Source organism: Tursiops truncatus, chromosome 7, assembly GCF_011762595.2.
Source record: "Tursiops truncatus isolate mTurTru1 chromosome 7, mTurTru1.mat.Y, whole genome shotgun sequence".
In the NCBI taxonomy this organism is placed as follows: domain Eukaryota; kingdom Metazoa; phylum Chordata; class Mammalia; order Artiodactyla; family Delphinidae; genus Tursiops; species Tursiops truncatus.
Window position 1 is genome coordinate 66,998,311 of NC_047040.1, and position 288,358 is coordinate 67,286,668.

General features: G+C 37.0%; 1 protein-coding gene, 1 long non-coding RNA gene and 1 other non-coding gene across 15 annotated transcripts; 2 read left to right on the forward strand and 1 right to left on the reverse strand.

Annotated features, from left to right (window-relative positions):
- Positions 1–22,934: 22,934 nt before the first annotated feature.
- GRB14 (growth factor receptor bound protein 14) lies at positions 22,935–150,104 on the forward strand. 13 transcript variants are annotated; one of them, XM_019922696.3, is made up of 15 exons: positions 22,942–23,287; positions 24,548–24,680; positions 98,749–98,905; positions 121,475–121,596; positions 123,470–123,544; positions 127,493–127,630; positions 132,599–132,709; positions 132,901–132,996; positions 138,966–139,046; positions 139,526–139,588; positions 144,149–144,265; positions 144,357–144,429; positions 144,577–144,664; positions 146,851–146,944; positions 148,256–150,104. In XM_019922696.3, the coding sequence occupies exons 1-15, from the start codon at positions 23,097–23,099 to the stop codon at positions 148,400–148,402; spliced, it is 1,686 nt and encodes a 561-aa protein (XP_019778255.1). In that variant the 5' UTR covers positions 22,942–23,096; the 3' UTR covers positions 148,403–150,104. The 13 variants fall into 13 exon arrangements, with proteins under 13 accessions (XP_019778261.1, XP_019778257.1, XP_019778255.1 ...); XM_019922702.3 differs by lacking the exon at positions 146,851–146,944 and having other exon boundaries at positions 22,935–23,287; XM_019922698.3 differs by lacking the exon at positions 123,470–123,544 and having other exon boundaries at positions 22,940–23,287.
- Positions 150,105–180,727: 30,623 nt separating this feature from the next.
- Positions 180,728–217,239, forward strand: LOC141279084 (uncharacterized). Its single transcript, XR_012332838.1, has 3 exons — positions 180,728–180,992; positions 216,579–216,631; positions 217,087–217,239. It is a non-coding gene; the product is annotated as an uncharacterized lncRNA (long non-coding RNA).
- Positions 197,561–197,689, reverse strand: LOC117313066 (small nucleolar RNA SNORA25). The gene has a single exon (XR_004527529.1). It is a non-coding gene; the product is annotated as a small nucleolar RNA SNORA25 (small nucleolar RNA).
- Positions 217,240–288,358: the final 71,119 nt, after the last annotated feature.

Here is a 288,358-nt window from a genome sequence, read left to right on the forward strand (position 1 = left end):
AGCTGGAGGAATCAAACTCCTTGACTTCAGACTATACTACAAAGCTACAGTAATCAAGACACTATGGTACTGGCACAAAAACAGAAATATAGATCAAAGGAACAAGATAGAAAGCCCAGAGATAAACCCACGCACCTATGGTCAACTAATCTATGACAAAGGAGGCAAGGATATACAATGGAGAAAAGACAGTCTCTTCAATAAGTGGTGCTGGGAAAACTGGACAGCTACATGTAAAAGAATGAAATTAGAACACTCCCTAACAGCATACACAAAAATAAACTCAAAATGGATTAAAGACCTAAATGTAAGACTGGACACTTTAAAACTCTTAGAGGAAAACATAGGCAGAACACTCTATGACATAAATCACAGCAAGATCTTTTTTGATCCACCTCCTAGAGTAATAGAGATAAAAACAAAAATAAACAAATTGGACCTCATGAAACTTAAAAGCTTTTGCACAGCAAAGGAAACCATAAACAAGACGAAAAGACAACCCTCAGAATGGGAGAAAATATTTGCAAAAGAATTGACTGACAAAGGATTAATCTCCAAAATATATAAACTGCTCATAAATATATAAACTGCTCATAAATATATGAGCTGCTCATGCAGCTCAATATCAAAAAAACAACCCAATCCAAAAATGGGCAGAAGACCTAAATAGACATTTTTCCAAAGAAGACATACAGATGACCAAGAGGCACATGAAAAGATGCTCAGTATCACTAATTATTAGAGAAATGCAGATCAAAACTACAATGAGGTATCACCTCACACCAGTTAGAATGGGCATCATCAGAAAATCTACAAACAAAAAATGCTGGAGAGGGTGTGGAGAAAAGGGAACTCTCTTGCACTGTGGTGGGAATATAAACTGATACAGCCACTATGGAGAACAGTTTGGAGTTTCCTTAAGAAACTAAAAATAGAATTACCATATGACCCAGCAATCCCACTACTGGGCATATACCCAGAGAAAACCATAATTCAAAAAGATACATGCACCCCAATGTTCATTGCAGCACTATTTACAATAGCCAGGTCATGGAAGCAACCTAAATGCCCATCGACAAATGAATAGATAAAGATGATGTGGTATATATATACAATGGAATATTACTCAGCCATAAAAAGGAACGAAATTTGGTCATTTGTAGAGACGTGGATGGACCTAGAGACTGTCATAGAGAGTAAGTCAGAAAGAGAAAAACAAATATCGTATATTAACGCATACATGTGCAACCTAGAAAAATGGTACGGATGAACCGGTTTGCTAGGCAGAAATAGAGACACAGATGTAGAGAACAAATGCATGGACACCAAGTGGGAAAGCAGTGGGGGGTGGGGGGTGGTGGTGGGATGAATTGGGAGATTGGGACTGACATATATACACTAATATGTATAAAGTAGATAACTAATAAGAACCTGCTGTATAGCACAGGGAACTCCACTTCGCTGTACAGTAGAAACTAACACAACATTGTAAAACAACTATTCCTCAATGAAAAAAAGAAAAAAAAAAAAAGAGACGGGAGAAATACACAGGGAAAAGGCCATATGAAGAAGGCAGTTATTGTAATGATGCATCTACAAACCAAGGAAAAGCAAGGATTGCTGGTTGTCACCAGAAGCCAGGATGGGAGGCATGGGACAGATTTTCCCTCACAGCCCTCAGAGGAACCAATCTTGTTGACTTCTAGCCTCCAGAAGCACAAGATAGTAAATTTCTGTTGTATTAAGCCACATAATTTGTGTTGCTTTGTTACAACAGCCCTAGGAACCTAATAGAATAGTAAATAAATGCACTGTGAGTTTTATATATAATTTGCCACTCTGTAATATCAAGTGATTTTCTTACAGATACAAAACCCTAGGAACTTGTAAAAATACATATTTTTGGCTATGCTTTTCTGGAATATGGCAAGTTATTTCATACTATTATCAGCATCTCTATTTTCATCTGATGTTTCAGCCAAATAGATGACTAGAAAGTTAAGTATTTGAATTGATTCCCTCAGTAAATATTAAACGCTTACCAGGTACCAGATATCGGACTAGGTACAAGGGATAAAACTATGAATAAGAACAGCTCTTTCCTTAAGAAACTTACCATTATCACAATAGTTATAATACAATAATGGTGATGATGGGAAAGTAGCACAGATTGCTATGGGAAGACAGAGGAGGGGCACCTAAAACCAATGAGAGATCAGGAAAATCATCCAGTTGTGATGTGCACAATTTAATTGTATAGGAGTGACATATCAGCTGATTTGTCTCACAACTAAGTATGTAACAGAACTGAGATCCCAACCCAGGATCTCTTACCCAAACGTCTTTCTACATCACCACACCACTTTGGTTTCTTCATGTGCAAAAATGAAGATAATATTACTCCTTAAAGCTTTTGTGAAGATTAAATAAAACTTATGAAGCACACTGGGCTGATGCCTGGTCCTGGCAGACCTTACTAATGTCCACCAGACTCTGGTTCTTTTACCTGTCCTGGATCTTAGTCTATCCTGACTAATACACTGGTCCATAATACATGCTCCACAAATTTTCTTCTCTCCTTTGACAATAATATAGGGCACAGGGTGATAGAAATAAGCTTTAAATGAAAAAAAATTTAAAATTTAGGGCATGAATTTCCCAGCTGCATGTAATATATTCTTATTCCAGGTTCTGAGACAAACCAAAAGCAGCTTATGATAGTTGAGAAAGTCACTATGCCCTAAGACCAGCTGAAATGAAAAATCCATTCGCTGTCAGAAAAAAGTCACCTCTCGTTAAAGATCATTTCTTTCATTCTTCCAAACCAAATTATTTAAGGTCAAAAATAGCAAAAGAACCTTATGAAAAAACATATAAATGCTAAAAATCCCAGCTTGAGGTTTCGGCAACTATTCTTAACATACCTTCAGAGGGTTTGACTGTCATTACTACAAATAGAAGACTTCCAGGAAGGCATTATTCAACAAAAAGAAGTCTTTTATTTTCTCTACAAATCTGGGACATGGGGAGAAAGATGAGAGTAAATATAATTCCAAGTTTTCCACTCAAACAAATCTAAATGCTCCTGCCTAGCATTCAACGTCTTGATGATATGTTCTCATTTGCTAACTAACCGCATTTCCCACTTTTTTTTTCCAGCATAGACTCCATTTTCATCGTCTCCTCAGAGTCCACAAACAAGCCATATTCATGCTTTCTTTATGCCTTTATGCATTTGCCTGAAATACTCTTTTCTCTTACTTGGAGAATGGGCTCTAGGTCCGCTTCCTGTAATTGTATTCTGTCCTCTAAGATTCAATGCTTTTAAAAAAATTATTGATTTGCTTTTATTTTACCTTTTAAAAAAATTGAGATATAATTGAAATATAACATTATATTAGTGTCAGGTGTACAACACAATATATGTACATATTGCAAAATGATCACCATGATAAGTTTAGTTAACATTCATCAATACTTTGTATGGCTAGTAATTTTGTCTCTTATCCGAACTATGGGTTCTCAAGAACAGGAATGGTCTTTTACAGTTCACCTCCACCTCCTCAAAGCTCTGGTACAGTACTGAGCACACCATCAGCAGTAAATAAATACTTCTTGCTTGATTGGTTTGTAAGTGCATGTGGAGATGGTTGGGTAATGCAGTTTGAGGAAGAATGATAGAAAATTGAAGAGGTTCCAACAGAAGGACTTGTGACAGAAGTCAGAATTAGTGTCTAGGGGTGTGTGGAGGGCTTGAACATCATCCTCCGCAGTCGTTTAAAGCTGAGTATTAACAATTAGTGACCATTGGACAGTGGGCAGTAGGATAACTGCCTCACAGAAAATGAAAGCAGGCGATAAAGCACTTCAAAAACTTTCCTGCTTTGGAATAGCTCTGGTGGCTAGCGAAAGAGGCCCTGAAAATGATACTGTTCCCATGTTAAACATTAGACATTGCATTCTCCGCTGTCATCTCCACTTTTGGGAAGTAGATACATGATCTGTGGCTATACTGTATGTGCTATTTCATTTTACTACCCAAACTGTCATCTAAGTTATGGATACAGCACAAAGATGTTTTATGTAACAATGGAGTGTCAGTTAGTTAATAATGTTGTGATACATACTCATGTGAAGTGTATTAGCACCAATAAATAGTAATAAATATTTAAGATGTTTGGGCAGGTTTTTCTCAGCTGCCTAGTTGTACTGTACTATCCTGTATCCTGTTATGAGAGTAGTTTTCAGGTATATTATGTTAAACCAGGTGTTGAGCTAGATTTCACATTCCTAAAAAGGAAAGGTCACACGGTAGACAGAGCCATGAACTGAGGGGTTTGAGTAGAAGCAGAGGAAGGAAGGATTGAAGTAGCTGTTACATTGACCTCAGTTTATTCATTTGAAAAGTATCTCTTATATGCCAGGTACTGTTCCACACACTGAGGAGCTACAGGTGAACAAGACAGACACCCTCTGCAACCATGGTGCTTATGTTCCATTTGGGGTGATAGACAATCAATAAATGAATTAATGATAAAGACAGATTCAGACAGTGATTGATGCTATGAAGAAAATAAAACAGGGTGTTGTAATAGAGTGAGGGAAGTGTTGACGAAGAAAGACTGTCTGGAGAGGTGACATGTAAGCAGAGGCCTAAATGACACAGGGGAGCTGCGCTGCCTTAATGTGGGGGAAGAGTGTCCCAGCAAAGCCCTTTAGGCTGCACTGAGCTTAGTATGTTTTTGTCTGAGGAACAGAAGGCAGGCCAGTGTGATAGGAGCCTGGTGAAGGACACAGGAATGGAGCGGATGGGTCAGACCTGTAGGCCATGGGGAAGAGTTGGGCTTTAGTTTAATTAAAGATCGGACCCCTCACTACTGTTTTACTGATGCTGGTAGTACCTGAACATATTCCACCTGCTCCTACGTTGTAGTTTCAGGTCCGTGTTCTCTCCTTTCTCTTGTCCTAGCTGCTGTTCCAAGGACTCCATCATCTTTCAAACAGAAAGACTTAATGTCTTTGACCGATTATTTGGAGAAAACACATACCCTGTGTTTTGCATGAGTCTTTCCTTACAAAGTATACTTGGTCCTCATGTGTGGTTATTCTGCAACAAATGGTGTACTAGTTATGGCACTAAAATCTGAATGTGAGAAGCTGCATTTCATCTCTTATGGTGTTGGTGCCAGGGCCAACTTATCCATGTGGCGCAGTGCCTAAGGCCCAAAATACTCTATTTAAAACATAAAAATGTTTCAATATATTTTAAAAATCAGAAGAAATAAATGAACTTTTACCTTAGAGAATACAAGTAATATTAATATATTTATTTTTATGCCAATGCAGTCATAAAATATAATTTAAAATATTTTTATGGAAGAAGAGGCCCATGAAGGCAAAGTGTCTAGGGTCCAATGCAGCCCTTGTTGGTGCTTATGTGATAATAAATACCAAGGTACTGTTTAGTCTTCAATACAATTATTGTTTGCACAGAAAAACATTTTATTTTGTTCATTCTAGTTTAATCATTTAATAGACTCTAAACTCTTTGAATAGTAAACCCGTAACAGTGAAAAAATTTTGTGTATCCCATAGGTGTACATTTATTTATAATATATATATTATCTACTACTGTACTGTTATATTGTATGAAATATAACATATAGTTATAAGTATATAAATAGAAGATTTTAAAGTCTAGATTAAAGGTGAAATAATGTTTAAATAATTTTCAAGTTACTAATGATACATAAAATCTTTGCTCTTAAAGTTATTGATAATTATTTTTAGTGAAAACCATATAATTGAACATGCTGAAATTCTATGAAAGTTTTATTTTAACATTTAGTAATATGAAAGTCAAGTTAAAGGTTCAACTTTTTAAACTTGGTTTTAAAGGCTAACAAAACTGAAGAAGATACTTACAAAAAATGTTATATTCCAATGAAATGAGTACATCAAGGGAAATACTTAGGAAATCATGATACCCATTTTTCAATTCCATCTACCAATTACACAAACATTTTTTGAAATTCAGCAACTTGGTGTCTTCTTGAGTAAAAGCCACTTGTTTCTGACACCTAATCAGAAGTTGTTGCATTGTTACACTTTTAGCAAGATCCACTGAAATCTTCAGAAGATTGTTAAACAGATTGTAAAATTATTTTTTAAAATAAAGAGCAGTCATGAGAGTATTTATAGTTGGCATATTTACATCTGCTGTTAAAATGAAGCAAAATCATATATTTTCAAAAATACTTTCTCTATATCAATGAGTTTCGAAAACAATTACTAATCATTCATTGTTAAAACACCCACTTTATTTTGATGCGCTGGATGAAAACATGTCTTTTTTCAAAAAAATATCTACAAGGTAGCATTCTGTTGAGACCCACCTACCAGTGCAGAAAAGTGCAGCAACTTTGAAGCACTTATCTAATTTGTAAAAGAAAAATGTATGACTCAATTTTTATTTCAACCACCACTTCAAGTACTTCAACAAGATAACTAGTGAATGTCTTTGTAGTACACAATTTTGTGGTCACTGTCTTTCTCGTTACAAAGTATTTAAAGGTTGTAATACTTAAAATAATACATTTTCAAATTCACTTGGTGGGACAAGGAAATTGCAATACATGGCAAAATGCTGAAAGGGAACCCAGAAGTGGTGGAGCAGTGCTGGCTGTCGCAGTGTGATTTCCATGTACCTTGCCCTCATTGTATGATCCATGACCTCCTGATACATACAGCAAGTGAGGTGCCAGTGTCAATATCTATATTAATGATTAGTACAGCTGAATTTCTTTTCTACTTTTTTTAGGCAAGAAATAAATATATTTGATGTTTTCATCTTGCACTATAATGGATTATTTGTCTTTGAAGAACATTCTGTAAAATTGCCATTGGGTGTTTCTCATCTTTAAAAAATTTTTTATTCTAGTTGTCTTCTCCTAACATATTTACTATGACATCAGTTCCTTTTTGTAATTTTTGCCAATCAAAATGTTCTTTAAAAGTAACAATAACAAATAAATATAGAGATTACTGACAATTTCTAAACAGTCCGTGCATTTACTAGGATTCTTTTTGGGGTTTCTCATATCAGCTGAAATTAATAATAGAGATTAATTGAAGAAAAAACTCCTTTCTCCGATTAAAAAGCAATTTTCCAAAGCCTCTGTTCATTATTCAGAAAGAAAAAGCTTACATCAGCAAAAAATATTCAGAAAGCTATGAAATATGCATATTCTTATTATGACTGAGCAAACACAGGGAATATAATCAATACTTTATAATAACTTTGTATGGTATATAATCTATAAAAATATAGAGTCACTATGTTGTACACATGAAACTAGTGTAATATTGTAAATCAAGTATACTTCAAAAAAAAAGACTGAGCAAACAAATTTTGATCTTGAGCAATAGTTATTTTTTCACATTTTGTCTGCTTTCTGTACGAGTATCACATACTTATACAATAGAAATATGCTGTGTGTTTATCAACCCCCCCCAAAAATCTAAATATAGAACAGTATTTCTGTGGCTTTAGCATTATTAAAGGTTAGAGAAGCAAATGTTACTTATGTCAAGTTGGAATTTTTAAAAAAGTAAAATGACATTATCTAACTTACCAAAGATTGGAAACCAGAGGGCAAACAGGGATTAGTATTTCAGAGACAAAATATTAGAAATAGAAAAGAGTACATTAATAGCTGGGATAAAGTCATTCAATTAATTGACTATTTTCAATTCAAAGCCGACTATAACATCAATTGCTAGTAATTCAATTCATATTTAAATCAAGTCGAAAACTTGGCTTAGAAGAATATTCCTGAATGTTTTAAGAATTTACCAGGAATCCTTTATCCATTAGTATTGCCTATTACTTTTATTCAAAATGGTGGTGGTGGGGAGGGAATGCCTGGGAAAATAAGCCAGTTTTGAAGTAGCATTGTAAAAAAAAAACTTTAAAAGTAAATGGCCGCAAAAAAAAATTCTATTCAGCTCATCAAATTTGCCTTGGTCTAATCCATATTTACCAACTTACTTCCCCCTAGCTATTTCCATCATTTTCTATCATTAAACTAAGACAGTAGTTCTCAGTCTTGAAACTAGCAGAAATAACCTCCTGAGGGAAGTAATAACTACCTACCTCTTTGACCGCACCTTCTCTGTCTACTTTGAGGCTTCTTCTTCCTCCTTCTGTCCCCTAAATGTTCCTGCCTGAGGTTTGTTCAAGTTTTTACTTTTTGCTTTTCAGACCCTTGCCTCTGATAATCTCATTTACCCCATGATTTCAATTATTGCCTCCCGGCAGAAGAATCCCAAAAAGGTGACTCCAGCAGAAAATTTTCAAGCTATAGTCTCATATCCCAACTTCCTGCTGGTCATCTACATTTGGATATACTACAAGCAGTACAAACTTAATGTCTACAAAACTAAAAGCATGATCTTCCTACATCATCAATTTAACTCCTCTGTTTCTGTTAGTGCTTCATTCCCCTACCCATGTTGCCTTGAGACTCGAAGCTCTTTAAATTATTTGCCTTCTCCCTTACTGTTCCATCCTTACTATCATTACTTGCACTATTTTCAATAACATCTTAACTAGTCTCCTTACTTCTGAGCAACATGTCAACTTGAATCATCATTCTAATTGATGATTGTGTTTGTGTGTTTAATTGTGTTTCATATCTTCTTTAAAAACCTGTGTTTGCTTCCTATTTACTTATAAAAGAATGTTCAAATTCCTCAGTCTGCCATTCAAGAATTTAATGATCTGTTCTACCTTTCTAGGTTCATTGTCCATGATCATATAACTTACAGCTTATACACTTAAGTTGAACTTTATTGCTTAATATTTTCTCAATATAACATGCAATACCTTGCCCTTTCACCTTGGCTGATGTTGTGCTGCTGCACAACCTTCAAATCCTAGTTCAAATTAAATATTTTCCAAGATGCTTTACCTGATAACTCTAGCTAGCTGGGATCTCTGTTGATTTGTTCCTACAGGCACCATGATGCAATGGAAAGGGTATGGGCTTTGGAATTCTCTACATCTAGGTTCCAAAGTCATTCTGTTAGCTTTGTGACAACAGGAAAGTCATCTAACTAAGTCTTGGTTTTAACATATATATAAAATGAGAATAATACAACTTAGCAAGAAGTTCAAAAGAAATCCTGTGTGGTATGATTGATGTCACCAGAAGGAGTCCAGTTGAGTAGCTGGCTACCAGTAAGCCTAAGAAGGTAAATTTTTTCTTCATTAAGATATATGAAATACTTGGGATTTCCCTGGTGGCTCCGTGGTTAAGAATCCGCCTGCCAATGCAGGGGAACGGGTTCGAGCCCTGGTCCGGGAAGATCCCACATGCCGCGGAGCAACTAATTCCGTGCACCACAACTACTGAGCCTGCGCTCTAGAGCCCCCGAGCCACAACTACTGAAGCCTGTGCGCCTAGAGCCCATGCTATGCAACAAGAGAAGCCTGCGCACCGCAACGAAGAGTAGCCCCCACGCGCGGCAACTAGCGAAAGCCCACGCGCAGCAACAAAGACCCAACACAGCCAAAAAAAATACATTAATTAATTAATTAATATATGTATAAAAGATATATCAAATACCAACTAAGAACTAGGCACTTTAAAATAAAGGGTGATGATGAAGATAAACACAGTCTCGCCTTCACAGAGCTAATAGTCTGAATTCACCTCAGCCCAGAGTCTAGTCCTCTACTTTTCAGACTCAGAAATGACCTGGAATTGATTAGATTAATGCATATGATACTTTCTTAACACTGATATGTGAAACCAGAATAAACAATTTCTTATTTATACTGAATATGTAACTGTCAAACAAACTGACCCCTCAACGTGGTCTAACCAGTTAGATATGGAATCAGAATGAGAAGGGGAAAAGATTCAAATATTTCATGGACTTGGGTTCTGATGGCCAGATGGGCCAATCTCTAAAACAGGAAGATGGACTTTCTTTCTTAATACATGTGTATTAAGAGATGACACCTGGCATATCAAGTCCAAGAGAGGCTACAAAACAATACACCTCTCCTACCTTCCTCATTTCCTAAAGAATTTGCAGAAAAGGTTCCCAAATATTCCTATGGATCTTAAAGGTAGGGATGAAAATGCTCGCCATAGATCTCTGCAAAAATATTATCTTATGGTGAAGCTGGGGGTTATGCTGAGAGAAGTGGATAGAACTCTGAACTAAATTCTGAGCAGAACTTATGAATGTGAGGACAAGGCAAAGAGAAATCACTGGATAAAAAAGGATGAACTCAACTGAGTATCTGCCATTAGGCAAAATAGCAGCTCAGGGTCAAAGATTAGATTTCAGTCTCAAGCCAAAAAAAGTCATTATTGTACTCCTATAAAATTATGTGTTTGGTAATATATTATCTCAATTTCTTGAAGGCTGACACAAGGCCTGGTTTGGCTTTCTATTAGAACACCATACCCAACAGATAATATGCTCTGCATCAATACTTAAGAAAGGAATGAATGACCCATCTTATCCTTAAACAAAGGGCATACATATAATCTAGGCATCATCTGCACATTGGGTAAACCCGCTCATGAGAGAGATCTTTGGTGATTGGAAGAGGACATTGAAGTAGGCTTTAGAAGGCATGAGACTTAAGTAGTACTAGGTTGGCACCAGAAGGGAGGTTGAAATCTTATCTCTAGCTTCCCTGTATCCCTCTGATATTTGAGTGTCTGTTAAAAGAGAGATCCCCAAGACATATTGGCTGGGCATGATAAAATGGAAAATATAGAGTCAAAACAGCCTTAACAAAAAAACATTTTTCTGAGGTTTGTCTATACCCATTCTGCAGGCCTTTTAGCCCCTCACCAAACTGTGGAGTGCATAGTAATCATAATAAACTGTTAATTATTATTATTATTATTTATCTATCTACCCATCACCAGGTTCATTGCAAAAACTATTGGTATTTGAGGTGGCTAGCACACACACAGCAAGATAACAATAAATATAACAGCAATAACCAAAATATACAGAAGGAAGTCAAAGTCAATGCTGAACATAAGGAAAGGAAAATAAGCTACAACCATGGGTAGTGCTCATACAGAGAATGCAGGCTTTGGGATCTGTATACCTGCTATAAATGGACTATAATAGTGACACTGAGCTTTCTTACACAAGCATTTGAATGTCACAGGTATATTCTGATTTTCTTGGAAAATCCAAGTTCTCTAGAACATGAGCAAAAAGAATCTTTAGGGAAAGAAGAGTATATTAGCCTTTCTTCAGGGTATACTGTCAGATTTCATTAGGTCTAAACCCACAGTGCACTGCTGGTTTAAAAACCACTACGTGAGATTTCAATTCCTGTAAAATGCTCCTTAAGTGAATTTTCATTTCTACTTTATCTTGCCACTATCTCAATCTTTTTGCCCTTTCTTCCTTCTTTCCCTCCTTCCCTTCTCCCTCCCTCCTTCCCTCCCTCCCTCCCTCCTTCCTTCCTTCCTTCCTTCCCCCCTTTAAAAATCTAATCTTGGTATTCGCTTAAGACATTCATTCAGAGGCTAGTCTTTCACTTTGCTGGCATTGCTATTTAAATAAGAGATACCTAATTTGTTTATATTTTTTAAAAAATTAATGACAAGGGAACTATACTGAGCCACTGAAAGTAATAAAAATCGAAATATAAAATACTTTATACGCTCATAGAAAAAGTTGGCAGAATCTCTGTGAGCCATCTGGAGCTCAGGAGTTTGAGAGCATGCATATTTTTGATCTAATGAAGGCAGGCACGCACAGGTGTGCTGGTAGGCACTCACTAAACGTCATGCTTCCAGGACTGGAAAAAAAAGTATGCTCCCTGGAGTATTGTTGTGGTTTTCTTTTCCACTTAAAAAAATGATATTGTGGGACTTCCCTTGTGGTGCAGTGGTTAAGACTCCACGCTCCCAATGCAGGGGGCCTGGGTTCGATTCCTGGTCAGGGAACTAGATCCCACATGCATGCAGCAACTAACAGTTTGCATGCCACAACTAAGGAGCTCATGTGCTGCAACTAAGGAGCTGGCTTGCTGCAACTAAGACCCAGCTCAACCAAATAAATAATAAAATAAATAAAAATTAAAAAAAAATGATACTGTATGGAATGTAGCACATAGAAGTGTCAGACTGGTAGTTTTGCAGCCCCAAATTTCTTTCTGCAAAGCAAGAGCAACACAGGCAGGAATATTACAAATTTGCTGAAACATTTTTAGTAATGGGACTTAACTGGAGCATTATAGGAACTTATAAGCATGCCAAAAATTTTACATGAATCAGGTTGAGCATTTGAAGGCTCTGGTAAGAGATAAATGAATACATTAATAAGAAGTGAAGGTAGCTTTGCATATTAAGTCAATTATTGCTCCTAGAAGTTTCATTTTTAATTAGGCACAAAGATTATTCAAAATGGCCATTCATGGCAAAGGGCCACTTAACAGAAGATAATGGGATCTCCAGTAGACTGTGCTCCTGTAAAATAGGTTCCTGCACTGGCTGGCCATGGTGCCACCCTCCTATCTTAGAAGAACTTAAATTGTTACTATTATTCTCCTGTGCTTTATATTACTCAGGGGTAGACTTTTTCTTCTAAAAGCCACTGAAAAAAATGTATGGCTCCTAGATCAGAGAGAGATGCTTAAGCTTTTCCCACAATTACTAATTGCTTTGCTAGCTGTAAGCAGTTGGGGCGGCGGGGAGAGGGGCTACAAAAGTCCTATTTTAAAGGAATAAAATATAGAATAGGCTAAGATTTGATGATGAAACTTCATTTGTCAGTTCTAGAGGATAGCTGAAAGGCTGAGCAATTTTTTATACTCTTGTGAGAGCTATGACAATAGAGCACTATTAAGGTAGAGAAAGGAATACTGGTTAACACCCCTTGATTTGGGATGGGTCACCAAAAGGATGAACTCTAGCAGTAATGGTGAATCAGAAGTAGTAAGTCTTTAGAGGACCTAGAGCTCAGTTTTGAATCATCAGCAGATGAGATAATTCCAGAGTGCTAGTGCTTCCTGGAAGCAGGCGGAAGCAATTACAATCTTTTCAAAAGGAAGCTAGCATCGTCCTAGGCCTCCAATTATTTCTAAAAGTTATTTTGCAAATCAATGTCAGGTAAACAAAAATAAATAAATAACCAGGAGTTTAAAGAGACAATAAGACATGAATCAAATATAACAAGAATAGCAGATAATAGACACATGGGGGGTTCAAAGATTGGCATTATCAGACACATCTTCTAAATAACACTTATTACTTTCAAGGAGATAAGAAACAAGACTGCGAGTTTTAACAGGTATTTAGATACTAAAAATAGGATAATTTTACATGAATTTATGTATGAATGAATAGATCTATTAATGTCTTGGACACAGCTAAAGAAAGATATGTCAGGAAAAAAATGTCTAGGATAACGTATGAAAAAAAATTTGGTAACACATGAGAAACAGTAAAAGACAAGGAAGGCACAGTGATAAGGTCTAAGATATATGTAATTAGAATCCCAGAAAGGGAGAAAAGAGAGAAAGGGGAAAGAGCACTATTTGAAGAGATAATGGCTAAAAACATTTCCAAATTGACAAAAAATGTTATGTCACAGATTCAAGAGCACTTACAGACTGCAAGAATAATAAGTAAAAAGAAATCCTCACCTAGGTACAACACAAAACAATTGCTGAAAATCAAAGTAAAAGGAAACCTTAGAGTAAGGGGAGGTAAATAGGACTCAAATTACTTTCAAAATAAATGACAATTAGACTGAGTTGATTTCTCAGTATAAACAAGTAAGCCAGAGCAATGGAAGAATATATTCAAAGTGTTGAAAGAAAGTAGTGCCAACCAAGAATTCTATAGGTAGCAAAAGATCCTTTAAATATGAAGCTGAGCAGAAAAGAACATTTAACAAAATCCTATATGTCTTCATAATAAAAACACTCAAAACTAAGAATAGTAGTTAACTTTTTCAACTTGATAAAAGTCAAGTCTATGAAAACACACAGCTAACACCATACTTAATGCTGAAAGATTGAATTTTCCCCCCTATGATAAGAATCAAGACAAGGATATCTGTTCTCACTACTTCTATTCAACATTGAACTGGAGGTTCTAGTCAGGCAGTTAGACAAAAAGAAAAAAAAGAATAAAAAAAGAAAAACAAAATAAAAGGTATCCAGACTGGAAACGAAGAACTAAAATAGTCTCTATTTGCAAATGACCTGATCTTGTGTGTGAAAAATTCTAAGAAATCACACACACACAAAAAAAAACACCTAAAAACCTATTAGAACTAATAAGTGAGTTTGGCAAGGTTGCAGGATACAGGATCAATATACAAAAATCAATCTGATTTATATAAAGTAGAAATGAATAATCCAAAAAATGAAATTAAGAAAACAATTCCATTTACATTAGCATAAAAAGATAAAGTACTTAGTAATACATTTTTAAAAAGTAGTACAACATTTATAATCCGAAAACTAGAAAACGTTGTTGAAAGAAGCCACAGAAGACCTAAATAAATGAATAGATGTATCTCCAAAGAAGATATACAAATGGCCAATGGCCACATAAAAGATGTTCAACATTGTTAGCCATTTGGGAAATGGAAATCAAAACCATAACGAGAAACCACTTGGCACCTACTGGAATGGCTATATTCAAAAGAGAGACAATAAGTGTTAGTCAAAATGTGGAGAAATCAGAACTCTTTTATATTGCTGGTTGGAAAACAAAGTGATGCAGACACCTTGGAAGATATTCTGGAAGTTCCTTAAATGATTAAACATAGAGCTACCATATAGCTCTGCAATTCCAAATAGAAGTGAAAACATATGTCTGCACAAAACCTTGTATGCAAATGTTCGTTGTGGCACTATACACAATAGCCAAAAAGTGGAAAAAATCCAAATACCCATCAAATGATGAATGGATAAACAAAATGTATACACATACGACAGACCATTTTTCCTCAGTAAAAAAGGAATGAAGTACTTACACGTGCTACAACATGTATGAACCTTGAAAACTTATGCTAGGTGAATGAAGCTCTCACCAGGGAGCATCCAACTATGTTGAGATATAGTTCACATAACATATAATTCACCACTTAAAATGCACAATCCAATAGCTATTAATATATGCACAGATTTGTACAACCAACATTACAATTAATTTTAGAACATTTTCATTGCCCCCAAAAGAAACCCAAACCCGTTAGCAATCACTCTCCATTTTACCCCAACCCATGCAGCCCTAGGTAACCAATAATCTACTTTCTGTCTCTATAGATTTGCTTATTCTGGACATTTCATACAAAAGTGCTCTAATATCCTTGCGTTATCTGGAAAGATGGTAAAATTAAGTAAATATAATTTGATAAGTCAAGAATATATGCTGTGATCACTGATATAATCACGAAAAGAATAGTAAAAATGTGCATCAGTCCCAAGTTAATAATGAAGGAAACAGATGGCACATTCAAGCTGGGTAATTTCAAGAGAGCTTAATAAAGGAGCTCTTTATAAAGATGTGACCAAGTTTAAACAAAACAAAATAAAATATAACAAAAGGAGATAGTGCAGAACTCCACTGTGTCAAGAATTGTCTGAGATTTTGCTCAGCTTGCAAGCTGACAAATTATCCTGCTGTAGTTTCAAGGATGCTGGCAAAAGACACAAAACTCCTGGGTCAGAGACAAAGGAGAGTTTGTCATTCACAGTAATAGTAGTAGCCAGAGTATCAGCATTTGTGCAGTTCTCTGAGCCTGAAATTCCCATAGGGTTACATAAAGAGGTCAGGTAACACTTACACATGTAGTAGATTGCATTGCAGGAGAGGAACCATGCCACCTGACAGGGAAAAAAGAGAATAAATATCCCAACTTCATATTCTTCCCACTTTTCAATCTCTTACTGGTGTCTTCCATTGAACAAGGCCAACCAGAAATCAGAAAGCAAGGAAGCTCTTTGATGTCATCCCTAAAGTTGACCTTCCTGGGTCCCAGGGCAAGGTGGAAAAGGATGGAAAATGAATGAGTCAGATGGGACAAATGAATAAGCAGAGGGGAAAACATGAAATAATACAAAATAATCCAAGAGAAGATACGAAAGAAGGGGAAAAGGAAGACAGAAATGGTTAGATAAGGAGATAGCACTTCTTGGGATAGAGATTTAACCCAAAATGTTCTTCAATTGAAAGCAATGATCATCTACTTGGATAAAAACCAAATGACCAAAGAGACTTAATCATATGTCATTTACAAAAGACATTTCTAAAAATGGAGATAAAAAAAATGTTGACACAAAGTATGGACAAAAGATGTACCATAAAACATCAGCCAAACTGTATTAATATCAGACAAAAACGTGAAGGCAGAAAAGTTACTAGAGATAAAGGTGAACACCTCAAAATGCTCACTGCTTCAATTTACCAAGAAGACCTACTAATTCTAAATTTGTAAAATAATATACTAAAATTAACTTCTAAAACTATAGCTTTAACACCTATAAAGCAAAATAGAACGTATACAGTAAAAAAAAAAATCCACAATCATACTGGGGGATTTTAATATAACATTTCTCAGAATATGGTAGAATAAACAAATAAAAAATCATTATGAATACAGAGAATTTAAACAACATGGTTGACACATTTGACCTAATTGACATGTTTTATATATATATGTAAAACAATAAATCCAACAACCACAGAAAATACCTTCATTTCAAGCACACACATACTATTATAAATGTTGATCATATGCTGGTCCAAAAAGCAAGTTTCAACAAATTTCAAAGAACTGAAATCATATATATTCTGTGACAACAAGGAAATTAAACTATATATTAAAAAAAGAGGGTTTCCCTGGTGGCGCAGTGGTTGAGAGTCCGCCTGCCGGTGCAGGGGACACGGGTTCGTGCCCCGGTCCGGGAGGATCCCACATGCCGCGGAGCGGCTGGGCCCATGAGCCATAGCTGCTGAGCCTGTGCATCCGGAGCCTGTGCTCCGCAACGGGAGAGACCACAACAGTGAGAGGCCCACGTACCGCAAAAAAAAAAAAAAAGAACAAAACAAAAAGACAGCTAGAAAAACTCTATCATAATGGAAAACACATTGAACTGAATAATAATCAAAATACAGCTCATTAAATCTTGAGAGATACAGCTATGGTCATACCTGAGAGGAAATACATGTCTTTAAATGTGAATATTAGAAAATATGAAAAGCTAAATATCAATGAGCTATAAGCATCCACATGAAAAATTTAGGGAAAGAAAAAGAATAGCAAATAAACCCAAAGAAAGTGCAAGGAGGGAAATAGAAAAGATAAGAATAGACATAAACAAGACCAAACACAAACAGACAATAAGGTCATTCCTGAAAAGCTTTAAAATTCATGGTGAATATAATCAAAAAAAAAAGAGAAGGCACAAATATCCAATGTTAGGAATAAGGAACAGGCCAACACAATAAATTCTTTAGGTATTAAAAAGTTAAGAAGAAAATATGAATAATTTTCTGCTAAAACATTTGAAAATTTAGATGAAAGAGATGAATTCCTATAAAATGCTACTTGTCAAATCGACACTAGAAGAAATAAGAATATTAGAGTAGTCCTATAACGATTAAAAATATTAAGTCATTTATTAAAAACTTTCCTGCAAAGAAAACCACGGTGCCAAATTACTTTATAAGTAAATTGTATTAACTATTAAGGAACAAAGAGCACCAATGTTATATATACATTCTTTAAGGAAAGATAAAAAGAGGGACACTCCTCATCTATAATAAGGCCATCATAACCTTATACCAACCTCATAAGAATATTATGAGAAAGAAAAATTACAGGCCAATCTCATCCATGAACATAGATGCAAAAATTATAAACAATTATCAGCAAACATAAAAAAAATGTAAGAAAGAATGAGTAGGGTTTATTCTATGAATGCAAGTTTAGTTTACCATTAAAAAAAATCAACATAACTCATTACTTCAATAGAATGAAGGAGGAAAACCATATAATCAACTCAGTAGTTGCAGAAATGCTGTTTAATAATATTCAATATACACTCATGATAAAAATTCTTAGCAAACAAGGAATATGAGGGAACCCTCCTTCCTTATGATAAGGGTATGACAATATTACATTTAGTATCTATCCATTTGAGATGGGGAATAAGACTGGAATCTGTGCTACCAACATTCATATTCAACATTGTTCTCAAATTCCTAAGCAGTGTAGTAAAACTAAAAAAAAGACATAAAAGATATAAAAATTAGGACGATGATTAAAACTGTCATAATTCACAGATAATATGGTCATGTACATTGAAAACCTAAGAATGTTTTCAGTAAAATTTCTAGAATTAATGTGTGAAAGTAATTATGTGGTAAAAAAAGATCAATACACAGAAATCAGTTGTTTTTCTCATCAACAACAAATGATAGAAAATCAAATTTTAAAAAGGTGTCCAAAGTAGTGTAAAAATATCAGATATCTAAGAACATGTTTAACAATATATGTGTAAGGTATCTATGAAAAAAACCATGAAGCATCATTGCAACAAATTAAAGATATAATCAAGTGAAAAGACATAGCAATTTCATGGATTGTGCCTTTTTAAAAATATTACTTCTCCCCAGACTGATTTATAGATTTAATATAATCCAGTCAAAATCCCTGCAGGTCTTTGCAGAACTTGTGAATCTAATTCTAAAATTAATAGACTGAAGAAGAATAAAATGAAAAGTCTTGTTTTACTGAACATTAAGACCTTTTATAAATCATAGTAATCAAGGCAATGTGATATTGGCATAAATACTGATAAATAAACCAATGGAATAGAAGAAAGAGCCCAGAAAAGACCCATGGATAGATGAACAATTGAATTAGACAAAAGAGGCACTGTAAAGTTGTGAGGAAAGAATAACCCTTTCAATGAATGAGCCTGTGACAATTACCTATTTATGGGGACAAAAATAAAACAACCTCTATATTTTCACACTTTCATACTATTAGAAAAAAAAAATCAGGTGGATCACAGATTTAAATGTGAAAAGCAAAACGATAAATTTCTGCAATATATAGGGAAAATTTCTAAGCAATATACAAAAATATCATCATAAAAAGATAAATTTGGCTATATTATATTAAGAACTTCTGTTTATCAAAAGATACCATTAAGAGGTCTAAGATGTAAGACATAGAATGGGAGAATAGATTTACAAGACATAACTAAAAAATAGCTAGTAACTTGAATATAAAACAAATAAGAAAAAAGACAGACAACTCATCATAAAATGGGCAGGAGAATTGGTACTTAGCAAAAGAGAATGTCCAAATGGCAAATAATCACGTGAAAAAGTGCTCAACCTCATGAGTCATCAAGAAAAGTCAAATTCCACCATGAGGTATCTCTGTACGTGCACCAGAATATCTCTTGTAAAAATTCTAATAATATTCCAATTGTCAAGGATGTGAAGAACTGGGGAAAGGTATGCATTGCTGGTGGTCGTGAAAATTGGTACAATTAATCTGAGAAACAGGCAGAATCTACAGGAGATGAGCATAGACACACCATGACCTCACAATGCCAACTCCTGCATACATGTCATGCAGAAATGCATGCATATGTGCACCAAGAGAAGGGTGCAAAATGTTCACTGCAACAATACTAATAACAGTCCAAATCTGGAAATAGCTCAGATGTTTATCAGTAGTAGAATGGATACATGAATTGTGGTATTTACGTACAATAGGAGAGTTAGAAAAACTACAGATACTTGTAAAAACATGGAAAAATATGGTAAATAACGTGTAAAGGGAACCAAGTCAAGCACGAAAGGATCATACTGCATGAATCCATTTAAAGTTCCAAACCAGACAACCTACTCTATTGTGAGTACGGATGGGTTAAACTATGAGTTGATTACTCTGAAAATCTGGATTGGAGGGCGGGACTTTTGGAGGACTGACAATAATACATTTCATGATCTGACATCGGTGTTTCCCTTGTGATAATTCATCACACAATTTTGTTTGTGAACCTCTTTTCTGTACATGTGTTATCTTTCCCAGTATAAAGGGTTAAGCCATTTGATTTGATGAGAAAGGGAGAGAATAAAGCAAGGAGGACATATTTTTCTTAGGGGTAGGAAGGCCCTACCTTATGTTATGTCTTGTAAATCTATTCTCCCATTCTATGTCTTACATCTTAGATCTCTTAATGGTATCTTTTGATAAACAGAAGTTCTTAATATAATATAGCCAAATTTATCTTTTTATGATGATATTTTTGTATCAAACTGCTTCCTTTGCCATTTTACAGGCTCAAATCAAAAGGGACAAGGGCCACTAGGGGAGGACTCACTCTTTGGTGCCAAGATATCTGCCTTATTGTTTCAGATATCTTCGTTATGGGAAGGAAAATCTCTTTTTAACTTCCTTTTGACAGAAAAAGGCCTCTGTATTCTCTTAGGTTGTACCAGGTCTGGTAGTATTCTGCACCTTTTATATTGCATAATTCTTTATTTAGAATCATTTTTTTTGTAAACCTCCTGGATACAAAAGCTAGTTTTCTTGTTGGCTTGCTTCAAAAATGTGAATGAGGGAATTCTATCATTCTTGGTATAGATCTTCAAGGTGTCTGGGAGTAAACTCAATCTTAACGTCAATCTACAAGACAAAATTATTTAGGTTCTCATTCTTCAGAGATTTGTTCTTTTTCTTTTTGTCCCCAGTTACCACAGGTATAACAATTTTTACCCATGGAAGTTAGAGAAGGAGCATAAAGCCTGCAAGTGGATACTCCCTGGATTTCCACTAAATGAGAAAATGCCCAGAGAGGGGAGACACAAATGAGATTTCATTCTAACCAATGAATACTCTTTCTCAAGGTTAAAAATTTATGCTGGGAAGTGGAATACTACTGGGCAATAGTATTTCCAGTGATTCCAAAGATACAGTTTCCACCTACTTTTCTCTGGCAAAAAAGACTGTCTGCTCTCTCTCTGTCTCTCTCTTTCTCTGTGTGTGTGTGTGTATGAGAGACAGAAGGAGAAAGAGTTGTTGAGAAGAGAGAGGGGATAAACGCCAGCCACTGATTCACTTTCCTGTTAGAATGCTCAAACTATATCATTTTTAGAAAGGAGCAATGGTTGCCTGCAGGACTTTTGGATGAAAATAGGAATGATTGATGATGATCATGATGATGAAAGTATACTTCTTTATGTCTTTAGCTCAAGTTATCTGCAAATACATGACTCTTTTTTATTTTGCTGGAATGACCTCAACATATCTGTATGCTTTTACATTAAACTCTCTTAAAACCCACATACGGAATCCAGACCATACTTCAGGGAATGGGATGGGAATGAGGGCTTTGCCTGGCACACAGCATCAATATGTTAGCTATAATGATTAGTAGTACTGATTTTATCCCTCAGGGGAACTACTGGGCTTAGCCATTGCGTTGTATAAAGTGTCCTGCAGACCACACCCAATGTGTGACCCAGGCCAGTACTGCTCTTTATTGGGTCTTAATTTTGACATCAGAAAAATGAAGAACTTGGATTCTGTAAGCTCTTTGACTCAAAGATTTCCTGCCTCAGTGGAGTACTCCAGGTTTCTCACAGGCTGGGGGTGAGGAAACTCTGGGTGTCAGCAGTGGTTGGTGCCAAGGGGTGTGTGTGTGTGTGTGTGTGTGTGTGTGTGAACACACAGATATGGAGGAGGGGATTTTGCCAGTTTCTTCAGGAGGCAGTGTTTGCCTTTCCCTGGGCAGAGGTTGTGAAGGTTAAGAAAACCTGGTGTAACAGATGCCAGGGACAGAATGTTAACCTAATTTGGTCAAAGAACAAAGAGTGTGTGAAACACGTGAAAATCCCAAATAGTGCAGTGGTATGGGGGCAATTCCAGAAGAGCAGAAACAGAATTACTACCCAAGAATTCAGAGTAGGGTTGCCTTACCTCAGAGGGTGAGCCTAATGTAATTACCACTTCAAACAGTCTGGATGGTGAGGATGGAATCTTCTGGGTTGGAAGCCTGACTGCACTATTACTAGCCCTATGTTATACCAGGTACTCCATGACACTGAGCCCCAATTTCCTTGACTGTAAAATGGGGTAAACATCTAATTTATAAGGCTGTTGTGAGGTGGAGCAGTACTAGGCAGAGTGGAGACTCAGCAAATGAGAGCTACTCTTATCAGAAGAAAATTAATAATTTTTCTAATTCCCAAGATAACGTCAGGTTTACTCATACCTTACTAAGAATCCTCAAACATCTCAGTAGTTTTCTACACTGATTGTACTCCCTGGTCTCCGTCCACCCCTTCCCCACACCCGTGTGTTTAGCTGCGGAGTGGAAGGAAGAAGAGGCACGTGGGGGTAAAGACTGGGACAAACCTGGCCCCCTGGTCCCCTGGCCTCCAGGCACGGTGGGGCCTGTCATGGCGGCCCGGCGACAGCTTAGGTGATCTCACACAGCAGAGCAGGAAGAATGAAAGAGTCTGGGGGTCAGGGCTGCCCAGACCCCTGCCCCGCCCGCGGTCGGCCAGGCCGGCCCTGCGCGAGCGCCGGCTCACACGGGTCCCACCTCCCGCGGCGCGGGCCCGCCCCGACCTCGGGCTCAGCCTCGCGCTCGGGCGCCCACCTGGGGAGGCGGCGGCCCGGACCTCGGGCGCCGGTAGCCAGGGCCCCGCGCGGGTGGCGCGGGCTCCGAGCCAGCGCCCCCCAGCGCCCCAGACCCCGAGCGGGGCCCGCCCGGCGCCCCCCCCCCCCCCACTGCGCCTCGCCCCGCCGCCCGCGGCCCCCACCCACCGGCCGCTCCTCCCCTCTCCCCACCCTCCTCCTCCGCCCCCTCCCCTCCCCCGCCGCCTCGCCTACCGCCCGGCCGAGCGTCTCAGCCGCCCCGGCCCGGAGCGCAGGCGGCGAGGCCACCGCACCTGCAGCGTGCTCGGGCTGCCGAGCCGGCACCTCGCCTCCCGCCGCCCGACCTCCTTCTCCCCACGCGCCGGGTCTCCCATGACGCCCGAGCTTCCCGGCCGGCGACAATGACCACTTCCCTGCAAGATGGGCAGAGCGCCGCGGGTCGGGCGGCTGCCCGGGACTCGCCGCTGGCCGCCCAGGTGTGCGGCGCTGCCCAGGGGAGGGGCGACGCCCGCGACCTGGTGCCGGCACCCTGGCTGCACGCGCGGGCGCTCCTGCCCCCTCCGGACGGGACCCGCGGCTGTGCTGCAGACAGGTAGGCAGCCCTCGGAGGGCGCGGGGGAGTGTCCTGGGTTGGCAGCCGGCGAAGGGGTGAGGAGGCGGTCCTAGGGGGCGAGCCATGTGCCCAGAGCGGGGCCAAGTTTGTGAAACTCTCTGAAGACAATTGCCTTTGAGCTGGCTCCTACCGGATCAGCAGGACATTGCGATCTCTCGGCGCCGTATAAATAGCATCACCGTTTCATTGAGAGCTTCGGATCTCTCTCGCCTCTGCCCGTCGGTGTGAACTAGGAGGCCGAGCCCCAGGCTGGCCAGCCCCCTTCCTTCTTGCTTCGTGGTCCTGCATTAAAAAAAAAAAAAATCCTTTTCTTTCATATATTTAAAAAACCATAGAATAAATGAGTTCACCTCCCACATAGAGTCTTACAGCGACCCTGGAGAGGCAAAGCACGGATTGACATTTGAGCAGTCTCGCTGTTCAGCAGGAAAGAATAGAGGCTTTAAAAGGTTTCCCAGTCTCCATAGCATTCAGCACTAAGTGCCTGTAGAGTTCACAATTTCGCACATACTTCAGGAAAGAAAAAGGATGCAACAATACAAAAATCTGTAGTCCTTTATATTCATACATTTAAGTGGTGCTTTTTTTTTTTTCTTCTTCAGATTTTCAAAGTGCTTCAACTTCACTGAAGTTAAAATTACTCCGCAGTGGACTAGAGTACATTAACACTAGCAAGTTCTATTCACTTAACCTTCTCAAAAACACTGCCTTGCAGTTTAGTATCTATAAGCACTTGAAAAATCAACAGACTGTGTGTGGGCAACATTGTGAATGAAATTTGAAGTGCAATGAACAACCGCTATAATTAATAAACCATAACTTCCAAAAGTGATTAGTAAAATAGCATAGGGATGAATTCAGTAAATGTTTATAGACTTTGTCAATTTAGTGGATGCAAAACAATGTCTAGCTCCTCAGGATGATTTTTGCATCAATCATTCTGTAGTCTGTATTTCAGCTTCAGGAAAATTATCAGAAGTGCTGGAAATGGGGTTTCCAGGCCTGGTGATTTTTTTTTAAAGGCCCCCAAAAAAGGAATACAAAAGAAGATTGATTTATATCAATTAACTAACTTATTTTGACCCATAGAAAGTATACCACAGACCTTTGCCATATACTTTATATAATACTAGTGTTGTTACAGAGTGGTGCATGCTGGCCTTAACTTTTTAATCCTGACAGCAATTATATTTTACATTCTGTTTTATGTAAATTACATTCTATGTTCTCTTGGTGTAGGAGAAAAAAGAAAGATCTTGATGTTCTGGAAATGCCATCTATTCCAAACCCTTTTCCTGAGCTATGCTGCTCTCCATTTACATCTGTGTTGTCAGCAGGCCTGTTTCCCAAAGCAAATTCAAGGAAAAAACAGGTATGCATTTAAAAGTGTTCTAATTCAAAAACCTTAGGAATTCTACATCCATTTAGTCTTTAAGATACTCTTACACTATTAACAAAGTATCAGCATGGCCTATTTTAAATAACCCTATTGACTGATATAGTTCGTAGCCATTAGTTTCCTTCAGGGTCTCAGTTTTCACATCTGTATAATGGGAACTTTAAAACTTACATGTCAGACTTTTGGGATGCGTTAAATGAAAGAATATATGTAAAGTACAGAGCCTGGGAGCTATTATTCTTCACATTGTAGGTGGGAGAGTTATATATGATAACAGCTGAACGATTTTAAGTCAGAAATTGGAAGGGCTGGCAGTGGTGTTGGGGTGAGAAGGGGATTGACTGGTTCTTTTAATACCTTCTTTAATCTTTCACCTTTTCAACCCAAGCCAATGTTATTTACTAAAGGAAAGTGATAATGGTGAACTGTGGTGAAAGGTAATAGGAGTTTTGGACTCCGCAGGTTTTCTTTCATTTCAGCGAATTCCTCAGTTTGGAGGCTACTGGCTGCAGAAGGCAGACGACTTATAAGTGATGATTAGCTTATGAACTTAATTTTTATGATTTTCTTTCTTTTCAAGTTTCTATTTTGGGACTGACTTGAGCAAATTAAACATCAAGGACCAAGCAACTATGGGGAGATCCAAAATAATTATACATTTTTTGAAAAAAAAATCAGTGTATCCTAGGATAATCCCATCTCTTTTGAATATGCTTTCTCCCAATTTTGAATCAACAAAACAAAGAGAAGCTTCACTATGTAAAATGTACCTTGTTCTTGCAAGGGTAGAAGCAATAAATTTAAATAGTCAGATGCTTGCAACAAGGAGAGGGATAATGAACAGAGAGGAGAAGACAGTCAATTATTTTCCCTCATCTGTTGTTCTCTTTTGTTTTTTCAGCACTTTTACTACCTGTGGTGGGTTCAATAATGTGTGTTTATAGTTTTAGGAATGAAGGAAATGCCCCAGGAAATAGATGAATTCTTGATAACATACAGTAATAATAGAGACAGTAGAGAAGCATTCCATGGGATGTTGTATTTTGATGGATGTCTGGTATAATAAGGCTTATATACTTGTTTTTTTGGGGGGAGGGAGGGGGTTGTAGTTTAATTGGTACATGTGCTTTTTGGATAAGGATTGGAGAAAGTGGGAGTAAATATTCCCGGAGCAGAGGTATGTTCTGAATTAGAGTCTTTGATGGGGGAGGCAAGTCCTTCAGTATGTGGGACTGAGACTTTTGATGGGGAGATGATCAAGGAGGAGACTCTTTCAAGAGCTGTAAAGACAGAGCCCAAGGAAAAAACAGCCCTGCTGAAATGTCTGGGCCTTTTAAGAGCTTGGCTTTGGGGTTAAGATATAAGATGGGAATGTAGATGATAGATTTGTCTGTGCGTCATGGTGGTGGAAAAGATCGATTCTGGACTGTCCCTGTGATCCAGAATGGGAAAAGGAAATATCTGATGATGGCGTAATAGGCATTTGGGGAATTTAATACATTGTTTCCCTATTTATGGAGGGCCTGCTATGTTCCTTGCACCATCCTAGGCACTGAGGCACTGAGCTGGGCAAAAATGCCATTCGAAGGGTGTTTATCAAGGTGTGACTTTGATTCGGGGTTGGGTTAAGACTTAGGAGTTGAACAGAGGAAGGAGAGAGGATGGGGTCTACTCCGACTTTAATTTTGTGAATGAGCACTGGGAGAATGCCTCATCTACCCGATGTGTCCAAGGGGCAGCGTTTGTTTTGAATAGGGAGAGAATGTTTTATGCTTAAGTTACTAGAGGGAGAAAAACGAGAAAGAGAGTGGGTGTGAGTGTCAGGGTCAAGTAAAGGTTGTGGCCTAAGTATGGGTAGTCATCAGCCTAGAGTAAGACGTCTGATCTTGGGGAATAACATTTCTTCAGATCAGGTTTAGCAAATCGGCAACATGGGAAAAGGGTGCTATGCTACCCTTGACTCTGACCAGTTTCCTGCTTCGGCCTTGTGTCCTGTTTCCACGGTGACCTTTTCAGAGAGCACTGCGCCCACACAGACAGCTGTGCTGTTGCAGGAGCAGAGTTCTGGCCTGACTCCTGGAGACCAGTCCCAAAGGGGTGTTTCCACCTGAGAAGTGCCTTTCCTGCTCCCTCTGTCTTCCTTGGCCCAAAGGTTGGGGGTCCCCATGAAGAGAAGGTTATCCCAGAGTTGGGGAAGAGGAAGGTTCCTTTTTGCATTCTTTTATGTTCCCTTTTCCCCACCTGGACTTTGCATTTAGAACTGATCCTTTATTTTTATTCCTTTGTATATGCTCAGTTCTTTGGAATGAGGGAGGTTTTGGGAACAGATGACTCTGTCAGTAATTCTCCCAAGCTCAGTGTCTTTGTGACACAGATTACCCTTTTACAAGATGATATTTCAGGCCCAATTATCTCTGACCTTTGGTTGAGATGAGGTAAATGACTATATGTGCTAGGTTTCTATTGACTATTATTTATGACTGAAACATTATAGGAGACGATGTCTCATTTCTTTATAGTCTCTCTTTCATTTGTTTTGTTTAACCATTCCAGTCATTTTAGCAATTCTTTTCTCCCCATAGAAAGAGTGAAGAATTGCACTTGTTACTTATAAATAAATGACCAGAAAGTTTGAAAGAATCCAGACTGGAAACGTTAAATTTCATGTGGCCTTTCAAAACCACAGTCAAAAATCATTTTACAGGCCATAAATATTTTTTTTTTTTTTACAATTTGAGATGTCTCCATAATGCATGAGTGGTAAAATGCATTGAAGCTGCAAATAGGATATGCTTTATCTCTTTTTGCAAATAAAATGTCTCAAAGTATACAATACTGTATGCTTGCAGTATTTTTATTTTAAAATAAGAACTAGATTGAGCTAAAATCTGGATTCTTTATTCCCTCTCCCCACTTTTTTTTAATAGTACTGGCCAGATATATTTTTAAAGCATATTTCTTTGTGTTTATCAATGAAGCAGATTTAAAGTGTATGCTCCATATACATGGTTCAGAAAAGTTACCTGCAATTTAAACTTTATATGAAAAGTGACTTAACTTATGAATTTAGGTGTCTTACTTTTTTTTCTATTTCTGATTGAAATTTACCAGGAAATCATGCTTTAGCACTTATTATTTGAAGAAGGGGAAAGAATAAGATATATTTGCCCCTTGCAAAAGAATTAGTTCTTTTCTCGAGTTTGTCTCCCCCCAGGTTATTTTTGTGCTTGGACTCAGTTTGTGTAGTAGCTCTGCTTAATTGCTTTCCAGGATTTATGTAGGATAACTAATTCAAAATAAAGCTACTGAAGATTTTAAAGATAAAAAATCACCTGTGAAAAACAGTGTGTCATGGAATGTTCAAGCTGGAAGAGATCTTTGAGATGATCTAGGTGAAGCACTCTTCTTTTACAGATGAGTAAGTTGAGGCTAAGAAATGCTATGTGGCTGATGGTGTCACAGCTAGGACCTGAAAATCAGATTTCTTTTTTTTTTTAATTTTTAAATTTTCTATTAAAATTATTTTTAAACTGAGATATATAAAGTGAGATATAACATTATATTAATTTCAGGTGTACAAGATAATGATTTGATATTTGTATATATTCTGAAATGATCACAATAAGTCTAGTTAACATCTATCCATACGTAGTTACAAATTTTTTTTTCTGGTGATGAGAACTTTTAAGATCTACTCTTAGCAACTTTCAAATATACAATATAGTATTATTATACAATATAGTATACAATATATACAGTATACAATATACGATATATACAGTATATATAGTATACAATACTACAATATAGTATTATTAACTGTAGTCACCATGCATTACATCCCCATGACTTATTTATTTTTAACATCTTTACTGGAGTATAATTGCTTTACAATGTTGTGTTAGTTTCTGCTGTATAACAAAGTGAATCAGCTATATGTATACATATATCCCCATATCTCCTCCCTCTTGCGTCTCCCTCCTACCCTCCCTATCCCACCCCTCTAGGTGGTCACAAAGCACCGAGCTGATCTCCCTATGCTATGCGGCTGCTTCCCACTAGCTATCTGTTTTACATTTGTTAGTGTATATATGTCCATGCCACTCTCTCACTTTGTCCCAGCTTATCCTTCCCCCTCCCCATGTCCTCAAGTCCATTCTCTACATCTGCGTCTTTATTCCTGTCCTGCCCCTAGTTTCTTCAGAACCATTTATTATTTTTTTTTAGATTACATATATATGTTAGCATACGGTATTTGTTTTTCTCTTTCTGACCTACTTCACTCTGTATGACAGACTCTAGGTCCATCCACCTCACTACAAATAACTCAGTTTCGTTTCTTTTTATGGCTGAGTAATATTCCATTGTATATATATGACACATCTTCTTTATCCATTCATCTGTCGATGGTCACTTAGGTTGCTTCCATGTCCTGGCTATTGTAAATAGAGCTTCAATGAACATTGTGGTACTTGACTCTTTTTGAATTATGGTTTTCTTAGGGTATATGCCCAGTAGTGGGATTGCTGGGTTGTATGGTATTTCTATTATTAGCTTGTTAAGGAACCTCCATACTGTTCTCCATAGTGGCTGTATCAATTTGCATTCCCACCAACAGTGCAACAGGGTTCCCTTTTCTCCACACCCTCTCCAGCATTTATTGTTTGTAGATTTTTCGATGATGGCCATTCTGACTAGTGTGAGGTGATACCTCATTGCAGTTTTTTTTTTTTTTTTTTGCGGTACGCGGGCCTCTCACTGCTGTGTCCTCTCCCACTGCGGAGCACAGGGTCCGGACGCACAGGCTTAGTGGCCATGGCTCACGGGCCCAGCTGCTCCGCGGCATGTGGGATCCTCCCAGACTGGGGCACGAACCCGCGTCCCCTGCATCGGCAGGCAGACTCTCAACCACTGAGCCACCAGGGAAGCCCCCTCATTGTAGTTTTGATTTGCATTTCTCTAATGATTAGTGATGTTGAGCATCCTTTCATGTGTTTGTTGGCAATCTGTGTATCTTCTTTGGAGAAATGTCTGTTTAGGTCTTCTGCCCATTTTTGGATTGGGTTGTTTGTTGTTTTGATTACAAGCTGCATGAGCTGCTTGTACATTTTGGAGATTAATCCTTTGTCAGTTGCTTCATTTGCAAATATTTTCTCCCATTCTGAGGGTTGTCTTTTCATCTTGTTTATGGTTTCCTTTGCTGTGCAAAAGCTTTTAAGTTTCATTACGTCCCATTTGTTTATTTTTGTTTTATTTCCATTTCTCTAGGAGGTGGGTCAAAAAGGATCTTGCTGTGACTTATGTCTTATGCCTATGTTTTCCTCTCAGAGTTTGATAGTGTCTGGTCTTACATTTAGGTCTTTAATCCATTTTGAGTTTATTTTTGTGTATGGTGTTAGGGAGTGTTCTAATTTCATTCTTTTACATGTAGCTGTCCAGTTTTCCCAGCATCACTTATTGAAAAGGCTGTCTTTTCTCCATTGTGTAATCTTGCCTCCTTTATCAAAACTAAGGTGACCATATATGTGTAGGTTTATCTCTGGGCTTTCTATCCTGTTCCATTGATCAATATTTCTGTTTTTGGGCCAGTACCATACTGTCTTGATTACTGTAGCTTTGTAGTATAGTCTGAAGTCCAGGAGCCTGATTCCTGCAACGCCATTTTTCTTTCTCAAGATTTCTTTGGCTATTCGGGGTCTTTTGTGTTTCCATACAAATTGTGAAATTTTTTGCTCTAGTTCTGTGAAAAATGCCATTGGTAGTTTGATAGGGATTGCATTGAATCTGTAGATTGCTTTGGGTAGTATAGTCACTTTCACAATGTTGATTCTTCCAATCCAAGAACATGGTGTATCTCTCCATCTGTTTGTATCATCTTTAATTTCTTTCATCAGTGTCTTATAGTTTTCTGCATACAGGTCTTTTGTCTCCTTAGGTAGGTTTATTCCTAGGTATTTTATTCTTTTTGTTGCAGTGGTAAATGGTAGTGTTTCCTTAATTTCTCTTTCAGTGTTTTCATCATTAGTGTATAGGAATGCAAGAGATTTCTGTGCTACTTTACCAAATTCATAGATTAGCTCTAGTAGTTTTCTGGTAGCATCTTTAGGATTCTCTATGTATAGTATCATGTCATCTGCAAACAGTGACAGCTTTACTTCTTTTCCAATTTGGATTCCTTTTATTTCTTTTTCTTCTTTGATTGCTGTGGCTAAAACTTCTAAAACTATGTTGAATAATAGTGGTGAGAGTGCACAGCCTTGTCATGTTCCTGATCTTAGAGGAAATGGTTTCAGTTTTTCACCATTGAGAATGATGTTGGTTGTGGGTTTGTCATATATGGCCTTTATTTTGTTGAGGTATGAAAATTGGATTTCTTGAGGCTTTGATGGCCCTTTCTTAGGAAGGTACAATTTCCACAGAAATTGAGAACCATAAGAGTAGCACAGTAATAAACCTATATCAATTGTTGTTAGTTACAACTCTGCCCATAATACAAAAGCAGAGGCAACAAATGCCATTTGATAATTTCCACCTAAGGACCTGGATGCCTGTTTTTTTTTTTTCCTTCCTCAAATATAACTGTCTCTTTGTGTTTTTTTCCTCTAGCTTTCTTCCTTCTTCTCCCTAAAATTGATATGAAAAATCTATCAAATAATTGATCTATCAACAAGTAAGGTTTATTAGTTTTATTAATAACCAGATTTTGTGTGTAGTTTACAGTTCACAGTCACACTAAAGCCAGGAAGTGGGTCTGTCATCCACATTTTAAGATTATTTTTTTTAAGTACATAAACAGGAAGTGATTTGCCCATGCTTCCACAGTTTAGACAAAGGGAGATAAAAAAGAATGTCATTTCCGAATGTGTTTGCCCCTCACCACACTGGTTTTGGTTTATTCCGAATTGAGTTAAACCTTTTTGTATATCTCAGGAAAGTAAAAACTATCTTCCAAATAATTAAGAAATTATTTTCCACATGCTCTGCCTTTGATTTCATTTTCATCTCACATGTCAGGTACTATCAAAAAATAAGTTCATCTCTGTCCCCAAATTAAACGGCCTCTGATGTCATTCCTTCATGATGTCAGTAACGATCTTAATTTGTACCGTGCGAAACTTGTATGTGTGGTTCTTGTGTGGCTGCTGCATTATCCAAACTCAAATACTCATTTCTCCAATATACACAGAAGTAGAAAGCAATGAACTATGCCCTCATATTCTCGTTTTCCAGATTCAGCATTTATCAAGATTTTGTCTCATTTACTTCATCTATTCCTTTTTGAAATTTTTATTGTATTTGTTGAAGTACAATAAATAAATTACTTAAAAAAAAGTAAAACCTGGACATCCTGTCACTGAATCCCTACCTAGTTTTGTATGCATTGCTGAAAAGTACATTTTTTCATTTAACCAACATGCCATTATTCCCTAACAAAAATAAAAATTCCTTGGTATCATTTAAAATCATTCATAATCAAATTGTCTTAGTTGGAATGATACATGAAATCCTCAAATTACAAGCTGGTTATGTTTCAAAATCTTTTTAAATTAGGTCTTTGGCAATTTAAATTTATGTAAACAGCATATCAATTGTATTTAGGTCCCCTTGGCCATTTTACAAAATCCTATATAACGTAAAATGAAACGTAAATTTCATATATTTGCAGAAAATATAAGACACTTTCTCCACTGTCTCTCTTTTGTTTTCCCATAAAAACAGCACATAGTCTCTGCTTCTTTCTCTAAATCCATTTCATCCTCTGACATTTCTCTACAGTCTTGCTTGTCTTGATTGCATATCACTGCCTGTGGCCCCCAGTGGCCACCCCGATTGGAATAAATATCTCCTCCTATTACTGGTTTAGCATGTGGTAACTGACTGGAATCTGTCTTTGGAGAGAGCTGTTAGCCCCGTGTGTTCCGCTCTTATTCAGTCAGCTTTGGCCAAGGGGACACAGGGACCTGGACCGATGCTCACTCAGCAAGCGTTATGGAACAAATTCTGTGAGTAGGAAGTGCGAGTTCAGTAGGTATGATGTATGGAGGTGGGGAGGAAACAATGGACAACTAGTAGCCTAGGGAAAAAAAGCTGAAGCAAAAAACAGTTGACATATAAACAAATTCTTATAATATATGAATGATACATGGTAACCCACTGATTAATTTGGCTGACTTAGCCTCCACAGTTCACAGTATCCAACTCCTTTGCCTCAAAGCATTTAATTCACGTGAAAGGCATTTATTTGACAGTGGTTTCAGTTGATGCCACCCTACAGTGATGGTCATCTTCCTTGGTCCTTGTCCTGAGCCTGCATCTTATTGAGGTCCCTTAGCCTCTGATGACAGGAGCTATCAACTCAGGATCCTCCCTACTTCATGCTAGTTACCTTTGTCTGTAACAGAGACAGCTGTCTCTTCCTATTTTAAAACTTAAATCGCCTAGCAGATCTTCTGCTCATCAAGGTTTTATTTCCAGTTTGAAGGTTGCCTCTAATTTTTAGTTAATTTGCAGGATACACTTGCAGTCCAACCTTTATCTGCAACATAACTTTTATTTTCTACTTCTTTGAAAGCTCAGCTTCTGGTTGGTTTTTCCCTAGGGGCATATATTATGTTCTATCAGGAGAAGGAAAATTGGAGTCATTCATGGTTCAATATAAATGTGGATCTTAATATAAAAAAGCTTTCTGCAGTTTTATGGTTGTTGCTTTGAATCATGTCAGCTTATGTGGCACAGTAATAAACTCCATTGTATAAGTATACACTGATTTGAGTAAGGATAAGCAGACTTGGGAATTGCCCTTTTGGTACTCTAGGTAAGGGATGGCTCAATGGAGAACCTAGGAAATGGCCACAAGTCTTTGCCAATGAAAGGGAGCGGAAGGGAAGCTTCCAGAATCAGTTTAGAAGACAAATGGGTGAGCTGACATAGGGAGAGCATCTTTTACTTCTTGTCCTCCCCTTTGCTTCCACTCATTGAGTAGTTTTCAAAGCCACAGAGAAAATAAACACAAACAGGAGGATTAACATTCTTAACTAGTTTACAAACGCTTCTGTCTATTCCAAAAGATCCTTTTTAAGTTGGTTGTTGATTCACATGTATTTTTCCATAGATGTAATGTTAGATGTGGTGGTTAGGTTGTTAGGGCAGGCAGTAAAAGTTTTTTTAACCCACGATAGCTCCCCCAGATGGTAGATTTACAACATCCTGTGTGCTAGTTTTTTAATACAGTTTCTATGGAAAGATGTGGGGCCATATGATGTAATTGAAAGATATTGGACTAGGAATCCACAAACTTAGTTTTTAATATGGTCCTGCCGCTGCTGAGTGATGTGATATGAGCCTATTAACCACACTTTCTGGGCCTGAGAGTGCTACAATTTTATTCTATTCCTAAAGCAAGTGATTCTAATGGCTCTTGAAGTACTAATGATTCCGTAGTAGACGGGAGGCTTTTTTGGTCCCATTGGCCCCAGCAGTTCCCTCTCAGTCTTTGTTCAGATCTTCTCACGTGGTTACCACACCTCCATTGATGAAGAGAACATTTGGGTGCCATGGGACAAGGTGCACAGGAGCTACCTTTATGGAGATGATGTGGGCAGGAAGGGGCTAGTTAAACTCGAAATTGTGCATCAAAGTCTAGGTCCAAATAATAGAGAGTCAGAAAAAGTATTGTATCTGGGAGGGGCCAGGTTGGGTGGTGAAACTGTATTTAAACTTAGAAATAAGGGTATGAGATTAGCTATGAACATCGGAGGCTGGCATAGGTTCAGTATGCACCTGGTTGTGCTTGGCTTACAGGGTTTGAGGTAGGTATAGCTTCTAAGTCCTTCTCTAAAAAACTCTTGCTCAAGTCATCCATTTGATGGCTCAAGTCACCCACTTGATCACTCAAGCCAAAAACCAAGGAGTCCTCCTTCTGGCCTGTCAAGTACTGCTACATCTTTCATCACAATATACTTGAATCCATAAACTTCTCTCCGTCTCCACTGCTACCATCCCAACTTGAGCTACTGTCTTCTGACATTTAGGCACCTTATAAATGGCCTCCTTGCTTCTATTGATACTTTAGCTTATTTTGGTCCATTTTCCATACACTTGCTAGAAATGCACTTTTAGAAATGTAGATCACATTATCTCACTCCCTAGTTGAAAACTTTTTGATAGCTTAGGATAAAATTCAAAATTCTACCTTGGCCTACAGGATTCTATGTGGTTTGGCTTCTGTCTGTGTCTTAAACTGTACTTGCATTCTACTCTTTATTCGTTACACTCCAGGCACAGTAGAGGGACAGTCCTACCTGAATGTGAACTTGGCAAGCTTTTTTCTACCTCAGAGCCTTGAGCTTGGCTGTTTCCTCCATCTGGAACCTTTTTTCCTGGTTCTTTACAAAGCTGGCTCTTCTTTATTCTTTAGATATCAGCATAAGATCATCTCATCAAGGAGGCCTTTTTTGACTAAAGTATCCCTCTACACAGTTTTTTTTTTTTTTCCATCCTATCACATTTCCTAGTATATTTCCTTGGTTGTACTTACCATAATCTGAATTGTCTCATTTATTTATTTGCTCTAGTTACTGTTTTTCTTTCCAAATAAAATACTTTGGTTTTGTTGTTCTTGGGTTCTTTCCTTAAAAGAATTAATGAGTAAATGGATTAATGAAGATAAGTAGTTAAAACCAGTTTAACAAATTACGCTTTGACATATTTATTCTAATCATGATTAATCATCTTCCTCCTCTTTATCAAATTTTAAAACATATTTCTAATTTTGTGAAAAGACTCTATTAACAAAAACAAAGTTATATACTAGGCTCCTGGACCAGTGAGATTTTAGCAGTATATGTCTTTTGCTTCCGTTACACGCATAGGAAATTTTGATCATGTGCAATGACATTAACGGATATATTTCTGATTTTAATCATTATTCTTATCTAATGGAATTGTAAGTGAAAAGAGCATGGTGAATTGTTATACTTCTAGCGTATAGTGTTAAAAATCCACATATTAGAAAAAATTAAGTGGAATATCAATTGTGTTTTTAATACGGGTCTCTTAGAGCAAGGAGTAGATGTTAGCAAATGTTTTAATTGTTACCTGTTAACGTCATTGGTAAATGATTTAGGCCAGTGCTCATGCTGTAGAAATGGGGAGACATATACACCATGGATATATATGAGGACTTTCCAAGAGATTTACAAACTCAAAGATTTAAGATAACCAGTTTTCAGATCCTCATCTTCCATTTGTACTTTGTCCTAAAACCCACCTGTGTTCACAGTAACCTTCTCACTTGTTGCATTACCCTGGGGCATGTAAACCTCTAGGGCATCACACACAGGGAAGGCTTCCTTTAATGATTAATCAAAGTACCATGAATCAGAAGGGGTTCCTGTCTTTTTATGCCTTATATTTCTGTTAAGGGAAGACATAGTTAGAAATAAGGATTTTGGCTAGTGCTGAAACATTCTGAATTCAGATATATGATGATGTGATGGGAGTAATGACAATTTTCATTTTTCATTTTTCAATTTTCATTTACTGACTTCAGTTCTTCCCTCTACTGACTGTTGTCAAACATATGTAGCCTTTGAGGGAGAGTTTCCTAAGAACAAAGCAAGTAGCGCACCAGTGGGAAACACTGAATGCTGAAAATGGCCTTTTGTGATGTATTTTCCACTATTCTCACCACTTGAGACACATCCACAGCTGAAAAAAAAATGCGCCTACAAACATCTGATGTTATATATAGGTTAGTGCTGTGGGTGAGGGAAGTTCTCTGGGAAGCTGACTTGGAGCCTAGGTTTGCCTGCAGGAAGTTTACTGGGGCTCAGAGCCCTTGCAAACAATGCCTATGGGATGGACACAGGGACAAGTTGGGCTGCAGTGCAGCCACAAGAGCCATCAGCTGATCCCCTAGGAGCTCAAGCTGGGATGGCCTTACAGAATTGTTCAGAATTAGGGCACAGAGGCTGGGCTGCCCTGCAAGGACCTGATCTTGGGCATGGTGGCTCTCTTCAGCTGAGAGCAATGGCAGGCAGGGAGGACTTAGCTGGGTCTTAGTGACTGACACACTAAAAGCTGGGAGAATTAGTGCTTCACTCCTGAAGGGGGCAGGCTTGGACGGTGTGCTGCAGCATCTACAATAGTTAGTAGTTTGGATTATTTTAAATGTAACAGAAATCCTGTTTGAGACTACCAAATTTTTGAAGATAAATTGGATGAAACTCAAGGATATAATTTGTACATAATTTCTTTCAGATCTTGTGTCTTAATATTGTCCTGTTTTATCAAATCATATAATGAATATGAATTCCAGTCAGTTCCCATCCTATTTTATCATAAAATATATTAATATTTTCCACTTTCTATTAATAAAATATACTAGCTGCTAGACTAATTTTTAAAAGTATATACCATTTGCTTTCATTAAAACCATAAGAAAATTTTATCATGATGAATACTACAATTAATGAAGCTCTTTCTAATTTTATACTTAATTGTTAAAAATTATATCCAAAAGCTGAAAATCAAGGTAGAAATGTACACTTACACAATTGCCAAAGGAACTCCATGGCCTTCCTAGCACTTTGTCATACTCCTCAGAACTCTTAATTCTGTATTATTTTAATTTTGAGAACTTTCAGCTCTTTCTTTTAAAAGATATATTCCATAACGAATTTTTAGTGGTCTTCAAAATATTTTTTCTCAGAATGCTTATTGATAACTCTGCTTGAATTGAAAAGTAAAGTTGGACTCTATTTGATAGAACATTAATCTGATTTGGCTGATTGATTTGAGAGTGAGGACTAACTTTTCTAATTATATGGTTGACATTTTTCTTAAACTGAATGAACTAAATTTACAATCCTAAACTTTTTTTTTAATGTTTAACTTAGAAGGATTACAAAAATATTTTTATTGAAGTATAGTTGATTTACAATGTTGTGTTAGTTTCTGGTGTACAGCAAAGTGATTCAGTTTTATATATATGTATATATTTTTTCATATCCTTTTCCACTATGGCTTATTACAGGTTACTGAGTATTTAGTAGTTTGTACCTGCTAATCCCAAACTCCTAATTTATCCCTCCCCTATTCCCTTTTCCCTTTGGTAACTATAAGTTTGTTTCTATGTCTGTGAGTCTGTTTCTGTTTTGTGGATAAGTTCATTTGTATCGTATTTTAGATTCCACATATAAGTGATATCATATGATATTTGTCTTTCTGTATCTGGCGTACTTCACTTAGTATGATAATCTCTAGGTCCGCCCATGTTGCTGCAAATGGCATTATTTCATTCTTTTTATGGCTGAGTAACATTCCATTTCTATATACATATCACATCTTCTTTATCCATTCATCTGTTGGTTGCTTGCATGTCTTGGGTACTGTAGATAGTATACATTCCTAAACTTTTGATGAAAATACATTTAAAGCACATTATAAGACAAAAGCATTTTATTAAGAAAATTGGAAATAATGCAAAACCCTCATCAGTATGTTGGTTTAGCCAAAGTGTGTTAAAATTAACACTTTTCCCTCATATTTTTCTGAGTGTTTTACTTTGAACAAAGTATATTTAAGTGAAAGAGTACCATATTGTTGATGGTAAAGCCTTGTTGATAAATTATCCAGAAATTGAGAAAATGAATGAATACGATTGGGTAACAAATCTTTTCCAAGTCAGGTGGTTTACATTCATTGTTTTCAGTTACATTATAAGAAACCTTAGTTGATTTACTGGATGATGGGTCATTAGAAACTATTTTTAGCTCAGATGGAGTTCAAAGATTGTCATTGCCTTCTGCTACCTCTGCACTCTTTTCTCCCTGACTCAGCTTAGTTTTTCTCTCTAGCACTTACTGTAATCTGGCCTATTACATGTTCACACATGTATCTGTTTATTCTTCCATTGCCTTTTCCCACGAGAACATGAGCCCTGTGAGGGCAGGCACTTTGTTTTATATACTACTCAATCTCCAGCAGATAGAGCAATGCCTGGCATTTAATAGGCCCTCAGTAAATTTTACTGAATGAAAGAATAAATGAATGAATTAATGCATGGGGAAGGAGCAGAGGAAGCAGTTATTATTAAGGGAAGGAATGAGGGAATATTTGAGAATGTACTGATAGTTTAATATAAATGATAAAGAGTTTGGAAGGAAACTTGGGAATGTGAATTTAGTTTAGTTACTGGGAGAAGTCTGACATTGCTAGATGTTAAAAGAGATCCTCATCAGGATAAACATTTGAGTATTGATTTACCACTATTAGCACATTCTGAATTTGGATAACCCCTGCTTAGAATAAATACTGTTCTTTGCCTCTTTGGTCTCCTTATAAGCGTTTTCAGTCTTACCAGCCCAGGAGTGCCAGTTAAAAAGCATGTATGCTTTATGGGACTAAGCCCAGTAAAAGCTTTTCAATCAACCCACATTCACAGTGGAAGATTACTTTCATTCTTGGGAAGGATGACACATGCGTGTGAAGCCAGTGTTCAGATGAAAGGGGTACTTTCATATTATTTAACTGTGTATTGGCAAGACTCGGGCCAGTATCTAGTTTCTCTTTAGAGACATTTTGCATTATATTACAGTACTCTTACTGTGCTGTGCCAGGGAAATTAAGATCAGCTGGAACACTCTGTAGGTCATTGGCTTAGACTCTTAGGGCACTGGGAACTTGATGTTTTGTTTTCATGACCTCATTTAGGCTGAACCTGTCTTTGTCTCAAAGGCATAAGGGCCCCTTTACCAAACCATGTCTGTACCTTGGGAAATGTATGGGAAAGGTTTAGAGAAAAGTGATTTGAAAGTATTGGGTCAACCTCCATGTAAAGAGTACTTGATAAATTAGGACTTTTTAGTCAAGAAAGATGAGGAGGTGGTATAATTAAAGTCCCCTCAACATGGATGTAGCCATCCAATTCCATGAAATCTGAAAGATACTTTGAAGGTTAAAGAAGGTAGTTTTAAGAAAAATGAAAGGAAGAAATGTTTACAGGTCATGTTGCAGTTCACGGGCCTTATGCTCTGGCAGATGCTTTCTGCAGAGATTTCCAGAGGACGTCACTCTTGTGGAATGAAGCACCTCCTCCATGTTTCTCAAAGTGGGAGTATATGGCGTGTATATGCATATGGGGTGTGTGAGGATTGTGGGAGGGCCATATGGGAAGTTGCACAATAAACATGGAACACTTTTCTAGAACAATCATTTTAATTGAAAATAGGAGAAAACAGTTTTATATTAAAATAAGCATTCCTGTTTTTATGAATAGAATGCATAATTTACATGGATTTTTAAGGACAAATTATATACCTTAGAGTTATTGCCTACCCTGAGATGGCAAGGGCTGTGTAATGACTTTCTTTTGCATTTTTGGTAGTTCTGATGGAAAAATTTGAGAAACACTAGTGTGGTTTTCAGGTCTGTGGGAAGTGGCTTTTTGTAATCCTCAGGAGGATAGGTTATCATCTCTCATTTCCGTCTCAGTTCTTCTTTCTTGCTAAAGCTTCTCTGATTTTATTGGTACCTATATCATTAATATCGAGGATATTGGGTTATTAAACAGTTGAAGAGTTTTTCCTACTCGGCTTTCCTGCAGCTTGGCTGGAAATTGCTCTCACTAAAATCTCTAAAGACCACCATATTCCTGAAGACCTACTTCAGTGCTTGATATCTCAGCAGTTTGGGGCATTTTTAACTACTCTTTCCTTCTTGAAACATTCCCTTGGCTTCTACTTCTTATAGGTCTCTGTTGGAGGATCTTAGTGTTGGTGTTCCTTAGGGTTTTATGCTACAGCTTTTTGTTTTCATTTTATTTTCATTTTACTGCCAGAATGATCTCATCTAATCCCATGGCCTCAATTACAGTCTACATATAAGTCTAGACTAGGTTATCCTGGGCTGCTTGCAAAATATCTTCATTTGTACAGTCCATAGACATCGCACGCTCAGCATATTCCAAACCGAATTAATACTTTTCCTCTAAAACTTACTTCTTCTCCTGTGTTGCCCTTCATTGGGAACGGCATGCTCTCTAATTACACTAGAAAATCAGAAACCTTGGTTCTCTTTTGGCTGCTCTCTATTCCTCTGTCTCCTCATTCAATTGGTTACAAAGTCCTCTTGGAAAAACAACTGTTGAATGTATCCATTTTTTACAACCTCTCTGCCATTGTCAGAGTTCAGACTGAATCATCTCATAATTACTTTGAGAGTCTCCTCACTGATTACTCTGTTTTTAGTCTTGTTCTACTCCTAGAAGTGTAACATGCTTAAAACAATTTTTTTTTAATTGAGGAGCTAACATTCATGTAACATAAAATTAATCATTTTAAAGCATACAATTCAGTGGCATTTAGTACTTTTACAGTTACTTTTACAGTGTTGTGCAACAGTTACCTTTATTTAATTCCATCACCCCAAATAGAAAGCCTGTATCCATTAGTCACTCCCTACCCCTGCCTTCCCCCAGCCCCTGGCAACCATTAATTTGCTTCCTGTCTCTATGCATTTAGCTAATTCTAGATATTTCATAGAAATGGAATCATATAATACATAACCTTTTGTGTCTGGTTTCTTTCACTTAGCATGTTTTCGAAGTTCACCCATGTTGTAGCATGTAATAATATGCTTTCAACCGTGGAATAATTCCAAACATGTAGAGAATTTCATATTTTTTCTTTTGAAGAAACAGGAGGTTGCTCATACATGGTAGCGCCCCTCTTTGTTCCTTTGTTCTCAAGCTTGTTTTGTCTCTCCTTTCCCCCTGCTATGAGGGAACCACTGTTCTGAGGTTGGTGAGTATCCTTTCCTTCCGTGTTTTTATACTTTCCAATATATAGCACCGTACTGTGTTTTAGTGATTTATGTAAAAATGTATATTGAATGTATATCTCTGCAACTTGCTGTTTCATTCAACAATTTTGATTAATCCATGTCAGTAAACGTAGATCTAGTTTATTTTATTTCATTGTAAGTATATATTACAATTTATTTATCCTTTCCCCATGGAAGAAAATCAAGAATCTTATTAATTTCTATCATTAAAAAACACACCAAAGTGTAAGGGCTTCTCTACTGTATGTATTTATAAGTGGGATTATTTGCCTTTAGAGCAGGTACACGACCAGTTTTACTAGATATTGCCAAATTGTTCTCCAAGTGGTTGTACCCACCAGCACTACATGTGTCTCCATTTCCACACTTTCTCATCAACAGCACTTTCAGATTTTAAAGTTTTTGCCAATGTGATGAGTGTAATGAAATTTAATTATGGCATTAATTTGCTTTAGCTTGACTACTCGTAAGGTTGAGCATCTTTTCGCTTGCTTCTGGCCATTCATATTTCTTCTTTGTGAATTATCTATATTTTTCTATTGTGTTTGTCTTTCTTATTAATTTGTAAGAGTCCTTTACATAGTATGGATACTAATCTTTTTGTAATTAGAAACATTACAGTAATCTTTTCTCAGTAATTGTGGCTTGTCTTAACTTTGTTTACACTGTCTTGTGAAATAAAATATTTTTGTCTTAATTTAGTTAAATCTAGTTTTGTACTTGTGTCCATCTTACTTAATAAATTTTTCCTCCTTCTGTGTCATGAACATATTTTCATCTAGTCATTTTAACATTTTACTTCTCATACTTGAGTCTTTAACACAGCATGACTTGTTTTTATGAATGATAGGATTCAAATTTTTTTCCAAATGGGTATCTACTCAAACAAATACCATTTATTAACCGCCTCTTACTTCCCAAAGCATTTTAGCATTTCTTTGATCATGTATCAAGTTCTCTTTTTTATAGTGAAGTGATGGTTTTAAAGGGCAAATCAGATAATTTCATTCTTCTCTTAAACCATTCCTCAGATCTCCATCATTCTTCGCATACTGATTTTAATAGGGCTCTTGGGGTACTACATAGCTGGACCACCTTTCTAATCCTGTCACCAGCCCTTTCCTCCTTATACTCTGTGCTTTAGCCACAGTGAACTCCTTTTAGTTTTCTAGTATATCATTCTTTTGCGTATCTGACCCAGTGAGGATCAGGTCTTTATGTAAGATGTTCGATCTTCCTGCATCTCTTTTCTCCTTAATCTTTAAAAAGCTAACTTCCAATACCTCTCTTCGAACACTTAGCTGAGTGAGTCTTCTCTTCCTCTCCCAGATCTGTGGTAGGTGCCCTGCTACTAGGTCAGTTATGTTGCATCATCCGTCTGTTGACATAAGGGTGTTCCACTATCCAGGAAGCTCTCTGGGGACAGCAGGAACCAAGTTTGCCTTAGACATCAATGCATTTCCAGACTCTAGCATTGTGCCTGGCACATTGTAGGCCCTCTATAAACACTTACTGAATTGAACAGATGGTGCAGATAACATTTTTTACCTAAAGTAGCATTTGTCTTTGAAATATCTGATAGATGATCTATATAGTCTCCTTAAACATTTTCAGTGATGAACTTAATTTTCTTGTGACCAGTAGAACCCTAATAAAAATGCTTTCTTATGAACTGCATGTAAACCAAGATTGTGTATAATTTTTAGAAAATAATTTAATTACAATGTTTTGTAGGATTTTACCTTTCCCTATTTAAATTTGAATTTTGATCTATTCTTCCAGGATATTATTGAGTTGCATTCTTTCTTTACAGTAATTGGCCCTCTCAGTTTTGCTTCATATGCATATAGGTATAGATGACATTAATGTCTTCATTCAAGAGTGAAAAACAGGGCTTCCCTGGTGGCGCAGTGGTTGAGAGTCTGCCTGCCGATGCAGGGGGCACGGGTTCGTGCCCCAGTCCGGGAAGATCCCACATGCCGCGGAGCAGCTGGGCCCGTGAGCCATGGCTGCTGAGCCTGCGCGTCTGGAGCCTGTGCTCTGCAACGGGAGAGGCCACAACAGTGAGAGGCTTGCGTACCGCAAAAAAAAAAAAAAAAAAAAAAAGAGTGAAAAACAAAGCTTGCTACTCTAGCCTGCTTCAAAGGTGATGCTAATGGAGTAGCCAACACTATTTTTCTCAACATGTTGCTAATCCATTCAACCAATATTTATTGTGTCTGCTTTGTACTAGTCATTGTGTTTGGTATATGTATAATTGTGTCATCATTCTGGTCTTATTCCTGTTTGGTCTATCAGGAGTGTCATGAGATATTCCTCAATTATTCTTTAGAAATTAAGATATTTTAGTCCTGGATAGTTCTTTGACCTATCAGTCTAGAGGCTTATTTAAAGATAATAACTTAGCAGTTATTACTGTTATCAGTAATATTTATTCAGTCCTTACAATGCACCAGGTGTTGTGCTAAGAAGGTAAGTTTTATAACATCTACTTTTCCCAATACCTCAGTGAAGTAGATGCTGTCATCATATCCATCGTATAGGAAAGGATGTTTAAAAAAGATTGTATTGTTTGATCACAATTTTACACAGACGGGAAGTGACAGGGGCAGGATCTGAACTCAGACTCCCCTGTATTAGTGACATTTGCAGACTCCTGATGACCCTTCCTTTCTTCCTCCCTTCCTCCATTCTTTTTTTTTTCCCCTTAAAATTTTTTTAAAAACAAAAAGGAATGTTTTAAATAGACCAGCCCCCTACTATGAATAGTTTTGCAAGGTAGAATTCTAGAGGTGGGCGTTGCTGAGACATCTCTCATACATGGTGTAACCAGTGTGCCCGATGGAACAGAGCCAGTTTTAGATTTACCCAGAGGTTCCTTTCACTCAACATTAGCTTGAACTTGATTAGTTTATCTCTAGATATATGAAATTTAGTAATTGTACAGAGTTTAAATATTAAAATGCTTTTTGCTTCTTTGAGAAGAATGACTTTTCAAAACTATTAAGATTGACTCCTAGATTGTGGAGGTCCAAGCAGTTTAGAGCAGTGTGACTTCTCTTCTGCTGGTTCCTAAGGGTACATAGAGCCTCCTGCTTCTGTGTTAGTGACAATACAGTTTCCAAGGTACTTTCAAATATGTTATCATTTTTATCCTTTTAACATCTGAATGTTGTCAGTAGGAGAGTTAGTGTTATCTCAGTTTTACAGATGGAAAGAAGCAGGGTCAAAGATCAAGGGTTAAATCCTATAATATTGCATAGCAAGGACTTGAACCCATATTTTCAGATTTCAATGCCAGCCCCGAGTGCCTAACACAAAATTGATAGGTGGCATTCTACTTAAAAACTACATATAAACTTCCTCCTTTGTGCTTTCAATATCACCAGTGTTTATGTAGTGGGACACAGATTGTGACAGTCATAAAGAGTTGTCCTTTAAATTTCACGTGAAACCCAACCTTACTATATTCTGATCTCCTTCTACCTCCAGTGCTTTTAATTTTTATGGTATTGGTATATTGCTTTCAGTAAATATTAAAAAAATCCTTTTTATTGTGGTTTCAGGAAGTGTTAGAAGTCCTTATTATTTTTTAAAGTAGGATTTTGGATGACTTTTTGGAAACTACCAGGGACATTGGGTCATTCTCAAATCAGGATGTATTCTGACTGAGAGAGCTTAGCTGTGCTCTGGGGTGTTAAATTAATTTTTCATTGACAACCTTTGCCTGGGATTTAACTGAGGTTTAAGTTAGTAAAAATCCTGCCCTGTGACCTAGAGAACAATTGGATGAAGTAGATGAAGTGGAGAACAGTGTACTTTCTCACTCTTTTTGTTGCATTGGACAGAACCCAGGTCATCTGCAGAGATAGTAGAGATTTGGTACGGACCTGTCCTGCCACTACATCGTCACCTTTAGCAAGTCAAATACCCATTATTAGACTAAATGTAGGGCTGTAAATATCAGTGCAGAGAATACTGGTCTTTAAAGCATGGGATCAAAAATGATATAAGTGTTCAGAGATCGAATTAAATTCCATTAAAAAGAGAAGTTAGGGCTTCCCTGGTGGCGCAGTGGTTGAGAGTCCGCCTGCCGATGCAGGGGACGCGGGTTCGTGCCCCGGTCTGGGAAGATCCCACGTGCCGCGGAGCCTGGGTCCGTGAGCCATGGCCGCTGAGCCTGCGCGTCCGGAGCCTGTGCTCCGCAACGGGAGAGGCCACAGCAGTGAGAGGCCCACGTACCGCAAAAAAAAAAAAAAAGAGAAGTTAGTATCCTTCATTTATTAATATGATTACCCTCCAATCCCAGAAAAGTTGTTTTATATGTGTAATGCATTAGGGTGGCTATTCTCAAAGCTCATCAGGCATGTCACATACCTAGAGTGTTTGATATAAGTGAAGATTCCTGGGTCATATCCCTGGGGAGTCTATTTCCATAGGTCTGGAGTGGGGCTGAGGTATTAGAACTTCTTTTTTTTTTTTTTTTGTGGTACGTGGGCCTCTGACTGTTGTGGCCTCTCCCGTTGCGGAGCACAGGCTCTGGACGCACAGGCTCAGCGGCCATGGCTCACGGGCCCAGCCGCTCCGCGGCATGTGGGATCTTCCGGGACGGGGGCACGAACCCGCGTCCCCTGCATCGGCAGGCGGACTCTCAACCACTGTGCCACCAGGGAAGCCCTGTAGACCACTTTTGAGGAAACCTTGGGATCATCTGATTGAATCAAGTGTTGAAAGAATGGCGTTTTCCTTACAGAGGAGGAATTAGGCAATACGCCATTAGTATGGAAGTGTTACTCCATGTGTACATCCACATGCTTTAGATGCATTTGTGGTTCTGTAATATAATTTCTAGAGGATGACACTTGTCTAAATATTTTTACTTCCTCTCCAAGCTGATTTGAAATCACATTACCTTTAAAAGTAAGGTGTATTTGTGGTTTAATAAAGAACTTCTATGGCCATGGGAATTGGCACAGCTCTGTGACTGGTGAAGAGGTTGCTGAAATAGATCACACAGGAGGGTGCTGTTGAGATATGGTTTTGTCTGTAATTAGTTCCGAAACAGACAGCAGAGGGGGCATGCTTTAAATGACCCAGAGAACCTGTGACCAGATTATTTTAATATTATTCTAGATTGCATCATTAATTCATTTCATTTCGACCATTAGAAAAGTATCATTTTTGAAACAAATGGTCTATTTAAAGAAAGACCATGTGATCAGACATTTTTATCAGTTACTTATTTGAGGAAATATATTTTATATATATATTTAAGTAATTCTGGTTTCTTTTCACTTATGTTGTGAACAATGGTTCTTGCTAGCATCTCTTACAGCTAGGGTTTTTTTTTTTTTTTTAGTTGTAAGAATTAAGAGTCTGATAAGTGGCTAGTTGATTATAAAATTAGAATTGACAGATACCTCCTACAGATTATTTGTTGAATAAAGTTTTGTAGGGTTTGCCTAGGAATTGAAGATACATATCCTTCAGACTATATAATACCATTAAAAAATTGGAAGTGAATCCCATATCCTAAAACCTTTTTCTTTCCTTCCAGACTTAGTGCATATGTAGACTCTTTGTTCATAACTTGGTGTTTTTTTTTTTAATGTGGCATTTTCCAATACATGCTGTTATCAGTTATTAATTAATGTTCTATTATTAACAATAGAATAAATCAACTTGAGTTAGGTTACTAAGCAGAAAAGGAATGCTTCCTTTGCCATTCTTTTTGTCATATTGTGACCTTTTCGAACCCAGGGACTGTTTGTTCCTTTTTATCTTTTTAGTTTCTACTATGAAACATTGGACAGAGTAATGAGTGTCACTGTTGGTGTTAATTCCTAGATACAGGCTATGCTGGATTAAAAATGCCTATCGATTCTTTGCTACAGCCCCCATTGAGAGGTGGTATCTGTATCTTGTCCTCTAGAATCTTTGAGGGATCTGATTATTTGGCCAGTGTAATACAGTGGAAGTGATACTGTGACAGTTTTGGGTCCAAGGCTTTGAGAAACTGGTAGCTTCCATTTACTGTTTCTTGGAATACTCTCTTTGGGAGCCCCCAGCATTCTTATCTGAGACCAGTCTGACTATATTGAGATCACCATGTTGGAGAGGCTCCAACATGCTTCTCTGATTGATAGTCTCAGCTAAGGCCAGCTTTTCAGGCATCCCTGCCAAGGTGCTAGACACGAGAGTGAAGCAATCTTGAACGCTCCTGACCCACCCATCCTCCAGCTGATTACCTGTGACCTCTATTGACATCATATAGAACTGAAGAATTGCTTAGCCAAGTCCTGTCCTGATCCACAAAATCATGAGATATGATAAAAGCATTCTTGTTTTAAGTCACTGTGTCTTGGGACAGCTTGTTATGCAGCAAGAGGATGACCAGAACACAAGCAAAGTTCCTGAGAGAGGAATAGATGGTGGTAAGTGGAAGGAACTTTGGAGAACATCTTATCTAACCATTCCCTTTTGTAGGGAAAAACTGCATTCCAGAGACATGAAGTGACACGTTCCTTTCAAGTCATGCAGACAGTCATGGTCACAGTCAAACTCTCATCTGACTTTGTTTCATTTGCTGCTGGAAGACCCTAGATCATTAATTTTGCACTTTACAACTGGTAAGCGAAGGCACATGGATATAGCCTAGAGACACCTAAAAAAATAGTAACATGAGAGAAAGAACTTTTGCAACCTTGAAAAGGATCCCAAAACAGTCTCTGTTCCAGGAATACCCAGGCCAGCCATTTTGTATGACTTAACTACTATTAAAAAAAGTTACATTCCAGTGTAAATGGATGTTTCACTTACTATTCAAAGATAGTAAGTAGGGCTTCCCTGGTGGTGCAGTGGTTGAGAGTCCGCCTGCCGATGCAGGGGACACGGGTTCGTGCCCCGGTCCGGGAAGATCCCACATGCCGCGGAGCAACTAAGCCCGTGAGCCATGGCCGCTGGGCCTGCGCGTCCGGAGCTTGTGCTCCGCAACGGGAGAGGCCGCAACAGTGAGAGGCCCGCATACCGCAAAAAAAAAAAAAAAAGATAGTAAGTAATGTTAGAAAAATAAGCATGCACACAAATAATGGCTGCTGATTTCCTATATAAGCAATCTCAACATTTATGCAATTTGTATTCCAGAAACTCCTTGGTAAATTTGGACACTTTGAATGCATTTTTCCATGGAAACAATGATAATCAAATTTCAATTTAACATATAATATGCCTAATGTATAGTACTTTAAATAATCACCGTATTTATTAATTTTCTATGGGAAGATGCTTTTCAAATTCCAGCTTGGTATCTGTGAACCCGTAAGTCCAACCTCCCCTTTATTTGACTTTGACAGAGGAACTGGGCTCCACTCTTCCCATTAGCAGTGGGAGTGAGCACCTTACCTTGCTCTTAGCATCAGTGGGTGGCAGATGTCTTCTTATGCTTAAGGAGGAAGAGTTCTGGGGGCTCTATGCAGGTGGGGAGTGTGCTCTACTTGGTGATAAGGAGAAGAACGGGAGCAACAGCATAGCTCAGGACTTCTTGCTGTTTAAATTTCTTAGTTCAGATCAGCTCCTAGTGCTTTTCCTCCCCTCTTTCTTCTAAGAATCCTAGAGACTGATTTACTTGCTTTCTATTCCATCATTCCCGATAGCTTCCAGTGCTGGAGAGGGTGTGGAGAAAAGGGAACCCTCTTACGCTATTGGTCGGAATGTAAATTGGTACAGCTACTATCGAGAACAGTATGGAAGTTCCTTAAAAAACTAAAAAGGATATGATCCAGCTATCCCACTCCGGGTCATGTATCTGGAGAAAACCATAATTTGAAAGGATGCATGCACCCCAGTGTTCATTGTAACACTGCTTACAATAGCCAGGACATGGAAGCAACCTAAATGTCCGTCAACAGAGGAATGGATACAGAAGATGTGGTACATACTACACACAGTAGAATATTACTCAGCCATAAAAAGAAACAAAATAATGCCATTTGCAAGCAACATGGATGGACCTAGAGATTGTCATACAGAGTGAAGTAAGTCAGAAAGAGAAAGACAAATATAGTATAATATCATTTATATGTGGAATCTAGAAAAATGGTACAGATAAACTTACTTGCAAAGCAGAAATAGAGTCACAGATGTAGAAAACAAACTTTTGGTTACCAAGGGGGGGGTGGGACGAATTGGGAGATTGGGATTGACATATATACACTACTGATACTATGTATAAAATAGATAACTGATGAGAACCTACTGTATAGCACAGGGAACTCTACTCAGTGCTCTGTGGTGACCTAAATGGGAAGGGAATCTAAAAAAGAGTGGATATATGTATATGTATAACCGATTCACTTAGCGGTACAGCAGAAACTAACACAACATTGTAAAACCACTATACTGCAATAAAAATTAATTTAAAAAAACAGGGTATCAATTCTTAAACTCACTAGAGACGGGATGAAGTCTTTCCATTTTTCTATACTTTTCTATTTCTAAAGGTAGGACAGTGATTTTTCTATTCTTTTCTTCCCTTCCCTTCTCTTCCCTTCCTTTCCCTTCCCTTCCCTTCTCCTTTCCCCTCCCCTTCCCCCCCTTCTCTTCTCTCTCCTCGCTCTCTTCTTTCCCTCCACTCCCTCCTGCCTCCCTCCCTTCCTTCCTTCCTTCCTCTCCACTCATTGTCTTATTTCTCTTAAAATCAACCTAATTTCTTTTATGCCCTGGGAATTGTTATCTGATATAGTTAATTAAATACTTCAGTTTATTTTTAGATTTAGGGAAGGTGAGTGGCACCTTTACTGCTTATATAACTAAGACAAATTATAGGTGCTTCTACTAAGTTATAAGCCCTTGATAGGAGGGACTACATCTGATTTTTCTCAGTAATCCCTTTTCACACAATATTGAAATACTCATCAATATTTACTATGTAAATGAATAAAGATTAAAGATCACAGTTCTGACTTCTCTATGGTTATATATCTGTGCAGTCAAAGAGGGTGAAATGCCCTGAAACTTACTTTAAAAATCCCATGAATGCTTGTATATTGCCCACATTCCTAGCCTGCATATTTAATGCAAGTGTATGTGAAGATTTAAAGTCAGATTTTGCCTTTGGTTTTCTCTTTTACCTTTATTACTGCTTGACTTTCTTGTTACGATATCATCAAACAGTGGAACCATGTAAAGCCATAAGTGAGGTGTGGTTAATTTAGTAATAATAAGGGCAATATCTGACATTAAATCCTTCTATTCCTTAGAGTAAGATTAAATAAATGAAGGTTTTATACATTAGTTCAAGGATTATAGACTACAACTAGGAATCGTGTATATTTTTTTCAGCTGGTTTTTTGACAAGTGAACTATAGTTCTTTACTCAGAACAGAATAGTTCTAGCTTTCCTCAAGGATAAGACAGAAATCGTGCAGAAAAGTTCAAGGTAATTCTTTTGTTTTATGTTTCCTTGAGCCTGGTTTGAAGTGTAAAAATAAGATGCCAGGAAGCCCCAAATTGAAGAACATATTATTCTACAAAATGTTATCTTCAGGTATTTATCAGTTTTTGGCCCTAGCCATTCTAAACTATTTGCTATTTTTTTATCTTCTTAGACCAAATGTCCTTTAAATAGTTCTTCAAGTTATCGAAAACACAACTGTGAGAGAATCCTAAATAGTAATTTTGAGAGAAAGTTAGAATAATATGTAAGGAAACATTTTATTAAAGATCTTGGTTAATTCTTAGTCCTTTTTCTTTTTTTTTAAAGAAAGCTGGCATTTTAATGACTTGAGTGGTATTAATTATCTACTTCTTATGTTACTGTTCAGCATTCTTTAAACATCCATTAGGGCACAAATTATTTAGACACTCAGTATTTCAAAAGAGGAACTTAGCTCTATTTGCTTTATTAAAACTCGACTCATTTTTGTCATAGATTTTATAAAAATTCTTGTGTCCCTTCTATCACTGTTGAATCAGTTATGTTTGGGAAAAATTTATTTGTAATTGTGCTTGGAGTGGAATACCTATAGTACAGGTTCCCAGGTACTAATTCCCAAATACTAGTGCCCAAGTTGGAAGTTTATATGTAGGTACCAAATATAGAATGCAGCTTTTGCCTGCCTTTTCCCTGAGCATATTTTAATTAGACTCGTGACCTTATTCTGCACTACGGCAATAGTCCCTAAATGCCATCTAGTAGTCTCCCAGACCATACCTTTCTCTCTTTTGTTGCTAATGCTAGAGTACTCTTTCTAAGAACCTAAATCTGAACGTGACATTCTTCTACGTTCATCCTTGAATGAATCTCCATTGGTGGAGATTGTTGTTGAGAGTTCCAGTTCATTCAAAATTTCAGTCCTTTGTGACCTGTTTGTTCCTCTTGGGAGGCCTTTAGGATAGTCTCTTTATCACAGATGTTCTAGAATTTCATGATGAAATGTCATGATGTGGGATTTATTAAAAGAAAATCATTGCGTAGGGCACTTTGTAATCTGGAGATTCGTCCTTCTGTTCTCCATTTTTTTTCTGTAATATTACTGTGTTATATTCCTACTCCCTGTTTTCTCTATTGTAGAATTAAACAAGTCTTGAGTTTGTTCACTTTATTTTGTTCATGTATATTTTCTATTTTCTGAAATAATATATATTTTCCCTCTAAAAGTGGGAATGCATTTAGAAATATCATCTCTCAAGTAAAAAAAAAAAAAATTCTACCAACATATTATTTTTGTGTATCTGTATCTTAAATGTCCCATAAAATGACTTCATATTCTAAAACAAAAAGCCTATTTAAGTGATCTAATTTTTAAATCATTTCTTCCCTCTCATCCTTCTTTTGGTCTTTTTTGTTCTACTTTCTGGGTGATTTTCTCAATTTATGTTTCCATTTTGAAATAACCATTTTTTTAGTAATTATATCTTTAATGTCTAAGAATCCTTTTCTAAGTATTCCTTTTTAATTTTTGTAGTATCTTGATGCAATTTCTGCCATCTCTGGATATTATTCTTAGCTTCTTTGAAGTTATCGTCTGTCTCAGTCATTGTGTCTGATTTTTTTCTTTGTTTACTTGTTGTGCTCCTTTCTTCTGTGCTGGAGATACTTATCAAATGTCTGTTGACTTTTGGCTGCCCATTCATATTTAAAAATGAGGTTATAAAATGATTATTGAAAACTCTGTTTGTTGGCTAGTAGTTTTCATGGTAGAGCAGTATTAATCAAACTTACTGGGAAATACACATGACTGTGTACGTCTTATATCTGAGGCCATTTAGTTCATCCAGACAGGGATTCTCCAATATTTTTGCTTGGGGATATAAGCGTGGCAGGCAGTGTAGGAGACAGGTGAGGATAGAGTGCTTGGAGAGTGGATGTCCTAGTATTTGGGATATAGATTTTCACCCCCAGCCTTCTCTGACCCTGGAGCCAATTCCATTTCTCTTAAGACTATATCTCCCTTGGGGCTTGGTAGAAGTAGTGGCCTGACTCTGCAGCGTGCAGAGGGAGGATGTAGGAGTGTAAAGGCGCTTTATACAAAATTTCAGGCCATGACCTTTTTTTAAATGTCTAATAACAGCACCTCTTCTGTACATGCCTTATATATTTAGTTTCTGAACATATCAGGGGTTTGCAGGACATAATAGATTGCTTTTCGTTGCTTCTGCTCTCAGGTTTGACCTCCCTCCGTTCTCCTAAGTCATGTACTATTCTTTCAGCCATTTTGTGTTTTCATATTTTAAAGTTTGTAGTTAAATCTTATCCTTGATCTCTTTGTAGCCAGAGTATGTTTGTTTATTGTGCTTGTTTGGGGGAATTTGCAAAGGAGGAGAAAATGCATTACACTACAGTCTTGAAACTTTAAATCCATTGAAAATGCATTCATGCATTTATTCATTTAATTTTTAATTTTATTCTCTTGAGTAGCTATAACATACATATAATTCACGATATAAAAATATATTAAAATTATTCATCGAGAAGTCTTGCTCTCGTTCTTGAATCCATTGGTTTAGGACATCTCCCCCAAGCCCTACAGGGATTCACTTTTATTAATATCTTTTATATATCCCCTGTATTTATTTATGTAAATATTAATAACTATAAATATATATTTATTTGTAGGCATACCCTATTTACTTTGCCTTTTGGCTTAACAGTTTCTCTGGATATCTTTACCTGAAAACACTTTAAAAGCTACAAACCACTATATATCATAAAGTGATTTGTATTAATTTAGAGTTTAGAATTAGTTCTTAAACACTTGCAATCACATTTTTATGAAATTCAAGGATTATCCTAGGGATTGTGCAGAAGATTGGGGAATAAAAGATCAAAGAGGCAGGGGCATGGAGGCAGAGTTGAGATGCCACGAGAGAAGCAGCACAGTGTTGAAATGAGGAAAATAGAGGTGGGTATTTAGGCCGACTTTCATAAACTGAGGAGTATTTCCACACATGGAAAAATTAGTCTAGGTAGTATAGTGTTCAACTACATACGAAACACATACAAAGTAAGCAAAGTAAGTATATGCTGAGTTTTACCATATGCTTCCCGAAATATCTAGTAAATAGCAAAGTTTGCAGCAGAAAGTCTTAGCACTTCTAAAAGAGAACACACATCTGTACACGTCTTGAAAAGTTTTGATAGCCTCAAGACCATTAAAGGATTTCTGTGGCTTTTATGTAATACATGTATATTCAGCAATAAATATTCATTCAGTGATTCAAAATGAGGATGATGCCTTCAAGGAATTTATTTTCTGAACATCTATATCAACATTATACAAAAACAATTACTCAAAGACTTTGCTGGTTGTAATTCAGTTAGTAATGCTGAGTAAATAGTTCCATCATGCTTCATGTATGTGTAAATGAGAAAGCTCTACTAAAACAGCTTCCTGGTCTACACAAGAGAAAAAACAACGCAAAAAATATTTGGTGATTTGGAAAAATCCTGCCTGACTGATCTTAAACATCAGTCTTTAGTTGGGAAGTAATATAACTTTATTTTATATTTTAAAGTGAAAAGAAGTATTTAAATTTAAGTAATTTATTTAAATTATTAAATATTGTGGAAGACTATAACCTCTATACAAACAAAAGATAAAATTAAAACCACTGAACAAAAATAAAAGTACAATCCCATTGCTTAGAAATAACTCGTGCTAAAATCTTGGGTACCTTATCTCTTTCTACCTCATTAATGCATCTAAACACACTTTAAAGTTTTTCAGTCAAATACTGTATATTGATCTAGAGTCATAAGCTTTTAGCAGGAGGGGTCCTATTAATAATTTTTTTTCTTATTTTACAAATGTACCGACTGAGACCCAAGTGAATTAAGTTACTCTCCAGTACTGGGCTCTGATCCTTTATCAAGTGAAGTGGAGGCAAGAGGAGACCTCAGGTTTTCTGATGATCTTTCTGCAGTGTCACTAAACTGCGAGTCACACTATTCCTTTAATTTTTCAGATTGTTAGCAGGTTGCCATGCACACGAATGCCAGACAGTGAAGAGTCAGGCTGCTTGAACACAGTGTGCCGATGCCAGCCACCTGCTTCCCAGCCTGGTGGTGCCAAAAGGCAGGGCCTCCAGGTTAGAGCTGGCCTGTTCAGGGTTGGGTCCCAAAGGCCTCACTGAGATCAGTAGCCTACGAAGGCTATGAAGTGGCCTATGAAGAGCAGAGGCCCTGAGCCAAGCTTTTACCAAGCGTGTCCGCTCAGCCGCCCAGAACAATGGATAGTGCTTTGGAGAAGGCAGTGGGATCAGGAAATAGTTTCTGAGGATTAGTGGGGAATGATAGGGAGTAACCTGCCCTAAGGCCTTTGGAAACCTCTGGTTTCCAGACCAACAGCCCAGAGGGCTGGAGGAAACCAGGCCTTCCTGTATCTGTCCTCTAATTCTCTGAAAATTAGCAAAATAACAGCATGGTATTTCAGGACTCATTTGGACTTGGGCAGAATAGCCTTTTCTTTTTCCCTTTTTTATTGAAGAATGTAAGTACAATGAAGGCACTCAGGACTTAAGCCTCTACTGAAGGTATTAGCGATGTGGGGTGGGGGGGTGGGTAGGTGGGGAAAGGAAAAGGAAGGGAAGGAGGAAAAGGTGGTGGTTGTTGTTTTTTTAACTTTTGAAACATTCTAAGACTTTTGCCACTCAGTAGACACTTTCAATGCAATGTTTTGGTCAAAACTGCTTACTTTATGGTCTGGGGTGGAAGGCACCTTAGTGAGATACTGACAATAGAAGTGAATGCTAGTATAATCTTCCCCTGTACTCTTTTTCCATCTCTAGTCTTGGAAAGTCTACATTCTACACAGAAGACTGATGTGGAAGAGTATTTTTAAGTGCCAGTTTATCCCAGCAACTGCTGGGTTTTAGAGGAACTCTCAATTAAATACATAGAAATTTCTTTGTATTATTTCTCATCAGCTTAATATTAGAACTGAAAGCAATTTTCTAGGGCTGATAGAAATTCATTAGGCCAAATAATTGTACTGCGTTAACAAACTGCATAATTGATATAGGATTATAGCCAAGTATTGTCGTGTTATTACATACGTGTTGTAGCTGTTTACAGAGTAAATCAAGTGGCAGTTTCACAAATATGGATTAGAATAGAACCAGTGCAGTTGTACATTTAGAGCACTTGTAATGCCAAAATAATGGATTGAATATTTTCTTTTCATATATTGCAGAATATGATTATGTCTTGTTTGTTTAAGAAAAGTGAAACGACTTCTACAAAGCACTATAAAAGTAGTTTCAGCCATAGGTTCAGATGAAATAATACTCTAGAAAAGACATGTATAGTCTTGTAGGATTCATCCAATGCCTGGGTGCTAGGTACTACATATAGAGCATAAATTAAGTGTCAATTTGCATTAGATTATAATCTAAATAATAGTTTTGTTGTTTTGTCCCCCTCCAAACTATTGGATTTATCTCCAATTGAGTGTGGCTTAAGGTCATGCAATTTATTTATTTTATTCTGGAATTGATACATCCGAATGAGTGTAGTCTCATTCAAGATAAACACTGATGTGTCTTGAATGAGATGACATTGATTCTCGTGATGGTGTTACTGCTCAAAAGTTTGTAACAACTGACTTGCTTTTAGAGCTTTATAACAATCTTTTAACCATTCCCACTGGTGACTGATCTTAATTCCTCTAGACTGTTTGATTTTGAGAACTAGCAAAAAGCTGTTTTGAATCAATTCTGGAGAATGATGTGACCACTCAAACTAGGAAATACATAAAGAAGTTAATGAGGCTCTGAGTTTCTTGCTTGACCTGAACACCTTGGTATTTCTTAGGAAGAATGTAAAAATTGCTTGTGAAAAAAAACATTGTTAGAATAAGGGTATAGGATGTCTGAAACTTCTTCTGTGACATTTTCTTTGGAATTGCAAAGTAGAATATTTTAACTAGGATAGCATTTTTTTTCCAAGGGCAGGGTATTATTATAGTTGTAATTTGAACTAAATACATCCTAGTAGGACAGTATTGTGAAAGTAAAAACACAATAACCATAAATCACTATAAATAGCAGTGGAATACAGTGACTATAAAATGTACACACTGAATCCAGCAAAGACCCTCTATGTGCTGTGATGTATACATTCAACCTACCAAAAGGGCAATTCTACCTCATCAATTTTGTCATGCAACTAATATGTACCATTAAATGAATGCTATTCAGAGAAAATTTTTGGAATGATTTATCTGAATTGGGAATTTTAATAAACATGTCTGGGAGGTTTAAACAGAAACCATCTTCTTCTCAAAATAGCTTTCCCAGCAGCAAACTGAACATTCAAAACTACCGCATTGACTTTAGAACCATGTTACTTAAAATAGCTTACAACTCCTCCCCATTTATGCCAGAAAATAATGGTCCCTTCTCAATAAACTGTTTCGTGGATAAAGGCGGCTGAAAATAAAAATATAGGTTTATTTTAGACAATTTAGAATGAAACTCCACGTGATGAGATCTACCTGAATAACTTGTGAGGATTTCACTCATTTGCCGCATCTATATGTTCTGGTGTATTTGTTAAATCAGGATCATTATCACATAGTCACACCTCATAAATATTTGAACTTGCAGTCAAGAGAATGCATATTCTCTCACAATTATTTAAAAGTTAAGAATCCTTTTCTCTCTCCACCTACATACAACTCTATAATGATGTCCACATTTGCTTTCTCAAAGTTTCTGCTGTGACCACTGGCAGAAACAGCATAGCAGACCAGATGGTCTGTTGATTTGAGTCGAGAAATTCTTTGGCCCTTATTTAATTCAGTAGTTCTACTCAATCTGCTCAGGAGAGTTGACTGAGAGAACATAAGGATGCTGCTGTTAAGATGAGGTACGTTGGCAACGTTTCTGCATTTCTTTCCTACCCTTGGCTGGGCATTGTCGTTAGTTCTCTTATCTTTGTAAACCGTTAAATGAATCATTTAAATAATAAAATCGTTTCTCCATGTGGCATAATATTTTAAAAGATGGCTCTATGATTAAATCCTGTTACCTACAGAAAGTTTGTGAAGATCGGAAACAGATTTATCTGTTAACAACTGATGAGAAGTTGACCATTTCATTTGGCTTCTGAAATATTTAGGTGACCCCTGTGGATCTAATGTGGAAGGGTTGGAATCAGTAGGAGCAAAGTCCTAAACAAATGCACGGACTGTCTTTGGAACTGGATGTTGATATCAGAAGTTGCCGTGACAAACACCATCTCTGAAGAGCTCCTTCGTGAGCTCACCTCCTTCTGGTGTTGCCTGCAGCAATTCCATGGTACCCCCATTTTGTATGAGAAAACTTTTATATCAGGTACAGTTTTCTTCACAGTCAGTCCTGATATCTAGAATGAAACTTGGAAGATAATCCTAAATAGAGTTTCTCTTCGGTAAGGTTAGCAGACTCTGAATTGGAGAAAATAAAAATGAGTAAAGATATTTGCCTTGAATTATTTGTTGGAATTTCAACTTACTGACTCCCTGGGTCTCCTTCCTTTTCTTTATTGTCATTAGTTATTTGTTATTTGTCTGTCTGTGGTATGAGAGTTGGTACATATAAACAATATTACATTATTGTGTCAATCCCGGTATTAAAAAATACCTCATTTATAGAAATATTGGAGTTAAGCCTGTTTGGAGAATACGGTGTTCTAATAAACTGAAATTTTTTATTAACTGTAAGAAAACTCTTTCATGTAGAAAAACTGTCTTGGACAGAGTAGTTCACCTGAAATAATGAATGCCTGGCGCCACACCTGAAACAGAAAGGGTATTCGTCTATAATTAATAGCGAAAGGGGCCTTATTTTTAAGGATGTCTTCATTTGATCCTCACTCTTGTTTAACAATTTGGCTAGGTATAGGATTCTAAGTTCAAAATAATTTTACTCTCAGAACTTTGAATATATTAATCTATTGTGGTAGACTAGTGGTATATTCAAAGCATGGACTATTTCTCTTATTGTTGGGGTTATGATATTTCACTAAAATATGTTTAAAAATTGTCTTAAAAACCCCACTATTCCTGCTCTGTACTTGGTAGGTTCGTTTAATCTCAAGTTCACCGTCTTTTCTTCAGCTAAGAGAACATTACATGTTTCATTATTTTCTCTCTTCTGTTTTTCCCTTCTGGGCCCAAATTTTGCCAAGCATTATGTCAGCCTTGTGGTTTTGGGCTAGTTAACCTCTAACATCTTTGATCATCAATTGCATTATTATAAAGTGGAAATTATAATCCCCAGGAGGCTAGTACCCAAAATGGTAATTATTTTTTCTCCTGCAGATACCTTGTTCCTCTGAGCTTATCGTTTTGATCAAGGCACTTGAATCTAAATATAGACTTCTGGCTCTTAAAGTGATGTCTGGGCTGTTTTTAGCATGAAGGTTATTGGACATGACTCTGGTCTTCCTCAAGGTAGCACTGGCTCATTTCTGAAGGCTTCTTTGGATACCGTAGCTGTGTTATAAGGCAAATACAGAGAAAAGAGTCAAAGTATATGTTGAAATGGGAGATAGAATGTTAAATAACAAGGCGACCCCATTTGTTATAAGGTAGAAGTCTATACAAGAAAGCTGTGGGATCTATAGTATTTCTGTATGGATTCAGCTGATGAATGCCTGCCAGATTAATCTTCCCAGAAGAAGAGCTCTGGTCATGTCACCGCTTCTTAAAAATCTTCATTGGATCCCCATTGCCTACAAAGTTAACATCGAGTTCTTAAACTTAATTTTCAAGTTGTCCAAAACACTGGCTCCAGTGAAACTTTCCAATCTTATATCCTACTATTCTCTACATACTCATTCTAATTAAAATACATTATTCTGTTTCCCAAATCTATCCCATGCTGTTCCCTTTGCCTAGAATTCTCCCTGCCTCCTATTTATTCTAGTGAAATCCTTCTCCTTTACGGTCCAACTCCAGAGCTTCTTCCTTTGCAAAGCCTCTGGCAATCTCTGCACAGAATTTGAACATCTCTTATAGCACCTAACATACTGCAGTGAAGAGACTTTAGGTAGAAACTACGTCATATTCATCTGTGATTTACTAAGGTCTAACGATGCCTCTTTTGTAACCTGTGTTTGGTAAATATGGTTGAATGATTAAAAGAATGGATGCATTATAGTAATGCTGTGTTGTAATGTTTTACATGGAGGAAAATAGATTTGGAGATTGTTTTGTTTTGTTTTGTTTTTTGATGGAGCTGACTGGTGACCAAAATTGTGCCTTGTTGACTATTTTGATTAGAGATTTTTAAAAAAATCGTTTATATGATCACTTCTTGATTTTTATAAATAGCTATATGCACTTGCTAATGAGACAGGAATACGGTCAGATATTGGGGAAATATTTACTCAGCTTTTAATCCTTCTCCTTTTAAGAGTCTTTATGAAGAAAAATGAAAATCAGATATAATACTGCTTGTGACTGAAAATATTTTGCATTTTAATGAAATTTCTTATACCATCTAACTTGTTTTGCCTGTGGACATAGTTTGGAACGAAACTGACTTGTTGCTTGGGATTGACCATAATAAATCTGCTGAGAGTTGAGTTCTATTTCAAAATGCATCCTCTCTTCTAACTTCTTTTCCACTGATGAAATTGAAGATATGAAATATCTTATTCTTTAAGTTGTAGCATTCCCTGTAACTAAGTATGTAACTTTTATAAATGCACTAGCAGTTTCTTGATGGCCGTGAAGAAGCGGAGTAGAGCAAGACATTACATGGTAATTTGTTATGTGTGACTTATAATATTTGGGGAAAGAGCAGCTATAATTTTGTGTCTTCGGTCAGCAGGGTGGCCTTGATTTGTGGCAAGTCAACATATTCCTCTGAATTTTTGCGATGATGACAGTATTTAAGAGGAAAACACTTAAGTCTTCTGGAAAGAACTTTTAAATTGTAGGGACTTACATCTAATCACCCCTCTGATATCATACAAATATTTTTGTTTCTTTCAGGAAATGAGTGTGTTTTCAAGTTTATGTTAGTTTTTTCCCCCTTGTAAATGGAAAAATACTTAAAGACCATTTTGTACAACTACCTCACTTTGCAGAGAAGGATAGATGCTCTGAGAGTTGGTAGAGGACCTGGGACCAAAACTCAAGTCTTCCAACTTAATGCTAACAGTATTAACAACAACACATAATAGCAGCTAATATGTATAATATTTTCATATACTCTTATTATAAGGAAACTGAGGCACCGAGAAATAGCTTGCTCGAGATCACACCATCAGGGCTTCCCTGGTGGCGCAGTGGTTGAGAATCTGCCTGCCAATGCAGGGGACACGGGTTCGAGCCTTGGTCGGAAGATCCCACGTGCTGCGGAGCAACTAAGCCCGAGCGCCACAACTACTGAACCTGCGTTTTAGAGCCGCGAGCCACAACTACTGAAGCCCACGCACCTAGAGACGGTGCTCCACGACAAGAGAAGCCACCGCAATGAGAAGCCCGTGCACCACAACAAAGAGTAGCCCCTGTTCACTGCGACTAGAGAAAACCTGCGCACAGCAACGAAGACCCAACGCAGCCAAAAATAAATAAATAAATAAATTTACTAAAAAAAAAAAAAAAAAATTATAACCTGTGACTTGAAGAAAAAACAAAAGGTCACTATCAAGTGGTAGAGTTGGGGTTCAAAAATAGGTTGTCTTCCTTTGAGTCTCTCAGTATAACCCAGAGATGTGGTAATATGTGGTTTCACTTTTTAAAGGAAGCTTTTGAGTGCATTTAAGTGCCCTAAGAAAATTAGGATTAACTTTAAACCTAATATCACAACATGAGTATTAGTAATAGTTTTGTAAATGTCAGTTCATCTCATTGCAGAGCATACCTAAGTTACAATTCATAGATAGAAAAAAATTCTATTATTGGGCTGAATAAAAATTTCTTATTTAAAATAAAAATATGATGGAAATTGAAATTGGGTTAAACCTTTCATAGTTTATAAATTGAATGCAATGTAATTCATTTCAAACTCTGGGTACTAATATAGAATTGATTATAATGCATAAGTACATATGAGGTCACCTAATCATGTATATTCACAGGGAGGCAAAACAAGTATGATTTTCAGCACCAGTAAAGAAGGAAACTCCCTCAAATAAGAAAAGCTCCACTTTATTGAATTTATCTAGAATGTTTAGAGTCAGAAAATCTATTAAGAAATTGTCAATTTTAATGTTTTTTACATTTACATTTTACTATTTGTCCCACCTATTTTATGTTCCTTATTTTTTGTTTCCTGCCTTCTTTTGGACTAATGAAGTATTTTTAAATTATTTAACTATTTCACTCTATTAGCTTGTAGGTTTACACTATTTTACTATTCCTTTTGTGATTATCCTAGACTTTGTAACATGCATCCTTGACTCCTTGAAGTGGTACTGTTATCACTACTCAGACCAGTTGACTCTATTATTGCCCTTCCATCCTTTGTGTTAATGTTGTCATATATTTTAATTCTACACATATTTTAAACTTCATAAGGCATTAATATGTTTATTCAAAATTCATTTTGAATTACCAGTATATTTACCTTTTTCATTGCTCTTCCTTGCATTTAAAAAAAAATCTGGAATCAATTTTCTTTTGCCTGAAGAATTCCCTCTTGTATTTATTTTAAAGCTGTTCTGCTAGTGAGAGATTATCTCTGGTTTTCTTTCTGTGTCTCTGTTTTGAAGGGTATTTTCACTGCGTGTAACATGCTAGGTTGGCTTTACTTTCTATTAACATTTTACAGTTGTCTTTTCATTGTATTCTGACTTCTATCATTTCTGTTAAACCATTATCTGTCAATCTTATTACTGATTTTTCAAAGATAGTTTGCTCTCTCAGGCTGCTTCTAAGATTTTCCTTTGTCTTTAGGTGAGCCTAGTTATTATTTTAAAATATTTATCTGCTTGGCATGCGTAGTGCTTCTTAATTCTTTGACTTAATGGCGTTCCTCAGTTTTGGAGTATCTTGACCATAGGAAGAAAGGTATTTAAATATTGTTTTTTCCCAGTTCTTTCTCTGCTGACCTCATGATCTTTTTTCTTTGCCTCATATATACCTTTTGCTCTTTTTTCCTCTCTTTGCTCTTCTTATATCAATCTGAATGTTTTTACTGTGATATTCCAGTTCACTAATCTTCTCTTTGGCTATATCCAACCTGCTATTAAAGCCATATTTTGAGGTTTTTGTTTTATTATTGTACTTTTCACTTCTAGAATATCTTATTTTATTTATTTTTATAGATCTGAGTTCTTTTGTGAATTCTCCATTTTGTCATTTATTTTCTTGAACACATTAGTTACAATTATTTTGAAGTCCATATCTGATCCAATATCTAGATCTTTTTGTATGGTCTTTCCTCCCCTCTCCCTCTGCCCTGTTTTTTTTTTTGTATGCCAGTTGATTTTTTAAATCAAATGTTGGACATTGCGTACAAAAATTGAAGAAGTTTTAAAGAAGTCACCTTCTTCCTGAGGCTGTTCACTCTAGTCTCTGATTGGATGGATAACCTCAATCCATTCATGAGAGTATCTGAGATGACCAAAGACAACTGCCACAAGGAGGAATAATGGGTGGTATAGTTTAATGGTAGAAGATTTAAAGCTAGGAAAATTTAGAAAAGAGAAAGGAAGATATATCTAAAAATAGCGATGAGGGTCAAGAAGAACCTCTGCCCACCTCTGGGCCATGAGAAGTGTGGAACAGTGATCTTCAGTGATAGTGAGAGTTCAGTTAGAATGAAGGCAAAGTTGAGAGAAGAGATTAAATTTTGTGGGATTTTGTTCATGATTAATTGTGAGATCCAGAGGCATAGTAAAATGATTTCAGCAGTTGGGAAAGTGTGGGGTGACAAGGAGGTGATGTACTGATCCAGAGAATATGGGGCCTGAGGATGGATGACCTGGGAGTTCTGGGCTTGGAGTAGCTGACCTAAACAGGGAAAAGTGCATAAAGAGATTATTTTGAGGGACTCTCAGACAGATACTCATGGTGAAACTGTAAGGAGGGAGAATCTTTCTACCAGGACACAAATTTCTGTATTCTCCTATTAGCTATTCTGATAACAGTGTGGAAGAGGTGTGTGAAGATCTGAAGCTTCCGCTTAATTCCTAGAATGAACTATAAGAGAAGAAAATAAGTGGATTGATTTTGGAGATATTTGCAAAGTAAAATTAGCAAGACTTGGTGATAGAATGGATATGAGGTGTGAACAATGAGGCATGTCCAAAATTATGCCCAAATTTCTGGCTGTTGCAGCTGAATAGATGGATGGTAGTGCCATTCACTGAGCTAGAAACACTAGAAGAAGACCAGATTTTGGTGTCAGATGGTGACATTGTGAGTTTGATTAGGACTTTTTGAGTTTAAGGTGCATTTGAGTCATCCAAATGGGGATATCAATATCCAATTAAATACATGTGTCTGTTGCTTCACAGAGATATCTGACCAGGAGATGTGAGTTTGTCAGCATCTGCTTATACGGTGGTAATTGAAGTTTTTGGACAGAGTGAGCTGGCCAAATGAGAGTCAACAGAGAGAAGCTAGCCAAGAATGTTCACATATGCTGAAGGGCAAATAGAAGGGAGGATGAAAATGTTCATTTTACTTAGCTTCAAGGAGATCTTTGGTAAGAGGGTTGGATTAAGTCCTTCAGAGTAGAAGCCTTAGATTATAGTTGGAGAAGTTTGTTGTTAAAAGAAAAAATGATATTTTAGCTGGAGAGAAATTTTAGTATCTTTTATTTTTAAATCTAGGGGCTTCAGTATGTTTAAAAGCCAGTGAGAGAAATCTGGTTGAAGAAAGATTAAATATACAGAAGAAAGAAAAGAGCTCCTAGGAAACTGAAGAGAAAGGGGGATGTATTAGTTTCCTATTGTTGCTGTAACAAACTACAACAAAAATTAGTAGATCAAAACAAGACACATTTATTAACTTACAGTTTTGGAAATCTGAAACCAGGTCATTGGGCTAAAATCAAGGTGTCAGCCTTTTTCCTTCTGGAGACTCCATCTACTTGCCTTTTCTAGCATCTGGCTCTTGGTCCCACATCACTGACCCCTGCTTCTGTTTTTACATCTCTTTATTTCTGTTTCCGTTGGCACATCACTTTTTCTGATGCTGACCCACCCTGCCTTCGCCTTGTAAGAACCCTTGTGAATATCTTGAGACCACCTGTGTAATTCAGGATAATCTTCGGTTATCAAGATCTTTAACTTAATCACATCTGCAAAGCCCTTTTTATCATGTAAGCTAATATATACAGAGCCACAGATTCCGGGGATTAGGATGTGGACTTTTTTTTTTTTTCATGGAGGGTAGCATTATTCAGCCTGCCAAGGATAGAAAGGAGCATTTTCTAATTTAATTGGAAACGAGGAAGGTAGAACATGTGCAAGACATGGGTATGTCTGTAAAAATATATTTTGGGGCTCATATTACATATTTTCTCTTTAAAATGGAGTTGTTGCACTTGCTTGAGGGGAGAGGCAGACAGGAAATTCAGGGAAGAAAGTTCTAACTTAACAACTAGAGCACTCCTTCATTTAGCCAATAGTTAACAAGAACCTGCTGGGAACCTGATGGGTACAGGGGTACAAAGTCATAAACACACAGCAGTTATTATCTTTCTATACACAGTTAGAGGTTTTCAAGGTGTGCTAAATGACCATTTGACCAGAGGCGTTTAAAAAGGATTCCTGGGTACTAAATTACAGATGACCTCACAGATAATTCTAATATTTACCGATTGTTATCAGTAATGTGTACTTCCTAAATACAATATATTTTAAAGAAATGGGTAACATATCATAGAATGCATTAAATGCTAATACCAGAGATAATTGCTCAGAAGTAAGGAGTGTAGTAAGTATTAAGGAGTCCTTGTCAATATTTGAGCAGTCAGAGCTCATGACACTCTACTTTTGCTAAGTACTTGAACTTTAACTTGAATAATCTTATAGTTCTTTGCATTTTAAGTTTTACATGAATAGTACATGAACTATAAATATTATAAAAAAATAAATACATTAAAAATAACCACTTCGTGATCACAGGTCTCCTCAATCTCACTTTCTTCCCTAAAGATCAAGATTGTTAAAAATTTGGCATGGATTCTTTTAGGGTTTTTTTTTTCTTATGGGTTTACTGACACACGTGTATATATGAAACTATAGGTATTTTCTTTGATTTTTACACAAATGGGGTCATACTAAATTATTGCTCTATAGTTAAAAAAATTCAACATTATGTTTTTGCAATCTTTTTTTGTTAATCTGTATGTTAGTTCTGTCAGTTGCTACCTACTAGTCCATAGACTGAATGCATTATATTTTATTAATATGTAAGCATTTTCAATACATCAATTGTTTCCAAATTTTTCTCTTGTAAGCAATGATACAGTGAACATTCTTCCAGATGCCTTTCTAATGTTTATGCTAGTTAGTCTAGAGAATCAGGAAAGGAGTAGTTATATCAAAAGGCATGGCTTCTCAAGGTTTTTATAGATGCTGCCAGATTTCATTCCTTAAAGTCTGTTCCCATTTATTCTACTTTCTTTTATGTCTGACAGTACCACTTTCTTCCTAACACTTGTGCCAGCATTTGACATTATCAATATTTAAAAGTTTTTCCAGTAGTGAAAGTGCCTTATTTTAATGTATGTTTCTTTTGTTACTAGTGAGACTGAATATTTTTTTCAAGTTTTTATATTCAGTGGTGTAATATGTTTGTTCATATGTATGTGAATTGTGTGTTCATATCTGCCTTTTGGTTCATTTTTATTTTGAGAGGTATTTATTTTTTCTGTTAATTTTTAGGAACTCTTTATATATTCTGAGTATTAGTCCTCTCTTAAATATGTTGTACACATATTCTCTCAATCTGTGCCTGGTGTTCGAATTTTATGTATGGAATCTATCATACTATAAACATTAAAATATTTATAAGTTTAATTTGTTGAATTTTTTTATGGCTTCTAGGTCTAGATTATTAAAATTCTTTGGTTATTTTTTCTAACGTATGTAAATTAGTTAAATTTTGGGAATTTCTTTTTAGTTTTCTAATTTTGGAGTCCATTTTAGTATCAGGTTAAAGAATATCCTTTGTGTACTCAAACGAGTAGAGTCAGTCTTTTTTGAGTATCTCATCCTTTCTCCCTTGATTTTCGGTACCAACTGTTGCATATACACATGGATCTGTAGGTAACTTTTTAAAAATTGGATGACTGCCTTTTTATATTATGTTAGGTATGTCAGGTATAGAAAGACACTCCTCATTGATCTTGTTCTTCTAACTTTCTTGGCTATAATTACACATTTTCTTTACTCTGAAACAGTTTGAAAAGCAGAGACATCATCTGTTCCTTAAAGAGTATGTAGAATTTCTCTGTAAAACAAACTATCTGTACTGGCCCACCTTTTTGGGGAATAGCTCTTTGACAACTTGCTCTCTTTTTCTATCGTAATTAATGTCTTTGAATTTTCTGTTTGCTGGATTCAATATGTATAACTTATGTTGTCCTACAGAATTATCAATTTCATCCAGATTTTATTTACATAAAATTGTGGGAAGTATTTTCTTAATATTCTTTTAATTGTTTCTTCATTTCTCTAGTATTATTTCTTATATTATATATTGTTACTTTCCCTTTTTTCGCCCTTGATTTGTTTCACAATTTATCTATTTTATTTTTTTCCCCCAAACATCAGATCTTGGATTTATTTATTAGTTCTACATTTTGCTTTTTTTCCAAGTTTTAATTTCTACTTTTATTTTTACTAAATTTCTTCTTTATGCTTTCCTCAGATTTTACTTAATGATATTTTCTAAATTTTGGATACTAATGAATTTATTTTCATTCTTGTTTATTAATAGATATGTGTTTAAGGCTATGAATTATAGCGTGAGAACTGTTAGCTGTAAAAGATGTGATGTGTAGTGTTTTCATTAAATTCATTATTCTTATTTGTAGTAGTATTATTATGTAGATATTCTGCAATTTTAACTTTTATTTTTTTCTTTGGAGAGTTATATAAAGAGTCTTAAAATTTTTCCTAACCCCAGATTTTATTAGTAAGTTTTCATTTTATTGTACTGTGATCAGAAACTGTTGTCTGCATTCTTTCCACTATTAGAATTTATTGGGATTTTATCTGTGACTTAAAATGTGACCAAGTTTTTTTTTTAACCTTTTAATTAAAAAAAAAATTATTTATTTTATTTTTGGCTGCATCGGGTCTTCGTTGCTACTCACGGACTTTTCTCTAGTTGCAGCGAGCAGGGGCTACTCTTCATTGTGTTGTGCGGGCTTCTCATTGCAGTGACTTCTCTTGTGCGGAGCACAGGCTCTAGGCACGTGGGCTTCAGTAGTTTGTAGCACACGGGCTCAGTAGCTGTGGCTCGCGGGCTCTAGAGCGCAGGCTCAGTAGTTGTGGTGCACGGGCTTAGTTGCTCCGCGGCATGTGGGATCTTCCCAGACCAGGGCTCGAACCCATGTCCGCTGCATTGGCAGGCAGATTCTTAACCACTGCGCCACCAGGGAAGCCCTAAGCATTTTCTTAAAGAGAAGTTATATTCTCTGACTTAACATTAGAATTCGAAATGTAACAGTTAAATCTATTTTGTTGTTTATATTAGCCTATTTATATTTTTCATATTTATATCTACTTTTTAATACACCTGTTCATCATGGTTTGAGAGGGTTGGATAGTAGTCTATTAATAGTGTGTCTATATCCGATTTTCCTTATATTTCCTATACCTATGTGTATTGTATGACACCTAGACATTCATAACCAATATATTTTTTATTGTGAATCACATCTTTTAGCATTAAAGTTTTCTTCATTGCTTGTTTAGTGCTTTTCTGTCCTGAGTTCAGTCTTGCATGATATTGACCACTGTATTCTTTCCTTCCCTCCTTCCCTCTGTTCTTTCTCCGTCCCTCCTTCCCTCCTTTCTTTTTTTTCTTTCTCGCCCACCCCCGCCCCCGCCTTGCCCCCACCACATTCTTTGTTTTCAAACTTTCTCAGTCACTGGGTTATAGGAGTCTCTTTCCCACCGAATAGAGTGGAATCTGCTTTATGATTCATACGGAAAGTTTGTTTTCTTTCAGTAGGTAAGTTTGGCTCTCTAACATTTATTGAGATGACATAAAAGTTTGGTGTTAATACTGTTATACTATTTTATATTATGTTTTAAAATTTATAGGTTTTGAAGAAAATTTACAAGGTGTTCTGCCTTCTTAGCATTGTGTTCTTTTAATTAGAAAGGTTTATATTTCTGTTACCATTATGGCTATAACTACATGGAAACCCTTAAACCTCTTATTTCTTTAAACATTATCTGTTAATCCTCTCTAAGGAGCAATAATAAAATTAATATTTTTCTTCTTCCTCCTCCATTTTCTACCAGCTGATTTTAGCATTACAAAATAATTTAAATTCTCCTGTGATTTATCAGTTTTAAAATAATATCTTTTGATCTCAGTAACATTCCATGTTTTTCCTCCTTCAGCTTTTATCTTCCCATGTTTCTTTTATCATTTCTGCATGTTAAGGCTTATATTACTTATATTTTATTATAGCAGCATAATTACATAGGGATTTAGTCCCATAATTAGTTTTGGTATTTATTATAGTCCTTTTACTTTGAATTTTCCAGCTGGCTCTCGGATGATTGCAATTTATCTCCTAGTAAATTCCTCAAGAAGGTTCCATGGGAACAAGATTTTATGTGCTTTCATATGTTCAAAACTTTTGAATATTGTCTGTTACCTTTACAGTCAATGAGTTTTGCTAGATTTAAATATCTCATTTCTATTTTCTTTCCCCAAGGATTTCATGAGCATTACTCCATCCAGTGGAGGAACTAAAAGACAGTGGGGTCCACTGAAACTTGTTGAATGTTATTGTGGAGAAATACTGCAACAGATTGATTTCTCCCTTATGAGCTACTGGGGATTTTTTGCCTTGATGTCCAACGCATTCTGTAAATTTCAAGTCCAGTGAAGTTGGGCATTTTACTGTTGACTATTAAAATGAGTTTCTCTGGGGACGTGTGCCCTTCAATATGTATTTTATTTTATTTTTTAAGCATTAAAATAGTGTTTCAGATTTATTAGTAGTAAATTTGGAATAGGGAAATCAATATAGACCATAAGGAAAACTTGAACTTTCTATTCGTTTCCCAGCTACCCACTCACTTTTCATACAAAACAGACCTTGACTCCCACATCTGAGTGAAATGGGTCTGCAGAATCTTTCGGGGAATGATAGGGTACCAGTGGCCAGCCTCAAACCTTGTCAGGTCTGAAAATAAGATTACAAGAAGGAAATAACATTTCAGTCTTGTCTTGAGAGACATAACCTAGGTTCAGTTACGACTACGTTTGCCATGTGAGGGTAAAGAGCTCAATGTCCATTTATTGGTCAGTGTGGCAGAAAAGATATGCAAGATGGAGCCAATTGTTTGAGCTAAATTAATACAGTTTTTTTTTTTTTTTAACTCATTGTTACCTATTTTGTAACTTACTCATTCTTCTGTAGGGGAAAGAAAGACTATAGAAGAGTATGAAGAGATTAACTGAGTATAGTAAAATATGGATCCCTCAATAGAAATATAAGGAATGGAATGATAATTGTCACCCTTTTCCTAAAATCTTGTTTGAAATTTCCCTACTGTTACACTACAGCTGAAGCTTTCACACCACTCTATACGGACTTCTACATTCTGTATTTTATAGCTAGAAATACACTAATAAATTTTTACAAAATATCACATATGCTTACTATTGTTCCTAGTGTATTGCTAAATACGTATTAAGCTATGGACAAATTATCAATGAACATTACACAAGTAGCTTAATTCTCCATGTTGGGATTATAGACCAACCCACTGCACAACTCTATTCTTATTTTCAGACAGTGGAACTCTTATATTTCTTTTCCCTAAAGTATACGGACGTGTTTTATCTTAGTCGTAATCATATCTACACAGAAAGTATGAAGATGTCCTTCTCAACAGAGTATGAAACACGCCTTTAGTGGAATGTTGAACCCTCATTTCAGAGCAAAATAATATATGGCTATCAGAGCCTATTAAGAGGAAAATACTTAAATTCTTTTAGAAGTAAACTTTGTATGGAATGAGTTTCTGATGTGCCCCTCTAATCTTTTTTTTTTTTTAATTGAGGTATAGTTGATTCACAATGTTGTGTAAGTTTCAGGTGTACAGCAAAGTGATTTCAGTTATACATATATATCTATTTCAGATTTCAGTAGGTATTTTATTATAAAAAGTTTTCTTATATTTTATTTTTATATATTTATTCCTTTCCATTATTTTGATTTTCTTCTGGGGAGATTCCAGTTACACATGTATAGATCTCCTTTACTTGTCTTTAGTTCTCTGTTTCTAATACTTCTTAAATTTAAAACAGTTTTTTTCTCTCTTTGGTTGCCTTTTTTGTATCTGTCATCTATTACCTCGACTTTGATAGATTTCAATACATAGCATTTAAATCTCTGGAGCTCTGCTAGCTAATGTTTCATCTCCTCTTACTGTCTTGGTGTTTCTTCTCTATCCTTTTAATTGTCTGCTTTGTGTGTGAACAGATACGATTTTGCTTCATTAATTATTTTTTGTTCTTGGTTTAATGTATGGTCTTAAATTTTATCTGTTCTTTGGCATTACTTTTCTTGCAAGTAGTCCTCATCTGCCATTTGTTTTTCCTGTGTCTTTTCTCCTTTCTTCCCATTCATAGTATGTTTGTACAGATTTCGATGATGGTTCTGTTTTGTTATTCATCTTCAAAGCAGTGGGTTTTTCTTGGAACATATTTATGGGAGATTCATGAGGAAGACAGTCACAGTTTAAGTACTAAGTTAAAAAGACTTTTCCTTTTTTGTGTTTGAATTTTGTTTTCAGCCTTTAATTCTTCTAAGCTAAGGGATATGGGAAGGTGTGAAATTTTTCTTAATATAATGACTTCCCACTGCTACAGAGGTATGGTGTTCCTGCAAAAATGGATTTCTGACCTCCTTTTGTTTCCGTTATTTTTAAAGGATTTTTGTGCCTATGTTCATGGGGGATATTGAGAAACTGGATAATATTTTGTTGCCAGTCTGATTCTCATACCTTGCAGGTAAACGATAATTCCTCTCTCAGGAAGTGTTAGGAATTTTATCTTTTCTCTTTGAATTTGTCACATTTCCCACTATTTGTCTAACGTGACTACTTTTTTGTTCAAATTAGCCATCGGGGGGCACTTTTAGTTTAAAATTTGTAACTTATTCAGCTCAGGGAACTTCTGTCTTTTCTTTCTTTTTCCTTGTGCTTTCTTTTTTTTAGTCTTTCTGTAACTCATATTCTATGTGTGTTGATCTTTTTAGATTGTTCCTCCATGGTTTCTTTTTCATTTCATTTCTTTGACTTTTCCCTTCACATTGTGAGAGACATTTTCTCAACTTTATCTTCTATACTGTTTATTAGTTGTTAGCTTTGTTTATTACAGTAATGTTTGGAAGTTCTGGGTTGCCTCATCCTCTACATTCCTTTTCTCTTAAGTATTTATATAGTATTTAAGATGACCTTATATTTTCTCTAAATATACTCTAAACCTAAGTTCTCTGGATCTGTCTTCACCATCTTTTCTCTTATACACAAATTCTGGCTATAATTTCTTGTGCTCTTATCAGTCTAATGCCAGTGATTTCTAGCTTCTAGAAATTCTTTTAATTTATGGTATACTGAAGGTACCTTTCTTATATCCCAGCATGGCAAAAAAAAAAAAAAATTATTTCTTCTTTCTTAGCAAGGAAATTATCTCTTTATTTTCTTTCTCTTCCTCCTTCTTCTCCTTCTTGTCATTTTAAGGTTTTGGGGGCATGAAGAAAGTTAGGTGCTTGTTTTTTGTCTGCTTTCTTGATCTAACTATTTTTCTTAAGAGAACCTTAAAGTATATGAAATTTGAAGAGTGTAGATAAGACATTTATCTTTTTATAGCCTATACTTTTGTTAATTATAATTTATGTTGGAAGCTCAAATACAGGGAAAAGTTATAATTTTATTTATATTTGTTAATGTATTTGACCACTTGAACCTGTGTTTCTACTTCCTTGTCATCTTTGAAATCTTGACTTCCTTCTAATCTGGTAATTTCCATTTCTCTCTAAGACTCATTTCTCTGTTTCTGTTTTCCTTCCTTCTAGTCACTATTCCATAGTTTGTCTTTCACACTGAGGTAAAATACACATCTTATCAAATATCACTACCCTTGAGGATGAGAGTCAAATTTCTGAGTATGACATAGAAGGACCATTCTTGTCTGGAAGCTCCTTCCATGTTTTTCATCTTTGTATATATTTCCATTACTTGAAATTACCTTCATTCTTGGATCTTTTGTCCACTTAGGGAACTTGTCTGCTATTTCATGGTGAAATTAAGCTCTTTCTTTTTTATGGTTCCAGAACTTTATTTATACTCAGTTAAAGAACTTAACATATAGTTGTACTTATTTTTAAGTGTCCATCTGCCCTCCTGTAGACAGTACAATACATTATGCCTCCTTGATAGGCAGCCATAATGCTCCTAGAAAACTATGTCAGGTGAAGAATACACCTTTTAAAATACTTGACTGAACTGTAGATTGGTTATATTTATCATGACTAAGGCTTATAAGTCATTCAGTAATTTCTTTAAAAGAAGAAACTTTCTATCAGAGTTTAAATCAGTAAGAAATCCTAGGGGACTTCCCTGGTGGCACAGTGGTTAAGACTCCACACTCCCAATGCAGAGGGTCCGGGTTCAATCCCTGGTCAGGGAACTAGATCCCACATGCATGCCCCAACTAAAAGTTTGCATGCCGCAACTAAGGAGCCCTCGAGCCACAGCTAAGGAGCTCACCTGCCGCAACTAAGACCTAGTGCAACCAAATAAATAAATAAAATAAATAAATATGAAAAAAAAGAAATCCTAGACATTTTTGATGGAAGGAAGGAACTGTCGGAGTAGAGGGGGAGAAATAGGATAGAGGAAGATCAGATCAGGCCCATCAAGTGCAAAGAATGATGCCCTGTCGTATACCTAGAGAAGCAAAAGGTCTTTGAGTAATATGAGCTGATAGAACTAGAGGTACTGAGTTTGTGTCTAAAGATCTAGACTGTTTATTGCTATTAAATGCTATAACCAAATATTTTAAGATTTTTCTAAAATGGGTGTTCTTAGGACAACAGTTAAATTTAGTGTCGACACTACTGACCACTAACAGAACTATGTCAGATAGCAAAAGAATATCCAAATGATCCTGTGAAGAAGACTGTGTGCTTTTGTTCAGAATAAATCATAAGGCTAGCAACTGTTAAGACGAGAAAGGGGGCTTGTCCACCATGTAACCGGAGTGACTAGTCTTTCCACATTGATTGTGAGTGAACGTGATGCCTACTGTGTACAGAGAGCATCCTGCTAGGTATTCTGGGAGCAGCACAGGAGATGAAATCCTGGGTCCCACACTTAAGGATTATAGTCTCCTTAGACAAACAACTGGGGCCTATGAAAGGATTTATTAGTTATCAAAGCAGTGTATTAGTGTGTGCAGAGAAAGGTATGAGGAATGGAAAAGTTTAAGTCCTAAAAAAAAAGTACAAAACAAGGAATGATATAATTTAGATGGAGGAATGACTTCTTGGAGGGGTCAATTTTGATCTGTATCTTTGGGGGAGTTAATGAATATGGAGGGGCAATGAGCTACCCCAAATTGGTAGCACAATAGCACAATATACAGGAGGAAAATGGAGGGGCAAACCAAGTTGTGTTTTGTGTAAAGCAGGAGACTGGTTGATTGGTTGGCTGAAGAAGTATTTGTAGGAATTAGTAATCAAGAAGCATTCTTGTGCCTTATAGCATTCCCCCCCACCATGTATAAAGCTACTTGGGGTGACAGAGTGATGGTTAAAGGGAAATTACACATGTCCCTACTTTCAGGGAGCCTACATTCTAAATGGTATAAGGTGCTCACACATAGAAAACAGTAGCTGAAGCTTGACTAAACTGGTATATGATGAAGGGTAAAGAGATAGTCTGGAAAAAATAGATATGGTTTGAATCTTTAAAATGGGAACAAATGATGCCTGCTATACAGGTTTGTTAGAATAAAATGAAATACCATATGTAAAGTGCCTAACACTTGACAGGCACTCTGTGTTTGTTGTCGCTCCCTCCTTTTCTACCTCTCAGTTCTAAGGTAGTATGTGCAAAGAAAAAAAAGGAGAGATGCTTGAAGGATGAGAGATCAGTGAAACTTTCAGAAGAGGTGGGACTGGTCTTGGGCCTTAAAAGATTTGTGGGTTTTAGAGAGTCAACGTTACAAGAAAAGAGAGGTGGAACTCGGACGTGCTTCAGGGAGCTCCAAGGAGCTTCTGCTCATGTGGAGTGGGAGAAGAGGTCTGAAAGGCAGGCTTGGAACCTAGACGTTGGCTGGTGCTTAGGTTGCATTCTTCTGCCCAGATTCCACCTTGTGCACTGCTTCGACCAAGTGTTGACATGTTGCCATGTGTCAGCTCCTCTGATATGCAGGAGTTATCAACTTGGAATTCCCCATAGCAAATAGCATAGTACTTTACACATAGTAAGGCCCTCTATGCATATTTGTTAGGTGAGTTAGTAAAACAAATGCTTAGGAACATCAGAAACAAGGGTGGTATGAAGATGACATTTTATGCTAATACTACATCAAATTATATAGTACAATGTGGGAGAGAATATTGTAGAGTAGAATAGTAGCGTACCTTGGAGAGGGCCAGATGTGGTTTTCACCTTGGCTGATTGACTTATGTACTTCGTGGATTTGGATAAGTTTTTGCAATATATTCTTGTATCTGAGACCATTTTTAGCCTTCTGCTCTTCTGGCGTCAGTTTCCTCATCTATTGAATAGCTAGTACCTGCTTCATAGAGTTGTCATGAGGATTCAATGAAAACTAGCTCAATGCCTGGCCCATACTGGGTGCTCACTTAAATATTATTAATTATCATCATAATACTTATTATTTATTATTTTTGTGTTATTCTTAATTCACATTGAAACTTTGATATGCATATTTTGAGTGACAAAATTCACTCTTGTTCTATCAGTGTTGAGGAAAGAACAAAATAATGTACAGTGCTATTCTATAGTATTTCATTGTTGACCTTGCTGTATTGTTTGCAACCCTGTTATATCAAAATTTAATTTGTAGGGCTTTCCTGGTGGCGCAATGGTTGGGGGTCCGTCTGCCGGTGCAGGGGATGCGGGTTCGTGCCCCGGTCTGGGAAGATCCCACATGCTGCGGAGCGGCTGGGCCCGTGAGCCATGGCCGCTGAGCCTGCGCGCCTGGAGCCTGTGCTCCGCAACGGGAGAGGCCACAACAGTGAGAGGCCTGCATACTGCAAAAAAAAAAAAAAAAAAAAAAAAATTAATTTGTAAATAATGATCTGTGACACAGTCTAAGGAGAATGCATCTTAGGCCCAGTCCTCTGCAGGAGCAGTTCACGGAGTATTTTTCATCACCTGCCTTGGGCTCTTCCAGACCATACACAAAACTGATATCCTTGATCCTCATAGCAATCCCCAAATTGTTGGCCATAGCTTTTTATCCCCATTTAGCAGCAGCTGAAGAAATTAAGGCTCAGGTGACAAGGTTAGTGAGTGGTGCAAGCCATTTATAATAATGGTAAAAAAAAAAAAAAGCATGGGCTCAAGTTAAATTTTGAATCAGTGTCTACAATAACTAGGAAGTGAGATAAAGCAGTCACTAGGAACACGTGGAAAAGATCGCTGAAAAATGAGACTCTGCCTGTTATTAAGTGTGAGTGTTGTCTCATTAGTCTTTCAGCCTGCTGACTGTGAAAAGTGTATTTGAGTTTTTTTCAAAGACCTTTTTGGCAACATAGAGTCACAAAATGCCACATTTCGCTCTTCATGGTTTTCACTGAAAATTTATAAACTTCAACTTTCAAGAGTTCCAAAGAGATGACCTATCATACTTCAGCAGTTCATTGTCTGTAGAATAGTTTTTAAGGACAGGTATGTTGCACTGTAATGAATATAGAGCCTGGACATTGTTTTGACTTGAAGGATGCATTTTAGTGTTTAAAAAGCTCTATCATGTGGGCTTCCCTGGTGGCGCAGTGGTTGAGAGTCCACCTGCCGATGCAGGGGACGCGGGTTCGTGCCCCGGTCCGGGAGGATCCCACATGCCGCGGAGCGGCTGCGCCTGTGGGCCATGGCCGCTGGGCCTGCGCGTCCGGAGCCTGTGCTCCGCGACGGGGGAGGCCGCAGCGGTGAGAGGCCCGCGTACCGCAAAAAAAAAAAAAAAAAAAAAAAAGAAAGCTCTATCATGTGATGTAAAACAGCATCTCTGACTCCCCATTCGCCTAGACTTCAAAACTTGCAGTCGGCTTTGAGAACCTCACTCTGTATCTCCATCAGTTATCAAGTTCTGCATATTCTTTTCTCTTACTCACTTTTCAAAGCAAATGTCGTTTCCTCCTTGAAGCCTGCCGTGATCTCACCTCTGATGTGTAGTTTCTTCTAACTTGGTGCACCCCTGGTACTTGGCATTTAATCGCAGTGAGACTCAGCCCTTTACTGAATGTGATTTTTAATTTAAAAATGAGTATCTCTATTCCACTATGAAGCAGTGACCATATCTTACTCATTAGCATGTACTTATCACCTAACACACTGCCTGGCACATAGTGGGTTCTTTGCCTCATGATTTAGTGGAATGAATTGCTTTGATTATGGTGGAACCCTTTCTGAGACCAGAGATAACACTTTGTAATATTCAAAGCCTAAATTGAGAAAAGAAGAAAGAAAAATTGTAGATAATAAACTTGAAATTATGTAGTAACCATGGGCTTTGTTATTGTGTGCCTGCCAAAAAAGTGACTCAAGGTTAAACCAAAATCTTTTCCTTCACAAATGGTGACTCCCCTCCCAGTATTAGTAGATTTTTGTTGGTAGTTTTATTTTAAAAGACCATGATAAACCTAGTAGGATAAGAATAAAATGAATGCCCACAAATTAGATCTGCCTGTGACTTTTTTACTAAGTGAATTCCCCCCCAGCTGCCATTGTGAGCGAGCTGTGTAGGTTTTGAAATTCAAAGTAGGGAACCCTAGAGTTTGTAGTGTCTCTTTTTTTCTTTTGAGGAATATGAGATCACCGTGCATATAAAACACACCCAAATGAACTCTGCCCAGTAGCAGTCTAGATAATGAAATGGAAAGTTTGTATCTGAGTTGCCGAGAATCTCCCATTTTGCCCTGTTACTAGGACAACCACTTTGTGATCTAGAAGTGACAGGGAGCTCCCCTCAAGCTGAACGCAGCATGTCATTCTCTGTGTCCTGGTTGAAGAGCACTGAGTAGGTGCTTGTTAAGGAATCGGTCCAAAGGGAGTTTATAATATAAAAACTCAGATTAGTTTTAATATTGCAATACTTTTTGTCATTTTTGTGTTTCTCTTACTCTTTATTTAGACATTATTGAAAATTTTCTCATTAACCAGAAATGGACCCTTCTCCAACCCTCGAAAATACTGGAATACAATTTTTAGTTATTGTAAGAAAAAAAGGCAAAATGGTTGTTAAACTTTTGAGAATGCTTTGAGCATGCTTATTTAAATGCTTTGAATTGAATGAAATGTGCTCAATTACACAGATCTGTGCTTTTAAAAAACATTAGCATTTGCAATTCATACGTTGTAGTTTAATGCCCCATTTATATTTAACAGTATTATTTAGGTTGATTGTTAAGGTAATATTTAACAGGAATAGTTAAGTGTGTAGCTTCAAGGACAGCTAAAAGGTCCATAATACAGAAATTTTAGCTGTTTAGGAGACGAAATACATAAATATATATTAAAATCCTTTTATTATGACTTGTAAAGTTTAACACCTTTGGACCAATTCTAACTTCAGGATTATTTTTTGTGCCTCATATAATATGTTTCAATCTACCCATTTATCACTTTTATGAGTAGCATAAGTAAATTTAGTGCATCTGCATATTTATACACTTTAAATAGACCAATGTAAACAGTTTCTTATCTGCCATATGTTGAAATGTTTCAGTAAAGTAAAGACATAACTGCCTAGTCAACAAAGAATGGCATTGAATTGCACTGTTTTGGAAAAAAAAGTTAAGTGAACTAGATGGCTGCTAATCTGGTTCTTTAAATATCATAAACAAAAGTATCAGAATGTGTTTCCAAGGACAAAGGCGGAGTTTTCTGGGCTTTGATTGGTTGCTGCCTTGTCCTGTCCCACAGCCATCCTTAATTGGCTTTGGTAGATTGGAATCACATAAGCAGAGTGACATTTATTACTTTCCTAGTTGTTTCTTTGCACTGAGCCCCGAGATTCCCAAGGAGTAACTGTAAAAGATTTCTTTCATTTCGTCCATGATCTACGGGAGGGGATCACTCTAAGAAGAGCAGGCATGAGTTTGAGTGCAAGAAGAGTCACTCTGCCTGCAATAACGCCCATAGTTCTACAGAAAAGGGTATGTGACTTCTGCCTTTTTTCTTTTCTTTTTCTTGCTGTTTTTTAATTTCCTGTTACTGTGTTTATTAATGTGTTGGAAACTTTCGTTACATATCCTGAGAGAGGCTATAATTCATTGAGGCTATAGGTGATTAAAGGATAGATTATTGAAATTAGACTATTAAAAAAAAAGCTGGGCCAGAACATCTCTGTAGTACGAAAAGCTCCATGTGAAAGTAGTTTGGTCTCGATTTCAGGGCATTGTGATAGAGACTGTATTGAAGATTTTTCTTTCTTTTTTTTTTTCCCCTTCTACTGTAACTTCAGGCCTCTTTGCCTTTAGTTCAATAGGCAATCTGCTAGCTATTATGTTTTATATTTGTTTACTAAGGAGCAGATTCTTTGTTTCACTATAATTCGTGATACATCCATCTTCATTGTTGAATGGACGATATAATTGTTTTACTGTTTAAAACATATGGCACCAGTTTCTTTTCCTCTGGTTTTCTACCCATTTCTGTTGAGTTTCTGCTTACTTGCTTAAGAAAAACTTTCCATTAAGTTCCCTTGTGAAAAGGCTTTCTGTTAATTATTAATGCAGTCAATCCTGTGTGTGAAATATTTTGTCTGTTAGTTTTTTGTAAAGTTTATTTCTGTGTCTTACTTGCCACATCGTATTTTATAAGGTAATAAATACACCATGTGATGTAGCATTTAAGTAAAGCTGAATATACTAAACTTCTCTTGTAAATATACCAAATAAGAACTGTGTATTGAAATCCTTAAAGAATCAAATCTGTTGTATAGCAAAGAAAAAGCACCAAAACACATTTTGATACTGTGCTTTCTGAATGGTTTTGGTGACACTAGAAACTGTAATGTTTATTTCCGTACCTGACTTTTAATGGTTAACTATTAGTGTATTTCATTAAGTCAAAGGTCATGGTTTAATTTATTTGAAAATGACAAATCTTACAATTAGGGTGTCTTTTAAAAGAAGTGTCTCTTTTCATTGTTTTTAAGTTTTAGGTTTTTAATTTTTTTTTTATCCAGTTGACTACTTATTCACCAGGGACATTTTACTTGGCAGTAAAACAGTATATGATAATTTTGCCAACATTTGATCTTATCTTTCTTGATGTCTTTCTTTCATCTTAAGCAAATTTAATTAAAAATATTTTGCATTGAGCTGGAGTCTTTATTTTGATGTAGACTTAGTAGTACATTAATAATGACCATATAGATTACCTGAGTCACTGGCAATGTGAAAAGGTATAATAGCGTATATCAAATCTATATCCTTGTGTTTGGATTCTTCTTTATCCAGTTAATACTTTATCCAGTTAATAATTCTTCTTTATCCAGTTAATTAATAATAATTTCTTTGGATTAACCAAGAAATTTTCATCATGTGGTTCTTTTGCACAACATATTGGTGTGGTGGAAAGCATGCCACCTGGGTTCTCCATTTCCTAGCTGTGTGATCTTGGGCAAGTCATTTAAACTCTCTGAGTCACTACTTTCTCACCTATAATATAATAGTGGAGAGATTTTCATTAAATGCTCTCTTCAGTCTTATTTGTGTCTATAATTCTGTGACTCAAATAATATATTTTGAATTTTCATAAGTATAATAAAATATTTAAACCATTTCTTATTAGAGTATAAAACATTAGAAGAAGATGCTATCATTTTCAAGGAATTGGAGCAGTTAGTCTAGGGGAAATTTGTATGAGTAAATTTGTATGAGTAAAACTTAGCTAGAAAATAACACCCAGCACTGGTTGGTAAGTAGCAAAACAGGATTACTCTGGAAAGCTGTGATTATAAGTGATGTTAGGTCTGAGCTGCCAATGGATACATCGTTGTGATTTCTCTTGGTTCTTTTATAATAAGCTTCTAGTCAGGTTTCTGACTAGAAATAATATGTAATAATGTAATAATTAACATAAGTCAAAATTCCCGAAACCCAAGTCCATGTTATTGCTTTCCAGTTGGTACACATATTAAATGTTCATATAATTTAGCGCATCATTTGCTGAAAATACTTAATGCTATTTCTTTCTCCCAACAGTTTAATCCCCAGAGGACCCATTGTTGATAAGACTGTTCTGAAAATCTTAGTATCTCTTATTTTAGAAACTGGGTGTTTTTCTGACTAAAAAATATCCATCTGCTCTGGTCACACCATGCCTTTGTTTTCTAAGATAGGAAATTATTCCACACTTGTAATTAACTTGTTTTCTATATGCACCATAGTTTAAGATGATACAAATTAATACAAGCATTTCTCAGTATTTTGGGGCAGCTTCTCATTTTCCAAAGAACCTAGGTGCCTTTTCCACAGGTTTGGTATAGAGTTGGCTCATCCTGAACGAGTGGTTCTTGCAAAATAATTTGTCAACTGGAATCCTAATCATTTGAAAGGCTGAGGGTATTTCTGAAAATGCTTAATAGTTTTAGGGAGTAATTTTCTTATCAGCAAGCATATCTGATCTAAGTGGGCATAAGATCTCCTGAGATTGGTTGGGAACTTGAACTTTAAACACGGCTCTTAACATGGTATGGATCTTTTTCGTAGCACATTAAATATACTTTCATCTTTGAGGAACAGACTAGTTCAGTGGACTCTCTGTCAAGTAAATTGGAAATAAATTTTTGACTTTTTCTAATTCTATCAGGATCCGATTTCCTTGATTCTAGTTAATCAAGGTTCCAGTGAAGAAAGTTTCATCATCTCTCTCAGAAATGATCGCATCCTCATCAAGTGTTCTGAATGAGCTCTTCACCTCATAGCATTTTTCTCAGATAACTAGGTTATGCCTTTTTTTTTTCAAATGAGAAGACTGAGTCTCTTGGATGTTGAGTGACTTATGCAAGATCACCCAGAAGGTCAATGGCAAAGCTAGAAATAGAATCTAGGTCTTGTGACTTCCACTGTGTTTCTCTTATTAGATATGTGTTACCTCCTGAAATTAATATGTTAATGAAATTGCCTTATGGTGTGTATAACTGCCATTCAGCTTCTAGTCTGGAATTAGCTTAGGCAAATCTTTTCATCTTCCTCTGCACCTCCACCAACTCCCATATGCTCTAGTGTAGAAAACATTTTATTCAGACAGCAATTGTAAGCAACAAAGTGTGTGTGTGTGTGTGTGTGTGAGAGAGAGAGCGAGAGAGCGAGAGAGCGAGAGAGCGAGAGAGCGAGAGAGAGAGAGAGAGAGAGAGAGAGAGAGTATGAGAGAGAGAGAGATGGAAAGACAGTTTTACCCAGCGTTCATTACATCAAGAAACAATTTTAAGGTCCCAGAGAGTTAACAAAAACTCAAGCATTGTAAGGCTTATACTAAGTGCAATATAAAATTCACATTCTTTTTATATAAAGGTTGGAAGGTCTGAAGGCCAGATGCCCATATTCTGATTCTGTGGGTAGGAAGATTTCTACCTCTGTCAGATTAAAATTGTTCTGCAAATTGTTTCCAAGCATTTCTACATTCTTTAGCCATACTACAATTATGAGAGACATTCATAGGCACACAGAATTCTAACGTGTCTTCCAGAATCTCAGAGAAAAAAGGAATACTTTTTAGAATATATTTTTTAGAAGATTCAAATCATTTGAAAATCCAAAATTCATGAGTATAATATGGAGCAATGCCATTTATCAAAAGATCCAATTCCCCATCTATACAAGAGAATAGTTTGTTATATTCATTTCCCTCCTCATACAATTAGAATTATTGCTGTGAATTTCTAAAAACAATTTTGTAAAGAATGAAAGAATATAGATCATCATCATATCACTATTTTGCCCAGAAGCTTTTAAATACATACAAAATCAGTCCAAGCGAATGTAGCATTCTCTGTGCTTTGCGGCCTTTGAAACCTTTGGGGGTTTCCTCAGCTTCATATGAAGCCTCCACTCCAGCACATCGTTTTTCTCCTTGTGCTCCAAACAGGGTTTGGTGCTTGTCCCACTGTACTTCTGCACGCAGTTTTGTGCTCCATGACCTGTAGACAACTCCAGGATCCTGTTACTGTCTGTGTCCCAGCTCAGGCTGTGGTACCATCCTGAAACCTTCTAAGACTGTTCTTATTACATCTGTCTTAATGGTGTCTTGACTCGAGTGTCCATGGATCCACCTTTATGACTCATTTCTCAATGCAGTAACTACTGCCATGTGACATCAATTTTGTTATTACCTTTTATGATATTTAAGTCTTATTAGCTCTCCTTAGGTGTGTATCTTAAGCTTTCTGGCTTTTCATATTTGACTTTTAGTTTTTTCTATGGACCTTGTGTATGTTTTATATATCTTGTATTATTTGGTTTTCAAAATTTGTTTTTACATTTTTAAGGGAAAGACCCTTTAAATAAAGTGCTTTGTCAGTTACAGGCTGAATTTAATTTCATGTAACCGGAAAACTCAAATGACAGCATATTAAACAGGGGAGAGATTTATTTTTCTTTCACTTTACAAGAAGAATTGGTCCCAGGCTAATGTAGCCGTCCAGCAATGTCCTCAGGCAACCAAGCTCCTTCCTGCTTTCTATTGTATCTTCCTTAGTGTGGGTCCCTTTTCCTTTTATGGAAAGATAAATGCAGATCGCTAGCCATCCGGCTCACATTCCTGGCATACAAAATGGGAAGAACCAAGGGCATACAGGCTAGTTCTGCCAGTTATTAACGTGCCACTGGGGAATAACTGGGAGCTTCTGATCATATCTTACTGGCTAGGATTGTGTCACGTGGTCTGGATCCAAGGGAAGCCAGGAAATGTAGGCCTTGACCTGCACGCACTGCCCTTCTCACCAGAATTAGGAAATGGGGAGGATGGCTTTTGGTGGGGAACTAGCTGTCTCCACTACCAGTGACTCCTGTGTATTAGGCATGCAGAAAATATTTGTCCCTTGGATTTTTATTATTGTCTTGCCAGGTATAGAATATAGTTATGCTTTTTGAACAAATGTATTCTATCGCTTGATTGGAGATAGTAGAAGGTGTAGTAAGTGGGGAGAGAGCAGATTTCCTGTGTAGGGGAGGGTAATGGAATGCATAGATGGTGACCTGAGTTTAGATGGCTGGCTTGCTTGGAAAGTGGTTGTGAAGTGGGAGTGAGTACTATTATTGCTGTTTACCTGGAGCTCTCATTCTCCCTAAACCTTGATCTTTCTTCTGCCCTTTTAATTTTTATACAGGGTAACATAGTTGCATATTCACCCAGGAAGGGTACCACATAGATGAATGGATTTTGTGTTTTCACAAAATGTTTCCTTTCCCTAAAAGTGAGTTTTTACGAAGTGTGCTGTAGTGGAGATTGTTTGTGTGTTTTAGCCAGGAAACCCTGAGTTTGAGCTCAGCTCTGTCACTGATCAGTGTTGTGACTTTAGGTGTCTTCTTTTAAACCTTTCAAAAATTCAGTTTCTCTGTTTTGCAGATAATGATGCTTCCTCACAGAACAGTTGCGAGGATTAAATAGGATAAATATTTAGAAGACTTGACACGTACTAGAAGCTCAACAAATGTGAATTTCTTTTTTTCCCCCTCATCTGGGGAATGGCGTGTGTTACTAGTTTCATAAATGGTTTAAAATCTCCCTATTACTGTGATTTAAATTTTTTTTGGGGGTGGGGGCTCTATCCTATTAAGTATTGATAGCTATTCAAAAGTTTTCTTGTAGCAAATGAATCAAACAAAAAGTAGTTGTCCTTGATACAATGCAGCCAGGGAACGAAAGACAGTATGCCTCTCAAATTCTTGTTCCCTCTGCTTACTTTCTGTATACAGACTCTAATTTGAATTAAAAAAAAATTAATCCAACTACTATATGCTGATAAATATTTTTTTTAAAAATTTGGGAATGTAGATTTAAATAGAATAAGATAGGTGGTTAGATTACTTCTTTCACTGTCCTAGGGAATATCAGGCAGGGACTTCTGGCTTACATATTTGCAAGAGGTACAGTTGTACCTAGTGTTAAGACATTGTTTCAGTAGACAGAGGTGACATTACTGGAATGTGAGCTATATGATGGTAGGGGCTGTGTCATCTTTGATCATCATTAGACTCAAGTGCCCAGCACAGGGAATGTACAAAGTTGGGATATAATTACTATTCATTGAATAAACACAATTTTTGAAAAAACAAAATTGGGCTTTTTTGATACCGACCTGTCATTGGCATTTCCATCTCTGCATTTGTGTCTCTGTGGCGTTCATTTCCTTTTTCCTGGATTGCATACCTTGTGGTAAGAAGCTGTGCACTCAGGGCCCACCTCAGCTGGTCCACCTTGCTTTTTCATGAGCTCTGTCTCCACCCCCTCCCTCCCTCCCAGCTCGTTCCTGTGAGTAATTTTGAGCACTCCCTGCCCTCCACACCAGTAGAAATAAAAACAGCTATACTATGTTCAGCACTGATTACACTCTCTTTAATCCTCATAAGAACCCTACAAGATTGGTGGACAAACCCAGGCTGGGATGAGAAAAGTGAGCCCTGGAGAAGTTAAGTGTCTTACCCAAAGCACAGTGCTAATGAATGACAAGTCAGGACTGAGCCCAGGTGGGCCCCGCCCCGCACAGGGGCTGCCTGTCAGAATTGATGGGCACACATGTGAAGCAGAGCTGCGCTCAATTGCGCGGCTGCAGTGCCCTTGCCTTTCACCTATAGTCTACTCATCAGACAAATCTCACCTTTTTTTTTTTTTACCTGTCTGTCTGTTGCCCTCCTAGCTATTGTTTCCTCGTTGTACACTCCAGTCTTACCTCACCTCAAAGATATAGTGAGTAAACCATATGTCAGAGCTCCTTGGAGCTCAATAGGAATCTCTTGGGACTTACTAATTGTGCTTTAAAAAATTTATAATAATAGTCACTATTATGAATTGAGTGCTATCAGTTTGCCATCATTTTGCCCATTTGACAGGATGAGGAATCTGAGACTCCTCATTGATAAGCTCATGGTGTAGGATCTGATCCCAGAGCAGATTCCGTAGTGCACCATCGTCACAAGCACCTGGACTGAACCTCCATGAGAATGAGGGCCATGTCTCGTATTAGTTTGCAAACTACAGTGTCTGGTCCACGTTTGGCAATGAAGGCAGATTAAAAATAGCTGGGCTGATTAACAGTCTAAGACTCTTGCTTGGGGGGAGCAGTCTTAGGGCTGGCTCGCCTTGGCGGTACCCCAGCGCCCGAAGCCAAATCTAGAAAATAAGAATCTCTTTTGGCAGAAAAAAGAAGTAAGTCTTTTGGTTATTTCAGATATTTCGGGTATTAAGCCCTCTGAAAGATAAAGATTTTCTACCCCTGTATGATATTACAAATGCTTTCTCTTTAGACAGTTTCAAAAGAGCAATTAAAAAACCATTTTGGCTAAACAGCATTGTCCTATATGCTTGACAGCCTCCTAATTGAGCCTGCGTATTTGGGCGTATACATTCAGTTGTATTTGTGAAATACCAGGAATATTACTTTATAGTTTCAGAAGTCAAATGAGTTTGGGTGGTTCTATCAGGATTTGAAGAAGATTTTGACATCACCATTCTAAATGCCAAGGAGGATCTCCAGCTTGAGTTGCAGGAAAGGGGACTTTATATTATATACCACCTGAAGTGACTACATATATGCCACTCCAACCCATCCCCAACCCTTCTTATTAAAGATGTAGGCATAATTTATCTTAAAAATTCAAATAGTTAAGAATGTTTAAAAATATATTTAATTTTTTTAGAAGCTTGCAACTATTTTAAGCAGTACCTCTATGTATGTTAAAGTTGTAGTTTTCAAAGCATTGTTTTCTTTCTCTATTTGCACCAAGAAATAAAGACTCCCTCTGCTGGCTGTTTCTATATATGCAATTTTTCTGGCAAGTTGTGCTAAAAAAAGTGAAACACAAAGAATAACCTTTTTTGACATTCAAACAGCTGGGTGCTTTGGGACATACGTGCAACTTTATATTTGGGTTTTTAGTTATCTAATGCTTTTATGCAAGATGTTGTGTCGAAGCAACAGCTTAAAGCTGCATGAAAATTAGGTAAGCAGAGTGGAAAGAACAGGATGAGGTAGGAGCCCAGAGATTGGGGTTCCCAGGCTGGTTCTGCCAGGGACCAGCTGGAGATCCGCCGGCAAGTCAGGTCCTCTTCAGTCTCAGCTTCTTCACTTGTAGAATGAGAAGGTTTCAGGAGATGTTTTCTAAGAGTCCTAACCTTTAGGATTTTATGATTCTAACAGTATTGATTCCATTTCTTTTACAGGAATATACATGTTTTACACTGATGCACATGCTTTGTACTGATATAAAATAAATATTTAGAAACGTGAGGGAAAGGTAAAATGACAAAAATGGATATAAATCAGTTATTCCTAGTGCTGTCACAGTATGGGAATGTTAGATCTAGAAAGTGATAGTTTGCATGGTAAGTTCATAAAATAATACCCCCCAGATGTACCAGAAAGACTGAATATAGCATATTTCATTGATTCTACAGCACCTTAAATTACAAGAAGCATCATTATCTTATATGCTTCCAATTAAATTATGACATACCATTGATGGTAAGTTACATCTAAGTTACAGAGAAGTTAAATGTGAGAAGGTGTGCTTTTAAAAATCAGTGAAACAAGGTAGTTCCTAAAAGTGCTTCAGTTGATGCCAGACAGCTCAAGAATTAACAATAAAAAGTCTGATGTGTCCTGGACTCTGATAAATATTCTCTTTCCTCTCCTCGTGTTTTCCCCTCTCTTCTAAACACTTCTCCTTTCACCCCTCCCCAACTTGTCCTTCTTTCTCACTGTGTGAAACAGTTATTAACTTTTTCACTTAGGCATGTCTTATGGTTATTCTGGGAACAAACGACTGCTGAAAAACTGAAATGAGATACTGGAATAACATTGTGTCCAACATAAGCATGACCAGTGGTTTTCTGCTTTGAATATGAATAAGCATTAGCACTTGTGAAGGGTTTTTTAAACTTCAAAGGTGAATTAGTCAGCACTGGCATCTTCACAGGAATTACATGAGTTTTAAAAACACTGAGGCTTCAGAGAACGCTCCTTTGATGAAGTCACTGGAAATGTTAGAGTGGGATTTGTGATCTGACCCTCTTTATTATTCGTATTGGATTTAGGTCCTAAAATAACATGAATATATACATATGTATATGTGTGCGTCCATGGTTTGGGATATTTTTAGGCTTAGTTTTTAATGTTTGCTTTCTTTTATAATGAAGTTAGAGCTGTTTCTTTTGCCTTTTTTTTTTTTTTTTTACCATGTAAGAGCACACTGAAAGGGCTTCTGATTTCTTGCTTTATAAAATTGAACACCCGCTTGAGTTAGGGTCTTTCTTGCTATCCTCTAGGGAGAAAGAAAGCCCAAGGAAGGCGCAGGCTGCCTGGCTCTTGGCCTGAGACGGAGAGCAGAGAGGGTCAAGAACAGAGTAGAGCACAGGGGCTTGAAGGAGAGACTTTCTGGGCCCCCCTTTGCCTGCAGACCGGCTTTCTTCTCTTGGTTGGAAGCCTAGACGTGGCATGATTTGGCAGTGTCATTGATCTAGACAGTCAGGTGGGACAGTGCTAAATCCCCTGCCGTGCCAGGTTTGGGGCATTTCCAGTAGCAAGGCCACACTGGGCCTCGTGGGCCTGATGCTGGATGGGAAGTGAATTCATACAGCATAGAGCTTCACCTTTGCATTTTGAATTCATACAGAACTTGCAGAAGATCTGTATGGATCCCCAGCCACACAGGTCCTTTAACTCTGAATTAGTTAATCTCTTTATCCCCGCATGCCTTCTAATGTTACTGCTGAAATGTAATGACCTACAAATGTGTACAAGTCCAGAGTTTTTACAGAGGTGGTGTGGGGATGATTCATTCTTGTGACCTTGAGGATTGTGGAAAGAGCCTGGATCCGTGGTCATTTGATGGAACTTGCCTCACCAGACCCTGAGCTATCCTCCTCTGGTTTCAAATGTGAGAAAAAAAACCCAAACCTTTAATTTGATTAAGAAGCCATTGTTGGGTAGATTTTTCTATTACTTAGAGCCGAATTTGTTCCTAAATGATTAGCTCACCATGTAGTTACTTATCATTATTTTCTTATCACTTTGTAATCTTATTCTGGTAAAACTGTCTTTTTAAAATTGAATTCTTTACTTCCAACCATTGAAAAAAGCTACTTTATCATTTGTGTATCTTAAAAAGGATCCCCTCTTGAGGTGGCCTCCTTGCTAGTTTGCACCGATAGAAACCAGTGTCTAGCAGTGCTGGGCAAAGACGCTTCTCCACAGACCTTCCAGCACCTGTGCACCTGTGCTTCCTCACGTCTTCCTCATAACTCAGTCCCTCTGATCTCAGGACAGTGGTCTGTATGCTGTTCCATGTGTATTTTTTGCCTCTTCAGTCCTTGGTATCTTTGCTCATGATACTTGTTCCACACAGATGTTCTTTTTTTTTTTTTTTTAATTCTCAGAGTTCCAGACTTAAAATGGGCCAGAGAAGTCACCTTATCTACCTTTGTTCAGTCCGCAGATTTCTTGAAAACTTGCCTATGTTTTCTCTTTGGTCCCATGTGTGTCCTTTCTTCCCTAGAGGTTTTTAAACTCTGTGAGGTTTCCAAGCTACTGTTTTGGAATCCCTAATATTGTCTCCTATAAGGCCATTCATGACGGTGTCAGTCGTCCCTAAAGGGATATTTACACTGTGCCAGGCCCCATGCTGACTGCTGGGGACACAATGGGAAGCACATATTGACATTATTCCTGGTGTCATGCAGCATGCTGAGTAGTAGAAGCTTATGGATAATAATTATGTAGTTGCACATATGCATACGTGAAACAAAGGGCCTGGACCTAAACTGGGAGTAGCGTTGAAAACTTCCCCACAGAATGAATGGTTTATCTGAAGGATGAGAAACAGGAGGTGGGTGGACAGTATTCTAGGCAGCAGTAGTAGATGCAAAGGCCCTGTGTCAGGAAGGAGCATAGCTATTTCAAGAAACTGAGAAAATATATGGTCAGAGTTAGAGAATAAGGAAAGGATTATAGGGAATAAAGTTGAAAGGGGCCACATGGATGTGAAATGGACCTGTTTATGTCAATCAATTCCTGTAATTCTGATATTGGTGACAATATCTATTTTGAGTTAATGAACATGTACTGCTCATGCTCAAATATGTAGTTGAATATCTCTTTCAATGGAGATAATTTGATTCCCTATGACCTGATTTCTCTAAACTATGTACTGTTTTGCTCTTAATAAATATTTGACAGCTAGCAAAATAATGAAGGATAGCAATATGGAAGCGACAGCTTTTCTTGAGCTGTTGGGATCTTTGGGAACAGTCTTTGTTTTTAAATATAACATTTTGTTAGAGGTTTCGAATAAGTAATAATGAATGTATTATTTGCCGTTTCCCTTCAGGGGAACATATTGAGTTGCTTAATTCAAAACATCTAAGACTGTCTCCTCTTATCTTAGGATACTACATTCCTTATTTAGAAGAACATAAAAATCCAGGGCTGCTCTGACCTCTATATAAAAATATTTCACTGATTTAGGTACATTGCCTATCTGTTAAAAATAATGGAGAAAAAAATCTGAAACATTAAAAGATAGCTTTATAATCTTACTGTACTTGGATGATAAAATTTTAAAGAGTGGGAGAAATAAGCTTTACTTTGGGACCTAGTTGAAATCAAATTTCTATGGGCCTTGTTTCTTATTTTCTATTAATTATATATAAACAATATATATAATTAAGAGATATAATAAATGAATTTATTTTTCTGTTGAAAAGTTATATACTTTTCATTGTGGTAAGATCTTGGTATTTAAATAATGGTGTTTAAATTATTTTAAATTAAATATTAATTAATAAGAATTAATATTTAATTAAATATTAAATGTGGTATTTAAATGTAGTTAATCTAAAAATCAAATTTAAATTCTCCCCAAATAGAAACTTTGACACCCAAGATAACCATGCCCAACCGTCTTTTTCCTTCCCTTTTGCTCTTTCTTCTTTTTCTAAAAAAAAGTCTCTCACTTCATCCTGTGGATTCTTGCTCATATAGTTATGTTTAATCTGTGCTCGTTTTTTACCTGCTGAATAATTATCCCATTTTGCCTCCTTTCTTCTCTGAAGAAACAAAGGATAAGTGATTAAGTAGCTAGTTACTTACCAATGGGTCCAATGCCCCTTTCTGCTCTGTGGCATTGCCAAATGACCAGATGAGAACCCTGAGGTTTTTTTACACATATTCTAGGATGAATCCAGTTTGGAAAGGAATGAGGCATCCCATTCCATCACTTTCTTGGGTCTGCAGGAAGGAGGAGAAAGGCTGACCGCTTAGCCTCTGCCCAGTGCTTTCCTGAAGCTTTCCACATAATCTGTTCTGAGAATCAGAATTTCCGGGGATTATAGCAGATGAATACTATGTGTGCTTTGGGGAGAAAGCAATACATATTGAATTGATTTTCAAATTCAAGCTCTGTGTTTTCAGAAATGGCCTTTGTCTTATATTTTAAATAGTTCATCTCTTTTAGTCCCTTGGCTTTAGGGGCCTCAAACTTCTTTTCTGAAAAGTTAACCATTTCTTGCTCTGTGTATTTCAACATTGTTGTGTCTACTGCTTTCAAAATGAGTTATGTTAATTTTTTAATCTCTTGCCTCCACTTACTTTTCATGGAGGGCAGCCTAGGGGACTTGAGGTATAAAGTATATAAACTGCCTTGATAAGGATGTCAGCCAAAACAGAGATCTGCTCCACCCACATTCCAGCATATTCTCTGCAGGGGCTACTGTGTCTTTATATTACATTTTCATTGCTAGATGCCATATGCTCCCGGCACAGTTTTTGAAGCTGTAAACCACTCTGAAGGCCAAGGTTGCTCCGATTGTCAGGATTACAGTGACACTGAGGGCTTCCTCAACACAGCCTGTGTGTACACTGTTGGCTGTCCTTGGGAGCTCTCTCTGTTCCTGCTGGTGGGATGTTATAGACAGATCTTATCAATGCATGTTTTTCTTGCTAATCAAGTGTGTCTGCTCATTGATGAGACAAAGAAAGTTCCTGTTCTTCTTTAGGGTCCAGGCAGGATTTCTTCCTGCTGGCATGCAATTGCAAATGATCTCGTGGATCAATTGTTATGAATTCTTCTTACCCTATTTTTTACTTTATATAGCAAGGTGGGGATTTGGACCACTGAACTGGGAATGTATAATATCCCTTTATTAAATAGCATGATTATATGGCCTTCAGATGTCTTTTTACCTTTCAGTATGTAGAGGAAACAGGATACCACTATTTTACTCCAATGATTCTTAAGAGCAGCCCTGCCATTTGGTTTTTACATGATCACAAAAGTTTGTACCTGGGCTTCCCTGGTGGCGCGGTGGTTGAGAGTCCGCCTGCCGATGCAGGGGACACGGGTTCGTGCCCCGGTCTGGGAAGATCCCACATGCCGCGGAGCGGCTGGGCCCGTGAGCCATGGCCGCTGAGCCTGTGCATCCGGAGCCTGTGCTCCACAACGGGAGAGACCACAACAGTGAGAGGCCTGCGTACCGCAAAAAAAAAAAAAAAAAAAAAAAAAAAGTTTGTACCTTAGTTTTAATCCCTACTAGTCTTATATCAATATCTTTACTTATGACTTGACTTTTTTTCTTAAACAGGAGGGTTTAGTATACTAATATTTTTGGCATATTCAACTCTACTAGAGAGTTAAGGCTTAGATTATCTTTCCCTTTTTCATATATTTCAAGGAGAAATAAATAGAAATAAAAATGAGATTTTTTTAACAAAGGCTCCCCATCAGTAGTATAAGGAATTTTTCATAAGTACTGAATAAATCTGAGAGATGACAGGGACTTACTGCTGTGGAAGATCAACCAAAATAAATTTTTATCGTTCGTAGATGAATGTGTATTTTGGACAAATGTCAGCATTAAATGGGATTATTTTTTTAAGAAGAAGAGTTTGAAATGGAGCTCAAACAAAAGTATTGTGTTTTCCTAACAGGTGTTATTAATTTAAAAAATGAGTACATGCACTTATTCCAGAAATTTAAGTTAGCCTCGTCCTTCTAAATTTATGTGTCTCCGTTCTTGGCAACTTATTTCTTTCCAATTTGCAGCAAAGTCAACTGAAGAGATTAATGGCATTTCTAATTGGTTAGGTATCTTTTTCATTTTCCCCAACTTTACCTCTTACTCTATTCTTGCCCTCTTCTTGAATTTGGCTTAGACTTCAGAATGTCTCCAGATTTTCATTTGTTAATTCCTCTGATATAAAAACTAGAGCATGAAAAATAAGAGGCATGCTTCTGTTACCCCAGGGGATGGGCATTTATTGTAAGAAAGCATGGGGTAGTCGGGAAGTCTCAGGAACCTGTCCCGTGGCCACCAGGTCATTCCCAACCCCCTGTTTCCTGGCGTGGAATGAGCAGTGGCCTCTGAGGGCACTGAAATGGCCGCTCATCATTGCTCCACATGAAGGAGCAGCCCCAGGGTCGGATCTTCTTTTCCTCTCAGGACTGGTTGTCTTCATGTTGCTTTTGGCAGGAGCACCCACCAGTGTTTGACCCACTCAGTGTTAACCACAGCCGCCTGGTGGATGGCATTTCTTAGCATCTCAGCAATTGTCTGGCACTGAGATTTGTCTGAAGGCACAAACGTATAAACAATAGCCTACCCAGATGCAATCATGGGAAACACTGAGATTCCAAAGAGATCTTGGGATCTTCATGAACCACATGTGTTAACCGAAAAATGAAGGAATTGAAGTGAGAGCTCAGACGCTTGCACCTGATTTTGGCAGTGTATTTTCATAGCCTTTTTCATATGACTTCACAGCTGCCTCAATGACTTCAAAACTCAGAACTGCCTGCTAATGGCAATATTAAGCCAGTTCTTACCTAGGATTATTTATAAGAAAAATTGTATATCTGTTGCTCTTTGAGAAGAATTTTAATTTCCTGAGGATTAAAATTTAATCAATCATATACTTTGTGACAGAAAAGATTTTTAAATTAAAATTTACAAATATGTATTGAGTACCTGTTATGTGCAAAACATTTTGGTAGGCTTTGCAGGGGTACAAAGTTCATTTGTTCCAAAGATCTTTATTAAGCCATACATTGGCTTGGACTAGGTCCCTGCGATATCATGTCAAATGGTGAGTAAATGTAGATTTTCCTTAAAGGAGCTTGCTAGTGCAGTTGAGGAGAAAGATATTCAAGTAGAAAATTACAAAGTAAGAGCTCTAAGAGGGGCACATTATAAAGCCATGGGCAGTCAGGGGAGACTTTCTGGAGGAAGTGCTGTGGGAACTGGGGCCAAATGGTAAGTAGGAATTTGCCAAATAAAGCATATTGTTGGTGGCTGGGGCAAAGATTTCAGGTAGAGGATACCTCATGAGCAAATAGAAAGAAGAGGTTGCAAATGTTTATCATATCTGGCTAAGGTCAGAGTGACCTGTTCCATAGGCTGATTTGCTGGGGAGTGTGCATGCTCTGTGCGTGCTGAAGAGTTTGGACTTTATTCCATGGGGTCCCACTTCCCTGGTTCTCCATCTCTCTTTATCTATCAGACTTTCTTGCCTCTAACTCACCATTAAATATTGCAATTTCTCAGGGTTCAGCCCTAGATTCTTTTTTTTCCTCATGCTTCTTCCTTTTCTCCCTTTGTCAGATATATCCATATCCACAAGTTTACCACCTATAAGCTCAATGATTCTTAAGTCAATTCTGAGCTGAGGATCTTGCATCCCTGTTACTACGGTCATGCTTACCACCTCATCTCCCTCAGGGCCATGCTCCCTGCTTGCTGCACTTGCCGTTCCTGATGCCTTTTTTTGTTTTGTTTTGTTTTGTTTTTTTTGCAGTACGCGGGCCTCTCACTGCTGTGGCCTCTCCCGTAGCAGAGCACAGGCTCCGGACGCGCATGCTCAGCGGCCATGGCTCACGGGGCCCAGCTGCTCCGTGGCATGTGGGATCCTCCCGGCATGGGGCACGAACCCATGTCCCCTGCATCGGCAGGCAGACTCTCAACCACTGCGCCACCAGAGAAGCCCCCTGACTCCTCTTAATCCTTAGAATCTGCCAAGTTTCTTCTTGCCCCACGGACTTTGCATGGCTTCGGTTCCCTTAGCTTGAAATGCTCTTACCCTCTCTTTGCCTAGCTACTGCCCACTCCTTCTTCAGGTCTTGGCCTGAATATCACTTTTTCATGGATATCTTTCAGGTATCTCCTAACCCCCATTATATGATTTAGTAACATACTGAATTTTTATGTCCTACTTTGTGACTATTGTTTTTAATACTGCTTTCCCCACTATGCTTTAGCTCTCTGAGGGCAACAGCCAACTCTGTGACAGCCTTATATATATATATGTTTTTTTTTAAAAGGGAACTTTATTTATTATTTATTTATTTTTGGCTGCATTGGGTCTTCGTTGCTGCGAGTGGGCTTTCTTTAGTTGAGGCGAGTGGGGGCTACTCTTCGTTGCGGTGCGCGGGCTTCTCATTGCGGCGGCTTCTCTTGTTGCAGAGCAGGGGCTCTAGGCACGCGGGCTTCAGTAGTTGTGGCACGCGGGCTCAGTAGTTGTGGCTCGTGGGCTCTAGAGCACAGGCTCTGTAGTTGTGGTGCACAGGCTTAGTTGCTCCGCGGCATGTGGGATCTTCCCAGACTAGGGCTCGAACCCGTGTCCCCTGCATTGGCAGGCGGGTTCTTAACCACTGTGCTGCCAGGGAAGCCCAATGACAGCGTTATACTAAAACACTTAGCAAAGGATGTATGCTTTGCATGGGGTCTTAATAAACACAAGGAGCTGCTTGAGTTAGGACAACAAGGAGCCATTGAAGAATTTTAGAAGAATGACCTGATGTGATTGGCTATTAGAAAGTTTATTCCCCTAGCAGTATGGAGAAAGAGTTGGAGAAGGTCTTTGGCTAGAACAAGAGATATAAGTAGGTGGATATTACCACTAGAAACGTACAGCTTCATGGCACACATATGATTAAAAAACACAATTCAAGTATTCCCTGGTCCAGGGGCCCAATGATATTCTCAGCACCCTTTTCATCTCTTGGCATGGTTTACTCCATGTGGGCCCCATTTTCCCACAGTCTTTCTCTTCACGAACAGTAGCAGCTTCACCCTACACCTGCCCAGTGGAAAACAGGGCTCACTTTATGGTTATGTGAACGGATGTCTAGATTGGCCCTGACTGACTCTGATTAGGTCATGTGCCCACTCTGAAATAGTCACTGTCGCCAAAGGGATTCTGAGTGTTGATTAATCAATCTGGATAACAACTATGTGAAGCTGAGGCAGTCATGCACTGGTGAACTGGCTATAAAAGTATATATATTTTTAAAAAGGCCTTATTGTAGCATTTGCCAGTTTCTTTGGTGTACTCCCACCATGGCTGATTTCAAGATGCCTGGCTTGCAGAGTTCCTGAATGTTTAACAATCACCTCTTGCAAGCCAGTTCCAGCAGCTCCACTATACCATCACTGAGCTGAAAGTAGAGCTGCCAGAATCACAAAAACTAATGGTGAGGGAGGGAGTGGGTCTCTAAAAGACAATCAGAATGCTCTTAGACGAGGGATAGGTGCCTGGTTGCCAGTCCAACAAATAAGCCTGCACTCTCCTGCGTAACTTATACTTTGGTGTCGTGATCTCATTTTACTTAGGAATTTTTTTTAAAGTTCTTATATTATTTCCTTGAATAACATTTTTAAGTACCTTGTAATATTCCATTTTGTGAAAGTACTATAGTTTACCATTCTTTTGTTGTTGTATATTTAGGTTGATAGAATTATACATAATGCTTTGCTGGATAAGTCTATGCCTAAAGCTATTTTCCACATTTATGACAGATTTATTGAGATAGTTTGCCTAAGGGAAATTATTGAGTCAAAGGAATGGACCTTTTAATGCTTTCAATAAATACTTTCCAACAGGTGTACAAAATAGTTTTACCAATTTATATCACTCCTGTCATTGTAAGAGAGCAACTATTTTTTTCCACTGTCATTACACATAATTAGAAAAATAATCGATAGAGAATTGACACATCATTTTAATTTTCATTTGTTTGAATTACTGAAAATGTTTAAATGTCTATATTTTTATAAGGTGTATTTCTTATATTGAATTTTCTTACAATTTCCTACTTCTGTGTGTGTTGATCTTACTATACTATTTTCATAGGTATTTAACTTATTATAATTAATTTAATTCATATATGACATATCACAGTTAGTAGTGGAAATTCTAGCACATAGCATAACTTGGTAAATGTTGAGGGGAGTGTTGTATGTGAAACTCTCTACTTCTGTATGATTTGGGGTGACATTAGCTGCTGTAATAGATAAAGAATCACAGTGAGTTAACAGACTAAAAGTTTATTTCTTGCTCATGTCAAAGTTACATATGGTCATTCCTAGTTGGGCACCTTCCATGTGGCCATTCAGAGTCAAAGCCTCCTTCTGTCCCATGGCTCTGCTCTCCTCTTTAGGTCTTTGTCATCATTTCCATTCAGTGAGAGGCTGGCGTAAGAGAATGGATGACAGTATATGGGAAATTTTTATGGATTAGGTCTGGAGGTGCAACACTGCATGTGCTTACATCTCATTGACTAAAACTCAATCCCATGGACACAACTAATTGCAAGGGAGGAAAGAAAAAGGATTTGGTGAACATCTAGCCAGTCTTTGCCAAAATTTCTATAACCTGAAATAGAGAAATCTTTATATTCTGTTTACTGCTGTTACAACATGTATATCTGGGAATAAATCACCCATGTTACTTGGATTGTTTAAAGATTTAAATATGGAGTGGAAAATTTAAAATATTGATAAGAGATATGTAGCTTTTTAGTAGATCAGAGTGGTGGGAAATGACATTGAATGGTCATTGAATGGCCTCCAGTTTAGACACTGAAGAGAAGAGACTGGAAGTTGTCAGACAGAGTGACTTTGACACATATTATAAACAAGTCTTGGATGGGCAACATTTACTCCATGTATAAGGAAATTAGATGTAAAACAAACTGTATAAGGAATTTGTAATTAGCTCAACTGATAAGTTTGATGACTTACTAGAATGATATTTTTAATAGACTATTTTAGCTCATTTTTTAATTTCTACCTACACAGGTAATTAAAGTATACAGTGAAGATGAAACCAGCAGGGCTTTAGAGGTACCCAGTGACATAACTGCCCGAGATGTTTGCCAGCTGTTGATCCTGAAGAATCATTACATTGATGACCACAGCTGGACCCTTTTTGAGCACCTGCCTCACATAGGTCTAGGTAAGGATACAAAATCATAGTCATATCATTGCTTTTCTGTCCCTTATAGTTTGATCATATGGCAAAGATTTTCTTCACTTGTAGAAAAATAGAGGACAATTATGAATAGTCCTTTTCTTTGTTTTTTATTTTTGGGTTGGTAGTTGAGAGAAAAATAAAGTAGCACAAAATGGAAATAAGAATAGAAATATTAAAAATTTACCACTCTTCATGGTTTAAATAATGATGTGTGGAAATTTGGGAGCTAAACCATAGAGTCTAAAGTGATGGAAAGATACATCTCATAATAAACTTTAGTAGCACAATTAACATTTTTTGAGAGGTCAATAAAATATGCTGTTATTTGGACTACTTTTTTTTTTTATAAATTTATTTATTTATTTATACTTGGCTGTGTTGGGTCTTCGTTTCTGTGCGAGGGCTTTCTCTAGTTGTGGCAAGCGGGGGCCACTCTTCATCGCGGTGCGCGGGCCTCTCACTGTCGCGGTGTCTCTCGTTGCGGAGCAGAGACTCCAGGCGCGCAGGCTCAGTAGTTGTAGCTCATGGGCCTAGCCGCTCTGTGGCATGTGGGATCTTCCCGGACCAGGGCTCGAACCCGTGTCCCCTGCATCGGCAGGCAGATTCTCAACCACTTCGCCACCAGGGAAGCCCTGGACTACTTTTTGAATTGATTGTAGTGCAGACATGGGAAATATCCACAGTGGTAGTCTCTTTATGGGACTGTATACCCTAAATTTTTCTTGAAGAATGAGTAATCCTTCACATTTTAAAGTCATAAACATAAAAAATAATCGTATTTATTTGCAGTTGGAAATATATCTCTGTATTGTGAACTGTAGAGGCTTTTCCCCTCACATCTTTTAATAAGTTATAAAGAATTTTCATTCTTCTGCTAGTGTGGGACAGAATTGGGCGACAATTTTGTCTCCCCTTTCTTATTTTTACAAGTACTGCTGTTAAAAAACATGTCCCCATAATAGGTAGATGAGAAAGGAAGGAGTTTGTTATGGCAGTGCCATTTGATTCTTTGAATTTTGTATTAGTTTCCCTTGGCTGCTGTAACAAATTAGCATAATCTCAGTGGCTTAAAACAACCAAAGTTTATTCCGTTACATTTCTGGAGACCAGAAGTCTGAAATCAGTATCAATGGATTAAAATCAAGGTATCTTCAGGGATGAGCTTCCTCTGGAGGTTCAAGGAGAGAATCCATTTCCTGCCTCTTCTAGCTTCTTGTGGCTGCTGGCATGCCGTGGCTATGGCTACATCACTCTAATCTCTACCTCCATGGTCACACTGTGTTCTCTTCTGTCTGTGTGCAGTCTCCCTCTACCTCTCTCTTAGAAGATAGTAGCATTTAGGCTTTATCCAGAATAATCCAGGATAATCACTTCATTTCAAGATCCCTAAATCAATGACACCTGCAAAGTTTTGTTTTGTTTTTAGTTTTTTACCATGTAAGGTAACAGTCACAGGTTTCAGGGATTAAGATGTAGCTATCGTTAGGGGGCTATTATTTAGCCTACCATCAACTCCTTTGCATTGTAAGTCAAACAACTTTTAGTAATAAACAACTTATTCAAAATTAATTTAAATAAGTTGTCAATGACAGGACAATTTGTCCCTTCAATTTGTTTAAAGAATTGAGAATTTTATACCTAGGCATGAGAGTCATTCACTTTCTTGCTTAGCTAGCTACCAATATATAAAAATTTTCCTTCGTTTGATACATAGAGGGTTTACACCTCAGAGCAGCATACCAAAGTAAGGTTCAATTCGGATGAGAAGTTTGCCTTTGTCTTATGAAATGCAATAAAGATGATGTTGGCAGAAAAGGTATGTTCTTAGGAGGATCCGTTTTTAAAAGATTCTGGAAAATGGTTCATTTAAAGTTCCTTGCATTCCCTGAACCATTCAGGAAGTGTCTATAGTACTTCCAATTTGAAGACTGCTGTCCAAGGATATGTCAGGACCTGAGGAAGAGGACAGAGGGAAGCCTGTGGAAAAGAAGTTTGGATAGTTCGACAGTCTCCACAGGGATTCTGAACCTTAACCCACCCTCCCACCCCCTGTTTGATAGTTGATGAGCGACAACATGTCAGCTGATCTCCACAGCTGAGCATGTACCTTCCAAGAAAACTTGAATTCTGAAGGTATGCTATACTGGTCCGTGTGACTTGCTGTCTCACCCTCGTAGGGCAGAGAAAGTTCAACATATACTTTCTTCATTGCCATTTGTGACTAATTTAACTTCTATTCATGATCATTACTCTCAGAAATATGGTGTTAACTCTCAACAGATACCTGCCGTAATTCCAAACTATTTTGTTTGCTTATGCTTCTAGAAATATAGCTCTCAATTAGTATAATGTATAATTACAGTATTCTATACTCTTAAATTTTTCTTTTAGAGAGAGTTTAAAAGTCATTAAACATCTTTTGCAGTTATAGTCACTACAATTTATCCCTAACAAAGAGCTTGAAGTTCAGTAATAAAATCTACCTTATAAATCAAGAAGCAGTTTTCACAAGAGACCGCGGCAAGTCATGTGAGGAATAAAAAGATTTGTGCAAGTCTTTTAATGTAGAAGCTTAAAATGGAACATTGAGAATTAATTTGAGCTACATGCTAAATTTAAACTTTTAGGCATTGAATGGAAATATATTTCTCCATTACTGTATTTTCTGGAAACTGCTGAAATAAAATCAAAGATGTGAGAATATTGTCTCATGGCTTCATTAACCATGCATTAGACCAAAGCTTATGAGAAAGAAATTTAGTTCCAGAGCTTTTTTTGTGTTCTTTTTTTTCTCAGATAAAAACTTTATACAGTAGAAAAATTGCAGACACTAATGCTACCCAAATACTAATGTATATTAGATTTGCCACCTTCCATTCCTTTTTAAAAAAAATCTGCTGCTTTATTTCTGTAAGGATACACTGAGATGTTAGATGATAAGAGTTAATGAATATCTAACTAAACTCTTGAGAAACAGTTTTTATTCTTTTTCTTTCTTCTGCTTCTTTAACAATATAACAAGAGAATAACAACTCTTAAGACGCTGTGGTCTTCCTCAGCATCAAATGTAAAACCAGTGTGTCTCTGAATTTTATTTGTGTGTGTGTAGCTTATAAATACTCTTGTAGGAGCTATTCAACCTAAGAGTAGTATTCAGGAACATTTTTGCTATTTGTATATTAAAATGAACTAAAAGAACTAGAGTGGGGTGTTTCTGCCCCTTAAATATGCTGTGCAGCTGCCGATGCCCTTTGTCAATAGAATGAAGTACTGACATATTCAACTGCAAATCTTCTTTTAGTGGTGATGACGTAAAGAACCAAAGGACACATCATTTGCCAAAACTTTGGTGACCAGCTAGTGAGTTCTGCATGTTGTTCAGGAGACATTCTTGACCTCTCTTTGATTAAAATGATTAGTTTTCAATGAATAGAATTCTAAAAGTGAAGAGGTGGTCTATTATTTTAAAAAAATATTTTTAATACAAAAATAAGTCAGCTCACTGTAAATAACAGAAATAAAGATGTCAGGAATTAAACAATACTGTCCATTATTTCACAATGCTGAGATGACTTTCTTTAGTTTCTCTATTTTAACATAATCTCTAGCCTGTGAGTTCACTTGTGTAGATTACCTTCTTTTATATATGTGTGCATCTTTAAAAAATACTGATTATTTTTAGTTTTTTTTTTTTTTTTTTCTTTCCACCTTACAGATTCCACAAAAGCTAGGAACTAACTCCCCCTGCCTTTCCCTGTTGCTTTCCTCCAATAGTTTAACAAATATCTGTTGACTGTTTTGCACCAAGCCTGTTTTGTGTGTGGATCCCGGGGGTACAGTATGAACACAATAGACAAAAAGCAATGCCCTCATGAGTTTGCATTCTAGTGGGAGGAGAAAGACAAGAGATACATGACTAAAATGTGCAATCTTTTAGGTGGTGATTAGCACTGGGGAGAAAAGGAAGGCCGGGAAAGCGATAGGGAGTCCAGGGCCGGTTGGGAGATGCACTTTAAGTAGATCAGGGAAGGTGTCCCTGACAGTGTGATGTTTGAGTAGAGGTCTGAAGCAGACAGGAGCAGGTCTTGCACTTAAATAGAAGATTGTTCTAGAAGGAGGGAACAGCAAGCGGGAAGGCCTGGACATGGCAATGTGCTTGTGTTCAGGAAACAGGACTTAAGGAGTCAGTAAGGTGGAAAGTAATGGAAAGGGACTGCACAGAGCTACCACAGAGCCAGCTCATGCAGGGTCTCCCAGGCCATGGAGGGGACTGGACTTTTACACTGAGTGAGGGAAAAAGTAACTGTAGGTCTCTTCGTCAGAGAGCAGTATGGTCTGACTTAGTTTTAAAGTCTACTACTAAGAAGACTCAAACGCAAGTTTTGACCATTTGGAGGCTAAGCAACTTCGTTTTGCTTTTACCTCAAACTATCTGTGGCTTCCGGGCTTGATCCTTGCCCATCTCTCATTTCTGCCAGTCGCGCATGCCACATTGTACCATCTTCATGTCATGGTCTGCACATGTACAAGGCTTAGTGTTTGTGAGATCCTGAAGCCTTGTAGACAAGAATATTGTGACTTAGGAGATAGATGAGAGTGGGGAGTTTTCTGCCTCTAGTTCACTTTAATATCCCAGATAAGCTTAGGAAAGTTTCAGAGACACGTTACATGGTTAATAGATGTGCTACTGTTGTGTGTGAACCATTAACACACACAACAAATTACTAAAGTCAGAAGGGGGAGCACATGACATTCAAAATATGGTTATGGAATTCAAAGTCTGTTTTCAGAATGACACTTTGTGTGGCAAAAAACCCTCCAATTTTATTGGTATTTTTAATATGAATGCATATGTGTGATAGCTACTATTAACGTGCATCTTACGTGTGCAGGGCCCCTACGTAGAGGTTTCACATTCATCTTGATAGACACTCTCAATATTTAGCCTCATAGCAACCCCGCAATGTACATTTATTTCATCTCCATTTTACACATAAGAATACAAAGAATCAGTGATAAAAAGTACCTGGCCCAGAGTCAACTTTGCACAAATCTAGGTACCTGTCAGATTCTCAAGTGTATGCATTTTCTGTGGAAGCAAGTTTGTTATTTCCCCACTTCACTAGGTCAGGCCAGTGTTTTCGGGATTCTGTGGTTGGTTTGTCTCTCTCACTTTCCGTCTGCATCTCTCATGCAGGCTATAAATACAAATTTAAATTCTGAAACCTCAAGAACATTTTCAGACAAACCTAGGTAGTACTGAAATTATTGGAATCAAACTGAGCCAGCCTGGTCCACTTTAGAGCAGAGCCAGCTATTTATCTTGGCTGAGAAGAGGATCACTTTGGAAATGGGCTGTTGTTGAATTTATATACATTGTGAATGGTAATAGGACAGTTGGAGCTTTGAATATGATATCAATATTTCATATCCTCTGTCCATAGTTATTAATATATGCTACCAAGAATTTTCATAGGTAGAGTAAATCATGGAAGGCAGCTAAATATCCTGATTTTGTTACAAATTGCTGATTTGCCTGATTTGGGGTCGTGTTATTATGAGTTTCTAGTACTACGTACAGCTTTATAGACATTGGATTTAAAATACCAGTATATCACCAAATATTTCCCCTTCTCTAATGATAGAACAACCTGTTTTGTAACTGGTGTGTTTTACTTCACAGCCACTGGATGTCACTATAGTTCCCCAGATGGAGTCCCCTGCCTTTACAATTATTGTAAGAGGATGGTGGGTGGGTGGGGGGAAACTTCAGTTTTAAGTCTTCTAGAACTTAATGGGATCCATGTTTGCTTTGCTCCCATTTTGATTCCTAATTGAAGCCATGGTATGAAGCAGCGGCAATTAACACAATACCTCAAGCGCATACCTATAGATTCCTCGGGAAGTGGAATTAATTGTATTTTAGTGTCATTGCTAGGGACCGCTGAGATTTCTATTGTGAGTATCATTGTGGAGTGGCTTTAATAAGCAAAATGAATGACTGCAGGCTTTTAATGAAACCATTTTTATATGTGCAGCTAAACCCACATGATCTCTTTAAGACTGAAGCAATGCACAGCAGCGGTGAGGGAACACTTCACAGCCTCCTGCTTTGAAGCTGCTCCTTCACTTTTTTCTTCTTTGCAAAAGAAACAGAAGTGTTTTTTTCTGTTGTCTGGCACTGATACTGATATGTAGTTGTACTTTCTGTGCTATTTGGAACCTACCAGCCATCAGAGTTGTGACCATCCTCATCACCAGTGGAAATAATTGTGAAACCCTTAGGACATGTGTGCTTCCTTCTCTATCGAGACTTATGTAGCCCTGATCTGAGGGTTAAGGTGACATGTGCTCTGGTAGCACACTAAGGCTGGAGATGGGACATGTGAAGCCAGCAAAGAGTGCTCATAACTAAATCTGCCTTGTGGTCCAGCTGATTTTTCCTTTTCAGTATTCTCATAGCCTGAGTTCAGCTCTCATCATCTCTCTTCTCAGGAATTCCTTTAGCCTTACTGTTGGTCCTTCCTCTTGCCTCTGGTCATACCAAAGTTATTCATCTGAGTGCAGACCTTGATTCACCTTGCCTTAGGGTCCAAGGTCCTTTGCAGGCCTTGTAGTACCTGTGACCTGACTACCCTTCCTACCTCAAGCCTTGTGTCTTACACCTCCCTCCTCTAAGTTTATACATTAGAGAACTGCCTGTAGTCGCCTGCATTTCTACTCCTTGGGTTCCTTGCTCATGCTGTTAAGATTCTCAGGAAGCCCTTTCTCACCCATCTTTACCTGGCTAGCTGCTATGCATCTTCCAAGGCTTACTTGGAATGTTAGTTAAAAATAGCAATAAAGTATAACTGTATAATAACTGCTAGCCATTTCCTAAAAATTCCTATGAAAACAAAGATGGAACCCCTCAGCTGTCCAAGCTGACTGACAGCTAACCTAGTGCCACGGTCTGGGGAGAGGAGAGATAGAAGAGCCGTTGGAGGCATCCCACGCTCAGTCTTATGAAGTAGAGTCACCCTTTCCATTTGAGAGCAGGTAGGGAGACACACCTGCCCCTCTCATATGCCTGGGTACAGACTTTGGCTGCTCAGAAGCTACTTGTTTTTTGAGGCAATTGGCATACTTGCTGGCACTACCTTTTCTCATACATCCATTAGGAAATTACAACCTCCCCCCAACACCCCTCCCCCCAAAAAAGAGTGGTGCAGGAAGCACTAGGAGTGATAGAGGTAAATTGTGTCCTGGGAGGTGATTTTCCCACAAGTACACACTATAGGTGGGTGTGGAGAACAAGCAAATCTGGATAAGAAGCAGATTTAAGGCTGTTCAAGCAGGATTATTTACAGTATCAATTAATGAGAAAAATAAAACCTAATGCTATTATAATAGGGGAATGTTATAAATTACAGTATATTAATAGGATGTAAGTTATGCTGCTTTGAATCATGTTTTTGGAGCTTTTCCTTTGAAAACTGATGTGGACAAATGTAAGATTGTAACAGTGATTGAATAAAGTATATATTTTTCACAGCATTTAGGAAACATTGTATATATGTTTATATGTGTACAGTGTTTCCTAAATGCTGTGAAAAATATATACACATAAACTCACATAGTCCCAAAGAAAAAGACAATAATGTAATGTTAAGTGCTTATTCCTGACTGACAGTTTTAAAGATGGATTGTGATTGTCGGCTGTGTTTTCCGAATTTTCTGTAATGGAAATGTATTATTTTAATAATCAGGGAAAAAAAGAAATAAACACAGTTTTTAAAACTTATTAAGAGATTTTTAAAGACTTAGTTCAGACAACTTGTTGAAGCCCCAAGTTGGATCAAGTACCCATCTTCTACACTGCTATAACATTTTCTGCAACTGTCTTAATAGTGATCATATTATTAAAACTAGTCCATAATTCCATAAGCAATGGAACTCTCTGTATATGTACATCTTTGTAACCCAGGGTCTAGGACAAATAAATGGCTTTTGAACTAAGGTATACTAAACTGTAAGTTGTTATATCAAGTAGTTCAAAGGATGGATTACAAAGTACATAGAAGGAAGAGACTTGAAAAAGAAGCCAAAGAAATCACATGCCATGCCCAGATGGAAATTTACTCTGAGTCCTTAAAGGGTTCATTGGATAACTTAGAATTCATGGAAGCTGTTTCTAAGCTCTTCAGGTATTAACAGTCAGCTTGAGATAATATATATGCAAACATTTTGTGGAAAAATAAGGCTTTCTATGAATACAAGTTGTGATCATTGAGTCTGAGTTAATATGAGGACTGTTTCACTCTGTTGAAGAATGATCCACAAGGCCTTTATACCCATCAGCTTTCATGTCAAGATTTTCCTATTATTGCACTTGGGAAGCTGAATCTGGCAGTGGCAATTTTCCAGGGAATCTTGCTGGTATTAAGTAGTTTTCTTAGGTTAAGGAAACTTTTAGAAATTGAGCCTTGCTTTATTCTTTGCTTCTCCAGTTTTTGTTTTGCTTGGTCAGAGGCTGTTCATTTTTATCTGAAAATAAGATTGACAAAATGTATGTAGTTTCTACCTAGCACAGAGAAGTACAAGGACCATTTGTCTCCTGGAGTTTCCTGTAACAAAGGTATACAAAGAATTGTTTTCTGGGTGAATTAGAGCTAAAAGCCACTTTTGTTTCTTCTCTTATCAAGTGATGGGAAGAGTAGGGACTCCAGTTTCTATTTGATCCTCACGCTGTACTTTCAGTAGATTCAGTGAAGAAATCCAGGTAGAAGGTCACAGGTGAACACTTTCCATTCTGGGAGGATTGAGGTTTTTTAAAAGACTTTGAAGTTAAATCAACAGTTTCAGAAGAAACTTCTCTCTTCTAGTTTTTTTTAAAAAGAAAAAGTTTTGTGAAAATTAAATAGAAAACAGAATTATGTGTAGTTATCACTGTTCGGTAGTATTTCATTCTATTAATGTAAGACTTCACTGATCTATCAGAAACAAAAATAAAACTTAAAGTGATATGAAGCTTTTGTTGTTGTTTTAAGAAAGCTTTTTTTTCACTCTTTTTGAAGGCTTTTTTTCTTTTTTTCCTCCGTTTTGGTTGCTGTCTTGAAGTGACTTAAGACAGCTTCTCTCCTATTTTTCTACCTACGTAAGAGTGATATTTGATCATTGTAATAATTCACTTTACAATCCCTGAAAAATTCTTCAGAAAGCTTTTTAAATAGACTTGTATCTGTTAAATTTTTTTTTTTTTTTTTTTTTTTTTTTTTGCGGTATGCGGGCCTCTCCCTGTTGTGGCCTCTCACGTTGCGGAGCACAGGCTCCGGACGCGCAGGCTCAGCGACCACGGCTCACGGGCCCAGCTGCTCCGCAGCATGTGGGATCTTCCCGGACCGGAGCACGAACCCGCGTCCCCTGCATCAGCAGGCGGACTCTCAACCTCTGCGCCACCAGGGAAGCCCCTGTTAAATTTTAATAATACATCTTAATATAGTATTTTAGATGAATTTATGAAGTTTTAAAAGTAAGGTTTTTTTAAAGAAAAATCACGTTGAATTTATTTGAATTTTACCAGGGGTCATTTCTCAAATGGTAGCTCAAAAAGTCTCTAGTTCATTCTGGGTGACAGCTCCTAATATTGTTTTTTCAAACATTACAGCAAAAAGCCCCTAAATATAGAATTAATAATTTTTTTTGATAATTAAAAAATATAAGTTACTTAGTAGAATTACTGAGTTGGTTAAAGTCTGCTTGGTTTTAGAATGGGGCTATAGAAGAAGAGTCAAGAGAAAGTTATGGGAAGCCATCTAGACAAGGGTTTTGTTTTGTTTTTCCTTTCTTGGGTGTTGGTGATGATGTCTTATACTACGCTTAGTCCTTGGCAAAACAAAGCTGGTCTTCAGCCACTTTTCACCTCCCTTTTAAGCATTTTTCTTTTCCTCTCAAAGTAATCCATCTAGGCATCTTATATCCTCTTGTTGAACTTTCTCCCTGTTAAGGTCTGTATTTAGTTCAATATCTGCACTCTAAAAAAACACAAATTTTGGGACTTCCCTGGTGGCGCAGTGGTTAAGAATCTGCCTGCCAATGCAGGGGACACGGGTTCGAGCCCTAGTCTGGGAAGATCCCACATGCCACGGAACAACTAAGCCCATGCGCCACAACTACAGAGCCTGTGCTCTAGAGCCCGTGAGCCACAACTACTGAAGCCCGTGCGCCTAGAGCCCGTGCTCCGCAACAAAGAGAAGCCACCACAATGAGGAGCCCACGCACCGCAATGAGGAGTAGCCCCCACTCACTGCAACTAGAGAAAGCCTGCGTGCAGCAACGAAGACCCAATGCAGCCAAAAATAAATAAATAAATAAGCTAATTTTTAAAAAACCACAAATTTTCTGTAAGATGTGAATAGCTGATAATCAGGCCTCTTAGGGTTCTTTCAGTTATTTATTTATTTATTTTTAAATTTTATTTTGTTTATCTTTTTATACAGCAGGTTCTTATTAGTTATCCATTTTATACATATTAGAGTATACATGTCAATCCCAATCTCCCAATTCATCAAACCACCACCACCCCCTGCCACTTTCCCCACCTTGGTGTCCATATATTTGTTTTCTACATCTGTGTCTCAATTTCTGCCCTGCAAACCAATTCATCTGTACCATTTTTCTAGGTTCCACATATATGCGTTAATATACGATATTTGTTTTTCTCTTTCTGACTTACTTCACTCTGTATGACAGTCTCTAGATTCATCCACGTCTCTACAAATCACCCAAATTTGTTCCTTTTTATGGCTGAGTAATATTCCATTGTATATATGTACCACATCTCCTTTATCCATTTGTCTGTCGATAGGCATTTAGGTTGCTTCCATAACCTGGCTGTTGTAAATAGTGCTGCAGTGAACATTGGGGTGCATGTGTCTTTTTGAATTATGGTTTTCTCTGGGTATATGCCCATTAGTGGGATTGTTGGGTCATATGGTAATTCTGTTTTTAGTTTTTTAAGGAACCTCCATACTGTTCTCCGTAGTGGCTGTATCAATTTACATTCCCATCAACAGTGCAAGAGGGTTCCCTTTTCTCCACACCCTCTCCAGCATTTTTTGTTTGTAGATTTTCTGATGATGCCCACTCTAACTGGTGTGAGCTGATACCTCATTGTAGTTTTGATTTGCATTTCTCTAATAACTAGTGATGTTGAGCAGCTTTTCATGTGCTTCTTGGCCACCTGTATGTCTTTTTTGGAGAAATGTCTATTTAGGTCTTCTGCCTATTTTTGGATTGGGTTGTTTGTTTTTTTGATATTGAGCTGCATGAGCTGTTTATATATTTTGGAGATTAATCCTTTGTCAGTCGATTCACTTGCAAATATTTTCTCCCATTCTGAGAGTTATCTTTTCATCTTGTTTGTAGTTTCCTTTGCTTTGCAAAAGCTTTGAAGTTTCATTAGGTCCCATTTGTTTATTTTTGTTTTTATTTCCATTACTCTAGGAGGTGGATCAAAACAGATCTTGCTGTGATTTATGTCAAAGAGTGTTCTTCCTATGTTTTCCTCTCAGAGTTTTATAGTGTCCGGTCTTACATTTAGGTCTCTAATCCATTTTGAGTTTATTTTTGTGTATGGTGTTAGGGATTGTTCTAATTTCATTCTTTTACATGTACCTGTCCAATTTTCCCAGCACCACTTATTGAAGAGACTGTCTTTTCTCCATTGTATATCCTTGCCTCCTTTGTCATAGATTAGTTGACCATAGGTGCGTGGGTTTATCTCTGGCCTTTCTATCCTGTTCCTTTGATCTATATTTCTGTTTTTGTGCCAGTACCATAGTGTCTTGATTACTGTAGCTTTGTAGTATAGTCTGAAGTCAGGGAGTCTGATTCCTCCAGCTCCATTTTTTTCCCTCAAGACTGCTTTGGCTATTTGGGGTCTTTTGTGTCTCCATACAAATTTTAAGATTTTTTGTTCTAGTTATGTAAAAAATGCCATTGGTAATTTGATAGGGATTGCATTGAATCTGTAGATTGCTTTGGGTAGTATAGTCATTTTCACAGTATTGATTCTTCCAATCCAAGAACATGGTATATCTCTCCATCTGTTGTATCATCTTTAACCTCTTTCAACAGTGTCTTATAGTTTTCTGCATACATGTCTTTTGTCTCCTTAGGTAGGTTTATTCCTAGGTATTTTTTTCTTTTTGTTGCAGTGGTAAATGGGCGTGTTTCCTTAATTTCTCTTTCAGGTTTTTCATCACTAGTGTATAGGTATGAAAGAGATTTCTGTGCATTAATTTTGTAGCCTGCAACTTTACCAAATTCATTGACTAGTTCTAGTAAGTTTTCTGGTGGCATCTTTAGGATTCTCTATGTATAGTATCATGTCATCTGCAAACAGTGACAGTTTTACTTCTTCTTTTCCATTTGTATTCCTTTTATTTCTTTTTATTCTCTGATTGCCATGGTTAGGACTTCCAAAACTATGTTGAATAATAGTGGTGAGAGTGGACATCCTTGTCTCGTTCCTGATCTTAGAGGAAATGCTTTCAGTTTTTCACCATTGAGAATGCTGTTTGCTGTGGATTTGTCATATATGGCCTTTATTATGTTGAGGTAGGTTCCCTCTATGCCCACTTTCTGGAGAGTTTTTATCATAAATGGGTGTTGAATTTTGTCAAAAGCTTTTTCTGCATCTATTGAGATGATCGTATGGTTTTTATTCTTCAATTTGTTAATATGGTGTATCACATTGATTGATTTGCATATACTGAAGAATCCTTGTATCCCTGGGATAAATCCCACTTGATCATGGTGGATGACTTTTTTTTTTTTTTTTTTTTTTTTCAGTACGTGGGCCTCTCACTGTTGTGGCCTCTCCCATTGCGGAGCACAGGCTCTGGACGCGCAGGCTCAGCAGCCATGGCTCACGGGCCCAGCCGCTCCGCAGCATGTGGGATCTTCCTGGACCAGGGCACGAACCTGTGTCCCCTGCATTGGCAGGCGGACTCTCAACCACTGCGCCACCCGGGAAGCCCAATGATCCTTTTAATGAGTTGTTGGATTCTGTTTGCTAGTATTTTGTTGAGGATTTTTGCATCTATATTCATCAGTGATATTGGTCTGTTATTTTATTTTTTTGTTGTATCTTTGTCTGGTTTTGGTATCAGGGTGATGGTGGCCTATAGAATGAGTTTGGGAATGTCCTTCCTCTGCAATTTTTTGGAAGAGTTTGAGAAGGATGGGTGTTTGTTCTTCTCTAAATGTTTCATAGAATTCACCTGTGAAGTCATCTGTCCTGGACTTTTGTTTGTTGGAAGATTTTTAATCACAGTTTCAGTTTCATTACTTGTGATTGGTCTGTTCATATTTTCTATTCCTGGTTCAGTCTTGGAAGGTTATACCTTTCTAAGAATTTGTCCATTTCTTCCAGGTTGTCCATTTTATTGGCATAGAGTTGCTTGTAGTAGTCTCTTAGAATGCTTTGTATTTTTGCTGTGTCTGTTTTAACTTCTTTTTCATTTCTAATTTTATTGATTTGAGTTCTCTCCCTCTTTTTCTTGATGAGTCTGCCTAATGGTTTATCGATTTTGATTATCTTCTCAAAGAACCAGCTTTTAGTTTTATTGATCTTGGCTATTGTTTTCTTTGTTTCTGTTTCATTTATTTCCTCTCTGATCTTTATGATTTCTTTCCTTCTACTACCTTTGGGTTTTGTTTGTTCTTCTTTCTCTAGTTCCTTTAGGTGTAAGGTTAGATTGTTTGAGATTTTTCTTGTTTCTTGAGGTAGGCTTGTACTGCCATAAACTTTCCTCTTAGAACTGCTTTTGTTGCACCACATAGGTTTTGGATCATCGTATTTTCATTGTCTTTTGTCTCTAGGTATTTTTTGATTTCCTCTTTGATTTGTTCAGTGATCTCTTGATTATTTAGTAAAGTACTGTTTAGCCTCTGTGTGTTTGTGTTTTTTCCCTGTAATTGATTTCTAATCTCAGAGCGTTGTGGTCAGAAAAGATGTTTGATATGATTTCAGTTTTCTTAAATTTACTGAGCTTGATTTGTGACCCAAGATGTGATCTATCCTGGAGAATCTTCCATGCACACTTGAGAAGAAAGTGTAATCTGCAGTTTTTGCATGGAATGTCCTAAAAATATCAATTAAATCTATCTGGTCTATTGTGTCATTTAAAACTTGTGTTTCCTTAGTAATTTTCTGTTTGGATGATCTGTCCGTTGGTGTAAATGAGGTGTTAAAATCCTCCACTATTATTGCGTTACTGTCGATTTCCTCTTTTATACCTGTTAGCAGTTGCCTTATGTATTGAGGTGCTCCTATGTTGGGTGCATATATATTTATAATTGTTATATCTTCTTCTTGGATTGATCCATTGATCATTATGTAGTGTCCTTCCTTGTCTCTTGTAACATTAAAAGTCTATTTTATCTGATGTGAGTATTACTACTCCAGCTTTCTTTTGATTTCCATTTGCATAGAATATCTTTTTCCATCCCCTCACTTTCAGTCTGTATGTGTCCCTCGATCTGAAGTGGGTTTCTTGTAGAGAGCATATATATGGGTCTTGTTTTTGTATCCATTCAGCTAGCCTGTGTCTTTTGGTTGGAGCATTTAATTCATTCATGTTTAAGGTAATTATTGATATGTATGTTCCTATGACCATTTTCTTAATTGTTTGGGGTTTGTTTTTGTAGGTCCTTTTTTTCTCTTGTTTTTCCCACTTAGAGAAGTTCCTGTAGCATTTGTTGTAGAGCTGGTTTGGTGGTGCTGAATTCTCTTAGCTTTTGCTTGTCTGTAAAGCTTTTGATTTCTCCATCGAATCTGAATGAGATCATTGCTGGGTAGAGTAATCTTGGTTGTAGGTTCTTCCCTTTCATCACTTTAAATATGTCATGCCACTCCCTTCTGGGTTGCAGAGTTTCTGCTGAGAAATCAGCTGGTAATCTTATGGGAGTTCCCTTGTATGTTATTTCTCATTTTTCCCTTGCTGCTTTTGATAGTTTTTCTTTGTCTTTAATTTTTGGCAATTTGATTACTATGTGTCTTGGCATGTTTCTCCTTGGGTTTATCCTGTATGGGACTCTCTGTACTTCCTGGACTTGGGTGGCTATTTCCTTTCCCATGTTAGGGAAGTTTTCGACTATAATCTCTTCAAATATTTTCTTGGGTCCTTTCTCTCTCTCTTCTCCTTCTGGGACCCCTGTCGTGCGAATATTGGTGTGTTTAATGTTGTCCCAGAGGTCTCTTAGGCTGTCTTCATTTCTTTTCATTCTTTTTTCTTTATTCTGTTCCGCAGCAGTGAATTCCACCATTCTGTCTTCCAGGTCACTTTTCCATTCTTCTGCCTCAGTTATTCTGCGTTGATTCCTTCTACTGTATTTTTCATTTCAGTTATTGTATTGTTCATCTCTGTTTCTTTGTTCTTTAGTTCTTCTAGGTCTTTGTTAAACATATCTTGCATCTTCTTGATCTTTGCCTCCATTCTTTTTCTGAGGTCCTGGATCATCTTCACTATCATTATTCGTAATTCTTTTTCTGGAAAGTTGCCTATCTCCACTTCATTTAGTTGTTTTTCTGGTGTTGTATCTTGTTCCTTCATCTGGTACATAGCCCTCTGCCTTTTCATCTTGTCTATCTTTCTGTGAATGTGGTTTTTGCTCCACAGGCTGCAGGATTGTAGTTCTTCTTCCTTCTGCTGTCTGCCCTCTGGTGGATGAGGCTATATGTAAGAGGCTTGTGCCGGTTTCCTGATGGTGGTGGGTAGAGCTGGCTGTTGCTGTGGTGGGCAGAGCTCACTAAAATTTTAATCCGCTTGTCTGCTGATGGGTGGGGCTGGGTTTCCTCCCTTTGGTTTGTTTGGCCTGAGGCGACCCAACACTGGAGCCTACCTGGGATCTTTGGTGGGGCTAATGGCGGACTCTGGGAGGGCTCACGCCAAGGAGTACTTCCCAGAACTTCTGCTGTGAGTGTCCTTGTCCCCACGGTGAGACACAGCCACCCCCGCTTCTACAGGAGACCCTCCAACACTAGCAGGTAGGTCTGGTTCACTCTCCTGTTGGGTCACTGCTCTTTCCCCTGGGTCCCGATGTGCACACTACTTTGTGTGTGCCCTCCAAGAGTGGAGTCTCTGTTTCCTCCAGTCCTGTCAAAGTTCTGCCATCAAATCCCGCTAGCCTTCAGAGTCTGATTCTGTAGGAATTCCTCCTTCTGTTGCCGGATCCCCAGGTTGGGAAGCCTGACATGGGGCTCAGAACCTTCACTCCAGTGGGTGGACTTCTGTGGTATAAGTATTCTCCAGTTTGTGAGTCACCACCCAGCAGTTATGGGATTTTTATTTTATTGTGATTGCGCCCCTCCTCCCATCTTATTGTGGCTTCTCCTTTGTCTTTGGACATGGGGTATCTTTTTTGGTGAGTTCCAGTGTCTTCCTGTTGATGATTGTTCAGCAGGTAGTTGTGATTCCGGTGCTCTCTCAAGAGGGAGTGAGAGCACATCCTTGTACTCTGCCATCTTGAACCAGTCTCTCTTTGGGTAATTGTAGCATTAATCCTTTAACATAATGAGACTTGGTTGGGGGATGGTATTTATGACAGAACATCTAAATGGGGATGGTGATATATAAATGTAAAAAAATTATTTAATATTTTCAAAAGCCAGATTCTATAATAAGTAAGTTGTATCTCCATTACGAGATGAGTATAAGAGGTGAAAACCTGTAGCTGCATTTGATCCTCTGGATTTTGATTTTTACATGTTTTCTGAATTTTCAATAGAATAGTGCCAGAAATCTTCTTTGAAGGAATGGGAAATATGTCTTTTCTTTCCCACTTACTCTAGTTTTAGCCAGCTTTATTTGAAGACATTTTTCTGCTTAAGATTACCAGGCTATTTTCCTGATGCTAGTAATTGCATTATTGAAATATTTGGTGTTATAGTTCTATGAAATTTTCTGCAAATATTGTATCCCTTATTTTTTCATTGTAGATTGGTATGCTGGGCTTTATTTGTGTGTAGCCAACAAAACCCCAACTAGACTGCTGCTTTTTTTGTGGCTACACATATTACACTAGTTTTTTTGTGACACATTTGTCATAGCTGTTCAAATGCAGCTTGGTTTTTCCATTCTTTGTTTTATTTTCTTTTTTGATGTAATCCAAATTCAAATGATTTATGTTACTTTCATGTGAGGTTAAGATTGATAATAATTTGAAATATTGCCTGTTAAATTCTTTCCCCTTACACTCAAAATGTGGTGGTTTGTTTTCAATTAATTAGCAAATAGTTATCGAACACATTTCAAGATAAAAGAATTTGAGGCAATCAAATTTTGAGAACTGAGGAATGTGAAAGAGATTTGAGCTGATACAGAAAGAATGAGTAGGATATACACAGGGGATGCCCTTCCAGTGGGAACTGTAGTGAAGGCAGAGGCAGTGCTGTGCAGAGGAAGGAGCAGAGACTTGGGGTCAGACATGTGGTAGGCATTCAAACCCTGAGACGTTTGCTATCTGTAAAATGGAAATAGAATTTGCTCTTTAGGTTATCCTCTTAGTTTCCTAAGGCTGCTGTAACAAATTACTGCTAGCTTAAACCAATAGAAATGTCATCTTTTAACAGTTCTGGAGGTGAGAAGTCCAAAATTAATTTCACTGGGCTGAAGTCAAGGTGTTGGCAGGGCCACACTCCTTCCAGGGGCTTTATGGGGAGGCTGTTCCTTTCCTCTTTCAGCTTCTGGTGGCTGCCATTATTCCTTGGCTTGTGGTCACATCACTTGAGTCTCTGCCTCTGTGGTCACATTGCCCTTTCCTCTTATTTCTCTGTCAGATCTCCTTCTGTCTCCTAAAAGCATACTTGTGTTTGGATTTAGGGCCAACCTTTGTAATCCTGGATAATCTCCTCATCTTAATATCTTTCAGTTAATGACATCTGCAAATGCTTTGCCATATAAGGTAACATTTAGATTCCAGAGATTAGGACCTGCCGTCTTTGGGGCCATATTCAGCTTACTTCAGATACTATAAGAATTAAATACAGTAATGAAAAAGGTCTCAGATTGAGATATGCAGAGATGTAACTTCCTTTATTTTTATAACTTGAATTAATTTCTAACTCTGAGTCTCCTTGACCTCTTAATGGCAGACAGTTTAATCTTCTGTTACTGGTTTGCTTTATGGATTGTTACAGTCTTGTTGGGGTAAATAATCAATTCAGGTTATATAAATGAGTTACGTACAGGTTTAAGATACACTCAGTTGAAGGTTAAGACCTAGTTTCACTCTTCCAACACTCTGGTGGGGCATTTAAGTCCCAGGAAGGGTATTTATCTAACTTCTATCCAACTCTTCTCTGCGTGTTCTAGAAACTCTTATTTCTCTCAAGCTTATTGCCTGTATCATAAAGCCCCCTAAATTCATGGTCTTATTTTAGCCCTTCCACACTTCTTCTGGAGAACTTGGTTCTGCAGTGCTCTTTCCTCATACTTGGATGCTACGGACTCATCTTCCTCAGCATTGCACTTAGCTATTGCTTTTCCGCCATGTTAGATGCAGGGCTTCTACTTGAGGGTAGAAGCCTCCTAAGGCTACTCTTTGGTGTGAACCACACACCACCATTAAACTTACCTGGGATTTTATTAGCAACAACTGCTCATCCTGAAAGGGTCCTAGTTCCAGAAGGGGCAGGATATAGGGTCACTGTGACCTAAACCATCCAGTTACTATCTAGCCTCCTCTCAGGCTCCACTCCACCCTTTCCTCCACTAACCCCTTAATTCCAGATCCTTTCCCAGAGGACAGAGGGTGCATCCCTGTATGAGTCAGTGGAGGATTGGCTGGCCATTATTCTCCCCAAGTAATCATATTTGTCAAAGACTGATAAAGTCTAATTTGAAGCTCAAACGTAAAGAAAGTGCATCTCTGTCATTTTTTCCTCTCTGTATAGTTTATCTTCAGGGCAGAACATGTGCTGTTTCCTTAGTGGTAGAGATAGGTGATGGGTACAGTGAAACACAGGTTGGTAAAACAAATAAGCAGACATATTGCTTAATACCTTGCAATTTTCTCCCACTGTGGTTGCAATAAATACAGATACAGTGCGTAGCACATAGTATATTTAATAATGTGAACCTGTGCTTCATAAGGTTGAAAATATCAGTTGGGGTTGTGTGAGAAGTAAACAAAAGTAAGGATAATAAAGATTGTTAGGGATGCAACTTCCCACTCGATATCTCGGTGACTGCTGGATCTCCCTGCAAACTGCTTCTCTTACAGTCTTCTTAGCTCATTAATGGCAGTAGTCCTTCCAAATGCTTAAGCCAAGAATCTTGGTGTCTTCCTTCACTGCCCCCTCTCTTTCACTCCACATCCAATTTGTCAACAAATCCTGTTGGCTCTACCTTCAGAATACATACACACAGATTCTGTCTACTTCTTACATGCTGCCACTCTCATCCAGGCCACATCATCTCCCCTTGTTAATTGCAATATTCTGCTAGATGGTCTTCCTGTTTCTACCCTTAAGCCTTTTGAAATCAGTTATCCACTCAGCATCCAGTGTGATCCAATGAAAACGTAAGTCAGCTCATAGTAGTCTTATGTTCAGAATGGATTCCTTTCCCTTGTGCCCTCCTTTTTCCCTCCTCCCTGATCCATTTTTCTCTGTAGTGTTTATTGCCACCTTTTAAGATTTACATGATTTATTGTCCCTGTCTTCCCATCAGAATTGAAGCTCCATGAGGCAATGACTTCTGTCTTGTTCACTACAAAATTCCAAGCCCCACAATGACTGTCTGACACATGGTAGGCCTTCAATAAATATTTGTCGAATGGACAGATGAATGAATAAGTTAAAACTGCCAGACTATATGGATTTATCTCATAACAAGTAGGAAGTGGACAAGTTTTTGAGTGGGGGTCACATTGATACAAATGTTTTATGAGGTTTCCTGTGATATCAGGATCCAGGTTGGATTGGAAGAATGAGAAAAACAGAGGTTTGGAGATTAGTTAGGAAAAAGTGAAGGTCTAAATGGGAATGGTGATAGTGGGAATGGGTTGGGGGTTGTTGGGTGTGTGAGAGACACTCAGACAAAGAGTCTGATATCTGGGGTAACAACTGGAGGATATTGGAGTGGACATAGAGAAAGTTGTAATGGACATTGGAAAATTTAGGAAAAAGCAGTTTGAGAGAGAAAAAGGAAGATACTTTGTTTCATTGTTTTACATTTTTTACAAATTTTGGTAGAATGCATGTAACATAAAATTTACCATTTCATTCATTTTAAGGGTAAAGCTCACTGGCATTATGTACATTTATTTATATTTATATTGTTTTACAACCATCACCCCCATCCACCTCTAGAACATTTTTATCTTCTCATACTGAAACCCTGAACCCATTAAGCAATAACTCCTCATTCTTCCCACACCCTGGTCCTTGACAACCACCATTCTACTTTGTGTCTCTGTGAATTTGTCTGCTCTAGGTACCTCATGTAAATGGAATCATATAATGTTTTTTCTTTTGTGTCTGTCTTATTTTACATAGTGTAATATCTTTAAGGTTCATCCATGTTGTAACATGTGTCAGAATTTCATTCCTTTTTAAGGCTAAATATTCCACTGATGTCTTTACTACATTTTGTTTATCCATTCATTTGTTGATGGACATTAGGATGTTTTTACTTTCTGGCTATTGTGAATGATGGTACAATGGACATTGATGTACAAGTATCTGTTCCAGTGCCTGCTTTCACTTCTTTTGGTTATGAACTCAGAAGTGGAATTGCTGGAATTGTTTAATATTTGGAGGGACCACCATACTGAACTTTGGTTTTAGACAGATTATGTTTGAAGTGGTGGAACGTCTAGCAGTTAGGATTGGAGTGCTAGTGAAAGCAACTGTAGCTGGAGATTTCACTTCAGGGAACTTGACAGACATAATGGCTGAGGAGGGGAGAGTTAATTAGTTGAGAGAAGAGAACAAAAAAGAGTCCAGCCAAGGACTGCATCTTAGGTGGGAGAAGGAGCTACCAGAGCTAGTCAATGAGACCGAAAAAGAGCAATCTGAATTAGGAACAGAACCCGGGAGTGCTGATACACACTTAGCTCCAACTCATTCTTATTCATATATTCATTCAGCACTCTTACAAGAACTCCCTTTCAGATGAATAAGCTTCTATTTAAGTGTGACATTACTTTCAAGGGTTTGGGTGCTGCAGGTCACAGATTACTCCTGAGTGTTGAATTTCTGAGACATAGGTACTTTTCAAAAAGGTCCTAGAAGCACCTAAAAAAGCAGGGGATTTCTATATTTCTTGTTTGGCTGTTCTCCATTTCTTATTTTGCATTAATAATTTCACAGTCACTTTTCTTTAACCTTTTATTGAAGTATGACATACCTTAACATAAGTGAACAAAGGTGGACAACTTGGTGAATTCTCAGATATTGTTTCTACCTGAGTATCCAACACCCAGATTAAAAAACAGAATATTTCTCACCCCCAGTGGTTCCCTCATGCCCCTGCTCAGTCACCCACTATCCCTATTATCTTGATTTCTAACACCATAGATTTATTGTATCTGTGTTGAACTTATATAAGTGGAATCATGTAGTATGTACTCTTTGTGTCTGACTTCTTTCATTTAGTATTATGTTTGTGGAATTCATCCATGAAGTTGTGTTTTACTGTAGTATATATTCCATTGTGTCCTTTACACAGTTTATATATTCATTCTCACGTTGATAGGCATTTGGGTAGTTTCCAGTTTGGGGCTATTATGAATAGTACCGCTATGAACATCACAGTTTCTTACTAAAATAGGAAATCTGCATGGTATGTTCACCTCTTTAAAGTTGCCATTGCTTTTTTCATTTAAGTGCCTTTCCTCCTAAGTGCCTTCCCACCCTGCCTAATTATCTTCATTGGTAATACAAACTACATTTGCCTGAACACTAGTTTTGAAAGTAAAAAGTGCCACAAGAAATCAGGTTTCTTAAAAAATTGTATGTCCTTGCATTAAAATTTTCTTTTTAAAGCATTTATTTCAGTTTTTCTCAACTATCCAGATTATGTGTCTTAAACGCATAGTGAACCTGTCAAATTTTTTCAGCTCTTAATGGGATGAATTGTTCAACCTTGAGGCAAATATTTTAATTTTGGCACCATGATGAGTCGGAGAAAAAGAATCGTTCCCATATTCTTAATGCAGTTTTGTTATCAAACTTATAATTTACATAGCAATAAAAGGAGACTGAGAATTAGTAAAAAGTGCATTGTGATATTTTATGTCATTTTTCTCTTCGGGTTACAATCTGCTTTGGTATAAAAATCAACATTACTAATTCAACATTAATGAAAATTTTATCAATCTGATTATTCCAGAATTGAGTTGAAATTTTCTATGTTTAATAAAGATACGTACATAATATATTTTATATATTTGTATGGATATATACGTCCCTATGTTTATTTGTCTACCTACCTGTCTATCTTTCTATCCATCCATCCATCCATCTATCTGTTGACATGCTCACTGGAACATTCTTTACAGAAAGAACAATAGAAGACCACGAGCTGGTGATTGAAGTGCTATCTAACTGGGGAATGGAAGAAGAAAATAAGCTATACTTTAGAAAAAATTATGCCAAATATGAATTCTTTAAAAACCCAATGGTAAGTGAAATCCCTATTAATAGTTATAGAAAATGAATGAGTTTAGTTAAATTTTATTTTATTTTATGTGAATAAAAATATCACTATGGATAAAATACAAGTCCCTATTTGGTAAACTGTAGGTAAGAATTCTGGCCCTTTAAAATTATAGTCACACTTCTTCTTACTCTAACAATGATTAGCCAACATCATCACAGAAGTTCATATGCATGGTTTTGGGGAACTACTGCTTCTTTTCTTGCTTTTTAAGAAAAAAAACTACATTTGATTTGGGGAATTATTAGATATCTCCAAGCAGGTTCCAAAATATTATGGTTTAACTCTTTTCACAGAATTTAGGAAATTAAACAAGAAAAATTCTAAAGGAAAAACAGATTGATGTTTGTTGGGAGTGTTGAAACTTAGCCAGAAGTTTAGATTGACATGCATCTTGCTGTTCCAAACTATTTTGTTTTCAGTGCAATAATTGAGCTAAGTAGAAATGAGATAAAGACCAGTGCATTATCTAGTAACTAGTAAATACTACTTTCATTATAGTTCTTTTTAAAAGAAAGTAAATGTATGTCACATTCTAATGAAGACTAGTGATCTAGAGAAGTCAGAATAGCCTCTGGGCTCATTATTTTAAATTGTTTTTGACTCTGCAGCTGTAGCATATTTTTACACTAAGTTTTGGATAATTGGATTGAAATGATACTTTATGAAAAATATCTGATACACACCATAATAGAATATTTTCAAACCCTGAAAGACCTCTTATGCTCTCTTTTATTTGAACTTATTAATAGAAACATAGTGAGATGATCTTTGATAAAGAAAATACGAGTCCTAATAAAAATTAAATAGAATTAGAATTAGAAAGGAAACTGTTTTCTTATTATGAATCTTTATTAAAAGCAAGAATTTAAAAGTCATAGTTAAAGACATAGGGTTTAGTGCTCATTTTTAGTTGTTTTTTTAAAAAATTTATACAAGGCTATAGATTCATTTTGTAGACTTAGAGTAGTGGTTCTCAACTGGGGGGTGATGTGGTAATGTCTGGAGACATTTTTGGTTGTCATACTGGGGGGATGGGGGTGCTGCTAGTGGGTGGAGGCCAGGAATGCTCTAAACGTCCTGCAATGCACAGGACAGTCCCCCCAACACAGCATTATTAGACCAACATTAATAGAACTACGCTTCAAAAGCCCTGTCCTAAAGGAAGTATAGTGGCATACATTTTCCTAAACTTGCCTGATCATAAAAACTCCCTGGGGAAGGGGATAGTGGTTGTTAAAAATACAGGATCCAGGTCCTACCCTGACCTACTGAATCAGACACTCCAGGAAAGAGGCCTCGGAATTCCTATTTTTAAACAGCTTTCCTGGGTGAATTTTATGATTAAACAGGTTTGGAAAGATAGTGGGTGGACAAGACTGTCATTTTAGCTCCCTGGCCCTCTAGTTTAACTCCTTGTTCCTCTACTCTATGGGCTGTGACCTTGGGTATATATATATCCTTTACTTCTATGAGCCTTGACTTTATAAAATGGAGCTGATAGTCCTTCAGTACCTGCTAGAGTGGTTGCAGGACTCAGGGAAGACGTATGGGAGCTAGCACACTGTCAGCCTGAGGGCAGTGTTTGTAACTGGAGGTACATGGATCTCTGTGTATCAGCACCATCTGAGGGTGTTTGGCTAGTCTTCGGGCCCTGCTCCTACCTTCTCATTAAGATACCTGCGGGTAGAGTCAGGGACTGGCATTTTTAAAAGTGCTTTGGGTGAATTTTCAACACACTGATTTAAAGAGCTTTTGCTTTAGATGACTGTGTTGGTCATAGTTCAATCTTTTCTGGCATGGCTTTGGGATAATATAACATGTATCTTTTCGTCAGTATTTTTTTCCAGAGCATATGGTGTCTTTTGCAACTGAAACCAATGGTGAAATATCCCCCACACAGATTTTGCAGGTAAAATATATATTTTCATTCAAATATGTAAGTACTAAATAATGAAGGGAAACTGTAAGGTCCTTATTTACTTATTTATTTATGTTTCTAATTTTATAAGTAGATATACTCACTTATCTTGCATTTCCATGCCTTTTTTTTTTTTTACTTCATGAGAGTTGACAATATTCTTTTTTTAAATTGAAGTATAGTTGATTTACAATGTTGTGTTAGTTTCAGGTGTACTGCAAAGTGATAAAGTTATACACACATATAGAGTTATTTTTTTTTCAGATTCTTTTCCCTTATAGGTTATTACAAAATATTGAGTATAGTTGTCTTAGCTATACAGTAGGTCCTTGTTGGTTATCTATTTTATATACAGTAGTATGTATATATTAATCCCAAACTCTTAATTTATCCTCCCCCTTCCCCTTTGGTAACTATAAGTTTGTTTTCTATGTCTGTGGGTCTATTTCTGTTTTGTATATAAGTTCATTTGTATTTTTTTTCCCTTAGATTCTAATATAAGCGATATCATATGATATTTGTCTTTCTCTGTCTGGCTTACTTCACTTAGTAGGATAATCTCTAGGTCCATCCATGTTGCTGAAAATGGCATTATTTCATTCATTTTTCATGGCTAAATAATATTCCATTGTATAAATATACTACATCTTCTTTATCCATTCATCTGTCAATGGACATTTAGGTTGCTTCCATGTCTTGGCTATTGTAAATAGTGCCGCAATGAACACTGGGGTGCATGTGTCTTTTCCAGTTATGTTTTTCTCCAGATATATGCCCAGGAATGGGATTGCAGGATCATATGGTAGCTCTATTTTTAGTTTTCTGAGGAACCTCCGTACTGTTCTCTATAGTGGCTGCACCAATTTACATTCCCACCAACAGTGTAGGAGGGTTCCTTTTTCTCCACACCCTCTCCAGCATTTATTATTTGTAGACTTTTTGATGATGGCCATTCTAACCAGTGTGAGGTGATACCTCATTGTAGCTTTGATTTTCATTTCTCTAATAATTAGTGATGTTGATTGAGCATCTTTTCATGTGCCATCTGTATGTCTTCTTTGGAGAAATGTCTATTTAGTGAGGTCCATATTTATACATGTTCAGATTTTGGATGGTATGCCTTGAGTGGTTAATTTTTGCTGGAGATAAGGTTGGAAAAGAGAAGAAGAGGAAAGAAAAGAAAAGAGCACAATCTAGATAAAGAATTCTGTAAATCAATAAAGACCCCTAACTATATTATTCTTCCCAGTTTTGAACAACTGTCAAAGGATTTTAAGCGTTTAAAAAATGTGTATCATGAAAGGAAACTGGCAGAATTTTGCTCTGTGATGTATTTAAAGATTGTTAGTCTTCGAAAAAATCAAAATTTCCAGTAAATTATAGACATTTTACCAACATATATTTAGTGTTAACTTTTATAATAAATGCTCTCAATCCTATTTATGATAAAATATTTAGCAATTAAATGAAATATTATCTATGATGGAAACACTTGATTGAAACATGAAATAGCTGAATTAAGAATACTAGTTATGGGCTTCCCTGGTGGTGCAGTGGTTGGGAGTCCGCCTACCGATGCAGGGGACACGGGTTCGTGCCCCGGTCTGGGAGGATCCCACATGCCACGGAGCGGCTGGGCGCGTGAGCCATGGCCGCTGAGCCTGCGCGTCCGGAGCCTGTGCGTCCGGAGCCTGTGCTCTGCAACGGAAGAGGCCACAACAGTGAGAGGCCCGCGTACCGCAAAAAAAACTAGTTATTTAATTTAAAACTTCCTTAGTTTTGCATCTCTTGAGCTCATTTCTTACAAACTGGCAATGGCTGTAGGCTGTAATTTTCTTAAGACATTTTCATTACAATAAAAATTTTCAGTTATTTTATTTTTGATACTATACTTGTTAACAGGTTAACGGTGAGCAATGTCTTTATAATGGTTGCTGTTTGATCTAAACCCCAGGCCTCCCCGAACCCACTCAATAGTCTCTGATCTTTAATGAAGAAAACTTTTAATAGTTCCAGTATAGATATTACTTTAAATATGTTGGTATTTGAATATACTGGTAAATATATTGGGTATCACAAATTTGTTTTCTATGGGCTTTTTATTTGTAATAGGTTATATTTCATTTTTTGCTTCAGAATATTTTAGAACTATGATTAGCCTCAGGATTTCTCTAAAAGCTACTTATATGCTACTAGGCTGTCACAGACACCCTGTAGAATGTTAGGGTGAATGGCAGCAGCGGCAGTGCCCCAGCACCCCTAGCTCTCACGCCTGTTTATACTTTGCCTTTGGATTATGACAGGGCGGTGGATTGGAGTTTTTCTTCTGCCTCCTTTCCCAAATTCTCCTATAATTTAGTTATATTACTTTAATGTTAAATTATAAAAACAAGAAAAGTCATAGCTTTGGAATCAGATAGTCCTGCACGTGCCCCTGACCTCTTCTCTCCACTGAGGCAATGTTTCCACTTTTTAAAACGTTCCTTCTTTTTCTAGTGTGACCTCTATGACTCCCTTTTTAAAATTTAATTGGTTTGGTTTAATAACTTGGAAAGCACTCAAACTAAAAAACCTACTTGCCTGCTTTGCATGTCAATTAATTAATATCTGTGGCTCATTAAATTAAAAGTTTTTTTATTAATTTACTTAAAAAACATTATCTACTCTCAGCATTTCCCCGAATAGCCTTTTAAAACTATGTTACGCTGTTTTAGCTAATATTTTCTCTTAGTTTCAGTTTTAACATTTTGCATTCGTTTATTCATAGGGATTTCCATTTCCTTCTTTTAGTGAGACACTAATGCGTTTCCACTGTCTTATTAAGGATGCTGAGCACAGCCACTCAGAGCTATTCCTTTTCATTCTCAATTTCCTGACCAACACATGCCTGCTGTCTCAGTTAATTATCACTGGGTAACAAACTATTCGAAATCTTAATGGCTTAAGTACCCACTCATATTTTGTCAACAGTTTTGTAGGTTGGTATTTGGGAAGGGTTTAGCTGGATGGGTCTCTGAGGCAGATTGACTCCCAAAGGGATTGTGGATCCGCTTCTTCTGACATAGCTTTTCACTACATGTGTCTGGTACTCCTTGGCCCCTCTCTCTCTCTCTCCACATGGTGTGTCATTTTCCAAGACTTTTCCAGTTGCGTTGTGCTTCTCACCACATAGCCATCTCAGGGTAGTCACGTTTCTTATATGAAAGTTAGCTTCCAAGAGTTAAGGAGTGGAAGCCATCAGGCTAGTTAAGGGACTACAGTTAGAACGGCAGCCTGTTCCTCCCGCCATATCCTATTGGTCAGAGCAGTCACAAGCCTTGCCCAGATTCAAAGGGCTGGAGAAACTTCACCTCTTGGTTCAGTGGCAGGATCACATTTGCAGAAGAGCATGTGGAATGAAAGATATTGTTGCAGTTCTCTTTGGAAAACACAACCTGCCCATACCCACCCACAACTGAGAACCATAGAGGACAAAGACATTGTTTACTTTACCTTCATCGAGGAGGTGAACTTGGCTCAATTTCTTTAATAATTGAATAATGGAAGTCCAGATCATGGTCTTACATATACCATAATGAAGTTGAAGTTGATAGGTCAATCTATAATCTCAAGGAAAATCATAGACAGGGATGAAAAGTATCAGGACTTAACTCTGTAGACAAAGTTCAGCTTTTCAAATGGACATTCAAATAGCTTGTAATTTTGGTGTTTGACTAAGTACTGATCACTTAGAATATATATTTCGTGAGCATATTTTCATTTGGAACTTGCCTCAGATTTTCACAAGGCTGATTTATTTTCTGTTATATATATCGCTATTTCTGTAATGGTGTATAAGTGGTATCAATGCTGTTTGATTTTGCACGTTTCTATTTGAAATATAAAACTACAATATCATTGATTCAGAAACTGTATGAGAGTATCTGATTTTTCTTCCAGATGTTTCTGAGTTCAAGCACATATCCTGAAATCCATGGCTTCTTACATGCAAAAGAACAGGGAAAGAAGTCCTGGAAAAAGATTTACTTCCTTTTAAGAAGATCCGGTTTATATTTTTCTACTAAAGGGACATCAAAGGTAAATTGGAATATCAGTGATGTGCTATGAATTATATGGAAGTTGTAAGTTAAAATGGGTTTTACTTTGTTTTATTCATTATCTTATTGCATGATGTCAATAGTTGGTAATTTCTTTTAGATTCCAAACATTTGCCATAATCTATTTAAAAACTAATTATTCAGCTTTATTTCCCATTAGTTTCAATACACATCCTTTGATACCGTCTGGATGCTCTTGTTTCAGTACCACATTCCTTGCCCATTTCTCCCCCACTCTGAATCTACCCCCATTCTCCTTATCAAGGCTGGGATTTTGAAGCCCAACAGAGTTCACATCTTTTCTTTTTACCCAGGTCGTACTACTGACCTTGCCCACCTCTGAACTTCTGTTGATGCAGTTAGTAACACTCAGCTGAGTCTGTAACTGCTTATTAATTCCTTTGTGTGTGTTAGTTTTGTCTCCTCACCTAGATGATGAATTCCTAGAGGAAGTTATCATGTTATGATCAGCGGTGGATGTATGTGTGTGCTTGCTTATGTATACCTATGTATACAGTTACGTAGACATTCCTGTGCAGATGTTCATACACACATACATCATCACTTATGAATGTGATTCCCTTAGCACTAGCACGATGTAATCTGTTTCTATGTAGTCTAGTTGTTGCCTACTATGCCATATGCCTGTGTTTTATGTCTTGACATTTTATGCAATGCATTGATTCCCTTCAAGTAAAACTACTTTTGAGAGTGTTCATGAGAGTTTAATTCTATGTTCATGCATCTGTTCTGTCAGTGACAACACTGTTGCTTCTTTATGGGTAATCTGTCATTTTTCTTTGGCTCTTTTTCAAATTTTATCATCATCATTGGTATTTAGTCATTTTCCTGCCATATTTCTAGGTATGTTCAAATATATTCTGCTATACATACCTTGCTTGATTCTTAACATACACATTCAATCTTCAAATTCATATTTTTCTTTTATGCTGAAAATGTTCATTATTTATCTCTCATTCTCAATATTTGATCCTTTAAATTTTTAGTAGGATTTTCTGTCTTGGCTAGTCATGGCCCTAGGTGTCCCTTTGCTTGTGGCTGCCTAACTCCAGTCTCTGCCTGTGTCTTCACACAGCCTTCTCCTTTCTCTGTGTGTCTCTGATAAGGACACTTGTCATGGATTTAGAGCCCACCCAGATAATCTAGGAAGATGTCATCTCTAGATCCTTAGCTTAATTACATCTGCAAAGGCCCCTTTGCAAAACAGATCACATTCACAGTTTCTTCATGTTAGGACATGGACAGATCTTTTAATTTTGAGTGAGAGAGTGAAATGATCATGTTGTAAGATGAACATGGCCACAGGGAGCTTAAAAAATCAACTAGAGAGACAGAGAAACGGAGAGGGGAAGGGAGCAGGGGAGGCAGGGGGAAAGGGTAAGTGGGCAGGAAGGGAGAGAGATTGATTGATTGAGTTGAGGCACAGATGCTAATTAGTGCTAACTAGATGATCATTTCAGTAAGCAAGGGTGGAGGCAATGGGATCTAACCTAGGATGAGCAGTGGAGAGAGAAGGGGATGGATGTAAGATTAAATGACAAATGGTCAGATTTTGTTGACTGGTTGATATGAAAGAAGAGGAAGCACTTAATGTTCTTAGAGAAAGACTTAAGGAAAATAAAGAAATAGAAAATGATAGAATAGGGCTTCCCTGGTGGCACAGTGGTTGAGAGTCCTCCTGTCAATGCAGGGGACACGGGTTCGTGCCCCGGTCTGGGAAGATCCCACATGCCGCGGAGCGGCTGGGCCCATGAGCCATGGCCGCTGAGCCTGCGTGTCCAGAGCCTGTGCTCCACAATGGGAGAGGCCACAACAGTGAGAGGCCCGTGTACCGCAAAAAAAAAAAAAAAAAAAGAATAAACAGGAATAGGAGATTTGAAGAAATCAAATCTTAGAAGAAAGATACTGATCTTAGTTCTAGATATATTGTGTTGGTGGTGAAGTATCCAAATGGAAATGCCCAGAACACAGCTAATGATAGAGACTAGATATTTGGGCAGTGGTATGGAGATATGGAGTTGCAAAGGAGTGATACTTCCCATATTTTCCCCAACTGTTCTTACATAGTTTCCTCCCTTCCCTGATACACAGTTTTCCTTTGCTGCTATTCACATGTGTGTGCACACACATGTGCAAGTGTGTGTATGTGTGTTTTAGGTTTAAGTGGTGGAATACTTCATGGAAAAGGCCTCTACTTATTTAGTAATCCATTCCTTTACAGAAATCTTTTATTTTTAAGTATATATAGTTTGACTACTAGTGTTCTATCGTATAGAAGCATTTAATTTTTCTTGAGGATTTAAACCTGGTTTTCAAATTGTTATATTACAGATAATGTTAGGATGAATAATTACCCATTTTTGTAATTAAGGTTTTAGACTTTTTCTTAACCTTTGTAATGAAGTTTCTCTTTTCCCAGTTTTCCTCATGTATGAAGTAATATACGAAGGTGGTTTTAAACAAATGTGTGCTGGATCATCTTTTTACTTTTAGCATCAGAGAAAAGTGTCTTCTAAATCCAGTAATCACATTTCTTTGACTGTCTTCCCAGTGATTCTTCACTGGAAGATATGACAATATCTCCTTAATTCCTGATTTCCTAATTCTTTAACAGGTTTCGCATGAAAATCCACAGCCCATTGTCTTTTTACTTCACCCTCCACCTCCTTTCCTTTCCCACCTATTACATAACAAGACAGCTCCTATTCCATCTACTGAAGCGATACTCTTATCCTTGCAGTAGTCCCCCCTTGGCTGGGCAACATTACAGGCATCAAACCTCTGTTCTCAGGTCATACCTCAGCTCTCCTCAACATGGTGTCTAACTTTGCTGTGCATCGTACATAATAGTGTTCTCTCTAGCCTGTGCTGAATGAGCATGTGTTCCATAGTCTATATATATGAAAATGATTATACGTTCCCCCTTAAAAACGAAATTCAAGATATTAGATAAACTCAAGGATTATGACCTCTATAAAAATCATATAGGTTATCTAATGTCTAATATGACATTTCTACCTGGCAAAGTGACCATTTCCTGCCCTTTTTCTATGAGAAGTGTCTTGATTTATTTTACTTTCTAAAGATGTAGGCTGCATGGGAGTTAGATAAACACTTACACAAGCCTTGGAGGTGTGGCTATGACTTACAGAGAAACATCTAAGTACCCTGCTCTCCAACTTCCCCCTTATATACACGTTTGCATGCTTACCTTTCGCTAACCGTGCCAGCTCAGCCTTAGTCTTGTACTGTCATAAGCTTTGATGTGTCTGCAGTAATGGAACAAAAATTAGTCAAGAGAAGAAACTCATCATGTCTCTTATGTCCTTACAGTATTTCTTAAGCTGCCTTTTTCTCACGTCCAAATGACTCAGCTACATTGACTTCTACAGTATCAGTGGGCAGGGATGGTTTTATTCCATCTTCATAGAAATCAGACATTTTTACTAGCAAATCAGTTTCTATCAAGGAATAAAGTTTTAAAGGCCTTGCCAACAAGAGTACTTTTCTCCCTTCTCCTCCCTTGTTCCAAGGGCCCTAGGCTGGGTCTCTTTTTTTTTTTTGCGGTATGCGGGCCTCTCTCTGTTGCGGCTGACTCCGGACGCGCAGGCCCAACGGCCATGGCTCACAGGCCCAGCCGCTCCGCGGCACGTGGGATCCTCCCGGACTGGGGCACGAACCCGTGTCCCCTGCATTGGCAGGCGGACTCTCAACCACTGTGCCACCAGGGAAGCCCTGGGTCTCTTAACAATTTTCTTTTCTGCCTCATTCTCCCATGGAGTTGGGAGCTTTAGTCATCCATTAGATCAAAATGCCTAAAAGAACAGTGACACACAGAGAAACAGTTGCATACACAGAAGCTCTTGCTCTACTAATCATCACTGATGGAATAGCCAGCCTACTGGCCAATGACTGAAATTTTTTTGGATTTGGATTTGAATGGGTTGCTCAAATTGCTGAATGTTCTGCTTTATCTTTTTGTTTAAGAGCACTGCTTCTCAAATTTCAGTGCCTGTGCATAACCTGGGTTCTTGTTAAAATGCAAATTTTGATTTTGAATCAGCAGATCTGGGGTGGGCCCTGAGATTTTGCATTTCCAATAAGCTCCCAGGTGATGCTGATACTGCTGGTCTGGGACCACACGACTAGTAGCAAGGTTTTAAAGAACCAATGCGTTGTGGTCAGTTTTGATTACACATTCAACCCCAGAATTAAGCATTTCTCCAAGTTATTAACCTATCACAGAATAATATGACCCAGTGATTTCCCATGACCAGCTCTAAATCTTATGGATTTCCCAGAGAAGAAATAGCCCTTCATGATTCCACTTTGCCTTGAAAATCAGACACATTCCATTGCCAGGTAATTTCCCTGAATTTATCTGTACAGACTTCCTTCCTTTTGTAAAGGAAGGTGGTCATGCCGCCTGTTTCATTGCTTGCTGTGGTACGAGAGGCAGTACACAAACATGAGGGACGATCATTTCTCAATGAAGCAGGAATCATCTGTTTTTTTTTTTTTTTCCTTTAGCTGCTATAGAAGCTCAAACCAACCTTCTTCCCTTTGTGGAACTACCATTATTTAAAACCCAAATAAGAAAACATTTTCAAAAGCCATGCTTTGCTCTCTTCTCTCCCTCAGATTCCTTGAAGTGGTGGTTAAAGCAAGTAATTTTAAAATAGGAAGATATATTTTTTTGTATATTGGAAGTTAAATTATAAACAAATCACTACTTCTCAAATTAAATAATCTCATATCCAGCTCCTGGTTATTTAAGGATATAGTGACTTAGTTTTCCTTTCCTTTTGTATCTGTGACATTATTTGGAATAATTTTTGCCAAGGTATAAGTTATGTAACATAATAGAAATACAAAAGGTAGTGTAAAAATATGTATCCATTTCAACATACATATATATTTTTTTAAGGAACCACGGCATTTGCAGTTTTTCAGCGAATTTGGCAATAGTGATATTTATGTGTCACTGGCAGGCAAAAAAAAACATGGAGCACCGACTAACTATGGATTCTGCTTTAAGGTACAGGCTTAATATTTTGCTAGATGAATAAAGCAAGCCTCAGCCTTTTAGGTAAGCTTGAGTTTCTTTTAATTTCTTTTAAAAAGAGACAGCTTTCTCTTATATATAGGAGAATTTTAGTGGCTTTTATTTCAACAGGTGTTACCTTCAAGATATGCATTAACGATAAACAATGTGCTGTGGCCTTCTAGCCTAACAAAGCAGGAGGGCCTCGAGACCTGAAAATGCTCTGTGCAGAAGAAGAGCAGAGTAGGACGTGCTGGGTGACCGCGATTAGATTGTTTAAGGTAATCTCACTGCAGGTGTGAATTTCTATTAAACATTGGGAGTACCATCAAAGTTTGAAAATACCTGTATTTCAAAATTCAGAAGACTCACTATGAATGCACGTGGGTATGTGGGGAAGAAGAAAAATAACTACCACCAAATGCGTGTATTTTATTTTTTATCTGAAAGATAAACATTTCCAGAGTAGAGTGCAATAACCTAATACATTTATCTTGTGTGTGTGGAGTATTCCATTTTTAAAAATGTTCTGCTTTTTATTTTTTTGTAAGAGTATTACACATATAGCAAGTATAACTGATTGAAATTTCTCCTGTCCATGACTTAGTCTGCATTTTAAAAACATTGCCATCAATCCGATGTGAAGTATATTTTAAAATGTGCCCACCTGGATATGTTTAGTGCAGTTGTTTTATGTTTTATTTAAGTGTTGTGTGAATTGCTTTCTAGTTTAATGCAAATTATTTTATAAATTTTACTACAGCTGTATTATTCAAACATTTACCTTTGTGCTAAGTAAAAATTACCGCTTCTATAAGCAAAATTTGTTGGTAAGCATCTTGACAAGGAGTAAGAATGTTCTAAAAGTAGGTAGGGGGAGAGAGACACAGAACTGATTTCTTCCAGGATGTATAGAAAACACGTTTATTTTTAAAACTTGTATGCTAGCAAATTTAGCACAACTTTAAATTTATAATTATAAAACTTATCGACCATTTCCTTTTAAGAAGGGCAGAATAATCAGAATCAGAATTACTCATTGTCATACCAGGTTTGCAAGAAAGTTTTATTTTCTTTTACTTTTTTTTTAATTGAGGTGAAATTCACATAACATAAAATTAACCAAATTAACTTTTTTTTTTTTTTTTTGGTACGCGGGCCTCTCACTGCTGTGGCCTCTCCCATTGCGGAGCACAGGCTCCGGACGCGCAGGCTCAGCGGCCATGGCTCACAGGCCTAGCCGTTCCACGGCACGTGGGATCTTCCCGGACCGGGGCACGAACCCGTGTCCCCTGCATCGGCAGGCGGACTCTCAACCACTGCGCCACCAGGGAAGCCCCAAATTAACTATTTTTAATGTGAACAATTCAGAGGCATTGAGTACATTCAAAATGTTGTGCAATTGCCACCTCTGTCTAGTTCCAAAACATTTTTTTCACCTCAAAAGAAGACTCCATACCCATTAAGCAGTTACTCCCAGCCCCATGTTCTGTCTCTATGGATTTACCAATTTGGATATTTCATAGAAATGGAATCATACAATATGTGACATTTTGGGTCTGGCTTCTTCACTTAGCATAATGATTTGTGGTTCATCCATGTTGTAGCAGCATGTATCAGTACTTCATTCCTTTTTATGGCTGAATAATATTCCATTGTATGTGTGTTGGTTAACATATATATATGTTAAATAAACAATTTTGTTTATCCACTGTTGGGTATCTGGATTGTTTCTACCTTTTTACTATTGTGAATAGTGCTGCTATGAATATGTCTGTACACGTATTTGTCTGAGTAACAGCTTTCAGTTTTTTTGATATATACCTAAAAATGGAATTGCTGGTCATGTGGTAATTCTATGTTGAACTTTTTGATGAATTGCCAAAATGTTTTCCACAGAGGCTAAACCATTTTACATTCCCACCAGCAATGTATAAGAATTCCAGTTTCTCCATATCCTCACCAACACTTGTTATTTTCCACTTTTTAAAAAAATACTCATCCTAGTGGGTGTGAAGTGGTAGGAAGAAAGTTTTTTAAAGTAATTTAAAGGAAGCTTTTGGATTAACTGTGAAATTTTCTTCCTTTAGCTGTTATGGCAGAAAGTCACTATGGTTACCTTTTTATTAGAGATTTGTTTCTCAAATAGTCTACTGTCAAAATGGCTGTCATGATTTTGGTTTCAGCAAATCTTAGAAATCTTGATTCTTTGAAACACTCATGTTAAGTAGTCACTTGTTTGCTCTCATTGTCGTAAAATGTAAAACAAACAAACAAAATGAAGAAGAGAAGAGTACTTTAGAGGGTCTTGGAAACCAACCAGTCAAAGCAGTAGTAACTAGGTAACTAGGGATATGCATTGGAATCACCTGAGGTGCTTTCTGAAGCTCCATGTGCCCAGCCCCATCCTGGGGGATCCCGAGTTAGTGACTTGAACTCCAGGTGTCGGCCTGATTAAGAAACGCTGAGTTCATCCAGCGCTGTCCTTTTATAGATAAAGAAGCTGGCACTCTTTGGTAGACTTTACTCCATCACAGTTATGGTAGAGAAAATATCTTGAGGTCTCAGGTTTTCTCTCCCCTTCCATCAGAACCCTGTAAGTCCAGCTATGCTGGTGGAAGAGATACTTTCCAACCTTGTTAGCCAAGTCTTTCTCCCTTCTAAGGGCCTCAAATTCAAACACCCAACACAGAAGCAGGTGGTAAACCCACTTCCTTTAATCAGTCTTTCAGTGACTCTGACATGCCATTGATTTTACTAGGATGTTCTATTATTTTTTGTGTAATTAGATGAGAATTATGCCAATAAAATTGTGATATGATGTTTCATATCACTTATAATTTTTATTTTCATTTGAATATTTAGGTTTATTTAGGCCTATAGTCCTGATTTTCATCATTTTTGTTGATGTTATCAATTTTGTGTATACACACAGATATATATGTATGTGTATAGATATACATATATATGAAATAAGTTAGTTGAGGTATTCTTAAAACTTCTTCATATTCTCAATCTGGTTTTTCTGAATCATTTTCATCTCAGAGTCATGGATACTCATATTTTCCACAGATTAACCAGCTCTGTGGTTCAAGAGCTTTTGGGAGGCATCATCTCTCAGATGAGTGCTCTGCCATGGTCCATGGGGTTGTCTTTCTAGCTCCTGGCATTCCTTTTGCAAGGTTTTCATGCTAATGACTTCTTAATCCCATATCAGTTTCAGGCAATGGCAAGTCAATTCATCCACAGTGAATATGAGATGCCATAGATTATAATACAGATTGTTAGTTTGAAAACAAATGTGTGTCTAAGAAATGATGAAATGTACTAAAAGCTTTCTTTGTTCTTTCTATATCCAGAATGCTCAGTTTCTGGAAGACTGTCTCCTTCTTACCTTTTTTTTCCTCTCGTTTGACTCTTCTCAAAGCCTCTTTCAAGTCACGGATGCCCAGTTTAAAGATGCTCTGTTGTATTAGTTTTCTATAGCCGCTGTAACACATTACCACCAACCTAGTGGCTTAAAACACAAATTTATTATCCTATACCTCTGTCATTCAGAAGTCTGAAATGGGTCTTATTGGCCTAAAAGCAAGGTGTCAACAGGGCTCCGTTCTCTTTTGCAGTCTCTAGGGGGAAATCCATTTTCTTGCCCTTTCCAGCCTTTAGAGGCTGCTCATGGCAACTTCCTCCACCCTTAAAGCCAGCAATATCCAGCTGAGTCCTTTCCATGCTGCCATTTTTCTGGTTCTCTCTTCTGGTTCTGGATAAGGACCCTTGTGATTACATTGGATCTACCAGGATCATCCAAGATAATCACGTCATTTCAAAGTCAGCTGATTAGGGACTTCCCTGGTGGTCCGGTGGCTAAGAATGCACTTCCACTGCAGGGGGCACAGGTTTGATCCATGGTGGGGGAACTAAGATCCCTCATGCCACGCGGAGCGGCCAGAAAATAAATAAATGTAAAAAAAAAAAAAGTCAGCTGATTAGCACCCTTAATTGTATCTGCAACCTTATTTCCCCTTTGCCAGGTAGCCTAATATATTCACAGGTTCTAGGGATTAGGGTGTGGACATATATGGGGACCATTATTCTGCTACCACATCTGTGTTCCCTGTTTATTTCAGTTATGGCAAAGTGTTTCCAGATGAGGCTGGAAATAGAGGCCAGCATCAGTGAGGTCCTTTATCATGGAGCCGATGAGAAACCACCACGGTTTCAAATAGGAAAGTGATATGATCTGTTTTACACTTTAAAATAATCAGTTACAGGAAGCCTTGGCCTGCCAGCACAGACACATTTGAGGCTCTCTAATAGGGGACTGGCAGCTTGTTGTCAGTGGGGCACTGGTTTGATCCCCCTGGCTGGTGCAGCTGGGCTCACCTGGTGTTAGAGGTAGCTTTTGCTCATCTCCTTTGGTTGTCTATCGTGTTATTTCCAGAGTTTATCGTTGTACCTAGTATCAAGGAGCAGGGAAAGACTAGTCTATGTTGTTGGCTGGACCAGAAGTGTCCTTCTTCTTTTCATTATGTGTTATTTATTGGATATAGCCTCCCCCAAGAATTTGGCCCCTTGTTTTATTTTCCTTTCTTTTTCATATACACATGTAAACTCTTCATGTAGCATCAGATAGAGATATTCCCATTCTCTTTGGAGAAATTCCAGTTACATATAGAATCAGAAAAATCAGAAGACTTAGAAAAGGGGAGATTTGCTCATGTACAGTGTCCTAGTTACATGTTGTCTTTTCCCCTTCCCTTCAGTTAGAACTCTGCTAGTTTCTCTCTAACACATTTTGGTCCCTTATCTGCCCCTCCATAGGACAGGGAAATGTTAAGGTGACCCATGCCCTACCCCTTAGCCAGAGTTAACTTTCAACAGCACAGAAGCAACTTCCTAACACCACAGGTACCAGGGACAATACATCTTTGAAGGAAACAGTCTTATTAGTAGGTAGCAGGCTTTTCACTGCAGGTAAATAAAAGGTGTCCAAGCAGCATGTCCTTGTGAAAGTGTGGTTGCAGGCTATTGTATATTCTCCAAATGAACTTGACTAGGAATTAAGCTCCTCTGTCTTCTTTTTAAAGTTACTGTAGGCTTAGAGTTGATTTAAAATAAATTTCATTAGGTCCTATTAATGTCAATCAAACCTTAAATTAAAAAATAATTTTTATAAGTTGGGAAATAATTGGATAAAGAAGTCAACACAGAGAATTTTAAATGACTGTATTCATGTTAAAAGCAAAATCTTGAAAACAGTGACTCCCCTCACCTCCCTCTGATTTTCTGCCTAATTACCAAATATATCCACTTTGCTGCAATTGCTTTTAAGAAAATAGTTTTTAGTAGAGAAACAGCTCTGTTAGAATGTTTAAATGGAATTCGTCCTAAGGGTAAGATTGGTTTCCATGGTGTCTCTTCAATCTCTTCTATATCAGACCTACTTTTAAGTTCATAATGGCTCCATGAAATGGAGAGAATTATAGAGGGCCATGGCAGTTGGCGTTCTTAATGTTTCTCAAACTAACAATCCAATTATATACTCTAGACCCACTTTCCAATTGTAGCCTAGCAGTCCAGTTCTTATGATGCTACCTCTTGAAAGTAAAGCCTCTGTAGTTCTTATCTACTGCTCTTTACACTGTATGCCATGACTCTTTGTCTGAAATTAGCCTGATTCCCCACCATTTTAACTTCCCTGAATTTAAAGCCAAAAATTAAACAATGCCCTAAGAGTACTGTTACCAGAGGGTGATACAGTGCCAAGAATCTTCAAAATAGGATCAAGTTTATGGATTACAAAAGACAATGTAATTCATCAATCAGTCATTGAAGAATTATGGTAAATTTTACCCAGTTCTGCTTAGGATGTGTGTCAGATCCTCAGAGTCTTTGTACCATAAAGTCGGGCACCCTTCCCAAGTGAGCTTTCTTAGTGCTAAGCTCCAAATGGTTTTGGTGCTATTGACACTAAGAATAATGAGTAGGAGTGTCAGTTCCAGATCTTTATATTGTGAGCTAGAACTTACGTGTGGGTCCAAATAAAAGACACTGTCTTTTAAACTGTACTATTTAGGACACTAAAAGTTTACCATTCAAAAGTATGGCTGCTTTACTTGTTTTAAGGAAAGCTTATAATTTTCAGTTTTTATATTGATGATGTATAATTAATGAAAGTGTTGATATTCAAAAGTTGTAGTAAAACTCTGTGTAGTAAAAGTGGCGGGAATGTGTTTTTATTATTCTGCAGTATGGCATGCAGCTGTACCAGAATTACATGCACCCATATCAAGGTAGAAGTGGCTGCAGTTCTCAGAGTATATCACCCATGGTAAGCACCAAGTTTTTGAACCTACATTTTATTTTATATTTACATTAATTTGCAATCACATTACATTATAAATGTACATTTCCATTCTTTCCTTTTGGTCAAGTAAAGTAACTTTTTGGCACCATCCTACTATCATGTTATATTGAACTATTTTTTTTTTTGGATTTTATATGATTGCAGCCTATGTGATAAAATCACAATAATCGAGCACACATGAAGTATTCAGTTACAATCATGCTTTATGTTATAGAGAAACTTTAAATATTTGAAAGAATTATGCGAGTGATTCTTTGTCATTACATTTGAGGATTAGATTTTAATAAGATAATTTATAGAACATTGTCCTTGAGATTGTAGATCTTTCTTCAAATTATTGATTTGATGGTGGGTTTATTTATTTATTTAAATATTCATTCTGGGATTATCATAGCCTGTGAGCTCTTTTGCATTCTGACTTTCTAACAATTAAATTTTTGAAGTTCCAGGTCCTTGAAAAGCATACTGCTCTCCAGGAAACCCAAAAGATGCAAGCCAAAATACAGGTCGTGCATTGCGTTAAGACTAGCACCGCTTCACAGATTTATACTAAATGCCACTTGGATATTTACAGGCAGATACATTTTTTCCCCTTTTTGGGACCTAATTTTAATTTCCTGTGCATTAACACAAGAAATTTATTTCTGAACTCCAAGTTTATGTTCTGCTATTTTTGCTTGTGCTCCTTCATACTGAGTGTATTAGGAATTCAGAAGTATGAGCCCATGTTACAGTCAGCTAACGTGCTACATTTCCACTTAGGTTAAAACATGTGTTTCATGCCTGTGACCAAAGAAGGTGCATTTCCCTACATGTAACGTAGCATATAAATGCTCAGCTCTAGGAATGAAGCATGAAATAATGTTGATTATGAAGTCCGATAGACTAATATGGAAAAAGAACTCCAATGCTGTAGTTACGTTGCTTTACGTTATGGAAGAGTAACTTTTCATCTTTGTATCACATTACTTTTTAGCCCTAAAATAAGAAACTAAGGAATGTAATGAGTTTTTATAAAAGCAATAGCTTTAAGGTGAGAATTTTTACAATTTGTCAGCATACTGTAATCTTTTAATTCATATATGTATATATGAATAATGAATTTTATTATCTTAATCCTTTCCTAAATCCTTCTAAATTTCTTTTAAAGTCATTAGGATGAGCATGTTAATAGCAGCCATGATTTGGAGGTAGTTATTATTTGGTGTCCTCTTAATCATAGAAAAAAATGTTATAAAGTAAGTACTTTCTAGTCTCATCACTGTCATTAGTGTACAAGTATGGTATTATTCTTGCTTCTTTCCGTTGCAAGTGATCCTACTGTTGATCAGTACGTCTATGGCATTTTGGATAATGTAGCTTTACTTGTTCAGCACCTTGTATGAGAAGACATTCCTTGAATGAATTGGCTGTAAATAGGGATAGAAGGACAAGAGGTTTAAGTCTCTGTGTGGTGAGGAAGATGACCTGTCCTGTATGGCAGTTGACATGATCAGAGAGAATAGCATCAAGAATTCTATCTCTACTCTTCTTAATTTTCATGAAGGAAACTAAGAAGGTTGGGGAGGTATTTGCGTTTATTTTGGTGTCTATACAGAATCCCAGGATAATTTCTACATTATCATGAAAGAATCAGTGACCTATATCCTGGATGCCAGTGTCTCTCACCTGCCTCTGCTGGTTTTCATTGAGGCCCCATGTTCAAGGAACAACAGGGAAAAGTTCACATACTTAGTTATAGTTTTAAAGGAACAATATTGTCTTCTTTTCCAGGGATTCATTTTGAGAAGGGAAATGAGAAAAAAATTATCATACCATAATGAACATCATAACTATATATAGCACATAATAGCCATCCCATCAGCCTTTGAAATGAGAATCATCAGCAGATATTTCAAGAAGCCAAATGTATTTGGTCCTTTTTAGGATAATAAAAGGGATTCATTTAAAGGAACATCTGTTAATATGGTCCTGGCCAGAACAAGGGGATGGGAAAAACAAGTCAACTGAAGTTCTTATTATTTTTCACATTTGACTCTGAGCTAGACATCCCAAACTGCACTTTCTTCCCTGTACCTCCCATTCTGTGGTACATAAAAGAACCTTAGATAGGGCCTGTTACTATCTTTACCGTAAGCGTGACCTTGATTGAGTCACTGCCGTCCTACAGTATAAAATAAGGGGGACAGTTGCGTGATCTCTAGAATCGATTACACCTCTGATGTCCTGTGGCTCTGTATGACACTGATGAGAGAACAGTGTCTGAGGAAATTCTGTGCCCTCTTACTAAGGCCTGTGCTACACGTTTATGTAGCTCTTTCAAATGGGGTGACAGGGAGTGAGTGACTACGAGTTGCTGCTTAGCTAAGCTGCCTGAAAAACATTTCATGTTCCAACCTCACTAAAAGTGTTTGGATCTGATCTCGAGGTGTGGTCTGGATAATCCAGGATATACCCAAGCCTCTTCTTTCTTAAAAAGAGAGGCATGCCATTAAAATCATGGACCCTCTTTTAGGGCTTGCCCTATTTATCCCACCAGAAGGAAGAAGTAGAAAAAGGGACAAATATTTGAGAAATACACTGATTCTGAATGTTATCAACATCACTTTTCTATGTGAAAGAAATTGAGCTGAAAATGACCTTTTGGTTCAAGTCAGATTTTGCTTCACTTCCATTTCTTTGTCCACCAAAGGTAAACTATTAATTTTTCATCCACCACCTGCCATTCAGTGGAAAACATTTTCTATATTCCTGTGTTTTCCCCTAGTGTAATGTAGCAAATGAAAATACTTATTTGTATCGTAGACTCCCTACTTAGGTCAAGTAATTATGTAACATGGGATCTTATTTTACATTTCAGCCTGTCATATTATAGGAGAAAAATGAAAAAAAGAATAAGAACTGGTTATGTTTTTGTTTCCTAACGGTATTTTTATGTTATCAGAACCTTGTGATTACAGAGCCCATCTTGGCATGTGAAGGCAGAGATATTATAAGGATAAAGCTATCATTATGATTGAGATTAGTTACTCTCTGGCTTGGGCAGGTGGAAGCTTTTCATTAATGTCAGCAAAGCAAAAGTATATCCATCTGGTCCACAGCCCAGCACAGAAGATCACGGGGTGAGAAGGGCAAAGTAAGGTGTGACAGCAAATAGAGATTACAGAGACAGCATCTGTTTGGAAAGAGCAGCTGTCAGTTATGAAGCCTCCTATAACAAATGAAAGATTGCACGTCGAATCTCCAGAAATAAAGATGAACCGTAATAAGATTGTGGACCACTACAGCAAGGTTTCAAGAGGAAATAATAAATGCTAATAAAGTGGGATGTGTAATGCAGTGATAAATTATCCCCCCTCCCATTTTTGTATGAACCAGGTTTTGTTTCAAGCAGACTACTTTTGTTCGTTTGTTTGTTTGTTTGCGGTACACGGGCCTCTCACTGCTGTGGCCTCTCCCGTTGCGGAGCACAGGCTCCGGACAGCGCAGGCTCAGCAGACATGGCTCACGGGCCTAGCTGCTCCGCGGCATGTGGGATCCTCCTGGACCGGGGCACGAACCCGTGTCCCCTGCATCGGCAGGCGGACTCTCAACCACTGCGCCACCAGGGAAGCCCCTCAAGCAGACATTTGACTAGAGTCTGTTAGACCAAGCAGGGTATGGCTGAATCCATGTGGAGAGAGAGAAAATGGTCTTAAGCCAGGAGACTCCAGGTGTATCTTGGCTGATCCTTTACAATGAGAACTCCGGTTTTTGTGTTGCTCTTCTATTAATGACGAGTGGGGAAAAACTATTAAACAGTGTTCATGCTGGTTTTGGATGTTTTGTCTTTTAAGAGTTTTAATTCTTATAAATTGAGTGACACTTTTTTTTAAAAAAAAATCTTTATTGGAGTATAATAGCTTTACAATGGTGTGTTTCTGCTTTATAACAAAGTGAATCGGCTATACATTTACATGTATCCCCATATCCCCTCCTTCTTGCATCTCCCTCCTACCCTATCCCACCCCTCTAGGTGGTCACAAAGCACCGAGCTGATCTCCCTGTGCTATGCGGCTGCTTCCCACTAGCTATCTATTTTACATTTGGTACTGTATATATGTCCATTCCATTCTCTCACTTCGTCCCAGCTTACCCTTCCCCCTCACCATGCTGAGTGACACTCATAACTGAAGATTCTGACAACTGTTTTTTTTTTAGGATGCATGACTTGGGTTGGCACACCCAAGTAGAGCCCTAAACAAAGAAAAAAATAAAAATAAGGTCCAGGTTTTGGATGTTTTATTTTCACCTTCAGAGACTATGAATACAAAAAGTAATTCGCAAAAAAGATGACTTTATTACTTGTTTAAAATCATGTTTGTTTACAGAGTATGTCTTCCTTTTATATCAGTTCTTCTTTTGTCATTCAGACTTATTTTTGAAGCTCTCATTTTGCCATGTTCATGCTCACAAGATGCAAAAACATTCACGTATCAAATCATAGAAATTTTAGTATTATGGAGTTACCTGAATTATTTCACTAAATTTCATTTTCTAAGTTAGAGAAAAGTTGATGTGATAAACTTTTAAAATACATATTGTTGGTTATAAAATATGGGTACTATTTGTTTCTAAAGAAGTGATGTAAGTCAGTCTGTTACAGCTTTAGTGTATCTTGAATCTTAATAAGTAGATAGATTTGACATTTAAATGATCATTGATGAATCTCAAAGCATAATAGAGAGGTGAGTTTGGAAGTGATGGATCTTCTTAGCCACAGGAAAGGTTATTCTTTTCTAAATATGAAGAGATTGGGTTGCTTTAGAAGAAAGACATGCTTACCTTGAAAGCTTTTAATCTCTTTATTCAACACTTAATTCAATGACCTTAACAAATAACTGTATAACTTATTTAACCAAAATATTTTATAGCACCATTTTCTGTTGAATATGTATTGTTAACTTTTTAATTTCCTGCTAGCCACCTTTGGAACCACATCCTAAAATGGAAACGTACTGCCAGCAAAGCACTGAAAGGTAACTTCAAAGATGTTTTCAAGGTAAAAAATGTGCTTTTTTTTCCAGAGAAGTATATCAGAGAATTCCCTGGTAGCAATGGACTTCTCAGGCCAGAAAAGCAGAGTTATAGAAAATCCCACTGAAGCCCTTTCAGTTGCAGTTGAAGAAGGACTAGCTTGGAGGGTACAAATTAGCTTCATGTTCTTCAAAATATTTATGATTTGAACTTGTTTCTCCCCGAAAGTTAAAATTTGTTTCCCACTTCCTTGCACAGAAAAAAGGATGTTTACGCCTGGGCACTCATGGTAGCCCCACTGCGTCTTCACAGAGCTGTGCCACAAACATGGGTATGTCTCTGCATATTCAGTGTGACTAACTGGGTGGCAAGATGTGCATTTAGATGTAGTCATTGAGGGGTTAGGGTAGAAAGTACACATAATTAAATAGTGATCATTTCAAACAAATCTTTGTATTCCTCCACTTTATTTCTTCAGCTATCCACCGGTCCCAACCATGGTTTCACCACAAAATTTCTAGAGAGGAAGCTCAGCGATTGATCATTCAGCAAGGTCTAGTGGATGGGTAAGTTTGATTTTGAGTAGCACTGATTTTGATTTCTCCTATAATCAGTAATGACTTATTCAACACACACAGAGAGTTTTGACTTCAGCTTATTAAAACAGAAGTGACTTTATTCTATAAGGATGGTTGTCATTGAATCCTAGCAATACCTATACGGTTCCTGTTACATAGTGTGTGCTTAGTATTTGCGCATAAGGAGAAGATAGCTGAACAGGATGCTCTGCTCTTAACCAGTGATCACTAATATTACCCATTCTGTGCATCTCAGGTATTAATTGATGGGGGGAAAACTGAACTTGTTTTGGCGTGTCAACATTTTGATTTGAACGAGTAATATGTTTGCAAAGTATGGTTTGTGTCATGACACTATCTTACATATTATACATTTTTTTAGGTTTGATGCAGGGTGTGTTAAAGTAAAAAGCTGTTTCTTACATATTTAGACTGTCTTATTTTTTTCTTTCTGTTTAAATCCCTATTTTCTTTTCTCTAAATTTTAACAGTTTAAAGGAATATAAACCTATGAAACCAGTACTTTTTGACTTTTCTCATGTTATCTTTTAGTGGGATACCACAGAAGAGACAGGAGAAACAAAATTTATTATGCAAGATTTATGATCTAAAGAATTTTCTTTTTCTCAGATTACTCAGTATTTCAGATATCAGTACTTCCTATAACACTAGCTGAATTCTCTTCCCAAATGCAATACAAGTTAAGGAGCTTATATTGAGGTTTGGATGAGAAATAAAACCAGCATCAATTTAAACAAGTGGTAATGGGATCTTATATCTTCATGGGTTGGCTTAAGATGATGGCAAAATTTCAAGGTGATTTAATACTGACATTTGGATAAAAATGCACCTTCACATGGAAGATTATTAATAGCAAGTCGGCATTTCAGTAGAATCTAAATAAGAAAAGATTTCAATATACTTCTCTGCATGGAACATGGTCTTTTCAGATATAAATCTGAGCAATCAGCAGAATTACCATCTAAGACCAAGAAAAGAAGTAAATCACAAAGAATTGTCAAAATGTTTTGGAGGATTATAATTTCCCTTATTTCTGAGCCCATTTTTTGTAAATTGAATGAAATAATTGCATAAAGAATGACAGTATCTTTATTTTTTAAAATTTTTAATTAAAAAATGGGTTATTTGGGGTATTCTTTTGGAAAGATGTGATGATGCCAGGCAATCCACTAGGTGGTAGTGGTGATCTACTCAGGAATGGGGAGAGAATTAAGCTTGATTGACCAGTGAAACTCCCTTTTGTCCCATCTCCTAGAGATGTAATGTCGGAATCTCACACAGCACAGATGAAATGGATAATCTCATCAGACATCTGTGATGGCTCAGATTTGGCTGTCTGTTCGCCCAGGCACAGTGAGATTAGTATTGGAGTCACCAGTGGGGACTGTTTGCACAGTCTGTTTGCCAACAATTAATATAAAGCTGGTTATGCACTGAATTGCCAGTTAATAAGAATCCACGCCTGGCAGCATTTTTCTCAGGCCATTAGGCCATGTCTTGTTTTTCTAGCCTGTTATAGAGGCTTTTCTACTGCATTCTTCAAGGTTAAAGTATATGTTGTTTGAGTGTTTCTTTTACTTAAAATATTTTGCTCAAACATTTAATAAATGATTTCAGGATTGATTTTTTAGAATATATTAATTCTCACTTTCTGTTGTGTATGTAATAGTAGGAACCAGAATCAAAAGAAAGGATCCAGTGTAGAAAAGGGGGTTAAAAATTATTTCACTCTAAATAATTTTCTTTTTTTAGGGCCTAATATGACCCAGAAGTTAAAATAACAATATGCTAATGCCTTATTCCCTGTACCAAAGAGTTACATGTGAATACCCAGCTTTCCCAGTGGAAAAAGGACGTAGCACTAATTATTGATGCCAGCATAGCATTATATTGGTTATTGTGAGCAAGCATTCTGACAAACGGCTGTGTATTTATCCTATTAAAATTAAATTAGCTCTGATGATAGTTTTATAGTATAAGGTTTATGTTATACCATATTGTTTACCATGTTGGATAATCCCATCATTGAATACATAGTAAAGGAAAATTCTGGCTACATTTATGAATATACTTCCTGGATTTGGTACAGGCTATATTTCTATGAAATCCATGAGTAAATGTAGAAAAATATTGAAATCTTTCTCTCTCTTTAGAGTTTTCTTGGTACGGGATAGTCAGAGCAACCCCAAAACTTTCGTACTGTCAATGAGTCATGGACAAAAAATAAAGCACTTTCAAATTATACCAGTAAGTAATTTGTGATTTCATATTCGTATATTAGAGATGATCTTAATGCATAAGCTTTTGGAAACTTTAGTTTTTTTTTGGTTCTTTTATTAAATATAATTTGGGAACTTGTGCTTTAACTAGAGTTAAGTTTGGCAGAAATGGTTTTATGAGCCTGAATTAATATAAGAAATACAGGAATTGCAAAAATTAAATTTCCCTTTTCCCATGAAATACGATTTGGTAATATTGTATAGACCCCATGCCACCTATTGTTAAAAGGTTACTGAAAATTCCTTCTCCTGAATTCCTCTAGTGGTTCTTTAAAAATCGTTATTTTCAAGCCCCTTCTCCTCTGTTGTCCCCACAATGCTTTTTTGGTGTTTTTTGTAGTTTTGTTTGTTTTTAATCATTATGGATAGGTACACAGGTGCTGTGGAACTGGAGATCATTATTTAAACTATTCTGAGCACATTTAAAAATTTTCTGTAATTCTGCTTTGATGTGGCACAACTTGCTTTGGGATTTTTTTGTTGCTTCTGCTTGTGTGTGTGTGTGTGTGTGTGTGCGCGCGCGCGCGCACGCATGTATGTATGCACGTGGTCTGTGTATTGGAACCAGATAGTGTGGAACAGAGATTCAGTCTACTTTCAAGAAGGTATTACATCAGATTGCTAAGTTGCTAGTGTTTTCTTTTTTTTGAATGACTTCTTTTTGGAACTATTCAAAGTCCACGTGAAGTATCTTCCCTACTTCATTGATTATGTGAGCGATGTCCCTGGCACGTATGAATTGCTTAATGCCTGAGATCTCACTGCAGAAAACAAAAACAGAAAAACCCCAAAACGCTGTCATTCCACTAACACAGTATTTGATTGCTCCAGAATCAGTTTACTGATACAAATTATGGTGAATATTCATTTTTGATATATTAAGTAAGGCTTTAGGTAGACAACAACTAGAAATGGAAATTAATTTCTGTAGGTGGGAGTATTAAAATTTTTTGTTTACTTTTACACTGAATAGTGCCGGTTTCTCACTGTGCACTGTATTGATTCAGAATAATCCTACTATTCTAACTACTGAACGTTAAGAGAATTTAGAGACAGAGAAAGTAGAGCCACACTGCTTACCTTAGGATCAGATGGTATTTCTTTTAAATGCAAGTGAAGTTACAAAGAAGAAGTGGACATGCCATAACATTCTTTTCACTGTCCTTTAGTATTATAAACACATCAATTTTGGCATTTAAAGATGCGGTATGCAATAGAATATGATTGCCTTTCTGGGTATTTTGCCCTTCTTACCAGTTTGTTGTTTTTCCTGTTGCAGGTGGAAGATGATGGTGAAATGTTCCACACCCTGGATGATGGGCACACAAGATTTACGGATCTAATCCAGCTGGTGGAGTTCTATCAACTCAATAAGGGCGTTCTTCCTTGCAAGCTGAAACATTATTGTGCTAGGATCGCACTTTAGCCAAACAAGAAGTGACTTGTTAAACTGCTGAAGAAAAAGGACTCAAGAAAAAGGAGGACCATAAATAAGGGTGAAAGCATTGCCGTGGTGAAAAGAATCTATTTCTCTTACAAGTTACAAAAAATAGTTTGTGCATTACAAATAAGTAAAGATTTGGATTGACATTACCTTCATCATTTAAATATTAGTTAAAATTAAACCTCCAAAAAAAAAAATCTGGTGTGTTCTTGTGTGATTTTCCATTACTATAATATTTTCTTCAATTATGCACATTTTAAACATCTTTCTGTCCTTATTTACTATAGCAACATTAGAATTCTCAACCACAAAGTATGAAAAAAAAGTTGGGGCTCAGAATGAATTATTTGTGGACTGAATTTCAATTAACTACTGTTTTTGTAACTTAAGAAGTATGATAAAAAACCTGAGTTAACAATTAAAAGAAGCTACTCACAACCTGTTAATAAAACTAAAAACTATTTTGAATTGTATATTTTCTGAGTTTATTATAACCTTAAAATCAAATCATATTTTGAAATAGCAGCTTAAAATTATTTTGAAGTATTGATATATTGATTTTTTTTCAGGATGACTTTTATTACATATTAAATTATTAATTATACTATAATATTTACACTGATACTGTACCTATTAGTGACACGTTATTCACTGCATTTTTTTCATTCACTTAAGAATTGACTGGAACTATCTACTTGTTTTTAAGGAAATGATTAAAATATAGAGGGGATTTATATAATTTGCACATGCTTTCTCATGGCATGTAATCTGTCACAGTGTAACATTTTTCACATTAATATTTCACATTTGCCCCACGCTGTAACTTTCAGAAGTTTCTTTAGATCCTTATACAACTAGATGATTAACCTGATCAAAATGTTAAAATCAAAGATGCAAAATCTATTAAGGTCCGAATAGGTAAATCCATGCTATTCTCTTTGCCTACTCCCTTTTCATCATCTTACCTTGGCAATGTCGGTATGGAAAAGGTTTTGGAAACATGAGGCACCCACCTCCCTTATCACCTCACTGAGACCATCTAGAAAGTTTTTGTTGGGATTTATAACTCTGTTTTTCCTACTTTTTGTGAGAAGGGTATTCATTGTTCTACAAAAAGATGAGAAATAAAACATTAAATAAACGTTAAAATCATACAAAATATTGCTCATCCCCTTTGATCCTCGTAACAACATTTTGGGAAAGTTAAGAAGGTTTTTTAAGAACAATATTTCAAAAATGCATACTGTAGTTTTAAATAAAAGCTATTCATTTTTGGTAATAGAGCATCTGAAAACATTCATACAATGCTAATAAGATCAATTATTACTGAAAAAGAATTACTGGCAGAATTTTAAAAATACTCAATTTGCTTTTAGCCAAAGCAAACCTAATTCTTAAAACACTGAAACTTAGAACATAAATCTGATGCTATAAACTATCGATCTGGTGTCTACAAAGGCTTGAATGACACATAGGACCCTAAATAGAGGAGCAAGAGGTAAACACACTTGACCCTTTCAACCTTGTAGAGTATTTCTGATTATTTCTGACTTATTTCTGATTTATAAAAATATTTTGTGTTTTGAACTGATATGCATTTTCTTATTTTGCACCAGGGTCAAATTGACAATATCAGAAAATGTAATATTTTAAATGCTAGACTCTCATAAATTGACCAATTTTTGCTTGTCTTTGTTATTTGTGCCTCTAACTTCATTCACAATCTAAATTTATTATTGTGGAGCCCAGATTTTGTACGTAATTGCTCATTTTGGTCTTAAAGCATGAGCCAAGAAAAATTATTGAGGAAGGGCTGACATTATCCTTCCTGATTCCTTCTGATAAAGGGTTTTGAACACGTGTGTATGTATGTAAATCTTATATGAAATTAAATCTGAGAGTGTCAGACACATCAAGAGTTAGTACAGTATTAAAATGGATTTCCAAGAAAAATGTGAATTACCTTTGGATTATTTTTCATTTTGGTTTAGCCAAGTTTTGCTATCTTGCACCATTTTAGAGTGGGATTAGGTCAGACTAGCTCTATGTTTTCTTCTTTTATTCTTTTCATATGTTGGAGTTAGTACACTTTATCCTCCTAGAAAGAAAAAAAAACCCAGCAGATCTGGTCCACATTGTTCTTTTTCGTTTTTTTAAATGGAAGAATTATTTATTTTGAAACATTCAGGAAAACTAGGTCAAACAAGATAAAAACTATGAGCGTTTGAATTCAGAATAATTACTTGTTTCACATGTATAATGGTGCAAAGACCTGACTGATTTGAGTATATTAGTTGGAAATTTTTATCTTAGCTCTATTTTAGGGTGGTGGTCAGCATCAGTTAATCAGAGGCCCATGGGGTCTCTAGCTTCTGATCACCAACAGTGCCAACTCTACATATGGTAGTTGTGTTACGGTAGGGACACCAGACTATCACCTGGATTATGATTTCTCTGAAGAGGAAAGATTATCATTGGTTATGGGTACAATTTGGTGTTTCAAGCTGGCTCCATATTTAGAAAGCTCTTCCCTCTGTTGCCAGGCATTCTTAAGCTTTTCTGTGCCTTGGATCCATCTAGCAGCCTCGTGAAATTTATGGACCCTCTTCACAGAATGTCTTTAAATGCAGAAAATAAATAGAATTTCAAAGCACAGTAATTATAGAAACATAACTGTACAATTGTATATGTAGGTGGACCCCGGGTGGAAACGCTGCTGTAGCGTGGCCTGCTGTGTCTCCTGGCTGTGTTGACTGTTGCCCATATAAAGCCTCTAGTTTTCTGTCTCACGTTCTGTAGGGAATACAGGAGCTGATTCTCAGTCAGTGTTAACCCACACCAGTGGGGCACAGAGTAGTTTGCTTGAGATGCAGGGTTCTTGTAACACTTATTGAACACTCAACCAAACCTTCATACCTGCTTCTTGTGGGATTATCACCTCCTGCCAGTGCTGGCTCCTACACTTTTACCATCTGTGACACTTAGGCATGCTCATAACCAGGGCACTGCTTGTAATGTCTCTAACTGCATGTATCTCAGACCACAAATTATAGATGTGAACAAGAGAAAGGCAAGCCTTTGGACTGAGCACATAACTATACTGACCCAAAACGTCATTGCAGAGATCCCCCAATTTGAGAAAGGGATCTGAGTGAATTTTTAACCAGCATAAATACTTGTTTCTACAGTGGGGTATCAGGTGACTAGTCCGTTACCATGCTGGTTCGCTTTGTAATTATAAAAAATTCACCAGTTCCTAATTCGACCCCACGTGATACACAAGGCATTAGAAGCTAGAATTAAGATTATAGCTCTGAGGTTAGACTTTGCGGATTTGGATTCCAGGCCATTACATAGTAGCTATGTAGCCTTGGTCAAATCACAGTTTCTTCTTTTCTGTAGAGGGTATTACAGTCACCATCACCACCACTTCTTCAGTGGGGGAGGCGGGGGTGTGTGTGTGAAATGAAATCATTGATGTAAAGTGCTTAGCACATGGTGTAGAATCTTAATCGATGCATCTTTTATTATATTAGTGATTGTACATTTAGGTACTCCACCTCCCTGGGACACTGCCCATTCCACCACTGAGAATCTTTGCTATGCCACCACTTGTTTGCCCTTCCTGCCAAGAACGACATAATATACGTCATACATCGTGCCTCTGCCCTGGTTTCAGTCCTTTGTATAAGACTGCTTTTGTGGAAGTAGCCACAGTTATAGTACAGTGGGGGGTACCCAGACCATCAGTAGGGACTCTGTGGACAGCTGTCCCTAACTGCACCGGATCCTACAGACTCCCGGGCTTCCTTCCACTTGCTGATTAATAAATATAAAGTGAGATTTGAGATTCTCATACTTTCCATCTCCCTCCCCCCAAATAACATTGATAGGATGGGAAGTATAGAAGATTGAAAACCTGCTCCAGAGACCCCCACCTAGACAACACAGGAATTGAGCTAACACATGGCTGAGTGGAGGAAGAATAAAGGACTCCTAGGTGATGGTACATCTCTGGGAAATTAGTAAACTTTCACTGAATAAATGTGTCCCTGGTTGTACACTTAGAGTGGATTCTGTTCCCCTCAGAAGCTCTTGTAATGTTGGCAATCTGATTAGGAGCTGAAAACAATGCTGTCACCTTGTGTGCTTGTTAAGTTTACTTCAGCATGCACTGAGTGCCTATTATGTGAAAGGCACTTTTAGAGATGCAGAATTGAATATTAGAGTATTGGATACACAAATATGTGTCCTAGAAGCCAAACTGGATAAGTGTTATAAACACAATGGGAGAGAGACATTGGTTACACTTGCTTAATGATGGGAAGAATGAGATGGGTCCTGGAAGGCCTGTAGGATTTACATTTACAAAACCTTGGAGAAAGAGCCGACAGTGTCGTCAAAGGGGGAGTGGAGGCAGCATGGAAAGTGCACAGATTGAATTTAAGAGTTTTTCAGCAAATGACAGCTTCATTGTAACTGAAGTATACAGGGCATGTGACAGAGGGGAAGGCCATGGCTAATAGGACTGGAAAGGCAAGCTTGGCAAAGTGGTTTACATTTTAGTTAAGGAAAGCCACAGCCAGGCGCCCCATTTCATTTTTACCTGGTTGAAATCAGGAATGGGCTTTATTAGTCTTTTTATCTCTTTTAAAACAAAGAGCTCATCAAGAAGCCATTGCAGTAATCTGGGCAAAAATCAGGAGAGCCTGCTCTAGACCCATAGGCATGAAAAAATGATTTTATGGAGGGGGGAATCATCAGTGTTATCAGACATTGGAGAGAAGCAAAGGGAGGAGTTGAAAATTATTAGTAGGTTTAGGGTCAAGGAAACTAGGAAGATTGTGATAATTATGATGGTAACAAAGGTCCAATTTTAACATGTCACTGGAATTCTTTGAAAAATAATTCTCTTTATTTAGAACCTCTTTATACAGGAAGGTGAGACTGAAGGCTTGATGCTAAAAAAAATAGGTAAGTACAGAAAACTTCATTTTGCATTGGAAGATAATTTGGGCATGGAAGTAGACTGGGAGGCAGCAACAGAATGAATCAAGGGGCCTAATGAGATGGTGGGAGGCTGGAAGCTCAGGAGAAAGATGGCCGTTGGCAAAGTCCTGAGACCAGGCGGTAAAAAAGACTCCTAAGAACATGGATATTGAGGACATATTTCTTGGGATGTTTGCTGTGTGGTTCTACAATTTAACAACCTTTCATTTTCCCAAACCTGATATGAAGTCTCCACACATACAAATGACTTGGAAGAGAGTTATGGTAGAAAGTCCAGAGAAAGGACCATGCTCCACATCAAGGTTTAGGTGGAACGCAAGCAAATAAAATTTCAGCAGAAATAGGAAATTCAAACAACAGGAACAAATGTCAGAAATTTTGAGTTGGGCTTCGGCCTTCCAAGTAGATGTAGATTGTTTTACAAAAACCAAAAAGCAGTCTGCCCTCAGCTAAGATATAATTTTCACTTTCTGTAATCGTTAAAAAAAAAAATCACTCTTTGTTTGCCTTAGCAGCAACCCTAACTCATTCCCTGCCCTCCCCCTTTATAATGTACCTTCTTGCGCATCACCGTTTCTTCACTTGCTGTGACTCAATCACTGACATTCCCCCCACCTCCCTGAAACTGTGTGGCCACATAAAAGGAAAATATTCAGACCTTTCCTACATGCTCTTTCAGCAACTTTGGTGCTGCTAACCACTCTCTCCTTGAACCATTCCCTTATTTTGTTTTCCATGTCAACAAAATCCTTACATTCTTCCTATCCTGCTGGATGCCTCTTCTTGGTCTTCTTTACAAACTTGTTGCCCTTTTTGCTCATCCCTTAAATCTTGCTATGCTCAGCTATGTCCTAGGATTAATTTCCCTCCCTCCTTATTTTACTCCAACCCTGTAGACTCTTTCCTTTATTCTCATGGCTTCATATACCGTCTTAAGTGGCTTTAAAACTTGTGCCTCCTTTCTGAACTTTAGATCCATTTATTCGGCTACTTGTTCAACCTCTCCATTTGTATATCTTATAGTTACATCAAACTCTACATTTCTATGGATCTCTTTATCTTCCCTCAAGACCTGATCTCCTCCAGAGCTTCATAGCTCAGTAACCGTGCTACCACCAGCTTTCCAAACAGCAACCTAGAAAGTATCAAGTGCTGTAAAATGTCAATTATATCTGTGTATTTCTCTCCACTTCCATTGCCATTGCACAAATCTGGGCCACTTCCTTTCCTAGACTACTATAGCAGATTCTTAGATGGTCTTTCTTTTTCTGATCTTTCTCTATACCCACCCTCCCTCCTCAAGTTCATTCTATACAGAGTGATCTCTCAAAAATACTTGATCATACTACTCACTCCCCTACTTAAAAACTTCAATGGCTTCCTATTGCCTTTGGATAAAGCCTTTTTAAAAGGGCTATGAGGCTTTCATGATTTGGCCTTTGTATTTCCAGCATTATCTTTAGCCACTCATCCTTGCATTCTATTTTCCAGCTAGCCAATTCCCTGGAATAGACTCTATTCTGACATGTTTTCTTTGGCTTTGGCCCTTGCACATACTGGTCCCTTTATCTTGAACACATTTCTTTACTGTTCTCTCCAACCCAGGTAACCCTTTCCCCCTTCTGGGGCTTACGTAACATACTATTTCTTCAGGAAAATTTTCTTGACTATAGATTAGGTTAGGTTACCCAACAGTATGTTCCTCCCACTTTTCTGTTACAATGCTCGTCACATTCTATTGAATTAGTCATTAATTTTTGTTTTCTCTATTAAGTCTAAGTTCCTGGCAAGAAAGGAGTTTGTTCATGGCGGTAGCCTCAGAATTCAGCAGAGTATCTAAGGCAGATATTAAGTGCTCGGTAGAGATTTGTTGAATGAATCAATACAATGATGAGGAAGAACAGAATATAAGAGCAGTTTTTGAACTCCTAAATCTGGAGTCCCTATGGAACATCCATGAGGAAATGGTTTCAGACATTATAAGATAAAAGTCAGAATTCAGGTATACCCTGTGATCATTTACCTAATCATGATAATGATATTTCAGTTTCCCTCCATCCTTATTCTTCTTCATTGAAAATTTATACTCATTAAAAATTGCTTTCACATTGAATCCAGTTGAAAACATCCAGAATTCCCATCGTGTTTTTCTGGGCTGGTGGCATGGTATCTCTCCTATTCTGCTTTTAAAAACTGCTGGAGGGCTTCCCTGGTGGCGCAGTGGTTGAGAGTCTGCCTGCCGATGCAAGGGACACGGGTTCGTACCCCGGTCCGGGAAGATCCCACATGCCGCGGAGCGGCTGGGCCCGTGAGCCATGGCCGCTGAGCCTGTGCGTCCGGAGCCTGTGCTCCGCAACGGGAGAGGCCACGACCGTGAGAGGCCCATGTACCGCAAAACAAACAAACAAACAAACAAACAAAACCAAACTGCTGGAGTCTCAGTACTCAGCAAACCTATAAATTCAATACAACCCTCATCAAGATCCTACTGGATTTTTTCCCATGGTGTAGTAATGATTCTAACTTTGTTCAGAAAAATAAACATATAAGAATAGCCAACAGTACTCAGAAAATGGGGGGGGGGTTCTATAACATATTAAAACATACATAAAGTAAGAGTGATTAAAATAATTTATAAATCAACTAATGTGATTATTGTGTAACTGAAACTGAGCAACCTGTTTTTGGCTGTTGTTGCTGAGGACTCACAAGAGAAGAAAGCTACTATTTTTCCTATCCTTACTTCAGAAAGCAGAGACTAACATTGTGATTGTAAACATCTGAGCTACCCTCACACCTGAAAAGAGGTGATAAAACCTTGTCCTTTAGAAGTATTGAAGAGTACTAAAAGCTAGATTATCCAAAGAGGAGAAAAGATATTTATTTATATGTTGCAAGAAGTGGAAACGGCGTAACCAAAGGGGAGATATAGTCTAGCTGAAATTGAGAAGCAGATGGTGGTTTGGGTTTTACTTCTGAGTAGCAGAAATCTGTGTCCCTCTTATCCACAGCTCTGTGGATGGGCAGATGATTGGAGAATGCCTGGGAGATGAGACTCTAAGTATTTTTTCTCAGAGAGCAGAGACAAGGGCTTCTGTGGCAGAACCTGGAGACAGGAGACTGCTCAGAGCGCCAAGGGTAACCTGATGGCAGAAGATCCATGTGACAGCAACATATTTTAGCAAAATGATCAAATGGTGCTAATTGCCAAAGAGGAAGATCAAGCCACAGCCTTTGGTGCCTGGGACAGTGCCTTGGATTTCTATAAAGGTAAAGTTTGCTTCACTCAAGTGTCATTGAGCAAATTCACATTTCTTTAAAATGGAAAAGAGAAGCCAAAGAAAGAATAAAGAATATATATGGAATTAGAATCAATGAGGAAACAGTTGAGTTTTTTAGGTTTGATGGGACAACTAATATTTCACAACTCCCTACTTTACTCTTTATGCCATAATAAATTTCAGATAGTTCAAAAAACCTAAACATAAAATATGAAGTCATAAAGAACTGGAAAAATTATAGAGGAATATTTCTGTAAAACTGTGGTTGTATTTGATCATTAAAGCCAGAAATAAAAGAAGCACTGAAACATACAAAGTTAAAGTCTATACAAAAAACGAATACCACCACCATAAATAAGGCTTAATAACAAAAGAAAAATTTGATAAAATATTCATAACATTATTAACAAAAAATAAGATTAACATTGCTATTGTGCAAAATGCCTTTACGTAGCAATAAACAAGACATGCATTCTAAGAGAAAAAAGGCAAAGAAATAACTAACAGCCAATTTAAAAAAATAGATTGCCAATTTACATATAAAAAGAAGTTCAGCCTTATTAGCATTCAGAAACTAAAATTTAAATTTTGATCAGTTATTTCTTTTTCAAATAGACTGGCATCAAGTATTGTCAAGGATGTGGAGGGAAAAATTAAACATCCCCACCATGTTATTGGTGGGAATTTCAAGTGCTCCATACTTTTGGTAGAATAGTCAGGCAATATTGTGTTTGCGATTTAAAAAACTGAGCTATAACTGACATATAACATTTTATTAGTTTTAGGTATACTCAGATACACAATTTGTTATATGTATATATTGTGAAATGATTACCAAAATAAACTCATCCATCACTACCCAGAGTTACAATTTTTTTCTTGTGAAGAAAACGTTTAAGATCTACTCTCTTATCAACTTTTAAATATATAATACAGTATTGTTAACTATAGTCACCATACTATGAAAGTTTATGCCTTTTGAACACCTTCACCTCTTTCACCCAACCACCCCACACCTCTGGCAACCACTAATCTGTTCTCTGTATCTATGAATTCAGTTTTTTTTAGATTCCATCATTCAGTATTTGTCTTTTTCTGTCTGACTTACTTTGCTTAGTATAATGTCTTCAAGGACCATCCATATTGTTGAAAATGGCAGGATTTCCTTATTCTGTGGCTGAATAATATTTGGCAATATATACATAAAATAGAAAATGTGAATTCCACTTTATCAAGAAACGCTATTTCTAGAAATTTATTCTAAGGAGAAAATTGGTCAAATAGTGCATCTAAATGTACTCATCAATTCATCTGTTTACTTATTCATTCACACAACAGATATTTTGTTGGTGCCCACTGTATGCTCAACTATGAACAACTGATGTATATAAAAGACACAATCACTGATCTTGTGGAGCTTATTTTCTGGTTAAAGATACAGACAAAACAGAGAAAACAAATTAAAAATAGATTCAAATGACATGTAAGGAACTACTAACAAGAATAAGAGAATAATGGATAATGTACATTCGATAAGATGGCCAGAGAAGACCTCTTTGGGGAAGTGTCATTTAGGGGGAGACAAATAATTAAATATATTTACAATATATAAACAATGTTTATATATTTTGTTCTATGGTTGAAGAGTTTTCCAAGCAGTGAAAAGAACACATGCAAAAGCCCAAGGTAAAACAAAACATTACGTACTTGAGGAACAGAACGGTTGGGCATGGTGTGGAAGGAGTGAGTAGCACAGATGATAGTAAAGACAGGTAACATTCAGATCACACAGGCCCTTTTAGGCCATGGAAAGGAATCTGGATTCTATTCTAAGGGGAATGGAAAGCCTTTGATGGCTTTTTCTTTTAATTGGAGTGAAATTGCTTTACAATGTTGTGTTAGTTTCTGCTGTACAATGAAGTGAATCAGCTATATGTATACCTATATCCCCTCCTTCTTGGACCTTCCTCCCACCTATCTAGGTTGTCACGGAGCACCGAGCTGAGCTCCATGTGCTATACAGCAGGTTCCCACTAGCTATCTATTTTACACATGGTAGTGTATTTATGTCAAACCTAATCTCCCAATTCATCCCACCCTCCCCTTCCACCGGTGTCCACATGTCTGTTTTCTATGTCTGTCTCTATTCCTACCCGACAAATAGGCTGATCTGTACCATTTTTCTAGATTCCACATATATGCGCTAATATATGATATTTGTTTTTCTCTTTATGGCTTACTTCATTCTGTATGACAGACTCTAGGTCCATCCATATCTCTACAAATGACCCAGCTGCGTTCCTTTTTATGGCTGAGTAATATTCCATTGTATATATGTACCACATCTTCTTTATCCATTCATCTATTGTTGGACATTTACATTGTTTCCATGTCATGGCTACTGTAAATAGTGCTGCAATGAACACTGGGGTACATGTGTCCTTTTGATTTATGGTTTTCTCAGGGTATATGCCCAGTAGTGGGATTGCTGGGTCATATGGTAGTTCTATTTTTAGTTTAGTTTTTCTTTTTATTTTTTTATACAGCAGGTTCTTACTAGTTATCTATTTTATAAATATTAGCGTATATATACCAATCCCAGTCCCCCAGTTCATCCCACCACACCCTGGCACATCCCCCCTTGGTGTCCATACGTTTGTTCTCTACATCTGTGTCTCTATTTCTGCCTTGCAAACCAGTTTACCTGTACAATTTTTCTAGATTCCAAATATACGTGTTCATATACGATATGCTTTTCTCTCTCTGACTTACTTCACTCTGTATGACAGTCTCTAGGTCCATCCACGTCTCTACAAACGACGCAGTTTCGCTCCTTTTTATGGCTGAGTAATGTTCCATTATACATATGTACCACATCTTCTTTATCCATTCATCTGTAGATGAGCATTTAGGTTGCTTCCATGACATGGCTACTGTAAATAGTGTTGCAATGAACATTGGGGTGCATGTGTCTTTTTGAATTATGGTTTTCTCTGGGTATATGCCTAGTAGTGGGATTGCTGGGTCATATGGTAATTCTATTTTTAGTTTTTTAAGGAACCTCCATACTATTCTCCATAGTGACCATATCAATTGACATTCCCACCAATGGTGCAAGACGGTTCCCTTTTCTCCACACCCTCTCCAGCATTTGTTGTTTGTAGATTTTTGGATGATGGCCCTTCTAACCGGTGTGAGGTGATACCTCATTGTAGTTTTGATTTGCATTTCTCTAATAACTAGTGATGTTGAGCAGCTTTTCATGTGCCTCATGGCCATCTGTATGTCTTCTTTGCAGAAATGTCTATTTAGGTCTTCTGCCCACTTCTGGATTGGATTGTTTGTTTTATTGATATTGAGCCGCATGAGCTGTTTATATATTTTGGAGATTAATCCTTTGTCAGTTGATTCACTTGCAAATATTTTCTCCCATTCTGAGGGTTGTCTTTTCATCTTGTTTGTGGTTTCCTTTGCTGTGCAAAAGCTTTTAAGTTTTATGAGGTCCCATTTGTTTATTTTTATTTCCATTACTCTAGAAGGTGGGTCAAAAAAGATCTTCCTGTGATTTATGTCAAAGAGTGTTCTTCCTATGTTTTCCTCTAAGAGTTTTATAGTGTCTGGTCTTACATTTAGGTTTTAATCCATTTTGAGTTTGCTTTTTTGTATGGTGTTAGGGAGTGTTCTAATTTCATTCTTTTACATGTACCTGTCCAGTTTTCCCAGCACCACTTATTGAAGAGACTGTCTTTTCTCCATTGTATATTCTTGCCTCCTCTGTCAGATTAGTTGACCATAGGTGCGTGGGTTCATCTCTGGGCTTTCTATCCTGTTCCATTGATCTATATTTCTGTTTTTGTGCCAGTACCATATTGTCTTGATTACTGTAGCTTTGTAGTGTAGTCTGAAGTCAGGGAGTCTGATTCCTCCAGCTCCGCTTTTTTCCCTTGAGATTGCTTTGGCTATTTGGGGTCTTTTGTGTCTCCATACAAATTTTAAGATTTTTTGTTCTAGTTCTGTAAAAAATGTCATTGGTAATTCGATAGGGATTGCATTGAACCTGTAGATTGCTTTGGGAAGTATAGTCATTTTCACAATATTGATTCTTCCAATACAAGAACATGGTATATGTCTCCATCTGTTTGTGTCATCTTTGATGTCTTTCATCAGTGTCTCATACTTTTCTGAGTACAGGTCTTTTACCTCCTTAGGTAGGTTTATTCCTAGGTATTTTATTCTTTTTGTTGCAGTGGTGAATGGGATTGTTTCCTTAATTCTCCTTTCTGATCTTTCATTATAAGTGTATAGGAATGCAAGAGATTTCTGTGCATTGATTTTGTATCCTTCAACTTTACCAAATTCATTGATTAGCTCTAGTAGTTGTCTGGTGGCATCTTTAGGATTATCTACTTATAGTATCATGTCATCTGCAAACAGTGATAGTTTTACTTCTTTTCCAATTTGTATTCCTTTTATTTCTTTTTCTTCTGTGACTGCCATGGCTAGGACTTCCAAGACTATGTCAAATAACAGCGATGAGAGTGGGCAACCTTGTCTTGTTCCTGATCTTAGAGGAAATGCTTTCGGTTTTTCATCATTGAGAATGATGTTTGCTGTGGGTTTCTTGCATACGGCCTTTATTATGTTGAGATAGATTCCCTCTATGCCCACTATCTGGAGAGTTTTTATCATAAATGGGTGTTGAATTTTGTCAGAAGCTTTTTCTGCATCTATTGAGATGATCATGTTTTTTATTCTTCAATTGTTAATGTGGTGTATCACAGATTGATTTGCGTATGTTGAAGAATCCTTGCATCCCTGGGATAAATCCCACTTGATCATGGTGTATGATCCTTTTAATGTGTTGTTGGATTTTGTTGAGGAGTTTTGCATCTATATTCATCACTGATATTGGTCTGTAATTTTCTTTTTTTGAGGTATCTCTGTCTGGTTTTGGTATCAGGGTAATGGTGGCCTCGTAGAATGTTTGAGAGTGTACCTTCCTCTGCAATTTTTGGGAATAATTTGGGTGTTAGCTCTTCTCTAAATGTTTTATAGAATTTACCTGTGAAGCCATCTGGACCAGGACTTTGTTTGTTGGAAGACTTTTAATCACAGTTTCAATTTCATTACCTGTGATTGGTCTGTTCATATTTTCTATTTCTTCCTGGTTCAGTCTTGGAAGGTTATACCTTTCTAAGAATTTGTCCATTTCTTCCAGGTTGTCCATTTTATTGGCATAGAGTTGCTTGTAGTAGTCTCTTAGGATACTTTGTATTTCTGTGGTGTCTGTTGTAACTTCTCCTTTTTCATTTCTAATTTTATTGATTTGAGTCCTCTCCCTCTTTTTCTTGATAAGTCAGGCTAAAGGTTTATCAATTCTGTTTACCTTCTCAAAGAACCAGCTTTTAGTTTTATTGATCTTTGCTATTGTTTTCTTTGTTTCTATTTCATTTATTTCTGCTCTGATCTTCATGATTTCTTTCCTTCTACTAACTTTGGGTTTTGTTTGTATATCTTTCTCTAGTTCCTTTAGGTGTAAGCTTAGGTTGTTTGAGATTTTTCTTGTTTCTTGAGGTAGGATTCTATTGCTATGAACTTCCTTCTTAGAACTGCTTTTACCGCATCCCATAGCTTTTGGATCGTCGTGTTTTCATTGTCATTAGTCTCTAGGTAGTTTTGATTTCCTCTTTGATTTCTTCAGTGATCTCTTGGGTATTTAGTAGCGTATTGTTTAGCCTCTATGTTTTTGTGTTTTTTACCTTTTTTTCCCTGTAATTGATTTGTAATCTCATAGCGTTGTGGTTGCAAAAGATGCTTGATATGATTTCAGTTTTCTTAAATTTACTGAGGCTTGATTTGTGACCCAAGATGTGATCTATCCTGGAGAATGTTCCGTGTGCACTTGAGAAGAAAGTGTAATCAGCTGTTTTCGGATGGAATTTCCTATAAATATCAATTAAATCTATCTGGTCTATTGTGTCATTTAAAGCTTGTGTTTCCTTATTAATTTTCTGTCTGGATGATCTGTCCATTGGTGTAAGTGAGGTGTTAAAGTCCCCCACTATTATTGCGTTACTGTCGGTTTCCTCTTTTATAGCTGTTAGCAGTTGCCTTATGTATTGAGGTGCTCCTATTTTGGGTGCATATATATTTATAAATGTTATATCTTCTTCTTGGATTGATCCCTTGAACATTATGTAGTGTCCTTCCTTGTCTCTTGTAACATTCTTTATTTTAAAGTCTACTTTATCTGATTTGAGTATTGCTACTCCAGCTTTCTTTTGATTTCCATTTTTATGGAATATTGTTTTCCATCCCCTCACTTTCAGTCTGTATGTGTCCCTAGGTCTGAAGTGGGTCTCTTGTAGGCAGCATATATATGGGTCTTGTTTTTGTATCCATTCAGCCAGCCTGTGTCTTTTCGTTGGAACATTTAATCCATTCACGTTTAAGGTAATTATTGATATATATGTTCCTGTGACCATTTTCTTAATTGCTTTGGGTTTTTTTTTGTAGGTCCTTTTCTTCTCTTGTGTTTCCCACTTACGAGAAGTTCCTTTAGCATTTGCTGTAGAGCTGGTTTGGTGGTGCTGAATTCTCTTAGCTTTTGCTTGGTTGTAAGGGTTTTGATTTCTCCATCGAACCTGAATGAGATCCTTGCCAGGTAGAGTAATCTTTGTTGTAGGTTCTTTCCTTTCATCACTTTAAATATATTGTGCCACTCCCTTCTGGCTTGTAGAGTTTCTGCTGAGATATCGGCTGTTAACCTTATGGGAGTTCCCTTCTATGTTATTTGTCATTTTTTCCTTGTTGCTTTTAATAATTTTTCTTTGCCTTTAATTTTTGCCAATTTGATTACTATGTGTCTTAGTGGGTTTCTCCTTGGGTTTATCCTGTATGGGACTCTCTGTGCTTCCTGGACTTGGGTGGCTATTTCCTTTCCCATGTTCGGGAAGTTTTTGACTACAATCTCTTCAAATATTTTCTTGGGTCCTTTCTCTCTCTCTTCTCCTTCTGGGACCCCTGTCATGCTAATGTTGGAGTGTTTAATGTTGTCCCAGAGGTCTCTTAGGCTGTCTTCATTTCTTTTCATTACTTTTTCTTTATTCTGTTCTGTTGCAGTGATTTCTACCATTCTGTCTTCCAGGTCACTTATCCGTTCTTCTGCCTCAGTTATTCTGCTATTGATTCCTTCTAGTGTATTTTTCAATTCAGTTGTTGCATTGTTCATCTATGTTTGTTCTTTAATTCTTCTAGGTGTTTGTTCTTAATTCTTCTAGGTCTTTGTTAAACATTTCTTGCATATTCTCAATCTTGCTTCCATTCTTTTTCTGAGGTCCTGGATCATCTTCACTATCATTATTCTGAATTCTTTTTCTGTAAGGTTTTCTATCTCCTCTTCATTTAGTTGTTTTTCTGGGGTTTTATCTTGTGCCTTCATCTGGTACATAGCCCTCTGCCTTTTCATCTTGTCTATTTTTCTGTGAATGTGGTTTTTGTTCCACAGGCTGCAGGTATGTAGTTCTTCTTGCTTCTGTTGTCTGTTCTCTGGTGGATGAAGCTATCTAAGAGGCCTGTGCAAGCTTCCTGATGGGAGGGACTGGTGGTGGGTAGAGCTGGGTGTTGCTCTGGTGGGCAGAGCTCAGTAAAACTTTAATCCACTTGTCTGCGGTTGGGTGGGGCTGGGTTCCCTCCCTGTTGGTTGGTTGGCCTGAGGTGACCCAGCACTGGAGCCTACCTGGCTCTTTGGTGGGGCTAATGGCGGACTATGGGAGGGCTCATGCCAAGGAGTACTTCCTAGATCTTCTACAGTGTTCTTTTCCTCACAGTGAGCCATAGCCACACCCTGCCTCTGTGGGAGACCCTCCAACACTAGAAGGTAGGTCTGGTTCAGTCTCCTATGGGGTCACTGCCCTTCCCCTGGGTCCTGATGCACACACCATTTGTGTGTGCCAAGCGTGGAGTCTCTGTTTCTCCAGTCCTGTTGAATTCCTGCAATCAAATCCCTCTAGCCTTCAAAGTCTGATTGTCTGGGAATTCCTCCTCCCACTGCCGGACCCCCAGGTTGGGAAGCCTGAAGTGGGGCTCAGAACCTTCACTCCAATGGGTGGACTTCTGTGGTATAAGTGTTCTCCAGTTTGTGAGTCAGCTACCTAGCAGTTATGGGATTTGATTTTATTGTGATTGTGCCCTTCCTACTCACTGCGGCTTCTCCTTTGTCCTTGGATGTGGGGTATCTTATTTGATGAGTTCCAGCATATTCCTGTTCATAATTGTTCAGCAGTTAGTTGTGATTCTGGTGCTCTCACAAGAGGGAGTGTATGCACGTCCTTCTAGTTCACAATCTTGAACCAATCTCCCTATTTTTAGTTTTTTAAGGAACCTCCATACTGTTCTCCATAGTGGCTGTACCAAGTTACATTCCCACCAACAGTGCAAAAGTGTTCCCTTTTCTCCACACCCTTCCCAGCATTTGTTGTTTGTAGATTTTTGGATAATGCCCATTCTAACCAGTATGAGTTGACACCTCATTGTAGTTTTGATTTGCATTTCTCTAATAACTAGTGATGTTGAGCAGGTTTTCATGTGCCTCTTTGTGATTTTTATGTTTTCTTTGGTGAAATGTCTATTTAGGTCTTCTGCCCATTTTTTGATTGGGTTGTTTGTTTTTTCGATATTCAGCTCCTTGTGCTGTTTGTATATTTTGGAGATTAACCCTCTGTCCCTTGCTTCATTTGCAAATATTTTCTCTCATTGAGGGCTGTCTTTTCATCTTGTTTATGGTTTCCTTTGCTGTGCAAAAAGCTTTTAAGTTTAATTAGGTCCTGTTTGTTTATTTATTTATTTTTGTTTTCATTACTCTAGGACGTGGGTCAAAAGAGATCTTGCTGAGGTTTATGTCAAAGAGTGTTTCTCCTATGTCTTCCTCTAAGAGTTTTATAGTGTCTGGTCTTAACATTTAGGTCTTTAATCCGTTTGTAGTTTATTTCTATATATGGTGTTAGGTAGTGTTCTAATTTCATTCTTTTACATGTAGCTGTCCAGTTTTCTCAGTACCACTTATTGAAGAGGCTATCTTTTTTCCATTGTATGTTCTTGCCTCCTTTGTCATAAATTAGGTTACCATACGTGCATGGGTTTATCTCTGGGCTTTCTATCCATTAAGGGTAATGGAAAGCCATTGATGGCTTTTAAACAAACAAATGAAAAATGATAAAATAGGATTTATATTTGGACAAGATCACTCTTGAAACTTTGTGGATAATGAATTGGAAGTGGGCAAGAGTAGATGTTTACTGCAGCATCATTTACAATTGTAAAAACCAGAAAATACCTAGGGGATTGGTCATAATCATCATAATGGATGCTCATATATCTAAATTCATTGATGGGAAAAAAATCACAATTTTTGAGAAAAATTGTATGTGTGAGTGCACATGGTAGAAGGATGTTTACAAAAATGAGAGTAGAATTAGCTCTGCCTATGCTCTGCCTATGATATAAAATTAGTGCTATTCTTTGGCTGACTTTATATTTGGCTTTATATTTTTTTCTTTATTGCTTTTGATGAATGGGTATATTTTGTATAATCAGAAAAATCAATCTCTTTTCATTTTAGAGAAAAAAAAGACTAATCAACAATGGAGAAAAGTATTTAAGTGATTTTATACTCTCTACTTTTCTGTTTGCCTATCTCAATTGTTTGTCATTTCTTAACATGAACTGGCATTCTTGTCTAGTAAAATATCCATGTGGATTATTGGGTGTCTTGTCCATCCGAACTAGTGTTTCGATCTGAGCATGTTACTCTTCTGCCAAAACATGTGGATTCCTTATTTCCCATTAATTCTCAATGGACAATGAACAGACATCTTGGCAGCTGCTTGACAATTCCTTAAGGAAAGAAGAAAAGTCTAAATTTAGGCTCTCTCCCCAGGCTGTGGTTTTGTAACTCAAAGGAACTAGAGAATTTTCATTAAGAGACCTGTTTTTATTTTCTGAGGCTAGGGAGCTTCCATCTTTTATAGTGATAGACTAGTAAAGATTACAATGTGGCTTCAAAGTGGCAGGGGGGTTGGTGGTGGTGGGATGAATTGGGAGATTGAGATTGACATATATACAGTAATATGTATAAAACAGATAACTAATAAGAACCTGCTGTATAAAAAATTTAAAAAAAAATAGTTGCTTCACCACCAAACTCCTCAGTCCTCTTCCAGCAACATTATCCCAGACACACACAAACCCTACACAGGCTCTTGGGAGCCTGGAGGTGGCGTGAGCATGTTCTCTGAAAGGGCATTGCTTTTTTATTACTGTACTTTGTAATACTGTGACATTTTATTACAGTAAAAAGAAATAACCTACTTGGACTTGCAATCTACCTACTTAATTTTTAGTCCCTCCAAAATATTGAACATAGTTTTTCCCCCTCTAAGTTCTAGATGCTGTCCCTCCTGCCTTTACCATTTTATAACCCCATCTCTAGAACACCTTTTCCTTGGTTTATCATAGAAAATAGCTTAGCCTTTGTGCTTTCTTCCCCTTATGTCCTCTACCTTGTTGGTTCTTCTCAAAATTGTTCTTCACTCCAAGTCACAATTATTGATTTAAAGTTATTAAATTGTAGTTTCCAAGTAAATACCCAAACTCTCTGTGTAGTGATTCAGTTCTTAAAGGCACCCATGAATCTTCTGGTTGATTGAAGGCTCAGTTGTGGGATTTAGAATGATGTGGGAATGATGATAATAATGATGAGGATGACTGGTTAAATATTATCAACACTGCTGAATGTACCATTGAGTCCTCCCTGCATCCATGGTTTCCCCAGAACCTGTAGGATATGTTTAGCTAAACTTTAAAAAATAACATAAATAGCACATCTTCATTGCAACAAAATCAGACAAAAGTAGCAAAAAAAATTCACCCATGATTTTACCACCCACAGATAACACAATACTGCTAAGACATTGATATGTATAGTGAGTATAAATTACATATTGCCTTTGAGTGTTTCACACTCATTACTCTTGACCTATTTAATTTCATTTTCTTTCTGGGGATCTGATTTCTATTTATAAACAATCATAAATTATTTCTGTCTTATATGCACTGCCTGGAAGATTTGAAAAAAATTTTTAAAATAATTTTTGAATGATATGATGATCAAATTACTGGAAGTGATAGAATACAAAAGTGATAGATATAATACAAAAAGAAAACATTTAAATAAGTTGTTCCACTGGTAAAGTTGAACCTCTCCCCCATGTTGCCCCCAGTAGGGCATCCAAAATAGTATGTGTTCTGCGTTCTGCATGTAATTCCATGTTTGGAGCACTGAGGATAAGAAATTTTATTCTTAGGTCAGTATTCCTCAAAGCGTGGCTTGTGAGCCAAATGAATTAGAAAATTTTCTCACAGATTCTGATGTAGCTCTGCAGTGAAGCCCCCAAATCTGCAACTGTAATAAGCAATCCACATGGTTCTAATGTTTACTAAACTTTGAGAGCCACTACCTTAGTGCACTTGACCATTGCTACCCAGTGCTAGTCCTTGTCAAAAGCTTCACTGTTTTCAAAATGACAGCGGCAAGGCATTTCACCAAATTCCCATTAGTATAACACTACAATACTGATTTTCACTACCGAAGTGAAGATGTTTTCTCTTCTCACTATGTTTCCGTTTGTCTTCTCTCAAACTTACAGTGGTCAGGAGCTTCACTGGAATCACTCTAACTCAGAATACACAGAATGATTCCCATCTATTATTGAATTTCAAGCTTTTAAAAATTGGACACATGATTCACTCAATGTAATGGATGTACAGGTTAATCCAACTAATGTTATCATTAAAGAAAGGCATAAATATGTAAGACCCAATGATTTTTTTTTTTTTACAAGTCTTACACTAAAAATTCAAAGAATCTGAACAATGCCAAGGAACTGCCAGTGGATGTCAGCAGTGTGCCATAGATTTGTAGAACCAAGTACTGTTTTTGCTGCTACCTCTCAGAAATAACTATGGCTGGTGGTCTTATACCTTCGTAACAGCCAATATATATTTTTCCTTACCTTATAAATTATTGACTAATTTTGTACCAATTAGTTCTACCGGTTGGTAGGTTTGTTATCACGTTAAGCTTCAAGACAAGAACCTGGACTCAAATGATTAAAAATTTAGAGGCAGTTGATTAAATATGCAGATAGTCTGTGAAGCCACTTCTTGAAACAATTATATTGCCTTTTAATACTAATGATTTGTATAATTAATAAAAAAACAAGCTTGAAAGCATTAAAAAAGAAGTGAGACATTAAAGGGGATTGGGCTAAACGTCAAGAAGTAAGAATATAATTTGATCTGGACACATTTACCCTCTAAGTCAGATCTAGCTGGGTTTTTTTTTAATAATATGGTTTCCTTTTTAGCAAAGACTATGTACTGAATTGTACAACTGCTTTGGAAATTATGTGTTGGATCAGTGAGTGGTCTGAGGGCTAATTAAATACATTTTGCAAATTGTATACTTTTTCTTCCAATTAAAAATCTTAATTACTCCAGTGCATTTTCCAATTTGAAGGTTTGTTGTGAAGTATAAGCAGTGAAGTGTAGATGCCCAGATCAAACTGGGACTGCTGTTGAGATCCCTTGGCTTACAATAAAGCTATTTTTAGTTAATTATAAAATTATGAAATTGCCCTAGCAACTCTGACCTCCAAATATGTTTTTAAAATGCTTTTTTCTCCAGATCACAGATTCTTCTCTGCTATGAACACAAATTTGGAGTCAGTCCAGGTCTTTCCATTGTGTGATAGAAGAAAAGACATTTAAACTCTTTATACTTCTGTTTTCTTAGCTGTGTTATAGGGCCAATCAAACAATACCAGGAGTAACTATTATTTTGGAGCTCTGCTAAGTTTCAGACACTATCATAGGCTCTTTACATGGTTTACCTCCTTTAACCATTGAAAAAAACCCAGATGGGAAGTTGTGCTATCCAGGTGTCACAGAAGAGAAAACAGAAAAGTAAAGTATTAGAGTTTGTTTTCAAATCATGAGTGCCTGACTCAAAGACCTAAGATCTTTTTCAAAAGATCTTTTCAGTAGATAATGCTGTTGTTATGTTTCCTAAGGTCCCAGTATTGTCCAGCCATGGCACTGAATATGTTCCATGGGTTGACTAAGGGGCTGGCAGTGTGAGTGCCAATGATGTCAAAGTACAATACTCCTGGAGAGAAAGGTCTGCCAACCCTCTTCCAGTGTCCTTTGAAGGGGGCTCTGTCTGTGCCCTTCCATAGGATTGAATCTAGTTACTTACTCCTTGGAGACTATGTAGTCAGAGCCATTGTAGAACACTAATTTACTGTTTAAGTTTGGTGCCTTACTGTAAAAGACAGGAAACTGAAGAAGAGATTTTCAATCTTAATTTACAGATGGAAAAACCATGGTGAATACAAACAGTAGCCTCAAGGCCATCTCAAGAGTCTGGATTGAACTCTGGGATTGGCCAGGTCTTCTTACGTTGGACCCTGGACACCACCTGTTTGAGGCTGATTATGGAGATATTTTTCTGAAGATTACTTTTGTAACTCCAGTTCTCATTAGGTTATTATGAACTACGTGCTCTAACATTATCCCAAACTCAGCATGATACAAATATATCTGTGGGCAAACATTATGGGTGAATAAAATAGCAATTGTAAAATGATTTAAAATAGGTTCAGTGATTAAGAAACGAAGGTTCTGGATTTGTAGAAGCGTGTATGTACGTTTAAGGATGCTGATGGTATAATTTGTTTTTGATTTCTTCATACTTCTGGGTTTGTTTGTTTGTCCAAAATTTTGATAAAACTATTTTACGGTTGCTTTTGCGTGGTGCTTTTCAATTGCTATTTAATGGTCAAATCTCTATCACTATCTAGCTATGTAGCTATGTATTGGGTTTTTCTGTAAGATGTTATATATATCTCTTTTGTTATTTAAAAGGTCTTTGTGTAGAGGACCCGTCACTGGATGTGTTGGTTGGAGGCAACTTCGGGAGGCAGTATGTACATGGTGGGCAAGGGACAGGGAAAAAACAAAACAAAACATGTGTTTTTGTTATAGAAAGACGGGGGTTCAAGTCCACTTAACAGCTCTGTGACTTTGGCACAAATAACTTCTCTGTACTTCACTTTCCTTTTACAAAAGGAATCACCACAAGGATTGAGATACTGTAGGTAAAACAGGAGGCCTCGGGCTTGGCACAAAATAACTCAATAAATGCTATCTTAAAAATCCTTTCCTTTCTCCTTTTTCTATGAGAACATAATAATTATTCAACAAATTTTGGTTAAGAGGATAAATGACTGCTACTGTATGCATAACTTTTAAGCCCATTGATTATTTCCATTCTTTATCATAATCTTTCAATCCCTACCTTCCAAATTGTTTTAGATGTGAGCCTGTTGTCTCCAAAATCTTTCTGGGTTCTACTTTTGCTCACCACTCCTTTTGTTTTGGGTAGGTTCTCATGCCCTCTTTTCATATCTACTTCCCTAAAAGTCGGCTTTTTTTTCTCACTCAAGGCCTCCTTCACTTATTCACAATCTTGCTGTACTCCAAAGCACAACTTGACATGTACCTTTTGATGAGATCTTCCAAGAGAAAAATAGTAGATTAACACAGCACGCTGTTCTCTCAAAATTTTACATTTCTGAGGGTGTGTTGATGTGGGCTTTGTAAAATCAGCATGTGTTTGAAACAGACTATATGGTCCTCATGAGTAGGAAATGCACTGCGTATATTAGTCTATCTTCTCGATGCTGCCTAGGCATTCAAAAGGAGGCACCCAAATATTTGCTGATTTGAATAACAGATACATATCCAACCAGACCACATCAGAAAGAAAGGGTATAAAATAATCATTCCTCAGAATTTTAGAAAAAATTTTGGCTACTTTTTTCTGCCTCCACCTTCACCAGTACCTCATTTTGTTTCTCCTTTTGAGGAATATGAAAATAATTTTAAGCCCATTTGCATGTAAGGAAATTTTACAAGTTGGTTTTTGGTTATGATTATTTTCTCTACTTCCAATTAATCTATTTAACATTTATTGATCACCTCCTATGTCTTAGATACTGTTCTAGGTGCTAAAGAAATGAAACATAAAAGAAAACAAAACAAACAATAAAACAAGGTCCCTGGCCTCAAAGAACTCATGAAAACTGAGGACAAACCCAGTATAAAAATATGGTTGGTGCAGTGCTAGAACTCTGAAGTACAATGCGGGCACCCCAAATGGACAAGTTTAAGCTGCTTTTGGCTGCCATTCTTTGGGCATATTCTTGGGATATTCTTATCCCACAGCTTGCCCATGACGATTTTGATTTAGTGGGCCCATACCCTTTCTCTTATTACCACAGTGCTTTTTCCTATTGAATTGACTCCATAAAACGTTAACACTTTCATATTCCATGTTGGAAATTCTATCTATCTATCTATAATCTATTTATCTATCTATCCCATTCACAGGCTTTCTCCATGCTATGCATGAAATTACTCTCTAGATTTCCTCTTATGGCAATAGTGATAATATATAATATATTCCTATTCTTTTATTACATTACAGAATCATCAAGAATTTAGACAAGATCTTTCCTGACTGTCAACATCTGTAAAGACAATAGCATGTTATATTTCTATATCACTTCATACTTTTCAAGGCATTTTTATGGAGGTCTGAGCCTTGGGAGTAATGCTCGTCAGGATGTACCATATTTATAGCAGAGTATAATGGGCAGAATATTTGGCAAATGCCACATGTGGCAATTCTTCCCACACAAAGGCAGTCCAAAATGTTTAAGTAATTCTTGTCATGTCAGAAAGTGCAAATGTTCTTCAGGTATGGTTGGTTGATTTTATAAATGAGTTTTTCCACTTTCCATAGTTACGTCAACAGACATTTCATTTAATTATATTTAAAGGTTTGACAAGACAGTTCCTGTGGAAAGTACGTTAGCTTAAATTTCACCATCTTGTCACGTCACACTGTGACTGGTCTAAGTGTGGTAGAGCCTGAAAGGGTGGGCTTAATCAGCATGAACATTTGCAGAAAGTAATGAAATTTAATAATAAATAATTCCAAGAGGCCTCGTTAAGCTGGAACATTATTATCAAACTGAATATACATGTTGACAGCTATGCCAATAAATGTGAGAGCTGTGAACATTTACCACATAAAATAATGAAGGTCCTTTAAAAGGCTCTGCTGCTCTTATTCTAGGAAAAGGATTACTCCCTGACTTTGTTTTCTTTCTTTGTCAAAAAATGAAAAATGAAGGGGAAAAAATCTTCTCGGTTTGCTGTCAGAGACACGCCTGCAAGGAAATGCAGTAGGTTTAAAAGAACTGTAAGAAAATAAATTCCTGAGGAAGTTATCATATTATCTCTGCTATCAAAATTAAGACTACAGATCTAGCTGACCACAGCAATTTCCTTGAGGTTTTACATCTTATCAAATTGATATAATGCTTTTGGAGTTTAGTTATGAATAGGAATATAAGAAGATTACTTAATCCCTAGATCTTGATTCTGAATGCAGAATTGAACACAAACTCATTACAGTTGCTGCACTGAATCTAATAAAATTATGAGCCAATAATTAAATACTATGCTTGAGAACAGATTATGTTATTTTTGCAACTACCAATAGTTTTTACAAAAGATAAAGGAAGCATACAAACTCTGTTAGATTTGTTTAGAATCTCTTGTTACAGAACACGGATACATTTTGGCATTAAATTGCCTTGGATGTAAAAATACCCAGTATGCAACTTCACCTAGAGACTTGCCAGCACAGATGATTACAATTTAGCTACAGCCGGAAGAGAATCAAATATATTGCAGAAGCTATCGTATAATAAACGAATTTGGTAAAGTGACTCATCCAAATGAGATTAATTTTAGGCATAATTGCACAAACCTTAACATCACTGAAGATATATAATCCCCTTAAAAGATTTTTTAAACAATCTGCACAAAGTGTTTCTGGGACTTTAACAAATTTTCATTTTCTTGTACTGGATCTCATAAACAGAAGTGAAAGACTGAGAATGAATGACGCTTCTTTGATTTTTGTGTTTTCCCATAAACACATTAAATTATGGAAGACCTAGCACCTATTTTCCAATTGTAGTGCTCAGCAAAATAAAAGAGATCTGGCTTGAACTGTCTGAAAAAAAATTCTTGAAAATGCCTGTCCTGTGTTTCTGATTCAGAAGATCTTGTAACCATTTACATTGAAGTTCTATGCTAAAAGCAGCGGACTAAAACTATTTTCCCCCAATTTCTGTATGTCAATCAAATATTTGAATCTGAGGGTTATATTTAGGCAGGGGTTGGGAGGTCTGCTCCTTGTGTACCTTCTTAGCCTTCTTTTCAACCTTTCACTGACTCTCCTCTCCTGATGTCCTCTCTAGCTACCCACCTCCAACCCAGGCCTGCATTTTGGTAGATGTTACTAGCAGCCACCAACATTCCATATTCCTCCCTTTCAGGCACATGGAAGGCCAATTTCTGGGGTGAGTGGACCCTGTAACTTTTTCTGGCCAAAAGAGTATGTGGTGGTGAAGAGCTTGTGTGCCTTTCCCCCTTGCTCTTGAACCACAAATAGTATTGAGAAGGTTACATCTTCCAGATACCAAAGTTATGAGATGGTAAAGTTATGAGATGTGCAGTGTGCTTGACATTTCCCCTGGTATCAATTTATTTTATTTAGTTATTTTTTTTCACTAATGTTAGCACAAGTGCATTTAAGTAACTCTATCACCTGAGTTCCTTGGTGAAAAAGAGCTCTCCACCAATCTGCTTTGCACGTATAACATGACAAAGAAAGAAACATTTTTATGTTAAACCAATTAGAGTTTTGGAGTTGTTTTGGAGTTGTTCTCTACTAAGCCAGTCCCAGCCCAACCTAATTGATCAATGCTCTGACACAGGTTATTTCCTACTCTTATTCTTCCTATCAAAAGTTTCTTCATCTTAGCTTGCTGTTTCATTAGATTAGAAAGGGGTTAAAAAATTCCATGTATGTGAAAATATTAATTGCTACTGATGGTTAGAAAGAAGGTAGTGAGTGACAGTAGGTAGGAAAGAAGACAAGGGTGATCAGATGTAACAATACTGTTATCCAAGGAAATAACTGTTGGTAGAACATCAGAGCTCTAAGACTGACTAGTAGGAGAGGATACTTCAGAGGGAGAGCTTTTCCTTATTTCTGCCTGGGGTTTTAATAAAAATGCTAGTGCTGGGCTTCCCTGGTGGCACAGTGGTTGGGAGTCCACCTGCCAATGCAGGGGACACGGGTTCGTGCCCCGGTCCGGGAAGATCTCACATGCCGTGGAGCAGCTAGGCCCGTGAGCCATGGAAGCTGAGCCTGCGCGTCTGGAGCCTGTGCTCCGCAACGGGAGAGGCCACAACAGTGAGAGGCCCGCGTATCACAGAAAAAAAAAAAAAAATGCTAGTGCTTCCTGGATACCTAAATCTTCCACACCAGTTTTTATGTCTGTGTAAGCTCAGGAGTCAGTTGCTTCTGAAATGGTAGATATTTTAAGTTGTTTAAAGTAAAATTTATTCAAGTATTAATGTGAAGAATAACCATAACTCAAGTTCAGGGAGGTAAAGCTTGTGAGAAATGAGATCTGACATTAACTCCTTGAGTGCGTAAGAAGCAGAAATATTTCATACCCTTTCCTTGCAGCTTTAATTTCCATGGCTAACAACAACGCCCCTACCCCTGGAATTAATAAATAACATTTTGTCATATTTGCTTCAGGCTATTTTTTAAAGAAATAAAACATTATAGTTTTCCCCTTTGTTGTCCTCAAAGGTAATCACATTCACAAATTTTATGTGCATTTTTTATACTTTTACTACATATATAACTATCCATAAACAAGATATATTTTCTTCCCATGTGTTTGAAAAATTATGTAATGCTATCATCCTATACATACTGTTCCATAACTTGCTTTTAAAAAGTAAATAAACATTATATTTTGAGATCTATTCATATTGATCTACTTATTGTTCTTTCATTCTATCTAGCTGTGTGTGTGTATTTCATTTTTGCTGCTTTTTAAGATTATACCAAAATTTATCCATTTCCGTACATGTTATTTTTGGGGGATTGTTTCAAAGTTTTCATCATTACAAATAATGCTGCAAAAATATTCTAAGTTATGTCTTTTTATGAGGGTTTTATTTGTGTTGTTTATGTTCTTGTTAGAGTATATACCTAGGGATTGAATTGCTGGATTGAAGATTTTGTACATCTTCTATATTACAAGGTACTTCGAAAATGCTTTCATAATTGGCCCTAATGATTTATACCCCTACCAGCAATGAACCAAAGCTACCTAATCCTCATCAACACTTAGTGTTACAATTTTTTTTGCCAGTCTGATTGGTGTGAAATAGTATTTTGAAAATATTAATGTATGTGAATAGCTTTCCATAGGATTGTGTTAATTGACAATTCAAGTTTCCTTTTCTGGTATTTGTTCAAATCCTTACCATATTTTACTATATTGTTGTGTTTTTATCACATATAAGAGGTTTTAAAATTTTCTTGCTTCAGTTTCCTTATGATATGTGTTTCAAGTGTCTTCTTCCAGTGTGTGGCTTGTCCTTATATTTTGTTTGTGATGTCCTTAGTGCACAGAGATTTAAATTTTGATCTGGACAAATTAATTCATCTATTCCTTTATAACTCTTATTTCTTTGCCATCCTAAGGCCACAAATATTTCCTACCTTTATTTTTTGTATGTAAGTTTTAATACCCTTGGAATTTATATCTGTGTATATTGTTTGGCTAAGAGTCTGATTATATTTTTAATTATTATTGTTTAATATGTAAAGCTAATGTCCAAATGCTCTTTTTGGAATAGTTCATTCTTTGATAATGTGTTTTTAATATCCATTTTACAATTTAACAAGTTGATCTATATACACACCTCTGGTTCTGGGATTCCTATTCAGTTCTACTGATTAAACTGTCTTTTTCTACTCTAAAACCACATTGTATTCATTACCATGGTTTTATATAAAAATCTTTATTTCTGGTGGAGCAAGCCCTCTGTGTTTTCTGTGTTTTTTTTTTTTTTTCCCCAAACACATTTGGCTAGCTTTAGAGCTTTTTTCCTCTATATGGATGAATCAGTTTATCAAGGTATAGGAAAAATCTTATTACGCTTTTAATTGAAATTGCATTGAATTTATAATGCCCATGGAATTTTGATTTTGTCTACATAATACTAACATATTCAAATAAAGAGTCAGTACATACTCCAGCCTTTAATGCCAAGACACAAATAGCATGTATATATCACTTCCAAATCTAACTCTCAAGAGATGTGAACCTGTGTTGGAGGTACTTTAGAAAGAAGAGCAGGTGGTTTTTAAAAATGGAAAAGAATTTGGAGACGATTCAACTTTAAAAACAGAAATAGGAAATGAGCAAAAAAATATAACCATGGCAGGGAATGAAATGACATCTTATCAGGTATGTGGATGGGGCCAAGGGGATATAAGCAGGGAGTCTCACAAGAATGCTAGTTGCAGTGTTTGATTCTTCAATGTCCTGAAATTGGAAGCTTTTCGAATGTGTTTCAAAGTGGTAACCATTTCCTGCAAATAACAAATAAATTAGTTTCAAAACCACTGCCAAGTTCAAGCTCTAGAATCTGTCAGTTTAAATGGTCTGTGCCAATGCATTCTTGTATACCCCACTCCCTTCTGCCAGCTTCATTGCTGATTGGATACTGATGGATGGCATTGCTCGGTTCCACAGCAGCACTTTATAAATAACAATGCTGTGTGATCTACAGCACAATGGCAATGCCTATTTTTGCAGCAATTGGACTGGCTGGAAACAAATGATTTCCCTAATAGCAGGCCTTTGAGTGGATACTGGGCTCTGGATCCATCTTTAATAAATGTGTTGACAAGGTATTAAAACAAGATGTATATGTTTTTATGAATGTGAACATTTTAGGCACAGAGCAAATTTACTACTTAAATGCACTTGTGCTAACATTAGTGAAAAAAAATAACTAAATAAAATAAATTGATACCAGGGGAAATGTCAAGCACACTGCACATATTTGCTAGATAAACATTACCGTGTGATGTTAACTATTGTCAGTACTTTATGTCCCTAGCATTTCTCTTTATTATTATACCTGAAGAATATTTATATTTTTTAATAGACTTGTTTAAAAAAAGATACCATAACGAGATTAACAATATTTGGGTGAGAAAAGTTTAACTGTCAAAAATTTGACCAAAATATAAAAGTCACCAAAATTTTAAAATTGTCTATTTACAAGGATATGGTCACTACTAAACCATAGTGACCATATTAAATGTGACTTATATTAAGCGTAAGTCAAGAATTTACATCAGCTAATTAAGGATTCTGTAACAAGAATGCCAGGTGGCTAGCTAGATTAAAAAGACCCAAAAAATAAATTCCACCAGAACTTTATAATAGATATTGTAAAAATTGTAGACTATGGTAATTATTAGAGCTGCAAGGGGTTACATTACCATTTTGTCAAATTCTTCCAATTTTCTAACACCACCACCAAGTACAAGTTATTCTTTAATTCAAAAATTATAGGCAAGATCATTTTAGTGTCATGGTGCATGACTCCCTCTCCTGTCATCAGTGAGACCTCCTTCCTGTACACATGGAGGCCCTAAACAACAAACTACAGAATACCTCAAAATGCTATGACTCTGTTGCACTCTCTTGCTTATAGGCTTTTGCAAATATCCCTTTACTTTAGAATGCCGTTTCCTCCACCACCTAATTCATGCTTATAACCTCCTACTTCTAGTTTGATAAAAATAGGAATTAGGTGGTCCAGTGGTTAAGAATCCGCCTTCCAATGCAGGGGATGTGGGTTCAATCCCTGGTCGGGGAACTAAGAGCCCACATGCCATGGGGCAACTAAGCCCATGCGCCACTGCTAGCCCACATGCCACAACTAGAGAGAAGCCCACGTGCTGCAACTAGAGAAGCCTGAATGCCGCAATGAAAGATCCCGAGTGCCGCAACTAAGACCGGACACAGCCAAATTAAAAAACAATAGTGTAAAAAAAAATAGGAATTAGTAACATTTATGACATGCTTACTATATGCCAAAGTTCTAAGCACATGACATCACTTTACTCATTAAACTCTCATATTGACCTAACAAAGCATATATTATCACCCCCGTTTGACAAATGGGAAAACTGAGACACTGAAAACTTAAATAACTTGAACAAGAACACAAAGTCAGATTATCAGATTAAAGCTCAGGCAATATACCTCCAGGGCAGGATATTATAATCTGTATGTTACACTGGCACCACAGATTCATCTCATACTTCGCTTACTGTTTATACTCTTCTCCTGTCCAGGAAATCTCTTTTCTGAGCTCCCACAGAGACCACTATATATAGCATCTTCCATGGTACATATTCATAGATTTTGTTTTGGTTCTCCTACTGTGATCTTCTTGAAGGCAATGAGCAGCATTTTATAGTATTAAGAGTTTGGACCTGGCACTGGACAGACCTGGATTTGATCCCAGGTTTATCACTTAAAATGTGACCTTGGTAAATTCCCTAAACTATTGGAGCTCAGTTTTTATCATCTATAAATTGGGGATAATAATAGTTGATTCATCATAATGTTATATTAGAAGGATTAAGCACATTAAGCACATTGTTGCTCAATATATATTAGCTGTTATAAAAATTATTACTTGTAGCCTCTAAGTTTATCATAATTGTAGATGCATATTTGTTGCATAAATAGGGCTGTGAGGGACACAAATGAACCAGATTATATTCTGAATTTACCAACTAGTGACACCCTTGTTTCATGAACTGTGGAGCTTAACCTTCAACATAGAGAAGTATCCCTCCCTTAGCTATGCTTTCTTCAGCTTAGGGTCCTCCTGGTAATGCACTTGTCATTTTAGTTGATATATCAACTCAGACCACCTAGGATATTATTTAGGTCACAGGGAATGTATATGTTTTTTTAATGCACTGATGTTTTCTGAACTGAAGGAAGGCTGGACCTAGAGAGCACTGAGTCCTTTAAATAGCTCATTGAAGCAGGGGGAAGGACCTATTGTAGAGGGGCGATCTGAGCCACTGAGTTGCTACATGACCTTCAAGGTATTATTCTACTTTTGCCCTAGAAAAAAGGAAAACAAAACTACAAAACTTTTGCTTCCCTTCATCCATCGCCCCTAGTGTGACTGTATGTATGTCTGTGTGTTCTGAGATGTGGCCACGCATCACCTTTGTCAATAAGGTTTGGGAGAGCTGGCTTAGTACTGCAGTGGGAGGTAACAGTCATAGTTCTGAAGTTTTTGCCTTTAAAAATATGACCTTTCAGTGATAAAACTGTAACTTATATGAACAAACAAACATGTGAGAAAGCAAGCCAAAAAGGAATGACCCTCTCTAAAAAGAATGACGCTGTTAATGAGAAAACACATTACGGATCCAGTGTCAAAGCACAAGGTACTCACCAGTATCCTCAGCATCAGTGCCCCAGTGTACTCTGAAGCTGTGATGAACACCATGGTGTGATCAGATACCCAGAAAAGTGAGGAACCCCCAGTGGGGTTTTCTGAGTGTATTGGATGAGGTCCGGCACTTATAAGTCTCCATGACCCATCTATAGTAGTCCCCCATTATCCGTGGTTTTGCTTTCCAAGGTTTCAGTTACCCAGGATCAATCCTGGTCCAAAAATATTAAACGTTAAATTCTAGAAATAAATAATTCATACGTTTCAAACCGAGCGGCGCTCTGAGGAGCTTGCGTGATGAAATCTCGCGATGTTCCTGCTAGGTCCCGCCCCAGACGTGAATCTTCCTTTTGTCCGGCGTATCCGGCACGTCAGTCCCTCAGTGACGCAGCTCGTTATTATATCGACCGTGGGGGTGTTACAGTGCTTGGTTTAAGTAACTCTTATTTTACCTAGTCATGGCCCCAAAGCTCAAGAGTAGTGACGCTGGTAATTCGGATATGTCGAAGACAAGCCGTAAAGTGAAAAGGAGCAAGTTCTCGACTTAATAAGAAAAGAAAAAAATTGTATGCTGAGGTTGCTAAGACCTACGGTAAGAACGCTGGTAATTCGGATATGCCGAAGACAAGCCGTAAAGTGAAAAGGAGCAAGTTCTCGACTTAATAAGGAAAGAAAAAAGTTGTATGCTGAGGTTGCCAAGACCTACGGTAAGAACGAATCTTCTGTCTATGAAATTATGAAAAAGGAAAGAGAAATTCATGCTAGTTTTACTGTTTCACCTTAAACTGCAAAAGTTACAGCCACAGTGTGTGAGTGCTTCGTTAAGATGAAAAAAGGCATTACATTTGTACAATAAGATATTTTGAGAGAGAGAGAGACCACATTCACATAACTTTTATTACAATATATTGTTGTAATTGTTCTATTTTATTATTTGTTAATCTTTTACTGTGCCTAATTTACAAAATAAGCTTTATCATAGGTATGTATATACAGGAAAAAAAATCCAGTATATGTAGGGTTCGGTACTATTTGCAGTTTCAGGCATCCACTGAGGGTCTTGGAATATATCCCCTGTGGTTAAAGGGGACTACTGATTCTCCACATAGCCCCCAGAATAATCTTTTTAAAATGGGTATATAGCCTATAACGCTTCTGTTTGAATCTCTTCAATGGCTTTCCATTGTTTCTTGCACTATGAATGCACTAGAAGTCATGCTATGATGCACAAGGTCTTCTGTGATCCAGACCATGCTTCCCTTTGCAATGTCATTCACTCCGCTTCTAAGTATGCTCCCAGACCCAGGGTCCTCTTTAAGTTACTCAGTGCACCCCGACTTTTCCTAAGTCAGGGTTGCAACACAAGCTGTTCCCTCCTCTCTTGAAGGTATCCATTTAAATGGTATCTCAGAGAGGCCTTCCCCAGCCACCTTAAACCCTGACTACAGTCTATTCTGTATCATTAGCCCAATTCATATCTTTATAAAACTCTTCATAATTTGAATTGTGGGATTTTGTTAGTTTGTCTATACTTGGGTATGGTATTTCTTCTCTATTAGACTATAAGCTCCAAGAGGGACCTTAATCTGCCTTGTTTATCGCTGTATAACCAACACTTAGCTTAGTGTTTAGAACACAGTGCGTAGGTAGGTGTTCAGTAGCATTTGTTGAGTGAAGAATGAGTGAATGATTAGTTCTAGTCTAGTCTCATAGAGATCTGTTAGGCGATCGCCTTTTTCTCCTTGCTCTGGCAAGTGCCTGAAGCCAGTTTTGAGAAGGACTCCAAATGGCAGTATGTCTGAATTCTGGTGAAGGTGGAGACTAATTGAATGGCTAATGTATATTTATTTGCAAGGCACTCTGCGGGATGCAAAGTTGAGCTAGATGTGATGTCTTTCCTGTCACATGTTACAATTTAGGGTGTGGGAGTGTTTCTCTAAATAGATAAGTCTAGTGTGAGTGTGGCAGACAGGTCAGCACCATGTGTTAAATACAGTTGTGCTACTGTGTTCTAAGGGCTGTGAGGGAATATAGGTAATACTTGGATTTTTAAAATAGCACTCTGAAGGCAGTGAGTCTATAGGCTTTTTAATTTAAACTGTTCTCTGTATGCAATGGGCTTTATGCATCTTTAGGCTTACATGCCATTACAAAACTCTAGAGTGGGACTGGTAAATTTATCTGTCTGCCATTCCCTTATTAAGTCAGAAAATATTCTTTGATCTCCAGCAGAGGAACAGGCACTGTGCCTAGTGCTCTAGGCACCAGGGATATTGCTGTGAATAAGAGAGACTAGCTCCCTGCTCTCACAATGCCCTTACATTTGTGAGAGAAAGACAGACGTTAGATAAGAACTATAATGTCAGATTTGGAAAGTATAATGACAGGAGAGTGATGAGATGCAGAACCACCGTGGGGACTGGGGGTGGGTCACTTTAGGTAGGCTGATGAGGAGAAGCCTCCTTAAACATGTGACATTTGACCTGAGGCTTGGGGGATGACCAGGAGCTGCTCATAGGAGAGCTTAGAGGAAGAGCCTTCCATTCAGAGAGGGGCAAAAGTAAGACCCCTGAGGTAGGACAGGGCTGTGTGTGTGAAAGACAGGGAAACAAGTCTAGTTGAGCCTAGTGGGGATGAGAGTGAGAGGAGGTCACAAAGATAGATCACGTAGGGTCTTATGGGCTGTGCATAAGAGTTTGAATTTGACTCTTAGCAAGAGTAAAGGGGAGTTATTGAAGTGTAAGTACACGATTGACAGAACCTGATTTCTATTTTCAAAGGGTTATTGCCGTAAAAAGAGGTTGTAAAGGGAGCATGAGTAAAATAAAGGACTTGATCTTTGAGATCACTGTTAGACATGTATGTCCATTTATGATAACACAATTTAGCAGATGTGTGTTGAGTAACCTCTGTGTGCCAAGCACTGTGCAGGAAGAAGAAGTTGCTGCTGCTGGATTTCATCAACAATATGACTGGGTTTTTCTCTAGGGACATGACTGCCATATTTTTCAAAACTGATTTCTTCATTTTCAATTTCCTTTCCATGATTAGCTAAATCGAAAGCAAATGTTTGGGGTCCTTTTAACCTGCTCACCTCAAACCCTCTTTCTCTTTCTGAACAGGCCTGTAATTTCCCAAAGTGGTGCATGGCTGTGGCATATAGTACTTATCCTGAAGAAGCAGGTTCTGCTGGGGCTTCATGCTCGAGTCCATTTTTCTTATCTTTCTCAAATGGCCAAAGTTAACTGATTTGAAAGGGCCTCATTTTAAATTACATTCATTCAGTGAAAACAGAAATTAACACTTAGAGACATCTATATGCTAATGATTGTAGCTCAGGGAATTCACTTTTAACCTTTTCAAAAGGCACTGGTAAAGAGCCATTTCACTTGAAAGCAACTTAGTAAAACTGGTAGATTAATTAAATACCATAAAATTTCTTTAAAAATCTTTATTTCACTTATGATTTATGCTATTATTTTTTTCTTTTTTATGTGAGTTACCTTGGCTCGGGTCGTGCCTTCTAGGATGTATTATTTAGCAGATTATTTGACATGAATAATGCAAAATCCAAGAGCGTTAATGTAATGTCATGAGTTTGGAAGATAGTCAAAGAACAAAAGACAAACAAAGGAAATCTGTTCATCAAGGCCACTGCTAGCTCACATCACAGCTTTGAGCAAATGTTTTTTTAAAGTGCCCTTTCTTTTGTCAGTGAAGCCCTGAGTGAGGGCACAAGCCCAGGCTTGGTGGATGAAGTCTGGGTGCAAAGCTTCACTTGCCCCTTCAGTTACATGCACTTGTACAGTGAACAGATTGCACAGAAGTATATTACATCCTTTAGTGGCTCTGTGTCTCATCTCTGTATCTTACATATTTGTATTTACTTACCTTCGTCCATGATTCAAGGTCTTTAAATTATATTATCAGAGAGAGACAGGCTTTTCCCTAGTCTCCCTGTACCCTGAAGAGTAAAATCTACCCAGGATTATGGAGTATGATGCATTTTGTTGAACTGCATGAAAGGAGATCATGTACTTAAGCAGGGAAGTCCCTTCAAGGGGATAGATTAATTAAGTCAAAAGGACGTGGTGTTATTTTTCCACTCAGCATATTCTTTCTTTCTTCTGAATAAGTAGCAATAGTTTAGGGCATGAGGTTTTACAGTCAGATTTGCTTGTGAATCTGAATTCTGCCTGACATTTACTGGTTGTATAACTTTGAGCATGTTATTTAACTCTTGGAGACCCAGTTTTTCTCATCTGTAAAATGGGTACAATAATACCTACTGGGAGAATTAAATGAGGAAATGCATGTAAAGTGCTTGGTAAGATGCTAGGCACAGAGTAAGTACTCAGTAGAGGGTAGTGCTTGAAGTGCTGAGGATAAATTAAAAAAAGAAACAATTGGAAATATTGCTGCTTTCAGAAGCTGTACTCTAGAAGATGATTTCCAAATTAAGTTGAAATAAGGGCACTCAAATACCTAAGCTGGCAATGTTGTATGGCTCTTTTGCTAAGTACCGTATTCCTTAGTCATGCTTACCTCATACTTTATTTCTCCTTGACCCATGTCCTCAAAAGTAGCATTCTATAATCATCAAAAGGAATCATATCAATAAATTAGCCCATGGTATATTTATTTTTATTACTCCTACAATCTTATACAACTGTAAAATTGGATAAGTTTTGACCTGTATTTACACCCATGAAACCTTCACCACAAATTAATAAACATAATAAACACCCCCCAAAGTTTCTTTGTGCATTTTTGCAGTCCCTCCTTTTATCCTCCCATCCTCACCCGCAGCAAACCCCCTTCCCATCCCTAGAAAACCACTGATATGCTTTCTTTCACCATAGATTAGTTTGCATTTTCTAATTTTATATAAATGGATTCATACAGTATATACTCTTTATTTTTTGCTGTCGTTTTGATCTGCCTTCTTTTGCTCAGCGTAATTATCTCGAATTTTATTTTCAGGGTAAATATTTTGACCTCAGTGAAGGCATCTTTTCTGTATAAGCAGCATCCATGTTGTGTGTATTAACAATTTATTCCATTTTCTTGCTGAGTAGTATTTTGTTCTATAAATATTTCACGATTTATTTATCCATTCAGTAATAAATGTTGATAAACATTTGGACTGTTTCCAGGTTTCAGATATTACAAATTTGCTGTGAATATTCAAGTATCAAAACAAGTCTCAGTATGGATATATGCTTTCATTTCTCTTGGGGAAATATATAGGAGTGGAATGACTAGATAAATCATATAAGTCAATAAGTGTATATTTCATTTTTGTTGAACTGTTTGCCAAAGAGGTTGTGCCATTTCATATTCTCTCTATTGGTGTATGAGAGTTCTAGTTGCTCCATCGCTTCACCAACACCGAGTAAGCTTGGCCTTTTTAATTTTAGCCATGAGTGATATAGTGGCATCTTATTGTGATTTTAATTTACCTAATGACTGTCATGCGCTTCTTTGACATCCTTATATCCTCTTTGGTGAAGTGACTATGCAGATATTTTGCTCCCCTCTTATATTGGATTGTTTTCTTATTATTGAATTTTGAGAATTATATACACACACACACACACACACACACACACACACACACACACACACACACACACACACACACACACACACACACACACACACACACACACACTTTGGATACAAATCCTGTAACAGAAAAGTGATTTGCAAATATTTTCTCCCTGCTGTGGCTGCTTTTTTATTCTCTTGGTGATGTCTTTGAAGGAATGTTCTCAATTTTGATGAAGTCCAGTTTATCAATTTTACCGTTCATGGTTCATGGATTTTTGCCTAGGTCAAGGCTACAGAATTTTTCCTATGCTTCCTTCTGGAAGATTTTTGGGTTTAGGTTTTACATTTAGGTCCATGATCCATTTTGAGTAAAAATATTTATATGGTGAAAGATCTGGATCAATGCTCATCTTTTTGGATATGAATATTCAGTTGTCTCAGTACTTTTGTTGAGAACACTATTCTTTCTGCACCAGATTGCCTTTGCACCTTTTTCAAAAATCAATTGATCATATATATGCATGGATCTATTTCTGGACTGTCCATCTATTGATATTTTTAAAGCTGTGTTATATTTTGTAACCTTTTAATTCTCAAAGCAGTTTGCTGAGCGCCATTCCATCAGTCTCCTCCTTCCCTGTAGCTCAAGTAGACAATTCAGTTTAATTTTCTCTTTCAGTGAAATTTAGCCAAGGTGAATTTAGCCAGTGATTTAAAATGGATCTAATGCCTCTCTCTACCCTTTGATAGTTTTGTTTCCTATTTTTAATTTTTATTTGGTTTGTGCTTTTTTTGGGTGGGGGGCGGTGTGTGTGTGAGATGAAAATACCTTGACAGACTGTTTTCTGTTGCGTACAAACCTATCGAAATTGGCACAAATCGCTCATGGTGGGGTGGGGAGTGGCAGTGGAAGAATCAAAGGAAGAACCTAAAATAAACACAAACCCTTTCTAAAGGATTCCTGCTAATGAATGTGTCCATTCCTAAATTATAGCTAATATTTCTCCATCCTCTGCCATATCACAGAAGGAAAATGTTCACTTTTGCTTTAGACATTCTTGAAAGCAGAGGCAGGCCAGAAATCCCAGGACAAGATCCAACTGAGCCTGCTTGAGAACAGGGCTTTCTCAGGTAGGATTCCACTTGTAAATCCCAGCTGTCAAACTGTGACAGACAGTCTCAGAAGAGGAAAGAGCCGTTCTAAGGGAGGAGAGTGTGTGGCTAAGTGTGAGGCAGGGAAGGTGGTTATCAGCCCTTTAATAGGTCCAAGCTGATTGGTGAGCTCCTTGTTGATGCTAATGAGGCTATTTTTATACTGATAGCTATATTATTCCCAGCAATTGTCATGGTTACACGGACAAAAGGAGAAGACGAATGATAAACTTTCTGAATAAAGGAGGTGGCATGAAATTGGAATCATTTAATCATTTATTCTAACAACAAAAACAGGTCCTTTCTAAGATGAGTTAATGAACTCTGTTTTACCCCTGAGACTATAATCCTCTACTGATATCAGTCTCCTCATCTGTTAAAATGAGGGGGTTGGACTAGATGATCTCTAAGGTCCCTTCCAGCGCTGAAAATTCTGTGATTCTATGATTACTTAATCTATTTCTCAGTGACTAGAGGTTTTGCATTTACTATATGTAGAAACAAAGGGGACTTTTAACTTGGAATATTTGATTTTTATTTGCATCACAAGCTGTATTTCAGCATAGAGAAGGAATGGAGATGTATGAGTTAAAGAAATGGGTCTCTAATATATTTTAGACCATGTATAGTAACCTGTCTATTTAGTGATGCATTGTGGGAGTAGGGCATGGAAGCATTAAAAAATCCTGCTAGTCCTGGTTAAAAGTGCAATTTCATATTCACGATAGGTAAGTTCTTCTCTCAAGAATAGCATGATATCTGTGTTAACTCTACGTCTCTTTCAAAATGGTTCTCACAATTTGGCTGCATGCATCGAACTAAGAGGTAGATGTGTTCTTTACTTGCCATTTGTCACACTGTGCTGGACCAAACCAGGATGCTTCTCTCCCAAATTGAGCAGATCCTGTGAAGACACTAAAAGAATGTGTCAGAATGCTCCCAGACAGGAATCTACAAGCATATTATTGAGGTTGTTATGTATCTGGGCCAAAAATGGGCAGGACTTCATTTTATTCCATCATGTTTTCATATCATAGAATCTATAGAGAACGATCATAATGCTGAAATCAGCTACCTGAAAGTGTTAGCTCATTAATCCCCTATTTTCATTCATAAAATACCTATATTTCTTCCAGTCTATACGAACTATTTTAGGAGAAAAGCCAAAAAGTTTAGAGTCTATGTATACAGTTTTAGTCTTAGCATAGAGAACCTCTGTAGCCCTGTCCTCAAGGAACTTACAGTTTTCTTGGAGAGAGAAGACCTGATTAGTGGTGCATGATAATGAGTGCCCTTGGGGGGCAGGGATGGGGAGGGAGAGAGGACTTTGTGTAATGTGTAATGTTCACACTTTAGGTGCTTAATGCCACCCTATGTCAGGTACTGGGCATGGCACACACTGAAAAAAGATCGTATCATTTCTATTCTATGGATTAAAACACTGAGTCTCAGGGGATTAAAAAAAGAAACACAAAAGCCATGGTTACGCATCTAATAAACTTTTGATCTAGGGTTTGAATCCTGGTTCATCTGATGCCAAGGCTTGTCCTGTTTCCTCAGCACCAGGCATGGCAAACAGGTTTCATCTCACCTGCTCATGCTAAGCAAGTGATGGGACTAAGTGGAGTGTTGATTGAGAAAGTTTCTGAGTGTGCATCTGGGATCAGAGGGAAGTGCCTTGGTCTTTTGTGATGTAGCATGGATTCTCGAAATTTCCCATACTTGCCCTGGCACCTGCTGGCCAAATGAGTGGCACACACCTCAAATACTGAAGAATGAAAAGAGAAGAAAAGAAAAGAAAGCTCAGCAGAGTCTGCATGTTCAGGGAAATTTTCTTAGAAAAGCTGGGAGATAAGCCAGCCTTGATAAATGGGTAGAATTTGGACAAGTGGTCAGAAAGCAAACGAGCACTCCAGAAAGTGTTTGAGAAGTGGAGCAACAAGTGAGCAGACCTTTAAGGCAAAGATTTTGTCATTTTTACGAAGCTGAGACACTTGCCTGCACGCCTGTGTTTACCGCGGGGCAATGGAATACAAGCAGATTGTTTAAACGGGTTCAAAGCCTTTTCACATTTACACTGCTTGAACAGTCTTTCTGTGTTTCATTAGTTGCCAGTAAGTTATCCCTTTGTTTCTGTGTTTGGTTTTATGGATTCTATTGTTGTAATGATGAGAGCACAGGGAAACCATGTAATGACAGGGGGAAGCACTCGCTGGAGGAAAGAAAAACCACTTTGAATCAGTGGGGCTCCCTGGCTACATCTGGGCACAATGCCAGCTTTTCTCTAGCTGAGGAACTTACCACAGAAACAGCTGGCAGTGGCTATTTCACCTGTAATAAAGACAACTCAGCACACTAATCAATGATTTAATAATTATATCAGTGAAACAGACTATTTGAATGGTTTCGGGGGATTCAAGCCCCCCTCTGCAGTAGATGCTGGCTTTCAGAATGGCCTCGCCTTCTTCAACGGACTCAGAGCTTTCCCTCCAGTACTTTTATTTTAAGACTCTCCTGGTTACAACTTTTATACCAAAATATATTGGAACAGCATATACCCCTTAGACTTGTGCTTATAGATGCTTACGGAAGCGCCAGGAAATTCCAGTGAGTGAATAGAGCCTTTCCCTACTCTGTCTATCTAGGTTTGTAGAATCTGTCCCTGATGGCAGTACTGTCCCATTGGGGGTCGCAGAACATCTTTTCTTCAAACGAGCTGCTGTTTCCCGGGGTGCGTCACAGTTTGGTCTGGCTGGGGGTTTTGTCAGAGAGAGTATATATTAGGTTCCATTGCATTTTGGGTTTTCTTTACTATCTCCTTCTTTCTCTTGTGAGGTGTTCTCAAACTCAGTCAAGGTTTTATCCAGTCATGAGTAGGGTTTCCTATAGAGGATCTGGATGACTTTTTCCTCCCCATTTACCACTGGTCAAATGAACAGATGCAATAAAATATAGGGACACTCAGTCTTGGCTCGTCCTGGCATGCATAGTAGACTACTGGCATGCAGGGTAGTGTGGGATGGCTGGTGGTCTCAGATGTTCTCATGATCACATTGCTGCCAGTCCCTCCTCAGGGAGTTTTCATAGCACTTTTTCTACCTTTTCTTTTTCGTGTCATACAAAGTGATTTAATTATCTGTCATCTAATCTCTCACATGTTAGTTCAACCTTGTAGATTTTAGGAATCTAAGCATTAATTATATTAGGTCCATTAGAATGAGGTCTTCCTTGGTGGTAAGCCTATCATGACATTTGGCTTTGATGAGGAAAAACAATAAGGGGTATACATCATTGTGTACCCAGCCCTACTTGTAGGTAGGTATCCAGGATCTCAGACAGGGACTCAGATATATTCAAAACATAATTAGGACCTTCCCCCCACCGGCAAGTATAAACAGGCTTAGAATTTTATAAGGAATCTGCTCTGGGTCCCCTTCCCAAAGCCAGGTTCCAGTGATTTGTTAAAGATACCAAACTCCTGCAGTGCTGGGAACAGGCTGCCTGGCCCCAATTGCTGGCGATTCCCTTTACAGTTTGAGCATTTTTTGTTTGTTATATTTAACTGTGGACCCTAATGCCCAAATAGAAATTTCCCACTCAACATTCTGATATGTATAATGGCCCCAGGCAAATTTTCATATCTGGAAGTATATTTGTGTTGTATTATTTAAAAAACACCCCTCTACTATCATTCTCCTCATCCCTGGTTTATCCTGGGTCCCATTAATTAAGGGCCTAATCTGTGAGAAGATTGTGTCACTTTTTAAAGTATATGCATTTTAATAGGTTTGCTTAAGGCCTGAAAAAGATTCAAGATGCAAAGGATTGAGTTGATAATGGTGGGATTTCAGGCAGTATGACAGGTATTGAGAGATATACTTTTGGCCAGAGGCCCTCCCTCACTCCATTCAAATTTCACAAAATAGACAGTTGTATACTCCATAAGCAAATGGGCGATACCTTTTTCTTCTTTTTTCCCTTCATAATTTTGACATAAGCTAGGCAGTGGAAAGCAGGTACTAGCTGGTAGTATCCATTATGTATGGGGGCCAATTTTATTAAGGATCTAGGAAATCCCTCCCTTGGTGGCATATTTAGAAAGTACTATTGGCATCCCGTCCCTCCGTGTTACCAGTGAATGACATGTCAATGTCTTGATGCCTGATCTTAATTATTCACTCTCTGCCATTTCCAGAGCCCTGAGATGGCTTTCGTCTGTGCTGACACATGGAATATAGCAAAGAGCATTAGTGGATTCCAAATACGACTACAAAAATAAAAATAGAAATTACATGTATATATTTATAAAAAACATACATACATACACACCTCTCTACATATATATATACAAATATATATATATGTAATTTTAACCTTTATATATATGTATAGGTTGATCATAAAACCAGTTTAGTGGCATCTAGCATATGTAGTAGGAGCATCTTCTTATTCATACATGTAAGAAACCACAGTGACTTCTCTTTCCTGACCATCTTCCAGAGAGCACACTGGAGTATTTAAATGTTATCTATTCATATTTATGCAATGTTTTCTATTACATAATTTGTAGAGCATTCTTTTGAGGATAAAATGAGGTGATAGATTTGATTGAAGATTATAAGTTGTAAACTGAAAAGTATATGTCATCATAAATTCAACTATGATGATTTTCATGTTATCCATTTGGTCTCAAGTTTTGGATTACAGCTTCCTAGGCATTAGGGCTAATGTTAGTTGGATTTTCACTGTGAGTGCCAGAATGGCACCATAATGAAAAAAGCTCAAACACAGTGAAGAGGAGGGAACAGTGAATGCCAAAGAGCTTGAGTTTTATTCCCAGCTCTCTGGTAACAGATCTCATGCCTTGGGCAAATCATTTAATCTCACTAGGTCTTTGTATCCTTATCTTTAAAGTGAAGGGGTGGATCAGCCACTATTCCATCCAGATCAAATTTTCAGGGATCCTTGGAAAAACTTTTTTTAATTATTATTATTTACTATATGAAGCCAATCAGGCAAAATTGCTACTACAAATTCTTCAACCACAAAAATTAGCCTTGGTCCAGGTCCCATAATATGATAGGTTGTAAAAATTTAACAAAACTGAAATGTTTTCCAGAAATTGTTTTAATGCCAAGAGGCTATTATCAGTTGAATTGCTGCCAGGATATTATTATGTATGGGAAGAACCAGTATAAAATAAGAACACAAACAAAAACAAAAGCTTGGAGGGAAATCTTTTGCTGCTCAGTGAATTTTTGTTGTCAGTCTGACTTGTCTGACTATAAAGCAGTAGTAAATAAAAGTTTTTTTTCTTTCTTTAAATTTTTCCTTTCCCTTCCTACCTTCCTTCCGGAGCCCTATTCCTGATAGGAAAATGGGGTCAATAGAATCAATGTTCAAAGGTAATTTGGAGTGGTAGATATCTTTTCAGTTAGTTGTCAGAAGCCTTCTGAGAACCCTTTTTAGGCATTCTCAGCATTTGTGGAAGTTGAAAAGAATGTGACAGAAAGAAACTAGAGTGGGAAATGCATTTTAAACAGTCTCCTCCTAGGAAGCCATAGTTCTTTTACACTGCCCATATCATACATCTAAACTATGTCAACGTTCGGATTTTTCTCTGATAGGGTGATATTCTGTAAACAATTTACAACTTTTGTGATTTCTCCATTTTAAAACTGCCTTGATAAATTAACTGGATGAAACTAGTTGTAGAATAAACAGATGTATACATTTCCAAAGGTCTTAATAGTAAGGTGATATTTGAACAGTGAACTGAAGAAAGTAGGGAGCAAACCTCTCCTCCCATCTATGTTGGTGAAGAGCAGTCCAAGCTGAGAGGAGAGCATGTGCAAAGGCCAAGAGGCATTTCCTGAGGCATGAGAATGCCTGGTTGGAGGAAGAGCAAGGAGGCCAGAATGCCTGGTGACAATGAGGGAGGGATGGGGTAGCAGAGGATGATGTGAAAGATGAGAAGGGGCAGGCAGATCTTGTAGGACTTGATAGGCCATTGTAATGCATTTGGGACGTACTGGAGGATTTGGGCAGAGGAATGCCTTGAACCAAGAGATGCTGTAATGGAATACTTCTGGCAGTAAACAGAGAGGGACCTTAGGAGGTGATTAGAATAATCTAGGGGGTAGATGATGGTACTTTGGAACAAGCTGTTAGTAGTGGAGGTGGTGAGAAATGGTCTGGATCTATTTTGACAGAGAGCAGACAAAATCAGTTGGTGGGTAGGATAAGGGGTTTAAGAGAAAGAGGCACAGCCAAGATGACTCAGAGATCATGGCCTGAGATACTGAAACTGGGAAATTTTCATCAACTGAGATGGGAAGATCAGGAATTTGTGGGTATAAGTTTTTAATCCCTATGCGGGAAAGAAATGTTTTGTAAACAGTTAATCAGTACACTTGTATTGGGTAGCTATTTTCCTTCAATTTAAATTTAAGAAAGGAGATTGAGAAATGGAAAAAAATCCAGCACTAGCCCATTCTATTGATTTTATCCATTCATTCATTCAGTTAATATGTACTATAATCCCTTACGCATTTAAAACTAGATTCTAGGTGCTGTGAGACATAGAAAAGTGTTCAAATGTGAATTACGCTATCAGAATGCATGTGATTTAATAGTGGTACCTGATAGAGGGTGAAAATGTGTGTCATTAGTACAAGTAAGGTGTCATGGTGTTTGGGTAGGCAAGAGTGATTATGAGGGGGTAACATGTGAGATTGCCTTGTAAATTGGTTGGTACTTTATATTCTAGGAGGAAAGTTGTTACATCACCAAAGCCAGAAAGGCTATGGAAGAGGGAAAGGATTTTTGAAAATTTATTAATGACTGTGTGAGATTGTTGAAGGTAATCTGAAAGAACAATCTAGATCAGCCTTTCTCAAGAAGTTTCGAGTATTATGCCCTAATGTTCATTACAAGTAATGAATTTACTAGAATGCAACTAGCCACGTACCATCCTTGGGAGAATTGAGAAAATTGTTCTGTGGTTGAAGAAAGCTGAGCGAGTCTGTATGGGTCCTAAATTCAAGGTTATATTTAATTAGTATGGAACATCTCAGCTTCTTGTCAAACTTTCATATCTAACCCAGAAAGCAAATAAGATGGGTGGTAGACCTGATGTCTGGGCGAGTTTGATATCAGGTAAGGGGCTACGCAGATAAGTGAAAATAGCAAAAGAAATAAAAGAAATTTCTCTTACTCTTGAGAATTATATAATCTAACTGGGAGGATAAATACAAGGACAAGTAAATGAGAATAGCTTTACAGCACCATCTTAATATTGCCCAGTGATATCATAGTCTGACTGTGGACAAAGGGTAGGATAGTAATTTGCAGTAAAGAATAATCAAGGTTGGCTGGGTTGAAGCAGAGAGGACATCCTTGAGGGTCTGAATCTTAAGAAAATATTGACAAGTCATTGATTAGTCCATTTTTAAAAATCAGCATTTGAGTGGGGATCTTATGAGCTAAACAATTGAGACTTTATAGGAATGGTGATATTCAGATCGCTTTCCTTGATTTTCAGAATATATCTTCAGGCACAAAAATCTTTGCTTCACTCACATTTGTGCTTCTCAAGTCTGCTGGATTTTCCTCTCCCAAAGGCTGACATCTGTCTAATACTTGAGTTGTGAAAAATGTCCCCTTTGTTAGGCTCTTTTCATTGACAGTTATAAAATTTCCTTTTGGAGATCACTGAGTGCTGCCTTCACAAAAGGAACACTCTAATATGATGAAAACATTGAAGGAAATGCAAGCTCCCATCAAGACAAATTCCCCACCCCTAGTATGTGGATAAATGACTGATAACGCTTTTTCTCTTGGGATGGGGGACTTCGCAAGGGATTTTGAGGTACCACTGTTTGGACTTAGCAGGGTGCTTAAGCCTTAGAGCTCTCCATGCCAGTCTGGACACATCCTAAACACATCCAGAGGGCAGGAAATCACACTGTATTTTTCCAATACCCCTTTGTGTAATAAGTTGCCCAAACCAACGATTTATAATGGTAACATCTCGAGGTGAAATGTGAAAGGGCAGGCGCTGGTACAGGTGGAAGAGGAAAGGTTGTGATACTCTCTGAAGGCACGTTGAAGGAGGCTGGACTAACGTGACAGTGCCCATGTTACCTGAGTACAGCACACTGAAATATCCCATAAGTGATGCAGAGCATTTAATGAGTTGGGACTGAAAACTTTAATTAGCTTGTAGGGCTTTTATTATTTTATTTTTTGTTCATTATATTTTCTGCTCAGTCTCTGTGAATGTTCTGCATTTTCATCATCAAATGACTGGCTGGTTATTTTTGTCAAACAAGAAGCCTGAAACCATCAAGTCTGAGTGCAGAGACAGTCTGCCTGCTCTGTCAACAGGATGAAAGTGAGTCTCGGGCTTTTTTAATTACAAGGATAACATGTTCGCTCATCTAATAATGAAGACGGTTAGCAATTTTAAATTTTAATAATCAATTACTGAAAGTAATTCTCCATTAAACCACAAGAGAGCCATTATATCTCAAAAGATGGAACATGCTGTATGTAACAGTAGCAAATCTTCTATTTTTAAATATCATTAGGGAATATCTGATTGTTTCATTTCTCTGCATTTCTTTTACCTTTTTCCTCATGCAGACCATCTCATTTTCCGCAGGAAGACAGCACATGATCTTATAAATAATAAAAGAAAACCCTTGCAAGACTTGATCCAGGGGTGTGAAATATGTGCTAAGAATGTAATTTATTTCAGTTTGGCATATTTTGACTGAATAATAAGGAAGGTGACTAATTAATATTATACTATGCTGTGGGCAAGGCAGCACAGTGGGCTAATCCATGCTCCTTTCACCTCTGGAGACCCACATGCAAGCCTTAGAGGAGTCACAACTGCTGAACATGGTTTGGGGGAGGGGAGGGGAAGGCATCAGATGTCTTTTCCTGACTGTGGAGACCCCTGTCCATATTCTAAAACCACCCTGAGCATCAGATTCTGCTCTGAGGAGATGAGGGAAAAGACAAATGATTGCTACTTGACTATGGCAATTTGGCTGACTTATATGTCAAGGGGAGATAGCTCCGTGACAGCTCCAGCTGTCCTGCTCAAGCCTGGTTTAGCCAGCTCACATCCCGCTTAAATATTTGGAAATACATGGAGCAAAAGAAAAGGAGTGTGTGTGTGTGTGTGTGTGTGTCTGTGTGTGTGTGTGTGTGTCTGTGTGTGTGTGTGTGTGTGAATGTTTTCAGGTAGGAGACTGGATAAGGGTGGGAGCACAATAACGAGATGACCAGAAAACAGTGAATTATTTAGAATCAGATTAGCCCTAGGGCTCCACTAGAAGCAGTTGATTCCGTTTTTGCAGTATCTGAAGCTCAAAGAGTAGAAAGATACTGTGCTTTATTTCTAAAGCATTTGATTAGCTTTCAGACAATGGGAAGAGGCCACTTTAAATCTAACCAGTGGCACTACACTGGGCACCACCCCGACCACATGGTCTGTGGGGTTGAGGGAACTTGACTGCCCTGAGTACCATAAGCACCAAGGCCAGAGATGAGGTTCTTGTCATCTTGATTGTTTTTCTGGTGGGAAATGTGCCCGTGTTTCTGAACTGCACTGGCCTTTCCAGGGAGCAGTCTCATGCTTCCCTCGGAAGGATTAAAGCAGAAACTCTTCCAAGCTAGGTAGGGCTGGGGTGGGTAACGGGGATTTCACGACACTGATACTTAAGCTGTAGTTCCTTTGTACTTGTTCACAGAAAACTTTAAGTTTCTGAATATTGGAGGGTTCCTGTTTCCCTCTCATTCTACTACTTGGACTTTACTCATCATTAGAGCCATTGCCAGAGAGAAGCTGGTTTGGTGGAGACAAGGGAATGTTGATTCTCAATTTAGGGAGTTCCCTGGGTAAAACTGAAAACTGATCCCAGTACATTGAAGAAAAAGGCTGACCGCTCCAGATTGGTAGGTGGTAGTTTCAATAAGCAAGGGAACTTACATATGAGTCTTGTCTTGAGTGGCTGCAAGATGAGTAGGTCTCTGCACCCACCTGCCAGAGTCCTAAGAGTTTATAGAGAGGCCTTAATGGGGTTCAGTCAGGTAGATGGTCTCAGTAACATCTTATTTTCCCAAGGCTGCATCCTTGAAGTGGCTTTGAGTGCAGGAACGGTGGGCAGAATGTACATTCCAAGGATAAGGGAGGGAGTAAGGAGCTGTTACTTCAGTTGCTGGAGACCAGTTCTTGGGTCACCCTGTGGTCATATCCTCTTTATGACCTCATCCAACAAGGATATATGATCCACATTGGATAATTTTGGTCTTTGTTAGTGCATCTAAGAGGTGACTTAGGAGGATAAGAAGAAACTATCTGTTGAAGTTCAGGTTCTAATGTAAATTCCAGTTATCTAGTTATGATGACTATTCCATGTTCTACCTATCTACTGTTACTGTGTGCAACTGGGTGTGAGAATGATATATTTTTAAAACTTTGAGACATTTATTTACTTTCCCAGATCACCAATCATGGATTATTATGAGTGAACTGTCATGATTATGAGTGGCTACATCTTATATCTCCTCATAAAAACTTAGCCCTTTTGAGTGACTATAGCATCCTGTGAAGAATTTCAAGCTTTGGTTGTAGAGTTAAGAGCTCCTGGTTTCATAGCCCCATGCGCCCTCTTTGAAATGGCCTATATATTTTTTAACTGGGGCAGAAAAACCCATCACCACTGTATGACATAGACAGGTTTCAAGAACCAGAAATACTTCTGGCAATGACATCTGTAAATACTGTGAAATGAAATCCACATTAGTGGGCTAAGTTCTGCTTGATATCTTAGTGCATTTTTGTGTGTTCTTCCGTATCCCATTTTCTGTGGAAACAAATCTTATCCTTCAAAAGAGTACATAATAGGAAGTATTGTTTCTTTTATTTTAAATCTATATCTAGAAACAAATCACAGATCCTTACGCTGTGGGTTAGTAAAGCTGCTATTTTGGGAGCATGTGTGTTACTTCTGTAATGGGTATAAAAATAAGGTGACCCAGGGCATGGAGAATCTAGCCTCATGCTGTCTGCTAACTTTGTTTGGGTTGCTTTAGATTGGTCCCTGGGGTTCATGCAGGTAACTGAGCAACTTACATTGGGTTCTCGGCTATTTGGTTTGGAGGTCAGGCTGTGGATTCCCTCCCCTAGGAATCTTTACTTCTTCAAAGTGGGCGAGAGTCAACTCTTAGTGGGCTCCCTAAGGAATATCTGATACTCCATAGATAGTTGGAGGGAAAGGGCAGTGCCAAACACCCCTTACATCCCCAGTGGTATTTGGGTTGTTCTCTAGAGGTGGAAAAAGTCATCCATGGCATCACCGAAGGCAGAATTCTATTCCATGGAGAAGGTGGCAAAGTCAGCAGGGGGCCACTCCAGGGAATCCTCTACTGCTTGCTGTGAAGCAGAGAACAGAATAAGGTCAAAGCCTAAGGGAGGTCTACTCTAACACCCGGTGGAGGGATGCAGAGGCAATCAGGTAACCTTGCTAGAAGGCTTGGGGCTAGAATCATAAAAAGTTAGGAGAAACGTTTAAGGAAGCTCTAGCTCTAGGCTCCCAGATTACTGATGAGAATTGGAATGACTCCTGAAGATCAAACAGGTAGAGAGCAGCCCTACTTACACCAAATCCTAGGACCTCTGATTCAAAGCAGTAGGTTTGCTGCATTACAAGATTGTGTACAATGAGGTAAATGATTTTTCAGTGAGGTGCAATGCAGCTAGAACCTGAAGTGGAGAGGGTGTGGGCTTTGGAGTCAATGTAGAGTTTGAGTCCTACCTCAACCACTTATTAGTTCTGTTACCTTGAGCAGTTTATTTAACCTCTTTAAGACTAATTTTTCTCACCTGTTAAATGAAGATAAAAGTAGGGGAAGGTTTTTCAACCTCTGCACTATTGGCATGTTGGACTGGATAATTCTTTGTTGCACAAGGTGTCACGTGCAGTGAAGGATGTTTAGTTAGCAACCCTGGCCTCTGCCCCTTATATGCCAATGGCACAACCCCTCTGCTGTGTATTCTGACAACCAAAAATGATTCCGGACATTGCAAAATGTCCCATGGGGTCAAAATGGTCCCAGTTGAGAAACACTGCAATAGTGTACTATTGAGAATAATGAAGTTCTATGCAAAGGACTTGCCATGGTATCTGACATGTAATTATCTTCCAGTAGATATTAGGTATTATTTTTACCCATTAATAAAAATGTGAGCAGTATTTTTATCAAATATCAAATAATGCCAGTTATTAGGGGAAACATTCACTCTCAGGCCATGTGTGAATATACTTAGTCTAGAGTTTCAACTGGCCCTGTTGTCTTTTACTTTGAACAAGGGAAAGCAGGTTAAAAAAAAAAAAGCTTTTTTTCTGTGTTCATATTCATGTACTCTATGCAAATATAGTCACAGCTTACCTGATAGACAGTTTGCAGAACAGTAGCTGCATGATTAATTGATTAAACACTGCAGTGTTCATAGCATATTCTGGGAGAACAGTTACAAATTTCCCAATGTAATACATGTCTTGACATTGAGTAGCTGCCCACAATATTCTTATTTGGAAAGGCATTCATGACAGTTATATGTGGGCTTCCATTAAAAATGTGTTTATATTGCTTTCGAACTACAGAATATTCACTTGTTTTATTGATATAATCTAAAGAGGAAGGAAGATACTTATTTCTGTTTGTCATGCACATTAATGTCCCATCTTGTTTGGTTACTATTTGATAGCGTATACAATCATACAGTCATTCAAAATGCAGTTTTAGCTTCTTGAATTTAGTGATTAAAAACAAGCCATACAGCATGATTCACTTAGTCTTGGCTTCACATCAAACTCCTACCACTTCTGCAGCAAAAGCAAACTTCAGGCCGTTAATTAGAATGGGCATGACTAACCAAGGTAATTTCTTCCTGCATTAATCTTAAACTCTTTAAGAGTCATCAAGGTTTTATTTCTTTAACTCCAGATTAAACTGCTGAATTTTGCAGAAAGCATTAAAAGTTACACAAGTGAGATTAAAGTAAAACAAAAGACACAATTGTCATTAAGACAACATTAAAGCAAGGTGGAAGAAAATCTAAAGTATATAAATATGTATTTTTCTAAACGAAAACTTTGGGCTAAGAAGAACCACCTTTCAACTTGCATTGGAAATGTTTGGGTTTGGTTCTCTCAATTTGTTTAGAGTGAAACTCATGGGCTAACTTATGGAACACTGATTTAATAGATTCTTTAGGCAAACCCTTTGGGCCAACAGTATATTAGAATTAGGATTTTTGTCTTCCAGATTGCAAAAGCAATTTGAAGAAGCAAGTCAAAGCAAGGTGTTTTTTTTTTTCTCATTTAATCTGTGTTGTGTGATCTTTGAGGCTGTCAATTGCCCTACCTCAACTTCCCAGCTCTTATTTCTTCTACAACTTTATTAGCCCCAAATATACATTCTCATGCTTTCCTACCTTTTCCCTTTGGATGTCCGTCTTCATCACTTCCTTGATATTCTGGGTCAAAACCCATCCTTTACCTCTCTTTTCTAGCTGTACCTGTGCAGCTAGCTATTTAGGTGAATTTCTTTTACTATATTATTTTGCACTGGTCTGTATATTGCTTAGTAATTGTGTGCTTGTTACATGTGTTTTGTATCTTTCCAAGTAGATTGATATATCATGAAAAGCATAGAATGTCTTTGACATTTTTTTTTCCTCGAAGTACCCACCAAGGTGTTTTGAATGTATAACAAGTATTCTGTTGGATGAATTAATGAATATTATATCGAAATATTTTAAAGTGAGTTTTTATGAAGGGCCCCTCATTTATTATATGATGAATTTATATAATAACTAATAACAGTATCAGAAGTACCGCTTTAAATGGTGCACTAGTGTAACCTAATCTAATTCTCATTTTGCAGATGGAAAAACTACATAGATAAATGACTCACTTGGTAAAAACTCAGTGATCAGCCCAGATGGATAAGTGGATATTCCCACTCAAAGCCCCCAGTTTTCACCTCTTAGTGCCAAGTCCCCCATTAGTTAAATATTGCCAATGAAAAGATCACTGATCTAAAGTAAATATGAGGATATCAGGTCACCTTGATAGGCAGTTTAGAGCATGCTGGAGTTAAGGAGGGGCAGTATAGAGCATGCTGGAGTTAAGCTTATGTTTGAGAGGCACACAGATTGGAGATCAAGGGCTGACTTTGCCACTCCTTAGCCTGGAGAACTCAGATGAGCAACCTTAACTCCACACTTTGTTTGTTCATCTGTAAAACGGGACTAATAATTGTACTTATCTCAAAGTACCTAAAACATATATTTTGTGTGGCATATAGAAAGCTGTTAGTTAACGTTACCTATACTTCTTAGCACTTCAGGGCTTTACAGTTCAACAAAAATTTTTAATCACATTAATCCAATGTATTTTATAGGTACTAAATATGGATTCAATATCCATATACTTTAAGAAATGTATACCTTTATACTCTACTTTGTCAGTGTCCCCAGGAAAATTTCTTTTAAAAATAGTTTTTTTCTGAATTAGGTAGAGAAAAAAATTCTTCTTTGGAATTTTCCATTTAGATAATTTTGATGTTATAGAGACTTCTATTTTCATTTTCAGGAGAACTTTCCTGATCCTCATTTTAAAAATAGCTGTCAACATGTTTAAAAATTACTTTATAGTTTTAGTCATGTATCTCTTTGAAGAACTGCCTTTTTCTTTCAAAAAGTGAAGTGATGAAAAATAATACTGAGATAAATTGCTTATTTTATTCTTATGCAGCAGAATATTTTATAGTTACTTCTTTTTTTTTTTTTTTTTTTTTTTTGCGGTACGTGGGCCTCTCACTGTTGTGGCCTCTCCTGTTGCAGAGCACAGGCTCCGGACACACAGGCTCAGTGGCCATGGCCCACGGGCCCAGCCACTGTGCGGCATGTGGGATCTTCCTGGACCGGGGCACGAACCTGTGTCCCCTGCATCGGCAGGCGGACTCTCAACCACTGAGCCACCAAGGAAGCCCTATAGTTACTTCTTTTGAAATCATAGGTTGAATATAAAATTCACACGAGGACAATACTGTAGATTTCCTTGATTAAATTCACATCTTCAGTGTTTTAATTTCAACCCACACCTCTTTTCTTAGATGAATGGAAAAAATAACTTTCTGGAAAGTGAGTTACATAATATTAATTTTTTTAAACATTTGCTATTATCTAAGATCAAACTAGCACAAATGCCTTTTCTTGGTCACAAGCAGGTTTGAAGTATGGCTGTACCAGGGCAAACTCCAAGTACCTACTCTACATAAATTAATCTCCGAAATGAAAATGCATTATGCTTATAATTGAAGTTATCATTTCTAATACCACCATTAATTCTGATTGAATCTTAAATTTGTGTTGCGATCATTTATTTGAAGACACTATATCTCTTAAAAATTCATGTCAAGTGCACCCTATAAAGGTTAATCTCTAGTCTTGAAGCTATTTCTTAGGCTTTGGCAATCTGGAGAAGGTCAGATTATGAATCTATGCAAAAATGAGAGCCTTTTTTTTTTAAATGGGTTGAGAGCAATATCTATTTTACAGAAAGTTAGGGATTGGCAATTTAGCTTCAGGATTTTATTTTTTAAATATAAAGAGTTGATCTATTCACAATATCATCCATTTTTTTTTAATTAGAATTTTGATTTTAAGCCATTTCCTATACTCTTGGAATAGTGAGTTCTGGAAATAAGTAACCTCCTTCAGTCAGTCCATTTCTTTGTCTCTTTCTTCCTGTTTCTTTCACTCATTTTCCTACATAGATGGGTGCTATCACTATCTACCTAGGTGCTGTATTCGGGAATTTTGGGGGAGGGTCCCTCTTGATGCCTCCTTTTCTCTCTCTTTGCCATATCCAATCAATCTTTAAGTGCTATCTGTGTCTTCTCAAAAATAGCTACAGAAGATATGGAAAGCATCTATATATTTCTATTCTCCCTATCATTCCTTTAGTGCAAGCAACAGCTGCCTAACTAGTAGGCTGAACCATATGAAATTGTCATTTTTGTTAGACAAAACATTCATATATCCACAATTCAACCTAAATACTTTTTCTTTCTTCTTTTCCTAATCCATTTGTTTCATATTGCAGTAAAAGAAATATTTCAGAAATACAAACCTGATCATATTTCATCCTTGTTAACCCCCTTCAATGGTTTTCCATTGTCTCATGATAAGGTCTGAATTCCTTTCCATGACCAACAAGGTGCTACATGAGCTGGATTTCTTTAGCATCATTTTTTGAAACTTCACAACTTTGCAGTTTTGTTCATTTTATCTCTGGTCTTTTGAATGTATCTTCTACATGGTCTGTCTTCACTGCCTCTACTTTGCTGAATCCAATTCACCTTTTAGATTTCAGTGTATCTAACACTTTCTCTAATTCCTCAGGTCTGAGTTAGAAGCTTTCTTAGGTGCTCCTGTAGCAACCATCACACTGTATTTAATTTCATATTTACTTTTTTATCTCCTTTACTCAGTATGTTCCATGAAGGAAAGGGCCATGTCTTCTGGTTGAGCCCTGGGGTTCTAGTGCTAATGCATTACAGATACCCAATACATTATTCAGCAAGTTACTTAATCTCTCAAGTTAACCTCAGTTTCCACATATCAAGGATGGGGAAAACTTCGTAGAGAGATGGTGAAGATTGAATAATAAGACATTTTGGCAGGCTATTCTTTTTTAAAAAAAAGTTTATTGGAGTATAGTTCCTTTACAGTGTTGTGTTAGTTTCTACTGTACAGCAAAGTGAATCAGCTGTTGTATACATGTATCGCCTCTTTTTTGGATTTCCTTCCCATTTAGGTCACCACAGAGCACGGAGTAGAGTTCCTTGTGCTATACAGTAGGTTATCATTAGTTATCTATTTTATACATAGTATCAATACTCTATATGTGTCAATCCCAATCTCCCAATTCATCCCAGCCTGCCCTTTCCCCCTTTGTATCCATATGTTTGTTCTCTACGTCTGTGTCTCTATTTCTGCTTTGTAAATAAGATCGTCTATACCAATTTTTTCAGATTCCACATATATGTGTTAATATATGATATTTGTTTTTCTCTTTCTGACTTACTTCGCTCTGTATGACAGCCTCTAGGTACATCCACGTCTCTACAGATGACCCAGTTTCATTCCTTTTTATGGCTGAGTAATATTCCATTGTATATATGTAGCACATCTTCTTTATCCATTCTTCTGTTGATGGACATTTACGTTGTTTCCATGTCCTGGCTATCGTAAATAGTGCTGCAGTGAACACTGGGGGGCATGTGTCTTTTTGAATTATGGTTTCCTCTGGGTAGATGCCCAGTAGTGTGATTTCTGGGTCACATGGTAGTTCTATTTTTAGTTTTTTAAGGAACTTCCATACTGTACTCCATAGTGGCTGTATCAATTGACATTCCCACTAGCAGTGCAAGAGGGTTCCCTTTTCTCCACACCCTCTGCAGTGTTTATTGTTTGTAGATTTTTTGATGATGGCCATTCTGACTGGCGTGAGATGATATCTCATTGTAGTTTTGATTTGCATTTCTCTAATAATTAGTGATGTTGAGCATTTTTTCATGTGTTTGTTGGCCGTCTGTATGTCTTCTTTGGAGAAATGTCTATTTAGGTCTTCTGTCCATTTTTTGATTGGGTTGCTTGTTTTTTTGATATTGAGCTACCTGAGCTGTTTGCAGATTTTGGAGATTAATCCTTTATCAGTTGCTTCGTTTGCAAATATTTTCTCCCATTCTGAGGGTTGTCTTTTGGTCTTGTTTATGGTTTCCTTTACTGTGCAAAAGCTTTTAAGTTTCATTAGGTCCCATTTGTTTATTTTTTAAATTCTCATTACTGTAGGAGGTGGGTCAAATAAGATCTTGCTGCAATTTATGTCAGAGTGTTCTGCCTGTGTTTTCCTATAAGAGTTTTATAGTGTCTGGCCTTACACTTAGGTCTTCAATCCATTTTGAGTTTATTTTTGTGTATGGTGTTAGGGAATGTTCTAATTTCATTCTTTTACATGTAGCTGTCCAGTTTTCCCAGTACCACTTACTGAAGAGGCTGTCTTTGCTCCATTGTATACTCTGGCCTCCTTTGTAAATAGTTTAGGTGACCATATGTGCGTGGGTTTATTTCTGGGCTTTCTGTCCTGTTCCATTGATATATATTTCTGTTTTTGTGCCAGTACCATGCTGTCTTGATTACTGTAGCCCTGTAGTATAGTCTGAAGTCAGGAAGCCTGATTCCTCCAGCTCCATGTTGTTGTTTCTTTTTTCCCTCAAGATTGCTTTTTCTATTCGAGGTTTTTTTGTTTCCATACAAATTGTAAAATTTTTTATTCTAGTTCTGTGAAAAATGCCATTGGTAGTTTGATAGGGATTGCACTGAATCTGTAGATAGCTTTGGGTAGTATAGTCATTTTTACAATATTGATTCTTCCAATCCAAGCATGTGGTATATCTCTCCATCTGTGTGTGTCATCTTTGATTTCTTTCATCAGTATCTTATAGTTTTCTGAGTACAGGTCTTTTGCCTCCTTAGGTAGATTTATTCCTAAGTGTTTTATTCTTTTTGTTCCAGTGGTAAATGGGATTATTTTCTTAATTTCTCTTTCTGATCTTTCATTGTTAGTGTATAGGAATGCAAGAGATTTCTATGTAATAACTTTGTATCCTGCGACCTTACTAAATTCATTGATTAGCTCTAGTAGTTTCCTGGTGGCATCTTTAGGATTCTCTCTGTATAGTATCATGGCATCTTGACAGGCTATTCTTATTTTAGATTTTTGTACTTCCCTTTCCGATTTACTTCTGTAGTTTTTTTTTGTTTCCTTTCATTTGGGAGATTGATCTTCTCACTGGTAGAGATGATATTTGGTGCATTATGTAGGAAGGATAGAGGAGGATGGGAAACAAAATGTAGTCACTTTTCCATCCTGCTGGCAACTCACATCCCTGGAACTGGGTTTCAGCAACTATAGAGAGAGGCAGCAGGGGTGAGACTCTTCAGGGCTGCACTGTATTTAGGTGATAAAGTGGGCACAGAGTTTGGAAGGAAACCTTTGTGCCCTCTTGCATGGGGCCCAGTATTTTGTGACTCCCAGAGGATTGGGACCTTAAGTTTGCCAGGCTCAGGTTATAGGGATTTACTGTGAGACTATTCCTGACAGTAAGGAAGGCAGCATTTGTCTCATGGGAATAAAGAACAGTAAACATAACATGCCAGCCTTTCAGGGATAGAACGAGATTCAAGAGTCTCCAAAGGACTTTTGTGTTATTTATTTTCATTTTTGTGTTCTCCTGTTAATGGCCCTCCAAAACATCCCCAGGGTTGTTTTGGTTTTGTCTTCTCCCTTCTCCTCTTGCTGCTAGTTTTTTAATGCATCTTTTATTCTGTATGTCCTTTTATCTGTCTCAAAGCTTTAATCTAGTCAAAACGTCTATTCATAGCTGAAATTATCTTCATTATACCTTAGAAGACTAAATAGGAAGCCAACTCATCATTTGACTCTGAACTTAATTTCTGATTTTGTGCCTCTGCAAGCATTACTGTTTTTACTTATTCATTCGTTCAGTTAATTCATTCAACAGATATTCACTGAGTGCCTTCCTCACTTTTGGCACTCTTCTTGGTAGTAGTAATAATACCTGGATACTATACACATAAACATCCCTGCACTCAAGATACACACATTCTAGCAACATTCAAACTACTGGAAATGGAAAAGAGGCTGAGACTGGAGTAGAATTCTAGTAGTTACTAATATGATATTACTTTGAAAGTGATCAGCAAAGTAACAGATGAGAACATTGAGTCTGTTTTCAGGACTCCTTCAGACAGATCCGTGCTTTCACTGATTACTCATAGCCTGCTCTCTTGTCTTATTGCCCTCTAAGTACGCTAAACATACCTTATATGTTTTCTCCCGTCAGACTGCTCCCTCTTGTATCCCACTCATTTTCTCCAGGTCATGGGTAACTTATCTATGAAGATAATTTATGGCCTGGGGAGTGCTCATGGATTAATGCATATTATGTCCAGGTATTGTTCGTATTTCAGCAGGGAGTTTCCCTCATCTTAACTCCTCAGCTACAAAGCACCTCTGTGGATCATTTTAAAACTTTTTTTTCGGGCTAATAGGGAAGCAGTTTGGACTACAGACAAACTTTAATTGCTTCCCAAATCTCACCATCTATCTGGCTAATTGGTAAATACTCTCTTAAAAGCCCAACCAGACAAGAAATAAGCCAGAATCATTTCTGGTTTTCTGCCAACTGTTGCATATGTCCGACATTCTTTTCAGAAAGAAAACATTGTGAATCAAAATATTATGAGATTGTTTCCACATTATGCTCATTAATGATTTAAAATATAGGTCTTTCTTGTGTTTGACATTATAAAGAAGCAGTCCTGGGCCTTTAAGTGAGATTGGGATGAACCATGATCAGTGAATAGCTGTTTAAGTAGAGAGATGCAGCCCAGTTACAGTGCTACATTACTTATCATCAGGCTGTTACTACCATTCCCTTTAGCATTATTTTAACTTAAATATCAGTGTATTAGACCCCACGATTCACCACCCTGAGAGTTATTGCCTGCTTTGTGGGCAGAGCCAGCTTTCAAAAGCCTTAAATCTTAGTGTTTCCCAGCTGTCATTCTCTTGCCAAGGGCCTTTTTAAAAGGGTTTGGGGTTCTCCTTTACATTACATATGCATAACTTCCATTAGTGTTAATCATATGCTCCATTTTAGAGCTGTTTTGGCCCCTCTGGTTAAATGGGCGTTTAAGCAGTTTTTAATGCATTATATGTACTTATTTTTTAAACGAGTATTATATGCCCAATTGACTGGAATGAATACAAAGTCCATCAGGTGAATACAGATTTATAATTGTTTTTAAAGCATGTATTATTTACTCAACCGACCATGACAGCCCTTTTGGAGTCATTCCAGCTGAGAGGGGAACTACATGTATATGTCAATACTGAATAAGCCTTTATGAAATCTTTTAGTGAGGTTCTCTCAGTTAACCTTAAAACTTATCCAGCTAATTATTTCCTCTCAATTTCTCTCTCTCTTCACAAACAAATTCTCAAAATATTGTTCACTAGTTTTAGCCTACATCATCATCATCGGTGAACTACATGAAATCTATGCAAAACCCCATTCAGTTCAAATAAACTCAACAAATTCAACAAGGTATATAGTGTCTACGTGGCATTAGGCCCTGATACCGAAAAAGAAAAGATGCTCAGTTCTCAACATCACATAAAATTGACCTACATAAATAGTAGAATTTAATAAATTATTCCATTTTACAAGTTATCCAATCTGTCTAAAAATTACTATAACTGAGCAGACTGAAAAGAAATTAAATATGTTCCTTGTTCTCTTCTCAGACATACAATTAAATTCTACTCCACTCTTCTTTTATAGCATTAAGTGTGTTATATATCCTTTTTTCCCTTACCTGAGTTTTAGTAAGATTATTCCAAAATTGTTTTCCAGATCTTTAACATTTTTAAAATTTTTGTAGCATCTTCACTTTTTACTGTAATAATAGATTGACTAATTAATAGGACACTGGAATTTATTTTTATTAGCTTTTAAAGCTCAAGACAGATACATCGTGCAATTTTAGGGAATGTATTCAGACCCTATGCCAAATGAAAGGTGATTGCTCTTGACCATATTGTAACCTTGTCTTACGGTTTGTAGAATTGAAATCCATATTAGTTGTGAGAAGGAAATGCATTGCTTGTTACCAGAAAAGAGCAGCACATAGAATTTCAATTTCTGACAATGATATTTGAGTTTAAAAATTCCAGTAGTACTTTAGGGACACCCTGAAATTTTTTTTTTTTTTTTTTTTTTTTTTTGGCTGTATGCAGGCCTCTCACTGCTGTGGCCTCTCCCATTGCGGAGCACAGGCTCCGGACACACAGACTCAGTGGCCATGGCCCACGGGCCCAGCCGCTCCGCGGCATGTGGGATCCTCCCGGACCGGGGCACGAACCCGTGTCCCTTGCATCGGCAGGCGGACTCTCAACCACTGCGCCACCAGGGAAGCCCCTCACATTCTTTGTAGTTCAAAAATTAATGCACAAGAAAGACCGTATTCACTTAAGCTACCAAAAGTAATCCTTTCCTTACTGTATACATGTGAAGATGGTTCTTGGGGTGAGTGCTGTAGCCTCTGCTCCCAGAAACTGACCATGTTTGCAACTTTCCCTCAGACTTGAGGTCAGTCTGAGACTCTTGCTAGTAGAGTCTTCCTAGGTAGCAAGGACTCTGAGCCCAAGTGTGCTGTTGGCTGCTGCTGTTGTCCAGCGGTTCCTAAGGGGACCATTTGTTGATGGTTCATAAGAATACCTTTGAGTGTTCTTGTGTGACTTTCCCAGAGGGAAGCTTAGTTATGACAACGTGGTTCAGAAACTAGGCAGCAATGGGTGGAATGTGTTCTCTTTATTTGAAAAAAAAAAAGCCATAAACTCACCTCCACAAAATGTGTCCTTGAAGAACTATAATGAAATAAGGTAAGCTTACATAATAAAAAAATCATGTTGAAATAATAGATAAATAGTAAGGCCAGCAACCATATTTTATCTGTATGACTTAGAGATTAATGCTTTTCCCTGACTGATAGCAAAGGCTGTTTAACTTAATATTGTTAGATATTTTAAACCATTCCTTTTCTTTTGGGTTTTCTTATTATTTAGTTTTCTTATTCAAGCCTGTCCATCTTTCCTTTTCCCCTTCCTTCCTTCCTTTCCATTTTCTTCTACACAAATACTGATTGTAAATTTGCTACGTGAATTAGGCTCTAAATGAAATATGGTTCAAGTCTTTAAATACTTCGTAGTTTAATAAGAGTATATACATACGGAAGAGATAATGACAATTAACGTGATAAATGTGTAAGTATAGTGTTAATTAAAAAAGTACCCCTAGGATGATGTTACCTGGGATTCATTGGTGGCTTGAATATGTTTTTTATTTGTTTGATATGGGCTATTATATGTCAGTCAATTTTAGCGGTAGCAAGAGTCTTTCTTAAATTGAAAAAAGACATTTTCCCAGAAGGAGCAAAATGATTCTATTAAAAATTATTGAGAAGTTCCCCAAATGCCCTTCTGAGTGAGTATCTTGGTAAAGTATATGCATTTTCAAGAATATAAAATATGTAGCTGATAAATTCCATACATTAAAAGTATTATATGTAAAAGTAGTAGCTTGCAGAAAACTGTAAGACACTCATGAAAGAAATTAAAGATGGTACAAATAGATGGAGAGATATACCATGTTCTTGGATTGGAAGAATTAACATTGTGAAAATGACTATACTACCCAAAGCAATCTACAGATTCAATGCAATCCCTATCAAACTACCACTGGCATTTTTCACAGAACTAGAACAAAAAATTTCACAATTTGTATGGAAACACAAAAGACCCCAAATAGCTAAAGCAATCTTGAGAAAGAAAAACAGAGCTGGAAGAATCAGGCTCCCTGACTTCAGACTATACTACCAAGACAGCAATCAAGACAGTATGGTACTGGCACAGAAACAGAAATACAGATCAATGGAACAGGATAGAAAGCCCAGAGATAAACCCACACACATATGGTCACCTTACTTTTGATAAAGGAGGCAAGAATATACAATGGAGAAAAGACAGCCTCTTCAGTAAGTGCTGCTGGGAAAACTGGACAGCTACTTGTAAAAGAATGAAATTAGAACACTTCATAACACCATACACAAGAATAAACTTAAAATGGATTAAAGACCTAAGTGTAAGGCCAGACACTATAAAACTCTTAGAGGAAAACATAGGCAGAACACTCTGTGACATAAATCACAGCAAGATCCTTTTTGACCCACCTCCTAGAAAAATGGAAATAAAAACAAAAATAAACAAATGGGACCTAATGAAACTTCAAAGCTTTTGCACAGCAAAGGAAACCATAAATAAGACCAAAAGACAACCCTCAGAATGGGAGAAAATATTTGCAAATGAAGCAACTGACAAAGGATTAATCTCCAAAATTTACAAGCAGCTCATGCAGCTCAATATCAAAAAAACAAACAACCCAATCCAAAAATGGGCCGAAGACCTAAATAGACATTTCTCCAAAGAAGATATACAGATTGCCAACAAACACATGGAAGAATGCTCAACATAATTAATCATTAGAGAAATGCAAATCAAAACTACAATGAGATATCATCTCACACTGGTCAGAATGGCCATCATCAAAAAATCTACAAACCGTAAATGCTGGAGAGGGTGTGGAGAAAAGGGACCCTCTTGCACTGTTGGTGGGAATGTAAATTGATACAGCCACTATGGAGAACAGTATGGAGTGTCCTTAAAAAACTAAAAATAGAACTACCATATGACCCAGCAATCCCACTACTGGGCATATACCCTGAGAAAACCATAATTCAAAAAGAGTCATGTACCGCAATGTTCATTGCAGCACTGTTTACAATAGCCAGGACATGAAAGCAACCTAAGTGTCCATCGACACATGAATGGATAAAGAAGATGTGGCCCATATATACAATGGAATATTACTCAGCCATAAAAAGAAACGAAATTGAGCTATTTGTAGTGAGGTGGATGGACCTAGAGTCTGTCATGCAGAGTGCAGTAAGTCAGAAAGGGAAAAACAGATACTGTATGCTAACACATATATATGGTATCTAAAAAAAAAGAAAAAAAATGGTCATGAAGAACCTAGGGGCAGGACGGGAATAAAGACGCAGACCTACTAGAAAATGGACTTGAGGACATGGGGAGGGGGAAGGGTAAGCTGGGACGAAGCTAGAGAGTGGCATGGACATATATACACTCCAAACGTAAAATAGATAGCTAGTGGGAAGCAGCCGCATAGCACAGGGAGATCAGCTCGGTGCTTTGTGACCACCTAGAGCGGTGGGATAGGGAGGGTGGGAGGGAGGGAGATGCAAGGGGGAAGAGATATGGGGATATATGTATATGTATAGCTGATTCACTTTCTTATAAAGCAGAAACTAACACACCATTGTAAAGCAATTATACCTCAATAAAGATGTTAATAAGTAAATAAATAAATAAACCGAAAAAGTAATAGCTTGACCCCAAGCTGGGAAGTATTATCATTAGAAAACCTCACCCACCTAAAGTATAATTTACAAAAGAGTAAAATAAAACTTTACATGATGTTTTAAGAAGATTGTAAAAAATATTTGCACTGTATTTCCTCGCCACCTAAAGAAAAAGCCTTTTGAAATTGGTCATAACTTAGGGGAAATATCTCTAGAGAAGAGAACTCTTTTTTTTAATCTCTCACATCATCAGTGTATTTTTTTTTCACTATTTTATAAGCAACCGACTTCCATCTCTGTGCCCTTGCTTCATAGTGCAAAGTCCTTTGTGAATGGGCCATATTCTCTCGCACATACAGGTCCCCACAGCATAATCACATAGATTAACTGAACTGGATCGTTTATTGTTACACTTGGAGACCTCTATAAACTTGAACAGGGAAGTGAGTAGTAATGTGACATTGGCCATAGAAATTGACATTTTCTTTTTTTGTTGTTTGCTTGCTTGTATTTTAAAATTGTTTTCTAGTCCCTGGTTATTTCTCACCTGAAAGCAATATTACTAAAATGTTTTATTAAAATAAACTACTTTCACATATAGTATTAGTTGGAATAGATTCAAGAATGTACCGAACTCATTTTAGCAAGGCAACAAAATGAGAGTTTCTTCCACAGGCCTTCTCTGCTGCCTTAAAGTAAAAATAGTTGAGTAAATAAAAGCATCCACATCAAAGCAGCGCTGCTGTTGCATTTCAGAGAAGGAATTTAGATGAAATTGTGATTTTTTTTGTTTATTGATATCAATACTTTGTACATTTCTTCCCTCTGTTATGCAGATGGTGGCTTCAGTGAAAGCTTTGCTGCAGACAGAACAGAACAAAACACATAAAACCTAACCAACCAAAAGTATATTTTACAAAAGAATAAAATAAAACTTTGCATGATATATGACTGTAAAAAATATTTCCACTTCATCTTCTTACCACTTTTTTTTCAAAGCCAGGTGTTAAAGTGTACACATTTCTATACATGTTTTTCTGAAAGCATATAACTTTGAATATCTTACTCTATTCTTAAACATTTGTCAAATTACTGAAAGCCTACTAAGCTAATGCGAACAAAAAGAAATCAGTTTGATGTGATAGATGTATCCTCAAAATGTCATTTCCCTGAGAAATAAGAAAACACTTGCAGGATTTGAGAGGACAGAACAGCAAATACATTTTAAGGAGATGAAATATTCTCTCTCTTTGTCTCTCTGTCTCTCTCTCTCTGTCTCTCACTCTGAAATCGACTCTGCAGCTGAGCTGATTTCATGTTAGAAAGCTGTCCTAAATACTTACTGACAGAGGGGCTGTGCGAATGAATGGAGAGCTATCTGCTCTCTCACACATGCCACCACACACACTCTCAGGTTCTGAATTGTTTAAGAACACTGTGCAAGGAGTCCTCAAGCTTATTCTTAAAATGCAGTCTAGTTAAGATGAATGTAGACTCCCACGCCTATATGCATGTATATCTTGAAGCTGAAAACAGTTTACCTGATATGTAGGTGATTCATATTAAAAAAATTATAGAATCACTACTAGCATCTTTGTTAGTTAAATAAACATTCTGGTGAATAATATGATTGATCCAGGAAAAAAAATATTAGTATAAAAAGGGAGCAGATGCTCTTTAACTTGGTATGGTTGGTTTGGAATGTGCTTTCTTAATTTCCTTGCATGGTACAACGAAGCACTGAGAAGAATTTGCAGTGATATAAAGAAATAGAATTCCTATATATCTTTATTGAATGTGACACAATATAATCAAAGAATGCACATAATTAAGTGCTTAAGCTCAAAGCATTTTTGAAGCAGGAATTCTGCTGATTTTTTATTTATGTGATTGTTTACAGATTAGTTCTGTATTTGCTCCTAAAGAATATACTTAAACAATCAATGAATAACCTACAGCAGTTTGTTGTAGATTCAATAATGGGGAATGGTGCATTGTACCAGGATAGTCAGATATACCCAAAGGGAGTGTCAGTGGTCAAAATGCTTCCATTGCCAGAAGGTAGTCTGAAAATGGTCTGGAAATTCAATACAGCATTGACCCTACATTGTATACATGATCCACAATCAGTTTCTCAAGTGTACTTGAAGTTTTAAAAAGAACCATTAAAAAAAAGCTGGAAGTTAAAAAAAACCTATTTTAAGTGAGTTGGGTTTTTGTGAATAGTTGATTTAAAATGTATTTGTTCAAATGAGCTAAATGTAATCATTTTTACTTTAGGTTAAATATGTCTAAAATTATTTTATTTAAAAATAATTTAATAAAATATTTTAAAGTTTTAAAAATAACACATACCTTGTGATAACCTGTCTGATTTCTATTAATTGTTTTCTTTATTTTATCAGTGGATTAGGAACAAGATAAGCGGAAAGATTTCTAACACAACAGACTAGTCTTGCCCTTTTTTTCCACATTGACAGGTTTACCTTTTTCAACATGTAAGCTACTTCTTGAGGAAGTTGCATTAAATCTTATAGCTTATCAATTGATATAGTAGTTCATTAAGACCCCTTTACAAAATCTGTGTTAAAAAAAGTGCTATTTAACTAATTACAGATGGAGAAATAGTGGTATAATATGAGCTGATTATTCCACACACTGAAGGAAGAGTTAATTTTAATGATTCATTGGTTTTTCTATTTGACTTTTTTCTATTTTAAAATAAAAGGCTATCCTATAAAATGATTTTGCTGATCTTAATCTGCTTATGAAAGATGTGAATGTGGTAAAAATATGCCAAGTGCCTGGAGTTGGGCTAGACACATGGTTAGATATGTAACAAACACTAGTTCTCTTTCCCTGTTCTGCATTCTATATTCATCACCAGAATTCTAATGTTTTGTGCCTTTTTGTGAGGGAAGACTAGGTTTTGTAGTTTGGGCAAACCAACTGGGAAATTATAGTGTCCCCTGGAAATAACAAGCTATAGTACAAAATTTGCAGGAGGGTTAGGGGCTAAAAGTACCAGAAAAACTTCACTTTTACCTTGAGTCATAATCATAACTTGATAATAATGATCCTGAAGCTGGTTTTTCTAGTTTAAAATGAAATTATAGGCTCCAGGAGGGCAGGGATGTGAATTTGTCCTGTTTATGGTTGTTCATCCAGCTCCAAGCACACAGTAGGTACTTAGTAAATATTGGTTACGTGAACGAACAAAAAGCTATAATTTTTCTTTATTTCCATCTTTATAAAGTCGTGTAAATTAATTAAAATTGGTTTACTAATCTTGTGATATTTTAAAAATAATTAGCACATTCTATTTCAATACTGATTAATTTCTCCAATTACTGTTTTCCATAATATTGAAGCTAAACCTTCTATGATCATGATTCAGGCTCTTTATAGTAAGGAATCTCTAATCTGCATTTTGTATTTTCTCCTCACCCTACTGAATGGTATTATACCTAGCACAATATTCCTACCTCAATTACTGGACTTGTAAGAGCTTAATGATCTTAATTTATACATTATTATTTTTTAAGTAGCTCTTTTTTAAACAAAGACCTTTATCATCGTTTGCGGATGGGACTCTTCACGTACCTAGAAATTAGTGCATGCTCTACTTTCACTGATGCAAATATTTACTAAGAGGAGAGAGAAAGAAAATAACCTCTTGCCCTTTTTTTCCTTTTCTGAAACCTAAAAGCATTTTGTTTTCTAGAGCTCTATAAAAGTTCAATGCATAAAAGGTTAGGAGCCTGACTTTTTTCTGTCGTGTATATCTTTGAAAAATTGGTTTATGAAGAGTCATACATCATGTAGCCAGACATATGGGAATAGTTAAAGATTAAGGTAAATAGACAAATTGAACTGCTTTAAATCATTTTCCTCGTTTCAGTTTTATGAAAGAGCTTATGAACAAAAGCTGACGTTAAGCAATCACAATGGGCTCTTCTCTATGTTTTAGACAGTGGTAAAGACTTTAGTGTCAAAGAGTGTTGCATCACCAATAGTTACATCAATTTGATTGGTGTCCAGATTTCAAAAATGTTACCTTGTCAAACCATAACCTTTTCCAAGTCTTTCATTTGTCATGGTTTTGTAGATTATATCATTTGTTTTACATTACCTGTATCAGAAAGCATGGATCATGGATTACAAGATTTTTTTTATTATATATCCGTTGTTTTTGTTTTTAAATAAAATTAATACTGTAGGCATTTGTGTTCAAAAGGGACTAATCAAATATTTTGGAAGGAAGTTTGATTTCATGCAACAAACATTATAGTAACTCTGCCTAAGGAGACCTTTGGTTCCTTTTTACTTTAAAAAAAAAAAGAAATAAAAGTATTTTCAGAACCATTAGGTTAACATTTTTAATAAATTGAATAAGTATACTGAACTTTTCCAGGGTACCTAATACGCTAATATCCTGTGGAGAGAAGCTGACTGTTGGACTTTAAGGTAAGGCCCAGGAATCTGCCTAGTGGCATGGTGACAAGCCCCCACTCTTATGGAAAGTGCTGTGGCATCTTTAATGTCCACGCAGGAGAATAGGATTTAAGATTTTGTGGTCTCATTTGAAAGACCCCTACATAGTAAACTGCATGGAACTCAATTTATCTACCTAGAAAGGAAAGAAGGCTTTGTAACCCCTGTACTGATAAATCTAAGAAATGCTGTGAATATATGCCTTCATATTCATGCAGTACCAATCCCCTTCTTAAAGAATAATAAAAATAACAAGGTCTATGATCATGAGGTTGATATAGATAAATATCCATTAACTTTTCCTCATTATCACAGCTCTTATATCAAAGTGCAGACATTCATAGGGCTAGCTCACCTCCCCTGGTAGCTGTGCAAAGAGACCATATGAAGATCTTTTACATACTTCTTTGTTGGTTTGCCTTTTATAGTGTATGTGCTCGATTTAGGAACTGCTGATGGTCAAAATGTAATTTAAGAAGACAACAAATATTTGCACACGTATGTGAGCCCAGCTTATAAGACATCCAGCTAACAAGGTTTTTCATATTCTAAATAAAGTGAATGATAGGAAAAAGAGTAAGTTCTAGAAAATGTTGTCCAAGTTTATTGCAGAGCTTGATGTGATTCTCTGTGAGAAAACACAGATGTTTATGCCTAGCCTGGAGACTGATATATCTATTAGGCACTGCATAAATGTTAGGTTTTTTTCTTTTGAAATATTCTAATTGCCACTAGAAATATATATAAGAAATAATCTTTTAAAGTTTGCTAAAATAACTCAGGATGTAAATGTATGAACAGTTTCTCAATAGGAAATGTGATGTAAAGGAGAAAAACACCATCATGTATATTTTGATAAAATTCTAGCAGTTTTGTGGTGGGGAATCTTTCTGGGATTGGGTACCTCCAGTAATTTTGTCCTTAGTCTCTCTTTATCATATCTCCAAGCACACACACACACAAACAGTTTTGATTCACTTAAAGGATGCAGTTTTTGTGTGTTTGCTTTTTAGGTCAGGTTAGCTAAGTAACTTGTTTATATGATTCAGTTTATGTCTGCATAAAATATTACTATAAATTCATGATTTCTACTTCCTTCACTACACATTCAGCTCATCAACCCAGAAAGATATATCTGTTATCTAAAATTGAGTACACATGTTTTCTCTGTAGCTGTTCTTTCTGACCATAAAATTCTATTTCAAAAAATAACTAAAACCGGTGTTCTGCATATATTCTTTCATCTTTCCAGCAGGCCCATTCTGGTCCAAAGGACTCATGACTATAATGGGATTTATTTGTGAAATGGGAGTTAAAACTAAGAGAAAACAAAAATGATTATTTAATCATTTGATGGGATCGTTATTGCTCACCTTTAAAATTAGCTGAAAGACAAATCAGATTCATCAAAATTTTGAATTCAGAGATAAAGTTTTTTTCTTCCCACTGTTAGTGGAAATGATGTTAAATTCCATATTTTATTGTACATTATGGCATTGAGCATGAAACAACCTTTCAAACTTTAAGGTGTTGTCATTAGTTAAGTTTTTCTCAACTATCCCAGCAATTTAAACAATTAAAACCTATCCTGTAATACCCATAAAATTTGACAATGTACCACTGAAACAATAGTCTAATGAAGTTAGTGCACTGTTTTAACTTTAAAAATCTTAGATCATTGTACATTTCTTGGGTATGCTTGATCACAGAATGATATTAAAACATTTTTAAGTGTAAGAGCACATTTGGGTCACTTGCAATGATGAATATACTTTTTAAAGTTTCGTAATATTGGCTATAAAGGGAGTGTCAATGAGCTTGAACTGCATACAAATAAATGGCTTTTCCACCTTCCACAAGGTGCTTCAGAGCAGTGGGCACTAGAGGGTGCTGTTGGAGCTGATACTAACCTGAACTTATGCTTTCAAAATCAATGCTATCAAGATCCAAAAATGTTTCTCATGAAATACTACATCATTATTACTTTTTAACATTGGGTTCTGTGAATGTCATCAGCACAGTTTCCTAAACAAATCACAAGGCAGTAATTAAAGCAAAGAGCTCCATAACTTGGCAATTATTTGTTGTTGAGAGGAAATCAAGATTCTCCTCTCCCACCTTTATAATACTCTCCCAGTTTTTCTTCAGGATGTATATATAGGTTGGTGATACATTTTCATAAATGTCAAGAAAAATGGGCTTGTCAGGCTATTAACATTTTCTCTGGACTTTAAACATGCATAGCCACAAAAGATTGTTTCTTAAAAGAAATGTGTCAAGAGGCTGCGGGTCTAACTTTTCTCCTGATGTTTGAGAAATTGCGGACATTCAAGGAAGCTTGCACATGAGGATAACCGTCCTTATGTCGAAAAATGTTGCTTTATATGATAATTGAAGAATTATCTACTCCCCCTGCCCCCACCCCCGGTAGTTATTTATAAGGGCATCACTGGTAGTTCCCTTTCTTAGACCTTCCCTGAAGGCATGATCAGACTCAAGCAGGCAGCTATTTCCCTTTAATTTTCCACAGCAAGCCAGTAATGCTTATGATTATTGTGAAGTCAGGAAAAGTTTAGTTTCATCAAGTGACATGTAGTGATACAATTAGTTACTTAAGTACTTCTCATAAAATGTTCCACCATGGAACCTAGTTTGTCAGATGCAGCTAAATATTAGCATCTCATATTAAACACAAGAGTAAAACTGCCTCGTGGAAAGCACAGCTGACAGCTCTCAACATGAGCTGAATGATCATTCTCAATTGTAATCGATTCTGTAAGTACTGAACACAAACCCCCAGGCAATTGAAGAAAATAGGATGATGAAGGACTGCAAACTAATATGTTACACATCTTCATTGATTAGACATTGATTAACCATTATTTTCCTGAATGACAAACAGCTAGTGGTAAAGTAACTGAGGCTTGTGATTTATTTACATCTTAGACAGAGATGACTTCTTTATTCAGCTGATTGTGAGCTAATGCTAAACCAGGAGACAGTGAGAGTTTCACGATCTGAGCTGCTGTTTTCTTCTTTTTTTCCTTTTTTCTTTCCTCCCTCCTCCCTCCCTCCCTCCCTCTCTCCCTTCCCTCTCTCTCTCTTTCTTCTTTCGTTCGTTCCTTCCTTCTTTTGTATTATCCTCTCTGGCGGTCTTCTTAGATTTCTGGCATGTTTCCATTTGAAACAAATTGAACTAGATTTAAAAATGATCATTGAATTCCAAAATACAGAACATATACCTGTGGTTTAACTACATTTAAAGAGATCATTTTATAGACTTGGTATTTACAAGCATATTGATCAGTGTTTATTGAATTTTTAATTTAATTCTCTCTTTTCTTCAGTGCCTTATTGGCAATTATACATGGTTTTAGAATGAGTAGGATGGGAGTTTGTTGGTTTCTGTTGCTTATTTTTCTTCTGTGAAGCATATTGCTTTAGAAGTATGTGATTCATTGTAAGGAGGCAAATATTTTACAGTTTAAATAATTTTTGGTTTACCTAAAACTGAGATATTATAGGCAATCTTGGATTTATGTAGCAAAATTCTGTGGCAGTGTAGTAAAAATTTTTAAATCTATTTCAATAGCTCTTAAACAATACACACAACGGAAAAATTTGCTCTTGAATTTTCAGGCCATCTCTTTTTTATTGCATTGAAGTAGAGAGAGCAAGATATTCATTGAAATGAACTGCATTATTACTAAGTTAAAACCAAATTATAATGAGACTAGCATTTTTTTCTTTTTTTGCTTTCTAGAGCATTCTTGTACATTTTGAAGATTTGTGGGAAACATTATTTATAAGCAGAAATAATTAAGATGTTCTGGCATTCTTCATCATAATGGTCATGATAAAGACTTTTGATGTTCAAGAAAGCATAATTTGCTTCTCCATTGGAATTTGATTGTAAATTAGCACTAATTAATGTTCACTTAAGTGTTACAGATGTGTGGTATATCTAGTTAGTTACCAAAGGGGTAACAGTAGAAAATTTGTTCTATGAAAGTATATGAATTTAGAGTAATGATTAGAGTGTCACTTTAAAAAAATAAGAGAAATTCATTACGATTTCTAGCATTAAGTCAATTTTAGCACTTATGTAACTTAGGGAAAAAGAAATTAGTAAACCATATCACTTCAATTAATATAGAGATGCATTTCAGCACCACCCTCATTAGTTATTGAATTATTAGACATGTAATTGTGGAATTTCACTGTCATTTGCCCTTTAATGTAATTCTAACTCCAGGTTAATAAATCAAATCTGTTCTTTATGGATATTGCCCTCTTTATCATAATAAATATGTGGATATGCTTTTCCCCAAGCAACTTCTGTTAGCCTCATCTAAGATATGGGGCCTTCATGTACAGGTATATTAACTCAAGGCTTTTAAAGATTTGTTTTATGGTTTCAGAATTTTAATCATGGGGTAGAGAGAAAAATCTGTGAACTTTGCATCTGTATCTTTAATGTTAACAATTGGAAGCCTAGTCTATTTGTTAAAGAAATCCAGCTGTACTTAAAGGGAAACAGCCTTAAGTTTTAAAAGAGGAAAACCATCCAGTTGGGATAACATGTAGTGCTTAAACTTTCACAAAGGAAACTAAGGATAAGCTTGACTCATCAGTGGACCCATGCTAATTATAAATCAACTCCTTAGTATTATTTTTGAGGGCTAAGTTCCCTTTTACCTTTTTACGGTGCTCAGAACATAGGGAAGGAAAAGTGTTGATTGGTTAGTGGAGCATGAAGAACAAATGAAAAACCATCCAACAGTAATATCCCAGAGGGAGCTCGGAACCCTAGAAAGAAGTCTAATAGTGTGTTGTTTCCTTGTCCATCTGTGTGCAGGTGAGAGCATCACTGCAGGGGTCTGTGTGTAGATGTAAAAATCAGAAACCTGGAATTTCATAGAAGCAACCACGATGTGATATTTGCACACACAGCAACTCCCTTTTGGAAAAATGAAAAGCACCTCCTTTGGTGTTAGCTGTCTTTTCTTGTGAGTGTGTGTGCCTGCACACACACACACAGAGGCTTATGTGGAGCTGAGTGTGCTTCAGTTTCTTCAAGCATATTTAATATCTTTAAAATTTTAAATGAAAATGTAGCTGTCAATTTTAAACTAATTTGGATGGACAGCAATAAAATGCAAACCTCACTTCAAATTAGAATTTTCAGTGAGGATTTCTAATGGAAAGTAATTGCTGACAATAGGAAATGACAAATTACTAATTACTTAGTTCAATTAGACTTTTGTGCCTTTGGTCCTAAGTGGCAAGCATACAGCAAATCTTGCACTTTTATAACAATTAATGACACTAAAACTATTTAAACTGCCAACAGATGTGAGTAAGAAGACATGAATTGAAACTTACTTAATTTACATTCTGTCCCTATTTTATGTCAAGTAAATGGTGTTTAATTTTTATGCTACAATTAAATATTACTGGTACAGTGCAATTTTCACAGAACTTCGCAGGGCAAAATATCACTGCCCAAAAGCAGGTCAGTGTTAATGCTTCCTTTTCTCTTATCACAGCAGTATTTCTCTTTAAAAATAGTCTTAGAGTATGAATTTCTATCTATATGGTATTCATGGCTGTACATCAGTGTTAATTAAATAGCAGCATGCCCACTTTTTGCTTTGCTTCACTTTATTTTTTTTGTCTATTCTGTTCATCTTTAATATCTTGATGATCTATTTAGAATCCATCTATTTTTCACTCACCATCTTCCCCCGAAGACTAACTCAGGTGTGATTTTGTGAAAGGATTTTGTTTAGAAGTTGAATTCCATTAACTGTCTCTCTGTACTGTTAACTTCTGATTGTAGCTTACAGGGAACTTAATTTGGTATTCCTGGTGCTGTCATTTTTGATAATTTTGATTTTGCAAATATAGGATTTTTTTTAATGTTTCCAGTTATAATCAGGAAGATTTTTTCTCTGTAGGTCAGCAGCTCAGTAGACCTATTGCAGATGCATTTGGAGAGTTAAAAAAAAAAAAGGCAAGGGATCCAATTACATTTATAATGATCAATTTCCCTATTAAGACTTTAAATAAATTCTTTTTTCAAAGCATGTATATAAAAGTATTTACTTGTGAAATGAAAATAAAAATGCTGATCAGTATTGAGGCAAATTCACCTAACATTTTGTGCCTACAGGGGAAGGGCAGTAATTTCAGGCAACTAAACTAGCCATAAAAATAAATATAACAGGATGTTATAGAAAAACAAAAAATATATCAACACTGGTAAAATTAAAGACTTTAAAATCATTGCATGTCTAAGCAAAAAAGTGATTCAATTGTAGAAGTCCAAACTGGCTATTAAATTCCACAATTCTCCTCTGGGAATTTCTTTAGCCCATGAGATTCTCTGTATGTCACTAAGAGCTCAGACATCAGGTACTCGATTGCCTTCCCCAGTGTTCTGGGTAAGACTGCAAACATCCTATTCAAATTAAATATATTTTCTTACCCTTATCACTTACAGTTTAAGATTGGATGTATTCTGTGTCATATTATTATTGCACGTTCAGTTCATTAATTGGGTGAACAGAAGTTATTATGACCCAATTCTCCTGTAAATAAGGAGAAAATGTAAATATATCTTGTTTTATTATATGGATGCAGGGATGAGGCAAATTGGAGGGGCCTGACTTGAGAACAGACAGATGACAACAAGTGCTTTTCCAAGGCTTTTGCTTGATTTTTGCAGCTTTATTTTTTTTCTCCGAGATCCCTGCAATTAAGCTATTGTTTGGACGCAACACTGTAAACTAGATCCAAATAACTAAGGGTAGTTTTTGGACAAACCTCTGTTGTTTCACCACAGCTGTAGTTTTCTTTTCTCATGAGCCCTGTGAACTTTAAGGGCTAGAAATATAACAGAGAGCATAGTAGATAATAGAGGAAAAAGGAAAAGCTTAGGCAGGGGGTAGGAGGCCTGGGCAGGGACAGAGGAAAGAAAGACTTTCACAAATCATAAGAAAAATGGCACTGGCATTGTGCCTAAAAAAAGATAACTTGGAAAAGAGGCAAGAGCAGCGATAGACTTAGCAAGTATATTTAGAGCAAGAATGATAGGAAGAAAGAAGTGGCCTAATTAGAAGAGAGGGAAAGGGAGAGAGAGGGAGAGGGAGCAAGAGTGCAAAGGAAGTGTCAGAAAAAACCAGAAAGTAATGAACCTAGGGAAATTAGCAAAATACATGTGGAGCTTCAGGATGTATCCTCACTCATGCCACAATGCATCACGAGAATAGACTGTTTCAGTTGATTTAAACATCCAAGGAATGCACCGTTTCTTTCCCAGCTTCCGTCACCATTATTGAGACACAGACAACATACAAATGTCACTTTGGCAATCTAGATTCCTTTTATGGAGCTACCTGAGGAGTTGAAAGATATGGCACATCTACTTGTTATGTTTTATGAATTATATGAAATTGCCACATACTTCTGTATACTTTGTATTGTGTACAGATCATCTTAGACTTAATGTGGGGTTACATCCTGATAAACCCGTCGTAAGTAAAAAAGTCATAAGTTGAAAATGAATTTAATACACGTAACCTACTGAACATCATAGCTTAGCCTAGGCTCCCTTAAATGTACTCAGAGCACTTACATTAGCCTACAGTTCGGCAAAATCATCTAACACAAAGCCTATTTTATAATAAAGTGTTGAAAATCTCATGTAATTTATTGAATGCTGAACTGAAAATGAAAAACAGAATGTATGGGTACCGAATGCTTGTAAGTGTCATCGATTGTTTATCCTCCTGAGTGGCTGACTGGGAGCTGCTGCCCTGCCCAGCATCACGAGAGAGGATTGTACCACGTGTGACTAGCCTGGGAAAAGATCACAGTTCAAAATTCGAAGTACAGTTTCTACTGAATGTGTATCACTTTCCCACCATGGTAAGGTTGAAAAATCATAAATTGAACCAAGCTATGTAGGGGACAATCTGTACATGGTTCACACATATTCTGTGCTCAATGAAAATTTTGAGAAGGTTTTTAAGCCCCCAAACTTTTGAACTCTTAATTATTTTTTTAAACAGGGAAGTGTGTTGAATTTTTCAGAAGGTTTTGAGAGAACTGTATAGTTTTTCTAAGACCGATATTTTAATGAATAGATATTAATACATACGTAAGCTTACAGGAAGAAAACTTTCTTAAGTTGCATTTTCCTTATGAAAACCTTACGTAGGTAATTATGCTTTCTATTAATTATATTGTTAATTGTATTTTAGTTTAGGAATGCGAAAGCTGGATTCTGTTCAGTTGTATAATCTTTCTAGACAGGCACTCAGAAGTATGAGAAGATTGTTGCCATCATTTCCTCCCTCCTTTCTTCCACCCTGCCTTCCTTCTTTCCCTCCCTCCCTTCTCTCCTTTCTGGATGTACTGGGCCTATTTGCAAGACTTGCCCACTGAATGGATTGGATGTTATTCCAAATATGATTTTGTACCTTCATAGGATGGACGGATAAGGGCAAGATTTCTTTGTAATAATCTTTGGAGGTGCTATAGAATGTTTGGTAATTTGTATCATTAAAGCACTGTAGCCATGTAGATGCTGGTCAGCAGTAGATTTGTTCTTGATCGTCCCCTTCAGGTTCAGGATCAAGAAGTCTTTATTTGAACAGTTGGGATAATGTCTTGGCAATTTCTATAATATGCTCCAACTTGACTTGTCCCACGGTTGGCTGATTACATTTAGGAAACTGACTGGGCACTTATTGCAGCTGGTGAATATCTTATTGGAAAGTTGCCCAATGTGAGCCACTTTTTGATGTACATCTATTTCTCTCTCAGAGGCTGAGGGTTAACACAGCAAGGATTAAGGTACTTACCAATTGGTTAAGTATCTTATCTACCATTTTTGTTTTCTTGGAAACTATAATTTGCCTTCTGTAGAGCTTTTCCTTTTTTTTTTTTTTTTCGGGTATTATGTAGACTTAAAGGAAAAACTGAGAGGTATCATATATATGTCCTAGACAGTGCACAACTTTTACTGATGAGAATTTATATATGTGTGTTTGTGTGTATAGCTGTCTATTTATCTACCTATTCTTGCAAAATATATTTTCTAGTGTACTTCTATATATCCTTGCAAAATTATTGAGGCTATTTTAAATTTCCTATACTAATTTCCTCAATTGTTTATATACCCTGGAAGATTTTGATTAACTGAATGATAATATACACAGACTTCAGGTTCAGAATCCCAATTTTCACTGTCAACCATCGTTATTTCTACTGTGAGATTAACAAAAAATCTATTATTTGTGTCATGCAAATATTTTAGTAGGAAAATGTATGGGTTTATCATAAGTATAGAAAAAGGAATTTGAAATCGTAAGAATTACTTTGAAGGAAGATTTTCTCAGTTTCTGCAGGTTCCTCGTCTTCAAAAGTGATCCCTCAGAGAAGACTTACTATGCTTTTAACTTATAGTCATAGCACATTTTTGTGAATTTCTTGCTAATACTGACTGATATACAGAGAGTAACTTGCCTTATTTTATATTAAAAGAAGACATCAAACTTTTGCATAATAAAGAGCAGAAAAAGACTTAGCCAGTAATTTATATGTGCCTTTTTGTAATTTAAATGATTTCAAATTATATCAAATTTCTTTAAAATCAAGAGCAGAAAAGGTCTCCTACCAGATGGGAATTCATATGTGAAGACAACATTCTGGAGATTAAGGTCAAGGTGTGAGAGCCTTGAAAGAAAAAAATGTTAGTGGGTTATTACTGCAATTCAAATACTAAATACTGTATTCTAAGAATCTATTCTGGTTTTTTGGATAAATAGTAAATTAAAAAATTTAATTTCAGTGAATATGAAGTATATTTTCTTTGCTTAACTTAGGAAAACAAAAGCAAACTGACCATTTCTTTCTTAAATAAATCAAAGGAAATTCTTAAGAATTCTCTCTCCATCAGTAGACTCTGGAAGTTAGATATGTAGGTTTGAAATGTCCTGAGCTCTGGGTTAAAATCAGGAGAAAATCTACTTCTAAATCTGCCATGACTTGCTATGTGATCTTGGACAAGGCATTGAAACCTTTCTGTACTAGAACACTCATTATAGAATGAAGGTAACAGTTTCTGCTTTTTCTAGGTTTGGTATTGTTTTTATGATAAAGTAAGAAAATATAACTTTGTAAAATATGTTGTATGATAAAAGTATCAGTAGAAGCATAACTTTTATGTTTTTTGTAGTCACTAAGGTATTTTAAAATAAAGTTGTTACTCTTGAAAACAGTAACACAGTAATGATTAAGTACACCTTTTCTAAAAAATAAAATTTAGTATTAAATATATATGCTTCTAAATTCCAAACATCTAATTTAGTACATCAAATTGTACTAAATTAGATAGAACAATATAGTATGCTAAAACCTCAAAGACTGCCACAAATTGCAAAAAAAGAAAAAAATCGGAGAATGATTTTCACTGATCAGAGAAGGATTTTTTTCAGGTCCTGAGGGCTCTTCTAGTCCAACTTCCCATGTGGTTCAAGAGTCTCTTTTATAAGAGTCCTTGTGCGTCGACCATCCAGGCTCTGCCCAAATGCACCCAGTAATGGGAGGCTCCCCCTCTCCTGTGCCTGTGTTTTTGGCACAATATTTGAGATCTACTTTTCATAATCTGGATAATGAATATCTACTAATGACAATTTTGGCTCACACTAAAGCTTTTGGAAAATTAGATCATTCTAGATTTAAAAAATATATAGATTCAATTACATTTGCAAATCAGTTGTATAACGTAGACATGGGGGTGTCAAATACAGCAAATCATGGACATGGATCTTAACATCCAGGAGCACATAGCTTATAAGGAGGAAGACTCAAAACAAATAATCACAACATGGTGTAATAGGGGCAATGATAGAAGTATGAACATACTACAGAGGTAGCACAGAAGAGGATTTAATAGATTTAAAGGAGGTGTCTTACGACAGGTGAGTTTTCATTGAGCAACTAACTGAGATGAATGGTGAGGGAGAAGGAAACGTAAGGTAGAAGAAAAAGCACATACAAAGGCACTGCAGTACAGATAACATAATATATGTGGGAAATTGCAAGAGAGTGGCCAAGTTAGGTCCCCCCTCCTTTATTTTTATAATTGATTTTCTTAACAGATTTATTGAAGTATATTTGGTACACAAAAAATCATACATATTTAATGTTTGCAATTTGATGAGTTTGGAAATATGTCTACACCTATGAAAACGTCACCACAATCAAGGCAATAAATATATCCATTGCCTCCAAAAGTTTCCTCATGTCCCTTTTTTCCCATTTTTGTTTTTGTGGTAAAAACACTTAACATGAGAGCTACTCTCTCAAATTATTTAAGTGTGTAACAGCATCGTTAGCTGTAGGCACTTTGTAGTTCAGTAGATCTCTAGAACTTTTTCCATCTTGTATAACTGAAATTTTATACCTATTGAACAACAATGGATTCCCCCATTTCCCCTCCCCGCCCAGCCCCTGGCAACCACCATTCTACTCTGCTTCAGTGAGTTTGACTGTTTTAGATACTGCATAATGGTGAAGTCATGCAGCATTTGTCCATCTGTGACTGGCGTATTTCACTTAGCGTGATGTGCTCCAGGTTCATTTATGCTTTTTGCATCTAAATGTAATGCATCTCTTTTTGTTAAATTCTGCCTTGTTGAATGATTTATTAATCCATCTTACAAATAAATATTGAGTATCATGCACGTTCCAGGCACTATTGTTAAGTGCTGAGCAGAGAGGAATGAACAAAACTGGCACATTTCTCTGCCTTTATGAAGCTGGCATTCTAATAAACAGGATACCTAAATTATATATATATATGTATGTGTATACATATTTATTTATAGTTAATGAGTAAATGCTAAAGAAAAAATGTAAAGGAAATGGGGATGGGAAATCTGAGGGAAGAAAGAAAGGTGTTACAAATTTAGATATGGTGGTCAAGTAAGTTTCACCAAGAATAGCGAGTCATTTGGTTCTGGGATTGGTCATTCCAGGTAGAAGGAATGGGAAAGGTCTGGAGGGGAAGGTGTGCATGGTGTGTCCAAGAAACAAGAGGAAGACAGTGTGGCTGAAGTGGAATTAGCAAAGAGGAGATTGGGATGAGATCAGAAAGAAAAGCTGGCTTTATATGTCACTGCAAGAAATTTGAGCTTTTAGTTTGGAAAGCCCCTGGAGGATTTTGGGTGGAGGAATGACATGAGTGACTTTTACATTGTAATAGATCATTTTGGCTGCTGAATTGAGAATAGACCAGAGCTGGCCATGGGAAAAGGAAGGAGACCAGGTTTGTTTTGTTTTGTTTTGTTTTGAGGGAGGGGAGGTTGCTCTTGCAGGTATTTGTGGCTTGGGTTAGAATGGTAGCAGTGGAAGTGGTGAAAATCAGTTCTCTTCTGGATAATTTTGAAGGTAGAATTAGCTGAAGGATTGGATGCACAATATGAAAGAAAGTCATAGAATACTTTATAACTTTTGGCTGAGCAGCTGAAAGAACAGAGTTGTCATTTACCTAAATGGAGAAGAGCAGCAGGTGAGAGACTAGATGACATGGCTGTGACTAGTTTAGCTGTAGTCATCTTTCAATTCAGGCGTAGGTTTAAATGTGGAGGGTGTAAATTCAGTCAGGAAAGCCAGGGAGAGGCGAGAGCTAAGAGCCTGTGCAAGAGAATGGTTGTAATGATTGAATCGTGGAATTTAAACTGGCTAAGGAGAGTAGTGAGGGCATCAGGGGGTGTAGGAGGGTCAGTGAAAGGTGGTGGGAACAGTGATTGTAGATCTCATTCTCAGAGCAATCAAAAGACATTAGACTGTGGTACTGTAGGAAGTGACCTGGAAAGATTATTCTGGTTATGTATTATATTAGTTATTCCTCCTAGTATGTGTCATCTAAATTCTATTGAATTATTCACATCTTTATTTTTTTTAAGTGCTTTGCTCAGGATAGTAGTATTTACTCCATTCTCTTAATGTCAGTGTGACATTATTAAAAAGACAAATCAACTCAGTTGTGCAAGTTATTTTTACAAAACTCATCTTGCTTTCTAATGATCATTATATGCTTTTCATTATATTAACAGTTCTTTTCAAACGTTCACAAAATATCTCTTTTAAAATGTTCCTGATTATTGATATTAGCCTCATAGATCTGTTTGTAGAATTTACACCCTCCAGATCAGTGGCTTCCAAATGTTTTTGATAGTACGCCCTTTACAGTAAAATATTTCTATGAATTTGTATCCCAACATATGTTTGTGTATAAATTATGTTCTTAAAATATAATCAAATACAAATATGATAAATATAAATATATTATAAAACTTGGCCAATTATATAGTAACTGAAAAAGAATGAAGTTGAATGCAACATTGTTTATTTTTTTATTTTCAGCATGAACACTTTTCTCATTTAATTTAATAATTATAGTTAATAATTCTGATATTTTAGTAATAGTGACATGGTTGTATTAGACCTGATGAGATCATCATTGACTTTTAACTCATAAATGTTTGATAGGAAATTTGCCCAAAGGGGAAGAGGAATCTTAGCATTGCTGTTTTCTAATTGTTCAGTTGTACTTGTGTTAAGAGAATTGTCTTTGATCCATGGTTCCTTTGCAAGAGTCTTTTTTGAATTTCTTGTCGTTTTGTGAGGGTGAATTTCATTAAAACTGGACAATATAATCTGTAAATCTGCTTAACCTGTACTCTTAAATTGGAATAGTTTAAATAGGAGCAAAGGCCACCTGTCTTATTGAACTTCTACTGTTCCATGGGATGTCTGCATAAACCAGTAGAGCACATGTAATGGTCCCATATTTGGGCTCAGTAAGGACGGCCTTGGCAATCTGTATATTAGTACAGCTTCATATGTTATTTCTAGGCTAAAAAATACAAAGAAAAGAAAACTAATATTTCATTTCCAACCCTAATGAATTGTCTTATTTTCTCCTTGCCATAGAGACTACTGTCTTAGTCTGTCAAATGCATGAGAGAATAAACTATTTCTCTTTCACTGTTCTATTTGCCACATCTATCACAGGAATTAATATATATTACGTGCTCAATAAATATTTGGTGGATAAATTAATCCATGAACTACCTCTGATTTAAAACTTAGGAGCCTCCTTTTTTCCAGTATTTTGACACTTCTTTGCATTTTATGATTTCACATACATTTCTCACAGTAGTTATAAAATCACATTTGCTTGTCATCATCCTGAAATAGGATATGGTTATATCTCATACTATACAGAACTTATTTGAAAACTTATGGTCAAATCCCATTTTAAAATTGTCTCTTTTTGTGTGTGATGGGTGGCTACCCTTCTGTTGTTTGTTTATTCCCTCATATTATTCTAACATATTTTGCTTTTAATGTTTTTAAAGCAAAATATGTATATTATATATGTGAAGTAATCTAACCTAACATGTGACAAAAATCAAGTTCCATAGCTATAAATCCCTGTCAGTTTGCCCATGATGACTTCCAGGAACAAGGTTAGTTACCTTTTTCTTTACTGATTCCCCCAATCCCAGTGCCAACTCTGAGAAACTCTAGAGCTATCTGAAAAATGGGCATACATGAGCTGACATCCTTCTTGTGGGCACTACTTTTCTGCCATCATAGGAAAAAATTTAACTAACAGAGCATATGGAAAACACTTGTTCAGGGAATAGTATATGGAAGCTAAAATTCCTCATACCCCTAAAACTTCACTCATTATTTATTTATTTTTGCGGTACGCGGGCCTCGCCCTGTTGTGACCTCTCCCGTTGCAAAGCACAGGCTCCGGACCTGCAGGCTCAGTGGCCATGGCTCACGGGCCTAGCTCCTCCGCGGCATGTGGGATCTTCCTGGACCGGGGCATGAACCCGTGTCCCCTGCATCAGCAGGCGGACTCTCAACCACTGCACCACCAGGGAAGCCCTCTTTATTGATAGTATGTGTCCCTCACTTCATTCATTTTTGCTAAAGAGGTAAGGATTCTCTTGATATAACTCCTTTACTTGCTACACTGTGGTTGTCACCTCTACTCTTTTGATACCTACAGACATCTTTGAGGTCCTTTTTAAGAAATTATTGAGATAACATTGGTTTATAACAGTATGAAAGTTTTATGTATACAACATTATACTTCTACTTCTGTACACACTACAGTATGCTCACCATGGGGTCAACTGTATGGAGATGAATGCAAAATAATATTTGGAGTCCTTTTGTAATTGAATGTGTTTGTTGTCTTAGATAACGTGAAATCTTTCTGTCAGTTATTAAAATCTTAAATAGAGAAGAAAGTAAATAAAACTGAGGATGTTTTTAGGTGATTCCACCTTTTTGTTTTTCGACATGCTGTTGTGTTTTTCTTTTTCTTCTGTTAAGAAAATGGCTTCTTATTCATTATTCCTTCACAATCACTGTATAACCCCTCTCAGAAGTATTTTCTCTGTCACATAGTGTCCCCATGTCCCCCACTGATGACAAGAGGCTTGTCTGTCAGCATATACAGGGCAAATGTAGCTAGTATTTTTCCCTTAACACTTTTGTTATGTTTGAGAAAAAATAAATTTCCCATTACTTTGGGAACTAGTTTAATCTGACAAAAATACAACTTAGATTTCAGAGGGAGTTTATATTTCAACATGTCACGTTATCTGACATTTCTTCTTTTCGTGTAACAGTTAAGTGATGAGGGAGAACTTGCAGTCAGCTTTTTGAACAGATTCATTTGAGATTTCATTTGAGAGTTCATGTTCACATGTGGTCAAACGTCTGGAAGTCTGGTTAGTTTAAAATGTATTTAAACTAATTCTCTACTGCCAAGCAAACATACTTGTTTAAAAGATTGTGACATATATTCTCTGTGAAGATGCAAGATAATTTTTTGGAAGAATGAGAATGATTTTTTAAAATGTGCTTTCATTTTAATTTATCGAGGTATCAGGATTGCCAAGGCCAAATCCAAAAAGAATTAATAATAGAAAAATGGTCTGGCTATTCTAAAGATAAAATTTAGTGTTTTGTTTCTGATTATAAAAGTAATGCATGCTGACTGTATTTGGGAAATATAGAAAAAAAGAGGAAAATCACCACCTATCACTAGGTAGACCTGACAGAATTGTTCTATGTTCTTGAAAAGTTGATATAACATGAGAAAGTTGAGTTTGATTTTTGACACATTTTCTTATTTCTTTAGGGGTTATTGGTTTATTCAGGCTTAATAGTTCTTGGATAGATTTTTAGTAAGTTTTTATCTTCTTAGGAACCCATCCTTTTAAGTTAAAATTTCATATTTTTATTTATTGCTGTAACTCATTAATTTATTTTCTGATTTATATTTGGATATTTTTCTTACATTTGCCTATTCCGTTGTGTGTGCAAGATCTTCAGTTTCAGGGTTTTTTTTTTTTTTAAGTAGTTTAGTTTCTGCTTTATTACTTTCATTTGTTTATTATTAACGTAAACCTCCCACCCCAAGCTATTGAATTAAATGCTAAGTTCATTGAGTTTTAGTCTTCCTTATTAAATAATGAGAACATTTTAGGATTATTAATTAACTCTAACCACAGATTTGACTGCATCCTTTAAGTTTCGTCCTGTAGCTTTTATCATGTTGTTATTTTGTATATAGTCTGTAACAGCAGCTGTGTTTTCTTCTGTTATCTGGACCAGATTTCCTTAGGAGCTTGGTTGCTAGTGTCTTAGAAGCTACCATACTGCTGACTGAAGTAGTTAGAACTACTGCACAGTCTCCTTATAAGGAGGGCCCATCTCCTTCTAAGACAGGGCTTCCCACGATTGGCATTGGCATCCCATTATGGCAAGCATGGACAATAGTAGTATGTGTACAGCCCAGTGGGGTAGACAGTTAAGGCTGCTTCCGGGTGAAATGTCTGGTTTAGGAGCTTTGGGGCACAGAGCCTGCTCACCCGCCCTCAGAGCTAAGAGACCATCATCCTGGTACCTATTCTTGACACACCAGTTGGGAATTTCTACTTTGAGAGACTTTCAAGACCACATTCATCAGTGTCAGAGGTCCAGGTCTCCACATGTAACTGTTATCAACTAAGTTCTTTAAAAATCTATTAAGATTTACTATACATACAGTAAAAAGTCTCCCTTTCTAGTGTACAGTTTTATGAAATTTGACAAACACCTGCAGTCATGTAGCTACCACTACAATCAAGAATAGAACAATTCTATTACTCCAAGCATTTCCCTTGGGCCCTATTTCATCTATTCCTCTTTCACCCCCAGACCCTAAGCAACAACTGGTCTGTTTCATACCCTATGGTTTTGCCTTCCTAGAATACTACATACTTGGAATCAGACATTATGCATTCTTTTGAATCTGGTTTCTTTCATTTAGCATAATGCAGTTGAGATTCATCCATGTTTCTGTGTGTATCAGTAGTTTGTTTCTTCTTTTTTAAATAACTTTATTAATTTTTTATTTTTGTCTGCATTGGGTCTTTGTTTCTTCTCCCCTTGGAGAGAGGGGGGCTGGGGGGGCTACTTTACACTGCGGTTGTGCGGGCTTCTCATTGTGGTGGTTTCTCTTGTTGCAGAGCACGGGCTCTAGGCACGCGAGCTTCAGTAGTTGTGGCTCTTGGGCTCTAGAGCGCAGGCTCAGTAGTTGTGGCACCAGCTTAGTTGCTCCGCCGCATGTGGGATCTTCCCGGACCAGGGCTTGAACCCGTGTCCCCTGCACTGGCAGGCGGACTCCCAACCACTGCACCACCAGGGAAGACCCAGTAGTTTGTTTCTTTCTCTTTTTGGTTGAGTAGTATTCCATTGTATGGATGTCTCTTTCAGTGACCAGCTGCAGGACATACGAATTGTTCCCAAGTTGTAGTAATCAGGATAAAGCTGCTGTCATGATTTGAATACAGTTTGTTTTTTGTTTTATTTTTTGAGTGAACATAGTTTCATTTCTCTTGGATAAATACAGAGAAGATAGTGCTGCTGCTCAATGAACAATGATTTATGTACAGCTATGAATATTGTATAAATATAAATGTATTATTAAATGGACTTTCACTATAGCACAGAAACTTATGATGTTCTAGAAGCTAACTTTCCAATTCTTTAAGCCTGCTAACTTCTCAAGACTAAAATTCAGGTTAAAACCTTACTTCTTCACTGAAAAAGTAGAAACAGATGCAAAATCTATCATATTTCCACCACAATCTAAAACCCTTCTTATCTCTGTGTCTGTTTCCTCCTCTTTCCTCCCTAATAAAAAGGAAAGTTCCCTTTCTTCACAAAACAGTGTATTACGAGGCTGTTTTAATTTCTCTAATACGTATTTACAATCCCCTCTACTTAAATTTGGTTTCCACTCTCACTACCCAATCAAAACTACTTTCAGCAAAGCCACCAGTATCCTTCATGTCGCTAAATTCAATGAATTTTTGTTCTGTTTTCATCTCGAATCTCTTGTGTATTTGTCATTGATTCCTTTTGTTCTATTTTAAAGCTTTTGTTTCTAAAGCTGGAATACTTAATAGAGTCAAATTTAATTATTTTGAGACATTTGGAGCAGTCCTAGAGTATAATGCAGTGTTTTTCTTTTTCAGTTACAATTTGACTTTATTATTATATTCTCCCACAAACTTAAATTTAAAACTTTCAAACCCACAGAAAACTTTTAAGAATAGTGAACAGAACACCCATATATCCTTCACTTTGATTCTTCAACTGTTAATATTTTGCCAAATTTGATCTGTCTCAATCTGTTTCTCTCTATAAAGAGAGATCAGTATTAATCTATACTTCTATACACACTTAAGCGAAACATTTTTCTGTATTACAGCTTATAATTTAATTTAATTTTGTATATTTAGGCCTATGATTTATTTCATGTTAATTTTTGTGTGAAGTGTGAAGTAGGGGTTGAGGTGGGTTTTTTTCTCACTAAGGTTTTGGTTTTTTAAAAAATAGAGTTTATTTTTAAAGAGCTGTTATAGGTTCATAGCAAAATTGAGAAGAAGGTACAAAGATTTCCCATATATACCCTGCTCCTATGCATGCATAGCCTCCCATATTATCAATATCCCTCACCAGAGTTGTACATTTGTTGTAATTGAGAATCTACACAGCTACATGACTGTCCCAAAGGCTGTAGTTTACATTGGGGTTTACTCTTGGTGTTGTATATTTGATGGATTTGGACAAATGTATAATGACATGTATCCACCATTATAGTATCATACAGAGTATTTTCACTACCCTAAAAATCCTCTGTGCTCTGCCTTTTCATCCCTCCTTCCCCTTTAAACCCTGGTACCCGCCAATGTTTTTACTGTATCTATAGTTTTGCCTTTTCCCCAAAATGTCATATATTTAGAATCATAGAGTATGTGGCCTTTTCTGACTGGCTTCTTTTTTCTTGTAATATGCATTTAAGTTTCCTGCATGTTTTCCATGGATTGATAACTCATTTCTTTTTAGTACTGAATAAAATTCCATTTTCCTGACGTACCAGAATTTATTTATTCATTTTCCTACTGAAGGAGACCTTAGTTCCTTCCAAGTTTTGGCAGTTATGAATAAAGCTGCTGTATACATCTGTGTGCACATTTTTGTGTTAAGATAAGTTTTCTCCTCCTTTGGGTAAATACTAAGGAATGTGACTGCTGGATCATATGGTGAGAATATGTTTAGTTTCGTAATAAACTACCCAATTATCTTCCAAAGTTGCTGTACCATTTTGTGTTCCTACCAGCAATGTATGAGAGTTCCTGTTATTCCACATCCTCACCAGCATTTGGTGGTGTCAGTGTTCTGGATTTCAGCCATTCTAATAGGTAGGTAATGGTATCTAATTGTTGTCTTAATTTGCATTTCCCTGATGACATACGATGTGGAGCATCTTTTCACATTCTTATTTGCCATCTGTATATCTTCTTTGGTGAGGTATCTGTTAAGGTCTTTGGCCCGTTTTCAAATGGAGTTATTTTTTTAGTGTTAAGATTTAAGAGTTCTGTATGTATTTAGGATAGCAGTCTTTTATCTGATGTGTCTTTTGCAAATATTTTCCCTGAGTCTGTGGCTCAGAGAGACACAGTATTTTTATTCTCTTGACGTCTTTTGTACAGCAGAAAATTTTAATTTTAATGAAATCCAGTTTATCAAGTTTTTCTTTCATGGATAGTGCCTTTGGTATCCTATCTAAAAAGTGATCACTAAACCAAAAGTTATCTAGATTTTTTCCCCCTATCTTTTCTTCTAGGAGTTTTATAATTTTACGTTTCACAGTTAGGTCTGTGATCCATTTTTAATTAATTTTTGTGAAGGGTGTAAAGTTTGTGTGCCTCTCTCTCTCTCTCTCTCTCTCTCTTTCTCTCTCTCTCTCTCTCTCTATATATATATGTATATATATATATTTTTTTTGAATGTGGATGTCATGTTATTCCAGCACCATTTGTTGAAAAGATTGTCTTTTCTTCATTGTGTTGCCTTTTACCCTTTGCCAAAGACCAGTTGACTACATTTATGTGAATCTGTTGATATTTCTGGGCTGTCTATTCTGTACCATTGATCTATTTATTCTTTCACCAGTATCACACTGTCTTGATTACTGTAGCCCTGTAGTAAGTCTTGAAGTCAGGTAGTGTCAGTCTACCAACTTTGTTCTTCTTTTTCAATATCATGTTGGCTATTCTGAGTCTTTTGCTTTTCCATATGAACTTTAAAATCAATTTGTTGATATCCAAAAAATAACTTCCTGTCTTTTTGACTGGAATTGTGTTGAATTTATAGATCAATTTGGAACTCGCATCTTGACAATATTGAGTCTTCCTATCCATAAATACCTCTCCTTTTATTTGGTTATTCTGTGATTTCATTCATCAAAATTTGTATTTTTCCTTATATAGATCTTGTACATATTTTGTTAGATACATACCTAAGTATTTCTTTCTTCCTTTTTCTGCTGCTATTAAAAATGAATTGTGATTTTAATTTCAGATTCCACTTTTTCATTACTGTCATATGGGAGAGTGACTGACTTTTGTATATTAATATTGTATTTTGCACCCTGGCTATAATCACTTATTAGTTTCAGGATTTTTTTTGTCTATTCTTTTGAATTTGCTACATAGGAGATCATGTCATCTATGAACAAAGTTTCCTTTTTCCTTCCAAATCTATATACCTTTTATTTCCCTTCCTTGTCTTATTGCATTAGCTGGAATTTCTAGTATATTATTGAAAAGGAGCAGTAAGAGGAGACATTCTTGCCTTGATCCTGATCTTAGTGGGAAATCTTTGAGTTTCTTATCGTTAAGTATAATGTTAGCTGTAGGGTTTTTGTAGATGTTCTTTATCAGGTTGAGAAAGTTCCCCTCTATTCCTACTTTCCTGAGAGTTTTTATCATGAATGGGTGTTGGATTTTGTCAAATGCTTTTTCTGCATCTACTGATATGATCATGTGATTTTTCTTCTTTAGCTTATTATTGTGATATATTACACCAATTGATTTTTGAATGCTGAAGTAGCCTTGCATATCTGGAATAAATCCCACTTGGTTGTAGTGTGTAATCTTTTTATATATTGTTAGATTCAATTTGCTAATAACCTCGTTGAGGATTTTTGCATCAATGCTCATTACAGGTATAGTTTTATTTTTTTGTAATGTCTTTGTCTAGTTTAGGTATCAGGGTAATGCTGGCTTCATAGAGTTAGTTATGAAGTATTCCCTCTGCTTCTATCTGCTGAAAGAAACTGTAAAAATTTGGTGTAACTTCTTCCTTAAACGTTTGGTAGAATTCACCAGTGAGCCCATAGGCCCAATGCTTTCTCTTTTAATAGGTTATTAATTATTTACTCAATTTATTTTATAGCTGTAGGCCTATTCAGATTATGTTTTTCTTCTTGTGTGAATTTTGGCAGATTGTGTCTCAAAGAATTGGTCCACTTCATCTAGGTTATCAAATATGTTGGCGTTCAGATGTTCATAGTATTCATTTATTATCCTTTCAATGTCCATAACATCTGCAGTGATGTACCCTCTTTCGTTTATGATGTTAATAATTTGTGTCCTTTCTTTTTTTTCCTTAGCCTAGCTAGATGCTTACTGAGTTCATTAATCTTTTCAAAGAACCAGCCTTTTGTTTTCATTGATTTTCTCTACTGATTTCCTATTTTCATTTTATTGATTTCTGCTCTAATTTTTATTATATCTTTTCTTCTGCTTACTCTGGATTTACTTTGTTCCTTTTTTTCTAGTTTCCTGAATTGGAAGCTTAGATTATTAATTTTAGTTTTTCTTATTTTGTAATGTATGCATTCAGTGATATAAGTTTCATTCTAAGCACTGTTTTCATTGTATCACACTAATTTTGATTAGTTGTGCTTTCATTTTCATTGAGCTGAAAATATTTTCAAATTTCTCCTGATTTATTCTTTGACTCATGTGTTCAAAGTTCACTTTTGTGCATGTGGATATCCAATTTTTCCATCACTATTTGTTGAAAGACTGTGTTTTTCTCACTGAATTTCCTTATCACCATTCTTAATAATCAGTTGGCCATATTAGTGAGAATATATTTGTGAACTCTCTTTTTTGTTTCATTGTTCTGTGTGTCTGTCTTAATGTATTGATTAATATACCTTTATAGTCTACATTATCTTCAATTTGAGTATTGTAAGTTTTCCAAACTTGCTCTTTTTTGAAATAAACTTCATTTTAAAGCAGTTTTAAATTTATACAATTTTTGAGAAGGTAGTATAGGGAGTTCCTATATATTCCACACTCAGTTTCTTCTATTATTAACATCTGAAAATAGTACGGTATTTTGTCACAATTAATGAAATAATATTGATATGTAATGTTTATACTTTATTCAGATTTCCTCAGTTTTAGTATCTTTTTTCTGTTGTTTTATAGGATCTCACCCAGGATACCACATTGCATTTAGTAGTCATGTATCCTTAGCCTCTTCTTGGCTATGACAGTTTCTCAGTGTTTTCTTTTTTTGATGACCTTGACAGTTTTGAGGATTGCTAGTTAGGTGTTTTTTAGGATATGCTTCTTGAGAATTGTCTGATGTTTTTCTCATGATTATATTGGGCTAATGTGTTTTTATTAAAAACTTTTTATTTTGTATTGGAGTATAGTTGATTAACAATGTTGTGTTAGTTTCAGGTGTACAGCAAAGTGATTCAGTTATACATACACATATATCTGTTCTTTATCTGTCTATTCTCAATCCGCCTGGATTGAATTTTGCTCCCCTTTTGTAAGAACAGAGTATTTATATGAATTATGTGGAATTTTTCTACACAGGAGATTCTAATCCGTTTATTTATTTATGAAATCATTTATTTAATATCAGTATGAACTCATGGATATTTATTTTATACTTTGGATAATAATCAAATACTAATCTATTTTGTTGCTCAAATTGTTCCAGCTTTGGCCATCGTGAACTCTTTTTGTTGGCTCTATACCTTTTGACATACCCCATTGTTGATTTTTTTTTTTTTTTGGAGCGCTTCCTTTCTTTCACTACAGGATGCTCCAGAATCATCTTATATGTTTTCTGCTGTGTCCTAAAATCAGCCAGTTCTCTAAGGAACCCAGGTTTGTTTGTTTTTTTAAATTGGAGAATAGTATTGGAACTCAAGATCTGTGTGCCTAGTGTGCTTATTGCCATAATGGTGTTAGTGCTTTAGGGTCCTCTCAGCTAACAGGACAAGGAGATAATATCTATATACACATATCTATAAATATTTCTGTACTAACGTTCTGTATCTTTCTTAAGCTAAACATGAATTCATATGCTGATATCTCCAACTCTGATCCCTTAGCACACAATTTATTCTAGCCTCCTCTTCTTGCTATCTATCTGTAATCTTTTACTCCAACAGTGAGAAACCTAACTACCACTGTCTGCCATCCATTTACTTGTTTTTCAATTTCAGTATTAATGTATAGTAGTTTTAGAATTATTAACCTGTATCCCTAGGGAAACAACCTTTTCAGCTATAGTACAGTGCTTACCTACAGTTCCTTTTGCCTTTAGTCTTACAGGCTCTACTCATTTCCAGAATTACTAAGGTTAGCACCTTTCAGTGAGGTTATTTCATACAAGTGTAATACAGTTAGATTGTTTTGTCACATTCTGCATTCCATCCTGGAGCCCTAAAACCTGAATTATTTTTTTAATGTGCATATGTTAAGCTTCACACTTTGTTTTAGAAAGCTCTGTTGGTTTTAACAAATGCATTGTATCAAATATCCATTATTACAGTGTCATACAGAATGGGTTCACTACCCTAAAAAATCCCTGGACTTCACCCACCATACACACACACACCTAGTAAACTTAACAGTGAGTCAGTTTTCCAACACTATCACTTCTATCAGTTTTGTCTTTACTAGATGTCATATAGTTGGAATTATACAGTATACAGCCTTTTCAGTCTGGCTTCCTTAGCAATATACATTTAAGATTCATTTGTGTCTTTGTGTAACTTGAGAGCTTTTTATCATTGGATAACGTTCCATTGTATGGATGTCCCATAGTTGTTTATCCATTCACCTGTTGGAGGTCATCTTGATTGCTTTCAGTTTTGGGTGATTATAAATAAACCTGGTACAAATGTTCGCATGTATGTTTTTGTGTAGACATAGGTTTTCAGATCAGTCAGGTAAATATCTAGGAGTGTGATTACTGGATTATATGATATGGTAGGACTCTTTTCCAATCTGGCTGTGCCATTTTGCATTTCTGTCATCAATGAATAAGAGTTCCTGTTGGTCTGTGTCCTAACCAGGAGTTGCTATTTTCAGATTTTTGGATTTTAACCATTCTGCAATATTAGGCATGTAGTGGTATTTGCATTTTCCTAAGGACAAATAATACTGAATATCTTTTCATATACTTATTTGTCATCTGTATAACTTCTTTGGTGAAATATCTGTTCATATCTCTTTTTGAATTTTATGAGTTCTTTGAATATTTTGATATAATTCCCTTATCAGATATGTGTTTTGCAAATATTTTCTCCCAGTCTGTGACTTGTCTCCTAACACTGTCTTTCTCAGAGCAGAAGTTTTAATTTTAATTATGCTTAATTTATCATTTTTTTCTTCTGTGGATCATAATTTTAATGTTGTATCTGTGAACTAGTCACCAAACCCAAGGTCACATAGATTTCCTCCTATGCTTTCTTCTAGTAGTTTGTTGTTGTTGCTGTTGTTAGTTTTTCATATTACACTTAAGTCTATAATCTATTATGAATTAATTCTAATTTAGTATAAGGTATAAGGTCTGTATCTAAATTTATTTTATTTGCATATGGATGTCTAATTTTTTTCAGCACCATTTGTTAAAAAGTCTTTCATTTCTCATTGAATTGCCTTTGAAACTTTGTGAAAAATGAATTAACTATATTTGTGAGGGTCTATTTCCAGGTCCTATGCTCTGATATATTACTCTATAGATCTATTTTTTGCCAGTACCATGCTGTGTTAATTACTTTATCTTTATAATAAGTCTTTAAATATATTTCTGGTTTTTGTTTTTTTTAAAATATTTTATTGACCATTCTAGGTCTTCTGCCTTTCCATATCAAATTTAGAATCAGTTCTTTGATATCAACAATATAGCTTCCTGGGCTTTTGACGAGGATTTCATTGAACCTATAGGTCAAGTTACAAAGACATCTTAACAATATTGAGTCTTCTAATCTATAAACATGCAATACCATTCCATTAAAAAAATCTTTTATTTCTTCCATCAGTGTTTTTTCTTTTCCACATACAAACCCTGTATATAGTTTTTTGATTTGTACCTAAGTATTGCATTTTTTATGCTATTGTAAATGGTACTATTTTATAACTTCAAATTCCACTTGTTCATTGTTGGTATATACGAATGTAATTGTTTTATATATCGACCTTGTATCCTATAAACTTGCTATACTTATTAGTTTCAGGTTTTTCTTTTTTCTTTTTTTGGTTTTCTGCATAAATCATGCCATCAATTTACTTCTTCCTTTCCAGTCTATATACCTTTTGTTTCTTTTTTCTTGTCTTACTGCACTAGTTAGAATTTTCAGTATAATTTTGAATAGAAATAGTAAGATAGACATTGTTACTTTGTTCCTAATCTTAGAGAGCAAGTGTTTAGTCATTCACCATTAAGTATGATGCTAGCTGTAGGCTGGTAATGTGTTGTAAATGGTCTTTATTTATTTGAAAAAATTTACTGAGTTAAAATAGGGATAGTGTTACTTCTGCTGAATTATATAAATCAAAGTGATAATAGAGCGCACTTAATTCAAAGAGAAGAATGATAGGCTGACTCTTAATGAGAAGAGTTTCAAAGAATATACAGTCATCTTAAATTCACCATGGTCTGCCCTGATCTACAAATTGTTTATATTTCTTCCACATGGAAAGTAAACTCACTTTCTCTAAATCCCACAGATTCTTGCCCTATTGCAATGTTATCTCAGACTGTAAGACCTCATCTCTCTAAATCAAGCCCAAGTGTGTGTGCAGTTCTTCCTGTATGGTTTCTCTTCATCTTAACCTTTGGATAAGATGTGAGTTACCTATTTCCCACAGCAAACATACAATGATGAGATAGGCACAGGATACTAGCAATAGGCACTTTCAAAAAGGCACTCCTTCAGACAGAAGGCATATGGCAATCTCTGGTCCATAGCAATTCTGAAATCCAGTCAGTCATGTGTTGCCATTAAAAAAAAAAAAAGAACCCAGAACTGCTCCATAGAAATGATTATCTGTGCCTATTGGCTTCTCCCTTTGAGCTCTTGGTTCTGACATTAGATTCACCCTTCCTTCCTATAAGAAATAACCTATGTTTACAGCTGAGTAGTTTTCTCAACCATCTTTTTGCCTGCTGGAAATTAGGGGTCCTAATACCTTTTTTCATTCTGTGATGTTTTTCCAGTCCAAGTGGTATAATTTTTTTAAAAGCTCTGTAGACTTCATGTGAATCAATTTACTGTCCATTTCAATAGACAACACCACACCCGTAAATATCTTCAGAGTAAGCTCTTCTATTTCTTGGACACTCTGCTAGGCTGAGACAATGTCTTCAAGATTCTTAGAAGCCCAGTATTTAAAAAGAGAGAGTCTATAGGACTTTCCCTAGAAAGCTTTTGTCCTTAAAAGGCATTTTGTCGCTGAAAGGGTCTACAAAACACCACCTTAAGTCTCTGTGAGGTCTTTAAAAAGGTTTTACACTTTCAACCTGACTTAATCTTTACTCTCAGACCATGCTTTACTAAGGACCTGAATTTGATCTTTTCTCTGAAGTTATTTCTTTTCTTAGTTTTTGTTTCTGTTTTGTTTTGGGGTTTTTTTTTTGCTTCGTTTGTTTGTTTGCTTTGGCTTGGAAAGAGTTTCCTGAGCTTTTAGTATATTCTGCAACTATGTTAGAAAACTTAAGGATTTCTTTCTTAGTTTGTCTCCCTCAGCTTTCATTTTGTTATTGGTGGCTAGGAAAACTTTTGCCTGCAAATCTCTTTAGCGAGATTTCTGAAATCATTAGATTGCTTTTCTGTTTTCCATATTGCTGCAGGCAACAGTTTTGCTAACTTTTCTGTCTGTATATAACTCAGCTGACCTTTTCACTGGACTCCAATAAGATTTTCCTCTCTGTCTTTGAAGCCCTAATGGTCTCCCAAGGCCATTCAAGCTTTTACCACTAGTTCCTACCAGCTCCTGCCCACCACCCTGTCCCAACCAATGCTACATGTTTTATGATTTTTTTGTTATCATAACACCATACTTCCAGGCACCAAATTCTGCCCCAGTTATCTATTGCTACATAACAAATCACCCCAAAACCTGGAAGCTTAAAGCAAGAAATGAGTTATTATATCTCATGATTTTGAGAGTCAGTGATTTGGGCAGGGCTCAGCCAGCTCATAACTACTGCTCTCTACAGTGTTCAATGATACCACTTGGTAGTACTCAGCCAGTGGTTGGCATGGTATGGAGGGTCAAGACGACTTCACACACATTTCTGATGCCTAACCAGAGGAGGCAGGATGGCTAAACTCATCTGGAATTTTTGAAAACAGCACCTGTATCCGGCCTCTTTGGCATGGCAGTCTCAAGGGAGATGGACTATTTGCATACCAGGTCAAAGCTCACAGACAAACAAAGTGTTCCAAGAGACAAGAAGTGCAAGATGGAGTCTTTTAAAACCCTGGAATAAATACTGACTTGGGTATATATTCACTATATTCTATTAGTCAAAACAGTCACAGACCTCACTCAGATTTCTAAGTCAATGATCATAGAGTCACTTCTCCATGGGAGCAGTTGCAAAGAATTTTTGGTTGTTCCTAATCTGCCACCCCTCCTACTTCTGTTTTAAATGAACTATAACAAACTGTGATTCATGAGGTTTGGGCATATTTTACTTGTAGCACATGTTCGGAAAAATTGAAATTTGGTTGCCAATTAGTAAACATTTTATTAGGGAAAACCCCTCCTTTTAAGAATTAAAATACACCCTGAAAATGACCTAATTCTGTTCCTTGGAAGAACATGCCTTTAATATTGAAAAATCAGAGGCCTCCCATTAAATATCAGTCCTGTTATTTATTGGTTGTGCTGATATAATTCCAGCAGAGCATCTTCATTTTTTCAATTGTAAAATGAGGAAAGGAGTGTTATACCTATGGTATCCATATAATTTGACCTAAACTGGAACACTTTGGGAAATGCTAAAAATGAAGTGGCTACATCTGCTTGGTAAAAACCTAAAACTGAGGCTATGTTGGGTAAATAAAGACCAATTTGCCTTTCTGTTTCTCAAGGTTTTTGTGATGATCAAATGAGGCTATGTATATCAATGAACAGTCAAAATTATAAAATGTGTAATAGAGGCAAGATAGTGGTATTCAAATACTTTTGGGGATATTATTTATGTCCTCAATTTAGACACTTCTAAAACAGTTTCTAAATCTATTTGAATTACCTTCAGTATTGGATAATGCTAAATATATGCTGCTCTTCCTTAATTGTAGAACTGGCATGATATATTTGAAGATAATTTCTACTTATTCTATTCCCAGGGAGTTCTGATGAGAGTTGATCACTACTCACTTTTGCACAATAAGCTTCCCACCTATTGCAGCTACTCTTGTGTCTTTTTAGTTGATACAGTGACACTCTTGTGTCATTTTTAAGGCTAAGTAATATATCCTTTACGTTCCGTGTTTTATCTTAATACAGTTTGACATTCATTGTAGTAACTCCTCAGTAGTTTTAAATTATAAATCTCAGCATAGTTTCCAAGCTGATTACCTATTGGGACTTCCCTGGTGGTCCAGTGGTTAAGACTCCATACTTCCACTGCAGGGGGAGTGGGTTCGATCCCTGGTGAAAAGAAACCTGATCACCTATTAAGTAAAGTTAACCTTTTACTTGAATATAATGAAAATCTTTAGCTTAGCACATACGAATAAAAACCATTCTAAAACACACTAATTCAGAGTGGTTTGTCTTATACAATATCAATATTCACTCTGATTTTCCAGGACCAAAATATTAAATCCAACTCTCTGGCTTTATGTCTCATGAATTCTTGCCTAACTCTAGATCTAGTTATAGGTTGCTGGTCTTGCTTTTTGATTCTGATAAAAAAGAAACAGCATTCAAGCAGCACTGTCCTTGGTAATTCTAGAGTAGCAGAAACCTGGAAGAAGAGCCCTGAACAAAGTCTGAAATAAAATTTTCTCCAAAATAAAACTGGTCTTCAAGGACAGGAAATTTCTTCCTTGTGGGAATTGGAAATACCAGATAAGAGCCCAATCATTGGCTAGAACTCATTTATGGGAGACCTGAGGAACGAGGTCAGAACATTCCTGGCAACACTTTTGATTGAATCAGGCATTTAAGAAAGTGATGATTAATCCATAACTTTTTATACTCTTCTATCATAGGTCCAGAATCAGACCTTGGTTTGGATTTATAGAGAGCTTTATCACATGAAAAAAGGAGTTGCGGTCTCTGTGTTCAAAAGCTATACAGTATAATAGGAAGCATGGTCAGATTTGCCAAATGTGCAATAAAGAAAAATGAATACTTACAAAGTTAAGAACACTGAGGAGAAAGGGTGAGTTAGTAGGTTGGGAAGAGTTAGGTTCAAGTCTAGAGCAGGGAACATGTCTATCAGAGTGCTTAATGTTTGTACATGGATGGAGGAGTCTCACTGAGGTAGTATTAATGGAAACTTGGGAAATGCTTTCATCTACAAGTACAAAATTTAGATGATACTAAAAAACTGCTTTAAGATGATATTTAAAAATCATAACATAAGCACCATCCTTTCAGGATTTGATGCACTCATGTCATTTTTAATTTAATGCTATGTTAGTTGAGCATCCTTTGGATTATGCTTGGAAATATAATTTTAGTGCATATTTCCCCTTCTTCTGTACTGGGCTTTTATATTGCTGTAGATCTTGAATGTTTTCTTGCAGATTATTACAAAGTATCAGTGGTGCTTGATTAAGTGACATCAGTCTGAATGGAAGAAGTGCCAGCCTTGCACATAGTAGACTTAATTATGCTGTGAATTGTGAGCTTCCAGTGTTGTATTAAGAATCAAAATTATAAGCACTCTCTTTTCCTCTCTTTTTTAAGTATTCCCCAAAGAAACAACAATTAAAGAAAACTTCACAGTGCATGGTTTCATGGCTGTATTCAGTAGAGAGACTTTTGTTTTGATAAATTCTTTACCAATGATTCTGAATACAAGAATCACTTATTTAAGCGTGATTGTAATAGTCACAAGACAGAATTCATTATTTTCATTTTGTAGAGGCTGCATTATGGGGAATGAAATAGACCTTTCTCTTTCTGAATTTCCTTGTCTTTAGATTATTTTATGTCTGTAATATAATTGTATGTAAATGTTTTTATTATATAAGCTATTCAAAGATGCTAAAAGAAAAATTCAAAGTCTTCAGAAGTTTTAAAAATAATACTTAAAAATTCTAGCTGTTGCTCTTTGACATTAAGAACACAATCCAAAACAATAGTATTTGTTGATACAATTCAACTGTGAGTTAAATATATTTTGTTCTGTAAACATAATGCCATTTAACATTTAGTCCTGAGACAATAAAGCAAATGTTATTGCAATAACAATCCTTTCCTTATTGAACTTATATATAATAGTTGAATTATTGCTAATTATAGGAGGCTCTGTGCTTTTTGCAAATTTTAAATTATTATAAGTAAAAATATTATTTTCTAACTACATTTGGACTCATCATGTCTTAACTTGACCAACTACTGTTTCAACTGCCTTTAGACCTGTTAGTCTTCCTTCTTGGTTTCTTTTTTTTTGTTATTTTTTTACATCTTTATTGGAGTATAATTGCTTTACAACGGTGTGTTAGTTTCTGCTTTATAACTAAGTGAATCAGTTATACATATACATATGTTCCCATATCTCTTCCCTTTTGCATCTCCCTCCCTCCCACCCTCCCTATCCCACCCCTCCAGGCGGTCACAAAGCACCGAGCTGATCTCCCTGTGCTATACGGCTGCTTCCCACTAGCTATCTACCTTACATTTGGTAGTGTATATATATCCATGCCTCTCTCTCACTTTGTCACAGCTTACCCTTCCCCCTCCCCATACCCTCAAGTCCATTCTCTAGTAGGTCTGTGTCTTTATTCCTGTCTTACCCCTAGTTTCTTCATGACATTTTTTTTCTTAAATTCCATATATATGTGTTAGCATACGGTATTTGTCTTTCTCTTTCTGACTTACTTCACTCTGTATGACAGACTCTAGGTCTATCCACCTCATTACAAATAGCTCAATTTCGTTTCTTTTTATGGCTGAGTAATATTCCATTGTATATATGTACCACATCTTCTTTATCCGTTCATCCGATGATGGACACTTAGGTTGTTTCCATGTCCTGGCTATTGTAAATAGAGCTGCAATGAACATTTTGGAACATGACTCTTTTTGAATTATGGTTTTCTCAGGGTATATGCCCAGTAGTGGGATTGCTGGGTCATATGGTAGTTCTATTTGTAGTTTTTTAAGGAACCTCCATACTGTTCTCCATAGTGGCTGAACCAGTTCACATTCCCACCAGCAGTGCAAGAGTGTTCCCTTTTCTCCACACCCTCTTCAGCATTTATTTCTAGATTTTTTGATGATGGCCATTCTGACTGGTGTGAGATGATATCTCATTGTAGTTTTGATTTGCATTTCCCTAAGGATTAATGATGTTGAGTATTCTTTCATGTGTTTGTTGGCAGTATGTATATCTTCTTTGGAGAAATGTCTATTTAGGTCTTCTGCCCATTTTTGGATTGGGTTGTTTGGTTTTTTGTTATTGAGCTGCATGAGCTGCTTATAAATTTTGGAGATTAACCCTTTGTCAGTTGCTTCATTTGCAAATATTTTCTCCCATTCTGAGGGTTGTCTTTTGGTCTTGTTTATGGTTTCCTTTGCTGTGCAAAAGCTTTTAAGTTTCATTAGGTCCCATTTGTTTATTTTTGTTTTTATTTCCATTTCTCTAGGAGGTGGGTCAAAAAGGATCTCGCTGTGACTTATGTTATAGAGTGTTCTGCCTATGTTTTCCTCTAAGAGTTTGATAGTTTCTGGCCTTACATTTAGGTCTTTAATCCATTTTGAGCTTATTTTTGTGTATGGTGTTAGAGAGTGATCTAATCTCATACTTTTACATGTACCTGTCCAGTTTTCCCAGCACCACTTATTGAAGAGGCTGTACATTCCTGCCTCCTTTATCAAAGATAAGGTGACCGTATGTGTGTGGGTTTATCTCTGGGCTTTCTATCCTGTTCCATTGATCTGTATTTCTGTTTTTGTGCCAGTACCATACTGTCTTGATTACTGTAGCTTTGTAGTATAGTCTGAATTCAGGGAGCCTGATTCCTCCAGCTCCGTTTTTCGTCCTCAAGATTGCTTTGGCCATTCGGGGTCTTTTGTGTTTCCGTACAAATTGTGAACTTTTTTGTTCTAGTTCTGTGAAAAATGCCATTGGTAGTTTGATAGGGATTGCATTGAATCTGTAGATTGCTTTGGTTAGTGGAGTCATTTTCACAATGTTTATTCTTCCAATCCAAGAACATGGTATACCTCTCTATTTGTATCATCTTTAATTTTTTTCATCAGTGTCTTATAATTTTCTGCATAGAGGTCTTTTGTCTCCTTAGGTAGGTTTATTCCTAGATACTTTATTCTTTTTGTTGCAGTGGTAAGTGGGAGTGTTTTCTTGATTTCACTTTCAGATTTTTCATCATTAGTGTATAGGAATGCCAGAGATTTCTGTGCATTAATTTTGTATCCTGCTACTTTACCAGATTCATTGATTAGCTCTAGTAGTTTTCTGGTAGCATCTTTAGGATTCTCTATGTATCATGTCATGTATCATGTCATGTATCATGTCATCAGCAAACAGTGACAGCTTTACCTCTTCATTTCTGATTTGGATTCCTTTTATTTCCTTTTCTTCTCTGATTGCTGTGGCTAAAACTTCCAAAACTATGTTGAATAAGAGTGGTGAGAGTGGGCAACCTTGTCTTCTTCCTGATCTTAGTGGAAATGCTTCCAGTTTTTCACCATTGAGGATGATGTTGGCTGTGTGTTTGTCATATATGGCCTTTATTATGTTGAGGAAAGTTCCCTCTATGCCTACTTTCTGTAGGGGTTTTATTATAAATGGGTGTTGACTTTTGTCGAAAGCTTTTTCTGCATCTATTGAGATGATCATATGGTTTTTCTCCTTCAGTTTCTTAATGTGGTTTATCACATTGATTGATTTGCGTATATTGAAGAATCCTTGCATTCCTGGAATAAACCCCACTTGATCATGGTGTATGATCCTTTTAATGTGCTGTTGGATTCTGTTTGCTAGTATTCTGTTGAGGATTTTTGCCTCTATGTTCATCAGTGATATTGGCCTGTAGTTTTCTTTCTTTGTTACAGCCTTGTCTGGTTTTGGTATCAAGGTGATGGTGGCCTCATAGAATGAGTTTGGGAGTGTTCCTCCCTCTGCTATATTTTGGAAGAGTTTGAGAAGGATAGATGTTCCTTCTTGGTTTCTTATCTTTCCTTGAAATTTTTCTTAAAATGCCTCAAAATAAGGAAGTCCTAACTTAGTTTTTAAAATATTTATACTATGGGTGAAAATGCTTTACATTTTAAGTACTGAATCATTCGTTACATTAATTTTAACTTTAATGATGTTAGTTATCATATATCTCAATAATATTTTAGATCAAATATTTGCTTTTTGTCCATACTTTGAATTTTGTCTACTCTTTGCTCTCCTTTGATGAACTTTATAGTCCATATTCTTATATAATATTTTTGCTTTTTATTTAACCAGTTTCTATTTAATTTTTTAAAATTATTATGACCTATATATCTTTAGTATGTTTTGATAAATGACATGTGCTCAATTTTAATTTTGCCCATCACATCACTCACAAGGCAGAGTTAATGCTACTCTTTTATAATTTTTTTTAAAGATTATTCGTGCAAAACTAATGCTTAAACTAAGATGGCCATTGGGATTGTGTGGTCACAGTGTTATAAAAGTACACGGGAGACAAAGGACCATTTTTCTTCTCCACTACTGATAATAAATGGGGCTTTGGGCATTTTATTTGCTATGTCGGAGGTTCAGTGAACACATCTGTAAAATGGGAAAACTAATACTTATCTGTTTGAAAGCAGAAGACTCTCCTGAGCTACATTCTTGTTCTAAGATCTAGATTCCCTGATCATTGATTTCCTTTTTGGTCTGGAGCATTTGGATTTTATTTATTTATTTATTTATTGTAGCATAATTGCTTTACAATGTTGTGTTAGTTTCTGCTGTGCAATGAAGTGAATCAGCTATATGTATACCTATATCCCCTACCTCTTGGACCTACATTTCCCCCCCCAATCCCACCCATCTAGGTTGTCACAGAGCACTGAGCTGAGCTTCCTGTGCTTTATAGCATGTTCCCACTAGCTATTTTATGCATGGTAGTGTATATATGTCAATCTTAATCTCCCAGTTTGTCCCACCCTCCCACATGTCCACATGTCCATTCTCTACGTCTACATCTCTATTGCTGCCCTGCATATAGGTTCATCTGTACCATTTTTCTAGATTGCATATTTATGCATTAGTATACGATATTTGTTTTTCTCTTTCTGGCTTACTTCACTCTGTATGACAGACTCTAGGTTCATCCACATCTCTACAAATGACCCAGTTTCGTTCCTTTTCATGGCTGAGTAATATTCCATTGTATATATGTTCCACATCTTCTTTATCCATTCATCTGTCATTGGACATTTAGGTTCCTTCTGTGGAGCATTTGAATTTTAAATGTTTATTGACAGACTCAGGATTATGCCTATAAGTCTCTTGGTAGCTGATTTCTAGAAAACTTCAGTCATTATCCTCTATGGATTTTTACCATACTTCATTGCATGTTTATGTAACATTTAATTGAAAATTGTTGGAATGTGGTCAGAACCACTTTGATAAAGGAACCAAGTGTGAGCAAGTGTGAGAGGATGGTCAAAGCATTCAAAGAGAAGAGTCTATGAGACACATATTGAATGAGGAGGTTTGAAAGCATGTTAGCTCTATGATTTGTCAGACAAAGAGTTATCTTAAATTGGGATCCACCTCTCATCCTTTACACTGTTTCCTTGAGTATTTTAGTGCCCTGTAAGTTCATAGTTAACCACTGATGGCACCTCTGTGACCTCCCACCAACTGTACTTTAGACTTGTGAAAATTTTAAGAGAGTCTCATGGACACCCATATAACCATCAATTTTTCTCTATTTTTTTTTTTTTTTGGCTCAATGTTGCTTAACAAAAAATGACTGAGTATTGTTAAACGGTTCTAGCACTGATATTTGGCATATTTTGGATAAATACATCAACTGTACTTTACATGTTATGTTTACATATAATATTTTGCCTAAATAAGAATTCTCAATAAAGTGCATATTGCGAGTGGACAACTATATTCAATAAAATTTTACAATACTTCGATTAGTTCCAACAAAAACAAAACCTTAGAATTGAGGTATTAGACATGGAGCACATCATATAAGAAGAAATTTAAATAAAATTATGTGAACTAATGAGGCTTATCAGGAAAATAAGAATGAGATGACATTCCAGGGAAGAAGGAATTGCATGTACAAAAGTTTGGAAATGAGAGAGCAGGGTGTGGTCAAGGTATATTGTGTTGTAAAGTTGGAGAGGCGGAAAAGGAGAAATCATGGGTTTAGAAATTAGCAACACTAGTTAGGAAATGTCAGTAATCCATCACGGTTTAGCCAATGTTTTAGAAAATATGAGGAGAATAAAATAGTGTATCTTGTCTTTAGTACAATCTTAGATATTAATTTATTTTTTATTTAAATTTCTTATCTAAATAGAAATTTAGATATTATATATTTAAACAATATATATAATTAGATATTATATATTTTACATTTAGATATCTAAAATGTAATTTATAGTCAATAAATATATAGTACATTTACTAATTATCAAATTTTATATGTGGTAAATAGAATTTTTTACAGGTGAATCTGTGGTTTATGCAGCCAACACTTGAATGAATTTGTGTTATATATGAGCCAAAGAAATTTTTTTTAAAATATGAATTCAGGGAAATTAGTGTCACACCTCAGGGCAAATGTATCAATAGAAAGTGTGCATAATCCATTAAATGATAGCAACACTATGCACTGTTTTAATCTATTGGCTTTTAAGAAGTTAAAGTATTGGCATTTCCAAATTTCACACATTTTTACTTATGAATTTATCTGTTGACTCATGAAAAAAAGGTGACCATTTTAAGCTAATTTGGTGCTTACATTTTTTAAAATGCCCTCAAATATTAGATTATTATTATTATTAGAATATTAGATTATTAAAATATTATTTTCACGCCCTCTTATAGTCCAAATGTAAATCAATTTATTGTCAAACACTTCTTCTCCCAATAAAGGATTTTTAATGATTTATAATCTAGTTCAATATTTATATGATGTTACTCAGTATGTCATAATTCTTGTAAGTTAATGGCTGCATCCTGTAGTCACATCTTTCCACAAAGCCTCTAAATCCATACAGATAAAGAGAATAAATAGCATTGCCCATAGCTCATGGCTAGTCATAACTAGGAGACAGAGATGACTTCAAACTACAATTCACAGTGAATAAGTACACATTCGTAATAAGCAGAAGCAAACTCTGAAACTTCCAAAGAAATAAAAAATCAACAAGATTAGAAGAGAAGAAAGAAGAGTGAGGAGGAATCCTATTGGGGACAAAATTCAGATCACATCAGCTAGGGTTTAACCTTGGTAGAAGAGTCCTACTCCCAGTGGAGAAATATTGTGAAGAATTCTGATAACTGGTGGATTAGATTAAAAGAAGGGGCTTGGAAAGTGTATGAGACCAGAGGAGGTGGCAATCGTGGGAATATACTACATCTAAGAGCGAGGGCAGCAGTGTAGAAGAGGGATGTATCAATTAGAAGCTTGGTTATGGAAGAACAAAAAGCATTTGAAGATAAAGAGCTAATGAAAACAAGGAAATGCTTCAATATGAATTAGTCTGAATTGCAGATGTAAAAGAAAACTATGAAATTCAAAATAGATACATATCAAAATGATGTAATATAAGAGCTGACTGAATTAAAGAAATAGTCGAAGAAAAAGTCATTCCAGTAATAAAAATTAATCACAAGGGAAAGTAGATATGTTTCATAATAGTAAAAGATACAGAAAATAAGAATGAAAAAAACCAAAAGAAGAAAAATAATAAAGATGGGTAAAGATCAAAGAGCCCAAGAAGATTGGAGCCCAAGAAGAACAAAAAACAATGAAATAGAACTAATCTTTAAAATGACAATCTGAGAAAACTTTTCTGAAATAAAAAAAGGCTTGGTTATACATATTGAAAAGGCCTTCTACGAGCTGGCAGAAATTTACTTTGAAATATATTCTAATAAAAATGCTGGGCTTTAAAGATAAAAAAAATTCCTTCAGGCTTTCAGATTGGAAAAAAAAAGCAAGCCACTTACAAAAGAAACATAACTAACTTGGCATCAGAATTCTCAATGGCAACATATAAAGCAAGACCACAGTGGGGCAACGTTTTCAAGAAACAAGGATAGAATGACAAGGATTTTACATCCATTCAAGCTGTCTTGTAAGAATTAGATTAAAACAAAGCAGATTAACACTGTAAAACTGCAAGGAATATTATGCCCTCAAGCCCTTCTCAAGGAATCTAATATGGAGCAAATTTTATCCAACTTCTAAATGCTAGGGACTTCTTGGCAAATAGACTGACAATGAGGATTGGAAACATTTAGATGGGTATAAGTGTGGAAGACAGCATGTAATTTTGGTATGTGCTTGACAAAGTAGAAATAATGCAAATAAAAAGAAAATGAGGGGCTTCCCTGGTGGCGCAGTGGTTGAGAGTCCGCCTGCCGATGCAGGGGACGTGGGTTCGTGCCACGGTCCGAGAAGATCCCACATGCCGCGGAGCGGCTGGGCCCATGAGCCATGGCCGCTGGGCCTGCGCATCCGGAGCCCGTGCTCCGCAACGGGAGAGGCCACAACAGTGAGAGGCCCGCATACCGAAAAAAAAAAAAAAAAAAAAAAAGACAAAAAAAGAAAATGAGAAGAGAGAAAGTGTCAAATAGGAAAAACCCATGAAATGTCAAGTAATTTTCATTTTGGGGTTCAAAATTATTATTTCAGGCTGAGAAACTGCATAGGACAAGCTTACGTAAGAAGGAAGACTATGAAGACTATACAGAAGTATTAGTATAAAAGTAATCGCTAAAAAAAATGCAAATCTTCCTATCAAAATATAAAAAGCAAGGAAAACAGAAAACATAGTGAAAAACACAATAAACGTATCATAATATAGTTAATTGTACATATATAAGTTGACCTATCTTATCTGACAGAGCTGAGACCAAATATATCAATTATATTAATGTATCTAAGTGAGGTTAATCAGTTATTAAAAAAGAAGTTTTTCTGATTGGCTTACAAAGCAAAACCTAACTCTGCTACGTGCAAGTTACATACCGGAAACAAAGTGACCCGTAAAGACTAAAAATAAATAGTATTGGTAAAGCTATACCTTGTGTATTAGACACTTCTGTGCACCATTTCTAATCCTTTTAGGTCCTCTTCTAACTCCAGACACTGCTGGGGCTATTGGTTCCAAATAGGCTTTGCATCTGTGTGAACTTGATAGTGCCTTACTCTGAACCTATGCCATCTACCTCATTTCTGGCACAAGGAATTCTGTGATGTCATGGCAGGAAACACCTAAGACAACCTGCTCAGCAATCCTGTACAACCTAGAATTGTAGGGGAATTAACACCTGTGGAGCCACCCTTGAATAAGGGAGAGTGGGCAAGTACAGATAAATGATCTGTCTTTTATCCCCTGGGTGAATGGTTATGAGATGCATTTCACAAGCCTCCTCAGTCCTGCAGTGTTGAGAACCAGGTATCTGAAACTGTAGCCAGTTTGATAAGCCAGTATAATTTGATTGTGTTTGCTTTATTTCCTTTCTTATTTCACCCTCCCCATCCCTTGCTTTAGCCCTTTGGGAGTGTTTGCCCCAGGCTATGGTTTTGGTCTGAGCCACCAGTCAAATTCAAACCAAACGGAAGCAAAACAAAACAGGGATCACATTCTTTGTATTTGATAAGCTTGAGCTCAAGACTCAAAGTATTAAACAAGGCATGAAAGGAATTTGATAAAACTAGAAGTTACAATTCACAATACATATATAAACGTTATGAATATATATGTGCCAGATAACACAGCCCCTGCAGAAGATGCAAACAGGGACCCTTTAACAATATCAGTCTTTATATGTGACACTCACAGTCCATTTAAATGTAAAAAATACATAGGCCTATAGAAGGCTTAAAGTACAAAATTAATGTAGTTAATTTTATGAATATATGTTAAGGTTGAAAACCTGAAAATTGAGAAAACACCATTTTCCAAGTGCACAATAATCTTGATTACATATCAAGTCTAACTACATACCAATTGTTAAACAACGACAACAACTCACTGAATTCCACAAAAATAATATGAACACTGTTCTATGGTCAAATACAGTAAAATTAGACATTTAATGATAAAATTTTTTAAAAAGCCGTTATTTAGAAATCTACAGAGCTTCTTATTAAACAATACTTGGTCAAAGGGGAAACACAAGCATCCAAAAATAATGATAATGGAAACAGTATGTAACAGATTCTCTATAATTGAAACAATGATCAGGTGAATTCTATAATTAGGCCAATAAAAATGAAAGTGTAGGACTTCTGGTTCCCTGTTTGCATGTAAGGAGCTTGAAAGTGGCTTCTCTGTCCTCAAAACAAATAAAAAGCTGTATAGACTGAAAAATCAGTAACTCTCTTTGGATCTGTAAGAGAAGGGAGGGCACAGGAACAACTGCTGCCCCCAAGTGGGAAAGACAGGTGAATACAGGGAGTCATGGATTACCAGAGTAGAGACTCGTGTGTGAAAGCCTACATAGCACCCAGGGCTGGGATAGGGAAACCTGAACTGTAATTGATAAATTGCTGGAGGGTCAGTGTGAACTCTGAGACTTAAAAACTCCAGGAGGACCCAGTTATTGGAGGAGTGGTGGGGGAGGGCATTGTGAAATTTACCTCCATTAGACTAAGTTCCCACAGTAAATATCAAGAGAAAACCCCCTTATACTTCAGGCAGGAGGGGAAAAAACCATTTTGAAATATAACAGAGCACTCTCTTCTTAACAAGACCTGCCCTCTGGGGAAACTAGTTAACTAGAGTCTAAACTTTGAGGGTATGATCAGAGCCTTACAGACTTGGAAAGAACCAACCAGAAGGGAAATAGCCAACTCTAGCCTCCTTTAGCCATCCTGTACCATCTAAAAGTTGGGGAGGGGAAGAGGAACTGAGAAACACATGAGAAGTTCACCATGCAGAGGCATAAGTCTCAGTGAAAGACTGAGACCTAATCTTAGGACTGTGGAATGCTTCCCCTCCCCCCATAACTCACCACTACATTACTAAAGTCCTATTTATACCAGTTCTTTTTACCCAGTACATCATGTCTGGCTGTGGAAAAAAATTACAAAGCTCAATTTAAAGAGACAGAGCAAGCATCAGAACCAGACATGGCAAGGATTTTGGAATTTTCTGACCTGGAATTTAAAACAGCCATGATTAATATGCTAAGGGCTCTAATGGATAAAGTAGACAGCATGTAAGAACCAAAAAGAAACGCTAGAGATAAACCCTAATAAAAATGAAGAATGCCTTTGATGGGCTTATTAGTAGACTGGACATGTCTGAGCAAAGAATCTTTGAGCTAGAGAGTATATCAATAGAATCCTCAAAAACCAAAAAGCAAAGAGAACAAAGGCTGAAAAACAATAACCAAGTTCTGCAAAAGGTGTAACATATACATAATGGGAATATTAGAAGGAGAAGAGTGAAAGGAACAGATAAAATATTTGAAACTGTAAGGACTGAGAATTTCCCCCGAATTAATATCAGACACCAAACCACAGATCTAGGAAGCTCAGAGAGCTCCAAGCAGGATAAATGTCGAAACAAAAACAAACAAAAAAATCAAACCAACCTAGCCATATCATTTTTAACTATAGAAAATCAGAGATAAAGAAAAAGTCCAGAGGAAAAGAATACCTTCCCTATGGAAGAACAAAGATAAGAATATCTGCCTTCTCAGAAACTGTACAAGCAAAAAGAATGGAGTGAAATATTAAAGTGTTGTGAGAAAATGCCCTACTAACCTAGAGTTCTGTACTTGCAAAATTATCCTTCAAAAGTGAATATGAAATAAAGACTTCCACAGACAAACAAAATTAAGAGAATCTGTTGCTAGTAGCCCTGCCTTGCAAGACATGTTAAAAGAAGTTAGAGAGAAGGAAAATAATATAGGTCAGAAACCTGGATATACATAAATAAGGAAGCACATGAAGAAGGAATAAGTGAAGGTAAAATACAAACTTTTAGTTTTCTTACTCTTAATACGTGCCTATGTATGCTTATGCATAAATGAAATGAGGGACAGCAAAAATACAAGGGACAGAAGGCAGGGATTAGGATTATCTTGTTATTATAAGGGACTCACACTACCTATGAAGTGGTATAGTGTTATTTGAAAGTGGACTCATGTATTACAAACTCTAGGGAAACCACTAAAAAAAGTAAAAAAAAAAAATATGACATACTAAGAAAAGAAAAAATCATATGAAAAGCTAAATTATTACAACAAAAGGCATAAAAAGTTGGAAGACAAAAATTGGAACAAAGAACAAGGGCAACAAATGTAGTAATAAATATGGTAGATAGTAATCCAAATATATCCTGTATACCAACAATGCACAAGTGGAATTTGAAATTAAAAACACAATGCCATTTACATTAGCACCCATAGAAATGAAATACATAGGTATAAATCAAATATGTACAAGATCTATACAAGGAAAACTATAAGACTCTGATGAATGAAATCGCAGAATAACTAAATACACTGAGATATATTTCATATTCACGGAGAGGAAGACTCAATATTGTCAAGAGTTCTTCCCAACTTGATCTATAGATTCAATGCAATTCCAATTAAAATCCCAGCAAATTATTTTGCAGACATTGACAAACTTATTCTAAAGTTTGTGTGAAGAGGCAAAGACAGAGAATAGCCAATACACTATTGCAGAAGAAGAGCAAAGTTGGAGGACTAACACTTCAAGAATTCAAGTCATGGTAATTAAGTCAGTGTAGTATAGGTGAATGAATGAACAAATAGATCAGTGGTACAGAATAGAGAGCCCAGAAATAGACCCATGGGACTTCCCTGGTGGCACAGTGGTTAAGAATCTTCCTGCCAATACAGGAGACATGGGTTCAATCCCTGGTCCGAAAAGATCCCACATGCCGTGGAGCAACTTAGCCTGTGTGGCACAACTACTGAGCCTGTGCTCCAAAGCCTGTGAGCCACAACTGTGGAGCCCACGTGCCACAACTACTGAAGCCTGCACGCCCTAGAATACGTGCCCTGCAACAAAGGCAAGCCACTGCAATGAGAAGCCTGTGCACCACAACAAAGAGTAGCCCCCGCTCGCCACAACTAGAGATAGCCCATGTGCAGCAACGAAGACCCAATGATCCAACGCAGCCAAAAATAAATAAATAAAATATTTTTTAAAAAGAAAAATAGACCCACATAGATGAATCTAACTGATCTTTGAAAAGGAACAAAGGCAACATAATGGGGCAAAGATAATCTTTTAAACAAATAGTGCTGGGCCAGTGGGACATCCACGTGTGAATAACTGAATCTACACACAGACTTTACACCTTCACAAAAGTTGACTCCAAATATGTAAAATATGTAGGAAATACAAGTTAATAGCAAAAAACCAAATAACCTTATTTTAGAATGGATTAAAGACTTTAATAAGCATTTCTTTTAAAAAGACATACACATGAAAAAATGTTCAACATCTTTAATCCTCAGGGAAACGCAAATCAAAACCCAATGATATATCATCTCACATCTGTTAGGATGGGCATTATCAAAACAAAAACCAAACCAAAAAAAGTTAAGTGTTGGTGAGAATTTGGAGAAACTGGAACTTTTGTACACTGTTGGTGACAATGTAAAATCATTCAGCCACTATGGAAAACAGTATGGAGATTCCTCAAAATATAAAAAATAGGACTACCATATGAGAGTAATTTGACTTCTGAGTATCCAAAATCTTTGTAGTCAGGATCTCAAAGAGATATTTGCACTCCCATGTTCATAGCAGCATTATTTACAATAGCCAAGATGCAGAAACAACCTAAATGTCCATCAGTGAATGAATGCATAAAGAGAATGTAGCATATATATATAATGGAATATAATTCAGCCTTAAAAAATGGATTTTGCTATATGTGAAAACTTGGATGAGTCAATCTTGAGGAAATTATGCTGAGTGAAATAAGCTAGTCACAGAAAAACAAGTGCTGCATGATGCCACTTATATTACATATATAAAATAGTCAAATACTTAGAGAGTTGAATGATGATTGCCAGGGACTGTGGGGAAGGAGAAATAGGGATTTACTATTCAATGGGTATCATTCTTCAGTTATGCATGATGATTAAGTAAGTTCTAGGGATCTGCTGTACAGCATTGTGTCTATGGTTTATATTAGTTCATTGTACACTTAAAAATTCGTAAAGAGGGTAAATCTCATATTAAGTATTTTACCACAATAAAGAAAAAAAACGAGCATGAATCACCATTAAAACAAAAGGTACACTTTTGAAAGGGAGATAATGTTGCCCTATCCTATGTATATAAATTTGACAACCTTGGTAAAATGACTTATTTTCTAGGAAAATATAATTTACTAAAATTGACCCCATGGAGATAGGAAGTTTTAAAATAATGATTTCCATAAAAGAAACAGGTAATTTATCAATGAACCCCTCCACAGAAAAACATCAAGCTTATATATTTGTAAAACCTTCAAAGACAAGATAATCCCAGTTCTACTTAAATTGTTCCAGATCATAGAAAAGGAGAAAAACTTCCAAATTCTTTATGTGAAGCAAGTATAACATTGATACTTATACCTGATAGAAAACTGTAAAAGAAAAAGAAACCAAAGACCAATATTACTTACGAATATTTATATAAATATCTTAAATAATAGCAAATAGTGTCCAAAAGTATATTTAAAATAATACATTGTAACTAATAAGATTTATTTCATAAATGTAAATCTGGATTTATATTAAGAAATCTATCAATATAGTTCAACATAGTAATAGATCCAAGCAGGACAAAAGTACGATCATCGGGGCTTCCCTGGTGGCATAGTGGTTGAGAGTCCGCCTGCCGATGCAGGGGACAAGGGTTCGTGCCCCGGTCTGGGAAGATCCCACATGCCGCGGAGCGGCTGGGTCCGTGAGCCATGGCCGCTGAGCCTGCGCGTCCAGAGCCTGTGCTCCGCAACGGGAGAGGCCACAACAGTGAGAGGCCCGCGTACCACAAAAAAAAAAAAAAAAAAAAAAAAATACGATCATCTCCATATATGCTCGGACTCTTCCCACAAAATTAATGATCAGGGAGACCTTCAAGATGGCGGAGGAGTAAGACGTGGAGGTCACCTTTCTCCCCACGAATACATCAAAAATACATCTACATGTGGAACAGCTCCTACAGAACACCTCACACTTACCAAAAAGCAAGAAAGTACCCACATACCTGGGTAGGGCAAAAGAAAAAAGAAAAAACAGAGATAAAAGAATAGGGACGGGACCTGCACCTCTGGGAGAGAGCTGTGAAGGAGGAAAGGTTTCCACACATTAGAAAGTCCCATCACTGGCGGGGATGGGGTGTGGGCCAGGGGAACCTTTGGAGCCATGGAGGAGAGCACAGCAACAGGGGTGCGGAGGGCAAAGCAGAGAGATTCCCGCTCAGAGGATCAGTGCTGAGCAGCACTCACCAGCCCGAGAGGCTTGTCTGCTCACCTGCCGGGGCAGGTGGGGGCTGGGAGCTGAGGCTAGCGCTTCGGAGATCAGATCCCAGGGAGAGGACTGGGGTTGGCTGCGTGAACACAGCCTGAGGCGGCTAGTGCGCCACAGCTAGCCAGGAGGGAGTCCGGGAAAAAGTCTGGACCTGCCGAAGAGGCAAGAGACCATCGTTTCGGGGTGCGCGAGGAGAGGGAATTTCTTCCCTGTCTGCCCACAGAAGGCAGGCAACACCTAAATGAGCTCCAGAGACGGGCATGAGCTGTGGCTCTCAGCTCAGACCCCAGAGATGGGCATGAAATGCTAACGCTGCTGCTGCAGCCACCAAGGATCCTACGTGCAAACAGATCACTATCCACACCCCCCTGGGAGCCTGTGCAACTGCCACTGCCAGGGTCCTGTGATCCTGTGGTCCAGGGACAGCTTCCCCGGGAGAACACACTGCGCACCTCAGGCTGTTGCAACGTCATGCTGGCCTCTGCCGCTGCAGGCTCGCCCTGTATTCCAAGTATAACTACCGTACTCCTCCCTCCCTCCACCCTGAGTGAGCCAAAGCCTCCTAATCAGCCACTGCTTTAACCCCGTCCTGTCTGGGCGGGAACAGATGCCTGAGGGTGACCTACATGCAGAGGCGGGGCCAAATCCAAATCTGAACCCCAGAGCTGTGCGAACAAAGAAGAGAAAGGGAAATTTCTCCCAGCAGCCTCAGGAGCAGCAAATTAAATCTCCACAATCAACCTGATGTACCCTGCATCTGTGGAATACCTTAGCAGACAACGAATTATCCCAAAATTGAAGCAGTGGACTTTGGGAGCAACTGTAGACTTGGGTTTTGCTGTCTGTGACTGACTTGTTTCTGATTTTTATGTTTATCTTACTGTAGTTTTTAGCTCTTGTTATCACTGGTGGATTTGTTTATTGGTTTGGTTGCTTTCTTCTTTTTTAATTTATTTTAATACTTTTAAAATTTATTATTATTTATTTTAAGTTTTTTTCTTTATTTATTTCTCCCTTGTGAGCCATGTGACTGACAGGGTCTTGGTGCTCCGGCCTGGTGTCAGGCCTGAGCCTCTGAGGTGGGAGAGCCGAGTTCAGGACATTGGACCACCAGAGACCTCCCAAGCCCATGTAATATCAATCGGCAGGAGCTCTCCCAGAGATCTCTGTCTCAACGCTAAGACCCAGCTCCACCCAATGGCCAGCAAGGTCCAGTGCTGGATGCCCCATGAAAAACAATTAACAAGACAGGAATACAACCCCACCCATTAGGAGAGAGGCTGCCTCAAACCATACAAAGTTCACAGACACCCAAAAACACACCGCCAGACATGGCCCTGCCCACCAGAAAGACAAGACCCAGCCCCACCCACCAGAACACAGGCACCAGGCCCCTCCACTAGGAAGCCTACACAAGCCATTGAACAAACCTCACTCACTGGGCGCAGAAACCAAAAGCAATGGGAACTATGAACCTGCAGCCTGTGAAAAGGAGACCTGAAACACAGTAAGTTAAACAAAATGAGAAGACAGAGAAATATGCAGCAGATGAAGGAGCAAGGTAAAAAACCCACCAGACTAATTACAAGCACTGAAATTGAAACTGCGATTTAAAATCTTCCAACAAACAAAAGCCCAGGACCAGGTGGCTTCACAAGAGAATTCTAACAAACATTTAGAGAAGAGCTAACACCTATCATTCTCAAACTCTTCCAAAATATAGCAGAGTGAGGAACACTCCCAAACTCATTCTACAAGGGCACCACCACCCTGATACCAAAGCCAGGAAAAGATGTCACAAAACAAGAAAACTACAGGCCAATGTCACTGATGAGCATAGATGTGAAAATCCTCAACAAAATACTAGCAAACAGAATCCAACAGCACATTAAAAGGATCATACACCATGATCAAGTGGGGTTTATCCCAGGAATGCAAGAATTCTTCAATATACGCAAATCAATCAATGTGATATGCCATATTAACAAATCAAGGATAAAAACCATATAATAATCTCAGTAAATGCAGAAAAAGCTTTCGACAAAATTCAATACCCATTTATGATAAAAGCTCTCCAGGAAGTAGGCATAGAGAGAACCTACCTCAACATAATAAAGGCCATATATGACAAACCCATAGCCAACATCATTCTGAATGGTGAAAAAATGAAACCATTTCCTCTAAGTTCAGGAACAAGACAAGGTTGCCTACACTCACCGCTATTATTCAACATCGTTTCGGAAGTTTTAGCCACAGCAATCAGAGATGAAAAAGAAAAGTAATCCAAATCGGAAAAGAAGTAAAACTGTCACTGTTTGCAGATGACATGATACTATACAGAGAATCCTAAAGATGCTACCAGAAAACTACTAGAGCTAATCAATGAATTTGGCAAAGTAGCAGGATACAAAATCAATGCATAGAAATCTCTTGCATTCCTATACACTAATGATGAAAGATCTGAAAGAGAAATTAAGGAAACACTCCCACTTACCATTGCAACAAAAAGAATAAAATACCCAGGAATATACCTACCTAAGGAGGTAAAAGACCTGTACTCAGAAAACTATAAGACATTGATGAAAGAAATTAAAGGTGACACAGACAAATGGAGAGATATACCATTCTTGGATTGGAAGAATCAACATTGTGAAAACAACTATACTACCCAAAGAAATCTACAGATTCAGTGCAATCCCTATCAAACTACCAATGGCATTTTTCACAGAACTAGAACAAAAAATTTCACAATTTGTATGGAAACACAAAAAACCCCGAATAGCCAAAGCAGTCTTGAGAAAGAAAAACAGCTGTAGGAATCAGGCTCCCTGACTTCAGACAATACTACAAAGGTACAGTAATCAAGACAGTGTGGCACTGGCACAAAAACAGACATATAGATCAATGGAACAGGATAGAAAGCCCAGAGGTAAACCCACATACATATGGTCACCTTATCTTTGGTAAAAGAGGCAAGAATATACAATGGAGAAAGACAGCCTCTTCAGTAAGTGGTGTTAGGAAAATTGGACAGCTACATGTAAAAGAATGAAATTAGAACACTCCCAAACACCGTATAAAAAAGTAAACTCAAGATGGATTAAAGACCTAAATGTAAGGCCAGACACTATAAAACTCTTGGAGGAAAACATAGGTAGAACACTCTGTGGCATTCATCACAGCAAGATCCTTTTTGATCCACTTCCTAGAGAAATGGAAATAAAAAGAAAAATAAATGAATGGGATCTAATTAAACTTAAAAGTTTTTGCACAGCAAAGGAAACCATAGACAAGACGAAAAGACAACCCTCAGAATGGGAGAATATATTTGCAAATGAAGCAACTGACAAAGGATTAATCTCTACAATATGCAAGCAGCTCATGCAGCTCAATATCAAAAAAACAACCCAATCCAAAAATGGGCAGAAGACCTAAATAGACATTTCTCCAAAGAAGATATACAGATTGCCAACAAACACGTGAAAGAATGCTCAACATCATTAATCATTAGAGAAATGCAAATCAAAACTACAATGAGATATCATCTCACACCAGTCAGAATGGCCATCATCAAAAAATCTAGAAACAATAAATGCTGGAGAGGGTGTGGAGAAAAGGGAATCCTCTTGCACTGTTGGTGGGAATGTAAATTGATACAGCCACTATGGAGAACAGTATGGAGGTTCCTTAAAAATCTAAAAATAGAACTACCATATAACCCAGCAGTCCCACTACTGAGCATATACTTTGAGAAAACCATAATCCACAAAGAGACATGTACTACCCATGTTCATTGCAGCACTATTTACAATAGCCAGGACATGGAAGCCACCTAAGTGTCCATCGACAGATGAATGGATAAAGAAGTTGTGGCACATATATACAATGGAATGTTGCTCAGCCATAAAAAGAAACAAAATTGAGTTACTTGTAGTGAGGTGGATGGACCTAGTCTGTCATACAGAGTGAAGTAAGTCAGAAAGTGAATAACAAATACCATATGCTAACACATATATATGGAATCTAAAAAAAAAATGGTCTGAAGAACCTAGGGGCAGGACAGGAATAAAGACACAGGTGTAGAGAATGGACTTGAGGACATGGGGAGGGGGAAAGGTAAGCTGGGATGAAGTGAGAGAGTAGCATTGACATATATACACTACTAAATGTAAAATAGATAGCTAGTGGGAAGCAGCCGCATAGCACAGGGAGATCAGCTCGGTGCTTTGGGACCACCTAGAGGGGTGGGATAGGGAGGGTGGGAGGGAGACGCAAGGGGGGGGGATATGGGGATATATGTATACATATAGCTGATTCACTTTGTTATACAGCAGAAACTAACACAACATTTTAAAGCAATTATACTCCAATAAAGATATTTTAAAAATTTAATGATCCCTCATAAAAACATTTAATCCAATAGGCATCAATATTAGTTGTGTAAAGTAACCATTTTATTCTGCTCAAAGATCCTGTGAATCGAGATTCTGACCAGGCAGGCTGGGGATGTACTGCCTCTGTTCCTTGATGTCTGGGCCTCAGTTGAGGACTTCGATATATGGGGATGACTCAGAGGCTGGGTACTGGAATCATCTTGTGGGTTTTCACTTAACATGCTTGGCATTTGGGTTGAGATGACGCAAAGCCTGGCTCACTTGTCTATTGATCAGAGTGGTTATGTATGGTCTCATCATTTGGTATGGACTCTCAGAGCTTGGTGGCTGGGTTGTGAGAGAGTATGTCCTGACAGACAGCATCTGGAGAACTAGCTTTCCAGGAGTCAGAAGGCTTCGTATGACCTAGGCTCAAACGAAGCTTCACTTTCGTCACATCCTGTTGGCTTCTGTTGCATCACTAAGGCTGACCCAAACTCAAAGAGAGGTGAATTCAACTTCATCCCTTGACGGGGAAGTGGCAAGTTCACATTGCATAAGGGCGTTTAGGATAGGAGGTAATATTGTGACAATTAGGGGAAAATATCATGTCACATTCAGCATCTTATTGAATGGGGAGTTATTAGAGGCATATATGCTAAAATCATAAATCAGAATACTCACCATCTTCACTACTGTTTAACAGTTTAGCATATATGCCTTGTATTGAGGTTTTTACCAATGTAATTAGAATAGAGAAACCAGTTAAAAGCAGCCTATGAATCGGTAAGGACGGTCTTGTGTGCGTGTGTGTGTGTGAGAGAGAGAGAGAGAGAGAGAGTGTGTGTTAAAACAAATATGGCACAAAATTAAAATGGAAGGCATACTGATGCTTTTAGGCTTATTGTTTATTAGGAACTCAAGAGATGGACAACATAGATGTACTAGCATAGAGAGTGTGTATTAAAAATAGACAGGTTTTTGCCCTCTAGGTACCTATGAGGCAATAAAATATACAAACAGATCAAACATACCATCAACAAAGCAGTATCATTATAAATTCAAAGACTACCTCTCACGAGAAGTTGAAGCATGATTATGTTGGCAAATTAAGGATGGATAATCCTAATACAAAAAATTTCTGAGAAGAGGTAGATCATGAAGGAATTTGTGACAGCGTGTACAAGTGGCAAACAGGAGCAGGGAGGAAAATGAAGCATGAGGACCAGCTTGGGCAAGATGTGGCTATTAGTGTCAAAAGCCCTGGGTTGCTGGGTTGGTAGCAGGAGCTCATGCACATATGAAATAACATTTTAAACAAGTCCACACAATTCAGCTTGGGGTGAGAGATTAAGGAAGGGAAAGGGGTGCATGTGGGATATCATTTCCCTCCATCTCAGTTGTTACACTGTTCAAGTCTACAGAGGTTTGTAATTGAAAGTGTACAATAACAGAAATACTAGTAATAATGGAGTTAACCTTTATAAGCCCTACTGTTTACTAAACATTGTGCTAAGTAAGAAATGCTAGCCTCAGCACCTCCAGTGTTCTTTCCTGCTGCATGGTTACTCTCTCAAAATTCATATGGGCTCTCTGCTGTCACAGAAGCCTGAGTGGAGAGCACTCAGGGGACTGTGATCTCCCTTCCATTCAGTGATAAGTGGGGGGCACACTGTGGCCCACCTCCCATCTGTGTCTGAAGTCCGAAGAGAAACCGAGAGCTCAGGAGGCATTATTGTACATGCCCTTTTCATTAGCATTCAGTTTTGGTCTGTTGCTTATGATGAGATAGGACAAGCATTTTCAGGGTGCTCCATTAAATTTCTTCCTAACGCCTGAATCTCTTTATGATGGTGGGAAGATAAGATGTCCTTGTCCTCCATGTCCTTTTATTATTCACTCTAACCTGGTTCTCGCGTGTCTCCATTCACCCATTTTGAAGCCGCCTTTTCCTAATCTTCGTAGATTATTTCTCCATTTTTTGAAGACCGGGCAGTTGGCTCTTAAATGTTTCCTGTGGTCCTTTCATTTCACTGAATTTTAAATATTTCAGCCAATTTGAAGAGTTCATAATGATGAATAAGATTAAGCTTGGAGCTTAACCTTTTGAAACTGGGTGACGCGTTAACTCGGCTGGAACGGTGGTTAATTTAACAGCAGGAGTTGAATTAACTTGTCACAGCTCTGCCATTGTTAAATTTCCTGCTCAACATCCTTGTCCCAATCTCGCAGCACTCCGTTGTCCTGGGACCAGGGGATGAGTCAGGGTGAAGAAGAGAGTAGAAACGGGAGAGGAAAGATGCCATGCATTGTTAGGAGGGTAACAGGGTGACCAGAAATGGCCAGATGAAAAATCTGTTTTAGTTGGGGAAGACTAGAAAAGAAGAAGGTGGTGGGGGGAGTTTGATAAATAAAAGGCAAAGCAAGGGGGTCATGGGGAAGGGGGAAGTGAGGAACAGAGACAGGATGAGACATGAAAGAGAGGAGTATATTAAGAGGAGGCAATGGGTGAAGTGACTTGAATTTCTTGGAAACGCATTACTTTCAGCACATCAGAAGCTTTTAATAGTGGCAGTCTGGCACACAGAAATAAAATCACCTGCTTAAAAATACCCTGTGCATTAGGCAGAAATGAAAATGTTGAACCATAAGAATAATTTCAAAGTTGATCTCAACAAAGAGAGGGAAGTTACTTTAAATTTGGCTCAGCAAAAACATTTATTAGACATATTTGTAGATCCTTGTCAAACATTATGGTTCAGAGCAGTTTAGTAAGTTAGAAGGGAAGAGAGTAAAGGGGTGGGAGGAGTGGAGAAGGAAAGTAATTCAGGGACCAGGGAGTCCAAGGAGAGGCAGGGGGAGAGCACAGTGGTCTTTTCCGCGGCAGGAGGGGGAGCACATTTGTGGAGGTTGGGGACAGAAAGCAAAAAACAGAAGCAGCTGCAGCAGGTACATTTGCAGTTATCTTTCCCTTCAACCAGGTATCCAGCATTGCTGAGCTGGAATGCTCTGTGCATGTATTGCTTACCCTATGAGTAACTTTCATATGCGCATTGTCTCAGGTTTGCTATTCCTCTCAGACAGGAAGCTGTGTGCAGTAGAGTAAGCGGCTCGGCCTTCAGGGCAGAGGCCTTAATGACACCTGAAATGCAGGCAAAATAACCAGTCTGCTCCTAAGGCCCAGCTGCTTTGAGGCTCATCAATAGGGATCACCGAGAGCCTGTCTTCCTTTCAATTGTTTCAGCAGTGCCTTAACACTGAAAGGACATTTTCTTTTCTATTTGTATGATTTTGTCTGAGGGCTCACGTTATTCCACAGATGCTCTAACAGGTTTTCAATTTCCAAGGTAGTTGCCTGAAAAGACTGTTGGCTGCTCAGGAGCCTAACCAGCACTCAGTAGCTGGATCTGAAGCGGATTACTAAGGATTCCAGGGCCTTTTGCTTCTGTCCAAAATTACTTAAAGGTATAGCTATCAGATGGCTGTGCTGTGTCTGATGGATCAAGAGAATGAGGCAAGTGGAGAGAAGGTGAAAGGGATAAGTAGGAGATAGAGGACAAAAGGAAGGTAAAAAAAAAAAAAGTACAAGAGAGTTAAAGAGTGAAGGATTTCTTATTTAGTTTCAGGATAGAAACTAAACTCAAGGCATTTTAAACTCACCAATTGATGTTAAAAGGCCCTAAGAAAGTTTTGAATCTGGGTAGCCAGGAAGCAATGCACTGAAAAGTAACCATAGTGAAAAAAGAGTTTTGATGAATTAGCTGGTAAGGTTGAACTTTCCTCCTATACCAAAGCAGTTTGCTGGATGCATGATTGTTTTGCTTCAGATAATCCAAGCAGAGATACCATTATTGGTGAAGTTTGGGCAGAATTTGAGGGTACAAATTTGCATAGTAGTGTTAACCACATGTTTCCTTTTTCAGTGGAGGAAAGTTAAATTTTTTTTCCCACCATCCAAAGTGTATATGTTTCCTAATAAAAACAACAGCTAGTGTGAGGTGCATTTGTCTTCTTCTCCAGCATAAGAACTTCATTTTTCAAGTTCTAAGGGATCTTTAAACTGGTGTCTAGATAATAAACTCCAAGGGCAGCACTATATAGAAACTCTAAATGCCTTCCTTGAACATAATGCTTCTCAATATTACTTGGTACACCTGAGCTTGATTGGCCTTAGCATTTTTGTTAAATAATGAAAGTTAAGTAGGGGAAATTCAAATTGAAAAAAGAGGGGCATGAAAATTTCTACTCTCTCGGATGAATGAAACAATGATTTCCACTGTGTTTCATGGAACATTACATGGAATGGCACTCCATGAGAAAGGTATTTTCAATGAACTTATTTACAAAACAGAAATAGAGTCACAGATGTAAAAAAAACTTATGGTTACCAAGGGGGGAAGGAGGGGGGCAGGGATAAATTGGGAGATTGGGATTGACATATATACACTACTATGTATAAAACAGATAACTGATAAGGACCTACTGTATAGCACAGGGAACTCTACTCAATACTCTGTAATGACCTATTTGGGAAAAGAATATAAAAAAGAGTGGATATATGTATACGTATAACTGATTCACTTTGCTGTATACCTGAAACTAACACAACATTGTAAATCAACTATACTCCAATAAAAATTTTAAAAAATAATAAATAAATAGGAAAAAGAAAAGACTTCATTATTGTACATCTCCAGGATGTGGTAAAGAACTTTCCAAACATGTTGACTAGGGAGTCATTTTCTTCACATAATACCAATCCTTACATTTTAGAACACAGCTATTTCTTCTTAAGAATAGTATAGTCACTGTTTCACCAAGTTTTCATGAACATTCTCAGAAATAACTGACCTACAGTCTATTCAGAGACAGGACAGAATTCTGCATTCCCAGTGCCACCAGTATGATTTGCTGGTATTGGTTTGACACAAGGAGTATTTAGCTCTTTATGTCATGCTAGCTTGGGCAGCACCTTCAGCTTGCTGTGACTTCTATTTGTGCTGGACAGTAGTGCCCCAGTAACTTTAGGTGTACAAGTTAAAGAGGGGCCATGGAGCTGCTGCCAGGAAAACCAACCCTCAAGGTTTCAGGGTTTCAGTGAGCTGAGAGTGTGCATTTTGTAGCCACAGAGAGGGGGAGATGTGGGCTGCTCTGTTGCATCTGGACAGGACATCTGTACTCCTAGTCAAATGGCCATCCAGGCACCTCAGTGCTACTTTATGTGCCTATAATTTCCATTATGACTTTAGACTGTCATCTTTCAGCATATTTTCATTTATTGTTTTTAGCTACAATCAGGGCAGTAATAGGAGAGCAATTCTAGGGAGTGAGTGCACAGATAAAATATGTAGACCCCAGCAACAGTGAGGTCTACTTAGCCACACCTCATATTTCAGTTCACAGAAATGTGTGTAGGGGTTGACATAAGTACTCCCTGTTGTGTTATTGCTTCTGGCTCAGTAGCCCTTTGAGAAGACCGGAGAATAAAGGACTGCAGAGAGCGGGTGCTATCGAAATGGCAGTGCTAGAGAGGGTGCCTGCAAGCACCCGAGAGAGTTTTATGTTTTTTAACAAATGTTTTCTTGATGTTACCCTTAAATCCCACCTGCGATTTCTTCTCTCGCCGTTGACATCAGTCGCCTCTCTGCTTTTCAGGCTTCTTTTTGAGGCATCAATGAACCTAAAGGAAACCAGCATGATGGGAATTTCACGACAACTTCCAGCACATTGTGCTTTCTTGGCAAGCAATGTCATTGAATGGCATTCAGACTCACACGGCAGGGCCACGGCTGATCAATAATTTCCAGGAGCCCCTTTTGATTGTGTCAGAAGCAAAACCCAAGGAATGTGACTAGACCAGTTAGAAATAGCACCCTGACAGGAAAATTCCAGGGCAGTCAAAGGATAAATTGTAACATTTGGTTATATTACTATGTGCTAAGGCTCTTTCTTGACAGGAGACATTTGGTTCCCATTTTAAGGCTGCAGAAGGCTTTAACTAAGCACAAAGATATGAGTGTCACAAAGGAGTGTTTCAAACAGCTACATTAAGAAGCTGAGGTTGTCAGACCTCCCCTTGTGATTTTAAGGATGAGAAATGATCATCTAGGTATGTACTAAAAGGTTCCATTAGAAAACTATTTTAAATGCTATTACCCTGGTAAAGCCTCCCCAATGAAATGGAAATAATGTTATGATTTCTAAACTATTTTTTTTTTACTTTTCTATCAGGAAAGTATATCATCTTGCAATATAGTACAGTTATATTTTTCTTAGCTTATTATTTAATTTAGTAGCAGTAATAGGTGTACTCATATAGACAGTTGTTGCATGATTAACCAGTAATTCCAACAGTTTATTAGCTTTTAAAATGCTTGTCCAGAATACTGCTAAATATGAGAGAACTTGGTAAGTATTTTTGGGTGATAAAGAACACAAAACCCACTCTCTTCCTTTGTATTATGCATGTAGAGAGCAGAAGACATCAACTTTTACAAACATCACCGTCATCAATGCCATTTATCGAGGCTGCATGTAGAATACAGTATGACTGGGAATAAGGAAAAGGAAACTCAGTTCTTGGACTTCTTATCCTTCTTTTAGTCAATTAGCAAACTGGAGGTCAGACTAGCTCCTTAAGTAGTCCTGTAGGCCATAAATGGTCAAGGTAGAATTTGGAAGGAGATCTCCCAGACTCCAAAGACCTTGTTCATTCTTTCATACAAGACTGTGTCCTAGTCAATGACAAGAAAGTAGAGCTAACAGGTTATTTATTCTGTTTCACCTTCGGTTATTGATCTGTGAAATGGGAATACTGTTGTATTCATTCCATGCGTTTCAAAACTTTTGTAAATAAGAGAAAATTGATATGCAGAAATTAATATAGTAGGTTTCTAGTTAATGGTATTCTCCATCATCATCCTCAACCAAATTGCAAATTTAGTTGTGATAATGACTCTTCTTAAAGGGATAAGATTAATATTTTTTAATTTTTTGGCTGTGTTGGGTCTTCATTGCTGGACGCGGGCTTTCTCTAGTTGCAGTGAGCGGGGGCTACTCTTAGTTGTGGTGGGCGGGCTTCTCACTGTGGTGGCTTCTCTTGTTGCGGAGCACGGGCTCTAGGCGCGCGGGCCTCGGTAGTTGTGGTGCATGGGCTTAGTTGCTCTGTGCATGTGGGATCTTCCAGGACCAGGGATTGAACCCGTGTCCCCTGCACTGGCAGGCGGATTCTCAACCACTGCGCCACCAGGGAAGTCCCTGGAAGAGGTTAATATTGATCAGCACTTCGAAAGGGCCTGACTTGACAGAGAAGAGGAAAGGTCATTCAAGTTTAGAGGGAATGTCTGTGCCATAACTTGGAAGTGAAATAATTTTAATTTAATTTTATAGAGAATCTTTTAAGCAGGACTCATTGGATAGGGTCGAGAGGAGTGGCATATGTGTGGCAAGGCAATGGTGGTGATGGCAATTAATAGAGTCTTCATTCATTTATTCAACAAACATTTAATGAGTACCACTTTATGCCAAGCAAAATACTAGCTACTGGATTTGTAAGATATATAAACCATGATTTCTGCATTCGAGGAGTTCACTGTTCAATGAGCCATCAAATAATGAACCACTACTGTTTAGAGTGGAAAGTGTAAAATAGAGCTGTGTACCTGTACAGTGGTGGCAATGAGCAAGAGGAAGCTGGTTTTCTTGAGAAGACTGAGAAAGTTTTTCTAAAGGTTGATGCTTAAAATAGCACTTGCCTTTGGAATTGTAGTTTAAATTTCAGAAGATATGTGGCCCAAGAGCTGACCAGAGAAGTGAACTAACATGATCAAAATGCGTGCCAAAGAAATTACTTTACCTATAGGATGGAGGGGAGACTGGGGATGCAGAAGTATCCGAAAAATGCTGTTTTGCATCATATAGGTAAAGCATAGGTCCCGACAATGGATGGATTTGAAAGAATTAATGGATGATGGACTCTGTGTCAAAAGTAAAAGAAGAGACGTGGAAAATCTGATATATTTATAAGCTTGAATGTTGTCAGAGATAATCATGCCTTTGATATATACACAGAAAGATGAAGAGCCATACAAAATGTCAGCTTGAGTGGGAGTTAATTATTCCCAGCATGGAGAGAATTTCAAGAAGGTGTCAACCAATGGGACTGACTGGGAAAATTGAATTGCTTACAAGCATTTTCTGAATTAAGTCTATTTCATCTTTTTCTAGTGTCCACAAACCACTGCAATAGATAAATCTGAGAGATGATGAAACTGATTTTTTTCCCTTTTTGAGCTTGTCAAGAGTAGAGAAATAAAAATAAAAGCAGTCTAATACAGCATCCCTATATCAAAAAGGAAATATCCAAACACACTTATTTCAGAGCCCAAAGTGACTTTGGGATTATTCCTTTCTACTCTCCTGATTAGTATCAGTTAAGTGAACTAATCCTGTTTGTGGATGAGACCTTCAAAATAACATATTTCTTTGTTTCTTTAAGTAAGAACATATGAAAAGAGGCTACAGCTGTTTTAATTATATGGAAAATACTTTAGTCATTCACCACAGTCACAGTTATTGTCACTCTAGTCCTGACAGTATAGATTTCATAGCTGTGGTCTGATATGTGCTTCTCTGCTAGGTTTAATCTGACTTTTGAATAAAGAGAAGCATGTCACATTTGCTTTTCTGTGTCATGCAGACTTTCTTAGGCTCTACATAGGGTAATTGTTAATATATCAACTTTTAAATTCCTTGTTACTTGGAAGAATAAATCTTCCTGAAATAACATGAAGTGAAAACCCAGGTAAGTAAACAAAGATCTGAAAATCTGCATTAATTTTTTCAGTGGAGGAATATGGCATGCACAGAAGATTATAACTTTCAATTTAATGCAAGCATGTCTCGGCAGTCTTGACTTCATGGGAGATATCAAAATGTAAAACTGTGGAGATCGAGTGTGCACTCCCAGGAATGTATAGGACATTTGGAAGACATAGGCCGATTGGGCATTATTTGGTGGGCTTATGCCCACCAATTATTTGAGAAAAGTCAGAGTGCTGAAAGAGAACCTTGGGAAATGTACAAATTTGTTACTTGTACATTGAGATGATTCCAAATTCCATGAGGTATTGGATTGGTATAATTTACCGATTAAGAGCATGGGCTTATCATCCAACGGAACTAGAATCAAATTCTTGTTTCCCTTTAATTATGGAATTTTGTGCAGAGTTATTTATCTTCCCTGAATCTCAGTTCCCTCATCTAGGATGGTGATGAGAACAAAAAGAGGATAAATAGATGATGTTTGCAAAGGGCTCAGCACAGTGCCTGACACAGTGAATGATCAATAAATGGCACTAATTTTAGACTTTTATAGCTCATTCTCTAGAGCTAGCTTTGAGAGTTAAAACCAAATGAGACACTTTCAGGTATTCATGGGCACAGAATTTAGTTGCTTCTCAACTCTCCTCTTTCGGTACACCGCTAGAGAAGTATAGCAGAGTGAACATTTTCTGTGACAAGCTCAAATCACTTTTCTCCTGATCTTTACAAGCTGGTTTCAACTGCCCAGATGCCCAGTGCTCACTGAAGGCAGAGGCTGCTTAAATGAATGACTTCCTGTTGCCAGGGCTTTCCTATACACGTCTCCCTTGGCATCTGTGGGGATTGGTTTCAGGACTCCTGTGGATGCTCAAGTCCCTTATATAAAATCGTGTAGTATTTGCATATAACGTAAGCATATCCTCCCATATACTTTAAAGCATCTCTAGATTAGTTACAATACGCAGTACAATGTAAATGCTATGTAAATAGGTGCTGGTGCAGGGCATATTTAAGTTTTGCTTTTTGGAACTTTCTGAAATTAAAAAAATATATTTTCTCTCTGCGGTTGGTTATGTCCGTGGATGTGGAACCTGTGGGTATGGAGGGCCAACTGTAGTTGTTGGGCATGCTAGCCTGAGGCCCTGGTCCTGTTGCCCTTACATGGGGGCCTTTGTCTGCTCCTTTAGCTTTCAGTCCTTTTTCCCTTTCTCTTCTATCTTAGCTCCTTGGGAAGCGGAGAACAAGAGTGAATTTACAGCTCTAATCCCCGAAATGGGGCTATTGACTTTGCCTTTCCATGGGTAAGTTGAAGAGTTTACTCATCCAAAAGAAGTTCTAAACAGTGCCTGTCAATTTCTTACCTCCAGTATGCTCCTTGCAGGGGACTGGTAGATCCTTCTTTAGATTTAGGTGAACACATTTCTTGTTTCACTTTAAAATTCCAACCATGCAGGAGAAGGGGAATTCCTTTTCCCTAGCACAAGCCTTACAGGGCAGCATTACCTGAGGCTATTTGATCACAGACAAATACCAATATGCACCTTGTATTGAAGCAACTGACATTAGTGACTGCTCCTCTCAGTGCTGTTGAGATCATTGCTATGTGGAACTAGCGATTCCTGTGACTTAGTCTCTCTCCCTTTGTGCTATAGAGGGATCAGTGCTCGTTTAACACAATGTCACCCCAGAACCTATCTACTCTGGATCCATGGACACAGAACACTCTAAATATGAAACAGATTTCTTGCAGAGAAATCCAAAAAAGTAGCAAGTTGCACAGACCTGATCTGAAAGGAATCACATTTTCAGAATCTTGGAATCAGCTTCTAGAACTGGTTTTTCAGAGATATTCATGGTCAATTCAGGGTCTCTAAGTGGTTTACACTGGAAGAATGGGAAATAGCAGTCTATTTCACTTGGAATTTTTAAATTTATGGTACTAAAGAGAGCCAATCTCAAAAAATGTTACCATAATGACAAAGTGAATTAACGTTGGTCTTGGAAATCATGAAACACTTAATGCTCTCTAAGAATTTGGCTCATTAAGAAAGAAAAACCACTTCTTGTTTTGTAACAATTTTTTAGATTTTACATTTCTTTTCTCCTTTGAGGAATGGAAAATGTGAAACTGATATGGCAGTCATTTGAAATTAATTTCGAAAGCCTACTCAGTTTACTATTTAAGATCAAAGTACGTTTTTCTGACATTCTTTTGTTACTAATTACCATTATAGCTTAATTGACTTCCATTTGGGAAAGGATATATATATATATACACATACATATATGTATATATACATATATATATAAAACATACGCACACACACATGCACATAACCAATGCTGTTTTATAACCTACATGTGTGTATGTGTATATACATATACATGTATACACATGTATACATATATATCCATCAATGGTAAAATAAAAGCAATAACATAACTGGTTTTTAAACTCTAGAATTGACTTATAGAACATATTAAAGGTGTTTTACAAAGTAAAATATAATGGAAACCAAGCATGAAGGTGAGTTAAAGATTTTTGTGTAGGAAAAAATTCTATTCTAGCCATCTTACAACACTGTGTAAAACCTTTTTGAAATGTAGAAGCAGAAGCACAAACCATTCGCCCAGCTTCCTCTTTCTCTTTTTTCTTCACATTTTATAAAACTGCAGTTTTACTGCTAGATAATACGGTAAAAACGATTCATTGTAAGGGTTACCTAACAACGTTGGTGGTGTTGATGAATAGTTGCAATTAATACATTCCCTTAATTAGTCTGATACCCAGAAGATGCACCTGGCAGGTCATTTTAATACTACAATTGATTTATAGCTGCTAGAAATGATTTTACCAGCTATCTTCAGAGAGTACAATTAGAGCAGATTTCATTTTTTTATGCATTTTCACTGAGGAATAAACATAAAAGGTCTATGTAATTCAGAACAAAGCAGCTATAATGTACTAATGGTTTATGGATTTTATTAATATTCAGCTAACATTAGAGGCAATTTTAGGGGAGAGCAACCTATTTTCTTTATGAAGTATTCAGTTTTTTAGTATCTGAGTGCTTTGTTTAAAAAATAAACCCTGATATTTTCTGATAATTTGCTTCTATTTCTTATAGCAAAAATGTTATGTTACAAAGTATGAAAAAAGAAAATAAGAATTTTACGTGCTATTTATTAATTGCATGCAGATACATTTATATACTGCATATTTCTTAAATACATGTAAATTTTAAAGTAAGTCATTAGGCATTCATGTGATTTAAATAGTGCTTCCATTAATATAATTGTTGAGCTAATGGATGAACTCTATTAGGAATGGAGGGAGTTGCACTTCGTGGTTGAACAGGTAACAGAATATTTTAAGAACCTGATTACATATCTGGCTTTTAATTCCCTGTTTATCTGGGATATTAATTTTGCTAATCGGGACTCTCTCTCCTTCTCTCTCATCATCCATAACATGGGACCAGTTTACTTGTTTAGTTTAAGATACTAGGACAATGAGAAATCAGTTCCACAGATAAAGCCAATAGTCCTGTGAAAAGTATTAATATTTAAATATACCATTTCCATGATTAAAATGAACGCTACCTAAAAAATGTCTTTACCAAAGAGTCAGCTCAAGGAAAATTTACATATAAAAAAATCCAAAATTACTTTAAAATTTATTCTATGTCTAGTTAGTGAGGGTCTACTTTGTGCAAGGTACTGGGCTCAGGAAGTGCTGTGGATTCAAGAAGGAAAGAACAGAAGGTCTCTGTCAACATGGAATTACAGTCTAGTGGGGAAAGGCGGGAGGATTCAACTGATCCACAAGTAAAAAATCATAAGCTTCATCCCATGAAGAAAAAGCTGAGGAGCCTGTGAAAGGATATCACAGGGACGCCTGGTTGCTGCTGCATTTCTGTATTACAGATTCCAAGGGGGAGATTGACAGCCTGGTCCAAACCACAGAGAAATACATCTTAACACCCAAAATGTCCCATAATAATACTTCTCTTTCAAAAGTGAAAATTCTTCTGAACTTCCATCAGTAGGTGAGCTTGGTTTTTTTGTTTGGTTTTGTTTTTAGTAGTTAGTAATAGATTTGCAAAGTCATTCAATCTCTTGTCCAAATTTCCCTCTTAACTAGCTCTACAACTTACAAAGACAGCCGGCTAGGTTTAGCAGTAGAGTTCAGAATCAGCTATTCTAATTCTTTGGAATTCTATCATCCACATAGAGGATAATTTATCAAATCTTACAATGTGTGTGTGTTCCTCCTTAAAAATTTTTTTTATTGAGATATAGTTGATGTATAGTATTATATGTTTCAGGTGTGCAACATTGTGATTCACAATTTTGAAAGATTATATTCCATTCAGAGTTGTTATAAAATATTGGCTATATTTCCATGTTGTACTGTATATCCTCATAGCTTATATATTTGATACACAGCAGTTAGTACCTCTTAATCCCCTACCCCTATCGTGCCCTTCCCTCCTTCACTCTCCCCACTGGTAACACTAGTTTGTTTTCTATATCTGTGAATCTGTTTCTTCTTTGTTATATTTTTAAATATTTTGTTATTTTTTTATATTTTTTGTTATATTCACTAGTTTTATATTTCAGATTCCATATATAAGTGATATCACACAGTATTTGTCTTTCTCCGTCTGACTTACTTCACTTAGTGTAATACCCTCCACATCCATCTATGTTGTTGCAAGTAGCAAAATTTCATTCTTTTTTATTGCTGAGTAGTATTCCGTGTGTGTGTGTGTGTGTGTGTGTGTGTGTGTGTGTGTGTATCACATCTTCTTTATCCATTCATCTGTGATGGACACTTAGGTTACTTCCATATCTTGGCAATTGTGAATAATGCTGCTATGAACATTGGGGTGCATGTATCTTTTCAACTTAGTGTTTTTGGGTTTTTTTGGATATATATCCAGGAGTGGGATTGGTGGATCATATGGTCGTTCTGGTTTTAGTTTTTCGAGAAACTTCCATACTGTTTTCCATAATGGCTACACCAATTTACAATCCCACCAACAGTATATGAGGGTTACTTTTTCTTCACATCCTTGCCAATATTTGTTATTTGTGGATTTGATGATAGCCATTCTGACAGGTTTGAAGTGATATCTCATTGTGGTTTTAATTTGCATTTCTCTGATGATTAATGATGTTCAGCATCTTTTCATGTTACAACATATATGTTTAAAATAATTTCTCAGCCAATATTATCCTGTGTAATTGAGGATTATTCAAAATTAATCTTAATTAAGATTAATAATAATTAATAATGTCTGGAATCATTAAGGCAAGATGATCTCTCAAGATGCTTTAAGGCCTTTGATTCTATACCTTTCCTGCAAAATCTACAAGTTGAAAAAATCTATGCTTGTTTACCAAACAGTGTAGTTACCCATAAAGTTTCTGAGATTCTCTGGGGAATGTCCTAATGCCAATAGGAAATTAAATGATGATTTCCACCAGGATTAGAGGGCCACAGGAATTTGGAAGTTTCCAGGTATTGGAAGCAAAGCTATTTTTCCCTGCTAACATTCTGGCATGTCTTAACAGAAGGTTAAAGTGTGTTGCCTTTTGGCTACCAGTGCCTGCTAACCCCTTTACCACCACTTCTGTGGTTATGCTGAAGGAGTCAGTAACCATCTCCTAAATTATAGGATTGGGACTTCAAGAGGTCATTTTACCCATCCCCCTGCTTCTGGGCAGGACAGTACTTAATTAGCTCGGCTCACAAATCTCTCTCTGAAACCAATTGATGCATAGAAGTAATCATTTGCCTCGGGGGAACACGATGCTATGTAGATAGATTGTTTTTGTTTGTGTTTTTGGCAAATGAACATTTAAAAGTGAAATTCTCTCCCACTTGATTTTGTTCACAATGTGGTCTAAGTTATATTCTGCTCTGGTTCTCATGCTGCAGGAGGTTTTTAATGCCAAACAGGATCACTGACAGCCATCTGTGCCTGGCCCCAGGCATGGACTCTCCTAGGATATGTCTATGCTCACCTGTCGGCACTGCAGGTTTAGGCTGCTAATATCATTTGAACACTTTGCATTGAAAGAAATAGGAATAAAAAGGTAGTTTTGTGTCCTGTGGGAGAGTCATTATTCTTACAACTTGCCGGGCAGCTCCTCCATTCCAACTTCTTCAAGGCTGGCTGTTGACATAACTCATGTCACATTACACTGTTTTTTAATTTTTATTTTTAAAGATGATCTAAAACTAACTTCTGATTTAAATAATTAAGAGTTAGTTGTCCCTGATACTTTTTCTCCTAATTTCCCACTAACATGCTTATGAAGACATAAGAGATAAAGCAAATCAAGACACAAAACCAATCTGTAGCTTGCAAATAATTTTTAAACAAGAAACAGAACAGTCTCAATCACCTGAAAGAAGGTGGGTGGATTCTTTCTTCTTTCAAAGTGCATCCCCTGACTCAGAAGCCTACCATCTATATCCAGCAGAGTAGGGGCCATCTCACCTGTGCATTGGTGAGTTGTAGGAGCTCGAGAGAGACTAGCCGCATCTCCATCCCCTGGGAGCTTGTGAGAAATGAGGGATCTCAGATCCTGCCCAGACCTACTCAATCAGAATCTGCATTTGAATGAGTTCTGCAGGTGATTTGTGTACTCGTCAAAGTTTGGGAAAGCACTGTTTCAAATGTTGAGACTCCCTCCCAATATGCAGTATTAAGAAATAAACATGTTGAGAAGGAAGATTATAGAAGTTGAGAATAAGAATTTTAACCAAATATGATGGTGTTCTATTTCAGCTCATGCTAACAATTTTCAAGTTAGGAAACCTGGTAAAAAATATCTTTTTTTCTCTTTACCCACAACAGAGTTGCATAGAACACTAAAATGGCTTCTTTTACTTTTTAAAATTTCCAGGGTTATTGAGTAATTAATTTATGCATATTTAAGCATTTTGAATGATGTGAGACATGATATTTTGCTGTAATTTGACAGAAACTGTGCAGTAGCAGATATCAGTCACTGATTCCATCTTAAATTCCTTTCTATCTGAGACCTCTGATTGTTAGTAGACTTAAAAATCAGAACATACAAAATAATCTCAAATATTTAAAAATGCATAGGAGAGAAAAATATATATATATTAAAATATACCAATTGCTAATGATGATCTTCATTAGGATTCTGGATGCGTTTTTTCATTTAAATTTTCTGTATATCCCAATATTGTTATAATAAGTATGCATTACCCTACAGTCAAATTATATTACTTAAAACTTAATTCATGCAGTTTTGTTCATGCAAGAAATTGAAACTATGTAAAACCAGCAGAAAGTCTGGAAGTACACCAAAATACTATCTATACTTTTTTTAGTTTTTTATCAATATATAGAATATGTATTTCTTCTATAGTGTCTGCCACAACAGTTTCAATAAATGTCTATGAATGAATAAATATGGATGTACAATTTTGGATGAATAAATGCATGGATGTAGAATTTACTCCTTCACTAATGTTAACTGTGAAGTATTTGCATTATAAATTTTTAGATGGTATCACCCATAAGGATTGAATTATGATGGTTAATTTGTACATATACAGTCAAGTCAGATTAGTAATAGAAAAGTACAGTTTTCAATGCCCACTTCCTGTTTCTTTTCTCCCAAACATCATGGCATTTTGTAAATGAATGGCTTAACTAAACTTTCACAAACTTTAGAAACATACTGTTCGATATATAGTTCCTTAAAAAGCATTTACATTTAAATTAATTAGCAATTGCAGATCTCTTTAGCATGTGATATAGGTGGTAATGTTGATAGAGTCATTGAATTTTGGCCGGTAGGTATAGAGTACTGAATTCAGAGATTTTAAATATTTTTAGGTCTGGGATCCTTTACTCAATGTATTCTTAGTGGGAGCATGAAAATTACAGAAGTTCTGGTTGTTTGGGGTAGGGCGAGTTCGAGTTCCTGTCTGACTCTTAATGAGGGTCCCTAGAAGCAGATTTGGGAAGTACAGTCTGAAAACCATGAACTTACAAAGCATTTGGATACTGGGTTAAAGTAGAATATTTTTTCCCCCAGGATAAAACGTGGTCCACTAAAATTTCATGTTTATTTACCATATCTATATCCATCATTTTTGTGATTTCTCTGTAGCACTGAGAGTTAGTTCCTCTTACTACTAGTGAAGAAGAAAGTTAGAGACATCCAGTGTACTGCCCAAGTTGACATTCCCCTTGAGCACCAAAGCCAGGCTTTGATCCCAAGCTGAAAGAATGCAAACCTCAAGTACTTTCAATGCAAGACGGTGCTGTACTCATTAACATAAATAGCTGACAAGTTAGTAGTTATTGTTAACTAAAGAGGCAGTATAATGTGGTACCCAAAAGTTCAAGCTCTTAAATTAGACCCCTGAGCTCAAGTCCTGCCTCTGCTGCTCACTATGACCTTAGGCAGGTGACCAGATTTCTCTGTGCCCTTGTTTCCTTGTCTGTGAAATGTGGTCATCATAATGTTCTTCTTTTAGATTAGTTTGGCGTTTAAATAAATTTATATAAGAAAAGCACTCAGAACAAAGTCTACCAATAGTAAGTGCTCAATAAACTTTAGCTAATTAGAGTCCTTAGAGTAGCCAAGAATGACACTAGGCATTTTATATGTACTATTTATATTTAATCTTTACCACAAAGGAATGATATATGTTTTGTTTTAAATTCTAATTTTATGAAAGAAAAACCAAAAACTCAACAAGTATAAGAACTCTGTAAGGATAGGTCATGATTCTGGAATTTTGGTCCAAATCTCTCTAACTCGAAAACCAATGCTCTTAATTATTTAAAAAAAAAAAATCAACGGTAACTGGCTTTTAAAATGATAAAAGTTTCATTGAATTATTTTCTCAAAAAAACAGTGAGTAACAATAATTCTTGGATTCAGTTAATCTTATTCCTCTGATTCTAAAGTATATGCTTCCATTTGTTTATATAATAGCCTTATAAGATATGGAATAGGTAAACATAATTCCCTACGACACCAAAAAGTTATTAAGCACATGTTTATACAGAAAAGATTAGTAGTAATATCCATATTAATGCAGAGCAAAATATGTCAGAATGTAAACCTCAATGTAGAATGTGTTCTGTCTCCCTGACAATTTTTCTGCTTTGTATTTCATAGTCCTTATAGATTTTCATATTTTCAGTTACTTCTTTTCTCCTGGTGCATTGCATAAAATACCTAGTAATATATAGAATAACCATTTCCCGTAATTGGTATTTCACGCCATATCATTGAAATTGATCTTTATTTCCTTTTGATGGCAAAGTTATCAGAATACCCCCTACAGAGTTCACTTATGCAAAGTGTTAATTTCTCGTCACTTTTTAATTTAAACAAGGGTGGAAGAAACAGTTCAGAAGGCAGTATGTATTCTTATGACCAGCAATTATGAAACTGAAATAAAATTTTTACAGCTTATTGTAATTGGAAATGGCAGACTGTTCCCTAATAATTAGCAGTTTGTCAACTTCAAAATAATTTAGTAGAACCATGAATATCCCATGAGTGACTGTTAAATGATCTATTATGAAATGTCAGTGAACTGAGTCTACTTTCAATTGACTAATGACAGATCTAACAAAAACTAGATATTATCCCTATCTTCTCCTGAAACTTGCTACTACTTAGCAAAGTGGACCAAACTTTAATGGAGAAAACAACTGGTCTACTCTTTCACCAAAGAAGTTGTCCTTTTCGTTTGGGATTGAGGCATGTTTCCTTTATTGCAAAGGGCATTTCATATTGAGGCTGTCATTTATATTGATGTTCTTTTTTCAAAATGACACCTCCATGTAATTTTTTTCTGCAGAAAAATTAGACTTCAGTGTTCAGGGTCATTGGTAAGAGGTCTTTCAGTGATTCAAAATTCATTTAAAATTTTAGGAAGAAGGGGGGAAAAAAAAACAGAACAAAAACTCCCCAAGAGAAGTAATATGTACCTTATTTGGAAGACCTAGTGCATTTTAAATGGGCTTACCAAATAGAAGACAGTATTTTTCCTTTGCCAATTTAATAACAACACATGGGAATTTCTTTCTCTAGAATTTTGTGAAAACTTACAATTATCATAGGACTGAGTGGGGTTTGTTTGCTTCCCACAAAAGCAGAGATGATTTTTATTGACCAATCTTTGATCCGAGAGATTAAAGAAAGTACTGCATGAGCAGCGAGAAGGATAACACCACGGGGGTCAATAGGCTTTACTGCTATTGGAAATGAAAGTGAATCATTCCATTGGGAGATAGGGTAATTTAGCATTCTTACTGGGAACTCAAGACTCTTTTCTTTTTCTCCCTCTTCTGGAAAAAAAATATTCAACTTATGAATAGGTTTCTCCATGACTTAATACCACAGCCACACATGAGGTCATTTGGAGGGCACTAGATTCACCAACATAATTCTGCACAATGCTTTTTAGCCCAAATGGCCTGGCTGTCACATTCTCACACCCTTGATTGAAATGTCCCTAGTAGACTTTTGGAATGCAGTCTGAAGGCTTAGTGACTCAATATTTTCACAGTGAATACATTTCCAATCTCATAGAAAGTTGCCGCTAACTATTGCAGAGGTTATGTCTCTTTCAGTTTTCCTCTGAAAGACTGTAAATGGAGTAAAATTCAAGTTTAGCTGAGTTTTGAGAAAACAGGATATCATAAATCTACACTGCCATTATTTACCATTATAATATAGTTCTCTTCAAGACAAAACTATCCAGCCTACCATCTTTGAACTGATAGTCTATAAAATAGTTTTTTCCTATTGCCATAAATAGAATGATTGTTTTTTTCCCTTTCTTTTTACTATGAACCAGGGAATAAGGATTGGAGGTATAACATCTGGTATGATTGTGACTGGTGATAATGTTGAAATACCATTGTTTATAGAATATTCACCAAGACTCCTGAGGCCTGAGAAAATGTTCACATTATGCTTCTTTGTTTCTTTGAAATATTGCCAAAGAAATTTCATTGAGTTATCTGGTTGTATTTCTCTTCCAATTTGCTAAAGATGTATTTAAGGCTCTGGGCAATTTATTTTAAATTTTGACTGATTGTTTTTAACAGAGTTCTCATTTAAAATGTCCATATTCTTCTCTCTATAAACGTTCTTGGATGTAAGACAGGTGTCTTGTAGTGATATCAGTAACTTGCCACCCAGAGCTATCCGGTTCTGGTCCCTTTGGTTTCTAAAGCTGATTTAGCATTGGGGTTACATTGACAAAATTAAAATTTATGATCAAAACTACTCTCAGTTTCCTCTCATTTGAAGGCAGCTGTCGATTTTGCTTTTCTTAGCAAGAGTACAGAACTAAATTCTACATACTGTGCCTCTCCCTTATCAGATCATTCCATTCCAGTTTAAAATTTTGATTAACAGGAGCATAATTCTCTTCTTCTTGGGGGGAAAATCACATTTATTAATATTAACAGGGACATACTGCTGTAAGTTTACATGATGGAATATGATTTCCCCTCAATTTTGCTAGCATACCTTTTTATACTTATTCATCTAGAGTCTTCTCATAGTATTCAGAAAATTGCTCTTGGCCATACCAAATGGCGTCCAAGTGGATAGAAATAGTGCATACTTGTTTTCAAAGCATTCACTTTGGTTGTTAGTAAGAACCTGTGCAATGACTAACTTACTAACTTACAAGATTCTTCATTAACTGTTATTAATGTATTGAATTTTGACCAATGCCTTATAATTAAAATTAATAGGAAATAATAAGTGATTCAGGAGACTGATGATTTTTTCTAAACTAAACATTGATTCATCTGTGACCTGAGGCAAATCAATCAATTTGAACCAGGTATATGTAAAGGAAGAACCTTTTATTTTGAAGAGAGACCTGAGTGATATTTTACTGGAAGTCACAAAAGATTTCTCATTCTTAAACTGGGCAACTTTTGATTCCACCATTAGTGTGGAAGAATGTCACTGTTAGTCTAAAGTACCTAGTAGCTCTGTCTAACTATGTGATCTGGGCTCAAATCAATTACTGTTGCATGCCTAATATAAGTGCCAAGGGTTAGTATGGAGTTAATTTTAGTGCTATAGATCCTGTTGAGTTCTGTATGCTAAAGTATAGTACTTATAATAATTAAAATTATAACAACAATGAGAATAGCTAAGATTTATTGATTCCATACTGTATATCAATCAGACTTTGTGCCTTACATGTACCATGTCATTTGATCCTGAAGATCAACATGTGGGATAGGTATTGCTATGGACTGAATATCTGTGATCCCCAAAATTCGTGTGTGGAAATCTAATCCCCAAAGTGATGGTGTTTGAGGCCGGGCTTTTAGGAGGTAATTAGGTCGTGAGGGTGGAGACCTCATGAATAGTATTAGTCCCCTTATATGAAGAGGCCAAGAAGCTAGTTTGCTCCCTTATCACCATATGAGGATCCCAAGAAAAGCTGTCAGTCTGCAACCCAGAAGAAGGCCCTCACCAGAACCTGATTATGCTGGAACATGGACTTGAAGTCCTCAGATCAGTGAGAAATAAATATTTGTTGTTTCAGCCACCCAATCTATGGTTATTTGTTATAGCAGCCCAAACTGACTGAGACAGGTATAAATATCATTTCTATTTTATGGTTAAGGACACCATATAATACTAAACATGCTCAGAATTGGGATTTAAATTCTTATCTAAATGTCTCTAGATTCCACTTTAAAAACCATTCTGGGTTTCCATGCTGAACTCCTGGAGCCTCAGGACCCCAGGAGCTGCTCTCAGGGGGTCAGGGAGAGGCCAG

Excerpts from the sequence above, each read along its gene's own strand:
- GRB14 (XM_019922696.3), top strand. The coding sequence starts at position 23,097 with ATGACCACTTCCCTGCAAGATGGGCAGAGCGCCGCGGGTCGGGCGGCT. Across the intron at positions 98,906-121,474 it reads CCTGCCTCACATAGGTCTAG|AAAGAACAATAGAAGACCAC; the intron begins GTAAGGATACAA and ends CATTCTTTACAG. Across the intron at positions 139,047-139,525 it reads CTCAGAGTATATCACCCATG|TTCCAGGTCCTTGAAAAGCA; the intron begins GTAAGCACCAAG and ends AAATTTTTGAAG.